The sequence below is a fragment of the Muntiacus reevesi genome, chromosome 7 (assembly GCF_963930625.1).
Source record: "Muntiacus reevesi chromosome 7, mMunRee1.1, whole genome shotgun sequence".
NCBI lineage: Eukaryota > Metazoa > Chordata > Mammalia > Artiodactyla > Cervidae > Muntiacus > Muntiacus reevesi.
The window spans coordinates 36953074-37241431 of NC_089255.1; the positions used below are offsets into that span (position 1 = coordinate 36953074).

The following is a 288358-nucleotide window of genomic DNA, read 5'->3' on the forward strand; positions in this document are numbered from 1 at the left end:
CCGGGTGGGCTACAGTCCATGGGATCACAAAGAGTCAGACACGACTGAGTGACTTCACTTTCTGAGCGCTTGACCTCTTTAAGCCAATTTCAGCAGCATGTTCATTTTGACAGAAATGCATTCACATTAAATACACTACTTCAAGTGTTTTCGTTTTTGAAAACTTCATCCTTTATTTTGCTGTGAGGGGCTTTATTTCTAATTAAAGAAATTTCAAATAAAAAAGAACCAGTAAGAAAAAATTGGCAGGGGAGGGGGGATAAGTAGGCAAAATAATCTCAGTTTTGGATATATTAGTCTACTGTCTTTTAACCTGTTGGTGTTTGGTGTTTGGTGATCATTAAAACAGACCATAATATTAGGGAAGACTGACACTCATTGATTGAAATTAGTAAAATTAGAAAAGAAACTAAAAGTTAATTTGCATTTACAAAAGTAATTCTAATCATAGTTATTTCTTGATCGACTTCCTATTTATGCCTAACTTTATGGACTACAAAACAACAAGCCAGTAAATGTTGAAAACTAGCTTTTTACAAATTGTGTTCTACTAAAACAGTAAATTCTCTACATATTTGCTCAGTCTTTTAGGTTTTCTCTTTGTTTCAAGGTCATCAATTAACAAAGCATCATTGGATACTCAGAATTTCAAATGAGAAAGTGGTGAAGTGATGTGATTCCTGATCTGCATCTGCAACAGTCTGGAAAAATGAGTGATTTTCAATCTAGTTCAGAGATTAGCAGCTCCAAAAGCTGAATGGCTTTCTGTGATTTTAAGGTAGAATAACTGACTGGCAATGCTAATAGCGCACCCTAGTGGTCATAGTGTTCCACTGCCAACTGTATTGAAATAGAACAGACTCTTCTATTTTGTCTTATTAATCAAAGTTGACTATCCAGTGGATAGGGATTTATATGATTTTTAGAAATCAGATGATGATGATGATAAATATGATCTTTAAAAATATCTTTCTGGTGGTGTTACTTGGATATTGAATGTTCTACAAAATGAATCTGCAGATGACAAGTGAAATTTCCAGAAATTTAGTGGGTAAAAGCTGACTTAAAATGCAACATTAAAAAACTAAGGTAAAAAAAAAAAAAAAAAACTAAGGTCATGGCATCTGGTCCCATCACTTTATGGCAAATAGAAGGGGAAAAAGTGGGAGCAGAGGCAGATTTTATTTTCCTGGGTTCCAAAATCACTGCAGATAGTGACTGCAGCCATGAAATTAAAAGACATTTGCTTTTTGGAAGCAAGGCTATGACAGATTCAGAGAACATATTAAAAAACAGAGTCAACACTTTACTGACAAAGGTCCATCTAGTCAAAGCTATCATTTTTCCAGTAGTCATGTATGGATGTGAGAGTTGGACCGTAGAGAAGGCTGAGCACCGAAAAATTGATGCTTTGAATTGTGGTGAAGAAGACTGAGGGTCTGTTGAAATGCAAGATCAAACGAGTCAATCCTAAGGAAATCAACCCTGAATATTCATTGGAAGGAATAATGCTGAAGCTCCAACACTTTGGCCACCTGATGGGACGAGCTGACTGATGGAAAACACCCTGATGCTGGGAAACATTGAAGGCAAAAGGAGAAGGGGGCAGCAGAAGGTGAGACCATTAGATAGCATCACAAACTCGATGGACATGAATTTGAGCAAACTCTGGGAAATGAGTGAAGGACAGGGGAGCCTGGCATGCTATAGTCCATGGGGTTGCAAAGAGTCAGACAGACATAGTGATTGAAAAATGCAACAAGAGATAATTTACTTTCTTCAGTTCATCTATATTGTTTATCGAGTACCACATCAACTATTACAATTTAGCTAACTAGTTCTAGAAGCTGCCACAAACAATTTGTGACCTCCCCTGACATAGGCTTGTTTATTGGAATATAAATTCCAGTAACTGATTTTGCATTCATTGAATTGCATTATTTTCATTTTATATTTTACCCTAGTCTGATAAGTTCATTTGTTTCAAGTCATTTTTGTTAACAATTTGATAGCATTTATTATAAAATTCTTTTTGGTGTCTTCTGGAGATGAATTTCCTCTAAAGGAAATGTCTATCCTCAAAATGACTTGAAATATGTGCATTTTTAATTGATTGGTTTATTAAAATCATACTTGACTGCACTAAATGGAGACAGAGATATTTTATCTTTTAAAAATCAATTCTTCTCCATTCCAATTGCCACTCTCCTTCTTAGGTCATCACTTCTTATCTACATTACTTTAGTTGAGGCTTCTAACTGGTCTTCTTTCTAGTCTTCGAAATGTCTTTTGTTTTTTCCACAGGGTAGCCAGAGAGCTCTTTCTAACTGCAAATTTGATCACATTATTTTTCATCTATGAAAACAATATTAGTGATTTCCTCATTGCCCTGAGTATCACTTACAAAGCTTTTTTATGATCAATTTTCATTCTTGTTATTAAGTAACCACACTCCATTCTCCTGTCCATTGAGTAAAAGAAGAAATAAGGTATAAATACTGGAAGAGAAAAGAAAAGATATGTTTATTACCTACATAGTAAATATCAAATACATCTAAAGGAAAATATTAAAATTAATGGTATTAAAAATGATGCAAATTAACTTATTTACAAAACACACGGAATGCACTGAATCAGAAACCTTTATATGTTGCTGTGGAAGAATACATGGAATTCGGGAATCAAGTATCACTCCAAATCACGTCTTAAATGACACCCTAGAGAATTGTGCTTTCTGTCCTTGCGATTCTGGGCTCTTTACAGTTAGATGTCTTGGTCCCCAACAGCGGTTCACTCTTGCCAGGGGACACGGCAAGGGTCCTTCTAAACTATAAACTACGGCTGTGGTCTTTTGGACTGCATGCAACTAGCAAGCGAGTAAAGGAGTTGCCATTTCAGCAGGGGCAATTGACCTGGATAAGCAGGAGGTAGGGCGGCTCTTGGATTAAGGAAGGAACACGTGTGGAATTTAGATGATCTACTTGGACACCTCTGGGTACTCCCTTGCCCAGTTGTGACTGAATGAATGGCTTAGTGCAACAACTTAAACCTTTTTTGCTCCCAAATCTGTCTCAGTATCTGCTTACTGTAGGACCCAACCAACACACTGATTATGTTGTTTATATCTACTATATTCTTCTTAATTCTTTGTCCACTTTATCTAGGATCAGGAGATGTTAAAGTCTCCTTTATTAATGTGTCTATTCATCCTTTTATATCCTGTAGTTTTGCTTTAGGAAAGTTGCTGCTCTACTACAAGATATCCTCAGCTTGCACAGTTCCTACATCCTAGATTTTCCAGTTACCATGTTTTAATTCATTAAAATTCAGTTCAGTTCAGTTCAGTCGCTCAGTCGTGTCCGACTCTTTGTGACCCCATGAATTGCAGCACGCCAGGCCTCCCTGTCCATCACCAACTCCCAGAGTTTACTCAAACCCATGTCCATCGATTCGGTGATGCCATCCAGCCATCTCATCCTCTATCGTCCCCTTCTCCTCCTGCCCCCAATCCCTCCCAGCATTAGGGTCTTTTCCAATGAGTCAGCTCTTCGCATGAGGTGGCCAAAGTACTGGAGTTTCAGCTTCAGCATCAGTCCTTCCAATAAACACCCAGGACTGATCTCCTTCAGGATGGACTGGTTGGATCTCCTTGCAGTCCAAGGGACTCTCAAGAGTTTTCTCCAACACTGCAGTTCAAAAGTGTAGTTCTCAACAAAATGGTTCAAATTTCACTTATGATGGTATATAACTGAGTAATTTCATAAAGTGCAAATTACATGCCTAGCTCTCAATCCACAAATCATTAAATAACAGATGTGTGTCATGATCAGTGACCAATTCTGTAACTTCTTTCAGAGTTTGCTGGTGATTGGACATTACAAATCTGTTGTTCAGCTCAGTGATGGAGGGCAAAGCATATAGTTGTGTTGTCTCCTTGTCTCCCAGTAATAAATCCATGTGAGATTTTTAAACAATGGACAACCAAAACAGGGAATGGCCAACAAAGATAAAAATGCAGCAAAGAGACTAAAATGATAATGCTGGAAGTGAAATTCAAGTCAAATCTAGATGTTTTATAAGTTATACTGGCGTTATAGGAGTAGTAGTTAACTATGGGATTTGAGACTACTGCTATTTGAGAGACTGTGTGTCAGAAGCTAGCGAAGGCAAACTTCAAAATAAGTGGTTATGACGAATGTTCCAGAAGGAACACCAAAAATCTTCACACTAAAGGAACTCTTGGAAGTATTTCATGGCTTTGGATCACAAAAGAGTAAAACTCTGGAAGCTGATTCAAACTTAGAAATGTGACGATTTGCCAACGCCTAGAAAAGATGCTCACTCTGTATCATCAGAAGTTATACAAAGAGAAGGCAGGCATGCTTGTTGCTTTTTTCTTGTGAAGTTTTAGAAAAAAAGAAAACACTTTAATTTTCAATGTTTCTAATGTTATAAATTACATTGCACTACATAAATATTATTTTGACTATTTTCATTTCCCAATACTTTTACTATTGACAGTAAGAGTTTGTTTTGACCAAAGATTTTAAAGGCCATAGAACAACTGTACCTTTCCCATTGATTACTAAGATTGCTTTCTATGGTTTCAGCTTACATGACCATATATGCAGTAATTCATTACTGTACAAAGTGAGGACTGCCTGTGGTGGAGTCTGTCAGTCGTGTCCGACTCTTTGCGACCCCATAGACTGTAGCCCACCAGGCTCCACCGTCCACGGGATTTTCCAGGCAAGAGTACTGGACTGGGCTGCCATTTCCTTCTCCGGGGGATCTTCCTGACCCAGGGATCAAACCCGGGTCTCCCGCAATGTAGACAGACGCTTTACCATCTGAGCCACCAGGGAAGTCCTGTATTTGTTCCCAATTCTCCACATCCTCACCAACACATTATCTATCTTTATCTTTAAAAGACAGCCATTCTTGTGGGTATGTAGCAGTACCTCATTGTGGTTTTGATTTGCATTTCCCTAATGACTAATGCACCTTTTTTCATGTACTTATTGGCAATTTACATGTACATCTTCTTTGGGGAGAAAAATCTATTCAAATCTTTTGCCCATTTTAAAATTAGGTTCATCTCCTTAATGTTCATCTGACACTGTTAGCTCAACTAATTTTTAAAAAAATAGGTGAGCTCTTTGTCTTAGTGACTTGGAGGCAGTCAGCTGCTTCAGAATGAAGCTGAACGTCTCTTTCCCAGCCACTGGCTGCCAGAAACTCATTGAAATGGATGATGAATGAAAACTTTGTACCTCTTATGAGAAGCATGTCGCCACAGAAGTTGCTGCTGACACTCTGGGTGAAGAATGGAAGGGTTATACATGGGCCGAACCAGTGGTAGGAATGACAAACAGGGTTTCTCCATGAAGCAGGGTGTCTTGACCCATGGCTGAGTCCACCTGCTACTGGGTTAGGGACATTCCTATTACAGACCAAAGAGGACTCGAGAAAGCAAGCACAAATCTGTATGAAGTTGCATTGTGGAAGTCAATCTGAGTGTTCTCCATCTGGTCATCGTGAAAAAACGGACGAGGATATTCCTGGACTCACTGATATTACTGTGCCTCACTGCCTGGGGCCAAAGAAGCTAGTGGAACCTGCAAACTCTTCAGTCTCTCCAAAGATGATGTCTGCCACTATGTGTTGAGAAAGCCCCTAAACAAAGAAGGTAAAATTATTTACTGATAGAGTATATGGTCAAAAAGTTTGGAGACCATTACACAAAATGCCTATTTGTTTTATTTATTTTTTATTTTTTTAAATTTTTCAGTGGGTTTTGTCATACATTGATATGAATCAGCCATAGAGTTACACATATTCTCCATCCTGATCCCCCCTGCCACCTCCCTCTCCACCCGATTCCTCTGGGTCTTCCCAGCCCACCAGGCCCGAGCACTTGACTCATGCATCCCACCTGGGCTGGTGATCTGTTTCACCATAGATAATATACATGTTGTTCTTTTGAAAGATCCCACCCTCACCTTCTCCCACAGAGTTCAAAAGTCTGTTCTGTACTTCTGTGTCTCTTTTTCTGTTTTGCATATAGGGCCATCGTTACCATCTTTCTAAATTCCATATATATGTGTTAGTATGCTGTAATGTTCTTTATCCTTCTGGCTTACTTCACTCTGTATAATGGGCTCCAGTTTCATCCATCTCATTAGAACTGATTCAAATGAATTCTTTTTAACGGCTGAGTAATATTCCATGGTGTATATGTACCACAGCTTCCTTATCCATTCATCTGCTGATGGGCATTTAGGTTGCTTCCATATCCTGGCTATTATAAACAGTGCTGCGATGAACATTGGGGTGCACGTGTCTCTTTCAGATCTGGATTCCTCAGTGTGTATGCCCAGAAGTGGGATTGCTGGGTCATATGGCAGTTCTATTTCCAGTTTTTAAAGAAATCTCCACACTGTTTTCCATAGTGGCTGTACTAGTTTGCATTCCCACCAACAGTGTAAGAGGGTTCCCTTTTCTCCACACCCTCTCCAGCATTTATTGCTTGTAGACTTTTGGATAGCAGCCATCCTGACTGGCGTGTAATGGTACCTCATTGTGGTTTTGATTTGCATTTCTCTGATAATGAGTGATGTTTAGCATCTTTTCATGTGTTTGTTAGCCATCTGTATGTCTTCTTTGGAGAAATATCTGTTTAGTTCTTTGGCCCATTTTTTGATTGGGTCATTTATTTTTCTGGAATTGAGCTTCAGGAGTTGCTTGTATATTTTTGAGATTAATCCTTTGTCTGTTTCCTCATTTGCTATTATTTTCTCCCAATCTGAGGGCTGTCTTTTCACCTTACTTATAGTTTCCTTTGTTGTGCAAAAGCTTTTAATTTTCATTAGGTCCCATTTGTTTATTTTTGCTTTTATTTCCAATATTCTGGGAGGTGGGTCATAGAAGATCTTGCTGTGATTTATGTCGGAGAGTGTTTTGCCTATGTTCTCCTCTAGGAGTTTTATAGTTTCTGGTCTTACATTTAGATCTTTAATCCATTTTGAGTTTATTTTTGTGTATGGTGTTAGAAAGTGTTCTAGTTTCATTCTTTTACAAGTGGTTGACCAGTTTTCCCAGTACCACTTGTTAAAGAGATTGTCTTTTTTCCATTGTATATCCTTGCCTCCTTTGTCAAAGATAAGGTGTCCATAGGTTCGTGGATTTATCTCTGGGCTTTCTATTCTGTTCCATTGATCTATATTTCTGTCTTTGTGCCAGTACCATACTGTCTTGATGACTGTGGCTTTGTAGTAGAGTCTGAAGTCAGGCAGGTTGATTCCTCCAGTTCCATTCTTCTTTCTCAAGATTACTTTGGCTCTTCGAGGTTTTTTGTATTTCCATACAAATTGTGAAATTATTTGTTCTAGTTCTGTGAAAAATACCGTTGGTAGCTTGATAGGGATTGCACTGAATCTATAGATTGCTTTGGGTAGAATAGCCATTTTGACAATATTGATTCTTCCAATGCATGAACACGGTATGTTTCTCCATCTGTTTGTGTCCTCTTTGGTTTCTTTCATCAGTGTTTTATAATTTTCTATGTATTGGTCTTTTGTTTCTTTAGGTAGATATACTCCTAAGTATTTTATTCTTTTTGTTGCAATGGTGAATGGTATTGTTTCCTTAATTTCTCTGTTTTTTCATTGTTAGTATATAGGAATGCAAGGGATTTCTGTGTGTTAGTTTTATATCCTGCAACTTTACTATATTCATTGATTAGCTCTAGTAATTTTCTGGAAGAGTCTTTAGGGTTTTCTATGTAGAGGATCATGTCATCTGCAAACAGCGAGAGTTTCACTTCTTCTTTTCCTATCTGGATTCCTTTTACGTCTTTTTCTGCTCTGATTGCTGTGGCCAAAACTTCCAACACTATGTTGAATAGTAGTGGTGAGAGTGGGCATCCTTGTCTTGTTCCTGATTTCAGAGGAAATGCTTTCAATTTTTCACCATTGAGGGTGATGCTTGCTGTGGGTTTGTCATATATAGCTTTTATTATGTTGAGGTATGTTCCTTCTAATCCTGCTTTCTGGAGAGTTTTAATCATAAATGAGTGTTGAATTTTGTCAAAGGCTTTCTCTGCATCTATTGAGATAATCATATGGTTTTTATCTTCCAATTTGTTAATGTGGTGTATTACGTTGATTGATTTGCAGATATTAAAGAATCCTTGCATTCCTGGGATAAAGCCCACTTGGTCATGGTGTATGATTTTTTTAATATGTTGTTGGATTCTGTTTGCTAGAATTTTGTTAAGGATTTTTGCATCTATGTTCATCAGTGATATTGGCCTGTAGTTTTCTTTTTGTGGCATCTCTGTCTGGTTTTGGAATTAGGGTGATGGTGGCCTCATAGATTGAATTTGGAAGTTTACCTTCATCTGCAATTTTCTGGAAGAGTTTGAGTAAGATAGGTGTTAACTCTTGTCTAAATTTTTGGTAGAATTCAGCTGTGAAGCCATCTGGTCCTGGGCTTTTGTTTGCTGGAAGATTTTTGATTACAGTTTCGATTTCCTTGCTTGTGATGGTTCTGTTAAGATCTTCTATTTCTTCCTGGTTCAGTTTTGGAAAGTTATACTTTTCTAAGAATTTGTCCATTTCATCCAAGTTGTCCATTTTATTGGCATAGAGCTGCTGGTAGTAGTCTCTTATGATCCTTTGTATTTCAGTGTTGTCTGTTGTGATCTCTCCATTTTCATTTCTAATTTTGTTAATTTGGTTCTTCTCTCTTTGTTTCTTAATGAGTCTTGCTAATGGTTTGTCAAAATTGTTTATTTTTTCAAAAAACCAGCTTTTAGCTTTGTTGATTTTTGCTATGGTCTCTTTAGTTTCTTTTGCATTTATTTCTGCCCTAATTTTAAAGATTTCTTTCCTTCTGCTAACCCTGGGGTTCTTCATTTCTTCCTTCTCTAATTGCTTTAGGTGTAGAGTTAGGTTATTTATTTGGCTTTTTTCTTGTTTCTTGATGTAAGCTTGTAATGCTATGAACCTTCCCCTTAGCATTGCTTTTACAGTGTCCCATAGGTTTTGGGTTGTTATGTTTTCATTTTCATTCATTTCTATACATATTTTGATTTCTTTTTTGATTTCTTCTATGATTTGTTGGTTATTCAGAAGCGTGTTATTTAGCCTCCATATGTTTGAATTAAAAAAATTTTTTTCCCTGTAATTGAGATCTAATCTTACTGCACTGTGGTCAGAAAAGATGAATGGAATGATTTCAATTTTTTTGAATTTTCCAAGACCAGATTTATGGCCCAGGATGTGATCTATTCTGGAGAAGGTTCCGTGTGCACTTGAGAAAAAGGTGAAGTTGATTGTTTTGGGGTGAAATGTCCTATAGATATCTATTAGGTCTAGCTGGTCCATTGTGTCATTTAAGGTTTGTGTTTCCTTGTTAATTTTCTGTTTAGTTGATCTATCCATAGTTGTGAGTGGGGTATTAAAGTCTCCCACTATTATTGTGTTACTATTAATTTCCTCTTTCACACTCGTTAGCGTTTGCCGTACATATTGCGGTGCTCCTATGTTGGGTGCATATATATTTATAATTGTTATATCTTCTTCTTGGATTGATCCTTTGATCGCTATGTAGTGTCCTTCTTTGTCTCTTTTCACATCCTTTATTTGAAAGTCTATTTTATCTGATATGAGTATTGCGACTCCTGCTTTCTTTTGGTCTCCGTTTGCGTGAAATATTTTTTTTCCAGCCCTTCACTTTTAGTCTGTATGTGTCTCTTGTTTTGAGGTGGGTCTCTTGTAGACAGCGTATATAGGGGTCTTGTTTTTGTATCCATTCAGCCAATCTTTGTCTTTTGGTTGGGGCATTCAACCCATTTACATTTAAGGTAATTATTGATAGGTGTGGTCCCATTGCCATTTACTTTGTTGTTTTGGGTTCACGTTTATACAACCTTTCTGCATTTCCTGTCTAGAGAAGATCCTTTAGCATTTGTTGAAGAGCTGGTTTGGTGGTGCTGAATTCTCTCAGCTTTTGCTTGTCTGTAAAGCTTTTGAATTCTCCTTCATATCTGAATGAGATCCTTGCTGGGTACAGTAATCTAGGTTGTAGGTTATTCTCTTTCATTACTTTCAGTATGTCCTGCCATTCCCTTCTGGCCTGGAGGGTTTCTATTGATAGATCAGCTGTTATCCTTACAGGAATTCCTTTGTGTGTTATTTGTTGTTTCTCCCTTGCTGCTTTTAGTATTTGTTCTTTGTGTTTGATCTTTGTTAATTTGATTAATATGTGTCTTGGTGTGTTTCGCCTTGGGTTTATCCTGTTTGGGACTCTCTGCGTTTCTTGGACTTGGGTGGCTATTTCCTTCCCCATTTTAGGGAAGTTTTCAGCTATTATCTCCTCGAGTATTTTCTCATGGCCTTTCTTTTTGTCTTCTTCTTCTGGGACTCCTATGATTCGAATGTTGGGGCGTTTCACATTGTTCCAGAGGTCCCTGAGGTTGTCCTCATTTCTTTTGATCCTTTTTTCTTTTTTCCTCTCTGCTTCATTTATTTCTACCATTTTATCTTCTACCTCACTTATCCTATCTTCTGTCTCCGTTATTCTACTCTTGGTTCCCTCCAGAGTGTTTTTGATCTCATTCATTGCATTATTCATTTTTAATTGGCTCTTTTTTATTTCTTCTAGGTCTTTATTAAACATTTCTTGCATCTTTTCAATCTTTGTCTCCAGGCTATTTATCTGTAACTCCATTTTACTTTCAAGATTTTGGATCATTTTTATTATCATTATTTTAAATTCTTTTTCAGGTAGATTCCCTATCTCCTCCTCTTTTGTTTGACTTGGTGGGCATTTTTCATGTTCCTTTACCTGTTGGGTATTTCTCTGCCTTTTCATCTTGTTTAGATTGCTGTGTCTGAAGTGGGCTTTCTGTATTCTGGAGGTCTGTGGTTTCTTTTTATTGTGTAGGTTTTACCCAGTGGGTGGGGTTAGACGATTGGGTTGTCAAGGTTTCCTGGTTAGTGAAGCTTGCGTCAGTGTTCTGGTGCGTGGATCTTGATTTCTTCTCTTTGGAGAGCAATGGAGTGCCCAGTAATGAGTTTTTAGATGGGTCTATGTGTTAGGTGTGACCTTGGGCAGTCTGTATGTTGACGTTCAGGGCTATGTTCCTGTGTTGCTGGAGAATTTGCGTGGTATGTCGTGCTCTAAAACTTATTGGCTCTTGGGTGGTGGTTGGTTTCAGTGTAGGTATGGAGGCTTTTGGACGGTCACTTATTACTTAAAGATCCATGTAGTCAGGAGTTTTCTGGTGTTCTCAGGTTTTGGTCCTGCCTCTGGATTTCAGTTTTATTCTTCCTGTAGTCTCAGGACTTCTCCAACTATACAGCGCTGATAATAAAACTTCTAGGTTAATGGTGAAAAGTTTCTCCCCCGTTAGGGACACCTAGAGAGGTTCGGAGTTACCTGTAGAAGAGGAGAGGGAGGAGGGAGATAGAGATGAGCAGGAGGAGAAAAAGGGGGACTCAAGAGGAGAGAGACAGATCTACGAAGTTGTCTGATCCCAGAGTGTTCTCCGTAGCCCAGACACCCACAAAGATTCACAGAATTGGATTGGGAAGAGAAGGGGAAAGGAGGAAATAGAGGTGTTCTGAGGTAGAAAACAGAGTCAAGATTGGGAGAGAATAATCAACACACTCCTGAATAAAAATGGGAGCTGAATATTGGATTCTTAAATGTTCACAATTTATATCATATACTGAAAAACAAAAATTAAAAATCTAGAGTAGAGGTTAGACTCTTAAAAATACTATATTAAAAACAAAAACCAAAACACACACAAAAAAATTTTAGAAATATATATGAAGTTCGGTTTAAAAATAGGGCTTCTCTTCTTTTTCTTTTTCTTTTCTGTAAGGTTATAGTGTATTGAAAATGAAAATTAAGGAGTAGTAAGAGGAGTACTAGAGGACTTTAAAGGAAATAAGAGAAAAAGAAAAATAGAAAATAGAAGAGAAGAAGAAAAAAGAAAAGAAAAAAAAAGAAGAAAAAAAAGAAAGAAAAAAAATTGCTTTACCTAATTAAAAAAAAAATCGTAAAAATCTATGAAAATGAAAGTTAAGGAGTAATGGGGGCGTAATAGGGAATTTTAAAGGAAAATAAAAGAGAAACAAGAAAAAAAAATTTTTTTTTTTCTTACTTAAAAAAAAAAAGAAAAAATATATCTAGGAATTTCTCTGGGGCTGTTGAGGTCAGTGTGGGTTTGGTTCAGTTTCAGATAGCTCCTCGTTCCAGCTTACACTTCTCGATATCTACAGGCCCTTCAGGTGTAGTCGGTGTTTTCTTCAGGGATTTTAATCTGTTGCACCGGTCCCTTCTGAAGCGGTTCCCTTTGTTTATTTGGCTTCTGTAGCCAGTCTCTTCAGGGCCTCATTTCAGCCCTGACACAGGCGGGTGTAGGTGGACTCTTATTCAGGTAGCTAGTTCCGTCGCGCTGCGGGGAGGGGCTGGCGCTATTTTCTCTGTCTGCACTGTTCAGGCTCCCGGCTGCTCTATATGGAGCGCGCCCCACGCTGCGCGTGGTTCCAGCCCTCGGGTGATCCACAAAAGCGCGGAGCACAAAGCTGCGCCTGCGTTTTGTCCCTACGCCGCCCGAGTGGCTCAGGCAGCCAGGCGCTTGACGGGTGCCTCTCCCCGGGTGCGGCGCGTCTTCTGCCCTGCGCATCCCAGCCTCAGTTTCAGCCCGCGCTAGTCGGGTGCCTGCGCCTTCTGCCCTCCGCGTCCCCAGCCCCAGTCCCGGCCCGTGCGGGCGCGTGCACGTGTCTAGCCGCGACCCTCCCGGCGGATGTCGATCATCCAGAATCTCGGGAGGACTTTTATTAGAAGGTGAAGGCATGTTTGCAGTGTGGTAGGGGATGCGGTCCTTGGGGCCGAGCCTGCCCCCTTCCCTCCCCCCTGCCTCCGTCGGGGCTGGGCTGGTCCGCAGCCTGCGAGCTCTTCTCAGGACTTTCTCCGTCCCTTTGTTCTGCGAACGGCCGGCAGTGTGTTCGGGCCGGTTAATTTTCTCTCTCTCTTTTGCTCTCCCACAGTTCGAGTTGGCAACTCACAAAAGCTCCTTCTGATTGTCCTCAAGGCACTCAGGCCCGGACCCTACCCCAAGCAATGCCGCAGCTCCTCTCCGTTCTGCCCCCACTTGCTGGTGGCAGATGCGGGCGTCTGGGGTACTTTTCTGCTGAGAGTTGCTTTTAGCCTCGTAATCTGTGGGTTTTATTTATTGTTTCCCTCCCAGTCAGATTCAAACTCCGAGATTCAAACACTTCCCCCAGGCCCGCCAGTGCGAGGGTTCCCTGGTGTCTGGAAACGTCCTCTATTAAGACCCTTCCCGGGACGGATCACCGTCCTTAGCCCTTTTGTCTCACTTTTTATCTTTTATATTTTGTCCTACCTCCTTTCGAAGACAATGGGCTGCTTTTCTGGGCGCCTGATGACCTCAGCTAGCGATCAGAAGTTGTTTTGTGAAGTTTGCTCTGCGTTCAGTTATTCTTTTGATGAATTTCTAGGAGAGAAAGTGGTTTCCCCGTCCTACTCCTCCGCCATCCTATTTGTTTTAAAGAGTCTGTCGCTGACAAATATAACTTTTAGCTAGGGCTCCATTCTAGGTGTAGTTTTTTTATACTTCAAACCCAAATCCCCAAACATGAGAAGTCCCTTTCTTTCTTTTTAAATATACACATATAAGATATTTTATTTCAAAAAGCACAGAACATTATACAAGTTTTAAATTTACATTTTGCAATAAAAGATATCAATATATGCATCATTTGTATAACTTCATCATGGATGGAATTTGAATCAGTGGTATAAACATGTTGCAGTCACTAAATATAGATCATCATCACAGTGAACCAAAATGCATAGTTGTTACGAAATGACAAATGACCACTAAAGGGTGAACTCACAGCCCATACACCAACATAATAAATTAATTATACAGATATATGTCTTTCTTCACTGCATCATTAAAATTCCTGCCAGCCCCTCACCAAACATTAGAAAAACAGTCTTGGAGCCAATCTGTTGAACCAGTTCCTCCACATACTACACTACAGAAAATAAAGTGACTTTTTGCTCATTTTAAAGTAAACTTCATAAGCTTTTAAATTGTTTACAATGATGAAGGCAAACAACGAGGATATTTGAACATGATCAGAAATCCCCTGGGCTGGGGGCAGCACTGAGAAACATAAGTTCATCCACAGTGCAGAAATCTGAGTCAACCTCAGGAAATGGAACTCAACAGGAAATGGGTTCTTTGGCAGTAAAGACCTGACTGGCCACTGCAGGATAGTCCCTCTGGCAGCTTGAGAGCCTAACTCTAGGATTTATGAAGTGGATAGGAAAAGGCTAGAAATGAAAAATCAATTTATCTTTGCTAAACTGGGGCCAACTGATTAGGGCAGAAGTAAGCATCTTCTGTTTCCCAGGCAAATGGCTCAAACCTTTCCAGACAATCCTTCCAACAGAATTATATAAGAAATAAAGGGAAATGTAATCACTTAATCATACTGGCAAATTTGACAAATTGAATACTGAAATTTCTAATCCTCACCCATCACTAGTTATAAATTGTTCACTAGAGTTGTATCTATTAATATTTCCTGATATATTCTGAACGATAATTATTCAAATAGAAAATCATGATTGTGATTCTGATACTTGTTCATGCCAGTCCCTTATTGAAAAATCCAGACTTTCTTATGTTACATACAGATACCAAAAAACCTAACCCCAAATGTGCATCATCAATTTGCAAATATATTTTTATTTGCTTGCTTTTGCTGAGCAAAAAGAAGGTAGGAAAACATTTAAACACATATGACCATGGTCACCAAAGGCAAAATAAGATAGTCTTTGAATGCATCTTTCAAACTTCTAACTTTATTCCAGAGACAACAGAAGCTAAAATATAAGATCTCAATTTCTCTTCTGCCTTCTGTTTTATATTACAAGTTCTTGATATAAAAAGTTAAAGCCAAGAAGTCTATGCACAGATTTCAGGAGAGCTCTGTTATTTATAAACAAGATGGCTCAACCACAGCATGTTATATATAACAGGACACAGACCACTGATCACATGGCTTTTTTGGTTGGTTGTATGCATCATCTACCCAGAGTTTATGAAAAGTCTGCACACAGATAACAAATGAAGGATCTGTCTTACAAAAACATTAGAAGGTTACAGAACAGGCTTAAATCTGATTGTTCCAATTTACATCCAATGTTCCACTCATTGGGGGAATTTTTTTACCCTCATTCTATAGATAGTTTAAACAGAACTGTAACAGGTTTCTATTAAATACAGTGATGCCACAATCAAGAGATAAGTGAACTCATTTTAGAAACTTGCCTTTGTAAAATGGAAAGCATAATTTCAAAACCCAACAAAGCTAATCCTCACCATCAGAGGTGAGGATTGCAGCCTTTGTCACATCAGAGATAAATAATGAATACATTATCCTAACTCTTCTTGAGGTCTACAAAAATTTGACCTCAAGGGAAAAAAGCTTTTCATACCAGCAGAAATTTGCCATAGAAATGGAAACTCCATACAGAAATTTAATTTCTGGCTGAAACAGTAAGTGCAACATGAGGGGCATTTCCTTAAGAGAGAAATACTAATAAAATGTTTACTTTTTGGAAAACTTTCTCAACTGAAGTATACCACATGGTTTCTGAATTCCTCTTTAGCTGCAAGGAAGACTATCACAGATCATTAAAATCTTGCCAGTGATCCATTAGCTAAACCAAATTTGGGTGGGAAATACCAAATTATATAAGAGTTAAACAATATATAAGAATGCTGGCCAACTGCTTGATGTGACTTCACTTTTCAGATGGATGGAGTGAAATGGGACAGATGATGAAGGGAAATGAGTTTTCTGGAACTATTATCAGAATCAGACACTTGGGGTGAAGAAGCAATTCTTTAGTGTTCCGGAACATAAAACAGATTAATCTATGGTTTTGTTTTGTTTTTTTCCCCTGTTTTAAGCATATGTTTGCTAATTGAAAGAAATACTCCATTAAGGAATATTTTATTGACGTATGTGAATCTGGACATGGAGCAAAAGACCCTCCAACCCTTCCCCAGCCTTCAGCAAGGTCTCCATAATTTTGAATCAGTCTTCATTCCTGTCTTCATTCGTGATTGTTCCCAGGCAGAGTTGGAGCTCACAGTAACTGCCAGTTGAATCCAAATAACATCTGATTAGTTTCCTGGCTCCTGGCAATCTCTTCTATGATGCAGTGCTGTTGCCACACCAAATGTAGCTTCCGATACCGCTCACGAGATAAATGAAGGGGATTGCCCCTCCTTCAGGAGAAAATAACAAGACATGTAAGTTTCAATCAAGTAACTGTCATATCTTTATTGTTTAAATTATACTGAATAATTTGAGTTTGAGATACTCTTGGAACTGGGTGGAATCACCAGGACAAGGTTTTAAAAAGTGTATTTTCCCCTTAACACTGATCACTATGACCTGGATCAGTCACTTGGCTAATGAAGCAGACACCTACTCCTTGATTCAAAAAATAGGTCAAGTATACCAGGTGACTCAGTGGTAAAGAATCTGTCTGCAATGCAGGAGATGCAGGAGACTCAGGTTTGACCCCTGGGTCAGGAAGATCCCCTGGAATAGAAAACGGAAACCCAGTCCAGTATTCTTGCGTGAAGAATCCCACGGACAGAGGAGCCTGGTGGGCTACAGTCCACGGAGTCACAAAGAGTTGAACGTGACTGAGCACATATGCATTGTGCTAGGAAAGACCAAATATATTTGGGTTTCCCTGGTGGCTTAGATGGTAAAGAATCTGCCTGCAATGCAGGAGATTTGGGTTCGGTTCTTGGGTTGGGGATATCCCCTGGAGAAGGGAATAGCTACTCGCTCTAGTATTCTTGCCTAGAAAATTCCAGGGACAGAGGAGCCTGGCGGGCTACAGTTTACTGGGTTACAAAGAGTTGGACACTACTGAGCGACTAACACTTTCACTTTCACATACCATGGGCATTATGGGACCTCACCAGAAAGGTTTATAACTTGACGCAGTTCTATTCAATTTTGAGTTGCTAGCCTAAGTGGGTCTTTAATGGCTTTTTGGCCTTATCCAAGTTTATTAAGTTTTGATTTCTGAACTTATAATGGTAGACATTAGGTGTGAGGTGTCACACTAAGCACTCAAATTATATGCTGTTCCTCAGAAGTATTTGGTTGTTATTGTCAGTATGACACAAAAAACTTGCTGGTGACTGCAAGTATTTAAATAAAAGTACTCCACACCAATTCTAAGGTCACACAGTTTGTAACACTGTATAACAACTAATCCAAAATGAACGAAGTTTGGCTATTGCCAATGATGGAAAACTGTGAGATTCTCAGCCTTGAGGCACTCACATGTCTCATCTGGTTGAGTACTTTCATAGCACCTAACTAAGTTAAAAATTCTGCTTCTTCACACCTTCCTGGAACAACTCAGACTTATCTTCAATCATTAACTACTTTCACCACCCAGTGTTCTTTCTCCTGAATCCAAAGACCTTCTCTATACAGGTAAAAAGCTGTTACAATAAAAACAATTTCCTGTATGGACAAAGAAATTTCAAACCTCATTTAATAAGCCAATTCATATTGAGTAATACACTTCAAAAGAACAAACTTTCAGTTAAACAAAGAGAGACAGTTTATGGTAAGGGAATCTAACCTTTATCTAGACGTACTTTTTTTCTCATACCCATGGGTGGTACTCCAGTTGTTAACATCAGTGAAGGATATAGAAAATTTCAGGGTTCTAAGTATTTTTGCTAATGCTTGGGAGCAAAGGGGCTGACATAGCTGGCTAATAAAAAGTTTAAAGTATTGCAATGGAAACAATGAATATCCATTTAAAACCAAGCTCCCTCACTGGACACCACAGATTTTTTTCTTTTATATATCAACATCAATTAAACCTTTTAAGTAATAAAGAAAGGCTGGTTAAAAATAATAGAGGATTCAAATTTTAGGATGACTTGAGTCTAAAAATTTTGGAGAAGTTATTACCCTCAATTTGTTTTCTGTGTTTTTTGGGGGCCTCCATGTGGCATACAGGATCTTAGTTCCCCGAGCAGGGATCAAACCTGTGTCCCCTGTAGTGTAAGTGGGGAGTCTTAGCCACTGGACCGCCAGGGAAGACCCTACCCACAAATTTTGGAGAAGCACAAAGTTGTTGAAAATTATCTGTTACATTTAGGATAGCATCATATTTAATATTTTCAACTTATAGCTATTTAAAATATCTCTCAATATGTAACATTAGCTTTTGTGTTTAAAGACCTGCTACCATCCATGTACAATAATGTGAATAAAATTTAAAAAAAAACTTACTTTAGGCCAGGATCTGTTTCTCCATATTCATCTAAATAAGGGGCTGGATAGGCACAGCCTCTGGCTTTACCTTCAACCAGGACCACTCTACACTCTCTGATTCTGAAAGACAAAACAAATGACAGGAATATTAGGAAGTGCGTGTATGCAAATGACAGGCACTGCATCAAATTAATCTAGAGAAAAGAAATGGCCACAGGTGTCTTGTTAGGAATTCAGTATAAAGATAATATAAACATAGACAAGTAGACTAAATTGTGTTTTGTCTAAATAAAAGAAGATGAACATTGCTATTTTTTTGATGCTATGGGAAAGGATCCATGGATTTAGGGAAATGGGGTCAGCCAGTAATACTGACTAAATATACTGAAGAGAGGAAGGAGACTGTCCTGTTTGAACCATAGGTACCCTGGAAAATAGTGGCTAGGGTTGTTTCCGCCCTCTTTCCTGACCTATGACCTAGAGGTGGGGGAAGGAACTTAACCAAAGAACAGAACTACATTTCCTAGTCTGATAACCCTGGGCCAGAAAGAAGGTCATCTATGGAAGTGGCATGCCTTTTCTGGTTAGGGTCAGCCTCTAAGAGTACACATTATAAAGAACCACTGCAACTTGGAAGATACCTGGGACTCTTAGAGCAGACAAATGGAAAGATAAAAAATAATGTTTGTGTAGGGGTAAGTTCTCTAGAGAGAAAGGATAAAATAAATGGTTGGAATAGGTAGTAGGTGACTTGTTGTAGATTCACTAAAAGAAAATAGATGTTTGAAGTTGGCTTCCATGCACTTATTCCCCTTGTTCCAACAGATGCTGAGAAGCAGTGATTATATATTCCCCAGTGTGTGAGATGCTTGAGTTTATGTAAACAGAAACTATATTACATGGAGAGAATGGAAAGAAAAAGCACACGCATTGACTCTGAATTCTCTCTCTTTCAGGAACTCGCGCTATTCTTTCATAGATATGAGCGATTACTGTCTCTTCTCAGTCACTTGCTAATACACCAGGGAAAACAATGGTTGACTGACAGAGGAAAGTGAAGAAAATAAAAATGTTCAAAGGACAATATAAAGTAACAATTTACAGGTCCTTTGAAAATTTAAGTTTTAAGACTCTAAACTCTTTCACTCTACCTGAGTTTTACACAATACCAGAATAATCAATATAAAGTTTCATAATTAAGGTTTTCTACAAATAATAAAAATGTGAATAGATTCCTATTTTTTAACTACTAATTTTAAAAACTATTTCAATTGCATGTGAATAACAAGTCTATGCTCTAACTTCTGACAGATCATATCCTATCAACATACTGTCCTGCCATAATGGCCTCTAGACTGGACTCAAATTCCTTAAGTTCATTATGAAGCATCCTACTTACTTTAGGAAAATGCAGACTCCAGCACCACAGTGAAGTGCATGAAAAATGCAAGCTCCCACCTCTTCCCCATTCACGGTTTCTTGGCAGCAAATGTTCTGAGAACACAGTATGGCTCCGCAGAAAAGACAGAGGACAGGGTGCTTTCGCTCGTCATCTGCAGACCGTGGGCACCTTCAAAAGGAAGAAAGCATTTAATATGATGGAGAAACAATAAAAGCAAGATAATCAGTTAGCAGTGGATATATAATATTTAGCAGTGTTTCAGATGTACTAGCAGTGTTTTCAGCACTGGCAACTTTGCCATGAAGCAAGCTCTAGAAGACAAGGAAACATTTAATTAGATGATTCTTCTTTAATATTTCTCCTTAGGACAACAAAAAGTCTTCTGATTAATCCATAGTAAGAAACTTTCCTTTTGAATATGCAGGGTGCTGGTGATTTCCCATAGAGTCTGGCAATTAAATATGCCTTGAGATTGAGATGCATTTAAAGAATTCAGTTTTCATTGGACATGACTGATTTATAGCCACCTTCCCCACTCTGGATTGGTTCAGTCAAGTTTGTGTCCCTAATGTTGGCACAATATGACCTTGAAGGTATATAACTGTGGCGGTTGTTTTAACCACAATTTTTAGTAAGGGTTTGAACACATTTCCCCCACTTCTTTGGAGTATTAAGATCTTTAGGCTTGAAAAGGGGATACTGCAGTCTTTGAGTTGAGGCACCTTCCAACCAAGAAACACAGTCAAGTCTTAGGAAGGAAAAAGTAACAAAGCTGACTTGCTTGAACTAAGTAAGTAGTACTATGAGATTTGGCCATTTGACACAGTGGTATGCCAGATCTTTGCTATAAATGACAGCTAAGGGGTGTATCACTGTATATTAAAGTGATAATTGCTATCTCTGAAAGGGAGTGTCTTATATTCCTATCTGCTGTATAATGGATATAAAGCGAACATCAATTTGCACAGTAAAAAATAAATGCAACCCCAGGGGAGATCTAGTGATGCCCATAGTTGGGTTAGAATAAAGAGCACCAACACAAATTTTTATTAGAGTATTAACAATTTATTCCCTGAAGTCCAGTTTCTTAGGCAAGATAAGAAAACCACCATTGTCTACCCAGGAGCAGAGGGACTCTGTGCACAGGTATTCCATTCCTGTCTCCTACAGATGTAGGGATTAGTTTCACTTCCAGTATGTTGCTCTTTTTGTAGAAAACTGCTTAATCAAACATCAAAACTAACTCAATACCAGAGAATTCATATTAGAAAGCATTTCATTCGTACCACTTTTGTTGAATTACCTGAAGCAGAAACACTAGCAAGTATTCCATAAGTAAAACGCATATAAAATTGATATGTTAGTATGGATCACAAGATGAAGGGGTGGATATTTGTAGAGGTATAATTATTATTAATGGATAAAGCCAGCATTTTCTTTCACATTTAGCACAGAATGGCTGAACTCCATCCTATAGAGGAAAATGGGGATGACGCCTAAAACACAGTCACTGAGCAGTCACACTTCTACCTAGAAATGATTCAGTTTTAATGAAAACTGGTAGTAAAAATAAAACTGGAAGAGAGCAGAATATTTATTTTCATTTTTACTTGAAACCAATAATATCTAATATCACCCAGGAGAATTTTCACTTGGATTAATGATTAACATTCTTCTCAGATCTTCCTAAGAGCCAACTGCACGGCACCCTTGAATGAAGCCAACATCTACTCACTGGACCTCTGTGGTACCAAGGCAGCCCTAAGATTAGGACAATCGCTGAATTTGGATCTGGATGCAATTTTGGAAATCATCCAGCTAATTTTTCAAGGGCTGAGAGGTAAGTGACACAACCACTTCTTTAGTTGGCTGACCTTAATCTGCATAAGACAAGCAGCAAGGAAGCTGATATTGAAGTAAATTCTAACTGGGAATAGAGGCTGAGCAATGGGCTGCCCAAGCTCCTGCTGGGCCAGTTATATCCCTTGGCTTTGTGGCTCAAAGCAATGGTTATAACTAAGGAAGACAATTTCGTTAGTCATCCTGTAGGGCTGTGATTCTCAGAGCAGGCCAAAGAAGGGCTCTTCAAGCCCTTAAGGTGACCTTCAAATGCAATCTCTCCCTTTGGTTCCTTCAAGTGACAGCAGGTTATTTAGCATATAACTAAAGACTACTAATAAGTCACCTTACAGATAGAGGCAGTTATCTGGCATTACTAATTGGTATCCTTAAATTTGAGAGTTATTTATGTTTAGTGAGAGACCTAATTAGGTTTACTAAGAAGTTTAGTTGTTGCACAATGCTTGGGAATATTATAAAACACCCAACTGAGCTTTGGAATTTCTGCAGTTTGGGGAAAGGATGCTTTGTTAATGGTATATTATCAACTGAGTCTTGAACAGGCTTTGATTTTCAGGCTACTGAGATTCTTGCCTTTTAGTTATAAGTTACTGCTAGTTTCATGTCTGATTTGCTATGGGTGTTGTGTGTAATGCCACTGGAGCATCAGGATACATAACTGCATCAATAGTAACTTTGCCTCATTCTTTTCAAGATGACACACTATGGACAATATGAAATATTTACAGACCAATGGCTAAAGTAGATATCAATCTGATTTCTCCATTCAGTGACATTTCACTGGTGGTAGTGCTGTTCTTCATCTTATGCCAGTCAAATAACTTGCGTCATATTAAAGATGGTAATTGCAAAATGAAAATTACCATTAACTTTATAGAACATAATTTTATCATACAGAAATATGGGTTTAAGCTCATGCTGTTTCTTACAGAAGTAACTAACAGGTAATTCACACATGGTATTAGCAATGAATATAATGTAATTATTCATACTGCTTCTCACTAGTCTTTACCGACAGTAGTTTTTTGATTTGGAAGTGATCAGTGAAAGGGAAGAAGAAGATAAAAGGAAGGTTGAGAAACTGCTTTAGAATAGTGCTTAATCTGATTGAGGTAGGAGGAACATGGTGCCAAGAAAGGAGTGTACTCCTCTTTCCAGTACCCAGGCTTAAATCTGAGTCACGGGGTTATCTGTTTTACTGCAATAATTACTGTTATATAATACTGGACTTCCATATAAGATTGTGTCTGGGAAAAAAAATAAAGAGTTCTTCAATGTTATTTCAGTGCATGAATATGGTCACCACAGTGTAATGCATGGAAAACAGTGTCTAAAAACACATGTATAAGAGATATTTCCAAGAGTGTTATTTGCTTGCAAAGCTGAGATCAGTGTGGTTCCTCTATCAGAACAACTACTAATCTGGTAAGGACTGTCTGAAGCAACTATTTTGGGAACTGACTCTGGACAAACACTTGCAGTGTCCAAAGGAGTGCCTGACAGAAAAAGAGGCTGGTAACTTTCAGTGAATTTTGGCATTTTATATAGAGATTACCATCCTTATCCCCAAGCTCGACACCAGGTAGCTATGGGGGTGGCCGCCTGCAATCATGGTGCAGTGTGTTGCTGCCAAGGTGGACAAGAAGGACCTCGTCCTCAAAAAATTAGGGTTTTAAGCTTATTTTTGCCTGGCAGTTCACTGAGGGGCTGGCACAGGGATTGGCCATTGTTTCAACTCCCATGGGCTAAAGCAACTTTCTTGGTGATGATGATAGTAGAGAGGATTTAAAGAGGAAAAACAGTCTATATTTTTCATTCTCTCTTTTTTTTTTCTTATTGGATCCAGGCATTTAAGGAAATCTCTGTCAGTTACTGGCTGACCACAAAGATAATGGAATAGCGATTCCAGTTCCAGAACACACAACAATGAGTACAGTCTTTGCACAAAAGGCTTGGAAAAGGCACTAAAACAAACATAACTATAGCCTTTACCAAGCAACAATGGCAGTTCATAGAATAGGGGAACTCTGATTTCCAGAGTTATTACATCACAATACTCAAAATGTCCCATTCTCAACAAAACAAGGAAATGGAAAAGTATGGCTCACTCATAGGAAAAAAAAAGAGATTGATGGAAATTATCCAAAAGGAAGCCCAACACACTAAAAACAAAGACTTTAACTCTCTTAAATATGCTCATTGAAAAAACCATTGATTTAAAAAAAAAAATGAAGGAAATTAGGAAAATACATGAAAGAGTAGGGAATATCAGCAGAAAAATTATAAAAAGGAAACATGGAAAAGTACAATAGCAGAAATTAAAAGCTTACAAAGGGGTTGAACAGCATATAGAAGCATGCAGAAGAAATAGTAAATTTTCAGTTCAGTTCAGTCCAGTTATTCAGTCATGTCCGACTCTTTGTGACCCCATGAACAGCAACACGCCAGGCCTCCCTGTCTATCAACAACTTGTGGAGTTTACTCCAACTCATGTCTATTGAGTCGGTGATGCCGTCCAACCATCTCGTCCTCTGTCGTCCCTTTCTCCTCCCGCCTTCAATCTTTCCTAGCGTTACGGTCTTTTGAAATGAGTCAGTTCTTTGCATCAGGTGGCCAAAGTATTGGAGTTTCAGCTTCAACCTCAGTCCTTCCAATAAATATTCAGGACTGATCTCCTTTAGGATGGACTGGTTGGATCTCCTTGCAGTCCAAGGGACTCTCAAGAGCCTTCTCCAACACCACAGTTCAAAAGCATCAATTCTTTGGCGCTCAGCTTCCTTTACAGTCCAACTCTCACATCCATACATGACTACTGGAAAAACCATAGCTTAGACTAGGTTGGCCTTTGTTGGCAAAGTAATGTCTTTGCTTTTCAATATGCTGTCTAGGTTGGTCATAAACTTTCTTCCAAGGAGCAAGTGTCTTTAATTTCATGGCTGCAGTCACCATCTGCAGTGATTTTGGAGCCCAAAAAATAGTCTGTCACTGTTTCCCCATCTATTTGCTATGAAGTGATGGGACCAGATGCCATGATCTTAGTTTTCTGAACGTTGAGTTTTAAGCCAACTTTTTCAATCTCCTCTTTTACTTTCATCAAGAGGCTCTTTAGTTCTTCTTCACTTTCGGCCATAAGGGTGGTGTCATCTGCATAATCTGAGGTTATTGGTATTTCTCCCGGCAATCTTGATTCCAGCTTGTGCTTCCTCCAGTCCAGCATTGATGTGCTCTGCATATAAGTTAAATAAGCAGGGTAACAATATACAGTTTTGATATAGCCCTTTTCCCATTTAGTACCAGTCTGTTGTTCCATGTCCATTCTAACTGTTGCTTCCTGACCTGCATACAGATTTCTCAAGAGGCAGGTCAGGTGGTCTGGTATTCCCATCTCTTTCAGAATTTTCCACAGTATGTTGTGGTCCATACAGTCAAAGGCTTGGGCATAGTCAATAAAGCAGAAATAGATGTTTTTCCGGAACTCTCTTGCTTTTTTGATGAATTTGATCTCTGGTTCCTCTGCCTTTTCTAAATCCAGCTTGAACATCTAGAAGTTCATGGTTCACATATTGTTGAAGCCTGGCTTAGAGAATTCTGAGCATTACTTTACTAGTGTGTGAGATGAGTACAACTGTGTGGTAGTTTGAGCATTCTTTGGCATTACCTTTCTTTAGCATTACCTTTCTTTGGGATTGGAATGAAAACTGACCTTTTACAGTCCTATGGCCACTGCTGAGTTTTCCAAATTTGCTGACATACTGAGTGCAGCACTTTCACAGCATCATCTTTTAGGATTTGAAATAGCTCAACTGGAATTTCATCACCTCCACTAGCTTTGTTTGTAGTGATGCTTTCTAAGGCCCACTTGCCTTCCCATTCCAGGATGTCTGGCTGTAGGTTGGTGATCACACCATCGTGATTATCCGGGTCGTGAAGATCTTTTTTGTACAGTTCGTCTGTGTATTCTTACCACCTCTTCCTAATATCTTCTGCTTCTGTTAGGTCCATACCATTTCTGTCCTTTATTGTGCCCATCTTTGCATGAAATGTTCCCTTGGTATCTCTGATTTCTTGAAGAGATCTGTAGTCTTTCCCATTCTATTGTTTTCCTCTATTTCTTTGCATTGATCACTGAGGAAGGCTTTCTTATCTCTCCTTGCTATTCTTTGGAACTCTGCATTCAAATGGGTATATCTTTCCTTTTATCCTCTGCCTTTCGCTTCTCTTCTATTCACAGCTATTTGTAAGACCTCCTCAGACAACCATTTTGCCTTTCTTTTCCTTGGTGATGATCTTGATCCTTGCCTCCTGTACATGTCACAAACCTCCATCCATAGTTCTTCAAGCACTCTGTCTGTCAGATCTGATCCCTTGAATCTATTTGTCACTTCCACTGTACAATCATAAGGGATTTGATTTAGGTCATACTTGAATGGTTTAGTGATTTTCCCTATTCTTTTCAATTTAAGTCTGAATTTGGCAATAAGGATTTCATGATCTGAGCCACAGTCAGCTACTGGTCTTGGTTTTGCTGAGTGTATAGAGCTTCTCCATCTTTGGCTGCAAAGAATATAATCAATCTGATTTTGGTGTTGACCATCTGGTGATGTCCATGTGTAGAGTCTTCTCTTGTGTTGTTGGAAAAGGGTGATTGCTATGACCAGTATGTCCTCTTGGCAAAACTCTATTAGCCTTTGCCCTGCTTCATTCTGTACTCCAAGGTCAAAGTTGCCCATTACTTCAGGTATTTCTTGACTTCCTACTTTTGCATCCCAGTCCCCTATAATGAAAAGGACATCTTTTTTGGGTGTTAGTTCTAGAAGGTCTTGTAGGTCTTCATAGAACTATTTCAACTTCAGCTTCTTCAGCATTACTGGTTGGGGTATAGACTTGGATTACTGTGATATTGAATGGTTTGCCTTGGAAATGAACAGAGATCATTCTGTCATTTTTGAGATTGCATCCAAGTACTGTGTTTTGGACTCTTGTTGACTATGATGGCTACTCCATTTCTTCTAAGGGATTCTTGCCAATGGTAGTAGATATAATGGTTATCTGAGTTAAATTCACCCATTCCAGTCCATTTTATTTCGCTGATTCCTCAAATGTTGATGTTCACTCTTGCCATCTCCTGTTTGACTACCTCCAATTTGCCTTGATTCATGGACCTAACATTCCACGGTTTTATTCAATTCCAGGTTCCTCTGTAAGTTTATAGTAAATTTTAAGGCAAGGCAACTGAAATTATGGAGTCAGAGGAACGGACCAATAAAAAAGGATGAAGAAAAAGGAATAGAGCCTGAGGCATTAATGGAACACCATCATGCATAATAATATACACATGCATTATAGAAGTCCAAGATAAATAGAGAGGAAAGAAAATTTGAAGTAATACTAATAATGGCTAACAACTTCCCAAATATGTTGAAATATATGAGTCTACACATCCAAATATCAAACTGAATTACAAGCAGGATAAATTCAGAGATCCACACTTAGGCATGTTATAACCAAACTGTTAAAAGCCAGGACAAAGACAAAAGTTTGAAAGCAGCTAAAGAGAAGCAACTTATCCCATACAAAAGATCCTCAATAAAATCAACTGCTGGTTTCTCATCAGAAACCATGGAGGCTAGAAAATAGTATGATGATACATTTAATGTGCTCAAACTAAAAAAACTATCAACCAAGAATCTGATATCTGGCAAAACAATCCTTTAAAAATAAGGAAGAAATTAAGACATTTCCACACTAGTCCACTGTTAGCAGGTCTGTCCTACAAGAAACCCTAAAGAGAGTTCTTCATGGTAAAGCAAAAGAACACGAAAGGTAACTTGAAGGTAAAAAACAGATAACTGGTAAAGGTAAAAAAAGCTATCATAAAAGCTAATATTATTGTAATTTTTGATACAAAACTCCTTTTTGTTGCCTGTATGATTTAAAAGGCAAATACATAAAACAATCATACAAATCTATGTTAACAGGCAAACGGTATATAAAAATGTTAAGTCTGTGATTTCAACAACAATAAGAGAGGAGAAAGAATCAGGAAGAAAGAGAGTTAATGTATGCTATAGAAATTAAGTTGGAATTAATTCAAACTAAACTTGGGTTGTCATCCCTATGGACACCCAGCAAAGTTGCAGGGTACAAGATCAACAGACAAAAATCAGTTGTGCTTAAATACATTAGCAATGAACAATCCAAAAAGGAAATTAAGAAGACAATTTCATTTGTAATAGCATTCAAAACAATAAAATACCTTGGAATAAATGCAACCAAGGATGAAAAGTCTTATACTCTGAAAACTACAAAACATCACTGAATAAAAGTAAAGAAGGCTTAAGCATGGAAGGCATCCATGCTCACGAACTAGAAGGCTTAATACTTATTGTTAAAACAGCAACACTCCAGAAAGTGATCTACAGATTAATGCAATCTCTATTAAAATCCCAATTGCCTCTTTTGCAGAAAAGAAAAAGTCAGTTCTCAAATGCCAATGTAACCGCACACGACCTCCAAGCAGTCAAAATAATAATGAAAAAGAAAAACAAATTTGGAAAGCTCTTATGTTACAATTTCAAAACTTACTTCAAAGCTACAGTAATTACAATGATGTGGTACTAGCATAAGGATAGATATATAGACCAGTGGAACAGAACTGAGAATCCAGAAATAAAATCAAATATCTATGACCAACTGATTTTTTGAGTAGGTGCCAGACTATTTAATGAGAGGGCAACAACAGTCTTCAAAAAATGATGCTGGGACAACTAGAAACCAGATGAAAAAAGAATGAAGTTGTACCTCCCACTTTATTCGAAAAATTAATTCCAAATGGATCTACAGCCAAAATAGAAAAACTAAAAGTATAAAATTATTTGGAAAAAACACAAGGATATATCGTCATGACTTCACATTTGGCAACAAATTCTTATACCAACAGCATAAGCAACAAAAGAAAAAATATAAAGTGGACTTTTCTATATCAAAGGACGTTATGAAGAATAAGAAAACAACTTACAGGAGAAAATATCTGCAAATTAAAGTCTGGTAAGGGTTTAATACTCAGAAGATAAAAACAACTCTTAAAACTCAACAACAAAAAGAAACAATTATCAAATGGGCAAAAAACTTGAACACACATTTCTTCAAGGAACATATACAGATACATAACAAGAACACAAAAAAATGTTCCACATCACTGGTCATTAGGGAAATGTGTATCAAACCACAGTGAGCTACCATTTTTTCACCCACTAGGATGGCTTTAGTTAAAAAAACAAATAAACAGAAAATAGCAAATGTTGATAAAAATATGGAGAAACAGGGGCCCTCATACATTCTGGTGGGAGTGTAAAATGGTGCAGTCATTGTGGAAGACAGTTTAGTGGTTCCTCGAAACATTAAACACAGGATTACCATAATGATCCAACATACCACTCCTAGGAATATATATACCCAGGAAAAATTAAAATATGTGTCCAACCAGAAACTTGCACATGATTATTTATAGTAGCATTGTTCATAACAGTCTAAAGAGGGAAACCACCTAAATGCTCATCAATGGATGAACAGATTAATAAATTTTGGTGTACACAAACAAAGGATTATTTAGCCAAGAAAGAAATGAAATACTGATACATCCTACAACTTGGATGAACCCTAAAGGGATGTTAATTGAAAAAATCCAGTCACAAAAGGTCACAGATTGTATGATTCTTTTTATATAATGTATCCAGAATAGGCAAATCCATGGAGATAGAAAGCAGATTATCAGTTACCAGGGAACTGGGAAAGAACAGGATAGGGAATGATTACTTAGTGGATGCAAGGTTTTTCTCTGGTGTGCTAAAAATGTTTGGGAACTAGAGAGAAATAGTTACTGTACAATATTAGCAATACACTAAATGCCAATGAATTATACAAAATTGTATGTTATGAGACTTCTTCATCAATTAAAATTTGCTAGTGGTGGTATTTACCAAATGCAAGCTCAAAAAAAAAAAAAAAAAATTTTCTTCTTACCTAAAATGAGAAGCTTGATTTAGGAGGCAGCTATAGTCATCAGGAAGCTCTATCAAACTATTTCTTTTTCTAGGGTACCTAGAAATATAATTTAAATGGCAATGAGTAAATAAGCCCAGGTCAAAAACAGACCAAGTAATAGAAGGATGAATGTTTTAAAAATAATGAGAGAAAAATTCCCTGGTGGTCCTGCTTCCACTGCAGGAGGCACAGGTTCAATCCCTGGTCAGGGCACTACGATCCTGCCACATGGCACAGTCAAAAACAAAAGAAAAAACTTAGGGATTCATTTTTATAATCCATAGTAATTTGCACTGTTGATTAGATTTATCCAAACTTTTCAGTCTAGAATTCCAGATCTTTCATCAGCTGGTTTCCTTTCCAAATCCAACTCCTACTATTTCCTAAGACTAAATTGTTCTAATATTTCTATACTGTCTAGGAAGTAATATAAAGTAGCAGTTAAGAACACAATCTTTGAAATCAAACAGGCCCAGTTACAAATCCTAGATTCTGACAGTCAACAATCCTGTATCTGCTGGTCTGTAAACTGAGAATAAATATATTATGCTCCCTCAGTCATATGGTAGACTATCAATTTAGTAACACATTTTGTTAGGGGGTGGGGTGAGAAGAGAAACATTAAATACTCATGATGATTGAAAAAATGTTAAATAGGAATAACAGTATCAAAGAACCTCAAAGGGCTGTTGAGAACTCAGTTAGATATTGAAGCAAAGCATAATATACTTAGTACCTAATACATGTTTGTAAGTGTTATTTTCCATTCTCACCATACTAACACAACAAAAGCCTTGCATGTATGCCCTGGGAAAGGTCATCTGAATAATATGAAATTATTATCTCATATAAAGGTCAGCTGAAATAATATGAATAATACGAAAGTCTCTCCTTAAACCCCAATCAATTCAAATTCTGTAATTCCTTCTGTGTGCAGCAAAAATTATCTCCTCTAAGGCTAAACTTATATCATTAAGAATATTTACTCTCTAACTTTCTATTAGCATTAACAGTATATTCCATATATTATTACACTTTATCTTATCTCTTGAATTTATGTATATAACTACTCTATAAACTACCTATGACTAAAACCTGTATGTGTTATATATCTTTTAACTCTCCAGAAGTAATGTTAGTCTAGTACCATGCTGGGGAAACAGCAGATGTCTAACAGACACATATTAACTTTTGTGAGACTAACAGTCCTAAAATATGTACTCATCTTTTAAACCCTTCTTGGTGATGTGAAAACTACTGCCTCTGAGCACAGGAGGTGGAGCTATAATCTCTAAATCACTAAAACTGGGTTATACATATGAGAGGATATGTTAGCATAGGTTTCAGGGAGAAGGTAATATTTAATCAGTCTTTGAGGAAGAGATGAATTTTGATTAAGCCAAAACTTAAAGGAGACAGGGGGGCTGAAGAAAACTTTTGTTGAGTAGTCTCCAAGCATATAGAGAGGAGGAGATGAGGAAGAGGGAATAGTTTTACTTATATTTTCATTCTCAAAAGGAAAAAAAAGTGATTTACATGAATACTGTCACTACCCTCTCATTTTAATAAGTAGTAGCTCCAAGAAACCATCTCTTCCTTTGCCTTTTAACAGGTATGCATTAGCTTAAGAAACAGGAGTTGGTGGTGTCAAACAATTTAAGAGGGAAAAGACAGTTACTCCAAGAAAAAAATCAATTGTAGGAAGAATGGAATTTTCAGCAAGCCATAACAGAAATATAAGAAATAGTATGCTGAGTGAGAATGAAAACAGACTAGAAAGCATACTCATCAGTTAACTACTTTTGGAAACACAACTTGTAGGGAAGGACGGAGAAGTAAAACCAACCTGACTACAGTGCTTTTTTGCTTCAAACAGTTTAGTAAGGCAGGGTCTGTACACCACCTGTATGGGAAGCAGAGAGAAAAGCAAATGGGTCATCACAACTTTAGTGCAATATTCATCAAGCCATCCTCGCTAAACCTCTCGGCCCTTTCTTTCCATGTGCTCTGTGCTAGACTTCTTTTACCTTACATCTTGCCTCTTCTTTCTTCTCTTTTTCTTTTCTCCCCTTCTTTTTTTATGTCTTCCTATTTATCCTCCCCCAAATCTTCTATTTCTTTTTTAAAGGGTTTATCTATTACTAGAAAAACATAAACTACACTCAGTATTTTACAAGAGGGCATTTAATACCAGAAATTGGAAATAAAGGTTACAGAAAGGCTGAGAAGTCAACCAGGAGACAAAAAAGCAAGGAGGCAACAAGAAGATCAGCCAATAACAGGAAGCTACTACCCCTGCCAGGCTGGAGGAACAAAACAGTATTTTTGGAATGGTATCGTTGGAGCTAAGGGTCAGTGGTGTATCAGATGAACCAGTGACCAAAACCACTTGCACTGGCTAGGCACTACAGTATCCTCCTGTATGAGTTATCTTAACTCATATAAGGAATGCAGAACTAACAAGCTACCACCAAACAGAAGAATTCAGGAAAATCAAAAGGAGAAGCCAGTCCATGCACCCCACCAACCTCCCAAAATCCCTCTTGCTAGACTCCATCTTGGTTGAGCGATATAGGTGTCACCAGGAAGGACCCTGAGTCAGAGTGATAGGCCAGAGACACCCCGTAAACTACCTCAATTACCATAAAACCTGAGACATGGCAGAGCCGTTCTGAGTTCTCTTATCCTGCTGCTCTCCACCTGGGCGCCCCTCCCAATAAAGTCTCTTGCTTTGGCAGCACGTGTGTCCCCTCAGACAATTCACTTCTGAGTGTCAGGCAAGAGCCCACTCTTGGGCCCTGGATGGGGTCCCCCTTTCCTGCAACAGGTGGATGCTGGAGCTACAGCAGACTTGTCTGGTGGGAACTAGAGCCAAGGAAGAGCTATAGCCACTGTCAGGGATGCCCCACAAGGCAAACAGAGGTGACCTAAACACAGGTTTCTCTCTTCCTCCTGGCCTCCAATATCCTGCCAGTGCCTCCCACAGGCTGAAGCCAACTGACAACGCAGACTGGGAAATACGGCCTTGAGAGGTCAGTTCCCTGTCTGTGCAGATGATGAGGTAAGGCTCTGAGGCAAGCAGAGCCAGGAATGGCACAGACTTTGTGTTTCAAAGTTTGAATTTTTAACATTAAACTAGAATGGCAAGCTAAGAATGTATCAACTCCAACTATATAAAAATAAAATTAGTATAACCTACTGTGATTGTACTCAACACAAAGCATGGTACTGATTTTTTTGGATCCATCTGATTCATTTTAATCACACTGGAAATCAGACTACCTCATGAGAAATGAGGAAACACAGAAAAGCACCCAAAAGAAGAGATGAGAACACATGGAAAGGTGGCCAGAGATGGGCAGACATTCACACAAATCCTGACTTGAGCATGCAGGCAACAAGACACCGATTAAAGAAAAAGGAGAAAAGAAAAGGGGAGAAAACTGAAAAGACTAAAGGAAATCATGAGTGTGATACTGTGACTGACAATGTTAAAAAAACAGACGAGAAGCCACAAATGGAATTACTTGGGCTAAACCTATGTCTATCAAACCAAGACTGAACAAAAGTATGAGGGCTGGTAGCTAGGAGATCTCACCACGTTTGGAGAGTTTCCAGGTTGGGGAACACGTGTCAATTCAGGGACAGTGGTGTGCTCAGAGAGTGTGGAAGTTCTGCTCCCTTTTCCCCATACCTTGCCCTGTGTATCTCTTCTATCTGGCTGGCCCCGAGTTATAACCTTTTACTGATGCCCTAGAAGGGAAAACGTTTCTCTGAGTTCTGTGAGCTGCTCTATAAATTAATCACACTATATAGCCTTTTGGTCAGCACAGGAGACAGCCTGGATTTGTGACAGCTTGGTTCTTTCTGAAGTATGTGATGTTGTCATGTTTTTAGGACTGAGCCCTCAGCCTGTGGGATCTGACAGTATCTCCAGATAGATACTGAGCTGAACTGTAGGACATCCAGCTAATGCTGAAAAACTACTTGTTGGATGTGTGGGAAAAACAGCCTCCCCAAGTGTCAGAAATGGATGTCAGGATCTTTAATGGGGGAAACAGAGTAACACGATGAGAACTGACTATTAAATTCAAGGTATATGTCAATTATATCTCAAAAAAAAAAGATAGAAAATGGTGGTAACAAAGATAGGGTTAGGAGACTAGAGATTTGAAGGGTAGAGAGTAAGCAAGTAGAAGGGTCTATTAAGTATGAGGGTACAAAGAAATCTTTAATAAAAGAAAAACACACTTCTCCATGGGAAATTTAAATGGATACATTTTTGAGTTACCAAATGACTTTTTAAAAAATTAATTAACTAAAAAAATAAATTAATTAATTAATTTTTTTTATTGAAGGAAAATTGCTTTACAGAATTTTGTTGTTTTCTGTCAAACCTCAACATGAACTAGCCATAGGTATACATATATCCCCTCCCTTCTGAACCTCCCTCCCACCTTCCTCCCCATCCTACCCCTTTACGTTGATACACAGCCCCTGTTTGAGTTTCCTGAGATATACGACAAATTTCAGTTGCCTATCTATTTTGCATATGGTAATGTAAGTTTCCATGTTACTCTTTCCATACATCTCACCCTCTCCTCCCCTCTCCCCATGTCCATGAGTCTATTCTCTATATCTGTTTCTCCACTGCTGACCTGTAAATAGATTCTTCAGTACCATTTTTCTAGATTCTGTATATATGTGTTAGAATATGATATTTATCTTTCTCTTTCTGACTTACTTCACTCTGTATAATAAGTTCTAGGTTCATCCACCTCGTTAGAACTGACTCAAAGGTGTTCCTTTTTATGGCTGAGTAATATTACATTGTGACTTTTATTACCTCCTCAGTCACCTGTCTAAGATATGTGCTACCATGAGATATGCTACTATTGCTGCCCCACTCTGGGTTCTTCTGATGCTTAACTGTGACTGTATGGCTGCTGACAACATGCTTATCCTCACTTCACCACCACCTCCACCCCATTTAAAACTGGGATGAGACAGCAGCTGTGAGGAACTTAAGCACAATGATTGGCAGTCATGGTGGAACATTGCTGCTGGTCTTATCCCCAACTTCTTCCGTGTGTGAATTAGGAACCTTGTGTGATTTTGTCGTCCCCTTCAATCAACAGTAATCAATCTAAAAGCTTAGCAGGTATTTTAAATTTAAAATTTCCAAACTGTATAATAATCCAATAATGATATTTTATCCCTGCAGTACCTCTGGAGGAGGGGCCTCACAGTATCCCAATATTTCTGGAAAAGCAGGAACAAATTTGTGGGTAAAGATAAATAGCTACAGAGTGCATTGTACTCTCCTTCTGCAGCATCTACAAGAAAACAAAAATATATTTAATAAGTACATTATTCTTACCTGGTCATCCTGTTTCTAGAGTTTCTTCCCTGTTTACGCTCATTTCTATATTCTGCCTATACAGAGTATACTTTGTACTCTGTAAAATTGTGGGTGACAAGACACAGTGATTTAAAATCTGATTTGAGTCATTCTTCTGATCAGACTTCTATGTCAAACCACACCCAAAAGACAAAATACAAAAGTGCTTATCGTGGCATAAAGGCCCTACCTGATCTGACTTCATCTCTTACCTGCCTCCCCCTGTTCATTAAGCTTCAGTCACTCATCTCTACTATTCTTCGATGACATCAAGCAAACGCTTTGCATTTACTGTTCCTTCTGCTTACGATACTCTTCCTTCAACTCTCCATCCAGTTCAACGCCATGTCCTTTTTGATCTCTCTGCTCAGTGTCTCCTCACAAACATGACTCTGCCCCAGCATTCTCTGTTCTCATGACCTGCTGTATTTTTGTTTGTAGCACTTATCACCATTTGACATTATACTATATGTATTTATCTGTTGGCTTATATTTCATCTCCTCTCTAATAAAAGAAAGGACTTTATCTTATCCATTACCATATGACAGCACCAACAAGATAATAAATAATTTTTTAAAGAATGAACACAAATCTGTGCTGACAACCACTTGGAAAGAAAGCAGTATCCTATTTATACAGAATCAGAACAAACAAACCTACATCTAATGAGCCCCACTGAACAGAGTTCAAGGTAAAGAACCCTGTTAAGGCTGAACAAAAGAAAGCATCTCAGAGGAAATTTGATGACTCTTCCAAAATCATGCAAACCTTCTGATTTTTACCCATACAAAGCCACAAGGAAACCTTCTCTACCTTGATGCAGATTTAAGGCAGTAAAGAAGAAAGGAAATTATTCTGTTACTCAAATACACAGGGCCTCGGTTAATACAACAGGCCTTTCCCAGCAGCATTTTATTTATTTCATAATAGATACAGTCAAATGTTCAAACTTCAAGAATCAGAGTATATTATAAAGCCAAACAGTTCTCTTTCTTTAGAGCCAACCAATCTTTGTAATTTCTTATCTGTCCTACACTGCATGAAGGCATTTTGTAAGCTCAAATACAAAAGTTCTACATAGACAGGAGCCATGAATAGGTTTTATAGATTATAAGGCTAATCTGGTTTCTGACCTCACCTTTTACCCACACCGGGGCAGGGGCACACATGTTTGGAATGAACACTGATCAAAGAGGTGAGGAATAAAGAGGTGGTTTTGGCTGCTCTCACCCTTGAGGTTGAAGGTAACAAAAAAGTCTCTTATTTACTACTCTGTGATTTCATTTTCCTACTTACTGGTAAACAGTTCTTCAGGTGGAGTTACTCCAAGTAAATAGTGGAAGAACAATGCAGCACAGCGAAGATACGGGATGACGCCATTCTTCAAGGAGACCCACAAATACCAGCCAGGAATGCCACACCCAACGCAGCTGAGAGGCAACAATTCCAGAACAGAACAGAATACAAATCAGAACACCCAGATTGTAAATACATCCCCTTTCAAAAACACATCCCAGCATTAAATAATTTTTTATGCATTAATGTTTAAACATTAAAACAAAATATTTAACTAGCTATAGCTTCAGTCTTTAAATCTCCTAACAGCTTCTTAAAGCAAACCACAAATCTTGCATATTTTATGAGGTAGATTCTTAAGGCAAAGAACAACTTTTTTCTTTTTCCTAACCCTTGTAATGAAATGTGGAGCAAATGTATTTATCAGTAACTAGCCAAAGTAGCTAAATTAGCTTAAAAAGTTTAATACTTTCCTGACTTATGTATTAAAAATGGTGATTTTCAGGGCAATGAAACTAATAATCTATATGATACTATAATCTTACAACACAAAGCAAGAACCTTAATGTAGACTATGGACTATATAGTTAATAACAATGTATCAATACTGGATCATCACTTTAACAAATATACCACACAAATGAAAGATGTAATGGAGAAACTGGTGGTGGGAGGGAGGAAATGGAAACTCTTGGTTACTTTGTATTCTGTAAACCTAAAACAGCTCTAAAAAATAAAGTCTATTAACATAAAGATAAATACACATATTCAGTACTTAAACTGAAAAAAAGTTGACTGATGAAGAAGATGAAAACAAAGAGGGAAACTTGGCAGCAGATGACGCTCAGCAGAGCACTGTATTGCACTTTTGGTTTTAACCTGTGTATTGTCAATATATTTTACATATTACTCACAACAGCCTTAAAAAACTTCTAAGTAGTTAAGTGTATTAACTGTATGAACTGCTTTAAAAGGACAACCTATTTTCAACCTTTTACATTTATTTAAAGTTTAACTGCTGCATCTTGTTAAAATTCTATCATCTTTTGCCTATATTCCTGTAATAGTTTATAAGAATAAAGATGTGTCAAAATTTGTTTTCAGTCTCAGAAACAAATGAATGGGAAATTTTTATTTGTTGTTATTCCAAAAGCCTTTAACTGATTTTTAAAAACTGGAATTAAAATGGTTCAAGAGATACTGCCAAACAACTGAACAAAGATGTGGAATTATAAAAACAATATTGAGATAGACTGGACTAATGGGCTGTTACTCACCCACTTGTATACTGAGAAACTTCTGCCAAGAAAGAAGATGCAGAACGAGCCTCTTCACTTTCTTCCTGTATCTGTGCAAGGGGGAGGCCTGAAAAAGAAATTCTGAAAGATAAATCTATTAATTTACTATTCAATTTATTAGTGAATCCTCAATTTCAGAATTCCCTGGTGGTCCAGTGGTTAAGACTGTCTACCAATGCAGGGGACACGGGTTCGATCCCTGTTGCAGGAAGATCCCACATGCTGTGGGGCAACTAGGCAACTAGGCCCGTGCACAACTACTGAAGCCCAAGCACCTAGAGGTTGTGCTCCACAACAAGAGAAGTCATCGCAATGAGAAGCCAATGCACCACAACTAGAGAGTAGCCCTCTACTCGCTGCAACTAGAGACAGTTTGTGCACAGCAATGAAGACCCAGCACAGTCCAAAATAAAAAAAATAAATAAATAAAGAGTTCAGTATTTGTATATGATTTTTCGATTTGAGGTAAATTTTATAATGCAATAAAATACATAAATATTAAATGCACCATTTGATGAAGTTTGATAAATGCGCACACGCAAATGGTCTGAATTGTAAGAAGTCCAGCTTATCAATTATTTCTTTCATGGATTGTACCTTTGGTGTTGTACCTAAGAAAATACAATATCTTTTATTTATTTATTTGAACAATATCTTTTAAAATTAATAAACTATTTTTTAAAAGCAGTTTTAGGTTCACAGCAAAACTGAGTGAAAAGCACAGATTTCCCATATACCCACTGTTCCCAAAAACCTACGGTCTCCCCCACTATTAGCACCACTGGCACATTTGTTACAGCCTACGGTGATACATCATTATCACTCAAAGTCCATGGCTTACGCTAGAGATAACACTTGCTATTGTACATTCTATGGTGGTGGTTTAGTCTCTAAGTCGTGTCTGACTCTTGCAACCCCCATGGACTGTAACCCTCCAGGCCAAGGGATTCTCCAGGCAAGAATACTGGAGTGGGTTGCCATTTCCTTTTCCAGAGAATCTTTCCCACCCAGGAATTGAACCCCGGTCTCCTGCATTGCAGGCAGATTCTTTACCGACTGAGCTACGAGGGAAGCCCTGTACATTTTATGGGTTTTGACAAATGTATAATAAGTTGTACCCACTATTATTGTATCCAACAGAATAGTTTCATTACCCTGAAAGCTTTCTGCACACTGCCTATTCACCTTTCTCTCCCCTAACCCTTGCCAATCCCCACTGGTCATTTTACTATCTCATAGTTACACATTTTCCATAATGTCATATAGTTGGAATCATACAATATCTAGTCTTTTCAAATATGCTTCTTTCACTTAGTTGTATACACTTAAGATTCCTCCATGTCCTTTCATTGCTTAATAGCTCATTTCTTTTTAGAACTGAAGAATATTCCATTGTTTGGATGTACCACAGTTTATTTATCCATTCACAAGGACATATGGGTTGCTTCAAAGTTTTGGCAATTATGAGTAAAGCTACTATACACACCTGTGTGCAGGTTTAGTGTGGACATAAGTTTTCAGTTCATTTGGGTAGGTATCAAGGAGTGTGACTGCTAGACTGCATGGTAGGACTATGATAGTTTTGTAAAAAACTGCCAAATAGCATCTCAAAGTGGCATTGATTTCATTCCTGCCAGCAAAGAACGAGAGTTCCTGTTGTTTCACGTCCTTGCCAGTACGCAAACGCTGTCAGTGTTTTGGATTGTTCCCATTCTAATGAATGTATACTGGTATCTCGTTGTTGTTTTAATTTGTCATTCTCTAATGACACCTGACACTGAAATCTTTTCATATGCTTATTTGCCATCAGGATATCTTCAGTGTCTGTTCAGGTCTTTTGTCCATTTTCAATGAGGCTGTTTGTTTTCTTACCATTGAATCTTAGTCCTTTGTATATTCTGAATAACAGTTCTTTATCAGATGCATTTTTTGCAAATATGTTTAACCAGTTTGTGGCTTATCTTCTTATTCTCATGATAATAATCTTTTGCAAAGCAAATGTTCTGAATTGTAAGAAGTCCAGCTTATCAATTATTTCTTTCATGGATTGTACCTTTGGTGTTGTACCTAAAAAGTCATTGCTTCCTCAAAATCACCTAGATTTTCTCCTATGTTATCTTCTAAGAGTTTTATAGTTTTGTATTTTACATGTAGGTCTAAAATCTATTTTTAGTTAATTTTTGGGAAATGTGTAAGATCTGTGTTTGTGTCTTACATGTGGGTATTCGGTTGTTCTAGCACCATTTGTTGAAAAGACTGTCTTTCCTCCATTTGTCTTCATTCCTTTATCAAAAATCAGTTGACTATATTTATGGAGGTGTATTTTGGGCTCTGTTTTGTTCCACTGATTCATTTATCTGTTCTTTCACCAATATTACACTGTCTTCATTCCTACAGCCTTCTAACAAATCTTAAAGTCAGGTAGTATCAGCCCTTTGACTTTGGTCTTCTCTTTCAATACAGACTTGGCTATACTGAGTCTTCTGCCTTGCCAAATAAACTTACAATTAGTTTGCTGATAATCAAAGAACAACTGGCAGGGATTGTGACTGGGAGATTATTCAGTTTATATTTAATTTTTCCAAATTTACTTTTGTGTGTCTTCCTTCTCATACTGAAAATTCAGTTCCCAATGGCATTAACACAATCACTTACTTGATTTAAAAATTACCTAAGATAATTTCAAAATAATAATATTAGTACCCCTGATACTACTAATTGGGTTCAACTTAAGATTGTTTTTTTTAGTTCCTCCATTACCGGATATATCCTACTAGGAAAGTACAGTTGAAATACTGTTTTTTAAAGTCACTAAGCAATTATTTTCTCAATATATTTCTTAGGTTCATTTGTTGCTTTCAACAGTCAAAAAATTATTTTTGCCATTCAGATCTTTTTTTTAGTTAAGTATAATTAGAGTTCTAAGATCAACTACATTAAAAAAACATTCACAAGAGTCTTTGCATAAATTCTTGTACTCTTTACTTTGTACCAGAGGTAACTGTTTTTCATTTTCCATTTATACTTCTGTCATTTATTTAAAAAGAGCAAATTGAATATATGCAAGCATATATATGCATAAATACACATAAAGTATCTTACACAAAGGTATTATACTATAACTTCTGCTCTGTATCCTACTTTTTTTCACTTAATATCCTAGAGCTCACTTCTTTAGTAGATCTTATTTATTCCATTTTATAGCTGCACATCATTCTGATATATGGGTACATCATAGGTGATTCAACCAAGCACTCAGTTTTTTGTTATTCCAAATAATGTTACAATGAATTAGCTTGTGCTTATATTCTTTCATATTTCTGTCAGTAGAGCTTTGGGGTAGATTCTTAGTAGAGGGACTGTGGGTCAAAAGGTAAATCTGTATTTAATTTTGCTAGATACTGTTCTAAGATCACTTTAATTATCTGTCCTCTAAATTATTTGAACTTTCAATAGCCATTAATGACCACTGATACTCAAAACCCAATTTTGCTTTCTATAGAGAGCAGAATCTAAAAGGACAACTATATCACAATTCCATGATGTTATATTACCCATGTATCTTCAAACAAGGATATATATATTTTTTCATCCAAAAAATATTCATTGAGTTCTTATTGGGTGTAACAAAACTTGCTAAACATTTGAAACTTATGAAGGAAGATTCTGAAATTTGAATGTTCCCTATTCAAGAAACTTACAGTAGGGATGCAGGAACAAGGAGAAGCAGGGAAAGGAGTGGAACAGCAGTAAGATATAACTATAAAATAAGACACCATGTGATAAATGCTATAAAATGAACCAAGTACTATCATTCCAGCTAGAGGGATCAATAATGTTTCATAGACAGGCTTATCAAAAGCCTCAGAGTATTTAGACAGGAACAAACATTGGAGAGACTAATCTCCAACCCTGACCTTGAGGAATCTGAAAAAAAAAAAAGAGAGGGAAAAACAGATCCAAATGGCCTCCCTGTGTACCTAGAGAGTAGCTGCTAGGGAGAGAATCAGGTTGTCTAGCTAATTATTCCTGTCACAGTTCTACCTTTCCCTTTAAACAGCATCTGTAAAGAAATGAACGATCATTCAATAAGAGACATAATACAGAATGGTTAACCACAAGCATAATTAATTTTCCGAGTAAATCATGGGCACATGTTATTTACAATTAACAATTGACGGGAGCTTTACCTGTGTCTATGGTAAGAAGTATCTGAAGCATGTGTGCCATGGTGATCAAATGGAAGAGATAAAGGTGGTTATAGGAAGAGCTAACTGGTGAAGGCTGCAGATCAACAGCATCATCCCAGTACAAGGACGGGAATGCTAACACAGTACCCACCTATGAGAGAAAATCAACATCAACATGGGGAGCAAAAGGACCAACACAAGTTAATCTCATAATTAAACGTAAAGAATACAAGAAACTGCACCATGTGTGATTTTAAATAACCACGATCTTTTCCCTAATTATTCAACAGGATATTTTAGAATACAATACACCATAAAGAGAGGATAAAAACCATCATCAAACAGATTTATCCCTTTGCTGGGTCTAGTTCCAGGTAATGGTCTCAACTCTGTGGTTTTAGGGTATTCAACATTACAATTATTTGGGAAACTCTTAAAATAACATTGATACATGGGCCCCACCCTAGTCCAACCATATCATAATATCGGGGATAAGGTCCAGTTACCAGCATTCCTTTCAAGATTCCCATGAGCGATTTTAAAAGACAGTGGTGACAACGACAGGGTAGAGGATACTGGCTAACCTTGCATCCACAAAGTTCATGATCCTAACCTTACCATGGCTCTCTAGAAAATTTGTCTTGAAGGAATGAAATCGTCAGAGAGATGGAAAAACTGTGCAAGAAATTCACAAAACAGTTGTCACTAACCATAGGTGTTTTGGGGAACACCTAGATGCACCCATGGCCTGGTCCATGTCACGAATAATTAACAATTTTAAGACAGCTCACACCATTATTCACTGCTTATAATGTAAACAAGTTGAGAAAAAGGGGAAGGGGGAGAACATATTATTAGAAAAAGTCTGCCTATATAGACACTAACTAAATATAATCAACTAGACTACAATCTATTACAAAGTAAAGGGTAAATGTGGTTTCATTTTTAAAGTGATTTTGATGGTCTCAATCAAATCTGTATCTATTTGTAAAGGGAATGGAAAAAAGAGACTAAACTTTCAAGATCAGTATTTATAATCTGGAACATAGAGCATAAAATTTGAATGAGGAAAACACTTATAAACTTGAGTGACTTAAAAAGAAAATTTACTGAACACTTACCAAAACATGAAATAGATCTATGGATAGAAGGCAAGGTGTAGCTTCTGATTGCAGGTTAGGAAGAACAACTGAAAAACAAACAAAAAACCTTAACGTAATTCAGTCAGTAATACAGCAATGCAGTTAAATGTAATACAACATACCAGCATCTAAAACAAAATTTAACAGGGTTGTAATACAGAAACTGAAAAAAAAAAAAAATACAGAAACTGATAAACTGGTCCATCACACCTTTAAGATATGGGAACCATAACTAAAGATAAACTAAACTGAGAAAAGGCTCTAAAAAGTTCTGAATGCAATTTAATGGTTGAAAGATAAGATATAGGAGGAAAGGGTAAATAAGCTAGGATGACTGAAATAAGAAATTGTTCGATAAGTATTATACTTGCTGAGTGAAAAAGAATTACTTTTAAACAATGTTCTCTACCACTTCCTACCTCTAACTACACATTTCTAAATGTTCTGTGATACACTAAATATATGAACAAGTTTGGGGTTGGGGAGCAGGGAGAGCATGAATCAGGTAAGTGAAAGAGGATGGAGACAATCCTCCTGAACAAAACTAGACAACTGATGAGTGGAAGGAAATGCAGACAGCTCAAAAACTTTGCCTTTCTGATTTTGATCAGTCTCTAAATTCAGAAGTCAGGGAAAGAGTGACAATGAAGTGAAATCAAGAATTCAAAACAATAAGTGTTAATATATACATAACCGTGAGAATTAATTATATTTAAATAAAGTTATCATTTGGTTAAAATGAAGGAGAGAAGATTGTTTTCAGACTAGGTTAATTTCTTAACCCCGAATCCAAGATTCTAAACAAAAAGCATAAAAGTTAAAAGAGCATGGGCTTTGGAGTCAGACAGAAATGGGGTCCAGTACTTCCTATGACTAACTGTCACAGGCAAGGTACTTGACTTCTCTATGCCTCTAGTGTAGACAGGATTGTTGGGAGGTTTGTCAACCTGTGCATTCAAAGTACTTAACCTGAGTGCGGCATACAGTAACCACTATAAACACTATTAATACTGGCTCTATAAAATAAAGCAAATACAGGGCTCTGCCATTAACTAGCTATGTGTTCTTTTTCAGTAATATTTCCAATACGTCAGTTAAGATGTTCATGACACAACCAATACTACCTACCTTATTTTCTTCTCAGTGTTAAAGTGTTTTGCTCCCAGGACATTTTAAGAACTCCTAATTCCTTGCCCTGATTTATTAACTTTTCAGTCAGTAAAATACTCTGTCATCAAATTTTGCTTACAGGCAGTTGTGAAACTTTTTTGTTCCCAGATGCTAAATATATTTATTTTAAAAGTCCCCTGAAATCAAGTTCATTTTTGGCATGCATATTTTCCTCCACTGGTAAAATCTTTCATTTATGCCAAATTAAATATCTCAGGAAAACTTAAGTGATATAGTAGGAAAGGCACAGATTTTATGGTCAGGCTTGGGTTCAAACACTAGTTCTGCCTTTTACTGCCTTTTATTATGACCTTAGTCAAGTCATAGAAGTTCTCTGTGCCTCAGTTTCTTCATCTGTAAATTGGGGAAATGATAATTTCCTTGAATAATGGTGGTTAGAAGACATGATTATATAAAAAGATTCTTGTACAATGTACAGGCATCATTGTACAGCGCCTGGCACATACATGGCAGTGAACACAGTATGTCCTATTACTACTGGAGAATCAACATGTTAAAACTATATTCATCATCTTTCACATAAAAAACAGTCTCTATTGTGGACTTCCTTATTTCTTTCAATAGTTTAGTTATTCATTTTAATTCAAAACTTTGTTTCTACCCATCCCAACTGCCTCCCTAATTTATGCTACTACGTGTGTGTGTGTGTGTGTGTGTGTGTTTAGTCGCTTCAGTTGTGCCTGACTCTTTGCGACCCTTTGGACTGTAGCCTGCCAGTTTCCTCTGTCCGTGGGACTCTCAAGGGAACAATACTGGAGTGGGTTGCCATGCCCTCCTCCAGTATGCTACTATATACAGATACATATGTTACTTCTAATTTTTCCTTTTCCCAACCCAATCTATACAATATCTAGCCTTAGAATAATATTGTTCAAAATGTTCCAAAAATTCCTAATAACCTAAAGTTCAAACTTCTCACTGGGACATTTAAGACCTATTTTTATCAAAACAACTTCGTGCTTCTCTATTTATAGGTGCCACTATTCCTATCAGCCCTGTCTATTTGAACATACCACATGCTTTCCTACATCCTCAATCTCTGTTAAAATTGTGCTCCAGGCTTGGAATGCTCTCTCTGTTTCTCTCAATGTATCTTTATATACCCTGTTAGAGCAAAAAAACAGCAGAGCCCCCAGAGTGGGCTTTCTGTGTCAATTCGTGAAGCACATATTTTTACCATACATCTAGCATTTGTCTACTTTATAGTGTGAGTTTTCACAGAAGTTCTGCTTCTTCAATTCAATCATGAGTATTACAATGGCAGGGACCATATCTTGTACCTCTACACAGAGTTTACAGCCCTAACAACTTGCAAATAAAGATGTTCTCGCTAATAAATTTTTACATGACAAACTTTTATATAAAGGCACAAAGATACATTACAGAACAAAAGAACATCAAGTTTATTAGTTACTGTCAACTAGACATTATGCAATATTATTTCAGTTTCTGCCATCTGTGATGATATTAGTCTCCTTGCTTGGTATTTATTTTGAGGTGTTTTAAACATTGAGATGGTTAGATAGCATTCACCAACTCAACAGACATGAATTTGAGCAAACTCTGGGAGATAGTGAAGGCATGTGGAGACCTGGCATGTTGCAGTCCATGGGGTGGCAAAGAGTTGGACATGATTTAGTGACTGAACAACAATCAACAAATATTACAAATCCCATATCTGTGATGAATGTAAAAGCAAGAAGACTGTTTGGAAATATTGGTAAAACAAGGTATCCGAATTATAACTGAAATGAAAACAGATAACAAAAATTAAAAAAGAGCAAAACCAAAATACTACTAAGCAAATAGGATAAACTGTTAACAATAGGAAAAGGTCCTAAGAATGAGAAGCATGTGTAATATGTGCAAAATTCTGGGCCTGTGCAACTGATCAGTAAGAAAAAAAGTAAATGAAAAAAGGAAAAAAAAATTTAAGTGTGTAGTTAGGGAACAGCATTAATATTAGATTACTATTAGCATGAGGTTAATTCAGGAGATAGCTGGAAATTAACTTGAAAATATAAAAGGTTAGCACGGTGGAAGTTCTAATGAAACTTAAGTGACAGCTTTGAATGGAGCCATGGAACCCCCATGTCATTACAGTGACAGAAAGCTGCCCAGGAGAAGCTCCCTAAGAAGTCTGTGAGACTCAACAAGGAGGAAGGTGACCTGTTTCAACAGACTTTCAGGGTAAAATAGCTGGTCAATTTGGGGAAACAAAGCCTGTTTTCTAGCTAGAAAAAAAACTATGCATGCTTTTAAACCTTAAAAAGAGTGAATGGCTCTCTTATTTGGTAGAAACATACTGAGGAATTATAAGCTTAAACCTCTTTACCTGTGACATATTTAATTTATGAACAAAAAGACATAAAGTGGGTTTTTTAAGCTTAACCTATTTTAGATGCAAAGGAGCTGCTGTGGTGCAAATACCTAAATGGAAATGCAGATAATCAAAATGAAAGTCAAATCATTCTTCTATGCATAACCTCTAATTTTTCTTTTTATTTTCACAGTAAGACCATCACATGAGCATAGCTAATTTCTAGCTTATTCAAATCTAAAAAAAAGAAAACCCAGCTCAGCTGTTATAACCTGTCTCTCAAAGAAAAAGGCATGCATGGACCCACAGTCTGAGATTACCATAATTAGCACTTCTATCATTTTTATATGACTTTGATACACACCAGAAAAATGATATTTTAAAATGATCTATCCACATTACTGCTCTCTTTTCTAGCCAGACTGAGATACTAGTGATTAATACTAAGGAAATTAGTGATTGTGGATGTTGGTGCACAAAGCCCTTGGGCAGGTATAATGGATACAAGTTGACAGCATTTGGAAAACACTTGGTTTTAAAAATAAGACTGCAGGTATTAGAGGGCAACCATGTATTTTGTTTTTTGTTTTTTCTTTTGTAAGGTTGTGGTAATGAATGTCTGCATTAGTGTAGTGTGTTGGTTCCTAATACACTGCCAGAAATGCAGTGGGGAAAGACATGCAAATAACTTAATAATTCTGAAAAGACTCTACCTGATAGAAGACGAATCAGATGTTTCCGTATCAGGACCTGAGAACAGGTAATCCTTTGTGCAATGGCAAACTGCATTAATGCTTTCAGACCATTATGCTAGATTGTAAGAGAAGGGAAGATAAAAAGATAAGTGAAGACTAAAGACCTAAGTCATTCACTGTATAAAGCAATCCCACTCTGTAAGAACTAGTGTAGACTTACTATATACTTTACATTACTGCAAATTTAGTTACAATATTTTTAATACTTCTAAAAAGTTTTATGACCTCACTGAATTCTGTAATAGATTTTCCCATGACAAAGAAGTATTAAAGATACAATCATCTCAATCTCATTTAAGTACTCATTTCCCCCAGAGTCATTCTCTTAAATGTCTGGCCTACATCATTCTATTCAGGCCTGTGTAAATACATGTCTTTGTAGAAATTCTAAAATGATGGCAGAAAATCACTGAATTCAGGGAACAAATCTTCTGCTTCCCAGATGGAAGGATGGTAACTCTAGGGAAGCACGTCGTGGACTCCAAGTCCCCTGGGCCAGCTGTCAGAAAATAAGAGGAAAATGGCTAGGTGAGTGGTCCAGGGAATCCTCAGTTGCCCAGTTTGTTTTCACAGGGTTACTGAGCATACTTCTTAAGTACTGTTTGCAGGGTCCCCAAAGTTATAAGGCTTAGGCCTGAGGCAGGGGTATAGTTACATAGAATCAGAATCTGCCCATGAAGGAGTCATGGCTTAGTTTTATTTTGGAGTTCAGTATGAAGATTTATCCAGAGTTAAGCCAGTATTAAGGTTACATGATGATGCAAAATTAGTGAGAAGGAAGATAAGACATTAGGGTTCTGATTTGGAAATAAATGGAGAGGGGGATAAAAAGTAACTAAGTATCATCAGAAATCTTTCTGTGAATTACATTTAACCTCCAAGACTGAATACACTCTCCAAAGTGTATAATGTTGACCTTTCCGTCTCCTATGAGACTTAAGTAGCTTTAAGAAAAACCAAAACAGAATTCTGCTTTTACAGAAAAAGAAGTGAATAAAGATTTTTTAAAATGGTAAATGTACTGAGAACTCCCTAAAAAAATACACCATGTGTACCCTGTTGGACTACATACCTGTCTATTTTGAAGTGCTCCAAACAAAGGTTTTCCTTCATCTCCCAAGAGGTTTTCTCAAAGAGCAAGAAAAATAAAAATAATAAATTTTGAATACTGCTACAACTGTATACTTGGTTTCTGTCTATCAGATGTTCTTTAATTCTATGTTTGACCAAACAGAAAAATGCTTTGCACTTTTCCCCTTCAGAATTTCATGTTTAAGTCTATGCCAAGATTTCCACATTTTTGAGTGAGAGGACACTACAGAGGCAATGTAGATCATGGACAAATTGTTTTTATAAATAGTAAAGCCCCTGGAGCAATCATAAAGAACAGAAAAACAAAGCATTCTGTTTCATTTATCCTCCTTTTCACATCTCTTCTATGCAAAAAGAAAAAACAATTTTAATTGAAGTATAGTTGACTTACAATATTATACTAGTTTCAGGTTTATAGTAATTTGATGCTTTTACAGATTATACTCCCTACAAAGTTATTATAAAATATTGACTATATTCCTGTGCTTTATATTACTTTCTTGTGACTTTAAATATACATCCTTGTAAGTAGTACATTACTTCTGTGTAAGTATTATATTACTTCCTTATAATAACGTTACACCTAGTAGTCTTTACCTCTTAATCTCCTTAGCCTATTATGCTCCTTCCCCTACTGCTCTCCCCTCTGGTAACCACTAGTTTGTCCTTTGTGAGTCTGTTTCACTATATTGGCTCATTTGTTTCATATTTTAGATAGCACATATAAATGAAAACATACAGTATTTGTCTTTCTCTGCAAAAAAAAATTAAAGTAATTTTTAAAATATAGTTGTAACCTATTTTGTTAAAAAAATACATAAATCAAATGTAAGTAGCTTTATTGTTCTTTTAAGCACTATTTAAAAAGAATTAGATTTATAGGATAGAACAAGGTGAAGTTGAAAATACAAAAAACCCATCAGCTCAGAAATATATTTTGCCTTGTTGGCTAAGGTATTTATTACTGATCATAACTCCAAAAGAATGCTTAACATTTCATATCAAATTGTTCAGATTCTATTTAAACCTCATTTCCCCCTTTTCTCCTTTTATTTAATGACAGTAAATATAAACATGTGCATTTATTTTTTACCCACAATTTAAGTCTGACAGGTTTGGGAATGACTCCTTACATCTGTTCACAGGGACTAATGCTGGCATGCAGAAAGGGTCTGTGAAAGAAGTAGATTTGTGCTACCTAAGTACTTTGTGCTTCAAATCAAGAGACAGTGTCCTTTTACAAACCTTTATTTAAATGAGGAAAATGTGGTAGAACCATTAAAAACAACTTTCAAAAAATACTGGAAAATGAGTCTGAAACTGGCTTAAAGACAATATGAAAGAATTACAATTCTTAAATGTTTTTCATGTAGTACTCTTATCGTGTGACTGCCATAAGCAAATATATTATTTTAAAAATCTGAGTGATTCTTCACTGCTTCATTTCCCCTAGCTTTAATGAGAGATAAGACCATGTAAATGTAAGGTGTATAACCTGTTGATTTGATACACTTTTCTCTTAGAAACTTTCACCACAGCGGAGAATCTAACAGTAGGCTTCCCTTCAGATTTGGGAGGTTTCTTGCTGTTAATCTCTCCTGACCATCTCAGTCTTCCTTTCTCTCTCCTGGTAATTTTTTAGGTGGTTTGGTTTACCTTTTTTTTCCTCTCAAAGTATAAAAGAAATAAAAATTACTGGATATTTCTGGGTTGATTCTCCTTCCTTTGCTTTTTCTTGTATCTTCCATTGTTATACTGCCACCTTTTAAATATAGCTTGCTTCACGCTGTCCCTTTCAAGTATATTTAGTTTTCTGTTATGTATGCCCATTTTTGTTGTTAAAAGAGATCAAAACAAAATATCCTCAAACTAAATGGCATCATGCCACCTAATCTACTGATATACCAAGAATCCTTAAACAAGTCAAAGTATTCCAGGCCATTAGGGTGGGAAAAAAGGAATAATTTTTGATCAGCCAATGTTAGTTCTGTTTCTATAAAAGCTCCAAATCAGTTTTCTTATAGGCTTTACCAATTGCCTGGATAGTAAAAGCACACGTGCTCCAGGTCATCATAGGGATTCGAGGATCCGTTTCATCAGGAGGCACTTTCAATCCAATTCTATAAATTGTTGTAGCAAAGAGAAGGACCATTTCCTTGATGCTATTAGAATAATTTAACCTAAAAATAAAACAAGAAAAATTTAAATAATGATTTAGTATAAGAGGCTACCTACTGAGAAGTCCACTTAGGTACTGAAGCAAGAATTTAACTTCTTTTGAAGGTTTACTCATTAAGAACAAAATGGTAAAAGCAGAACTGTAACTTCTATGGGTAGAAAAATGTATCTGACAAAATGGTAATGACCCAGATAACTTCTTGTAAAAGACGCAGTAAATGATCACAGCGGAAAGGGTCGAGGTCCAAATTAAGAACAGGTTGGAGAGAGGATTAAAAATTAGAGCAAATATATCTGACATAAATTTCAGTGTATGAAAAGGGACCAAGAAGTACTTTTGTGCTGAGAGGGGAGTATGTGTATCTGTGTGTATATATAATAATCCATATACTAGCAATGATAATTTCTGGTTTCCTGGACTTCTATTTGTAACAAGTAACAAGTATTTTTAGTAGTGATGGGATATACAACGTAAACAAGGATCACAACTAGAAAAATGAACCTCAGATATTATTCATTAAGTAACAGTATCTGATTTGGATACATTATATTTTTCAAAGTGTCTTTACTAAATATCTTTTCAATAACCTTATGAGGTAAATTAGGAGACTACTGTCTCAGTCTTACAAACAAGAAAATGAACTGCAGTGGGGGTGGAGTGACCTGAAATTTTTCAGAAGTCACAGAGCAAGTCAGATGTGACTTTAGCTTAAGTCTCTTAAATTCAGCTCTTCCTATAGGTGGAAATATATAAAAATAGCATTTTTTTTTTGGCTAAAAATAGTTAATTAGAGGCATGGTTCACTCTAACACATATTAAATACATATTACTCTATCTCAAATCACTTAATAACAGTACAAATAAAACTCTAGGTAGATGGCAACAAGATAAAAATGGGATAAACAAAACACTTTCACAAATAACGCAAGAAGGAAGGAAGAATTGTTCTTCACTCTTATTTTCACAACCATTTACAAACTTCTCTTGTTTGGATACTTACGAAGACTGAACTCCATAACTCAGAATAGAATTGAAGTCAAGAGTAGAATCACCCATTCCTTGATCAAACAGGACTGGAATTGTTGGGTTTTCTCCTTACAAATTAAAAGGAAAAAGAAAAAAAATCATGGGCGTTTAGTGTGACACATACTTTTTCAAGCTTTTATAAATTACATACAATCACTTTAGAAAATTTGGATAATGCTAAAGCAATAAATAATCATTCAAAATATTTCCACCCAGATAATCAGATAGCATGAGGGTGATAGTTTTCTATTCTCCATATAAATGTTACACATGTAGATATTTTTTTCTTAAAAGGATAATACCTAGCACTGTTGTGTATCTTGATTTTTCATTAATACATCACATATATCTTCCACATCAGTAACTGTCCCTCTATATTTCTATTTTTGGTGAATGCATAGTACTCTGTTAGTAAGGCAGCATACTTTAGTGAATAACAGCACAGGATCTGGAGCCAAGCTGCCTGGATCTGAATCCTAGCTCTGCTAGTAACTATTACTAAGACCTTGGGTGAATATTAAACCTCTTCAAAATTAAGATTGTCATCCCCACAAGTGCAATGAGTTGCTTTCTTCCTGGTGGTTCTTGAGATTGTTCATCTTTGGTTTCCAGAAGTTTGGGTATGACCTATGTAGGTATGCTTTTAAGTTTATCTGTTGGAGGTTTGCTGAGCTTAAATTTATAAATCTAACTCTTTCACCAATTTGTGAAGTTTCCAACTATTATTTTTTCAAATATTTTTTCAGTATCATCATTTTTCTTTTCAGGATTTCAATGACATAAACATTGGGTTAAAGGGAACAAAAGAAGGTTCCATATGTCCCTAAGGCTATATGTTTTTCTCCATCACTTTTCTGTCAATTCTTCATTGCATAATTTCCCTTATCTAATTTCAAATTCACTGACTCTTATCTCACCATCTCCATTCTACTACTGAGCCCATTCAGTTAATTTTTCTTTTCATATAGCATTCTTTCAATTCTTTTATCTCTGTTTGGTCCTTTATATATATATATATATATATATATATATATATATATTTTTTTTTTTTTTTTTCCCTTCTGCTGAGAACTTCTGTCTTTCCATTCACATCCATGAGTGTTCACCTTTAATTTATGTTTCATGATTATAAACCTGCTTTAAACTTTTGGTGTGAAAAGTTCAACATTTAAACATCTCAGGATTGGCACTTGGTTGATTGTTTTTTCCTTGAGAGTTGGTCAGATCCTCCTGGTTCTCTCTACCTTGAGTAATTTTGGATTCAGTTCAGTTCAGTTTAGTCACTCAGTCGTGTCCAACTCTTTGCAACCCCACGGAACGTAGCATGCCGGGCTTCCCTGTACATCACCAGCTCCAGGAGCCTGCTAAAACTCATGTCCATCAAGTTGGTGATGCCATCCAACCGTCTCATCCTCTGCTGTCCCTTTCTCCTGCCTTCAATCTTTCCCAGCATCAGGGTCTTGGATATTTTGAAGATCCATTAAAAACAGGCTTGCATTAAAAATCTCCAGAAAAATGTACCTTTTTTGTTGTTGTTCTAGTAGGCAACTGACCCAATTAGGTTCTATAAGTTTTGTTTCACTCTGAGTGACGGTTCCATTGTTAGTTTTCAGAGCCTTTGTTAAGCTGTTTGGGTCTGCCAGTACATGTACTACTCAGAACTTAGCTTGGGACTTGAGTGGTAGTCTAATGTAGTTTCAGTCTCAAAGCTGTTTTTACCTTTCTTTGAGCCTGTTCTGCACCTGTGTAGGTTGCAGGTGAGCTCAGGACTTGTGCTGGTCTCAAAAGTAGGAGATTCCTTTTCATAGCACTCTCCTCTCTGGGATTTCCCCCTATTCTCTCTAGCTGCAAGGGGCCCTGTTTCCCATTTCCTCTAGTCAAAATGATTAATTTCTTTCAGCTTTATAGTCCCCTGTGCTGTCATGCAGATTCACATGACTGGAGTTAACCTTGGGATGAAGCTGTGAGGCAAAGAAATGGCTAAGACTCCACACTTCCAATGCAGGGGGCACAGATTTGATCTCTGGTCAAGAAACGAGGATCCCACATGCTGAGCAGTGAGACCAAAAAAATAAATTAAAATAAAACAAAAACACCTAACTGGGAATTAAAAAAAGAAAAGAGGATTCACCCTGCAGTTTTTGGAACACAGCGGTCCCATTTCTCCCAGTCCTTTTGGCCAGCAAGACTGATTTTCTCTTGGGATTTTAGATGTCTACATGGCCACCATGGCAGTGCAGCTCCATGACTGGAGATGGCCTTGGGAAAGAGCCAAAACAGAGAAAACAAAACAAAACACAGGCAACAGGAATTCCCTTTACACTCTCCAGCTTCTGAGGAGCTTTCTCTCAAGTTCTCTGGCTAGAAAGATGGCATCTCTTCTGGGTTTTTTTTACTGTTCATGTCCACTGCAGAGCTCTGTGTCTCAGGCTATGCCGGGGTCAAAACTGGAGAATAAAGGAGGGACAAAATCCCCCAGGAAACTCACTGCCTATACTAAGCATTCCTCAGATTTTTACTTCCTACCCTTGGCCTAAAGAAATCTCTATTTCCTAATATTTAAAGAATCTGTATTTGCAAACCATATGTTAGAGCAAAAAGTACTTTAAAAAATAAAGACTCTGACACTTAAATCTCACGCAGCTAAATATAAAATAATTTTAAGCAAACCTTTAGCATGTTTCATATTATAACCTGTTATTCTGGCCAGAACAGTCTGTATCCATCGTTCCAGGGTCAAAACTTGAGCAAGAGGTTCTGTATTCTCACTGAAAATTGATATTTGAAAGTTATTAAAGCCATTGGCATAAGTCAAACTGAAAAGCTGAATTTGTAGGGTTTTTCTGTGGATAAATAACTATGAAAAAGCCAAACTCCTCCAGATTAGCTTCTTAGGTCATAGAAACACACGTGTCTAAAAATGCAGTTTTGGGAGGGAGGAGAAATTTTAAAGTACAAAGAGTAAGATAACACCCTTAAACCCAGTTCCTGGAAGCAATAGATAAATGTCAGTAAGTGAAATCACCCTTTCAGCTGCTCAAGTCAAAAACTAGGTGTCATCACTGATATATATGATTCCCTCAAATCCCACATTCAAATCTATCAGCTAGTCTTAGGTTTTACTTTCTAAATGTATCCCAAATTGATCACTTCTTTCTATCTCTTCATGATTACCCTAATCCAAGTTATGTTATATTCATCAAACAATAGCCAGGAAGATATTTTAAAAATGTAAATCAGATCATATCACTTCCCTATCCAAAACATTCCAATGGTTTTCCATTACACATAAAACACAATTCTAATTTCCAATCTTGGCTCATAAGACCTCTTAGGATCTGGTGCCCTGCTTGCTCCATCCCAAGCATACTGCCTTCTTACAGTGCCTTGAACTTGCTGCCTTCTTGCTATGTCTCCATCATGCTGATAGGTTCCTATTTCAGGGTCTTTGCTCTGTTGCCTGTGCTTAGAATTCTCTTCTTTAAGAGAAGGGAACTGGTGTCTCTCTCAGAGAATAGAACCGGTAACATAGAACAAATGTTACTATCTCAGAGAGGAGTTCCCTGCTGACTCTGTCTATAAAGAACCTCGGGCACTGGTCTGTCCTCTGGCTCTTATGTTTCTAATTTAGTCTTTCACACTATTTCTCAGTACTCAATAGTCCCTATTTATATGTTTACCGTTGGTCTCCCTTCTCTGTAATACAAATTCCATTGCACAGGAGCTTGATCCAAACTAACAACAAAGGCGGACCAGAAACGGTGTTATTAAAAAGAACTGTAAAGTAGAAATTTGTTTACTTAAAGGATAGTTTTAAGTGAAGTTAAAATATACAATGAACTGTGCCAAAATTCTTATTTCTGGGCACAAATTTGACCTAAGAATTTTTTCAGTTCTCAGAAATGAAAGTATATTCTGATTTGTCATAATCAATTTTCTTTAAAAATGCTAGCTTATTATTAGCTTTGATAAAGTTTTTTATATGCTCTTAACTTTAGTATCTTGGTAGTGGTTTAGTTGCTAAGTCATGTCTGACTCTTGCGATCCCATGGACTATAGCCTGCCATGCTCCTCTGTCCATGGCATTCAGGTTATACTCACAATGACTTTCTAACAAAAGAGGCAAATATATTCCCACTATACTCAAATGCCTAATAAAAATGTTATGTATAATTATGTTTTTCAGATTCTAAGTAACAAAATTGTTACTACAAATTAAAATTGTTGCAATAAGTGTCCTGGGGCTTGAAGAGACCTACCTGTAAGGATTAGTCTAACTTTAGAAAGGACTGCCCTGAAACATCCTATTCTTATAGATATCAAGGAAAGAAAGTGCTGAATATTCCTTAGAAAATAATTTACATGTTAATAATTCTTACTTGGTAAACCACTGTGTAAAATAGGCTTGCAGAAGCTAACAAGAAGTTGTTACTTTATTTTATTATGATTTATTTTTGTTTATGGTTGTGGTTATTGCTGCTGTTTAGTCACTAAGTCATGTCCAACTCTTTGTGACCCCATGGACTGTAGCCCACCAGACTCCTTTGTCCATGGGACTTCCCAGGCAAGAATACTGGAGTGGGTTGCCATTTCCTTCTCCAGGAGACCTTTCTAACCCAGGGATCGGACCCAGGGCTCCTGCATTGACAGGTGAGCTCTCTACCACTAGCCAACCTGTGTATAGTTAGGTGAGGCTTTAGAGTCAGGTCTAGGTTCAAATCCTTGGTCTGTCTTGGGACAAGTAAAAACCACTCACAGTCTCCAATTCCTCATCTTTAAATGGGAATAACAGTACCTACTTCATTAGACTATATTGAGAATAAAAAAACATATAGAGTAGAAGGCTTACAACATGTTAGTCAACAAATAAAAGATAAATCTTTCTGATGACACCTTCTTCCTAAAAGATGACATTCTATGTCCTAGTACACTAAGTAGAAGACAATTCAAAATTGTGTTTTCTAATGACATGGAATAGTAGAGACAGAGCAACTACTTACTGGCCCTGACTGCCAATCCTACAACCTTTAACTCTTTTGTTGTGGAAACATGTTAAGTTTTTATCAATAAAATAATTTTCTTGAGCAAAACTAAGATCTATCACTACAAATTCATTGAGTTAAAAAAACTAATAGCAACAATAATAAATATTAATACGTGTTATCACGTAGAATCGTTAAACTATTGAAATAAACAATTAAGTGTTCTAGCTGTCATAAAAAACTAATAGTTATTTGCTGTTAAATTCCATTCACAGATGGTCAGAATATAAAAGTTTAAAAACTTATTCTGAACACTAAAAAACTATTCATAGACGAACCTATTGTTTTCATTTACATTTATAGTTAACATTTTGTCCGTATCTCTACAACTACAGCATTTGGGTCTTTAGAAAATAGACTAAAAATAATAATACAAAGATCTGAAGAGTAACCAAACTCCAAATAGCAACTCTAATGCTGGCAAAGTACTGTAAGAAAGGAATAGATATTCTTTGCAACTTTTTTCCTTCTGTGAGTGCTAAGATAGAGAGCAAAGTTCTATTGCTTTAATGGCTATTAGAAGAAAGATGCAAAACATGTAGACAAGTAAATTAACATTCCAGTTCTTTTAGGAACCAAAAATTGGGACTTTTTACCATATGTTTAAAGTTGAATCCAAGTAATAAAATGGATTAGTATGTTACTTTAAATTGCAAAAAAAAAAAAAAAAAGAAAAACTCATAATCTGATAATCAAAACAGTCACAATGAAAAAGATCAAAGACAACTTAAAAAAAAATTAACCAAAACATTAATTTAAATATACCTGCTTATCTTTTGATGTTGCAAAGGAATAATGGGGATCACAGTATTGCACAGAGACTTGCAGAGAGGGCAAAGATACTCTCCACTCTCCAAGTCGAAAAGATCAACATGTATGCGCTGCTGAGAGCTCAGCTGTACAGCTTCAAAATACCTGCAAAATCCCAAGACACAGGTTCATTAGAAACTACACATGTATTTTTGCTCTAATCCAAGTGATAAAATCTGGAATTTTTGCCTCAATAAACATCTTTATAATCTACATGCAAAAATACACAAATTACAGAAGAAATAGCATGCCCATTCTTTTGGGGGCAAACTGGAGAACACATCAGGGCAGAAACAAATTTAAATTAGTTTTACTGAATCATATTGATAAAACTGTCTCCTGCCTCAACAGCATGGAGATAAACAATACAGACACTATGTCCCTCTGTTTCCAATGACCAAGCAAAGTAGTAAATGCAATTATAGGAAAATTATGTATTTTAATCTGATGCCAAAGAGGTAAACCTGATATAAAATATTTCCCAAGAAAAATATTTCTGCATTTTTACCTCTTCTAGACATATAACTAGAATTTCATGTCCTATTCAATCTCAGAGGTATTTTTTATTGTGTGTTTTGGGGGGAATAAGATTTTTATAAAGATAACTACTTTTCATACAAATACTGATCAAGAAAGACTAATTCCTTTGAGAAAGAAAGTACAGTGAAAATTTTAAGTTGATAATTTTACACACCAATTTCAAAGGGTGAGACTATAACGAGTATCATGCAAACAAAATTAATAATTAAAACTGCTTCAATTATTCAAGTAAGAAGAAAAGAAGACATGAGAAAACATGCCTTTTTGTGGCCTTTAGAGAACTTCAATAGTCCTAGCTTCTTTCAAGAACATGTCAGAAGGACAACTTACTTCTGCCAGCATACTGCATGCATTACATGACCACAGCTCCCTGTGTAAGTTCCATATGCCAAGTCTGCATCCATGAAAAGTGGGTCCATGGTTTCTGACACAAAAAGACAAATATGAGGTATATATTCATCTGTTCCACAATCATAAAAAGAAACCAAATAAAAAAGAGGTTATCACTTCTAACATTCTAATCATAAACTTTCTTAGGAATGTTCAAGAATATCAGGGGAGCAGGATATATATTCATAATAGTTAAGTAAAAAGAGGAAAACATAAAGCTAGACTTGAGGTATGATTAGTGTGGATTAATGACAACTACTATTTATAATGTACATTTTTATCTTAACATTAAGTTTCAAGTTGCATTATTTTGGTTTCATTAGGTTTCAAGTTGCATTATCTTGGTGAAGTGATATTCTATGATTCAAGCACAATTTCTTCATCTGTAAACGGAGGAAATATTGATACCTAGATCATAGGGCTGTTGTGAAGAGTAAGTGAGTGAATACACATAAAGCACTATTCATTAAATGTTAGCCTTTTTTCACAACTGTGGTATAAATATGGTAATACAGTAAAATGTTTGCTTCCTTGTATTTTCCAATAGCTTCATAATAATAAAAGATCCTTTTAATTAAAAAAAATTAGCCTTTTTAAAATCATTTTTATTATTGCAAAGGTATTTAAAAAATAAAGCAGATAACTCCTAATGTGATGTAAGAATTATTTAATACAACACATTACCTAATTAGTATTCCAGCCAAGAAAATGTTTAACAAGAACCTAATCACATGGCAACAATCAGATAAATCCTCAATGTAAAACACTGTAGAGGACAACCAACTAGTTTGCATCCTTCAAAAAACTTATTATCATGAAAAAAAAAAGGAAAGGCAAGTGACTATTCTAGAGGAAAACAGACATAACAAAAGCAACATATGAAACATGTCTGAATCCTAAATAGAAAAAAAAGTCTAGCTAAAAATAAGACTTTTTGAGGACAGTTGGGGGAAATTTGAATATGGATTTTATATTAAAAGATATTCCTGAATTATTAATTTTCTTAAATTTTATATCCAGTATGGCAGACATAGAATACTGGATAGATGAGTTTTAGGAAATGCACATGGAAACATTTAGGGATGAAATGTCATGAATTCCTACTTTCAAAAGGTTCAGGAAAACAAAATGGAGATGGAAGGATAGATAGACAGAATGAGCAACGTGGCCCTGTGCAAACCAAAAATTTAAAAAATAGACAAAGGAGCCAACTTGGTATGTAAAAACTAAAGAATCTTACAAATGGGTAAATTGAGATCTGACCAAATAAGGCTAAATACAACCTCATTCCCAAACTTCTTTCAGATAGAAATTTTTCTAATTACACAGGAAAGAAAAAAAATGCTCAAAAAGACATTTATTAAACAATACATACCCCCTGAGAGTTCTATGGGTTTTCCCCTGTGCTGGGTTAAGGCGGTGGATTTCTGGACACAGGCCGATAATACCATGGCATTATTTTCTATTTTCACCTCTTGTTCTTCTTGGCAGAGGATGCATGTCAGCACCTCCTTTTCAGTAACTGATGGACCCCGTTTAGGACCCAAAGCAATTCTAGAGTAGTCACTGACTGCTGGGGTGCTACCAAGAGAAACGACCAGAAATGAGGACACATATTTTGGTCACCTGTCTTTATATTCTGGTAGATTTTAAGTAACTATAGGGCAAGAACTTTAAGAACAAAAATAATAAAATAAAAATTATACATAGAAATATTAGCTTAAAATCTCCCCCCCCAATTTTTCTGACTTTTATCAGTTAATTTGCTTACTAGAAAATACATTCTGTGTTGCAAAGTGCACACACACAAAAAAATGCATATCACACAGTAGAATGTATATTACAATTAACTTACTGATATTACAAAAGTAATGCATGCTTATTAAGAAATTTTGGAAAGTCTAGAAAAGTATAAAGAATAAAACAAAAAGCAGTATATTCTCACAACCTAGAAATAACCACTTGTGTATTTCCTTCCCATCTGCTTTCCAGTTACAACATTTTTTACATAATTAAGATCACATGATATATAGAGTCTGTGTCCTGTTTTCTTTCCTTATATCTTAGTTGTTTTTTCATATCATAAAAATTGCTTCAGAAACATTATTTTTATATGGCTGTACAGCACCCTAACTCTATGTGCCCTAACAGTTTTATCCTTTCCCGCTTATTAGGCATTTAAGTTTCTATTCTACTTTGGTAGCTATTAAAATTAAAAACATACATCTTAATGATTTAGCAATTCATAAGATGCGCTCAGTTTGTACAATAACAGTAATAAAATAAATAAGAGCAAATATTCACAAAACATGAATTATAATATGAGGCACTGTTTCAAATACTTTAAAATTTATGCTACTTCATTGAACCCTTCCAACAATTCTATAAGGTAGGTACTATTATTATCTCTGTTTTTCAGATGAAGAAACTGAAGCCTAGAGATGGCATAAGACTTACTTAATGATTCATCTAGGAAGTAACTGGGCTAGGATTTAACCTAGATGATCTGATTTGACAGGCCATGCTGCATAATACTGCCTATCTGTGCAAGAAGCTCCCCGAAATATTATGCATCATCGAACAAACTGGAAATAAATGAAATGGTCATCACCAATGTAAGAGAAATTATGTAATACAGAATACTATGCAGTTTTTAAAAAGTGGGTCTCAGCTAGGTGTGGTCCTACATTCTAGGAGGCACCCAGCAACATGTGGGTAAAGTTAACCTTTTGGTTATCGAAGGCCCAGGGGACACTACTGGACTTTAATGGATGAAGGGCCAGAGACGCTAAATGTTCTGCAATTTATCATGAAAAAGAACTGCTGCCCAAATGCCACTGAGCTTGTTTTATATGTGAGAACATACATATACAGATTTCCAAGATATAATATTAAATGAAAATGGGAAACTGAAGAATGATATATACATAAGCCATTTAGGCAAATAAAACAAAAGGCTGAATGACACATTCCATGGCTACATATATTTGTATGTAACAGCACAGTGAAAATTCTTACAAGATAACCAGAGTATTTCTGAGGAAGGGCAGAAAGGAGTGCAGGATTTCGTTCAGTACTCAGGCAGAAAACATATTTGTTATCCTGGGATAGGAAAAGCCTTCTTAAACAAGATATAAACAGCTAAAACTCTAAAAAACTGACAAATCTCTCTTTATTAACACTGAAAATTCACTATAGCTAAAATTTCATAATTAATTTTAAATAAATAGGGAAAAATATGGGAAACATGGAACAAACTTTAATATCTATAATTTGAAAGGACTTTTAAAAATCAGTAAGACAAAAGTAAAGTACCCAATATAGATGGGCAAAGGATACCTGGAAGACAAAACGTAACAGGCTAGTGAATAATCACAAGAAAAGATACTCAACCTAGTACTAACTAATCAGGGAATTTCAGAATGGCACAAATTTATAATTTTGATTGTACCAAATATTTTCAAGTGCTGATAATTTTAAGTATTGGTGAGAATGAAAGAAATAGGAACTCTTCATACACTGCTGAGAGTAGAAACTGGTGCAACTACTTTGGAGGGCAATGTGGTAGTATCTATTAAAATTTTAAATACTTATGACCCAGTCCTTTCATTTAATAGATTCCACCCTAGAAAAGAACTTGTAGAATTGCAAAAGGAGACAAATAAAAATGTTTTGACACATTGTAATATGGAAAAATTGGGAAATAAGAGGAAAAACACCTGTGTCCAAAATCTGATAAATACTGTATATCTATAATATGGAATACTATGCAGCAGTTATGAAGAATGACATAGAATCTACACTCCAGATCTATCAGTATTGACATGGAAAGATTTAAAAGACAGAGTGAAAAATCAAGCTGCAGACAAAGTATGATAACATTTTAAAAAGCTACTAAAACACACAAAACAAGATTCATTATTATTCACATACACACGTTTACAAATGTGTAAAAAGACACCTAGAACAACAGTTATTTATAACAATGGTTATCGGTGAAGGACCAGGAATGTAGAGGATGCTTAAAGCAAACTTACTGTGTTACTATGAATTGTTCTCAATGAGAACACATATATTATGTGTACAATCAATCAGGCAATAAAAATATTCTGAAAGCATCAGGGCCACTAATTAATTCTGAGTACATTTCTGTTTAAACCTCTTGTTTAAATAAATATACAATAGTCTCTTGTTCATTAGTTTAAAAATATTATATTGTTAATATGTAATATTGAGGGGGCTGGGACTTTTACTTGCCTTAAATTTTGTATTAGTTTTTAGTTTTACTACTGTTGTCGTACCAGCATAGTTTACCATCATATCCATTATATATACATATTTTAATCTTTAAAATATTGAGTCAATAATCTTTGTGATTCTTTGCCAGGGTGCTCAGCGTCAGGATTACAGATATATTATGGATAGCATGTTCCTACTGTTTTTGTAAAAGCACAATTTCCTAAAAGTATCCACAACTCACATGATTTTAAAGAGCATTGAAAGCTTGTTTTTATAAGCATAGAAGGTATTTTCAATATTTTAAACTGGAATGCTTTCAAAGTACCATTATTTTGCCTCCTCCCTTTTCTTACTGTATCTAAATAGCAGCCCACAAAACACTACTCTCAGAAAGTTAACTCATTTCCCTAAGAGCACATCATAGTCATATAGTCAGAAAACGAGGTTTACTGATTTCCATTCCAATGTGCTTCCCAGGTGGTGCAGTGGTAAAGAATCCACCTGTCAATGCAGAAGATACAAGAGACACAGGTTCCATTTCTCAGTCGGGAAGATCCCCGGGAGGAGGAAATGGCAACCCAGTCCAGTATTCTTGCCTGGAGAATCCCACAGACAGAGAAGCCTGGCAGGCTATAGTCCATGGGGTTGTAAAGAGTCAGATGCTGCTGAGCACACACACGCACACATATTCCAATGTGATCTCCGTGACTATGACTCTAGGCACTGTCTTCTTTTTTAGAAAAAAAAAGAAAAACTAACATGGTGAAGAGTTGTTTTTTTCCCCATTCTATAGTAACAGCAGTCATTTTTATTGGAACTCATATAAAAATAAGGTGGAATATATGAACTAAAATATGCACCTAAAAAAGCCCTCGCATACAAGGTAACAGGAGCTGATCTTTGCTGTTTCTGTCTTCATATCTTTCTGTGCTTAAAGGTTCCTGACAAACTTTACTGCATACTTTAACTGTGTATCAACATAAAATTACATTCACTAAGAGTTTTCACTGTGCCCTTGCTAGCTTAAAAGTAATGTAATTTCTGTCAGTTTAAAATATATTTTGAAAAGACATTATTTAAAAGTGAATATGTAATTTTTCCTTCAAGAAAAACTAAATTGCTAATTTTTGGTTTTGCTTTGTTTTACCTCTCTTCTTCCATAATGGAGTCTTCTTTCCCAGACATTTCTGATGTGCTGTCATACATGAGTTTGTGAGTTTCAATGAAGTTTTTCTGTAAGGCAGACATCTGAGCCATGATCTTCTGGCGATGCAGCCTAGCAGCTTCAGCTTTTCTTTTTCGTTCTGCTTTTTCTTTATCATGAGTAATCTGAGTATTAAGAGACCACAAAAATTAGGTAAGATCCATTGTTAAAATTTACATATACTCTTCAGTTAGGAAAAATTTCCTATAGTAAACCTAGATTCGATCTGATGTCTCAAAATCAACATAGAGGCTTCATCACATCATACAACTAACTGCTCTTTTGTTTACTTCAATAATTCAACTCATTAAAAAAAATTTTAACTTAAAAGGCCAAGTACCTTAAATATCTAATAAACTGCCTTTCATATTCAATGTAGGTATATTATTAAAAAAACAAAATTAAATAGTAATTCTGAATCACTTGTCAACCATTTAATGACTGACATTTAATCAATTTAAAATCAACTTGGTGATGTCTAACAGATACTCCTAGACCTATTGTTAAGAATGAGAATTTTAACAACATTACTGAGATATATTGGTGTCCTTTTACTTATTTTAACTTTAGAGCAGTGTTTTTCTTTTAGAAAAGATAGCTAATAACCACAAGTAAAAATATTTTAATACTTTTAAGACTGGAATCCTCAAAACCTGATTCATTATACTATGGAAAAATTCATAACCTAAATATTACTGCATTTTATTGAATCTAAGATGCACCATAATCCTGTGTTCCACTACGAATGCTACTGATTAAATACTAAGAAGGCATGGATTGTAAGACATTCCAATTTCTGATGTTAAAATACTTCAAAAATTAATCAAATATGGTATTTTTCAACAGAGCTCCACTGAAAAGCAATTTCCTCTGCTTTTCCTATATACCTTACAATAAATAGGTTCCTTGTAACTAACAGAAGCAGCTCCCTCATGCCAGTGAAGTTCAAAGACAGAGATGAACATCTCCGTCATTATAATGTTATTACCTCATCATTCTTAATAGAATCTGATCCTGATGTAGTTGCTACAATTAAACAAGATTTTTCTCTTAATCGCTTCACGGTGTCAAACATCTGTGAAAAACAGACGAAATGTTAAAAAAAAAAAGTTTGGTTAAAGTTTGGTTACATTGAGCAGGAACAGAAACATTCACTCATCTGATTTTGTCATGTTTCCAAATGTCTTTGACTTAAGCTGTTTACACACACACTCACACACCCATACACACATACATATAAATACAGCAAGGATAAGCATACCTCTGTTTTCTAGTGGAAAAAAAATTTTTTTAATTTCAAATAACATTGCTAGGCAAAGACATAAAGACAAAGACATAATATGGAAAGTGAAATCTTTTCTTCCTGATGCCAGTCCCTCTCACCCAAATCAACTGAATTTAAAGATAATTAGCATGTCTTTGCAGGAAAAAAAATCAGAATATGTATTTTTTTATATATATTCTCATAAAAACTGATCCTACTATTATATGTTGCTTCCTACTTTCCATTTTCATTGAATCATTTATCTTTAGAGGTGTTTGCAAGGAGCTTACACAGGTCTATCTTGCTCTTCTCATGTCTGAGTTTTACGGTTTTATTGACACAACATGCACATTTGTCGCGTGCTCGCTGTCCTCACTACACAGCCTGCCGCAGGGACTGGTGACTTGGGCGGCCAGCTGGGCTGTTCTCCCCACAGCTGCTCTGCAGTTCTTGGGGGAGGCAGATTTGTTTGTACAATAAGATTTGGTGTGCAGTAAGATTTGTTGCACACCAGCAGTACCTCAAGCTCCTCAATGTCATGAACCAGGAACTTTCGGAAGCCACTGGGTAGCATGTGCTTTGTTTTCCTGTTGCTCCCAACATTATCTGGCCCCTGAGTCTTCTGGCATCCCACTGTCAATGCCTCTGGTTTTTCTCCAGTTGCATTTAATTTTCACATATTGGCCTGACTGGTGCCAGATGAACTTCTTGTCCTCAGGTCCTCTTTTTGACAATCTTGGGCTTTTATGAGAGTGGCCATGATGCCAAGTAGGGGATGGCTACCTCTGCAGTCAGTGCCCAGGAAGAGCTATATCATTCTTTTTATTAATAATAAATATCAAGATTTCAGAAATTAGATAGCACATCCATAAAACTTACAATATTTATATTTTGAAAGAGCCTCAGTTTCATGTGAGAAAACCTCCCACAAGGAACTTACAACAAAACTTTATATTAACCATTTAGATAAAATATCTAATGTTTATAAGATCAGACATTTGTGCTTTTTATATAGTTTGACAATGAACTTTGGTATGTAATAGAAAAATAAACTTTCAGGGCCAGATCTCCAATTTATAACACCATGTACAAAGGATATAAATGTTGGACTAAATGATAGTTCAGTTCACTTTTTGTTAATTGAGGTTATCACTGGCTTATAAAATTCTACAAGTTTCATGTGCACAATGTTGTATTTCTACATCTCTGTACACTATAGCACGCTCACATCAAAACCTTAGTCTCCATCCATTAAGATACAGTTTGACTCCTTTTGCCCATTTCACTCTCCCCTGACTCCTTTCCTTCTGGTAATCACTACTCTGTTCTCTGTATATATGTGATTAGTTTTGGTTTGATCTATTCACTTATTTATTTAATTTCATCAATTAATTTAATATTCTACATATGAATGAAATCTATAAAATAGTTATCTACTTCACTTATTTGTTTTTGTTTTATATTTTAAAATGATTATACTGGTAGGTTTAAGAAAAATACTAAATATTCATGAAACCTTCTTCAAGAAAAATCTTGGTAATAACATTATCTTATAGTTACATATCAAATTACATCACAGTTGTTTAAGAAGTATTTCTGATTAAGTAATCAAAAGGACAGATTGCTTGAATTACAAAGCAGTACAAAGATCTCCAATTGATATAAATGTGGCAAATAACCACTCTATATTTTAATTATCAAAATAATATCTAGCTGATAACATAAAAATATTTTAATAAACACAGTGAGAAGAAACTTTATAACCTTGGTTCCATGTTTCCATTTAGAGGGTTTTCCATTAAAGTAACATTCCTGACCTCTCTTCTCTACATCTCATCAACTTCTCTCCAAAGGCACTGCCATCCACTCAATAGTTCAAACTCCAAGTTAAGTCATCTTTGATTTCTCTTATTCCATCGATCAAATCTATCAGCAAGTTCTATAGTTCCTACCATCACATCATACCTGACCCAGTCCAGCTTCTTGCCATCTGCCCCCTAGCCTATGTCAGGCTCATTTCTTACTAGGTTTACTGTACTCATCTTTTAATGGTGTTCCTGTTTTTATTCTTGCCCCTACGATCCATGTACCCTTGACCTGTAAGATCCTATATGACCTGGCCCCTGGCAACGTCTCTGACTTTGCTGCCTGCCTTTCTCTACTCCGCCATTATGTTCCCGTCACGCTAGCCTTGTCTCTGGCCACCTCAGAGCTTTTGCACTGCCGTCTCCTCAATCAGGAGTACTTTCCCAGATTACTGTAAGACTGGCCCCATGTCATTCAGTTCCAAGTTACTACCTAAAGCCAGCCTTTTCTGATTACCCTTATAAAGTTACCCCTACTTATCTACTGAATTATCCTGATATTTTTTGTTTATTGTCTGTACCTTAAGGTATACTCCATGATAACAAGCACCTTATCTTTACAGAGTCTAGAAATGAGCATGGCACAAAGCATGTTTACAATACATATTTACTGACTAATAAAATAAATTTTAATTTATTAAAAAGACCCCTCCACTAAAACATAGGGAAATTAGTATTACTAACATGAAAAATTACAAGTGACCATGAAGATCAGTAACAAATAATTTTACAATTAGCAGATACTGTGATTTAACCTTAGAGGCAAGCAGAGGATTCTTAAATATTTAAACCAAGATAGGATTCATTTATTTTTAGGTTTACCTGGAGTATCCACGTAATCATGTCCTTCTGGCCTTCTAACTGTGGAATCCCCTTGAGTTTTTCCAAAAGCATTTGTATATTCTGAGCATTCATGGCTGAACTTCCCAATCCTTTTTTAAAACACAAATTCTACATCATAAACATGTATCTTCATAATTACATATAAATTTTAATTTATAGTTAATGTTACTCACATTGATAAAGTTTGGACTCAATCCCTTAACTACATTGATTATTTGCAATCACATGAAGTACCAAATAGTAAATTAAATAACTTGAAAAACTGGAATTACTTTAGGTCTCTCTTGTACATATTCCACTGGGTCTGCAAAGTGTAAACTACCCTTAGTGATCTGTCTCTTGCCTTTCCTCTACTTCACTCACTGTCTAGTAAAAATACTGAGAACCAAAGCTCCCAAAAATATGGAAGTGAGAGTTGTCATATCCATAAACGGAATGGGTTTAGGCTGTATGCAAGAATTTTTTTAAAAAGTGTTTAAATAGAAAATGAGATGCTTTTCTCTTATTGATTTTATAAATCAAATGTTCTTAGAATGTGCTCTGAAAAAACTGTTTTAATGACATAGCATTTAATAAAAATCTAATCTAAACCTAGCCTGCTCTTCCAGGTTGAAAACGATGCAAACACATTATCATTCACTCAGACTTCTGCAGTCATTTTAAATTCAGAAACATCAATAACCTTCATAGATGGGTACAGTGAATATTATGGTTGATATAGCAACATATATTTGATAATACTGAGACAAGGAATGAAAGTAAGAAAGCTTCAATGTATGCAGCCCCCACAAAAGGGGGGGGGGTGAGATTGTGCAGTAAAATGACTGTTGTGAGGATTAAAAAACATTATTTGCACTATTGAAAATTTTAAAAACTAAAGATGCTAGGAAAAGATTTAAAGCAATTTCAGAGTTTTCTGTCTTAAGGACTAACTAAACTTTATCAGAAACCCTCTTCCACTATTGGTGGGAATGTAAATTGATACAGCCACTATGGAGAATAGTATAGAAATTCTTTAAAAAACTAGGAACAAAACTATCATATGATCCAATAATCCCACCACTGGGCATATACCCTGAGAAAACCAAAACTGAAAAAGACACATGTATCCTAATGTTCACAGTAGCATTGTTTACAGTAGGACATGTAAGCAACCTAGATGTTCATTGACAGATGAATGGATAAGGAAGATGTGGTACATATATAAAATGGAATATTACTCAGCCGTAAAAAAAAAAGAACACATCTGAGTCAGTTATAGTGAGGTGGATGAATCTAGAGCCTATTATACAGAATGAAGTAAGTCAGAAAAACAAATATCATATATTTATATATATATATACATATATATGGAATCTACAAAAATGGCATTGATGAGTCTATTTTCAGGGAAGGGATGGAGATGCAGACAGAGAACAGATTCGTGGACGCAGTGGGGAAAGGAGAGAGTGAGGCAAATGAAGAAAGTAGCACAGACATATATACACCACCATGTGTAAAATAGATGGCTGGTGAGAAGTTGCCTGACCAGCACTCTGTCATGATCTAGAGGGGTGGGATGGCAGGAGGGGAGAGAAACTAAAGAGGGAGGGGATATATGTATAATTATGGCTAATTTGCATTGATGTATGGCAAAAACCAACACAACACTGTAAAGCAATTTTCCTCCAATTAAAAAATAGATTAAAAAAATAAATAAGGGGGAAAAAAAACTCCATCAGAATTAAATTTTCCATTACAAATTGACAAGTAGTTGAAACTGCTGAAAATGATACTAAAACATACTTGAGGCCTTATGGTAAAAGTCAAATGTCACTTCTTCTTCAGGAGATTTTTGAAGCTGTTGCTTTTCTTCTAGTAAACCCAATGCTAGAATATGAAATGCCTGAAAGAGGAAAACAGGACAAGATCTTTAAAACTGTGCTTCTTTGGGTAAGTATATTTTAAATAGAGGTATAAAAATAAGCAATCTGATAGCTAAAAAAATGTGCAAAGTTTATGAACAAGCAGTTCACAAAGAAAGAAATGATATATACACGTATGAAAAATGTTCAACCTTGGGGGTTCCCTGGTGGCCTACTGGTTAAGATTTTAGGCTTCCAATGCCTTGGCCTGCGTTAAATCCCTGGTCAGGGAAGTTCCTGTGAGCTGTACTGCATAGTCAAGAAATAAACAAATAAAATGTTCAGCCTCACTTAAAGAAATGTAAGTGAAACAAATAAGATGATCTATTTTTCACCTATTAGAATGGCAAATTTTAGAGCTTATTATAACATAGGAGTGACAAAAGTGTTAGGAAGCAGGCATTTCTCATCACGCTGGTAATGGGAAAGTAAACCAGTATAATGTTTTTGGAGGCCAATTAGACAAGATCTATCAGTAATGTAAACATATAGACCCAGAACTAGGAATCAGTGTGGTAGGTTCACTTACTTAAGTATACAAAGGTATTTATACAACGTTCATTTTAGTGTTATTATGTGTGTGTGTACCCTCATGAGTAGGATTCTGTTTATTAGTTGCTATGTCATCTCCAACTCTTTGGAAATCCCATGAACTGTAGCCTGCCAGGCTTCTCTGTCCATGGAATTTTCTCAGCGAGAATACTAGAGTGGGTTGCCATTTCCCCCTCCAGGGATTGAAGCCACATCTCCTGCACTGGTAGGCAGATGCTTTACCACTGAGTCACCTGGGAAGTGTTCTTTGTTATATAAATACCTAAAAACAACCTAAAAGCCTATTAATAGGAGATAGTTAAATGTATCATAGATATCCATAATGGAATATGCAGCTACTGAGTATGTGTTAGGCCTATATGCACTAATGTGGAATGACTTCCGAAAGACACAAACCTTTTAGATATGCACTAGGAGGCAGGGAGAAAATTTTTAACTTTTGATTTCAAATATGTCTCTATGGGTTGAAAGTTTTACTGCATTTATTTACCACTGTTATTGAAAAAAAACGTGAGATACACATAGAGTATGACATCATTTAGAGCCTCTAGGTCAGTAACAGTCAAGGAAATTCAGTTAGGTAGGTGCTACCAATGGTGACATTATTAAGTAACTTATCTATAACAGTATGGAGAAAAAAATAGTTGCTTCCATTTAATGAGCTAAGTCTCAAACAACTCTTATGAAATAGTACATGTGAAATAAAAATATAGGAAACTAACTGTGATACGACAATGACATGCCAATTTATTATTAGCAGGAATAGGCCTTTTCCGTTTTTCCTCTGCTTTTATTTTTATTTTTTTTAATGTAAATGATTCCCAAGAGTAAGGATCCTAAAAACCTGAGATTGTGTCACAAGGAAATCTGTGCCACATCTGAGCTGTTTTCAATGGCTTTTAGGTCTCAGGTGCTCTAGCTGTGGTTCTAACTGAAGGTCAGAAAGGTAGACTAGGGATCTTCTCCAGGCCCTTAAGACCTTTGTGAAGTACAGAAAGTATCTGAAAGAGAGAAAATACTTTCAGTATACATACCATCTGGAGCATTCCTTCAGTCCACAAGTTAGAATCTGGATCTACTGCCCGCTCAAATATGGTCCTGAGAATGTACATCATGATATCACAATTGAGAAGGTTAACTGCTTTGCTGAAAGCAGGGCAGAATTCAGGAGGTGGTGGTGGTGGTAATGCTAAGGTGGGAAGAAGATCAATGTCAGTAGAGATAAACAGTTATAATTTTATTTGGGTTATACAACATGCTAAATTGCAAATATCAGAATCATATACTACATGTAAAACAACACAGGATCTTTGTTATCTATAAAGCACTAAAAACATCAATACTATGGGAAATATGAGTCACTATGTAAGTCACCCAAAATAAACTCCATTTGTTAAAATTTAAAATTCTATCATCACTGATGTACACTATGCCTGAATATGTCAACAAGAAACAAAGGGTGCTTTGCATTTCATTAGTTGCTCACTTAAAAAAACAACAAAAACAAAACACTATATGCTTTGCTGCTACAAAATCAGAATACAAAGTCAGTCAATTCAGAATCTCACTTTTTACCTTCATCTTTGTTTTCCTGTTTTCTCCTTTTCTTCTGCATATGTTCAGCCTATATATATTGAAAAAAAAAAAAAAAAAAGGCCTATCTTAAAATATAACACTTGACAAGCATGAAACAAATGGAGTACTCTGAAGTAGGCAGGAAATCTACCAAAATATTTTACATACTGAAATATGTATTCAAATGCTACCTTATTCCAGAAACAAAATCATCGTCCTAGGGAAGGTCACTGCAAAATAGATGGTAATAATCCTCATCACTAATTTAGTTCCCCATTTCTTTCAGTCAACAATATTTACCTAGTGTCTATTATATACAGGGCATTGTACTAAAAACTGGAAATTATTCATTTTATAACAACAAAGCCAGACATCAAACTTAACTGAATGAGCTAACTTAACATCACTCATCACCTTAACTAAGTGATCTAACTTAACATCACCCTTAATAGGACAGACATTATGCCTTTACTGATGAGATACAATATGTCACCTATGTAGTATTCTTGCTCCAAAATGCTTAGCTTCAATCTACTCATGGGAATAAAATTAGACATATCCAGACTACTGGACATTCTAAAAGACAACTAGCCTATACTAGTTGACACTGACAGAAATGTCAATGTTATGAAACACAAAAAAAGGCAAAAAGAGTATTCCCAACTAAAGGAGATTATAGAAACATGACAGCAAATGAAGCACATGATCTTTGATTGAATCCTCCTACCCCAACACTACTATAAAGAATATTTTTGGTATAATCAGGAAAGTTTGAATAGTGACTACCTATTAGATAGTATTATTGACTCAATTTTAATTTCTTGGGTAAGATAATGCCCTATAATAATGAAAACCAGTATGAAACTACAGAAAAATCAGGGAATTGCCTATGGAGCTGGGAAGCCTAAAGCATTTTTGGTTTATTTACTGAAAAGGGTAACTTTTCATACCTTGCTATGCTGTGTTTTGGAGTAATGATAAAAGTACATATTAAAGTCTTTCAGTGATTCATCCTTCAGTTCATAAACTCCATGGCCTGATACACCAGGTTTTCTAAAAAGACAGAAAATACAGAGGTGAACTGCACTGCTCTTGAAGTATACAGTAACACAAAGTAAGAACCTAAAAATTAATCTTAAAATCAAGAGAAAGAAAACAATCATATCTCATTCAGCTTGCTTAAATTGAATGACAAATTTCATTTCATGAAAATAAACTAAAAAATTTAACACTGTAAGCTCAAAGTCCTGGTAACAGTTGTGGCTCATAATTATGAAATTTAAATGAATATGAAAAAGTTTATTTTATACCATGTAGATCTGATTCCATGCCCTACTTAAATCCCTAAGGCTTTGTTTTTAGCCTCTGAAGCCTAAGACTGACTATTCAACTAAAGCCTACATTGTCTAAGGTGAAATCTAAAATAGCAGTTAAGATATCATGTCCTTAGGAAATCATAAATGAAAATAAAATAGTGATCCTCTATAGAGAACTATAAGGAAAAACACCAAAGCCAAAAGGAGTATACTGCACATTAAATGGCTTTTGCTCAAAACCCACTGAAATGTTGTGAAGTAATTAGCCTCCAACTAATAAAACAAAATAAAAAAAAAAAAAAAAAAAAAAAAAAAAAAATAAATGGCTTTTGCTCTCTATCAAAGTAAGTGAAATATCTTCCTGAATATTATTAGAGCATAAAAAAGCTATATTCTATTTTTAAAGGTATTTGACACTAGCAATTTATTTATGAATACATGACAATAACAAGTAAAAATTCACTATTAGTATCAATTATTTTAATTTTAAGAATTAACCTTTTAAAATCTTATTTCCATTTTACACATCTCAAAGAATCAAATGATTGCAAAATGTTTTAATCCTAGCAGAGAAAAATTTTAAATTAGTATACAAAATGAAAATTTAATTGAATAAATGAAGTCATGGCTTAGAATTGATGGGAAAGAGACTATCAGAAAGGTTTGTTTACTTATTAAGTCACCTAATATAAAAAGTGGATAGTTCTCATTGGTTTGCCAAAAAATACTCACTTCTTCAGCATACAGGTACTAAGTGCCTACGGTACCCCTAGATCTTACCTATAATCTCTATAATCTCTGTCTATACTTGGATTCTGTTTTTAGCAGTTCAAGAAAGAACTTCAGAACTTCTACAAGAATTCAAATTACAAGACAAAAATTGGCCTACCTTTCAGAATAGGCATAAATATTAAGTACTTACTTAAATGTGGCCACTTTGTTTATGACATTCTCTAAGCCAGTTTCATTATTTTCCTGTTGAAACAATATTTTTGTCATTTTTACCTTCACATAATGACTTTGTTTTCTTTACTGTGAACTGAAACACCCTTTCAAAGCATTTTTGAGTGTTTTAAAAATAATTCAAAATACGATCAATTTCCAATGTTTAAAAATTAGGTCTAAAACCTATTAGCTTTGTTTTGAGGGATGGATTTCTTAACAGAGGTAAGACGCCTGTATAAACTGCTTAAGGAAGAAATGTAATCTAAATTTGTCCTCATATATGTATATACATACAACCAATAATTCAAAGAAACTGTTATTTTATTTATCTAGTATGTTATTCACCCACATCATTTAAGCACATGTCCATGCTGAACTAATCCCTAAAACCAAGGTAACAAAATAAATAGGATCTATGGTAAAACACATATATAGATGTCTAAATATATTCTGGCTTCCGCAATTATAATTTTTTTTTTCCAAACTGGCTTGAACTTTTCCTTTAACAAAAAAATTTTATTTTTCTTTTTGGCCAAGCTACATCCCATGTGGGATCTTAGTTCTTCAACCAGGAATTGAACCCACGCCCCCTCCAGTGGAAAGGCAGTGTCCTAACCACTGGACTATCAGGAAGTCCCAACAAGGAATCTTCTTCTGTTTTTAAATGAAGTCATTTAAAATCAGGAAAAGGACTTAGTCAATATACTAAAGCAAGCTCATAGGTTCCTATAGTCCTGCAAAAATTAAGAAATTTAGCCCTAGCCTCCTTTAAAAATGTACTTGAAAGGAGTGAAAAGGGTATACATTAAAGCTTGCTATTTTTTGGCAAAATATGCTATGTATTTTTTTTGGTATTTATTTATGGTATTTATGGCATATATTTATTTATTTTTGGTATTTATTTATTTAAATATGGCATGTATTTATTTTTTTGGCTCCAAAATCACTGCAGATGGTGACTGCAGCCATGAAATTAAAAGATGCTTGTTCCTTGGAAGAAAAGTTATGACCAACCTAGACAGTATATTAAAAAGCAGAGACATTACTTTGCCAACAAGGGTCCATCTAGTAAAAGCTATGGTTTTTCCAGTAGTCACGCACGGATGTGAGAGTTGGACTATAAGGAAAGATGAGTGCTGAAGAATTGATGCTTTTGAACTGTGGTGTTGGAGAAGACTCTTGAGAGTCCCTTGGACTGTAAGGAGATCCAACCAGTTCATCCTAAAGGAAATCAGTCCTGAATATTCATTGGAAGGACTGATGTTGAAGCTGAAACTCCAATAGTTTGGCCACCTGATGTGAAGAACTAACCCATTTGAAAAGACCCTGATGCTGGGAAAGACTGAAGGTGGGAGGAGAAGGGGATGACAGAGGATGAGATGGTTGGATGGCATCACTGACTCAATGGACATGAGTTTGAGCAAACTCTGGGAGTTGGTGATAGACAGGTAGGCCAGGCATGTTGCAGTTCATGGGGTCCCAAAGAGCTGGACATGACTGAGTGATTGAACTAAACTGATGGTATGTATATCACTACTGGTATGAGAAATTGTTTTTAGGTGGCACACATATATCCTTAAATTTTTGAACAATTATTCATTTATCTTAACATGTATTAAGAAAAAATTAATCTAAAATGTCAAACCTACTATTTCATTGTATTATTGCTTAGAAAGATGCTAAGGGAAAATTCTAAATTGTACCAGAAAAATTTAAATTGTAATTTTAAAATGTACTAGTAATTTCTAAAATTGGTAGACAGATGTGCAGAAATTATGAAGGTGATATGGTTAAAGTTTGAGAATCAGTTAACAGTGAAACTAGAAAAGCACTATGGATATTTTGGAAGAAAAATGACCAAGAGTCAGGGGTTATTTCTATTTCTACTTCTCTGGAAAGCCTTGATAGTAAAGGTAAGTTTAACCTCTTATATGAATCATTGTTCTAATGCATAATTTAAAAATATGTGTTAAAAATTATGACTTATAATCTTTAGGATTACTGCTTAAATATCAACAATACTGAATGTAAATATCATGTGGGATGGCCATGAGAATGCACCCTGCAGACCTCTAGTTAGAGGAACAGAGACACTAATGCAGGCTCACTCAGGGAGGCATGGGAAGGCATCAAACCTTGATTAGACTACCCAGCAGTCCAGGACATCCCTACCTAATCTTCCTTCCCTCTTTCTTCAACTGGAATCAGACTTGCACTACAGTTTGATGGCTCCCCCAGCCTTTCCCAGCTCCCTCATCAATCCTCTCACAGTAATTGTTCCTAATAAAACCTTAAATGTTTTGTCTTCATATCTGCTTCTCAGAAGACCCAGACTAACACACCACCCAAATAGTTTCAGTATTTCACAAATTTTTCTTTTCCTCTGGAGAAAATTTATGTTAAAGTAAAAAAATTAAAGAGTTTATTGCTCTAAAGTGTTTTCTAAATAGCCAGGATATCTCTAAAATGCTTCCTAATGCCCCAAAGCCCAGAATTAAGGTTTATACCACTAAAAAATTAATGGTGAGAGTTTTATATCTGAAAATCAAAATAAATTTTCCTAAAACTTCAAGAGCTTCCAACTAGAGAAAAGAAAAAACTATCCCATCTTGATGATGTGAATGGAGTAAAAAGACAAAACTGGACTTACATTCTCAGGTAAATTTTTGGCAATGGCACTATGCGGCATGGGTTCAATACAAAGCAAGTGAATAATTTCTCTCATTGTGACTTCTTCTTTGGTCACGTTTCCTACTCCAGGTACATAACGCTCTCCTAATACAAAAATGAAAAGAAAAAGTAAGAGTTAATTGTTTTCCACTTAAATCAAGAACACTGCATTAAATCAAATCTATGAGAGAGTGACCAAAAGTTATTTGAACATGTTTCTAAACCTGAACAACAGTCTATATGTTGAAAGAGGAAGAAAAATACAGAGATCTGAGTAACACAGGGCTTGTCTTAACTTAAACACACACACATAAATATACACACACTCGAATATAAACAAAGCCCCTCAATTAAATAAGCAAGTACTACTAATCCAAAAAACAAAAAAGAGGGTAGTGGCCATTATGGGACAACATGAAATTAAAAGATGCTTGCTCCTTGGAAGAAAAGCTATAACAAACATAGACAGCATATTAAAAAGCAAAGATATCAATTTGCCAACAAAGGTCTGTATAGTCAAAGCTATGGTTTTTCTAGTAGTCATGTATGGATGTGAGAGATGGACCATAAAGAAGGCTGAGTGCTGAAGAATTGATGCTTTCTAACTGTGGTATTGGAGAAGACTCCTGAGAGTCCCTTGGACTGCAAGGAGATCAAACCAGTCAATCCTAAAGGAAATCAACCTTGAATATTCATTGGAAGGACTGAGGCTGAAGCGGAAGCTCCAGTACTTTGGCTACCTGATGCAAAGAATTCACTCATTCGAAAAGACCCTGATGCTGGGAAATATTGAAGGCAGGAAGAGAAGGGGATGACAGAGGACAAGATAGTTAGATGGTATCACCAACACAATGGACGTAAGTTTGAGCAAGCTCCAGGAGATGGTGAAGGACAGGGAAGTCACATGCTGCAGTCCATGGGGTCACAAAGGGTCAGACACAACTAAGCAACTGAACAACAGCAACAACGGATCATGAAACAACAGCTTTTCTTTTAAGATCTTTCTCAAGTTTGTCTCCGCTTGTTATTTAAGAAAGAACAAAGTGAAAACTAAAAGACAAAATACTTAAAAATATCTCTATAGGCTAAATGACAAAACAGTAATGTGTGTCAGGAATGGATGCTATTGCCAGCATGCCCACATGATCAGATTTCTATTTTTTATCTCAAAAAACTGCCAAATGGAGAGAGAAAATAGCTAATTTTAACTATGGGAATGTCACTGGTGTCAACAGCATCTAACTCCCAATGCCTCAAGAAGGCTTATATATATATATTTTATATATATATATATATATATTATATATCATATATATTTTTAACATATATTAAATATATTATATATATATATTATATTTGATCTTATGTCACCATTGATTTTCAATACTACATGTGTACAAAGTCTCGTGATATCTATAAGAGGGGAATTAGAGTACAAAGACAGGAATTATTTTTTTTGTCTAAGAGATTTGAATTTTACAAATCAGCAAAACAATGACATTTTGTTAATTTAATTCACTCTCAACAGATTCATTACTCTTTAAACATATTGTAATTTTCAATTTTTCACCAGAACAGTATCCTCTAAGTTTCATGCTAGAAAGAATCTTAGAGATCATGTAGATTACTTTTACACTTTACAAATCAAGAATCTGAGCCCCTGAAAATGTAAATGGCATGCTCTTGATAGTTTATAGCAAGGTCAAGACTAGCTCTTATTAGTTTATAGCAAGGTCAAGACTAGATCTTATGATTCCTAATCCAAATCTTTCATACTTATTGATGTTTTCTCTGTAATATTATCAGAGATTTTACACATACATACACTTTTAAAAAAATGATGGCTCTTAAAGGAATAAACTTACAAATGTAGCTAGTATTAACTAAAAATAAAATGACACAGAAGGAAATATCCAATGAATTTAGGTAAACAAAATAACAGTAATATAATAGCAATAGTAAAATAGTGAAAATATAAAACACCAAAACCTATTGACAATTCTAATACATAGTATTAATAAGCAGTAGCAGAAACTCTTCATAGTATTCCAAGAACAAACACAAAAATTCCCCTTAGGTTTTTGTAATCTAATAAAGTATATCATCAACTTAAAAATATTTTGCACATTTTTAACTTGTCCATTTTTTCCAGAAGTTTCCTACAGAATACTCTGGAAATATTTCAGAAGAGTTGGTGCCTGGAAGATTTACATCTCACGTGGCAATGAAGGTTTATCACACTTTCTGCTGAAACAAGCAGCTAGGCCAGTAACTAGCTCCCAACAAACAGCAAGTAAAATTAACCCATGTTTTCAGATTTGGCTAATGGCTAGAATCCTTACCAGGAACTATTAATACAAAGCAGTCTCTCTTACAGTAAAGTAGAAACAAGAGCCAGAATAAGAAGAACTTTTACACAGCTGGTAAAATCAAGAGACTATAGTATAGAATATATAAAAGCAGAAGTAAGGCCAATATTGGCACAAAGTAATTTAATTGAATCGGATGAAAATACATCTTGCTTAGATGCATGTTACATTGAAATTTTACATATATATAAAAAATTTTTAGCACCTAACATATACTTATTTTACATCTATGTTTCTAACTAGGATAATTATATTCCAGACCTCTACAAACAAGTCCAAACAATTACAAATCAGGTATTGAAAAATGAAGATGTAATAGTTGTGCTTTTCTAAAGATGAGTTTCTAAACATATCAGTCACATTAGTCACATTAATCTCTAATATTCTCTGCTATATTTGGGAGAAGAATAAAGTAACTTAGAGTTCTTATTAATGTTCTCTCTATAAAGTAACTCATGCTCTGTTTCAAAACATCTTTTACTCTTACCCACAATATAGATGAGGACTTGAAGCATTTCTTCTATTAAGGTATTATACTGCTTAACCAAATCCTGTAGAGTTGTAAAAGAAAAAATTAGTTACATAAGAAACAAAAGCCTTCATAAAACACACATGTTTTTTAGGATCAGACTGACAGTCCAGCCAATCCAGTATTTTCTTTCAGACCACAGCAACAGAGAATTATGAGATGAATAATTCCCTTTTGCTGACTTCAAATTCTATAAGGTCACAATACTCGGCATGTAATAAGAACTCAATAGCAATCACTAAATATTATTATTGTTTTTATTATCGTTATTACCCATCAAGCCTTCAGTCAGCAAAAGAATTCTAACCTTTAACTTCCCCTGTACTATGGCTTCCTTCTTATCAGGGTTGGTGAGACAGTGGCTACAAATACGTAACTAACAGCTATGGTGAATGTACTCCTCCCTAAAACACCTGTTACTTAAATACTACAGTAAATTAGATACTCATTTTCATTGAGTATAAAAACATGACTAAAAATTCGCTTTGTATTTTGTAACCTATTCTTTGTCCCTTTGTAAGTGACTTCTAATTTGAAGAATAAAATAATGTAATTCATAAATTACAAAGGCTACTTTATAAACTGGTATGAAATATTAAAACAATGAAGAGGTGCTAAAACTCCAAACTATAAACTGAAAAAAGGTAATAAATATAAATAAAGAATATCTTTACTAAACAAGGAACTTTCACAGACACAGGAAAAAGGTGAAGGACAGGAACAGATAATTCACTACCAAAAAGGAAAAAAAAAAGGTCAATAATCATGAAAACAAAGTCAACCTCACTGATAACTAAAAAACTGCAAATGAAAATTAAACACCGTCTTTCACACATTAGATCAACAAAGTACCAGTGCCATTATAGATGTATATACTGCTAGAGAGAGTCAGTTTGACAATATCTATTCAAGAAACATAAGAAAGGGTATGCTGCATTCTCCAGCAAATCTACTCCTAAGAATTTATCTTAACAAAATAAGCAGGCAAGTATTTAAATCTTGAGGTGCAGAGAAGATTATAAGAGCAAAAAAACTCAAAAAACCCCTTCAGCAACAGGAGACTAAAGTATAATGCAATCATAAAGTGCAATACTGCAGAGCCATTAAAAATTATGTTAAAAAAAGATGATGCAGTTATATACTTCTTTAATGCCAAGAAAAAAAACCTATCACAATATTTCATTAAACACAGGAAGCAAATTGCAAAATAGCACATATGAAAGATTCAATTTTTCCTTTAAAAACAAACGACACCAAAACTTTAAAAGTGATCATTTCTAGGAGGCAGAGTTTCAGGTGATTTTCTTCTCCTTTTTGTTAATCTATATACAGTCATCACTCAGTATCCTCAGGGAATTACCTCCAGGACGCTTGCAGATAGCAAAATCCACAGATACTTAAGCCCCTTATATATACTGACTAGTAGGTCGGGATTCTGCATCCATGGATATGGAGGGCCAACTACATTCTAATTTTTATAGAGTAAAAAGAGTTTATGTGTGTACATTCAGAAGTATATGTATGTTTTATGTAAGTGTATGCTGTTTGGAGATATATATATAAAAATAAATAAAAATCTTATATATGATTAAAATAGTTAACAATAATATTTTCTTTGGATTAATTTACATATCAGTTTCTATCACTTACCTGGTCTTTTATGGATATGGTCTTGTTAAAAGCATCAGCAAGTTCATACCTCTGAAGTACCAGTAATAAAAACTTGTTTGGATCCATTAGAGATGCACCAATCTGTGAAAGAAATCAAGCCCCATAATTCTATGTATTAAATGGAGAAACATTTTGTCTCTATTAGTAGGGCTATGAGAAAAATTATAAGGTAAATCTGCAGAAGATAATGTAGCAGTCCTTTCTGCTTCTATGATTCTTTTTTTTTTTGCTTCTATGATTCTATATTCATCTCAACAGTGAGAAAAACTTAAGTAAATAAAAGTATAATACAATAATAAGTTATAAAAAAGTTATTATGTTATAATATCTTCTTCTATTACAAGGAATATAGGAAGGAAGGTTATGACACATATCAGAACAAATTTAAATAGTTACCTGAAGCATAATGATATCTTTATCGTACATTTCTTCTCTGCATTTAACATCTTGGTAATAAAACACCTATAAAATAAATGGTAGAACAGAAGCTAAAAGAATCATTTTATTTCAAACAAAATTCTCAGCAAAAACTATTATTTAAATTTTTCCTAAACTAGAAACCCCAAGAACTATGTAGCAGAAAAAAAAAAAAAGCTGTAAATTTGTGAATCGTTTTAAGGGATTTGGGAGGATGATGTGAGAAAATATGTCATGAAAATATTTCAGAGTTTAAAATGCTCTATACTAGTTATTATTCTCAACATGTAACAAAATAATTGACTCCCCCTCCCCCCAAGTTCAATTGTGAGAATTTCCTCAGTAGCTTAGCAGTAAAGAATCTGCCTGCAATGCAGGAGACCCAGGTTCGATCCTTGGGTCAGGAAGATCCCCTGGAGGAGGAAATGGCAACCCACTCCAGTATTCCTGCCTGGGAAATTCCATGGACAGAGGAATCTGGCAGGCTATAGTCCATGGAGTCCCCGAGTCAGACATGACTGAGCATAGAAAAGCATACTAAGTTTAAAACACCCACTTCAATAAAAGTAAACCAAATTTCTACAATCAATCAATGCCATTTTTCTCCCAAGCAGTATCTTTACAATCTGTTTCCCCATCTTTCAAAAAAAGCACTTCTTATTTGCTCTAAAACAGAGGGAAAAATTGTTAAGATGCTGTTCAATTAAGACTGGAGATAGGAAGTTTACAGTTCCCAAGTAAGGTAATCTTCAGAAAAGATATATATTAGTGGGAAAGTTTCTGGTAGTATTACTGGCTTTCACCTGACCTAGCCACTTAACAGGATTAAGGAGAAATGTCCGTATAGTCACTAAAACTTCCTTGAGTTTACATAAGAGCTAGAAAACAAAAGTACTGAGCAGAATCCAGAGATACAAAGTAAAATATGTATTAATAAAGGAAAAAGCAAGCAGAAAATGAACACACAATATGAATAATACGCCTTGCCATACCTGGCTAATGAGAGAGAGCCCATTTCTTCGCCACATCTCAGCAACAACCTGGGCAACCAATACCAGACAACGCAAAGGATATTCAACCAGTACCTCTACTTGAAAATCCTCCTGAAACAGAGTGAGATCAATTTCAATATTTCTCAGAGGTTTGGACGCTATGGCACTATACATTGCTCCATTTTCTCATCTGTAAAATGGAAGGGCTTGAACTAGAGGACTCCAAGTTACCATGATTCAGGTTTCAATGTTCTATGACACAGACATAAAATTATTAACTGGGAATTATTCAGGTAGGTTTCAAAGTATCTTTTTCTTCCCACTCAACCAAGAGGTATTTAGAAATAGAATATAAGCAAGTCAGAATTTAATAGTCACTTACAAAAGGCACAAATTCATGAAGTCTTGAAACAGCACCCAGCCTGCTCAAACGCACATGAAGACCTAAAAATTAAAAAATGAAAAAGATGAGAAAGCAATAAACCCAGTTGATTTGTTCCCCAGTTAATTCATCAAGTTTGAAAACTGGTGAAATTTAAATGTACATTAATTGAGCTTAGATATGATGCCTCAGAATGCAAAGCTTTGATTTCTAATTTTGAAACAGTATTACTAATATATTTAAGATCCTACATTGTACTATTTTTATATATATAAATACTAGGCTTCTTCCTAAGAAATGATTTTCCTCACAAACCAAATATCAAAAGAAATAAAAACTGTATAGCACAGGGAACTGTGATAAACCATTATGAAAAAAGAATATACAGATGTATGTGTGTGTGTGTGTGTATATGGATATATATAAAATTAGTCATTTTACTGTCCAACAGAAATTAAACACAGCATTGTAAATCAACTATACTTCAATAAAATAAAAAGAAATACAAACTAGTAGGTATTTCTTTTTGTGAAAATAGAAGTGACTTAAAATCACATGCCAATTATACCACATACAAAAATTAACTAAAAATGATATGAGCAATCTGAACATAGATGCTAAATCTATAAAACTCTTAGAAAATAACACAGGGAAAAGACTTTGCAACATTGGATTTGATGATAATTTCTTGGATATGACATCAAAAACACAGGTAAACAAAGGAAAAATAAATTAGACTATACCAAATTAAAAACTTTTGTGCATCAAAGGACACGAACAACAGAGTGAAAAGGCAACCCACAGAAAGGAAGAAAATATCAGGAAATCATATATCTGATAAGCAGTTAATATCCAGAATACACAAAGAATTCCAATAACTCAACAATAAAATCTCATTAAAAAATAGACAAAAGACTTGATCAGACATTTCTCCAAAGAAATACATATGGCCAGTAAGCACAGGAAACAATGCTCAATATTACTAATCATTAAGAAAATGAGAATCAAAACCACAGGAGAGACCAGTTTACACTCATTGAAGTTGTTCAGTTGTGGCCGACTCTTTGCAATCCCATGGACTGTAGCCTACCAGGCTCCTCCATCCATGGGATTTTCCAGGCAAGAGTACTGGAGTGGGTTGCCATTTCCTTCTCCAGGGGATCTTCCCAACCCAGGGATCAAACCCAGGTCTCCCGCATTGTAGACAAACACTTTACCATCTGAGCCACCACACTCATTAGGATGGTTATTTAAAAGAAAAAATAACAAATGTTGATGAGGATGTAAAGAAACTAGAATCCTTGTGCACTGTTGTTGGGAATGTAAAATGGCGCAGCTGCCATGGAAAATAGTATGGTGGCTCCTCAAAAAATTATAAGCTGTAAGCAACCCAAGCATCTACTGGAGGATGAACAGACAAACAGAATGCGGTATGCATACCACAGAATACTGTGCTGTGCTTAGTTGCTCAGTTGTGTCCGACTCTTTGTGACCCCATGGACTGTAGCCCGCCAGGCTCCTCTGTCCATGGGGATTCTCCAGGCAAGAATACTGGAGTGGGCTGCCATGCTCTCCTCCAGGGGATCTTCCCGACCAAGGGATTGAACCCAGGTCTCCTGCATTGCAGGCGGATTCTTTACCAGTTGAGCCACAGAGAAGCCCATGAAAATTGGAGTGGGTAGCTTATCCCTTCTCCAGGGGATCTTCCTGACCCAGGAACAGGGGTCTCCTGCATTGCAGGTGGATTCTTTACCAGTTGAGCTACCAGGGAAGCCCATTATGGAATATTATCCAACCTTAAAGGTAAAGGAAATCTTACACACATCACGACATGGATGAACTTTGAGAACATTATGCTAAGTGAAAGAAGCCAGTTATAAAAGGATACAAATATGATTTCACTTATATGAGATACCTAGAGTAGTCAAGTCATAGAGACAGAAAATCTCTGTAGTGAACAAGGAATGAGAAGCTATGTTGAATGGGTACAAAATTTCAGATTGGGAAGATGAAAAAATTTTGGATATGGATGGCGGTGATGGTTGTACAACAATGTGAGTATACTTAACACCACTGAACTATATACTTAAGCATGATTAAAATGGTAAATTTTACATATATTTTACCACAAAAATATAAATACGTACACTTCTACCAAGTTGTTAAAAGAAAAAAAAACTGACAGGGCCAATTTATATGGAAAAGCAAACCAAAGGATAATTAAAGACAATCTATGATTTCTTTCTTTCAGTGGTGAAAGGAATAGTGAGAGTCAACACACTGGTGCAATCAGAGAAGAGGGTGAAAAAACTGCAACAAGATTTTCCTATATTTCCGCTTGGTTAGGGAATAAGTTACCAAGTTGGTCCTAAAGTGTATACTATGAGGATCCATGAGTTGACCCAGATAACAAAAGATCCAGGTAAACAAACACCCTGACATGTCTGGTCACAGCTGTTTGAAGGACAGTGACAGTTCTTAACTGCAGTATCTGATCTAAGTATGTGCTCACAAAAGCAGTACTGATTGTAATATGACTATCTACAGAAAACAAAGTTAACAGAAACATGCAGGAACCAAATAAACACTCACCAGCAAGAGTCCTAGAGAGTGGCAGATGTATGCTTACAAGATCTTCAGATACTTTGTAGGACTTAGTTTCCAAAGTATGACCACATAATTGTATTACCGTTTTGCTACTAGATTTGAAACCTGTACTGCACCTCATCACAGCTTTGTGACATTCTTTATAAGCCACTAGTAAGAGTTCTTCCTAAAAGGAAAATAAGAATGCAAATAAACTGATAAGTTACCTACTTTATTATTAATATATCATTCAATAAATAATTACTATTAAATAAATACAAGCACAAAATTGTGTTATTAGAGCTACCTCAACAGGATCTGAAAACCTGTAGGAAACATTAAGACAGTCAGACAGACACACATACACAATCAAAGTAAAAAATTGTAAGCCATGTAAGTGGTATAATCTAATTACTCTAATAGGGCAAAAAGAGAAAAAAAATCACAAACAACTGGGAACACACATTTGTAAACACAGCTTTTGAGTGGGGTCTGAAAGAATATGCAGCTTAAGCATGGGGGGAAGATGGAGAGATGGTAGCAATGTAAGCAGAGATACAGAATAAACAAACAGAAATAAGGGGAAGTACAACTCCTGTTCAGGGAGTGGAAAAGAATAAAATCTAGATAAATCAGAGGGCTTATGGATAGAATTAATGAGCCAGTAAACTGGAAATATGCCTTGGCACAGCCATGTGAATTTGAATAGACTTGAGAGTATCTGATGTATAATAATGTAGTCAACATATTGTTTCAAGAAGAATTAGTGGGTGTCACTGAAGATGATGGATTGGAGGGGGCAATGTCAGGAGACAAGGAAACCAATAGAAAGTTTTATTACTAAGTTAAGTGTAAGGTGATAAGGGACTCAACAAGGGTGGCAGCAACCATGGCGAAAAAGAATAAACTTACAGGAAATAAGTTAAGATTATAAACAAATTTAGGAGGAGGAAGACTCAAATCTGGGTGAGTACGGAGGGAGATGAGTCAAAGGTCACTTTTTAAGAGCATTTCTCACATGGATTTTATTTTTAAAAAAGAATTCTATAGTTAAATAAATTTTGGGACTATTCCTCTTAGAAATGATTGATTAACCCATTGATTTATCAAAAGGTTTGAGAAGTTTAGTGGTTTAAAAAAATGTTTGATTTTGTTCAACCTAACATTTTTCAATCTTACCTGAACACAAAACATTTTTTTCCCTCAAAGGTCTGTTAACATCTAACACACAGAACACAGTGGCTCTCAGATTTCCTGTATAGATGAATGCATGAATCATGGTGTCATGAACAGAATAAGAAAGCCAAGAAGAGAAAATGCAAGCTGGAAATAGAATGAAATGATGACAAGTCAATTTACTATATATTGAGTTTGAAATAGAAATGTAGGATCTAAGCAGTCATGTGCAGCACACAAACACAAGTGATACTATAGCTTGGGAAAGTTATCTTATGAAGTTTTAATTGAGGTGGTAGAAATAAAAGATTCTGTAAGAAAGAGAGGAAAATATTGGGGAATGTCTCATTTACTAGGCAGAAGGAATTGAGTGGGAAAAGGCAATCATTGATTGAAATGGGTAATCAATAATAGAAATATTAGGATAAAAAGGCTTGTGAAAATCAGAGGGAAAGAGAATTTCAAAATGATTAAGGTTCTCAAAAGAACACAATGCTACAGGTATTTAAGGAAGAGGGAAAAGACCTGAATTTGGTTACTAAATAGATCCTTTGAAATTTTTTCAAGACGCAGTTCCTGTTAATTCATAAGGAGAGAAGCCTGGCTCTAAAGCAGTTTTAGAAGCTAAAGAGTGGCGACAGCATATGTAGATGACTTCAGATGATAGTAAATGTAGACATCTGCAGGTGTCAAGATGAACACCACACTGACCTCATCTCCAACGATTAACCATGCCCTCCACAAAGGTGAGGAGAGCCAAAAAACATGTGCTGTGACAGATAACTGGACAATATTTCCTGTCCTTACTCTTCTATACAGTTACTGTGTTAGATTAAAGTCTATTGTGTCTGTGAGTGTAGCTGCCACTCTGAACCTGTGACCAACTGCTGGTGGTGCAACAGAAAAGTAAAAGAGCGAGACAGAAAACAGTTTGTAAGGTAGCAGTGACAAGGGGTCCCTTAAGGATAGTCCTGGTGTCTAAGGCAGATGAATGAAAGGGTGGGAAATACCAGAGGAAGGAAACTCCAGGAAGAAGTAATATAGATTGGGACCAAGAGCCTAGGTAGAGACAACATTTTAAGAAAGAAAGAGGTAAAAAGAAAGAGACCAATAGTGAAGATATATGCAGAAACTCAGTGACTTAGGCTATAGTGAGTGGTACAGAAAAACTGGAGAAGATGAAAAAATTTGACTGAGATAATGTTAATTTTCTCAAGCAGAAATAGATGAGGTCATCTTCTCAAAAGGAAATCTGATTAGGATTATGTGTTTAAAGAGGGTTATGGTCTAAAATCATTGCTTAAGGAAAAACATTAGTTATATATTTTAAAAGTAATATTTTTAATGGTTTAACGCATATAACAAAACTCTTGATTGAACAAATAGCCACCTACTTCCATTGTTGGACTATTTAAAAGTCTAATCTAATTTTCATATTATTAATATTCATGTACAAGGAAATAAATTTAATTAATTTATTGATTAGTGTGTGTTGTATTTTTTAAACTCCACTCTTCCCAACAGTAAGTGGAATACCATTGAGCACATTTTCTAAGTGTAAAAAAACACAAATTTAATAAGATTCAAATATATAAGAAAATATCAGAAGTAATAAAACTTTACATCAAGGAAGTTGCAACATAAAACTGTGCTAGTCACCATTAGAACACTTAAAAAGGCACTGATCCTACTAGCAAACTTTACTTACGTCACAAGCACACCATTCTTGGAACATTAGTAAAATATTCTTCAACTGCATCTGTATAGCAATGGCAGCCTCCCAGTCAGGATCTACTTCTATGTGTTGTCCAACTTGCCTTCTGATTTCTTCCATTCCCTACAAGACAAGAGTAGTTTACATACATACATGGGCCCTCTTTCTTTGCTCCTCCATTGGCAATATACAAAATCATCAAGATTCATGCTCATGTATGCTTAAGTATTTTTTTCAAACATGGCTATCTATGTCAGAATGCATGGGTTCAAACTCTCACTCTGTCACTCTCTAGCTCTATGATCCTGGTCAAATTATTTCTAAGCTATGATTCCCTTATATGTAAAATGGGGGTAAAAACAGTAACTACCTCATAAGATTACTATGAGGCTCAAAAGAAATAACGCATGAAAATATTTACAACAGTTATCACATAGTATACATTAATAAACATTAATAGTAACAGCAGCAGTTAACTAAGGTCTATGAAAGCAGGATCAGTGAGGCAGTGTTTAAATTTTACTTTGCTACAATTATTCTTCCTCAAAACCGTAATTTGCTCAAAACAAAACATGAAAAATTGGGATTAAATTTTTAAAATAAATTTATCTTACTGATGTACAGAAGAACTATCATACCTGCATACAGGTAAGAATCTTCAAAAAAGATCGAAAGCCTTCAAGGAACTGCATTCTTAATCTTTCTGTCCATATTGTGGGCTTGCTGATCAGGATATATCTAATATTTCAAGAGACAAAGAAACATTTCACTTTCCTATTTTGAGGTAATTTTAAGGTTCTCAGGGCTACAGACAATGTTGATTCATCAAAATTATGGATTCTAATTTCTTACAATTCTAGGCAGCACTAGAATTATGCCAGCAAAATGTGAATGCTCAACCAGAGGCAGATGTCAAAGCTAAAGCCTGACTTCTCCATTCAAAAATTAGGCTGATTAAGTGAACCTAGAAGGAAACTGGAAATGGCAACCCACTCCAGTGTTCTTGCCTGGAGAATCCCAGAGATGGGGGAGTCTGGTGGGCTGCCGTCTATGGGTCTGCACAGAGTCAGACACGACTGAAGTGACTTAGCAGCAGCAGCAGAAGGAAACTAGCCGGTCACAGATGGACAATCACAATACAAATGTTCTAGAAGCATTCATACCCTTTACCCAAAGGACCAGATGAAATCCCCTCAGTCTCAAAATACATGTCAAAACTACCTGTGCAGGATGTCTGCTGTCTGTGCAAACTGTTTCAGAATATTCTGTAAGTTAAAAACTAATTTTATTCAGTAAAATGACACGTTTTTACCCCTCAAGCATGTAGTCATTAAGAATTACAGAAAATTTGCAACACATATTGTAGTTTGGCTTGAGGATTCAATACCTTTATTGTTGCTACTCAATATGACCAGAGATTTGTAACTTGGTGTGAATATTCTGGTACCGGTTACCACAGCCATTCAGTCCTGCTATCTGATTTCAGTACCATAGATAAACTACTGCTGGTGGGTCAGGAAATTTGGAACAGACTTCCTACCTCCAGGCATTCTTTGCCCTGATCCCAGAAAAAGGATATAAACACCTATGTCATCCTGACTTACATATCAGAATATATTTGTTTCAAAAGATAAAACAGACCCAACGTAGCCTACCATTTATAAGAACAATACTTCTTTAGACTGTAAAGACAATGACTGGTTTCATATCCAATGGGAACAAAGTTTACCATGAAATACTTCTCAGGAAGGAATAATTAATAATTGATAAAAATTATTTTGCATTCAGTCAACCCCTATTACACAACAGGTACCAGGAACAGAAACAGGTAAGATACCCAACCCTTGAGGTTCACAATGTAGAGGGAAAAAACAGTCATGTATCCTGGACACTGTAATCCAAAGTTAAGCTCCCCAAAAAGGGCATAAAGGAAGTAATGCAGAACACAAAAGACAAGGCAAAAAGATGGAGGAAAAATAAGTTTTATTTGTAAAGATAGTAAAGATTGTGGTTTAATTTTTCCCTTTCTTTAAATATCCATTAATATGTTCAAAGTTAAAATACCATCATCTGGACTTAATCAAAGAAATAACTTTAAAGTATGTTAATTACATTCTAAACTTTTCCTTTAAAGTAAAAGTTAAAAAGACTAGAGTTTAAACTCTACCACAAAGAATAAATAGCATCAAAATCTGTCTGCTATCTAGAGCACTGCTGCTGTTCAAAAGGTTGGTTCACACACCAGAAGAATTAGCATCAAGTAAATCTTTAGAAATGCAGAATCTTGGGTTCTAGTCAGATCTACTCAGTCTGCCTTTTAACAAGCTCCCACAATGATCTGCATTCATATTAATATTTGAGAGGCACTGATCTAGAGAAGAGAATTTATGTTTCCAGTTTCTAGTGACTTCACATAGTTCATGCCTGACTCCTGTAGGAGACCTAGGAAGTAAAGAAGATGCAAGAGGCAGGAAGAAAGGAAAGAGTAAAGAAGAACAGAAACAACTAGAAGGCATTAAGTATTTGTGGCTGTTTCTGATTTAAAAGGGTTTCAGGAAGAAGTGGTGAATGAATAAGGTTATGGGGAAATAAGAATGACTACAAAATTTCTACAATGAGAGACTGAGAAATGGGGCTCAGTAATTACTTGTAAAATGGAAGGGCATATCTGATTGGTGTTTTAGGCCAGGTTTCAGAGAAGGCTTTGTGGCTGTTTACATAGTCTGTGAGGCTACTTGATGTAGTAAAAGGAACATGAGTATTACAGATAAATAGTGCTAGGCTCAAATCCTGCCACTTACTAGCTTTATGACCTTAGGCAAATAATTATAATCTACAAATAAAGGTTGTATCACCTGCCTTATGAGAATAATGCAAGTATAAAATGAAGTAAAATAAGTAAAGCTCCTTAGCACATAATGGTTACTAATAACACAGGACCCTTGTGAGAGTGAATTAAATAAGTCCTCAAAAGACATTAATTTTCCCTTCTCGTTGTCATTAGAGATATGTCTACTTATATAAGGATGTAGGAGAGAAGTTGTGAGCATTAGAAGAGTGGGAAAAATTTAAATTACCTTCCCAACCAAGGACCCTACAGTTTTACCATAGGGGTAGGCTTCCCAGGTGATACAATGGTAAAAGAATCCCACCTGCCAATGCAGGAGACAAGGAGACGCAGCCTGGAAGAGGAAATGGCAACCCATTCCAGTATTCTTGCCTGGAAAATTCTACAGACAGAGAAGCCTGGCAGGCTATAGTCTATGGGGTCGCAAAGAGTGAAGTAACTCTAAATTATTTACTGCAGAGAATAATTATAGCCAGAGATCCACAAAATAAAATAAAATATGGTAAAATAATGATATGATTATGCACTACTTCTCTGGATAGAAAAATAACTCTGTTATAAGAATACTTCAGAGTAATGAGAACTACAGTAAAGAGATTTTTCCTATACAGCAGACCAAAAGAATGACAAATAGAAGAATTTAACACTAAACATTAAGTACTGCCATTTGGAGTTTTTGTATATTTTTTGTTTGTTTGACTGATATAAATTATGCATAATTTGCAAATCACACTAGCTAAATGGTAATTTACTACTGAACTCACTGCCATCTCAACTTGTACTGAAGATATGATAACATAATAATTTACTAAACTTTAAAGAATGAATTACATGTTATTATCATGCTTAGAAACAGGAATTGGAAAAGGTCTGGAAGCATTTTTCTCAGTAATACCAAGGATCCAATGAATAGTTTCAGAAATTTTGTCAAATGTATTTTTCTAACTAAACTATTTCTAGGTTGGTTTGGAAACTTGTTTCTATTCCTTTATACCTTACATGGTCACTAGAGGAAATGGAAAAAATTAGAGTGATTTTATTCCCCTAGGGATAAGAATAAATAATCATATATATCTCAGAGCTCTTTTTTAAAACAGCAAAGTAAATGAAACATATTTTGTCAATATATTCTTAAAATAATTTTTTGAAGTGTATGATTTATTGAATACTTTATATAGCATAATCCTTACAGAGGTCACCATCTATTTAAAAAAAAAAATAGAAATTTATTTCCTTTTAGGTTCAATGCTCCCAAATGCGATCTATCATGTGATTTCAACTTCAGTTTAAAAGGAAACTCTAATCTCTTCAGGGAGAATATCTTAAGAAACCTTGGATGAATATGTATAAATATCTATAACTTGATCATATGTATGAAAAAGGGAGTTAAAAAAATTCACATCAACAAGATTGTTTGAAACTAACCACAAAGAGACTACGCAAGAGGGGTAGAGGCAAAATGCATGAGTGGAAGTGAGTGGAAGGCATGGTGACTACGATGGAGATTCATTTAATGATCCCATAAGACCCTAGTTCCTATGAGAGGCCCTTCCTCAGTACCTTCTTTATTGACCTGATTTTAACTCTATAAGCCTTCACTTAAGAGATGTACTGACATGACAGTCACAGTTCTTTGTACTTGTCATCACTAGATAACCAAAAAGATCAGATGTTTTTTTATAGGATAGAATAAATCCAACTGTGTTTAATAGGTACCCTTACCTTTTGACTTGAACAACTTACTTTAGATCACAAATTACTGCATATACTCGTCCCAGTTTGTCTTGGCTATAACCCTGGAAGTTAAATTTATTGTTCCTATCCAAATACTCAGGCAAAACTTCCAGCAGAGTCTCAGTAATGACAGAGATAACATTCTGCTCTTCAATAAGATGTCGAGCCTGTAGAGTATGTCAAGAACATTGTCATTAGTATTAACTCATTATAGTATGGATTTTATCTATTCATTTGGTTGGTAAGTCATTTTGAATAAATGTTTGTTGAGCATCAAACACAGTCCTTATTCTCACAGAATAGCAATTTCTGAGAAATTATTTTCTAAAAGTTCCCTACCCCTCAGTAACTAGAAAACACCTGTCTGAACACCCCAAGCCCATTACACATGTTACTGACATGAATGTTTACCACTATTAATTATACAGTGAGCAAAGTAAAACAAACAGATATACTTCAGGCTTCTATCATATACATTATGTACTCTGACATTTCCCCCTCACTTACAATCCAATTTCTCTCTCATATCCTTTTCTCTGGGCTTTGAAAAGAGAAAGCAGAAACTAAACTGTCCATAAGAAACAGCATTGAGAGTAGTACAAAAAGGAAGCAGAATCCTTCACTCTCCTCCCAAGACTTGCAGCACCATTTCCTGCAAATGCCTGACAGTCATACTCTCCCCCAGTTTTGCTGTATCTTAGGTGCTCTTCTCACCCCTGACAACAACAAGTGTAAAGAACAAAAGACTAGCAAAAAATATATTTTTTGGTATTAATAAGGCACTGCTCCTAAGTTACTCTAGACACTGAGAAACCAGCTCTGGTGTTCCCCTGCAGAGATGAGGACTTTCAAAACAACTTAGAGCCACCACTCCCACTCCATGAGTTACCTAGTCCTTGGGAACCATTGAAGTATTCACATGCTGATACCACTGAAGAATTATTCAATTTTCCAAGTGGAATAGAACACAGTGACTCAGAAATTGTTTTAATTCAACATTAAATAAAATTCTTTAAAAATAAATGTTACTTAGAAGGACTGTCAAGACTAATTAATACATACCAAAGTAGGAACAGTAAACATCTGAACTGAGAGTGCAGTTACAGAGATACTTCTGTCATGATCATCACTGATATATTCTTTCTGGAGCTGCTTGTAATACTGAAAGACACAACAATAAGTAGAGAAGCAATTATAAATGACTGCTGAAAACTTTTAAAATCCCAATTTTAACAGCTGCTATGTTTGTTTCTGTGTATAAGATAGCAAGTATTGTAATACCTATTTATTAAAGGGAGATACTACAGTCAACAAAAATTTACTAAAAAAGCAAGTAACAAAAGATCGAATAGGAATTCAGCTATCCAATCTAGTATAGTAAGAAATGATTTTTAAAAAACAAAACACACACACATACACACAGAAGTATAAATCACAGAGGACTGCAAAGGTGCAATATATCCTTTCTCCAAACAGAATCTGGGGCAATCTTTAGCAGATTTTCTTCCCGATGAAATACAGCAGGGACTATATTAAATGTATTTAAAAACTGATATGACCCAGAAAATCAATCATCAGATTCAATCCAGCCTTAAACAGAATGGATGCTGGCTGTGCATAAGTTCTTATCCATACTAGTGCATACCAGATGAAAATCAACCCTGATATCTTGCAAGAACAAAAACAATAACACATCCAGTCAGGCCTCGAGCAGCTATTATATGTAAGCACAGTATTAGATCCTTGACCTACATATTTAATTCCATCTATTAGAATTAACACGAAGTTTAACAGGTAATCCTAAGGAGGATGAACTGCTGTTGTATAAAGAAAAACCTTCATTTCAGATCACATACATGGTCCTTTATTCTACCTCTAAAGAGTTTTTGAAGAACAGAGTTGATAATTTGAGTTGTCATCAACTTTCAAGTAACCAAATACCTTAGCTGCTTTTATCAATCTAACGATAGAATCCAGGAAGTGCAAGTATCTTATCACACAGTATCATTTACCTATGATAACCATTATTCACGTTCTGCTTCCAATTCCATTCTGATTCTACCTCTGTCCTAAGTTTTGCAGAATTTTACGCAACTCAAAATCAGAATAAACTAACAAGTATTTCTTGCATACCTCTGTATAAGACAAAGTAGAAGATTTAAAGAAGTACATGTTCTAACTAATTTAACTTGAGAGACACACAAGAAAATACAACAGTGTAAGGGATATACAATAGATCAACAAAACAATATTAAAAAGCTATAGAGGCAGTCCCAAGATGGCAGAGGAATAGGATGGGAGGAATAGGACACTTTCTCTCCCACAAATTCACCAAAAGATCATTTGAATGCTGAGCAACTTCCACAAAACAATTTCTGAACACTGGTGGAAGACACCAGGTACCCAGAAAGGCAGCCCATTCTCCTTGAAAGAAGGTAGGACAAAACATAAAAGACAAAAAGAGAGACAAAAGAATTAGGGACAGAGTCTGGTCCTGGGGAGGGAGTTGTGAAGCAGGAGAAATTTCCAAACAGTAGGAAACCCTCTCACAGGCTGGTCTGTGGGGAGTTTTGGAATCTCAGAAGGCAACATAACTGGGAGAAAAAAAAAAAACCCCACAGAATACGTGCCTAAACACAACTGCCAGTGGAAACGTAGCCCAAACACTGGGCCTGAATGCCCTGAGGACAATCTGAGGGAGCTAACATGAGATAGCAACCCAAACTGAGGGATTGCTAGAGAGGAAAAAAAAAAAGAGAACTTTCCCGTGAAAGGTTCTAAAGCACAGCCTGTGCTGCTCACAGAACAAAGGATTGAGCCAATACGAAAGGTGAGCTAGCCGGCTGTGTACAGGCCTCTCCCCTCCACTGGAGGCAGAGAAGCAGGTGTGTGACAGCCAGAGCTGGCAGGCAAGGGGCTGCTCCAATCTCGGTCCCAGAGACGGGCATCTTCCACCAAACTGTGAGCAGGCTTCCAGTTGCTAACCATGTCTTCCTGGGATCCTGGATGGTTGACATTTGCCAGGAGGGTCGCAGCCTGAGATCAGCTTCCCAGAAGAGACATGCAGCACACCTGGGAAACCACGCGGCTAGGACTGGGGAGGTGATTAAGATGCACGGCCCACCTGGGACAGTGCATTTGCCAAACACCTGGTCGCCTGAGCTGCTCGGACCTGGGAAGGGCACAAAACGCACGCCCAGCCAAGTCTGTGCCCTTGCGGAGTACCCGAGAACCTGAGCAGCTTAGACCTGGAAGTGCACAAAATGCAGGGACTGCTTTGGACAGTGCCCCTGCTGAGCACCCTGGAGCCTGAGCAGTGTAGACCCAGGAAGCACATGCTGCTGTGAACTGGGGCACACCCAGTGTGGTCCATACACTGCGAGCACTCCCCACACACGCCAGCAATATTTGTTTGCAGTGTCCCTCCCTCCGCACAACACAACTGAACAAGTGAGCCTAAATAAGTGACCACCTTCGCCCCCTTGTGTCAGGGCAGAAATTTGACACTAAAGAGACTTGCAAACAGAGGAAGCCAAAGAAGGAACAGCTCTGGAAGTGACAGGTGCAACAGACTAAAACCCTGTAGTTAATATTGACCAAGCATTGGAGGGGGACTATAGACCTTGAGAACAAGTACAAGCTGGAACAAGGAACTATCTGAAACTGAACTGACCCCACACTGCCCACACAGCTTCAGAGAAATTCCTAGATATATTTTTACTATTATCACTTTTTAATTTTTAAAAAATTTAACCTCTTTATACTCATTTAATTTTCATTTTTATAACCTACTATTACATTGCAGGAAAAAATACCCTATTTTTAAAGCCAATCTTACATATATTTTATAATTTTTGTGATTGATTTTGTTTTGTATTTTCAATATTGTTTTTCTGAAAGTCTAACCTCTACTCTCGATTTTTAATCTTTGCTTTATGGTATTTGTTATCAATTTTGTACCTTTAAGAATCTAATCTTCAGTATCCATTTTCACTTTGGGATGTGATTACACTGGCTTGATTGTTCTCTCCCCTTTTGACTCTCCTTTTTCTCCCCCAGGTCACCTCTATCTCCTCCCTCCCCCTTCTCTTCTCGACTTAACTTTGTGAATCTCCCTGGGTGTTCTGGGCTGTGGAGAACACTTAGGGAACTGATTACTGGCTAGACTGTTCTCTCCCCTTTTGACTGCCCCTCTTCTCCTGGTCACCTCTATCTCCCTCCTCCCTCTTCTCTTCTCTGTGTAACTCTGTGAATCTCTTTGGGTGTTCCAGATTGTGAAGAGCACTTAGGGAACTGATTACTGGCTAGAGTGCTCTCTCCACTTTTGACTGCCCCTCTTCTCCTGGTCACCTCTATCTCCCTCCTCCTTCTTCTCTTCTCTTAGTAATTCTGAATCTCTCTGAGTGTTCCAGATTGTGGAGAGCACTTAGGGAACTGATTACTGGCTAGACTGATCTCTCCACTTTTGACTCCCCCTCTTCTCCTGGTCACCTCTATCTCCCTCCTCCCTCTTCTCTTCTCTATGTAACTCTGTGAATCTCTCTGGGTATCCCACACTGTGGAAAATTGCTTCACCATTAACCTAGATGTTTTCTCATCTGCGCTGTATGAATGGAGAAGTCTTGAGGCTACTGTAAGAGAAGGACAGAAAGCCAGAGGCAGGTGGCTTAACTCCAAAACTTGAGAACATTAGAGAACTCCTGATTCCAGGGAACATTAATAGACAAGAACTCACCCAAAAGCCTCCATGCCTACACTGAAACCAAGCTCCACCCAAGGGACAAGTTCCAGAGCAAGACATACTACGTTAATTCTCCAGCAAAGCAGGAACACAACCCTGAGCATTAAAAGACAGGCTGTCCAAAGCCATGCCAAACCCATAGACACCCCAAAACTCACTACTGGACACTTCACTGCACTCCAGAGAGAAGAGATCCAGCTCCACTCACCTGAACACAGACACAAGCTCCCCTAACCAGGAAACCTTGACAAGCCACTAGTCCAACCCCAAGCACAGGGAGCAGGCTCTACAATAAAGAGGAAACATGAAATTCCAGCCTACAGAAAGGGCACCCCAAACACAGCAATCTAAACAAAATGAAGAGGCAGAGAAATATTCAGCAGGTAAGGGAATATGATAAATGCCCACCAAACCAAATAAAAGAGAAGGAGATAGGGAGTCTACCTGAAAAAGAATTCAGAATGATAATACAGCTGATCCAAAATCTTGAAAACAAAATGGAGTTACAGATAAATAGACTAGAGATGAGGATTGAGAAGATGCAAGAAATGTCTAACAAGGACCTAGAAGAAATAAAGAAGAGTCAATCAATAATGAATAATGCAATAAATGAGATCAAAAGCACTCTGGAGGGAACCAACAGTAGAATAACTGAGGCAGAAGACAGGATAAGTGAGGTGGAAGATAGAATGGTGGAAATAAATGAAGCAGAGAGGAAAAAAGAAAAAAGAATTAAAAGAAATGGGGACAAAAAAAAAAAAAAAGAAATGGGGACAACCTCAGAGATCTCTGGGACCATGTTAAATGCCCCAACATTCGAATCATAGGTGTCCCAGAAGAACAAGACAAAAAGGCAGAGCATGGGAAAATACCTGAGGAGATAATAGTTGGAAACTTCCCTAAAATGGGGAAGGAAATAGACATCCAAGTCCAAGAAACCCAGAGAGTCCCAAACAGGATAAACCCAAGGTGAAACACCCCAGGACACAGATTAATCGAACTAATGAAGATCAAACACAAAGAACAAATATTAAAAGCTACAAGGGAAAAGCAACAAATAACACACAAGGGGATCCCCATAAGGATAACAGCTGATCCTTCAATAGAAACTCTTCAGGCCAGGAAGGAAAGGCAGGACATACGTACAGTGCTGAAAGAGAAAAACCTACAACCAAGATTACTATACCCAGAAAGGATCTCATTCAAATATGAAGGAGAAATCAAAAGCTTTACAGACAAGCAAAAGCTGAGAGAGTTCAGCACCACCGAACCAGCTCATCAACAAATGCTAAAGGATCTTCTCTAGAAAGGAAACAGAAAAGGTTTATAAACTCAAACCCAAAACACCAAAGTAAATGGCAACAGGATCACACTTATCAATAACTACCTTAAATATAAATGAGTTGAAATGCCCCAACCAAAAGACAAAAACAAGACCCCTATATATGCTGTCTACAAGAGACCCACCTCAAGCCAAGGGACACATACAGACTGAAAGTGAAGAGCTGGAAAAAGATATTTCATGCAAATGGAGACCAAAAGAAAGCAGGAGTAGCAAAACTCATATCAGATAAAATAGACTTTGAAATAAATAATGAAAAGAGACAAAGAAGGACATTACATAATGATCAAAGGATCAATCCAAGATGAAGATATAACAATTATAAATGCACCCAACATAGGAGCACCTCAATACATAAGGCAAATGCTAACAGGTATGAAAGGGGAAATTAATAGTCACACAATAATAGTGAGACTATTAATAATAGTGAGACTATTTAATACCTCACTCACACCTATGGACAGATCAACCAAACAGAAAATTAGCAAGGAAACACAAACTTTTAATGATACAATGGACCAGTTAGACCTAATTGATATCTATAGAACATTTCACTCCAAAACAATGAATTTCACCATTTCTCAAGTGCACATGGAACATTCTGCAGCATAGATCACATCCGGGGCCATAAATCTAGCCTTGGTAAATTCAACAACACTGAAATCATTTCAAGCATCTTTTCTGATCACAATGCAGTAAGATTAGATGGCAACTACAGGGGAAAAAACTATTAAAAATACAACATGTGGAGGCTAAACAACATGCTTCTGAATAACCAACAAATCATGGAAGAAATCAAAAAAGGAAATCAAAATACACATAGAAACAAATGAAAATGAAAACACAACAACCCAACACCTATGAGATTCAGTAAAAGCAGTGCTAAGGGGAAGGTTCATAGCAACACAAGCTAACCTCAAGAAAACAAGAGAAAAATCAAATAAATAACCTAACTTTACACCTAAAGCAACTAGAAGAAGAATAAATGAAGAACCCCAGGGTTAGTAGAAGGAAATAAATCATAAAAATTAGAGCAGAAATAGATGAAAAAGAAACAATGGAAACTATAGGAAAAATCAGCAAAACTAAAAGTTGGTTCTTTGAGAAGATAAATAAAATAGGCAAACCATTAGCCACACTCAAGAAAAATAGAGAGAAGAATCAAATCAACAAAATTAGAAATGAAAATGCAGAAACCAAACAGACAACACAGAAATACAAAGGCTCTTAAGAGACTACTATCAGCAACTATATGCCAATAAAATGGACAACTTGGAAGAAATGGATGAATTCTTAGAAAAGTATAACATTCCAAAACTGAACCAGGAAAAACAGAAAATCTTAACAGACCCATCACAAGCACTGAAATCAAAACTGTAATCAAAAATCTTCCAACAAACAAAAGTCCAAGACCAGATGGCTTCACAGCTGAATTCTACCAAAAGTTTAGAGAAGAGTTAACACCTATCCTACTCACACTCTTTCAGAAAATTGCAGAGGAAGGTAAACTTCCAAACTCATTCTATGAGGCCACCATCACCCTAATACCAAAACCAAAGATGCCACAAAAAAGAAAACTATAGGCCAATATCATGATGAACATAGATGCAAAAATTCTCAACAAAATTCTAGCAAACAGAATCCAACAACATATTAAAAAGATCATACATTATGACCAAGTGGGCTTTATACCAGGGATGCAAGGATTCTTCAATATTTGCAAGTCAATCAATGTCATACAACACATTAACAAATTGAAAGATTAAAACCATATGATTATCTCAATAGATGCAGAGAAAGCCTTTGACAAAATTCAACACCCTTTTATGATAAAAACTCTCCAGAAAGCAGGCATAGAAGGAATATACCTCAACATAATAAAAGCCATATATGATAAACCCACAGCAAGCATTACCCTCAACGGTGAAAAATTGAGAGCATTTCCCCTAGAATCAGGAACAAGACAAGGGTGCCCGCTCTTACCACTATTCAATATAGTTTTGGAAGTGTTAGCCACAGCAATCAGAGAAGACAAAGAAATAAAAGGAACCTAGACTGGAAAAGAAGAAGTAAAACTCACTGTTTGCAGATGGCATGATCCTCTACATAGAAAACTCTAACGACACCACCAGAAAATTACTTGAGCTAATCAATGAAAATAGTAAAGTTGCAGGATATAAAATTAATACACAGAAATCCCTTGCATTCCTATACACTAACAATGAGAAAACAGAAAGAGAAATTAAGGAAACAATCCCATACACCATGGTGACAAAAAGAATAAAATACTTAGGGATAAATCTACCTAAAGAAACAAAAGACCTATATATAGAGCACTATAAAACACTGATGAAAGAAATCAAAGATGACACAAATAGATGGAGAAATACACCATGTTCAGGGATCAGAAGAATCAATATAGTGAAAAAGAGTATACTACCCAAAGCAATCTACAGATTCAATGCAATCCCTATCAAGCTACCAACAGTATTTTTCAGAAAACTAGAACAAATAATTTCACAATTTGTATGGAAATACAAAAAGCCTTGAATACCAAAGCAATCTTGAGAAAGAAGAATGGAACTAGAGGAATCAACCTGATTTCAGACTATACTACAAAGCTATAGTCATCAAGACAGTACGGTATTGGCACAAAGACAGAAATACAGATCAATGGAACAAAATAGAAAACCCAGAGATAAATCCGCACACCCGTGGACACCTTATCTTTGACAAAGGAGGCAAAAATATACAATGGAGAAAAGACAATATCTTTAACAAGCGGTGCTGGAAAAACTGGTCAACCACCTGTGAAAGAATGAAACTAGGACACTTTATAACACCATACACAAAAATAAACTCAAAATGAATTTAAGATCTAAATGTAAGACCAGAAACTACAAAATTCCTAGAGGAAAACATAGGCAAAACACTCTCCGACATAAATCACAGCAAAATCCTCTATGACCACATCCCTGAGTAATGGAAATAAAAGCAAAAATAAACAAATGGGACCTAATTAAACTTTAAAGCTTTTGCACAATGAAGGAAACTATAAGCAAGGTGAAAAGACTGCCTTCAGAATGGAAAAAAATAATAGCAAATGAAACAACTGACAAAGAATTAATCTCAAAAACATACAAGTAGCTCCTACAGCTCAATTCCAGAAAAATAAATGACCCAATCAAAAAATGGGCCAAAGAACTAAACAGACATTTCTCCAAAGAAGACATATAGATGGCTAACAAACACATGAAAAGATGCTCAACATCACTCATGATCACAGAAATGCAAATCAAAATCACAATCAGGTACCACCTCTTGCTGATCAGAATGGCTGCTATCTAAAAGTCTACAAACAATAAATGCTGGAGAAGGTGTGGAGAAAAGGGAACACTCTTACACTGTTGGTGGGAATGCAAACTAGTACAGCCACCATGGAGAACAAAACTGGAAATAGAGCTGCCATGAGAGCCAGCAATCCCACTGCTGGGCATACACACTGAGGAAACCAGAACTGAAAGAGACACGTGTACCCCAATGTTCATCGCAGCACTGTTAACAATAGGTAGGACATGGAAGCAACCTAGATGTCCACTGGCAGATGAATGGATAAGAAAGTTGTGGTACATATACACAATCAAATATTACTCAGCTATTAAAAAGAACACATTTGAATCAGTTCTAATGAGATGGATGAAACTGGAGCCTATTACACAGAGTGAAGTCAGAAAGAAAAAGACCAATGCAGTATATTAATGCATATATATGGAATTTAGAAAGATAGTAATGACGACCCTATACGCAAGACAACAAAAGAGACAGAGATGTAAAGCACAGACTTTTGGACTCTGTGGGAGAAGGTGAGGGTGGGATGATTTGAGAGAACAGCACTGAAACATGTATATTACCATACATGAAATAGATGACCATGAAACAGGGCACTCAAAACCAGTGCGCTGGGACAACCCAGAGAGATGGGATGATGAGGGAAGTGGGAGAGGGCTTCGGGATGGGGGACACATGTACACCCATGGCTAATTCATGTCAATGTATGCAAAAACCACTACAATATTGTAAAGCAATTAGCCTCCAATTAAAATAAATTTTTTAAAAAAGCTATAAATTTGTATATTCTAGTCTCAGATAGTTAAGTATAACTCTTACCCATCAAATTTCTGCCTCCTTTTAGCATGTATGTATGTTTCTTTTTCCTGTTATTCTTTCAACTAGTCACTGCTCTTATTACAATTTTAACTAACAGATAAATGATTAGAAAAGATAAATGTACTCCTAATTGTGACAACTTCCTATTGCTTCGTCCAAGCAAATAACAGGTCATTTTCCAACTATCTCCTCTCTTATACTACTATTTTCATACTATCAAATGTGAAGATAAATGATGAACTTTTTGAAAAACAAATAAGCTGTAAAATTAAGTTCCTGCTCTGTAATTATCCCTTGTTTCCATTATTTCACTTACAAAATGGTTTTCTATTTTCATTTCTTGACATCTATTTATAAAGAGCAATTACCTTCACAAATTCCATAGCAAAGAATTTTTTGTATTCCATCTCCATAAAAAAACTGCTGAAGATCAACTCGTGAAGGATCTTACGGGCACCTATAAATCATTTTGGGGAGAAGTGGGAGGAGCATTGCCAAGGCAAAGAAAACATTTTAGCTATTAGTAGTGGCAGAACACTATAAAAATATTTCACATGCTAATAGACTTCAAGGACTCAAATATTAGTGGCACTTATCACGTTAATATTTAAGAGCTAGAATTTAAAATACATACATGTAATGTGTTTTCCCTTATTTTCTGTACCCCTCTCACCGCTGTACCTTACTTCATCCTACTTGACCCAACCTTTCTCCATTCCTTTTCATTCTGGCTCACTAAAAACTACCCTCTGTACCTCCCCTTCTCCATCCCCTTTAGCCTTACTCTAACTTTTTATTTTGGGGTCTTTGTTTAGATTTTAAAAATGAAAATTAACATGGCTTTTATAATGGCATTACTACATAAATACATATATACTCTTTTTTACTGGTTCTGACTAAATGAAAAGGCACTACAATTAAAAGGCAATCTCCCTGGGTTTTAACACTGGTTGACTGGTTGTTCTCACCATGAAAATACAGTATCTTATCAAGTTAATTGATTTAATAAACAAAAGAGATCACAACTCCACTTTACAGCTGTAATATTCCTTTGCTTCAAAGCAAGAAGCATGAGTAAAGATCTACCTACCTTTATAAAGCTTTGCATCCCAAAGCATTAACCTGCTTATGAGACAGGGATTCTCAGAGCCAGGTTCTTCTCTAAGGCAAGCTTGGCAAAAGATCTGTCTGAAGTCACCTACAAACAAAAGATGTTACATAGTTTTTATTCTTAAAAGTATTTCTCTCAAAAATACATTTCCTATAAGAACATATGAAAAAACTAACAGTAAATCCTCTCATACTTGATGTCAAGAATAATTCTGTCAACATCAAAGAATCAAGAGCCAACAAAACATTATTCATAGCATTTGAAATGCAATACTGAAAATAAAATGCATAAAAAACAACAATCATTTTACTTTATGCTCAATGACATTTTAAAATCTGTGGCTATTTAAAAAGATAATATTTTATGAAAAATAAGAAAAACAGGCTATAAACTTACTTGAGTAGCTCATAATTTTATTCATCCAGGACCCCAGACGCAAAGCAAATTTCTGATGAGCCATAACCTCAGAGTGTAATACTTCTACATGAAGTGGATGTTGAGAGACATTTTCTGAATGACTCTACAAATGAAAGGAATATTAGAAACAAACTAGTTTTTAAATTTTTTGTTTTAAAAGTTATCTATTCCTCAAAAAAACAAACCATATAACTGTTACATTTTCAAATCTCTGGGTCTAAATGCTCCAAACTTATGTTTACTTAGGATGTCAAACCACTTCAACAATATAACTGTTTTACTTGGGCTCTTGTACATTCCTCTTAACATTTTCGTTTTGACCCTAATTCAGAAAATTACCTTTATATCTTCCTTTGCTTCCTGGCAAGCAGCAAAAGCACCTGCTTTAACAGCCCGACGGCCCTAATTATAGACAAACATGAGAATTAAGTAGTAGACTGACAATCCCAATCAACAAGTAATATAAAACTCAAAGACCCAACAAGCTCTTAATTATTAATCATTTTTGACCACCTAAAAGTCCTAAGATTGATAACACCTATAAGATAAACAGAAATGTTTAGCATTAGCTACCTTCATGCAGCTTTAGAACTTTCAATGCCACTGGTAGAGAATTTCTATGCTTTTGGGACTCAGATTTCTTGCTTCACAAGAATGTCATTGTTTACTTATTGTAGTATACTCTATTACATAACAATAAATTAGGTTTAATAAACTACTATTATTAATACATGCCTTAGATACTTTCCATGAATAAAACTGAAATTCTTTAACATGTGTTCCATAACACACATATAGTCCACTAGTGGGTTAGAGGTGTGGCCTAACAGATACTGACTTCTCAAGTCCTAGAATCACAATACCAGTAACTAGTGTTGTGATGCTTCTTCCACTGTCTTACATTCCTCTTGAGGGTAGGGATTAGGTTACTATTCCTTCTGCCTATCTGAAGAATACATTTTGCTTTGGATGGGTGTTAAATAAAAGTTGAGCCATGTTATCAACATTATTCCATAAATAGTTTTAATAAATAATGCTAAGCTAACCAACTTTTCAGGATTCATGTAGTCATTTATTCAATAATTTACAGAAAGACAGCTAAAGTTGAGCTGACATTCTTAACTACTCTTTGCCAAATATATTCAGTAACTTTCTATTTAGACTAAAAAAGGAAAATTATAGTCAACTTAAACTGTAATATACACACAAAGAAAAACCAAGTTTCAACCAATTTACTTAGGCTATAAGGAATAAACGAAGAGCATGGTTGTACCTGACACATTACTAAAGCACTTGGCAAGGGTTACAGGGCTACTTGGCAACACCCAAATTCCAGGAAGCTGATGAAGACAGCATAATAATTCAAATAAAACTCACGAACCTCTTTGTCTATGGCAGTGGTATGCAACTGGGCCTCTGCAAGCTCACAGTCAAGAGCTCTTTGTAGACTGTATATGACATGGTCATATGAATGGTGTTCGTCATTGAAAAGGACACAGTAGTATCTATCATTTTTCTCCCTGTTTAAAACAAAAAGATACATATTCAGACACTGCAACAAATAAGCAAACGAAAATATGAAAAACAGGCTAAAATGAAAAATGCCATGTGATGAGTAGCACGACGTAGTTTCCTATGTATGAGAAAAGTGAAAGTGAAGTCACTCAGTTGTGTCCGACTCTTTGCGACCCCATGGATTGCAGCCTAAGAGGCTCCTCTGTCCATGGGATTTTCCCGGCAAGAATACTGGAGTGGGTTGCCATTTCCTTCTCCAAAGTACCACTCTAATACTAATATAGGAGATGATTTTAAGTGGTATAATGCCATAAAATTTTAAAATTTTGATAAAAGTATCAATTTTTTCATGTTTATCCCCGAATTTTTCTTACTTCCAGAAGTAAAATGCTATTCTCATTAAGTGGCATTATGTCTTTAACACCATTCATAACTCTTGCTAATCTCCCACTGTGACAAAGGGAGACAAGCCTCAGGCTCAGAACTTTCAAGCAGGGAATGATAAATAGTCAAGATTTTACTAACATTTAGTTTTTATTTTTTTTTGTTTCTACCTTCTATTTATTTTAAGTAATACTGGTTGTATAGTACTTTTAAGTTTTTTTTTTAAGATGTATATATTTTAAGTGCCAGCACTACCATTTGACTGTGAAACCTCAGACAAATCACTTAAGCATTTAATCTTGCTGAGATGATGGTATCTTTTCCATCTCTAAGAAGAGATGTGCAATATCTACATTTGAGTGTGAGGACCTTATAAAATACGTGAAAATGGTTGTTGTGGGCTACAGCTACACAAATGTCAGAAACTACTACCAGTTTTAAACAGTTTACAATAATCTTCCATTAAATAGTCAATTGATCCTCATAACTCTAAGAGGCAGCTTTTCTCAAGCCTCTTGTAGCTTAGGAAATAACCAACTCAAAAAGACTTCTCTTTCGTCCCAAAGCCAACAAACAATGAGAATGAGAAATCAGATCTGTGACTCTGAAGTACAGTGCTGTCTACATACATGACCACATTCAAGCAACCCACCCTTTTTAGACAGGCAGATTGCTAGAATTAAGCTTAGCAACACAAAATTTCTTAAAGCATTTAACTGATGCCATCAATGTATTTGAAATTCAAACTTTTTCGGACATAATTTCCGACGACCTTTATTTTTCCAAGCAATTTATGGTCCAGTAAAAGTCAAAATGATACATTTAATGTCTTTAAAAATTGAAATTCTTAAGTCTCTCTCCAAAAATAATACAAATAAACCCAAGTAAACTCAAAAAACTGTATTTAGATTTGTGAAACTCCTAATATTACACAGGTAGAAAAATTCCCACAGGGCCCAAACTGTATTTCATATCAGGTCTGGAAGTCTCTTTTGCCTTTTGTAAATTAAGAGCCAATATTGCTGTCACTAAAAGACCTACGGTTGTCAGAAATTGCTGGGTTTTAGCTAAAAACAAAAACAAAAAAACGCTTAAATCCCTACATGTGAAATAATCCTAGATCCCAAAGCACAGGACAAAGGGATATCTCCTTATTCTGACTATCAAAATTTTTGATCAAGAAAAGTGCTTCACTGTTCTAAAGTCCCCACCTTAGTTCACAAACCTCTCAGGGAACCTGGAAGTTGTCCAGGTTAGGATCAAACTGGGCAATTTACTTCCTTGCTGGGACGAATGGCTCCTAAGTCCTTGTAAATCATTTAGAACAACAGCCCTAAAATGTTTTTTCTTAAAAATTAGAAGCTCCTGATTAAGCCCTTCTTTTGCCTTAACTTCTGTATGATGTCTTAGAAGAGCATCTCATATAAATGAACACTTTGGAAAAATTCTCTATATAAAATTTTCACAATGATAGTTAAGTTAAAGCAGTAGATAAAAACAAAAGACATTTTTAAAATACTCATTCTGCAATATAAATAACCATTGTGAAAATTTCCCCCTTTAAAAAAATCCCCCACCTTTTCTGGAGTTCAGGAGGCAGTTCTTTTTCTTCTTCCCATATAGTCATTTCTACAATGTATTTTATCACCGAAGGGAATATTTTCCTGGCTTGGGCAATTACCTCTTCATTCAACGGACAGCGTAAGTTCTGCAAGGAAGTGTAGAAAAACACATTCTCAATGTTGTATACAAGTAAGTGGATGAGAATGATAATGTTATTAATTTATAAGAACAATATTAATGAGTTCATTTACACCATCCTCCAGGAATGAATTTAACTTCAGCCCAAGAGGTTGCTGTTCACATTGTTTAGCTGAATTCCTTGTGGTCAAGCTGGTGCTACAGATGACAGAAAGGAAAGGAGGCAAACATGGAAGCCTCCCTTATGATGCTCTTCCTTATTCTTCTCTGCTTGAGTAAACTAATCATATCAGAGAACAACGAGTTATAGGGTTTGGTTATTCCTTACAGCTTACGAAAACATTTCTCATTTAATTTATTCCAACTGATCCTTACAGCCACTCTGTTAAGGCAGAAAATTTATGACATTTAAAAGATAAAGATTCCATCTAAGGACTTCCTGGGTAGTCCAGTGGTTAAGAATCTGCCTGCTCAAGGATATACAATGGAAAAAAGACAACCTCTTTAACAAGTGGTGCTGGGAAAACTGGTCAACCACTTGTAAAAGAATGAAACTAGAACACTTTCTAACACCATACACAAAAATAAACTCAAAATGGATTAAAGATCTAAATGTAAGACCAGAAACTATAAAACTCCTAGAGGAGAACATAGGCAAAACACTCTCTGACATAAATCTCAGCAGGATCCTCTATGACCCACCTCCCAGAATATTGGAAATAAAAGCAAAACTAAACAAATGGGACCTAATGAAACTTAAAAGCTTTTGCACTACAAAGGAAACTATAAGTAAGGTGAAAAGACAGCCCTCAGATTGGGAGAAAATAATAGCAAATGAAGAAACAGACAAAGGATTAATCTCAAAAATATACAAGCAACTCCTGAAGCTCAATTCCAGAAAAATAAATGACCCAATCAAAAAATGGGCCAAAGAACTAAACAGACATTTCTCCAAAGAAGACATACAGATGGCTAACAAACACACGAAAAGATGCTCAACATCACTCATTATTAGAGAAATGCAAATCAAAACCACAATGAGATACCATTACACGCCAGTCAGGATGGCTGCTATCCAAAAGTCTACAAGCAATAAATGCTGGAGAGGGTGTGGAGAAAAGGGAACCCTCTTACACTGTTGGTGGGAATGCAAACTAGTACAGCCACTATGGAAAACAGTGTGGAGATTTCTTAAAAAACTGGAAATAGAACTGCCATATGACCCAGCAATACCACTTCTGGGCATACACACCGAGGAAACCAGATCTGAAAGAGACACGTGCACCCCAATGTTCATCGCAGCACTGTTTATAATAGCCAGGACATGGAAGCAGCCTAGATGCCCATCCGCAGATGAATGGATAAGGAAGCTGTGGTACATATACACCATGGAATATTACTCAGCCGTTAAAAAGAATTCATTTGAATCAGTTCTAATGAGATGGACGAAACTGGAGCCCATTATACAGAGTGAAGTAAGCCAGAAAGATAAAGAACATTACAGCATACTAACACATATATACGGAATTTAGAAAGACGGTAACGATAACCCTATATGCAAAACAGAAAAAGAAACACAGAAGTACAGAACAGACTTTTGAACTCCGTGGGAGAAGGTGAGGGTGGGATGTTTCAAAAGAACAGCATGTATATTATCTATGGTGAATCAGATCACTAGCCCAGGTGGGATGCATGAGACGAGTGCTCGGGCCTGGTGCACTGGGAGGACCCAGAGGAGTCGGGTGGAGAGGGAGGTGGGAGGGGGGATCGGGATGGGGAATACGTGTAACTCAATGGCTGATTTGTGTCAATGTACAAAACCCACTGAAATGTTGTGAAGTAATTGGCCTCCAACTAATAAAATAAAATTAAAAAAAAAAAAAAAAAAAGAATCTGCCTGCCAACGCAGGGGACATGGGTTTGATCCCTAGTATGGAAAGATTCCACATGCCTTGGGGCAACTAAACCCATGTGCCACAACTATGGAATCCCATGTGCTCTAGAGCCCACATGCAGCAACAAGAGAAGTCACCACAATGAGAATCCCGTGCACTGCAACTAGAGACTTGTCCCTGCTTGCCACAACTAGAGAACACCTGCTTGGAGCGACAAAGACCCAGCACAGCCAAAAATAAATAAAGAAATATTTCAAAAAATATTTTTAAAAAAATATCCCATTCAAGGTCAAAGAGCCTCTAAATGGATATAAAAAGCAACACTAACATCCGAGTCTTTTGACTTTCATGGAAAAAAAATGTTCATTTCATTAAAGAATACCACTTCTTTAATAGGTTTGTTCAAACCAATTAGCTAAAAAAAGAAAAATGCATTTAACTGCTCTGCATCATAAACCATTAGTGAAATGCAAGCCAAAACCATAGTGAGATGCCTCTTCATACCTGCTAAGGTGACTATTATCAAAAAGGCAGACAACAAGTGTTGGCCAGGATGCGGAGAAACCTGAACCCTATACACTGCTGATGGAAATGTAAGATGGTATAAAAAAAAGTCTGAGAGATGCTCAAAATGTTAAGTATAGTGACCTTATGATCCACCAGTTCCACTCTGAGATATCTACCCAAGAAAAATAAAAGTATATATCCACACAAAAAACTTGCACACAAATGCTCATAGCAGCATTTCTCATAATAGCCAAACAGTGGAAACAACCTAGATTTCCATAGACTGATGAATGGATAAATAAAATGATGCATAATCCACACAATGGAATATTATTTGGCCATAAAAATAAACTATATGCCAAAAACGTACTAAAGTATATTCTTTAAATGGGTGACTTTTTAAATACAGTATGCAAATCAAAACTCAATAAGTTGTTTAAACAAAGCAGTAAGCAGGAAAACAAATATAGTAGCTCTTTAGACACACACACATTCACACATAAAATCCAATAGAAATTTAGTAGAAGGCTTTAATATTCAATTTTTTACACCATACTATACCTACCTGCTATACACCATACTAACGAACTGTATTTTATTCTGTGGTGACCAAAACATTAATCTACACATTTACTCTTCTGCACCTATTCTTCCTCACTCCCCAATGCTTTATTATTTTCATTTCTACCATCTCTTCAATATGTCACCTTTAGGTGGGATGGGAGACCGGGATGGGGAATTCGTGTAACTCTATGGCTGATTCATATCAATGTATGACAAAACCCACTGAAAAATAAAAATTAAAAAAAAAAAAAAAAAAGTCACCTTTTCTCTGGAGATTTTACTCAGAAGCTTTTGCTAGAAAGAGAGAAAAAGAGTGCCAAAGGTACTAAGAGCAACATTACCCACTATGTTCCTATTTCTTATCTTCTTTAGCTTTAGAAATATTTCCTTTAAATTCTTAATCAAAGTAGTCTGAAATGAAAAGTTAGAAGAATCTACTTATTACTTCCATACTATATCAGAAGCTAAGTTCTTCAGAAGAGTTCTGGTAAGTAGGGAAGAAACTTTTAAATAAATCATTTATAGCTTAGAAAATAAGAAGGTCCATTAGAGGGAACAACAGGGTGACCATCAAAATCGATTTTAAAAAAACCTTAATAATAAACCCAGAAATGTACTACAGAACTAGAAAGAAATTTCCCTTAAACATACTTTTAGAGATATTGCCAAATCCTGGACTATAGGCTGATTGGTACTGACCAGGTCTAATTACACTTGGTAAATCCCTATTATGGCTGGCACAATGCCACACACCTGGCAGAGTATGGATTTCACATTCACCAAAGCAGAGACAAAACAAATGTGAAGCACAAAGGACTCTTGGGGGGCAATTGATTAGTTATTTGCTAGTTTAAGTATGTTCTCACATTCAGATCATGAATCTGTTCCTGAGTATCCAGACTTGCGGGAATAACAAGCCTGAATGATCTATTTCTTTTTGAATCTAACTATAAATCCAAAGAAATCCTAGAAGATCAGGTTAGTTCAGGACTAAATTCAGTGTTCTGAGGCCATATGACTCGGGAAAACCACAAACAGACTGGAACCCCATGAGGTAGGAAGAAGGAGGCTAGTTTTGTAAACTTGATGAGCACTTAGGTTGATTCAATACCTTGGCTACTGTAAATAATGCTGCATGAACATAATGGTGCATGTATCTTTTCAAAATAAATAAATTTTGTACTTCTTTTTTCTTAATTTTATCTTTGGATTGTTCATTACTAATGTATAAAATACAAGTAATTTTTGTATCTCATATCCTGCAATTGTGCTGAACTTGTTTATTAGTTCTAACAATGTTTTAATGGATTCCTTAGGATTTTCTATATACAAAATCACATCATCTGCAAACAGAGTTTTACTTCTTCCTTTCCAATTTGGGTGCTTTTTATTTCTTTTTCTTGTCTAACTGCCCCAGCTGGAATGTCCATTACACTAATGAATGGATATTCACTGTGGCAAAGCAGAATATGCCTTACTTCCTATCTTTGGGGGAAAGTATCCAAAAGTATCCTTAAACTGAGTTTTAGGTTCTTTTGACACAAATGCATCCTCACCAGCATACCTCACCTATTCCCTAACTCATATCTGGAATCAGGTATTTTTACAACAAGACCCGGTTTCTTTTAGTGGAAAATGGCACTTAAGAGATCAAAATACAGACCCTAGGGATATTCAATGTTATAGAGTTATCAGGAACAGTTTAAAGAATACAAAAACTATTTATTCCTTAAGTTTTAAAAAGGAGTCTTCTGTGAAACCAATGGCATTTTTTAGGAGGTACTTTCTTGTGACAATTTTTTATATTTCTTCAATGGTTATTAACTGTTTAAGTTTTTTCTGTTTTTGAATAAATTATGACTATACTGTTGGATAAAAGAATCTATTTTCAAATGTCTTTGCACAGAGTCATATAAATAGCCTTTTATAATCCTCCTCTATCTGTGGTTCTATGGTCATTTTCCCATTCTCCTTTTAATTGTCTCTACCTGGGCTTACTCACATTTTTTTTCTTGATTAGGAGGTAAAGTGGATAATATGTTCGTTGATTTTTTTTTTCTTTAAGAATAGCAATTATGGAATTTATGTGTCAGTTCTACTGTTTTCTAATTCATTATATCTTCCTATTTCATAACAACTACTTCCATTCACACTTTTAGGATAATATATTGTTTATTCTTACTTATCAAATTGACTGCTTAACAAACAAGTATTCTGAGTTCATCTTTTCAGTGTAAATTCACTCCTTTAGAGAAATATGGAATCAAACCTTTATCAGTTTATCAAATCTTTAAATCATCTAGAATCAAATACAACTCCTTACATTTAAATATTAGAACACAAAATCAGGATTCTCAATGGAATTCAGCTTAACCCATACAAACAACATTTATTTTTATTTATTTTCATCAAGCTTAAATAACAATTAAAAAACAGCAATATTCTTACCTCTTTTGTGGTACCTGCTCTTCCAGGTTCATGACTTATACAAAAAGGGCCAGTTTTCCATGCTTCTGTGTCCCCACAGTCACAAAATCCTCCTCCAGTAGAAGTATGCATCTGACAAATGAAAAATGTGTCTTAATTTCAAAACATTTTACAAAGCAAAGAATAAAGATAACTCAAATAATACATATTTTCTACTATTTCAACCTTAATTGCCTTTAATGTTATAGATATATACCAAAAAAATATTTTGACAACAAAAAAAATTCTCAATACTTAATCACAACAAAAATAGACCTTCAAAATGGATACATTTTAAAAACATACTCAGTTTTTAAATAGTTTTTAAAACAGATTACGTTCAGTTCAGTTCAGTTTAGTCGCTCAGTTGGGTCCGACTCTTTGCAACCCTGTGAACCTCAGCACGTCAGGCCTCCCTGTCCGTCACCAACTCCAGAAGCCCACCCAAACCCATGTCCATTGAGTCTGTGATGCCATCCAGCTATCTCATCCTCTGTCGTTCCCATCTCCTCCTGCCCTCAATCTGTCCCAGCATCAGGGTCTTCATATCGGTGGCCAAAGTACTGGAGTTTCAGCTTCAACATCAGCCCTTCCAATGAACACCCAGGACTGATCTCCTGTAGGATGGACTGGTTGGATCTCCTTGCAATGCAGGGGACTCTCAAGAGTCTTCTCCAACACCACACTTCAAAAGCATCAATTCTTCAGCGCTCAGCTTTCTTTACAGTCCAACTCTCACATCCATACATGACCACTGGAAAAACCATAGCCTTGACTAGATGGACCTTTGTTGGCAAAGTAATGTCTCTGCTTTTTAATATGCTGTCTAGGTTGGTCATAACTTTCAAGGAGTAAGCATCTTTTAATTTCATGGCTGCAGTCACCATCTGCAGTGATTCTGGAGCCCAGAAGAACAAAGTCAGCCACTATTTCCCCATCTATTTGCCATGAAGTGATGGGACTGGATGCCATGATACTAGTTTTCTGAATGTTGAGCTTTAAGTCAACTTCTTCACTCTCCTCTTTCACTTTCATCAAGAGGCTCTTTAGTTCTTTACTTTCTGCCATAAGGGTGGTATCATCTGCCTATCTGAGGTTATTGATATTTCTCCCAGCAATCTTGATTCCAGCCTGTGCTTCCTCTAGCCCAGCATTTCTCATAATGTACTCTTCATATAAGTTAAATAAGCAGGGTGACAATATACAGCCTTGACATACGCCTTTTCCTATTTGGAACCAGTCTATTGTTCCATGTCCAGTTCTAACTGTTCTTCCTGACCTTCATACAGGTTTCTCAAGAGGCAGGTCAGATGGTCTGGTATTCCCATCTCTTTAAGAATTTTCCACAGTTTAAAAAAAAAAATTTTTTTTTCCACAGTTTATTGTGATCCACACAGTCAAAGGCTTTGGCAAAGTCAATAACGTAGAAATAGAAGTTTTTCTGGAACTCTCTTGCTTTTTTGATGATCCAGCAGATGTTGGCAATTTGATCTCTGGTCCCTCTGCCTTTTCTAAAACCAGCTTGAACATCTGGAAGTTCACGGTTTACATATTGCTGAAGCCTGGCTTGGAGAATTTTGAGCATTACTAGCATGTGAGATGAGTACAATTGTGCGGTAGTTTGAGCATTCTTTGGCATTGCCTTTCTTTAGGACTGGAATGAAAGCTGACCTTTTACAGTCCTGTGGCCACTGCTGAGTTTTCCAAATTTGCTGTCATAGTGTGTGCAGTACTTTTATAGCATTGTCTTTCAGGATTTAGAATAGCTCAACTGGAATTCCATCACCTCCACTATCTTTGTTCGTAGTGATGCTTCTGAGGCCCACTTGACTTCACATTCCAGGATGTCTGGCTCTAGGTGAGTGATCACACCATCGTGATTATATGAGTAGTGAAGATCTTTTTTGTACAGTTTTTCTGTGTATTCTTGCCACCTCTTCTTAAGATCTTCTACTTCTGTTAGGTCCCTACCATTTCTGTCCTTTATTGAGCCCATCTTTGCATGAAATGTTCCCTTGGTATCTCATTGTGTTATGTGCAAAAAAAAAAAATCTATATGACACCCAGAATGCTTGAGTAGATTTTATGATTAAACAGACTTTTTAAATCTTTATGATGATACTAGTATAAGTACTTAAGAAATGTATATTTTCATCTATATTAATATCCTACAGCAACTAAAACTTATTACAACATTTTTTTCTTTGAGGGTTCCCGTAAAAAAATTATCTAAAATATCGTAGCTTAGATAGAGAAGGATGACAATGACCTGAATTTGAATCTTCCCCAAATCTCCCCCCTCCAAACTATACAACTAACAAGGAGAATAAATAGAGCCACACGTGACCCATGTCTTCAGGATTACTGGGAGTCAAAAAAAGAAATACCCACTACAATATTGTAAAGTAATTAGCCTCCAAATAATAAAAATAAATGGGGAAAAAAAAAAAACCACTCACTAAAACCAAAAAAAAAAAAAGAAAAAAAGAAATACCACAACCTTCAAATGACTTCTTTTATCAGAGTTTCTGTTGCCTATCAATTCAAGCGTGTGGATACAAACAATAGGGGAGGGAAGCTAAAGAGGCTCCATTAAAGTGAACAGAGGGGTATAAAGGACTTAAATCAAGCACAGACAAAATCACATCCCAGAAGAGAAAGCTCAATGTTAAGGGACAAATACTGAAAACAGATTGGGGCTTGGGTATAAAGGACTTAAATCAAGCACAGACAAAATCACATCCCAGAAGAGAAAGCTCAATGTTAAGGGACAAATACTGAAAACAGATTGGGGCTTGGTAGTTCACAGGGAACGAGACTGAAAGTGAGCAGGACCAGAAGTGGCCACCTCCAAGAAGCATTACTTTTGGAGGAAAATCAAATACATTTAAAAAGGTGGTAACCCCTTATAGAATGTGACAGTAAATGAAAGAAGGAAGAAAGAAAGCTTAAGAATCCTATAGAAACAAGATATGCCAAACCCTCCCCTCACTTCACCACCATCACCAATATCATCTATAAAAGAAATTGCACAGAAGAGGGTAAAACTGACAGAAGAGAGCACTTGTGAACACTATTCATGAAATGAAATAGAAAAAAAGTACACCATATCCATATAAAACTATTGCAAAAAGAAAAAAAAGCCCCAAAATGTAAATAAGAGCCAAAACTCAATTATGAAGCTGGAAGAAAATATAATGCTCCAAACTGAATTATCCATCCTCGAACAAGCATTAAAAACCCTTAATCAGATTAAGATGCCTTTAATCATAAACACAAAAGTTAAAAACAGAAATGGACAGAAAAGAAGAAATAAATGAGACCTGAATGAACTCAGGGGAAAAAACAAGAAGAAAATGATGTATCAGAAGTAAATAGCATTGAAACAAAGCAGGGAAACAGAGAATGAAAGTAAGATGAAGCAAAGAAATACAGGGTCAGAGGGGAAATGGTTGAAATAGAAGATAGGCCTAAGAAAGGTAGATGAGTTTAACTAGAGTCACTAAAGAAAAATCAAAACAATGAAACAGGGATAACAATCTAAGAAAGCTTCCTGAAAATAAAAGGGCTTAATCTACACAGTGAAAGGGCCATGAGAGACCGAGAAAAAACTTGTATGATCAACTCCAAAACATAACCTCCTAAAACTATTAGACTTTAAAGATAAAAGCCCTGAGGTTTTAGGCAAAAAGAAGAAATAATATAATCACAGGAAAATCAGACTGGCATCAGACTTCTCAATAACAATACATGAAACAAGACAACAGCAGAGCAACATTTTCAAGAAAAGAAACAGCAAACCAAGGATATTATCTACAGCTAAGCTATAAAAATACAATTTTGAACATGTCAGAACTAAAGGAACACCGTATACACATGATCTTCCAGAGGGATCTGTCTGAGCAGTGATCAGCAAACTTTCTGTATAAAGGAACAGTGAGTAAATATTTTAGGCTTTGCAGGCCATGGAATCTCTTTTGAATTACTCAGTTCTACTTTTGTAGTGAAGCAGCAGCCACAGACAATAAATAAATGAACATAGCTACGTTCCAATGAGAATTCATAGGCACTAAAATTGTAAATTTCATATAATTTTCATTTATCATGAAATATTATTGAGAGTCCCTTGGACTGCAAGATTAAACCAGTCAATCCTAAAGGAAATCAGTCCTGAATACTCATCGGAAGGACTGATGCTAAAGCTGAAACTCCAATACTTTGGCCACCTGATGTGAAGAACTGACTCACTGGAAAAGACCCTGATGCTGGGAAAGATTGATGGCAGGAGGAGAAGGGGACGACAGAGGATGAGATGATTGGATGGCATCACCGACTTGACAGACATGAGCCTGAGCAAGCTCCGGGAGTTGGTGATGGACAGGTAAGCCTGGTGTGCTGCAGTCCATGAGGTCAGAAAGAGTCACACAACTGAGACACAACTGAGCGACTGAACTGAACTGAACTGAACTGATTATTCTTATTCTTTTTCACAATATAAAAACCAGCTTAGGGGTTTCCCTGGCAGGCCAGAGGTTAAGACTCTGCACTTCCACTTCAGGGGGCATGGATTCGATCCTTGGTTGGGGAACTGAGTTCCCACATGGCTTGCGGTGTGGCCAAAAGAAAAAAAAATAATAAAAACCAAACTTAGCTTGCAGGTCATATACAAAAATAGATGGTGAACTGTATTTGACCCATCAACTAATTTACTGAACTTTAGAGGATGAGCCTCAGCTGACCAAGCAGTGACTGGGGAAACTTCAGAGAAAGGATAGGTGGTAAATATTTTATGTATGTAATTGTAGTGCTAAGAACAAATCAAAGGGCTTCCCCATTGGTTAAGTGGTAAAGAATCCTCCTGTAATGCATGAGACATGGGTTCAATCCCTGGGTCAGGAAGATCCCCAGGAGAAGGGAATGGCAACCCACTCCAGTATTCTTGCCTGGAAAATCCCATGGACAGAGGAACCTGGAAGGCTACAGTCCATGGGGATGAAAAAGAGTTGGACGTGACTTAGCGACTGAAAAACAACTAAGAACAAATCAATCATGTTGATGTTTGGGAGAAATCAACACCATACTGTTAAGCAATTACCCTTCAATTAAAAATAAATAAATTTTTTAAAAAAGGACAAATCAAAGGTGTTGAAAGATACATGGATAGAAGAATGTAAACTTTATACAACCTCACAATCAGAAAGACAACAACTAAAAAAATGGGAGAAGGGAAAAAGAAAGCATTAGATTATCAACTACTAAGTAGGTAATAGGAAGAAAGCAAAGATACCATTAAAATTGACAAACTAGACAATAAAAAGTTAAGTAAGGGAGTAAAAAGGAACTAAAGGCACTATAAAAATTATTACTACAAATGTTGCTACTAGAATAAAGGTAAGAAAAGAAATTAGAATATACAAATCAATTTTATATACTGAGGAATGCTAAACTCATCCATAATTACTAAAAATATAGTTTCAAATCAAAGTAAAAGTATAAACTTTAGAATAGTGAATGCCATGAAAGCAAGGCATAAACTACAGAAGCATTAAAAAAAATTCTGGCAAACATAACTACATATAAATTAAAATGTCATTAAGGCAAATGGCAGCATAAATCAAGTTTAAAAGACAGAAAATAGATTTTATACACTTAATTTTTGACCCAGCAATATCATTCTGAGGTTACCAAGGGAAATGAAACAAATGCCCATGCATAGACTTGTATTTGAATGTTCATGGTAGCTTTATTTAAAAGCTGGAAATAAGTATTCATCAAGTGATAAACAGGTACTATATTGTGGCATTTCCATGCAATGGCATACTACTAGGCAATAAAAAGAAACAAACTGCTGATACATGAGAGATGCTCAAAGGCATTATACTAAGTGAAAATAAACAGACAGGAAACACTACATAGTATATGCTTTCACTTATATGACATTCTAAAAAGCCGAAACCATAGGGACAGAAAACAGATCAGTGAATGCCAGGAGCTAGGGGTATGTGAGCAAGAGGACTGCCTGCAAAAGGGCACTAGAGAACTTTTGGAAATGATATAAATGTTTTATATCTTGATTATTGTGGTGGTTTGTTGTCGTTCAGTCGCTAAGTCGTGTCCAACTCTTTGCGACTCCATGGATTGCGTGAGCATGCCAGGCTTCCCTGTCCTTCACTATCTCCTAGAGATCACCCAAGTTGATGTCCATTGAATCAGTGATGCCCTCCAACCATCTCATCCTCTGTTGCCCCCTTCTTCTCCTGCCCTCAGTCTTTCCCAGCACCAGGGTCTTTTCTAATGGGTCGGTTCTTTGCAGCAGGTGGCCAAAGTACTGGAGCTTCAGCATTACTCCTTCCAACAAATATTCATGATTGGATTCTTTTAGGATTGGCTGGTTTGACCTTCCTGCTGTCCAAAGGACTGTCAAGTCTTCTCCAGCACCACAGTTCAAAAGCATCAATTCTTCGGCACTCAGCTGTCTTTACAGTCCAACTCTTACAGCTGTACATGACTACTGGAAAAGCCATAGTTTTCACTATACAGACTGGACCTTTGTCAACAAAGTGATGTCTCTGCTTTTTAAAACACTGTCTAGGTTTGTCATAGCTTTTCTTCCAAGGAGCCAAGTGTCTTTTAATTTCATGGCTGCAGTCACAGTCCACAGTGACTTTGGAGCCCAAGAAAATAAAATCTGACACTGTTTCCACTTTTTTCCCATCTATTTGCCATGAAGTGATGGGACCAGATGCCATGACTGTTAGTTTTTTGAATGCTAAGCTTTAAGCCAGTTTTTTCACTCTTCTCTTTCACCCTCATCAAGAAGCTCTTTAGTTCCTTTTCACTTTCTGCCATTTAGAGTGGTATCATCTGCTTATCTGAGGTTACTGATATTTCTCCCAGCAATCTTAATTCCAGTTTGTGATTTATCCAGCCTGGCATTTTGCATGACTTACTCTACATATATTAAACAAGCAGGGTGACAATATACAGCCTTGACATACTCCTTTCCCAATTCTGAACCAATCAATTGTTCCATGTCCGGTTCTAAGTGTTGCTTCTTGAGCTGTATACAGGTTTCTCAGGAGGCAGGTAAGGTAATCTGGTATTCCCGTCTCTTTAAGAATTTTCCAGTTTGTTGTGATCCACGCAGTCAAAGGTTTTAGCATAGTCAATGAAGCAGATGTTTTTCTGGAATTCCCTTGCTTTTTCTATGATCCAACAGATGTTGGCAATTTGATCTCTGTCTGGTTCCACTGCCTTTTCTAAATCCAGACTGTACATCTGTAAATTATACGTTCATGTACTGTTGAAGCCTAGACTGAAGGATTTTGAGCGTTACCTTGCTGGCATGTGAAATGAGTGCAACTGTGCAGTAGTTTGAGCCTTCCCTGGCACTGTGGTGAACACCGACCTCTCCCAGTCCTGCGGCCCCTGCAGAGCTTTCCAAAAGTGCCGGCAGACTGAGTGCTGTCTTTTAGCAGCACCGTAGGCCTCCCTGGGGGCTTAGATGGTTAGGAATCTGCTTACAATGCAGGAGACCTAGACTGGGAAGATCCCCTGGAGAAGAGAATGGCTACCCACTCCAGTATTCTTTCCTGGAGAATTCTATGGGCAGAGGAGCCTGGCAGACTACAATCCATGGGGTCACAGAGAGTCGGACACGACTGAGCAACTAACACTTTCACACTGTGGTGGTTCCCGAACTGTATGTGTCTATGAAAACTCATGGAACTGTACACTTAGAAAGGTAGATTTTATTGTATATCAATTATATCTTTAAAAATCTAACTTAAAAATGAAAAACTATTAAAGACAAGCACATTAAGATAATATTTGTGAAGTATATAACATAGCAGTAAGAAAAAAGCAACAGAAAAATAAAGGACAGAAATAGGCATTACACAGAAGAAGTTAAACATACAATTAAAAAATGAAAAGATGTTCACAATACTAGTAATAGAAGTGCAAATTAAAATAATGAGATAATTTGACTACTAATAGATTGGCAAAAAGTAAAAAGATTGATTAAATAAACTTGGGGACAGATATAGAGAAAGACCATTCTCATAGCCTTTTAATGGGACTGTAAACTGACATAGCAATTCAGAAAAAAATCTGGAAAAGCTATCAAAATTTATGCACACACTCTTCAAGGCAGAAAATATACCTCTAAGAATCTAGTCTCAAGCACTCTTGAATATATACATTGGTGTATAACAAAGGTATATGTATATGTTGCATTATTGGTTTATTACTGTAAAACTGGAAACAATGTAATTACCTAGAAAAGAGGGATGGGTTAAGTATATAATTACATACTCCCACAAAGGAATACATGTAGCAATTAAGCAAGGCAAGAGTTATTATACGTAACAACATAGAACTATCTCCACGATACATTAAATTAAAAACAAGTTGCAGGGAATTCCCTGTTGGCCTAGTGGTTAGGATTCCGGGCTTTCACTGCCATGGCCTGGGTTCAATCCTTGATCAGGGAACTGAGATCCTGCAAGCTGCGCAGTGAGGCCAAAAAAAGTTGCAAAACAAAGTACATAGTAGGATCCCATTTATACACACACACACACACACACACACACACACACACACACACACAAACATACCTCCTAAACATATAAATATATATGTTTATAAATACTTAAAGATCTGTAGGGATGTGTACTAAATCATGTTTAGTTTAACAAAGAAAGTATGATAGGACAGAAAGGCAAAAATAATTTTTATTTGTATTCTTCCGTATTATTTAAATTTTGAAAAAGTAAGTTTTACTGCACTGCCTAATAATTTTTTTTAATGCTGCTGCATTTCAAAGACAATATATAAATTCTCATTATGTAGAACTGATCTTAAGATAGACCCTGATTGTTATTTCTATAATTAAATCTTAGATATCAGCCCTGCCTATGATCCTAATACTTCCTATGATCTGCCCTTTTGATCCTAACACTTGATTTCAACAAATGTCTGTTGAAGGACTTACATGGTGGTCCAGTGATTAAGAATCTGGGCTTCTAGTGCAGGGGGTACTGGTTTGATCCCTGGTCAGAGAACTAAGATCTCACATGCTGCATGGAGTGGCCAAAAAATAAAAAAATAGTAATGATCTTTAATAGTGGGTGTTTTTATTTATTTTGAGGATAAAAATGCAGAGTTTACTGAAAAATTTTTTTAAAGAACAAGCTTCAGTATATTCTCCTGTTTTCCACATTTACCTTTTTCTATGTATGTAAGAATGTTCACATGCTACTCTAACAAATTTCAATTACAGAGCACTACAGTGTTAGCAACTACAGTCACCATGCTAAATACCTTAGATTCTCAGACCTCATTTATCTTACTGGAGTTTTTAGTTAATCTGTTTTAAGTTATGCTGGGTCTTTGTTGCCGCACTTAGGCTTTCCATGTTGTAATAAGCGGGGACCACGCTCCAGTTGCGCGGCATGGGCTTTCTCACTGCAGCTGCTTCTGTTGCCACAGAACATGGGCTCTAGGCGCACGGGCTTTAGCGGTTGCAGCACGTGGGCTCAGGAGTCGCTAGTGTGTAGGCTTAGCTGCACCGCAGCATGTGGAACCCTCCTGGACCAGGGATCAAAACCACATTACCTGTGTGGGCAGCCAGATTCTTATCTACTGTACCACCAGGGAAGTGCCTTTACTGTAGTTTTTATTTTTAAGGGATAAACTACAGAAAAGTTGGATATCACAAAGAAGGGGCACATTACACACAGTAATCAAGCTCAAATTTTTATCTCTGTTCTCAAAAAGGTTTTGTTTTTTTTATGCTTCTACTTTACTTTCAGTTCTCATCTTAGATTCTACAAGATCATAGCAAAAAGTCTTTGGTGTGGGATAGCAATTTTACACAAAAGAGTCAGATCAAAAATTCAATTTGGGGTTCTTTGATATTAAATTAAAATTTATACGAACACATGAACACATTTTTGGGGGGCTTCCCTGGTGGTTCAGACAGTAAAGACTCTGCCTGCCGTGCAGGAGACCAGGGTTTGATCTCTGGGTCAGGAAGATCCCCTGGAGAGGGAAGTGGCAACCCACTCTAGTATTCTTGCCTGGAAAATCCCATGGATGGAGGAGCCTGGCAAGCTACAGTCCATGGGGTTGCCAAGAGTCGGACACGACTGAGCAACTTCACTTTCTTTCTTTTTTTCAACTATTTTTGTGCCTGTAAGTTAGATACTATCATGCAAACTGCCATGTCTGGTCCACAATCCTTTTAAATTTTTAACTCAAAGACAAATAGGAAAATTCAGTAAATTTTAACTTTCCAGATGTTCTCAGAAAGAGTTATAAAACACAGGTGGATAATTTACCCCAAATGAATTACCTATGTGTGTTATGAGGTAGCAATAAAAGACTATGATCTTCTATGGTGATAACACTCTCAATGCAGAAGCCTTCCCTCTTCACATGAAGAGTGTGAATAAGGGATGGAGAGTCACCTTTCATTATTTCATCAACTATTGGTGTTTTCACGGTATTTTAAATGCCTGATTTCAATTTTACAACAATACCAATATTTATTCTGAAAGGTAATCACATGTTCCAAGTAGCAGAACTTCCAACACATTCTCTAGGAATAATCTGCAGTTCTCTTTTTGTGGGGGCAGGGGAAGGTGTGGGGTGCGCTTCATGGCTTGCAGTATCTCAGGTTCCCAACCAGGGATTGAACCCAGTCCATGGCAGTGAAAGCGCTGAATCCTAACCAGTAGACCACCAGGGAACTTCCTAATTCACAGTTCTGAATCATACTTCAGAAAAAAATGTGCAGCAGTGCAGGATTTATTCCTACTCCATCACGGGTAATACTGCATAGATCTCCACAGTGAACTTTAAATTCTTCTGCTGTGAACTTTAAGATTGCTATGAAAGACGTACTTTGGAGAACACGGAGTACTCCATAAGGCAGCCATTAGCATGATCTTGGTCTTCAAGAAGGTCTGGACAGAGACCCCATACCATCTCTGTGAGACAGCCCCACTGCGTCCACAGCGCTGGGGACAGCAAAAGTTGGTCTGCGCTATTTTGTGCCTGAAGGTTTTTCTTGGTGCTTTCTTCACACAGTATCAGATCTTGGGTCTGCATCCCCACTGTTATTCTTTTCTTCCCCTTCTCTGCAGCAAAACGTATCCCTTCTTATTTCTTCTAATCTTTTATTTAATGGCTTCATTTTTTTTCTTTTATTGTGTGTTATTTTAAAAGAATATACACAATACATAGGTGAGTTACAAAGTAGAATAATGAAGTGAACACCACTGATTCAGCATCTAACCCAGGAAAATATTAATACTGTTGCCAAGTTCCCTGTGTGATCATCCATTTGACATAGAGGTTATTGTCATCTGAATTGTATTTATTAGTCATTCCCCTGCTTTTCTTTAAAAATCTCACCATATCTAAGAGGTATTTCAGCGAGATTATATCAATTATTCCCCCACCAAAAATCTTCTGTTCTTTATACACACTTTTGAAGGGTAGTATTTTTTAAAGGTTATAAACATAATTTTTTATTAGTTATGCAATAGTCCATCCTCCTAATAACAAAAAGATTCCTGAGTAAGTTGTATATGCACTTTCTATAAGAAGAGTTCTGCAAAAACCTAAAGATGATAAACTTAAGGATGCTTCACAAAAGAGTGCTTTGTGGTGCAATGTAGACTGTAAGCTTTCAATACTGAAAGATAGCTTAGTGAAGAGGTTCCCAAATTTAACAGACAAGTTTTACCAGTCAACAGAAAAAATCAGAAAAGGAAGGAAGGAGCTCTTCCACAGAACTACATGTATGCAATTTAAAGACCTGCTTTTTAGCCTGAGATTATCCTACTTCCTTGGAATTAAATTTTCTTTTTCTTCATAAAACTATAGGAGACGGTAAGGATTTTTTGGTTGCTGTTCATGTGCTCTTTTTAAAATTAAAATTGAACTTATTTAGCCAAATAAAAATTTATAAACCCTATGTCTTACCCAAAGTCTTCTGAAATTGTACTGCCCCACAGAATCCCAAAGCTTGGCAACCTCACTAAGACTACAATGTAATACTATTCTACACCTACCAGATTGGCCAAAATTTTAAAAGTTGGCAACACCAAATCTTGCAAGAATGTGGAGCCATAGGAACTTCCATATACTGCTGAAGAACTTACAAATTGGTATAACCACTTTGGAAAAGTCTGACATTATCCACTATGACTTAAGATATACTCTAGAACTCAGCAATTCTATTCCAGATATACATCCTGGACAAACTCCTGTACATCTGTACCAAAATACACAAATAAGAATGTTCACAGGAAAATTGTTTTAATTCAGTAATAGTCCAAAATGGGAAACAATCTACATATCCATATACAGTACAATGAATAAAGACAATGTGGGTTATCAAACACTATAAGGTAAATGGACAAAACATATACATATATAAATACACACAAACACACATATACATACACATAATGATGAGTGAAAGCTACTCAACAAAAGAAAGGTACACTAAAAAAAAAAAAAAAGAAAGGTACAGAATGACTCCATCTATAAGAATTCAAAAACAGATGGAACTATTCAATATGATTTGGGTGTAAGTTAAAAGGAAAATGAAGAAAACTGTTAAATCACAAAACACAGAAGAGAGGTTATATCATAAAGTGGGAGAGGATGGTGATCCAGAAGGAGGCTCCTGAGAGCTGGCAATGTCTCACTCATATCTTGACCTATGGAGTGGTTAGAAAGGTATTCCCTTTATAGTTATTCTTTAAGCTGTTAATATGCTTGTTTTGTATAAAAGTGATGTACTTAAAAAAAATTGTAAGGGGTTGCCTCTTGAGGTAGCAGATGCTCCATCACATATGTTTAACCAGAGCTAAAGGTTCACACATCAGATGCGTTACAGCAGGAACTCAAATACTCATCGGGAACTTGGACTAGCTGGCCATCAGTCTCCTGCCAATCAAGAGATTTTATGCATCTATTTCCATACCTTGTAACGATGATTTTTATGAACACTATTCTGGAAGCAGTCCATACAGAGTACACATGTTGGATCAATTGCACAGTCTCTGAAAAAGATTAAAAATCAGGTGCCAAAATTTAGATGACTCCCATTGATGCTCAAAGTATAAAGATGATATAATGTGAATCAATTTCATATATGATACACAAATTGTTTATGAAAATACTTTAAAAATTGAATTCCAAATAATGTTGGCCTCTTTCTGGCCATATTTGAATGTATATGTTTGGATGTTTGGTTTTGTTTCCTAAATTATCCTCATTACTTTGAGCTTTCACCTGGTTTCAAACTATTAAATTATACTTCAAAATTAGTTTTCTGGTACGTGATTTGGCAGCTCATATACCAAAATTAGTTTTCTGAAAAATTGATCAGTTTTTCTTCACTCTCTGCATCATCTTATCCTATTACAATTACAGATGTATTTTACAGGCACTGATTGTTCACTGGTAAATGTGGCTTGGTTAAAGACAAAATTCCTTAGAATGTAAGCAACATAAGGGAAAGGATTTTAATTTATTTTGTATAATGACATGTCCCAAGCATGTAGAGTAGTGCCTGGCACATGATAAATATTCAATGAATATCTATTGAATAAATTAAATTCAATCTTTCTTAATCTCTTCCTTAATAAAAACTTTTAAAATATAAAATTTTATTTAATACTTTCAGGGAAACTGACAATAATATAAACAAGTGCAAAGTGCAAAATTAATTTTTAAAATATTTATTTAGAAAAGTTGAAGCGATGGAATTGGGCAATGTTAAAACTAAAATTTTAAACGCTAATAAGTAAAGACTGACTAATAACAGTCCCTAAAATATATACGATCTACTAACCTATTCACAGCAGGATTTCCAAACCTCAGCAGTACTGACATTTTATTTTATTTAATTAATTTATTTATTTTTCCCATTTATTTTTATTAGTTGGAGGCTAATTACTTTACAATATTATAGTGGTTTTTGCCATACATTGACATGAGTCAGCCATGGATTTACATGTGTTCCCATCCTGATCCCCCCTCCCCAGTACTGACATTTTAAACTGAATAATTATTTGCTGGGAATACAGGAGACTGTCCTGTGTACCATAGGGTGGTTAAGCAGCAACCCGGCCTCTATCCACTAGATGTTAGTGCCATCCCCCGAGTTGTGACAATTAAAAATGCCTCCTGGACCCTTTTGGAGAAATGAGGTCTACAAGTGTTATCTACTATGCTTTAGCTGAAACTGACTGGGCTTCAGCTAAAAGTACTTAACAAGATAAATGAAACTACTATATAGCAAAATGGTATACAAAATACAAAAGTTGAATTTTCCCTGAGAAAAGAAGAGAATAAAGAAATGTAGTATGTTCTAAACAACTGTTGTGTGTGCTTAGTCACTCAGTTGTGTCTGACTCTTTGTGACCCCATGGACTGCTAGACTCCCCTGTCCACGGGGATTCTCCAGGCTAGAAACTGGAGTGGGTTGCCATGACATCTCAGGGGATCTTCCCAAATCTGGGATCGACCCCAGGTCTCCCACATTGCAGGCGGATTCTTTACCAGCTGAGCTACTATACACAAATCAGTCAAATCCAGAATTACATTGAAGCAAAAAGTAATTCTCTGTATTTATAAAATCTAAAGATTCACATTCCTAACCTAAACAACTTCTAATAAAAGAAAAAAAAAACAAAAACCCAAAACCCTAAAAGTGTGCTTAAGATCTAAAAGTTAAAAAGTTTCAGGCAAGAGTAGAAAATAAAAAAGTTCTCTGTGTTTCCATGAGGCTTAAGTTCTTTCACAAAAGGCAAAAAGCCTAAAGCCATTTCCAGTTTCCCTACCACTGACCTCTTCTATCCAATTAAGTTACAAATGCTCCGACAGGTTCTTTGATACCAAATGTCACTTAGTGGCAAAAAAACAACCTGAAATGACAAGGGACTATAGACTTTATTTATACCACTTGCTGTGAATAGTCATAGATTTCTTATAGAAATGTTGTGTTTGGTTATAGGATCCTGCCCTAACTCTACTCAGGAAGTACTCAGAATTCTGAAATACATGTGGCACCAAGAGTTTCAGATAAGGGTGTATGGACTACGTTACAAACAAGGCAAAAATCAATCACTTATACACTTTCAGAGAACAAGAAGAAAAGTGAGAGAATTGTGCAAGTCATATATTCAAAAATAAGCTGTACTAGCAAAAACAAACTTATAAATGTGTAATAAAAGGAAGTTAATTAAGAAGAATTAAATACAACTAGCAATACACCAAGAAAGGTACATCATAAAATAGGCACAGAATATCAAGCTGTAATCACAACCAATCCTGTACATTTCTAAATCTTACCTACAAGAATATGTTGTCTCTCCACTTTTGAAAACCTTCCCACAAAGCTGAAATGCTCCACTGTGCTTCAGTTTCTCTAAGCAAATATCTGGATCTTCTCCAAATAAGTACCATTCCAGTGGAGTGAATATTGACCTCTGTATGCTCTCCTCCTGCTTTTCCAAATCTGGGTCCATTTCAGCAAAATAAATTTCAGGCACCACTTGTGCCAAATAGTTCAAGAAAGTAGTATAAAAATCAATCTGCTGATCCCACCACTGAAAAACAAAACAAAACAAAAATTAAACTTTGTTACAAGTTCCTTCTTAAAGATCTAGAAGCACAAGAAATGGTACAGGTAATGGCATAATTCTGTAGTTTCAGAGAAAGTGATTTACAGTATATTCTTATTTTACCCTTCACCAATACAAAAGGAACTGTAGCACGGGATAAGATTCTCGAGAGTCCCCTGGACAGCAAGGAGATCAAACCAGTCAATCCTAAAGGAAATCAACCCTGAATATTCATTAGAAAGATTGATGCTGAGGCTCTGATACTTTGGCCACCTGATGTGCAGAGCCGACTCATTGGAAAAGACCTCGATGCTGGGAAACATTGAGGGCAGGAAAAGAAGCAGGCTACAGAGGATGAAATGGTTGGATGGCATGGATTCATTGGACATAAGCTTGAGCAAACTCCAGAAGACAGTGAAGAACAGGGAAGCCTGGCATGCTGCAGTCCATGGGGATGCAAATACAAAAGGAAAGTAGGTGATGTTTTTTTTAAAGAAGGACTTGGAAATGAGTGGTTGTTACATATAGAAAAAAGAAGTGCAGCTAAAGCAGATGAGAATTACTCTTCCCTGCTGAAGTGGCCAACTCCTGGTGTGTGAAGGTGATTCCATTATCAGTAGAGGCTTTAGCGATAAAGTGTTCCCCATAGCAGTAGTTTAATTATTTTATTTTTTTCTTCCAGTTTTGTTGATATATAATTGACATACAGCACTTAATGAGTTTAAAGTGTACAACATAATTATCTAACTTACGTACATCATGAAATGATTACCACAACAGCTTTAGTGAATATCCATCATCTCACACAGATATAAAATTAAATGAATGGGAAAAAAATGATTTTTTACATGTGATGAGAACTCTTAGGATTTACTCTCTAATAGTTTAATTATTTAAAGGAAACACAGCATTTAATGAGAGCTCAAAATGAAAGAGTGCTGGAGTTTTAGAACACAAAAAGCACTTACCATAAAACAACCAGAAAAAAAAAACAAACTTCCTGCTCTTCAAAAGAAACTGTCACAGGTGGCTTTTTGCCATACTTATTTACACAGGAAAACATGTCAACATCATTAAATCATTAGAGAAATGCAAATTAAAATGGCAGTGAGATAGCCCTATAAAACCTATTAAAGTGTAAGTAAAAAAATAAAATAAAAATTTGGCAATACCTAGTATCAACACAAATGCAGAAAACTTGGAAAGGAAAGGGACTCAAAATGTTATACCTCCACTTTACAAAAGAGTTCAGCAGTTTCTCACAAAGTTAAACATATACTTAACATCTGACCCAGCAATCAAACTCCTAGTTATCTACCCAAGAAATAAAAATTCATGTTCACAAAACACTTATATTTGAAAGTTACAGCAGCTTTATTCATAATTGCCCCAAACAAGAAATGACTCAGTTGTCCTTCAACTGGTGAATTATAAACAGTTTGTACATCCAAACCACACAATATTTAGCATACTCCTTTATTGCTCAGCAATAAAAGGACTGAATTATCAATCCATGCAACATCAAAAGAAGTCAAACTCAAAAAGATTATGTACTACTACCTCTTAGTAGTTGGGACTGTGTTCATGTTGACAGCATATATGTGAACTGAGCAAAGCCCATCTTTGAGCCAAATTCCTGACTCCCATTACAAGTGGTTTTAACAGATACTACATGTAGATTCCAATAATGCCACCTTTGTCTTCAATCAAGCAAGACAGCTTTCTAAGTACCCAGAAATGCCTTGGTAAAAGACATTCATGGATTACTCATTGTCAATTTGGCCTTAAATGTGAGGCAATTACCTTAAACCACCCAGCCAGCCCAACATTTTTGATGTCATTAATAGCAGTCTATAAATAGAGGCAGGAAAAACAGAACTCTCTAATCTCAAACCAACATTGGCAATTCAGTCACACTTAATGGACATCATCAGATGGTCAATACTGAAATCATATTGATTATATTCTTTGCAGCCAAAGATGGAGAAGCTCTATACAGTCAGCAAACCAAGACTGGGAGCTGACTATGGCTCAATCATGAACTCCTCATTGCCAAATTTGGACTTAAATTGAAGAGTGTAGGGAAAACCACTAGAACATTTAGGTATGACCTAAATCAAATCCCTTATGATTATACAGTGGATGTGACAAACAGATTCAAGGGATTAGATCTGATGGACAGAGTACCTACAGAACTATGGACGGAGGTTTGTGACAAGTACAGGAGGCAGGGATCAAGACCATCCCCAAGAAAAAGAAATGCAAAAAGCAAAATGGTTGTCTGAGGAGGCCTTGCAAATGGCTATGAAAAGAAGAGAAGTGAAAGGCAAAGGAGAAAAGGAAAGATAAACCCATTTGAATGCAGACTTCCAAAGAACACCAAGGAGAGATAAGAAAGCCTTCCTCAGTAATCAATGCAAAGAAATAGAGGAAAACAATAGAATGGGAAAGACTAGAGATCTTCTCAAGAAAATTAGAAATACCAAGGGAACATTTCAGGCAAAGATGGGCATAATAAAAGACAGAAATGGTATGGACCTAACAGAAGCAGAGGAAGAGATGGCAAGAATACACAGAAGAACTGCACAAAAAAGATCTTCACAACCCACATAATCATGATGGTGTGATCACTCACCTAAAGCCAAACATTCTGGAATGTGAAGTCAAGTGGGTCTTAGGAAGTATCACTATGAACAAAGCTAGTGGAGGTGATGGAATTCCAGTTGAGCTCTTTCAAATCCTAAAAGATGATGCTGTGAAAGTGCTGCACTCAATATGACAGCAAATTTGGAAAACTCAGCAGTGGCCACAGGACTGGAAAAGGTCAGTTTTCATTCCAATCCCAAAGAAAGGTAATGCCAAAGAATGTCCAAACTACTGCACAAATGCACTCATCTCACACGCTAGTAAAGTGATACTCAAAATTCTCCAAGACAGGCTTCAACAGTATGTGAACCGTGAACTTCCAGATGTTCAAACTGGATTTAGAAAAGACAGGGGAACCAGAGATCAAATCACAACATCCGTTGGATTATCGAAAAAGCAAGAGAGTTCCAGAAAACATCTATTTCTGCTTTAATGATTATTCCAAAGTCTTTGACTGTGTAGATTACAATAAACTGGAAAATTCTTAAAGAGATGGGCATACCAGACCACCTTACCTGCCTCTCGAGATATCTGCATGCAGGTCAAGAATCAAGTTAGAACTGGACATGAAACAACAGACTGGTTCCCAATAGGAAAAGGAGTACGTCAAGGCTGTATATGGTCACCCTGCTTATTTAACTTATATGCAGAGTACATCATGAGAAACGCTGGGCTGGAGGAAGCACAAGCTGGAACCAAGATTGCAGGGAGAAATATCAATAACCTCAGATATGCAGATGACACCACCCTTATGGCAGAAAGTGAAGAGGAACTAAAGAGTCTCCTGACAAAAGTGAAAGAGGAGAGTGAAAAAGTTGGCTTAAAACTCAACATTCAGAAAACTAAGATCATGACATCTGGTCCCATCACTTCATGGCAAATAGATGGGGAAACACTGGAAACAGTGGCAGACTATTTTTCTGGGCTCCAAAATCACTGCAGATGGTGACTGCAGCCATGAAATTAAAAGACACTTACTCCTTGGAAGGAAAGTTATGACCAACCTAGATAGCATATTGAAAAGCAGAGACATTACTTTATCAACAAAGGTCCATCTAGTCAAGGCTATGGTTTTCCAGTAGTCATGTATGGATGTGAGAGTTGGACTGTAAAGGAAGCTGAGCGCCAAAGAATTGATGCTTTTGAACCGTGGTGTTGGAGAAGACTCTTGAAGCTCCTTGGACTGCAAGGAAATCCAACCAGTCCATTCAAAAGGAAATGAGTCCTGGTGTTCATTGGAAGGACTGATGTTGAAGTTGAAACTCCACCTGATGTGAAGACCTGACTCATTTGAAAAGACCCTGATGCTGGGAAAGATTGAGGGCAGGAGGAGAAGGGGACAGCAGAGGATGAGATGGTTGGATGGCATCACTGACTCAATGGACATGGGTCTGGGTGGACTCCGGGAGTTGGTGATAGACAGGGAGGCCTGGCGTGGTGTGGTTCATGGGGTCGCAAAGAGTTGGACACGACTGAGCGACTGAACTGAACCAAAAGGACTTAGAAGGAGACTTAACAGTACCTGATTTTAGGACTTACTGTAAAGATATACTAATAGTGTGGAATTACCACTGTTGTATATTTATGAATGAAATTAAGACAGTTTAAAAATGAATCCATATATGTATGCAAAGTGAAGACAAAAGTTGCTCAGTCACGTCCAACTCTTTGCGACCCCATAGTCCATGGAATTCTCCAGGCCACAAAACTGGAGTGGGTAGCCTTTCCCTTCTCCAGGGGCTCTTCCCAACCCAGGGATCAAACCCAGGTCTCCCACGTTGCAGGTGGATTCTTTACCAGCTGAGCCACAGGGAAGCCCAAGAATACATGAGTGGGTTGTCAATCGATTTTTTAAAAAAGGAAACCAACATAGTTCAAAAAAGACAGCAATTTTCAAAAACGGTGCAGGAGTAATTAGATATCCTAACTGAAAAAATTAACTTCAACCCATACTTCACACCATACACAAAAATTAATTTGAAATCGATCACAGATTTAAATGTAATAACTAAAACTGTAAAATTTCTTGATAAAAACATAGACGAAAACTCTTTGACATCCTCTGGGAGGGCAAAGATTTCTTGGACAGGGCACAAAAAGCACTAACCATGAAAAAAAATGGATAAAATTAATTAATCAAAATGAAAACTTTCTGTTTCTCAAAATAAACATGAATAACTGGTATCCAGTTTTGCTACTCACTGTGCATTTTTCAAATTTTCATACAATCAAACTGTGAAAGATAAATTTTAGAGCAGATATATATTAAAATGAATAAGGAAAACAACAGAATGGGAAAGACTAGAGATCTCTTCAAGAAAATTAGAGATACCAAGGGAAGTTTTCATGCAAAAATGGGCTCAATAAAGGACAGAAATGGTAGGGACCTAACAGAAGCAGAAGATATTAAGAAGAGGTGGTAAGAATACACAGAACTGTACAAAAATGATCTTCACGACCCAGATAATCACAATGGTGTGATCACCTACCTAGAGCCAGACATCCTGGAATGTGAAGTCAAGTGGGCCTTAGAAAGCATCACTACAAACGAAGATAGTGGAGGTGATGGATTTCCAGTTGAGCTCTTTCAAATCTTAAAGGATAATGCTGTGAAAGTGCTGCACTCAATATGACAGCAAATTTGGAAAACTCAGCAGTAGCCACAGGACTGGAAAAGGTCAGTTTTCATTCCAATCCCTAAGAAAGGCAATGCCAAAGAATGCTCAAACTACAGCACAATTGCACTCATCTCACACTCTAGCAAAGTAATGCTCAAAATCCTCCAAGCCAGGCTTCAGCAATACGTTAGCTGAGAACTTCCAAATGTTCAAGTTGGTTTTAGAAAAGGCAGAAGAACCAGAGATCAAATTGCCAATATCCGCTGGATCATCAAAAAAAGCAAGAGAGTTCCAGAAAAACATCTATTTCTGCTTTATTGATTATGCCAAAGCCTTTGACTGTGTGGATCACAATAAACTGTGGGAAATTCTGAAAGAGATGGGAATACCAGACACCTGACCTGCCTCTTGAGAAACCTGTATGCAGGTCAGGAAGCAAGAGTTAGAACAGGACATGGAACAACAGACTGGTTCCAAATCGGAAAAGGAGTACATCAAGGTTGTATATGGTCACCCTGCTTATTTAACTTATATGCAGAGTACATCATGAGAAACGCTGGGCTGGAAGAAGCACAAGCTGGAACCAAGACTGCCGGGAGAAATATCAATAACCTCAGATATGCAGATGACACCACCTTTATGGCAGAAAGTGAAGAGGAACTAAAAAGTCTCTTGATGAAAGTGAAAGAGGAGAGTGAAAAAGTTGGCTTAAAGCTTAACATTCAGAAAACTAGTATCATGGCATCTGGTCCCATCACCTCACGGGAAATAGATGGGGAGACAGTGGAAACAGTGTCAGACTTTATTTTTTGGGGCTCCAAAATCATTGCAGATGGTGACTGCAGCCATGAAATTAAAAGACGCTTACTCCTTGGACTGAACTGAACTGACCTGAACTACTCCTTGGAAGGAAAGTTATGACCAACCTAGATAGCATATTAAAAAGCAGAGACATTACATTAAAAAGCATAAAAAAGAGACATTACATTAAAAAGCAGAGACATTACAAAGGTCCGTCTAGTCAAGGCTATGGTTTTTCCAGTGGTCATGTATGGATGTGAGTTGGACTGTGAAGAAAACTGAGCGCTGAAAAATTGATGCTTTTGAACTGTGGTGCTGGAGAAGACTCTTGAGAGTCCCTTGCACTGCAAGGAGATCCAACAGGTCCATCCTAAAGCAGATCAGTCCTGGGTGTTGACTGGAAGGACTGATGTTGAAGCTGAAACTCCAATATTTTGGCCACCTCATGCGAAGAGTTGACTCATTGGAAAAGACCCTGATGCTGGGAGGGATTGGGGGCAGGAGGAGAAGGGGACGATAGAGGATGAGATGGCTGGATGGCACCACTGACTCGATGGACATGTGTTTGAGTAAACTCCAGGAGTTGGTGATGAACAGGGAGGCCTGGCGTGCTGCGATTCATGGGGTCGCAAAGAGTTGGACACGACTGAGCGACTGAACTGAACTGATATTAAAATGAACATGTCCCTACTTCTTAAATTGAGCTACCACTTCTATGAAATTACATAGAAATAGGAGGCAACTATGAAGCACATTTATCATATACTAACCCAACTTGCCAACAGAGGATAAAGCACCCACCCACAGCTATCTACATAGCTAAAGTCCTGGCCCTTTTAGCATTCGAATATCCTGATCCCGAGAAGTAAGACTGACTGTTCAGGCCATTGGGTAGTGTTACTGAAGCGAAAACTATCAAGAGAAATGAAAGAATCCTAGAAAAAATAATAGGGGTGGAAAACTAGGACTCTTCAGTCTCCAAAAACAAAGGCTAGATAATGTTTATAAAATCATGAAGAGTTCCGACAGGGTGAACACATATTTGTTCACTATATCTTAGAGTAAATAACAGTTGCCCCTTTGAAGTGTTAAAAAACAATTTTCAGGACAAAGAAAAGGAATCAGAAATCTATTCAACTATGATAAACTCATAAAACTTGTCTAAGGAGTTTTATAAGCTGACATACAATTAGAATTAATCATTAATAAGGGAAAGGCATAAATTGAGAGACTGCAACTGTACTATATACATAAAATAGGTAACAAATAAGAACCTAGTGTATAGCACAGGGAACTCCACTCAATACTCTGTAATGGCCTATATGGGAAAAGAATCTAAAGAGAGTGGATATATGTGCATGTGCGTGTGTATGTGTGTGTATATATATATATATATATATACATAAAACTGATTCACTTTGTGTACACCTGAAACTAACACAACATTGTAAATCAACTATACTCCAATAAAATTTTTTTTAAAAAAAGAATTTACATAAAGTTCCATCACAAGTAACTAAGGACAGTTACAGATATTTGATTATACATAAGGCTGAGTTTGCTCTCCTGAAGCTCAATATGCCTCCATAAGTTCAACTCTATAAAACTTTATGTAAAACATATTATATTAGAATTAGGTATTATTGTAGAAATTAAATTAGCCTGTCCTCTCAGAAGGACAATTTTAATAATTATTAAAATGTTTAATTTATATAAACTTTGACTCAGAAATTCCCACTTCGAGGAATCTGTTCTTCAGATAAACTCAAATATGTAGAAAGAAATATATACAAGAATTTTATTTGCAGGATTATAATAATAAAAGGCTAGAAATAACTTAAATGTGCCATAACAAGAGCTGAATAAATCATGGCACATAAATTCAATGCAGCCATTATAAAAAAGGGAGGGGGCACAGCTTTCAATGTACTAATATAAAACCTTCTTCAAGCTATATGGTTAAATAAAAAGCAAACAGTACAAAGCAGTGAATATTGTATGCTACCATTTATAAAGAAAGACATGAAGAGAAGGAGATGTATCAGTATAAGCTCACGTAAGAGTAGACAATCGCTGAAAGGGTTTAAAATACATTGTTAACAGCAGAAATAGGCCTCTATTTATTTTTCACTGTATAAACATTTTTACTATTTCATTTTTTTTACCATATGTATTATCTATCAAAAATCATTTTAAGGTTTTTTCAATACACACATTTCATGTATAAAGTTATTCATAACAGGAAAAAAATCTGAGTATCAATAAGGGAATAGTTTAAAGAAATGGTGGGAATCTATCATTTAACCAGATCTACTCAACTGTAAAAATATATGTATATATTCCATTGTGTCCACTATATCACTTGTAACTGTGAAAAACAAAGTCCACCTAAATGTTTATCAATGAAGGGTACATCCACAGTATTATATGCAGTCAGAAGGTCAAAAAATACTGTAGACTGAAAAAAGCAAGTTTAAAATAATATAATTTCATTTTTGTAAAAGCAAAAACAAACCTCTAAATATTTATACATTTCTACACATTTGAGTTTCTTAATTCAACATGTACATATATGTAGAGATATATTTATATATCTGAATAGATACATGTATCATTAAGTTTCCTAAACACAGAATAAGTGTCTAGAAAGAGAAACATCAAACTGTTAACAGTGGCTATATGGAGAAAAGAACTGAGGGAAAGGTCTCAGAATTTTCACTTTTTACTTTAAACAATGTTACACTGTTTGACATTGTTTGACAAGTATCAATAATGCAATCAAGAAAGGGAAAAAAAAACTCAAAAAACCATAGGAGATACATCCATTAAAATGATGCCAAAAAGTCTCAAAGCGTCTCCCTTTAAGATACTTATTAAGAACAAAGGGAAAAGGCAGTAACTATAGAGAAACCTTGCAGATACCAACTTAACCAAGTGATTAAGATAAATATCACCAGTAATAAGAAATATTGATATCAAGAATCCCTTAATATGATATACTGAGAAGGATATGGTACCATTTTTATGTTATTCTTGCCAAAAACATAAACCCTCCTTTCAAACATAAGAGAATATCCAACCCAAACTGGGAACTTTGTGCAAAGTAACTGCTCAATATTCTTGAGCAGTCTTGCTGAGGTCATTAAAAATAAGGAAAAATCAAGACACTGTTATAAACTGAAAGGAGACTATGGAGAAACTGAGACACTGTTACATACTGGATGAAACAAACAGGTGAGAGGTAAGGTGGGAACCTTGATGGGATCCTGGAACAGAAGAAGGACATTAGTAGGAAAACTGGTAAAATTTGAATAAGAACTGTGTTCAGTTCGTAGAAATATTAACTTCCTAACCCTAATAACTGTACTATTTTATGTGAGATGCTAACATCAGGGGGTGCGGGGGTTAAGGATATAATGGAACTGCCTGTGCTACTTTTGTAAGTTTTCTTAAAGTCTAAAATGAGTTCAAAATAAGAAGTTTGAAAAAGAGAGATGATATTGAAGATGTCTATTTCCACCTAGTGGAAAGGCAGTAAAGATATACAATACATTAAAGTAGGTTACAAAGTAGCATGTATAAAATCTCATTTGGTTTTATATATATATATTATATATATATAATATATATTTATTATATTATAGTATATATAGACTATATATATTATGGGAAAAAATTTAGTAGGAATATATACCAAAATGTTAACAGTAGTGAGTAGTGGGATTTTAGCATATTTTCATGGAATCTGTATGTTTGCTTACCTAATAACAATAAAATATTTACAGCGATTCCATATTTTGGGAGCAATTTTTTAATTATAAAATTAAAAATATTTTACTGAGACCTTTTTTAAAAAAACCAACTATATCTTCCAATATCCTAACTTCAATTTTTATATGGTACTTACAAACCAATAACTCACATTTGCATACTTGACAATAACTGTAACTAGAAGATTTAACATTCTATGTTGTACCTGAAGTTCTTTTCTTCAAAGAGCATTTTAAAAAAAATTCTCTAAATATTTAGCACTATACACCAAAAACCTTTTTCTGTCCTATCTAATTATGGAAGGCACAGAACTAGTTTCTAATCTAGTTTTCAAGAATGTTTTTAAGAACATGAGAAACTTGAGAATCACCAAAAACCTCAGGGATCTATTCTGGTTCAATTCCTTCGTTTAAAACTGAGTTATAAGGAAAAAGTAAACTGGCTTGTCCAAGACTGAATACTAACTATCAGGGTCAGAACAGAAGTTCTGGGTATTCTGACTCTCAGAATTCAGTGCTCATTCTACTTGATCAAATATAAAGATATAATTCATTTAAATTTACCCATAAGACTTGATCAATTTCACTTTAATAGTAAAACAAAAAAAAGCTTTGCCTTCTTTTTAAAATTTCCCTCTAAATAAAGCCTTTTTAGCTAACAAATGCCTAACATTCATGGATACCACTAAATGTTCTTAAATTTTATCTCTGTCATTACACATCTCAGTCTGAGGAACCAACATTGTAAACTGCTATCTTTATAGAATTGGCTGATTTGGACAGAATGTCTGGGTGTTGATGCCTTCAACACCTTCTCCACTGACTTTACCACTAGCTCTCTATCCTTCTACCTCACCTCTTCCTTAAAGTCCACTTAGCTCTAAACTCACCTCCATGAATACTTCACTAACCAACCTAAGGAAATTTCTCTCTCCCATAAGTCCAATACAGCACTAACTAAGGAGGTACACATTCAGAACCTACATCTTTGCTAGATAACATTAGTTACCTTTAAATGCGGACATCAGGCCCCTTCAACCAGACTGTTAGCTCCCTGAGGGAAGGTACTTTACTTCCAAATCCTTGTATCCCCACAAGCCTATCTCAAGTACTTAACACAAGTTCTCAGTCATTGCTGAAAGCCATGGACTTCTTGCTAGAGAGAACAAAGCAAATAACATTAAACCTTCCAAAACTGTTTACAAAATTCTTACAGAAGATAAAGTACAATTATACTGTTTCACAAAAATCTTCTTCTAGATGACTGCCACAACTATGAAAACCTTTTTTTCAGGTAAGGTTTCTTTCTTTTTTATCCTCGATAAGAAAAACTATTCAGGATGTACTTTACTGAATGACATGTTCAGGAATTACTGGTGACTGGAGTTTAGGTTTGATTTTGTTCTTTGGTTGGTTGCTTTTAGTATTTTCTCCAATTTGAGACATGATAAAGAATTTTAAATTTTCATATTCAGGGGAAAAAACTTTTTTTTTTCAATATTTAGATAAGGGAAGACTTTCCTAACTGACTGTTCTGTAAAACAAGTTCTCACACACTTAAATTCTCAAACATTCCAAATATTTTCCTTGTCCCCATGGAGATTAAAGATATTCTTTCAACTCTGACCCAGGGACTGGGATGCCTACTTGGGAACATCAGTCTGAAAACGGAACTTACTTTAAGTATACTAGGTCCCTTTTGTTCAAATCACAACTTACGCTTCCTGAGATAACTGATGGACCTCAACAGTCTTCAGAGGGCCTGTAATTCTGTTTCTAATTCCCCTGATTTAAAGGCATAATAAAATCTGGAGCCTGCAGAATTGCTCATAGCAAGTACTGGATTTGTAACTGGAACACCTCTAGGAACCAAGAAAATTTTTGGTTACACTAAAATTTTTTGTAATACTATCTGACAGATTTATGAAGTTTAAAAACAAGCAAACAACAAAAACCCTAGTTCACCCACTTATCCCATAGGGAAATTGTCTATACCTGATAATCAGCTCCCTAAGCCTCTCTAAAGACTTCCTCTCAGCCAGTTTCCATTCTTACTGCCCAAATTAAACCAAAATCTACCTTCCTGTAACTTTTAAGTTATGTTTCCTGAAATAATCCTGTTACAAATTACTCTGCTCTTTCACCCAACAACATATCAAATAAACGAAGATAAATATTAACTCCCATTAGTCTCTTTATTCCAGGGCTAAAAACAGGAAAGTAGAAACTAAAGAAAATTTGTTCATTCCTAGAAATGAAATTTAGCCATCCATAAAGACATGGTATCCAGACCACACTCCATGTTGATTACTCTTTCACAGAACATTTAAAATATGCTTCTGTATTTCCCTTATTCTGGACACTAAGCTGCTTAAAGAGATTTTTTTTTTTTTTTTTTTTTTGCTTGCTTTCTTTCTTTTGGCAGTCACATCATGTTATGATGTAGTGAGTTTGCAAAAAACTAAAACCCTCAAACCAGTCACATACAAGAGATTTAGTCCTACACACAAATACCCAGTCCTGGACAAAAGGCTTTATTTTCATGGCAATTAAATCTCACCTTGTTAGTTGTAAAGCAAAATCTAGCCTAAGGAGATGTGTGTGTGTTCTATAATATTATTATATCCTTATATTGTTTGTACATATGGTATGTCTACTATGTCTTCAAGGTATTGATAAAATTGTTGTTTTGTTGTTGTTGTTTAGTCGCTAAGTCATGTCCAATTCTTTTGTGAACCCATGGACTATAGCCCACCAGGTTCCTCTATCCATGGGATTTCCCAGACAAGAATACTGGAGTGGGTTGCCATTTCCTTTTCCAGAGCATCTTCCTGATACAGGGATCAAACCCAGGTCTCCTGCATTGGCAGGAGGATTCTTTACCACTAAGCCATTAGCCAGAATCAAATGTTCAGTAAGTGTGACAAATAAGGCCCCTCTCTCTTCTTCCCTGTTGAAATAATATATGCATGCTGTCAGCATTCAGTCTTTGAAAGCATCCCATCCCTCCTAAGCCATTCTTTTCCCTTTTTCTCTGACCACAGGTTCATACTCCAATTTTCAAAGCTCTCCTTAAAGTCTCTTGATGAATGAAATCTGGTTTCCTACACTATGGGGTACATATCTCATATTCTCTTTCTACTGTGTTGAATTAGTATTTCCAAATAAACTAAAATTCTTTCTCAGAGTATGTGTATATAAAAACATACGTGGAAAAAAAAATACGTGGATAAATTAACAGATTTTTCCTCCTGTGGGTAAAGTCATTTCTAGCTTATCCAACTATACCAAAAGTTCAAAGGAGTTGTAAAAGGTAGTCCATAAAGACACATTAAGTGGTTATAGCCCTACTCCTCCAAAAAAGTCAAAGAGACTTCATTCCAAAGAACAGCATTAAGTAAATTATTTGAAGGAGAATTATATTTAAGTGATGAACAGCAGACATGGACAGGGCCTATGTCATTCCTGAATAGTAAGGAGGCACTTAAGAGAAGCACAATAACTCTTCTGAGGTCTTTCAGTAGCATTTATTCAGTGCACTGTATTTCCATAAGCACTGAGCTTACCACAGAGTGCAACAACATTTAAAGAAAAATAAAAAGGACTGTACCAAATGCTTTTAAATAACAAACTCACCAAATAACTATTGGTTCTTCAATAGGAGGTATGTTAACCACATTATCTTGGAAGAACACGGAGGAGTTCATAGGAATCATTTGGGACTAAAGAGGCCTTAATAGTCTGTTTTAAGCCATCTGAGTTAAAAGCTTAGAGAAAATTGTTTCACAGAGCCCAACATATGATTAACGCCTTCAAAGAAATCTAAGGTAACCCTCAAAGCCAGCACACATGAAGCAAGGATGGGCAGATACACTGGTTCATCCTGTGTCACTGATTTATACACACATCTAGCCAGACAGACTCTCTACGCACTGCTGAGAATAAAAACCTCTTTAATTGCAGGACAATGTCTGTTATTAAACATAAGCAGTCACTCTCAAGCGCCAGCTCATCTATAGTAAGTTACTAGAAGGACTGAAGCTGTCACTCTTGACTTGTAGTTTTAGAACTTCATTTATGACTCTACAGAATTTGGTACTGAAAATCAGAATTTTCCCTAGCTGTCTAAAACAGAAACTAGAAGATGCTTATCGAAAAAAAGCAACAGGCACTAGGCCCTGCTATGATCTGGTGGGAAAGCGCTTGAGTCTGGACTCAATAGACTTTGGTTTTCATCTTCGTCTTCTTACTCTAAGTGTGTCCTTACTACAGAAAGCTGTGCTCTGGCCTAAAACAATAAAGATACAAATGTCTAAGGAAAAATGCCTCCACACTGAAAATGGTATATAACTTCTCACTCCTTCCTCTCTCAACACTTTAGAGTCAACTATCAACAAAAGACTATATTATCTTTTAAAGATCCCCTACACACATGAGAGTGTAGGTAACTTTTCTTTGATTTTTCATAATGATTACTGCACAAACATGACAATAATAAACTTGGGGAAAAAACCAAACAAACCCAAATCTCCCCATTTGGGCACAAAATAACTTCAGCAGCAATAGAAATGTCCTTTATTCTAATGTGGTGGTAGTTACATAGGTATATACATTTGTCAAAACTAATCAATCAAATGCTTCAAATGGAGAATTCCCTGGCAGTCCAGTGGTTAGGACTTCATGCTTTCACTGTCAATGGCCTGGGTTCAATCTCTGGGGAACTAAGCCATAAAAAACACCTAAAATGGATGCATTTTATGTACATAAATCATACCTCCATAATGTTGATAGTTTTTAAATCCTTCCTCAATTTTAAACTTTTAAGCCTCATTATCTCTTAATCCCTTCAACTCCTATTACCTTTGCTTCCACTTATGTTTCCTCATTCTTTCATTCATTCATTAAAATTCACACACTCAATAAAAAATCTGAAGCACTGTGCTAGGTATCAGAGATACAGACGTGAACAAGAAACATTTCACGTTCTCAAGGAGTTTACTGTCTAGAAGGACAGACAGACAGTAAACAGGCAGTGCTGAGTACAGCCTGACACATGCTACATACGAGGAGTATATAAAGGAATGCACAGTGGTACATCTAACCTGGCTCTCCCACCACAAAAAACCTGATGTGCCTCCAAATGTTTCTCAAACTCCCAAATTCCCCTTTGTGATCATAATCTTCAGTCCTTTCACTTATGTCAATTCCATAACCTTTAATACCTCAAATCCTACCAATTCCCCCAGAACTCCTGTTTTGGCTTTCCTTACCTCCCATTCATCCCAGGCTCCAAGGTTAGCCACTATCCTAATGTGTCCCTCATTCACCTCTCATCCTCCATCCACAATCTCCCTCCCCCAACCACTACAATCTTGCTAAAACAAATCACTTACGTGGATTCTCTTTTATTCATTGCTACTGCTGCTAAGTCACTTCAGTTGTGTCTGACTCTGTGGGACCCCATAGATGGCAGCCCACCGGGCTTCCCCGTCTCTGTGATTCTCTAGGCAAGAACACTGGAGTGGGTTGCCATTTCCTTCTCCAATGCATTAAAGTGAAAAGTGAAAGCGAAGTCGCTTTATTCATTGCTGCTGCTAAGTCGCATCAGTCATGTCTGACTCTTCGCGACCCCATGGGCTACAGCTTACCAGGCTCCTCCGTCCATGGGGTTTTCCAGGCAAGAATACTGGAGAGGGTTGCCATTGCCTTCTCCAAAGCATGAAAGTGAAAAGTGAAAGTGAAGTCGCTTTATTCATTAGGAGTATATAAATGTCTGCTGGATCAAGCATATACCAGAACAGATCAGTGAACAAGTCAGACACAATCCTTTCCTTTATGGAACTTACATCCTGGCATGAGAAACAGACGTTTTTTGTATTTTTTTCAGAAATAGACATTTAAACAAATAAAGACAATACAGTAATTACAGATCATAAGTACATTGAAGGAAATAGAGTGCTTTGACAGAGAATGGTAAGAGGAACACATCTTTAGACGAGTATCAAGAAAAGGCAGAGGAAAAACACTACAAAGAACACCATGCAAAGCACAGCCCTTGAATTAAGACAGAGATTGGACTTAGAAATTAGGATGGCTAAAAGAGGATGAAGAAAATAACAGAAATGAGGGGAGACGGAGGGACTGGATCAGGCAGGATCCTGAAGAACCTGTAATGAGTTTAGATTTTACTCCAAGTAGACAGGAAACCACTGAAGGATTTAGGCAGGAGATTGACATATATTTAGTCTTTAAAAGATTACTCTGATTGCTCTGTGGAGAATGGACTGGAAGAGGGCAAAAACAGAAGCTAAGAGACCAGCTAAGAGACCACTGCAGTTGCCTAGGCAACAGATGGTGGCTAGGACTAGAGAGGTGGAGTGGAGAAAGAATGGTCTGTGTTCATGAGCTATCCGGGAAGCGTCACCTACTGAGACAGGGATAACAAAAGTTCATCTGCCTCCCTTCTTTGCCCTCCCCCAAACTCGGTCTTTCCTCACAGTATATGACAAAGGCATGGTCATGAATGCTTAAGTCAAAAACTGGGGATCCAGATGTCATGGTTCTTCCCTTTTCTCTCTTACCTAATCCATAAACAAATCTTTCTACTTCTACCATACTTCCAAAATCTCTCTCCAATCCATCCACTTCTCTTCTCCAGTGACACTGCTCTAGCATAAGCCACCATCAGCTATGGCTTGGTTACCGGAGTTGCATCCTAATTGCTCCTCCATCTGAAACACTTTTCAGACATCCAAGTGGATATATCAGGAAGGCAGTTGGATCTGTGATTGTGGCGCTCAGAAGTGAAATGACCCAGAGATATAAATTTGGGAACTGAATGAATACAGATGGTATTTAAAGCCACAGAACTGGATGAAATCACATGGACAGAGGATGAACACAGGGAAAAGAACAGAGTTTAGTACCGTATCAGGAGGCATCTTTTGAGATAGACTTAATAAAGAAAATCCAGTTAATGAAGACAGAAGGCAGAAGTTCTGTCAGACCACTCCACATACTATAAATTCCCAACCACTGTCAGTCTTCACCTTCCTAGACCCAGTAAACCACCTTCTCCCAGAAACTACCCCCTATAACACTGCACTACTCTCATCTCCGACCTGCTTGGCTAGTGCCTTTCTAGGTCCTTCACCACTTTCTATCCCTGAAATTTAATCATTCCTGTCTCCTTCCTCTTCTCCTTCACTTCCTACCTCTCTCTCCAATTGTCTCTCTCTGTGTATGTACACACACACACACACACACACACACACACACTTCTCCTCAAAGATCTTATCCATCCCTAAAACCTCAACTTACAACTCTACACTGAGAACTTCCAAATTTTTCTGGCTAAGCCTTAACTTTAAGTGTGGCCCACAGACCAGGACTTCATTCAAATGGCATGCTTGGGAAAATGAAAATTCTCAGACCCCACCCCAGACCAACAGAATCAAGTCTCCTAATGATTCTTAAGCAATGACTAATCAAATAAATGTCCAATAATTCATACCCATTATTTCTAATACTCTAACATTCTAACAGCTGTGAAAAGAAGAGAAGTGAAAAGCAAAGGAGAAAAGGAAAGATATACCCGTTAGAATGCAGAGTTCCAAAGAAGAGCAAGGACAGATAAGAAAGCCTTCCTCAGGGATCAGTGCAAAGAAGCAGAGGAAAAGAATAGAATGGAAAAGACTAGAGATCTCTTCAAGAAAATTAGAGATACCAAGGGAACATTTCATGAAAAGATAGGCTCAATAAAGGACAGAAATGGTAGGGACCTAACAGAAGCAGAAGATATTAAGAAGAGGGGGCAAGAATACACAGAAGAACTGTACAAAAAAGATCTTCATGACCCAGATAATCATGATGGTGTGATCACTTACCTAGAGCCAGACATCCTGGAATGTGAAGTCAAGTGGGCCTTAGGAAGCATCATTATGAACAAAGCTAGTGGAGGTGATGGAATTCCAGTTGAGCTCTTTCAAATCCTAAAAGATGATGCCTCAGCAGAAGCCACAGGACTGGAAAAGGTCAGTTTTCATTCCAATCCCAAAGAAAGGCAATGCCAAAGAATGCTCAAACTACTGCACAACTGTACTCATCTCACACGCTAGCAAACAAATGATCAAAATTCTCCAAGCCAGGCTTCAGCAATATGTGAACCGTGAACTTCCAGATGTTCAAGCTGGTTTTAGAAAAGGCAGGGGGACCAGAGATCAAATTGCCAACATCTGCTGGATCATTGAACAAGCAAGAGAGTTCCAGAAAAACATCTATTTCTGCTTTATTGACTATACCAAAGTCTTTGACTGTGTGAATCACAATAAACTGTGGAAAATTCTGAAAGAGATGGGCATACCAGACCACCTGACCTGTCTCTTGAGAAATCTGTATGCAGGCCAGGAAGCAACAGTAAGAACTGGACATGGAACAACAGACTGGTTCCAAAACGGGAAAGGAGCACGTCAAGGCTGTATATTGTCACCCTGCTTATTTAACTTATATGCAGAGCACATCATGAGAAATGTTGGGCTGGACAAAGCACAGCTGGAATCAAGATTGCTGGGAGAAATATCAATAGCCTCAGATATGCAGATGACACCACCCTTATGGCAGAGAGTGAAAGGAACTAAAGAGCCTCTTGATGAAAGTGAAAGAGGAGAGTGGAAAAGTTGGCTTAAAGCTCAACATTCAGAAAACTAAGATCACGGCATCTGGTCCCATCACTTCATGGCAAATAGATGGGGAAACAGTGGCTGACTTTGTTCTTCTGGGCTCCAAAATCACTGCAGATGGTGACTGCAGCCATGAAATTAAAAGATGCTTACTCCTTGGAAGGAAAGTTATGACCAACCTAGACAGCATATTAAAAAGCAGAGACGTTACTTTGCCAACAAAGGTCCATCTAGTCAAGGCTATGGTTTTTCCAGTGGTCATGTATGGATGTGAGAGTTGGACTGTAAAGAAAGCTGAGCGCTGAAGAATTGATGCTTTTGAACTGCAGTGGTGGAGAAGACTCTTGAGAGTCCCCTGCACTGCAAGGAGATCCAACCAGTCCATCCTACAGGGGATCAGTCCCGGGTGTCCACTGGAAGGACTGATGAAGCTGAAACTCCAATACTTTGGCCACCTGATGTGAAGAACTGACTGATTGAAAAAGACCCTGATGCTGGGAAAGATTGAGGGCAGGAGGAGAAGGGGATGACAGAGATTGAGAGGGTTGGATGGCATCACCAACTCAATGGACATGAGTTGGGGTAACCTCCAGGAGTTGGTGATGGACAGGGAGGCCTGGCGTGCTGCAGTCCATGGGGTCGCAAAGAGTCGGACATGACTGAGCGACTGTACTGAAATGAACATTCTGATTGCATGCTATGTGACATCACAAATTTGAGAAACTTCATGCCTGTTGATAGCAATATGACAAAAAACAAGCTTTCTAAGAAGGAAGTTTGATATAAGAAAAATAGAAACAATGATACCCAGGGACAAGACTCTAATGGAATTGGTACGATTTCTTAAACCTTTGTAACTGCCCCATATTTACTATTTTTGTTTTCCCCTGCCTCCCAATGGCGATTTAAATTCAAATTATTCAAATGTTAAAGAATCTGTGCCTCTTTTGCTTAATTAAAAAGAATAAGTAAACTGGAAAGCTTGTATCTCACTCCACAGTCAGGATAAAATTGAAAATGGTATTTTTTAAAAAAATATTTGTTTTTATTTCTTTCTTTGACTGTGTTGGGTCTTAGTTGCAGCATGTGGGATCTACTTCCCTGACCAGGGATCGAACCCCAGGCCCCCTGCATTGGGAACACGGAGCCTTAGCCATTGGACCACCAGGGAAATCCGAAAATGGTATTTTAAAAAAAGAACAGAAAAGTAGGAAGATGTCTGGAGTCCTAAAGTAGGTAGAGAGATCCAAGCCAATAAAGTAATATGGAGGCTTACCAGTCACAGGTCTTCATTCACCCTCTCTTGTACTAAAATTTGAGCACTTACCAGTGTCTCTAGAGTGTGAGCAACCTGAGGCTACTACATTTCTCTTGTCATTTACCTACTATCTTGCAAGACTCAAAGTCTTGCCCAAAGAAATCTAATGTATCTTAAAAAGTTTGCAACATAATTCCAGCTGGACTCCTGTACCATTATCTATTGTTCTAAGTAAATCCAGTCCAGACTAATGAGGTTTTATTGCATCACCTGCAAGGAATTAACGTATCAAAGTTTTAAATAAATGCTTGTCATCTTTAGCGACACAAAACTACAGTTAACACTTCTGACCACAGCAGTTTCTCCATTCCTTCGAAGATGTAAAATGCACAGGTTTACATTATGACCAGATGTTTCAGCTGCTTCTAAAGTTTCCCTATCTTCCTACTTCTTATCATCCCAAACATATGCTTCCTCCTTTAAGAGGGTGAAATGAGGTTGAACTGTGACTTGGGTTAGAGAATGGTTGCAAGCACTGCCCTAGCTGATGGCCAAACCCTTATTCCAACTTCTTCCCCATCTGATTTTTATCTTCCAGCCAGTCTCTTCAGTCCCTGAGGTGGACTCTTATTTCTGGAGCTCACTCTGTTCTCTCATAAAACAAAACTCAAGTGTCTGCAGGGGTAAAATACTTTAAAAAGTGCTTTTATTAAAACTGCAAACCAAAGAAACATCAGAAAGAAGTGCACATCCCACACTTTTCTACATGCACTAATAAAAGACCAATCAATAAAACTCAACATCAAGCAGTGACCAGTATTTGAGTATTTTCTATGTTATCTCCCCACTAGGTGCCTGGGGATATCCAGAACATTCCCAAGTGTTGCCCCCTACCTCTTACCCTCCTCAGTCAGCTTTCTGCCTGCAGTCAGACTACTGACTCAAATTTACTATCTCTGCCTTCTCATTTACCCCATCCCCCAAATATAAGGGAAAAGCGTAGATGCCGATATTAATTAATGGTATCGCTCTGACCTGAAATGTCTGAACATCCCTTTTTCACCTTTAAAAAACAACGGCAGAAGACGGGTTTCTCCACTGAGGACTGGGCCTGGGTTCTAAAGATACTACAGCGATGTGCTACCCACCGTATCTTGACGTGAGTTGACAGTGGCAGCATTCCCTGCCCCTATCAGGCCCCACCCAGGCAGCTATGCAATTCAACACTAGGTGCTGCGTCCTGGACTCCTATCGTCAGGAGGGGTTAACACTGCGTCTATCGGAAAATGGCTCGTCCTCCAAAACCCCCGTACCAGATCATCTAATAACATTACTATTTCTTTCCACGTCAGGATAGAGACATGCTTGAACTTGTCAAGGCTAATAAATTACAAAGTCATTATATTCCAGAGACCTGGCCGGCAGGAATGTGAGTGATGACTAACTTTTTATTCTGTGGCTTCCATCCAGATCAATCCATACGACTCCCCATTCCTGTAGCTAAAGAGTGAAGCCCCACATCCTCGTGAGCGCGGTAGGAAGGGACTGGGGTGGGGGGAGGTTACAAAAGGAACTGGCCTTCAGGGACTTACAGACGCCAGTTGCTGAGGGGTCTGCGGCAACTCCGTGCTGACTTCCATCCTCTCTGTGTCCCCAACCTCCTCGTCCGCCATCTTGAGGGAAACTGACGCCCGCAGTTCCAGACTCCCCGCCAAAGGCGAGTGGAAACCTGTGGCCGGTCCCGGAGACAAGGGGCGACACTTTTACGACGGCCCCTGAAGTTGGGTTTGACGCAGAATCGAAGAGCGACTTCCGGTTCGCTTCCCGGAAGCAGGCGTCACGGCCGGTGTGGCTGGAGGCTTCTCCTGTTTTCTTAGTCACCGGGCTGAGTCAATGAGTGTCCTGGTGGTTTCGATGCTGGGAACTGTTGGATCTACGAGGTAAAAAGCAAATTCAACGTCCATTATAAAAGAAAAAAAAATGTAGAAACTAAGTGACAACCTGCCATGGTTCTCTTTCTTGTCGGGTTGTTGTGGATGTGTTTTGCTTCCAGAAGTACCTGCACTGGTTCTCCAGAGCCCACAAAAAATGGAAAACAAAACAAAACAAAACTCAAAAGTGAAGCTCTGTTTAGAAATGTAACCTGTGGCCACTTCCACATGCACGCAAGAAAGCTTGTACCCCAGCAGTTCTTGGAAGAGGTGGAAGAAATAACGAAAAATTGGAAACGTAGTCATTCATCGGTAGAGGAAAGACGAAATAAATCGTGGTATGTCCGCATTATGGAACATCACGTAGCTCTTAAAAACAACAGAGTAGCTCTATGTAATACGGTAAAGATAAACGGGAGGGGAAAGCAATCAAGTTGCCGCAAACCATGTTTTGGCGCTTAGATACATTTTACATAGTTACATTTTAAATGCGAAAGAAACCATGTTGAAAGGGAAGAGCGCAAACTATCAACGATTCTGAGAAACAGGAGAGTCTTCTGTAATGTACTAAATTGTTGACAAAATAAGTAAGTTTAAAATGTATTTTTTAACAAAAGGAAAAAATAAAGCTAACGCTCTGGAAAGAATAAACAGTAGTTAACTATTTGGGAAAAGATTAAATTAGATCTTTATCTCAAATAGTATATAAAAATAAAGAATTGAGGTGTTAACTGATTTAAGAAAGTAAGAAGTAAATACATTTTATAGTATTGGGATGGAGAAGGTTTTTTAAAACATGACAGAAAAGGCAGAAAATATACAATGTAGAAAATATTAAAAGGCAGAAAATAGAGACAAATAATATAAAAAGACTGGGTGCATGAATGCATACTAAGTGGCTTCAGTCATGTCCGACTCTGTGCGACCCCATGGACAGCAGCCCACCAGGCTCCTCTGTCCACGGGATTCTCCAGGCAAGAATACTGGAGTGGGTTGCCATTTTCTTCTCCTATTTAATCGCTGTCACGTCTAACTCTGGAACCCCATGGACCATGGCCCACCAGACCCCTCTGTCCATGGGATTTCCCAGGCAAGAATGCCATTTCCTTCTCCAAAAAGCGTGAGTAGGTAATTCCAAAAAATATAGGCAATTTCATCAAAATTAAAAATTTACACATAAAAATAAATTAAGCAAATTTTAAAAGTGAAAAAAAAAACCTGGGTAGAAATTCCTACACACTCAGACCAAAGGATACAATCCCAAGAAGGCTTCCAATTTTGAAAATGGACAACATACATAAATACTCACCAATTTTTATAAATATATGAAAAAAACCTAACTAGTAAGTAAATAAATGCAAATTAAGGAAAAATGGAATTCACTTACTGCCTGTAAATTTGGTAACTTTTTTTTTTCTTAAAGATAGTCACCATTGTTGAAAAGTGGAAGGGTACTTATATACTGTTATGTAAAATGCAAGTGTAAATTGGTAAACCTGCAGGAAAACAATGTGGCAATATTCAGGATGCTTTTTTTAAAGATGTGTACTCCTTGGCTTGGTAGTTGCATTTTTAAGACTATATCCTGGAGAAATAATTCAAGATCAAGTGAAGTTTTAGCTATATCATTATTGGCAATGGAGAAAAATTAAAAATAACTTAGATACCCTCAATAAAGAACACTGGCTAAACTACAGTCACACATACAATGTAATACACTGCAGCCTTTAAAAGTACTGTGGAACATTGGTTCTTAAAGTGTGGTCCACAGACCCCATGAGGGTTCCTAAGATTGGGAAAGTTCGTGAGGTAAAAACTTTTTGTGGTAATGATGAAGACGTTATGTGCCTTTTTTAAAGAAAAACATGTTGGTGTTTGTAATTACTGTTGCAGAAGCAATGGTGGGTGAAACTTGGCTGCAGCACAAAATAAAGGCAGTGACACCAACAGCAACTAGTCCCTGAAGTCACTAGTCATTTCTTCACCACCTTTCTTTCTCTTGCTTAAAAAGAATGGGGGTGGGGAGGGTGAGGAGCCTGTTTCCCTTAACAATGTTCTTGATGCAACAGTAAAAATGACTAATTTTATTAAATCTCAATCTGTGAGTCTTCTAATAGTCTGTATAATGAACAGGGAGGTATACATAAAGCTTTTCTGCTATATCCAAAGTGTTATGGTTGATTTGAAGAGAAGCACTTCTGTGATGGAGTTGCTAGCTGAACCAGCCACCTTTATCATGGAACACTATATTTATTTAAAACCACTGACAGGTAATCTACGGTTATTCAGTCTTAGGTATTTGGCAGGCACTTTCTCACATATGAACAAATACGCCTTTCTCTTCAAGGAAAATATTTTTTGTCTATAATAAAATTCTAGCTTTCAAGTGAATGTTTTGTGGAGAACTTGTGTCTGCCACTGTGAATTTGACAAAGTCTTAGTGAATTTGGTGGGATATTAAAACATATTATTGTGTAGTATTGTATAATGAAAAGTATTGACATTTGGAAGATCCATATAAGTCAATGAACCAGTATTTTCTAAATGACAAATACAGATTGTTATGAAATCCAGCATGGGTAAAAGATCTCTTCAAATTGCTAAATAGACCAGTAGAATTCAATGTTTTGGAGTAGAAAAATTTCAGATTCCACATTGAATTAATCTGTAAGATTTTGCTATTGGACCAGTTCTGGTGTAGCTTCAAAGAGTAATATCCACAGTTATCTGAAAACACACTCCTCCTTTTTCCAACTATGTATCTGTTTGAGGCCAGAGCTTCTTCATATCTTTGAACAAAAACAACATGTTACAGTAGATTGAATGAAGAAACAGATATGAGAACCCAATTGTCTTCTATTAAAAAGATTTGCAAAATTGTAAAACATCGCCACACTTGTTTGTTTTGGAAAACCTGTTTTTCATTTATAAATGTTATTTATTTTAACATAGATTGGCAGTTTATTTTAGACAAATTGTTATTTGTAAATTTTACTCAGTTTTAGTTTCTAATACAGTAGATATCAACAGATCAACATAAACAGAAAAATTTTGAGTTACCTAAATTTTAAAGAGTATAAAAAGATCTTGAGTCCACAATTTGAGAGCCACTGTCATAGAGGCATTCTTACTGACTTGGGATGATATTGGCCCAATGTATTATTGTGTGGAAAAACCAAGTTTCTAAAACAGTATGATTCTATCTTGGTAAGACAAATGCACCTAGATATTTAATGAATACTAATCACCAAAATATTAATCTCAGTTACCCTGAGTTGCAAAATTGTGAAAATTCTATTTTTCTACTTTGTGTTTTTCTTACAATAAGTGTTTATTACTTGTTTAAAATTTAAATCTACTTCTTTTTTAAGTTAGAAAAATTATTGAATACCCAGCTAGCTAACTAGATAGTAGATATAGACACCCAATCTATCCAGATCACAAATCTCCCTTGCCAATGTCTTCCCTGATCTAACCCATTGTAGTGGGGTCTTTGCCTCTTCTTGGAGGAACTAGTAGCTCTACAGCTTTAATTTGTTAGTTCCTTAAGTGCAGGAACCAAGCTATATACATAGAAATGTCAACTACTATGTTAAAGATTTTGATGCATGTCTTTAAATGCATCACCAGGGATGTCCCTGGTGGTCCAGTGGCTAAGACTCTGTGCTCCCGATGCCAAGGGCCAGGGTTCGGTCCCTGGTCAGGGAACTAGATCCTACATGCCACAAATAAGAGTTTGCATACTGTAATTAAAGATCCTGTGTGCCACAACTAAGACCCAGTGCAGCCAAATAAATAAATATTCAAAAATTATATACAAACTCTCAAAAGAATCCTATAATGTTGTTCCTGTTATCACCATTGTACAGTCAAAGAAATTACAGCTTGAACAAGGGAGATTACTTGTTCAAACCTGAAATTGGTAAGTAACAAAATGTAGATTCAAAACCTAGGTCTGGGGACTTCCTTGGTGGTGCAGTGGGTAAGACTCTGCTTGCCAATGCAGGGGACATGGGTTCAGTCCTTGGTCCAGGAAGATTTCACATACTGAGAAGCAACTAACTAAGCTCATGAGCCACAGCTGTAGCCTGCACACCTAGAGCCTGTGCTCCACAACGAGAAGCCACTGCAAAGAGAAGCCCGCATACCACAGTGAAGAGTAGCCCTGCTCTCCACAACTAGAGAAAGCCCTCGCAAAGCAGTGAAGATCCAGCACAGCCAAAAAAGAAAAAAAAGAGCCCCAAACCTAGATCTGACTGGCTTAAAAAATTGTAACTTTGAGCACTTCAGTCTCCTACCTCCTATTTAAGAAAGAGACAAAAAGAAGGAAAGAAAGAAAGAGGGCAGAATAAAGAAATTTAAGTCTCTTTTACCACGTTCTATGTTATAAATCTCTTCATTAGGTATCTGGCACACCTTTAACATCCTAGTACATTTATATTAGACATTTTACAGGGCTTAATAAGTCACAAGTTATATAAACTTAGATTTATCATTGCCTTTTCTGATCTAGACAAAGGTGTGATTTGGCCTAATTTAGAATAGAATTATGAATTTCTTTGATTCTTATACAGAGACATACTTCTTTTTTTAATTAATGTCAGTTCACAGTAACTTTTGTGAGTAAATAAGCTACACAATCACTTTTCAGGTCCCATTTTACTGTTTGAAGTGTTATCAACAACTGATAATTTCTGGATTCTCCAGGATGAGTTAGCTGGGACAGCCATGCTCAGAATGGTTTTCCTTAGACTCCTCATTTATGGGTTGTACTAGAGGTTTTCAACCCTGGTTACACATTCAGTTCAGTTTAGTCACTCAGTCCTGTCCGACTCTTTGCAACCCCATGGACTGCAGGCTTTCCTATCCATCACCAACTAATAGAGCTTACTCAAACTCATGTCCGTTGAGTCAGTGATGCCATCCAACCATCTCCCTCTGTCGTCCCCTTCTCCTCCTGCCTTCAATCTTGCCCAGCATCAGGGTCTTTTCCAGTAAGGCAGAATTGGTTACACATTAGGATCTTCCTAATACCAGGCTTCATTCTAGTGATTTTGATTTAATTAGAAAGGGGTGAGACTGGAGTGTTCATTTTTTTAAACCTCTCCCAAGTGATCTTAATGAGCAATCAGGAACCCTAAGGTGATTCCATTATATATGTATGCATTTTTTTAAGCTTTAAACATTTTATTTTGTATTGGGGTATAGTAGATTAACAATGCTGTGGTAGTTGTTTCAGGTGAATAGAAAAGGGACTTAGCCATATATACACACGTATCCATTCTCTTCCAACCCCCCCCCCCCCCACCTTCCATCCAGGCTGGCACAACATTGAGCAGAGTTCCATGTGCTATACAATAAGTCTTTGTTGGTTATCCATTTTAAATATAGCAGTGTGTACATGACCTTCCCAAAGTCCCTAACTATCCCTTTCCCCATAAGTTCATTTTATGAGTCTGTGAGTCTGTTTTGTGAGTAAGTTCATTTGTATCATTTTTCTTTTTTAGATTCCAGTTACAAGGGATGTCATATGATATTTCTCCTTCTCTGTATGACTTCATTCAGTATGACACTCTCTAGGTCCATTCATGTTGCTGCAAATGGCATTATTTCATTCTTTTTAATGGCTGAGTAATATTCCATTGTATATATGTACCACATCTTCTTTACCCATTCTTCTGTTCCCTGCTGGCTCAGAGGTAAAGAAGCCTCCAACAATGCAGGGTGATTCTGTTTTAATGACCTCATTCTCTGGAATATTTTCTTATATAGAATGATAGTAGCATCTGCATAATTCCTCCTGCCTGATAACAAACCCTTGCTATTCCTCATTGAGATTAGGGAAGAGCGGTCTTCCTAGTTGGTCTCCTTACTTCCTCTTTGCTCAAATTTATATTCTTAAATATAAATCTGATCATGTGACTTACCTCAGTGTATTAGGCAACTGCTCTATAGGCTAAAGTCTAACCCTTAAGCATGACATTCAAAGCCCTTCTCAAACTGGCTTGAAATGATTTTTGCTAGTCTTGCTTCTCTGACACCACTCATCTTAAACTATCAAACTGTGTTTTCCACACACTATACAGTCTCATGCTTTCTGTGGTTTTGCATAGGTTAGCTCCTTGGCCTAGAATGCCCACCTCCTTCACAACTCTTGCTGTAAAGAGATTTTGGTTAATTCTTTAGGGATCAGCTTATATAAGACTCCATCTGAGACGTTTTCTGATTCAGTCATTCTCCAGCAGCCATAATTCTCCCTCTGTGTTTTCATTGCACTCTAAATGGCTCTGTGGCAGCACTTAGCATGTGAGAGTTATCTAGATGCCTGTTGACCCTGCTAGACTGTGAGATTCTTGAGAACAGGAATTCTGTCTCAGCTTTGTATTCATTAGCACACAGTGGCTGCCTGCCATATCGTAGATGGTCAAAACTTATGAAAAAATCTCAGAAAAGATGAAAATACTACATGATGCAAATTACTATGATTTATAAATGGTTCTTAAAATACAATCTTAAAAATCAACTCACATCCATTGACAGATGAATGGATAAAGAAGTTGTGGTACATATACACAATGAGATATTACTTAGCCATAAAAAGGAACGCATTTGAGTCAGTTCTGATGAGGTAGATGAACCTAAAGCCTGTTATACAGAGTGAAGTAAGTCAGAAAGAGAAAGATAAATATCGTTTACTAATGCATATATACGGAATCTAGAAAAATGGTACTGAAGAATTTATTTGCAGGGCAGCAGTGGAGAAACAAACATAGAGAATAGACTTATGGACATGGGGAGAGGGGAGGAGGGGGTGAGATGTATGGAAAGAGTAACATGGAAACTTACATTACCATATGTAAAATAGACAGACAGTGGGAATTTGCTGTGTGTCTCAGGAAACTCAAACAGGGGCTCTGTATCAACCTGGAGGGGTGGGATGGGGAGGAGATGGGAGGGAGGTTCAAAAGGGAGGGGATATGTATATACCTATGACTGATTCATGTTGAGGTTTGACAGAAAACAAAATTCTGTAAAGCAATTATCCTTCAATTAAAAAAAATCAACTCATAGAACATGCGGTGGTCCCACAATAATTTCCAAATCCAGCTTAGAAACTAGCACTTATTATATTTATTTCATCATTAAAGGCTTCTTTCTAGGAATCTTAGAGTTTTCAGCCTGAGACCTTCTTAAACTGCAAGTTATTGAGAAGGATGACTTCCTATCAGTTTACCTTTTGATAGGGCTCAGTTTAACAGATGCCTGAAATTCAAGTGCTATGAACGGTGTTAGAGGTTGGGTTTCAAAAGACACTAATTCTGAAGCAGAGATTAGTATACAGGTTTATTAGGGAGATCAACACCTGTAGGAAAGAGACAGAATGGGAAAGAAACATGATTAGGCCGAGGGAGAAGCCGACCTGCAATGCAATTTGAATGCAGGCCTCAGCCAACTCTGGTGATTTCTGAAGCTGAACTCATTCTTCAGAGTCAGGGCCAGGGTGAGTAGGCCTTTGTATCTTCACACTGATCAGTCATTAGATGTGGGCAGCCCTGGCAAGAGGAGTTGCCTTGAGCAAGGCAGGCCTCTTCAGCAGAGGCAAATATTCCCTTCCTGCTGAGGCATTGCAGCCAGCAGCACTGCTAGCAGTGAGGGAAGTAAGTCCTTTGTTCTTGAAGGGGGTTTGGGTGGCACATCGTGGTTGCCAACACAGGAATGGTGAGAAAGCACTGATAAAAGACAGCTAAAAATGCCCAAAGGCAAATCTCACCTTCTTCAGTTTAGCCTATGGCCTTGGGAAACTGTGTGACCATGGAGACTGTGGGAACTCCAAATGCCTGGGATTTGAATCCTGAGTTCACCACTTCCCTGGTGACTCAGTTGGCAAAGAATCTGCCTGCAATACAGGAGACCTGGGTTCAGTCGCTGGGTCAGGTAGATCCCCTGGAGAAGGAAATGGCAGCCCACTCCAGTATTCTTGCCTGGAGAATTCCATGGACAGAGGAGCCTGGTGGGCTATAGTCCACAGGGTCACGAGTCAGACACGACTGAATGACTAACACTTTTCACTTTCACCACTTCCAGCCTACAAAGAATTAGGCAAGTCTAATAGAGTCTCTGAGCCTCAATTTTCTTATCTATAACTGTGTTGAAAAAAATTTCCCTGTTTAGGTAGTTGCATGAATTAAATAAGAAAACATATATGACACTTTGTCACTATCGAATGCCATACAGATATATCATGTTACAAATGTTTGATTTGTTGATGAGTTAAGAAACTTAAGTATCTGTTTATCTGTTCAAAAACTAGCAGGTAACAGAGAGGTAGTACAGCTCTTATATCATTCCCTCTTTAGCTCTTGCTCTGTATGCTCCATTGATCCAAGAGGCTTCCAAGATACCTACCTTAAGATTTTTTTTTAATACTATATTTTGACGCAGTAAATTCCTTCCCTAAGAATGCATGTGAATTTGGTAGTATTATCTTGGACCAGAGGAATTGTAATTGAATTATATGTCAGCTATTTCTGTATTAATGTCTTACAGGGCCTTTATATATGAAGTGCTAAAGATGGGAGCTGATGATCTCAGAACAGAAGGCAGCTTAGGCACTCAGGAGCAGAATGGCAGAGGACAGATACAGAGGAGCTTAAGCTTTTGAGAGATGTGGAAAATGACAAACCCGAGCTGCTGATGACTGAAAGGGCTTGGGCTGTGAACCCATGAGAAAATCCATTAACCCCAAATGTATTGACTCATGTACTCTTTAAAACAGTTTTGAGAAGCAAATTTTGCTATAGTTCTCATTTTAGAGATAACAGTGGGTCAAAGAGGTTATTAGATTTGCCTAGTCAATAAAAAGTGACAGAGTTGACTTCAACACAGATTTCTCTGAGGTTCTTAGCCACAAGACTATATTGCCTGAAAAGTGTGACTTCAGCCTGACACCAATGGGTACTCCTGGAGAAGAGATTGTGACAAAGGAAGGGCAATAGTCGAAAATAACTCTGTGAATAAAGTAATAAAAGAAAGGACAGTGGCTTAAAAGACCTGGGTAGGTGGGGTGAATCATGTGGATAAAAAATCAGGGAGACCCAAAAAAGGCTGCACAGGATTTAAATGAATGTATTATTTTTACTGAGAATTTTCCGAAACTGCTTTATTGTTTCAGTAAGGCTACAACTGAAGGTAGAGGATGAAAAGATGAGAACACAATAATGTTTCTTTGGGTGGGGGAGAAAAAGGAAGAAAGGAAGAAGTGAGTGAAAGAAGTGGAGATGAGGCATGAAAAAAGCAAGGACTTGTGACCTGCATTGAAGGCAAATGGAGTTGGATTATAGAAGAGTCTAATGACCTTCCGGGCACAAGACGAAATAAGAAGGCAAGATGAGCAGACAAGAAGGTAAAGTGAGCAGACGAGAGAAAGGAAAAGGGGGATGAATGAAAATTAGTGGAGATAGAGAAGATAAACTCTTAACAAACTCATAAAGACATAAAGTAGGATAGTGGCTATTAGTGGCTCAGGGGTAGGGAGGGAAGAAGGAGGAATTAATGTTTAATGGTTACACATTTTCAGTTTGGAATGCTGAAGAGTTCTGGAGAAGGAAGGAGGTGATGGTTACACAACAAAGTGAATGTATTCAATGCCACTGAATTGTACACTTGAACATTGTCCAGGTGTGAGCTCAGTCACTCAGTCGTGTCTTACTCTTTGTGTCCCCATGGCCTGTGGCCTGCCAGGCTTCTCTGCCCATGGAATTTTCTAGGCAGGAATACTGGAGCAGGGTGCCACTTCCTACTCCAGGGGTTCTTCCCGACCCAGGGATCGAACCCATGTCTCTTGTGTCTCCTGGATTGGCAGGCATATTCTTTATCACTGGCACCATCTGGAAAGCCCTTAAATATTGTTAAGGTGTGTAAAACAAGGAATGTTACCAACCATTCCAGTTTGACAAGGATTAAGTTGCAACCCACTGCAGTTTCCAACCCTGAAGGGAATTTAAAATGGAGAAAATAGGAAACATTCTGTGCTTTGGATATAAGGACACCTAGAGAGTTAAGATGCATCTCTAAGGAAAGCTTTCAATGACCCCAGACTCTTCATCTTCCCACATTTGGAAAAGTACTAAAATCACTCCCTTGAAATATCTGTTCTTTTTGATTAGCAGTGATCTTTTTATGACTGACTACATGTTTTTCACAGCAAAACATTCACATATATACTGACTACTTCCTTGCTTCTTCACAGCAGTTTCTTAGAGCTATCTGAGATGCTGTCTCTTGGGCTATGGTTCTCAGTAATGTCTGTGAATAAAGCTGAAACTTACTGCTCTCAGGTTGTTTGAGTTTTTCAGTCAGCAGATATATAATGTGTTCAAGAGTCCTGGGTTCGATCCCAGGGTGGGAAAGATCCCATAGAGAAGAGAATGGCTACCCATTCCAGTATTCTTGCCTGGGAAATTCCAAGGACCAAGGAGCCTAGTGGGCTATAGTCCATGGGGTCACAAAGAGTTGGACATGACTGAGCAGTTAACATAGGTATTTTATCACAAATTTGAAAACAATTAAAAAAAACTTTATAAACACAATCCTCTTTAGATTATACTACTTTAACTCTCTATGGGAATTGAAACCATGCCCCACAGTGACAGGAATAGACTAGTGTAGTTATAAAGGTAGTTGTAGAAGTCCCAGTAGGGGTTTATAGGTAGAGAGGGAAACCTAGGGAACTTCGGGAGACCACTCTAAGTTAATGATAGCTCAAGAAAGGTATTGGAACCTCATGGAGTGAAGCAGGCTTGACTTCACTTGAATCCATAAATAAAAGCATGAGATATATCTCAGGTTATTAGGTGAAAGAAAAAAATTGTTACCACTCTTTTACTGATTTGAATCTGCATGATGATAGTCCTAGTTTGACCTCATAGGGTCAGACACTCTCATGCCCAATATGAAGGAGGAGCTAGTGATGTAAACCTGACGTCTATCTGAAGAATGAGGAAGAAGGCAGTCTTTTCCCCTGCCTTTCTTTCCTTTGATTGTAAAATTGTAGCACTTGCCTGGAAAATCCCATGGGCAAAGGATCCTGGTAGGCTATAGTCCATGTGGTTGCAAGGAGTTGGACACAGCTGAGTGAGTTCACTTTCACTTTAGCTGGATAGAGCCCCTTGCCTGCCCACTTGCATCTCTTACAAGCTTCCTATATTAATAAATCTACTTCTTGCCATCACTTTGCCTCTTGCTAAAGTCCTTCTGCACTGGGAATCAAAGAACATGAGTTTCAGTAAGTCCAGACACGAGGTGAGTGATTCTAATTAAAAGACCATGGGTTCAAGTCCCAGTCTGGGATTAGAGTAGGTTTGAGTCCCAGTCAGAGATGCACAGTTTCAACAGAGTTAACAGAAGTGGATAACTAATAAAAATTGTTGAGCTTGTCTTACAGAACAGCAGATGTGGTAACAGTTTGTTAAAACTGCTCTGCTTGTAAATGGCCTTCATTGATTCAAGTCACTTTCTTTCTTGTTAATTGCACACTCTCCTAGCTTCACACAGCCCAGTTATTTTGCAGGAACTTGGAGTTAGCTCTTGCCCAATGCAAGCTAGCCCTTGACTGGTTAGGTCCATTGACCTTTAAAACTCAGGGTGGGCAAGTAACGGATAAATAACCTCTTGATATCAGTTCAGTTCAGTTCAGTTGCTCAGTCGTGTCCGACTCTCTGCGACCCCATGAACCACAGCATGCCACGCCTCCCTGTCCGTCACCAACTTCTGCAATCTATCCAAACCCATGTCCATCGAGTCGGTGATGTCATCCAACCATCTCATCCTCTGTCGTCCCCGTCTCCTCCTGCCCTCAATCTTTCCCAGCATCAGGGTCTTTTCAAATGAGTCAGCTCTTCACATGAGGTGGCCAAAGTATTGGAGTTTCAGCTTCAACATCAGTCCTTTCAATGAACACCCAGGACTGATCTGCTTTAGGATGGACTGGTTGGATCTCCTTGCAGTCCAAGGGACTCTCAAGAGTTCTCCAACACCACAGTTCAAAAGCATCAATTCTTCGGTGCTCAGCTTTCTTTACAGTCCAACTGTCACATCCATACATGACCACTGGAAAAACCATAGCCTTAACTAGAAGGACCTTTGTTGGCAAAGTAATGTCTCTGCTTTTTAATATGCTGTCTAGGTTGGTCATAACTTTCCTTTCAAGGAGTAAGTGTCTTTTAATTTCATGGCTGCAATCACCATCTGAAGTGATTTTGGAGCCCAGAATAATAAAGTCAGCCATTGTTTCCACTGTTTCCCCATCTATTCAGATGGCTGGAAAACTCCACCTTCCAATCAGGCAAAGCAGTTCCATTTTCAATATGCAGAAACATGTAACCCAGATGCAGCTGCACAGAATACATATTACCACACCTTTTCCCCTACCTCCAACCACCTCTCCCCATGCTTAAGACCACCCTGCTAATCCCATAATATCACCCCCCCTCCACCCCCCGCCTTTGTGAGGCAGATCTGAGGCTTGTTCTCCCGTCTCCTCGCCTGGCTGCCTTGTGAACAAACTCCATCTCAATCATAAACCTCAGAGTCTCAGTGTTTGGCTTACTGTGTGTCACGCAAATGGATCTCACTGAGTAATAAGATGACTTCAAAGAACAATGACTTAATACAATTTTAGATTTTAAAATAAGGTTAGTTTAAGAAATCAGTTTAAGTGATCTGATGATAATTTTTACAACTCATGTTTATGAGTCACATGGTTCAACATGAGTATTGTTGACAGTGTATATTGTATTGTGAAATAACCAAGTGATAAATTTTCCCTTTAGTTCTGGGAAATTTTGTTTTCATGGTGAATTGCTGCTTGCTAACTTTATGAGATTACAAGAAATCTAGCTTTCTCCTTTGGCTATCAGGAACTGAGAACCAACTTTTATACTAATTTGTAGTGATTAGCTGGTCAAATCAGTATGTCTCTGGAGAATCATCATCATTAAATAAATGAATTCCTGCTTCTTGTTAAAATTAATTAATTTTTAAAGAATGAAGCACAGATGAATACTTTTAATGATAAAAGGCACACTTCATAGAGAAGATAGACATCCTAAACCACTAGACACCTAACAACAATGAAACAAAGATACATAAGGCAAAAATCAGAAGAAATGTAAGGGAAAAGAAAAAAATATATAATTATAGTGAGACACATTAACATTTCTCTGAGAATATTATCAAGTGCAGAAAAAATAAGAATAGAAGCATCTAGAGTGATACCAGTAGTAATTTAAATATAATAGATTTCTACTTATATTAATCATATTCAACACAAATATATTTAAAATTTTGTATCTTATACATTGTTATTAGATTCCCTAGGACATTTAGAAAAACTGGTAAAAAGATAAACATTACTAAATTTTGAAAAGTAGAATTCTTTTGTGTGTGTGTGATTCAGTTACATATACACATATATTTGAAATTATTTTCCATTATAGGTTATTACAAAATATTGATTATAGTTCCCTATGTTATACAGTAAACCTCTGTTGTTTGTTGCATATCAAATTTTTAAAAATTAGAAATCTAGCATTCTCTTCATACTGAGTCAAACAAGTGAAGTAAAAATGTCATAAATTTTTGAGTTAGGCAAAATTTCTTAAGTTTGCTAAAATATATATATTATACATAATATATAAGTGTATACAAAAGCTTTTCTACTATGATTGATAAAGGCTTAAGAAGGAACATCAAAAAGAAAAAAAAGAAATGGAGAAATTGGAACACATAAATTAATGAAATGGGAAAACTAAGTATGAAATAGAAAAAGTGAAATAAACTAGATAAAAGTAAAAGATTCTCATATAGTCCAGTTGTTTTTAAACATGGCTGTTCATTAGAAACATATCTGGAGCTCTGGCCAAAAAAAAACAATACCTGGGCATTAGTATTTTTCAAAAAATTCCAAGATAATTTTGATATGCATCTGGATTTGAAAAAGTGATTGCAGGTTTTTCTATTAAATGGTAGTTTTGGTGATAATAGAATTCTATTATTTTTCTGTTGACCAATCATGATACAATGGTATTAAGTGAGTAATAGTTACATAATCACAATTGTAAAATATATTGATCAGTTTTAACAATCAATAGACAAAACATAAAAGATAATTACAATTGCAAGCATAATGGGAACATGATTAACCTAACCATATAAAATAATCACATACAATTTGGGGGGTCAAGCAGAGTGATGTGGTGAGTGGCAGTGCATATGTGCACATGTTCAGTCTAAGTCAGTCTATGTCTTATGATGGGTGCATTTAATCTATTTACATTTAAGGTAACATCAGTATGTATAATCCTAGTGAAAGTGAAAGTGTTAGTCAGTCATGTCTGACTGTTTTCGACCCCATGGTCTGTCCATGGAAATTCTCTAGGCAAGAATACTGGAGTGGGTTGCTATTCCCTTCTCCAGACTATCTTCCCCACCCAGTGACTGAACCTGGTTCTCCCTTGCAGGCAGATTCTTTACCATCTGAGCTACCAGGGAAGCCCCCTGGTAATAATTTTATTACTGTTTTCTTAATTGTTTTGGGTTTATTTTCTGTAGTTTGATCTTTTCGTTTTCTTGTTTCCTGCATAGAGAAGTTCCTTTAGCATTTGTTGTAAAGCTAGTTTGGTGGTGCTGGGTTCTCTTAACTTTTGCTTGTCTGGAAAGCTTTTGATTTCTCCAACAAATATGAGGGTGAATCTTGCTGGGTAGAGTATTCTTGGTTGAGTTTCTTCCCTTTCATCACGTTAAATATATCCTGCCATTCTCTTCTGGCTTGTAGAGTTTCTGCTGAGAAATCCGTTGGTAGCCTGATGGGAGTTTCCTTGTACGTTTTTTGTCATTTTCCCCTTATTGCTTTTAATATTTGATCTTTGTCTTTAATTTTTATCAGATTGATTTCTATGTGACTCGGTATGTCCCTCCTTGGGTTTGTCCTGCTTGGGACTCTCTGTGCTTCCTGGACTTGGTCAACTATTTCCTTCACCATGTTAGGGAAGTTTTCAGCTATTATCTCTTCAAATATTTTCTCGGGTCCTTTCTCTCTCTCTTCTCCTTCTGGGGCCCCTAAAATGTGAATGTTTGTGTGTTTAATGATGTCCCAGAGGTCCTTAGGCTGTCTTCATTTCTTTTCATTCTTTTTTCTATATTCTGTTCTGCAGCAATGATTTCCATCATTCTGTCCTCCAGGTCATTTATCCTTTTTTCTGCCTCAGTTATTCTGCTGTTGATTCCTTCTAGTGTATTATTTATCTCTGTTTGTTTGTTCTTTACTTCTTCTAGGTCTTTGGTAAGCATTTCTTGCATCTTCTCAATCTTTGCCTCCATTCTTTTTCCAAGATCCTGAATCATCTTCACTATCTTTATTCTGAATTCTGTTTCTGGAAGGTTGCATATTTCCACCTCATTTAGTTGTTCTTCTGGGGTTTTACCTTGCCCCTTCATCTGGGACATACATTTCTGCTTTTTCATGCTGATTAACTTTCTGTACTGTGGCTTCCATTTTAGTTGCTGTGGGACTGTGTTTCTTTTTGCTTCTTCTGTCTGCCCTCTGATGGAGGAGCCTAAGAGGCTTGTATAAGCTTCCTGATGGGAGGGACTGGTGGTGAAAAAAACTGGGTCTTGCTCTGGTGGGCAGGGCCTGGCTCAGTAAAGCTTTAATCCAATTGTCTCTGGATTTATTTAATCCAGAGGTTGCACTACAATCCTTCCCTGGTAGTTTTTTTGGCCTGAGGTGACCCAGCCCCCATGGTCGCCATGGTTGGGTTAATGGTGACCTCCAAGAGGGTTTATGCCAAGGGGGACCTTCCCAGAATGCTGATGCCAGTGCCCTTGTCCCTGTGGTGAACCCCTGCTGACCCACACCTCCACAGGAGACCCTCCAACACCAGCAGGTAGCTTTGGTTCAGTCTTTTGTGGAGTCACTGCTCCTTTCCTGAGTTTTGGTGGGCACAAGGTTTTGTTTGTGCCCTCCAAGATTGGAGTCTGTCTTTCCCCCAGTCCTGTGGAAGTCTTGTAATCAAATCCCATGGGCCTTCAAGGTCAGATTCCCTGGGGATTCTTAGTCCCTTTGTTGGATCCCCAGGCTGGGAAGCCTGACATTGGGTTTAGAACCTTCATAACAGTGGAGAACTTCTTTGGTATTATTGTTATCCAGTTTGTGGGTCACCCACTTGGCGGGTATGAGATTTGATTTTATTGTTGTTGTGTCCCTTCTACCATCTTGTTGCAGCTTCTTTGTCTTTGTAGATGGGGGAGCTTTGTTTGGTAGGTTCCAGTGTCCTCCTGTTGATGGTAATTCAACAGTTAGTTGTAATTTTGATGCTCTTGCAGGAGGATATGAGTGCACATCCTTCTGCTCCACCATCTCCTAACTCTGTTCACTTTTGTTACTGAACAAATTTCATATTCACTGTTGCACAGTGAGGCCAAGTAAATCAAAATATTGGGACTCGGAGCAGAGAAAGGATTCTTGCAGGGTCAAGCAAGGAGAATGGGTGACTCATGCTCAAAACCCCTGAACTCCCTGTTGGTTTGGGGGGAAGAGTTCTTATAGGCAAAATTTGGGATGAGGGCTGTAGGATGTGTGGGTTTCTTCTGATTGGTTGGTGGTGAAGTAACAGGGCAGTATTCCAGGAATCTTGAGCTCCCATCTGAATTTACCATCCTCCACCTGGGTGGGAGCCCTAGTTCCTGAAGAGGAACTCAAGGATATTGTTATGTATATATTTCTTCAAGAGGAACTGCGACCTTGGAACTCAGGGGAAGTCAAGGAGGACAAATGGACCCTGTTTCCTAAAACAAGAAACAGACACAGGAAGCTATTGTACCCCAGAGGGCCCCATAACGTCCTGCTCTGTTTCATTTTAAGCACCTTGAGTGAAGCAGCTTCACTCAGTGTAATTCAGTACCTGAAATTCAAACTGCTGGCCTTTTCTCTCCCCAAAATGTCCGTTCCTATCCATCACATAACTTCTTGTTATATTCCATTTCTCAAAAATGATTTTCATATCCTTGAGGTCTTGTTGTTGTTGTTCAATCACCCAGTCGTGTCTGACTCTTTGCAACCCCATAGACTGTAAAACCTCTCCAAATGCATTTTTTTATTAGCTACATTGCCTGTATTTTAAATCAAATTATCTGAATCATGTCTTCTAAATTTGCTTTAAAGATGTCCATCTTGATGTTTTTCAGTAGAGCAGCGTTGTGAGTGTGTGGATGCTCAGTCATGTCTGACTCTTTGCAACCCCATGGATTGTAGCCCACCAGGCTCCTCTGTGCAAGAGGTTTTCCAGGCAAAGAAAACCTGGAAGGGTTTTCATTTCCTACTAAACCCTTTCCTAAAAGGGTTGCCATTTCCTACTCCAGGAGATCTTCTCTATCTAGGGATCAAACCCACATCTCCTGTCTCCTGCATTGGCAGGCAGATTTTTACCACTGCACCACTTGGGAATCCCCTAAATTCTGTTAGTTAAAAGCCACACCGTCTATGGTATTCTGTTATAGCAGCTTGAATGGACTAAGACGTCCATGTTGTGTATGTGTGTGCTTAGTTGTGTTCAACTCTTTGAGACCCCCATGGACTGTAGCCTGCCAGGCTTCTCTGTCCATGGGATTCTCCAGGCAAGAATAATGGAGTGGATTACTGTTTCCTTCTCCAGGGGATTTTCCTGACACAGGGATTGAATCTGCATCTCCTCTGTCTCCTGCATTGCAGGTTGATTCTTTACCACTGGGTACAGTGTTAGACAAAATCAGAAACTTTATTCATATATGTCTCAACACATACAATATAGCCCTAGTTTTTTTTCATCACTAAAGTTCCAAATTTTAGCACTAACTTTTAACTGTATTCTTCCTTCAAATATCCAACTGAAACTGTGCAACTCAGATTGGGACTTGAACCCACATTCTTATGACTGAGATCACACACCTGGTCTTAGGACTTAATGAAGCTCAGCTTCTTGATGTCTCATGGAAGAAATAATTCAGTGAGAGATGTGTAGAAATTGTTAGGCAGCCAGTGTAGGACTCTGAGACTTCATTCTTGTTTTCAATAAACATCTTGCTCCATTGACCTAAAGCTATACCCTTTGTCCCAAATTCCTGGAATGTGTCCTTGGTCTGATAAATTATCAGGACTCAGATCCAGGTAAAGGCAGTAATTAACTTCTATCCCATATACCTGAGGGAAAAACAACTAGTGATCATTAATCTTTAGCCCATATATCTGGTCCATTGTAAAATGGCTGAAAGTGAAAGTGAAAGTCACTCAGTCGAGTCTGACTCTATGCGACCCTATGGAGTATGCAGTCCATGGAATTCTCCAGGCCAGAATACTGGACTGGGTAGCCTTTCCCTTCTCCAGGGGATATTCCCAACCCAGGGATCAAACCCAGGTCTCCCACACTGCAGGCGGATTCTTTACCAGCTGAGCCACAAGAGAAGTCCAAGAATATTGGAGTGGGCAGCCTATCCCTTCTCCAGCAGATCTTCCTGACCCAGGAATCGAACTGGGGTCTCCTGCATTGCAGGCAGATTCTTTACCAACTGAGCTATGAGGGAAGCCTGTAAAATGGCTAGGGGGCATAGAAAAGAGAGGCAACTAAATACGAGGATCAGGAGAAGCCATAAAGATGTTAAGCTAAACATTGTGACCTTTAAACTGATTGGTTAAAAATGATGTATTTTAAGCACAGGAGCCAACCAAAAATGTACAGATTAATACTGGTAAGGATATAAACTGCTGTAAGTCCCACCTTTTCGGGCCTCTTTACCCGCTCTCAGTGTCTGTGCCGAGAGCTTTGTACTTTTCTTCTCTTTAATAAATCCTATTTGCTTACTACTGTGAGTGTTTGTGTGTTCGTTAAGTTCATTCTTTGGCTCCATGAATAAGAACTTGGATTCCCGTTTCAGTAGGTAAGAAGTGGATTTATTTAGAGAGAAACACACTTCACAGACAGAATATAGGCCATCATAGAAGGCAAGGGCAGCACCAGGATATGGGGTTGTCAACTTTTATTAGGGACAGATAATTTCATAGATTAGTGAGTGGGAGGAGTATTCTAGCTATTTGGTTGAAGGGATGGGGATTTCCAGGAATTGGGCCACCACCTACTTTTTGATCTTTATAGTCAGCCTTAGAACTGTCGTTGTGCCTGTGGGTGTGTCACTTAGCTTGTTGATGTGTTACATTGAGCATATACTGAGGTTCAAGGTCTAGCAGAAGTTGACTCATTTGCCATCTTGGACCTCAGTTCAGTTCAGTCACTCAGTCGTGTCTGACTCTTTGGGACCCCATGGACTGCAGCATGTCAGGCTTCGCTGTCCATCACCAACTCCCAGAGCTTACTCAAACTCATGTCCATAGAGTCGGTGATGCCATCCAATCATCTCATCCTCTATCGTCCCCTTTTCTTCATGCCTTCAATCTTTTCCAACATCAGGGTCTTTTCCATTCAGTCAGTTCTTCACATCAGGTGGCCAAAGTATTAGAGTTTCAGCTTCAGCATCAGTTCTTCCAATGAATATTCAGGACTAATTTCCTTTAGGATAGACTGGTTGGATCTCCTTGCAGTCCAAGGGACTCTCAAGAGTCTTCTCCAATACCACAGTTCAAAAGCATCAATTCTTCAGCACTCAGCTTTATTTATAGTCCAACACTCATGAAAAGACCCTGATGCTGGGAAAGATTGAAGACGGGAGCAAATGGGGATGACAGAACATGAGATGGTTGGATAGCATCACCAACTCAATGGACATGAGTTTGAGTAAATTCTGGGAGTTGGTGATGGACAGGGAGGCCTGGCGTGCTGCGGTCCATGGGGTTGCAAAGAGCTGGACACAACTGAGCGACTGAACTGGACTGAACTGAACTCTCACATCCACACATGACTACTGGAAAAACCATAGCTTTGACTAGACGGACCTTTGTTGGTAAAGTAATGTCTCTGCTTTTTAATATGCTGTCTAGGTTGGTCATAGCTTTTCTTTCAAGGAGCAAGTGTCTTTTAATTTCATGCCTGCAGTCACCATGTGCAGTAATTTTGGAGCCTGCCAAAATAAAGTCTGTCACTGTTTCCACTGTTTCCCCATCTATTTGCCATGCACGGATGGGACCAGATGCCATGATCTTAGTTTTCTGAATGTTGAGCTTTAAGCCAATTTTTGCACTCTCCTCCTTCACTTTCATCAAGAGGCTAGTTCTTTGCTTTCTGTCAAAAAGGTGGTGTAATCTGCATATCTGAGGTTATTGATATTTCTCCCAGCAATCTTGATTCCAGCTTATGTTTCCTCCAGTCCAGCATTTCTCATGATGTACTCTGCATATAAGTTAAATAAGCAGGGTGACAATATACAGCTTTGACGTACTCCTTTCCCAATTTGGAACCAGTCTGTTGTTCCATGTCCAGTTTTAACAGTTACTTCTTGTCCTGCATACAGATTTCTCAGGAGGCAGGTCAGGTGGTTTGGTATTCCCATCTCTTTAAGAATTTCCCACAGTTTGCTGTGATCCACACAGTCAAAGGCTTTGGCGTAATCAATAAAACAGAAATGGATGTTTTTCTGGAACTCTCTTGCTTTTTCAATGATCCAACGGATGTTGGCAATTTGATCTCTGGTTCCTCGGCCTTTTCTAAATCCAGCTTGCACATCTGGAAGTTCACGGTTCAAGTACTGTTGAAGCTTGGCTTGGAGAATTTGAGCATCACTTTGCTGACATGTGAGATGAGTGCAATTGTGTGGTAGTTTGAGCATTCTTTGTCTTTGCCTTTCTTTGGGATTGGAATGAAAACTGACCTTTTCCAGTCCTGTGGTTACTGCTGAGTTTTCCACATTTGCTGGCATGTTGAGTGCAGCACTTTAACAGCATCTTTTAGGATCTCCTAAAAGATCTTGGATCTAGTTGTTTCTTATCAGTTTATGTCATGTCTTGTGGCTATGTCAATACTTGTAAGGTTTGTTTCTGCCACATCCCTCTTGTTTCACAATCAGTCAAATTGTGTAGTTTCTATCTTTACAGTCCTTCATTTCTAATCTCAGTGTCCCACTCTTTCTGCATCAGGGCTTTGTAATTACCCACAACATGGATGTCTTGGTCCCTTCCCCAGTGACTCAGCAGTAAAGAATTTGCCTGCAATGAGGTAGACACAGGAGACACAGTTTCCATCTCTGGGTTGGGAAGATCTCTGGGAGGAGGAAATGGCAACTCATTCCAGTATTCTTGCCTGGAAAATCCAATGGACAGAGGAGCCTGGCCAACTACAGTTCAGGGAGTCGAAAAAGAGTTGGACAAGACTTTGCACACACACACACACACACACACACACACCACGGATGTCTTTGTCCATTCAGGCTGCTATAACAGTATCACAGACTGAGTCGTTTTTAACTAACAAATTTATTTCTCACTGTTCTGTAGGCTGGAAATTTAAGATCAGGGTGCCAGCTTGGTCATGTTCTGGGGAAGACAGTCTTCCAGGTTGCAGACTGCTGACTTCTTGCTGTGTCCTTAAACTTGGGTGGCCACAGTCTGCAGTGGCTTGAAGCAGGACTTTGGTTCCTCAGCAGGAATTGAAGTCAGGGTATGGCAGTGAGATCCCTGAATCCTCGCCACTAGACCAGCAGAACCAGTGGCCAGTAACAAAGCCTTGGCCAGTTGGCTTTGTAGAAATGAATTTCCACAAAGAGATGGAAAGTAGTGAAGCAAAGTAAAGTGTTTAGACAGGAAAGAGTACATGTGGATAGACACACATGAGTGGTCTCAAAGAGAGAGTCATGCCCTCCTGGTAGTTTGGGGCACTTATATGTGGCATTTCTTCCCAGTTTCCTCTGGCCAATCATCTTGCTTTATCTGGGTTTGAGTCCATATTTGGTTTACCTCAGGGTCCTCCCATGTGTGGAGTTTCCCTGGTGGTTCAGTAGTAAAGAATCCACCTCTACTGTCGGAGATGATTCAATCCCAGGGTTTGGAAGTTCCCCTGGAGAAGGAAATGGCAACCCACTCCAGTCTTCCTGCCTAGGAAATCCCACACACAGAGGAGCCTGGTGGGCTACAGTCCATGGGGTTGTAAAAGAGTCAGACACTGCCTGGCGCCTAAGCAACAATGCCTAGCCCATAAGAAGTATTTTTAATTGTATTAAACGAATGGCACACCACTGTTTTGGAGCATTATATAATCAAGCGCACATGAAATCAGGTTTAAGAAAAAAATTTTCTCACGAAGTATATGGATGAAATCTATAGAAAAATTAAAGGACGTTGTTGGTAATCAGAAGGGACCAGAGGAAGCCACCTGCCACATTTGCACAACGATTTAAAAAGCGTCCTCATATAAACTTTGGTTCTCACAACAACCCTGCAAAGTACGCTCTAGAGGTATTATTAACTCTGGTTTACAAGGAAACCCATCACCTAGGTCAAGCGTGATTGACTAAGGCGGAGCCGGGACGCCTCCCTGACCTAGGATCCTTCCCTGCCGCGCCTAGGCAGCCGCGAGCGGCGCTGGGGGACTCGGTTTCCTTTTCTCCCCCTGTATCACATTTGCAAACCCATCCGGAAGGCGCGGCCCGCCAGCAGGTGCACGTCCAGGCGCAGGTGCGGGCGGCGGCCGACCAGCCCGGCGCCCTAGGCCGCGCGACCATAGAGTCCGGAAGTGCAGCCCCAGCGGTTCCCTGCGGGCGCCGCTCGCTCCCAGCCCCGGCCACGCACACGAGGGCTGCGCTCCGGCGGGCTGAATGGCCGCAGGGCTGGCCGTCAGGGTGGTCGCCGGACTGGCGGCCGCGGCCTTGGCGGCAGTGTTCTTGGAACACTACGGCCTGGCCGGCCGGTCTTCACCACTGCCCCAGCCCCGCCGTCCCCGGCGCCCGCACCCTGCGCCGGGCCCCGGAGCCGGCAACATCTTCTGGGGTCTGCAGGTGACGCAGCGGGCGCCCAGGCTGGGGTGGTGGTGGTGGGGCGCATGGGGTTTCAGGGCGGGCGCCAAGCGGCGGGAGACGCCAGCAGTGTCCACGCGGGCGCGACCCGCTCCTGTCCCGGCCCAATCTCTGCGCTGGGGGCGGAGTGGTGCTGCTGCTGCTGCTGCTCGTGCTTGGTCCTCCCCTGGGGGATCGTGAATGCTCTGAGTCTTTGCCTTTTTCTTCCGCCGGAGAGAGCCCCTGGGTCGTCTCGGTCTGTGCTGCCTCCTCCTGACTCAGATCTCTCTGTTCAATACCCGCTTTCGGCAGATATCCGACATTCACCTGAGCAGGTTTCGCGATCCAGGCAGAGCTGTAGACTTAGAGATGTTCTGTTCTGAAACTGTTGACATCATTCAACCAGCTCTCGTCCTAGCAACAGGTAGGGACGATTCGTGCTGTCCTGTTGTCCTGTGGCCCCAATGGTAGAATGCAACCAGTGCTGCAACCTTTTAACTGAGGGACGTTAGGAGAACTCTAGCTGCAACCTCAGGTGAGCTCTCCTCCTGTAGAGGAGATGGGATATTGTAATTTCCTTTGCCTGTGGATAACTGAGTCAAGATCCGGGCTAAGTGATTTGCCGTAGCAAGATTTCGTCCTAGCGATAGAAGCAAGGCACGTGATTCTCATGTAAGTGTTCTGTCTGCTCTATCTGTATCTGTTTTGTCCTACGTCTAGATTTGAGAGAGATTTAAGGAAAGCCCTTTAACCAGGAATGAAAAGTTCTCATCCTTCTCCTCATATTCTTGTTCCTTTCTTTTTTTTTAATTAAACTTTTCCATTTTCTTTGCAGTATTAATCGATCTTATACCGGCAGTTGTTTGATGAACCCTTTTTTTTTTCACCCCTTCCTACCTCTGTGACTTGGTTCCCTGGAGTGTTCAAACCCCAAACCCTTTGCTTCCAACTGTGTTAAAGAAGAAGCTAAAGGAGCGTCTATCCTGGCCCTTGGGGAATTCATCTTCCACCCACCTTACAGAAACATCTCTGCCAATATGATGAAGCCCTCATTTTATGGATGATCTCAATTTCAAATGCTTAATTTCCTAGAAATTTTCTATTTCATTTTCCAAGCTACACCTTCCAGATTTTCTTGCTGTAGAATTAATACTTTGTTAGATCACATTTCCTGATTTGGGCTTTGGAAAATTAGGTTGCCATAGATATTAGGCAACTGCCCAAAGTGTTGGAATTTATTGTTAAAGAGTTTTCATTTTATCAGAGTTTCAAGATGCATTTTTACGGCTCTCTTTAAAGGTGTAGTTTTCACAACCCATTTCTAATGTAACAGGAGGTCAACTAGGCACTTGTTGACCTGTAAGAAACAAAAAATCCATGCTGAGGATCTTGTTTTATTTTTTTTTAGGCTGCACTATGTGGCATGTGAGATCTTAGGTCTCCAAGCAGGAATGGAACCTGTGCCCCCTCCACTGGGAGTGCGGAGTCTTAACCACTGAACTGCCAGGGAAGTCCCAAGGATCTTATTATTACTTTTTCTGAGAATCTTAATGTAGATGCCTTGCTTTGGATGCAGGCGGATTCATAGCGGTTCTCCTTAAACATGTTGAGTACTTTGAATATCTTTGCTTTTCAGTGTGCGTTAAAAAAAAGTTGAACCCCAGTCCAGTTTTACTTTGCATTGTGATTACCTTCTTTTGTACACCTGCAGGAGACCTGACAGATGCCAAAACAAAGGATAATTTGGGATCCATGCAGCAAGAGGTAGAATGGCAAACTTACCAGAGTATTCTGAAGAAGACAAAAGTCATGGAAAAAACGAAGTGGCTTGATATTAAAGGAAATCATGGTAAGAATGAAGTCCCACTTATAGTTAAGACTAGATCTTTATAGGAGCCCAGATTCTCCAATTTAAATGGTAAAATTATAAAATGGGACATTGTAACATAAGTTTATATACACTGAAGACCACAACTAAGAAATACAACTGTAATATGTGATTTTAAAACTTCAGATGTCACTATTAGACCTTGAGGGGGAAGTTGGTATGGTTTCTTTCTTCTTTACATGGAAGAAAAGCATATAGCAAAATCCATGGAGGTGGATGTTTAAAAAGATATAATTTTGCTGAGTGAAAGAAGCCAAATCCATAAGTCTGTATACTGTATAATTTCATTTATATGATATTCAAGAAAAGGCAAAACTAGATAGAGAACAGATTGTGGTTGCCAAGGGTTGGAGATAAAGAGGCTGACTACAAAGAGCGATCGTGAGATAATTTTGGGGGGTGAAGATACTGTTCTGTGTCTTGAGTGTGCTGGTAGATACATGACTGTGTGCTTGTCAATGTCTTTAGAACTGTACATCATAAAGATTGAATTTTGCTATATATATTTAAAAATTTAAGTGACAAGTATATCCACATATGCATAGAGAGAAATGGATAACCCCTTCCCAATTTTTTAGATTGTGATTGTTACGTTGGAAATGAACTATTTTCCAAGAGTCCTGATGGTAAATTTGTTTGTTTCAAAAAGGTTGACTTTCTTATTGATTATTTAAGTATTTCATTTGTCTGCTTCATTTTATTATTCCTTGCTGATGAATACCTATTTATATATTTTTTCAAAAGGTATATTTATAAATTCTATCTGGTGAAATACACAGCTATTAGTTAGATCAGAAAATGCTCTCTATAAAAACAGTTGATCCTTTGCTCACTGCAACTAGAGAAAGCCCATGTGCACAACAAAGAAGACCAGTGCAGCCAAAAGTAATGAAGAAATAAATCTTTAAAAACAACAACAAAAAAACCACAATTGACCCTTGAACAATGTGGAAGTTAGGGGGACCAACTACCAGGCAGTTGAAAATTCGGGTACAATTTTGCAGTTGGCCTTTTGCATCTACAGATTCAGCCAACTAAGGATCTGTAGTACTGTAATATGTATTTTAGAACAAAATTCACATGTAAGTGGATTTACATAGTTCAAATCTGTGTTGTTCAAGTGTCAACTATAGTTCTTACAAATTGGCTAGAAATTATAATTAAAGATATGATTCTGGCTTACAACTTTCTCTGGTATGTTTATATTCCCCCCCCCCCTTTTTTTCCTGATTTTAATTAGGGGTACTGGTCAAATTCTTTTGGAATAAAAAACAAATCTGTATATTAAAGTTTTCCAAGCCAAACTACTAATGTTATTTTAAGTAACAGATATCAATTGGAGTTTTGTGATTAAATAATTTGGATAGTCTTTTGGAGTTCATAATCATTTAATTTGACTTGTATAGGCATAAATGCTTATGGTATATATATGTGTGTGTATGCATGTATACACACACACACATATATATATATACATACATAAATCTTTATTAAGATTTAACTGTAACAGGGAGTTCCTTGGTGGTCTAATGGTTATGACTCAGTGCTTTCACTTCTGTGGACTGAGTTCAATCCTTGATCTGGAAACAGATCATGTAGGTCATGTCATATGGCAAAAAACCTCCAAGATTTAACTATAACAGAGTTGTTCTCTTAAGCAAGAGGATTATATACATGATAATATTTCTTTTGGCCTAAATTGAATTTACAGCTTATTCTCTTAAATGTATTAGAAATGTAGTGGATTCTTGGAAGTCAAAACTGATAAACAATTTTAGCTATTGCAATCAAGTAATCAAGCTCTATGAAATTCTATTTCCAAATAAGTATTCTATGATGTCCTTACCCTTTTTGCTTACCACTATATAACTTCTTTATTACTAAGTCTTTTTTAAGATTTAGGAAGAGAGGGGCTTTGGCCCTATTATCAAAGTCATCTGCTGTTTAGAAGTCCTTGACATGGATCTGTATATCAGCCATGAATCCAGTCCTTCTTGACTTTCAGAGTCACATGATTAAAATAGTAGCAACAGTGGTCCAGTCTTACAATATCAAATTGATTTATTCTCAGTAATGCATAATTCAAAGTATTTATTCTTCAGTATACTAGATGCCTTAATTAAGTTTCCAAATAATCTGAATTCTATTAAGTTATGAAATTTTAAAAATTAAAATTAAATGCCAGTCTAATTAATTGGCATCTGTCATCTAAAGTGTTATTGAAAGAATTGTCATTTTTCTTCAGTCATTAACATGTTTGCATTTTTCTTTTTAATTTAGATGATGTTTGCTCTTTTCTTTTTAATTAGATGCATTCAACATTCCAAGTCTGGAGAGTGTTGAGAATTATTACAGGTACTGTAATGAACAGAAGATAGACAACAATATAGAGTTTGTGTTACAAAGAGGGTGCAGTCAATTCACTTAATGGGTGATAACATTTTTTAACAGAGAAAAGAACCTCTGGTAATTTAAAAATGGAGCCTTTTAGTTGTTTATCATTATTATTTTGGTGATTCATTTTTGTTTGTTTGCTTAGACCTCCCTTTATTCTTTTCATTTCATATAATTTGATGTTTTTTGTTGGCCAGTGGTACTTTTATTATTTTATACAGACTTTTTTTTTTTTTTTGCTGTTGATATACAGCTGTTGTCATTTTTGTTTGCTTAGACCTCCCTTTATTCTTTTCATTTCATATAATTTGATGTCTTTTGTTGGCCAATGGTACTTTTATTATTTTATACAGACCTTTTTTTTTTTTGCTGTTGATATACAGCTGTTGATATACAGTCTGTGGACTTTAAGAATACTAAGCTACTGATTCTCTTAGCCTCTGGGGTGGCTGAAGAGCACAGTTGGTCACTTCTGGGTGCTTTGTCCAATATGTCATACAAATATTTTTTAAATTTATGTGCATGAATATGAAAAAGGCAATGAATATGAAAGGATCTTTGAATCACAAAACCAATTTTCTAGTTTCAGTGTATTGGAATTCTTCTTTTGGCTGTAATTTCACTTTTTGTTCTTGTAGCTTTATTCTACATTGTTTCAGTAGCTTTGTTCTACATTGTCAATTAGTCAAGTAGGAAGTATTGAGTCTATCATTAGTTGGATAGTATGAGAGAAACAAATATGCCCTGTATCTTCAAGTGAGTCTAGCTAAGGTAGAAGAAAATTGTTTAGGAAGTGGTTAGAAAAGAACATGAAGGAATGGCTGATGAAATGCTAGATTATTTGTTACACTTAATTAGCACTATGAGAAATCAGAAAAGGCAGACATCAGCATAGGGTAGACATATAGCAGACTTTATTTTTCATTTTTGTTTTTCATTGAGATATAATTGACATATAACATTATGTAAGCTTAAGGTGTGCAGTGTGTTAGTGTGATTCATTTATATATTGCAATATGATTATCACATAAGGTTAGCTAATATCTCTATCACTTCACATAATTATTGTTTCTTTTTTGTGGAGTAAACAATTAAGATCTGGTCTGTTAACAACTTTGAAGTTTATAATACAGTATTTTAAAATTATAATTACTACACTGTACATTAGATCTATTTATCTACTAGTTGCAAGTTAGAAAAGACTTTGTGAAAGTAGTGAAAATTGTGTCCAGTCTTAAAACATGGGTAGCCTTTGGAGGAGTAAGAAATTCTGAGGGGGCTATATTTTAGGCAAAAGGATGAGTATAAACAGAGCTTTAAAAACTAGAATGAAGTTTTGAGTGCAGTAAGGAAACTGTTATCATCAGAATAAAGGTTCATTTCGAAGACTGATACAACATTGGATAGAGAGTGTAGAGCCAGTTCGTGGTGGTGTCAAGTGACAAGCATAGAAATTTAGATGTGATGGGTAATAATAGTTTATAATCCAGTATAGGTTCCTAAGGAGATTAGCAACATAGGAAAATAGTATTTTATAAAGGACAGATACATAACAAAATAGAGATAGGGATAAAAAGAAAAAGGGAGAGATTGGAGTTGTATAGACCAAGTAGAAAAATCCTGCAGTAGTCTAACCATCATAAGGAAAAGGTTGGAAGTGAGTAGAAAACCTGTCTGAACAAGGATCATGGATATGGGGACGGTGACATGAATTTGAGAATGTTAACTGGTAAACAGATAGAGTCACCATAACATGGAAGAGGGGGTTGTCCTCTTTTGTTAAAGTCGGAAAGGAGAAGGACAGAGATGAAAATCTCCCACTTCTTATTAACTGTTTGAATCTTTGATGGTGATTATGGGAATGGGCTTAAGAGACATTTTCAAAGAATTAACAGGATTTAGGGTCTGATTAGTAATTGGGAAAAGTCAAATTATTAATCACTTTAATGTTTCTTACCTTTATATTTTTGTTTCTAACCATTAAACTTTATCTGGATTTAATAAATGACACTTAGCTAGAGATACAGGCATTATGGAAATATCATATGAAAGGAAGGAAAAAAATGGAAGGAAAAAAATCTTGAGGTTAAATTGCAATCTCTAGAATGCCTCAGAGATGCCAAGATCCAGAATTCAAGGACTATTGTATATTTTAACCTCCGCTTTCAAATACCTGAATTTTATTTTAGATAGTTGGATTTTACTATGTCAAAAATGTAGGAAAGGAGACAATACATATGAGATTATAAGATCTTGAAGAATAACTGTGGAAAAAAAGGCAGGAAAAATATCAGTACAAATTTTAGTGAGGAAAATCCCTGAGATAGAAATTTTAAAAATATCAGGAAGAGAGGTAATAGAACCGATTGACTATTAATTGTAATATCTATGACAGTATATTTATGATATATTTGATAGTTGTTGCTTAAAAATAGCTTCCTGATGGCACATTAAATTTCAGAAGTTTATTTGTATTTCTTTCACATGTACTCTTAGGTAAAATATCATATAAGACACTCAGATATTTTTCTATAATGTTCTGACGTTTGAATAATAAAGATCTGCTCCAAATATTGGAGAATGAAATGGCAACCCACTGCAGTATCCTTGCCTAGAGAATCCCATGGACAGAGGGGCCTGGGGGCTGCTGTCCAAAGGGTCCCACAGAGTCAGACACGAGTGAAGCGACTTAGCATGCATGCATGCATTGGAGAAGGAAATGGCAACCCACTCCAGTATTCTTGCCTGGAGAGTCCCAGGGACAGAGGGGCCTTGTGGGCTGCCGTCTATGGGGTCGCAGAGTGGGGCACAACTGAAGCGACTTAGTAGCAGCAGCAGCAGCAACTCTAAATATAATCTCTACTTTCTTTCACATTTATTCAGCAAATACTCAGTGAGTGCCAAGCCTGTACACTTTGTTACCCATCCTTTCTCCTTGCTCTTCAGTCTCCATCTTATTGGACATCTGAATACTGTTGATACTTAAGGTGATTGGGACTTTCTTTACTGGATGTGAACCCTGTGTATGTTTTCAATATATTTTTCGAAACTGAAAAAAGATTTACTGATTCTGACTGAACATTTTTCTCCTGGCTCAATAACTTCTTCTTTGCAAGGCTTTATTGTGACTTAAGCCTTTGCACTCCTGTTTTAAGAACTCAACACTTTTGTATCTCACTATACCAAGAATTCTGCTAGGTACTTAGGAGGCCCTCACTACAATATTTTTTGACTTATCAGGTGGTGCTAGTGGTAAAGAACCCGCCTGCCAATGCAGGAGATGTAAGAAATGAGGGTTTGATCCCTGGGTTGGGAAGATCCCCTGGAGAAGGGAATGGCAACCCACTCCAGTATCTTTGCCTGGAGCATCCCACGGAGAGGGGAGCATGGCAGGCTACAGTCTGTTGGGTCTCAAAGAATTAGACACAACTGAAGCCACTTAGCACACACGCACTATAATTTTTAATGATTGATAAGTACCATTTCCTTGGATTCTGATTTATCTCTTTTAAAATGTTTAGTGGACTGCATAAGTTAGCCACCTACTTTTCTGCTTTGGTTGGTGACCTTGTGCTTGGTTACTGATGAATATGTTTATCTGTATCTTTCCCTGGAGGCTCAGAGGTTAAAGCGCCTGCCTGCAATGCGGGAGACCTGAGTTCGATCCCTGGGTCGGGAAGATTCCCTGGAGAAGGAAATGGCAACCCACTCCAGTATTCTTGCCTGGAGAATCCCATGGACAGAGGAGCCTGGTGGGCTATAGTCCATGTGGTTGCAATGAGTCGGACACGACTGAGTGACTTCACTTTCACTTTCACTTGGAGGAACTAGGAAAAAAAATTTAATTGTTTTATCCATTGTGAGTCTGGTATCTAGTTTTGTTTATTTCTCTGTCAGATCATGGAAATTTCCTTTATAAAGGGAGTAAAGATATAGTGTGATAGTAGGGTAGGAATTTAAACTCATTCTGTCTTCTTATGATTGCACTAAAGCTTTCTTGTCTTGTATTTTTTTAGGAAGTATTCTGCTGTACGGAGGGATGGCTCTTTTCATTATGTCTACAGTACTCCCTTTGGCAACTATTCTTTCATCTCTTTGGATGCCACCCTTAATCCAGGGCCTAAGAGACCTTTTAATTTCTTTGGAATTTTAGATCAGGTACAGTAAAAAATCCCACTTCCCTTTGCAGCTAACCTATTTTATTTTTTTCAGATACACGTGGCTCACTTAAAGTTATCCCAGGTAAACAAATTCTTATCTAGAAATGCTTGAGCAAAGTTCTACTGTGGTTTCAGGTATGGCTAGAAGAAATTATTGACTACTTCAACCCTATTATTGCTATCCCTGTTCTTGTCCCAAAACCTGGGAAAGGAATAACTCACATTTTATATCACGAAATTAAAAGGTACTTGCTTCTTGGAAGGAAAACTATGACAAACCTGCTGCTACTGCTGCTGCTAAGTCATTTCAGTCGTGTCCGACTCTGTGCGACCCCATAGACAGAAGCCCACCAGGCTCTCCCGTCCTTGGGATTCTCCAGGCAAGAACACTGGAGTGGGTTGCCATTTCCTTCTCCAATGCATGAAAGTGAAAAGTGAAAGGGAAGTTGCTCAGTTGTATCCAACACTTAGTGACCTCATGGACTGCAGCCTACCAGGCTCCTCTGTCCATGGGATTTTCCAGGCAAGAGTACTGGAGTGGGGTGCCATTGTCTTCTCCAATGACAAACCTAGACAGCATATTAAAAAGCAAAGACATTTCTTTGCTAGCAAAGGTCCATCTAGTCAAAGCTATGATTTTTCCAGTAGTCATATCATGTATAAATGTAAAAGTTGGATCATAAAGAAGGCTGAGCACAGAAGAATTGATGCTTTTGAATTGTGGTGCTGGAGATGACTCTTGAGAGTCCTTTAGATTGCAAGGAGATAAAACCAGTCAATCCTGAAGGAAATCAACCCTGAATATTCATTGGAAGGACTGATGCAGAAATTGAAGCTTCAGTATTTTGGCTACCTAGTGTGAAGAGCCAACTCATTGGAGAAGATGCCAATGCTGAGAAAGATTGAAGGCAAGAGGAGAAGTGGGCACCAGAGATTAATATGGTTACATAGCATCAATGTCTTGATGGACATGAATTTGAGCAAACTCTGGGAGACAGTGAAGAATAGAGGAGCCTGGTGGGCTGCAGTCCATGGGGCTGCAAAGAGTTGGACATGACTTAATGACTGAACAACAACAGTAACATTTATTGAATAGGTACTAAGTAGAGCATGCACTTTGCAAGGTGCAGGCCATACAGCTTTGTTTATAATATGGCATATTCCTATATCCCCACAGTTGCCATTTCTAACTAATGGTCTATGTTTTTGTTTTTGCTTTTTTTTTTTTTGGTAAGAGGAGGGCAACTGTTGAAATAAATATGTTTCTTTTAAAGTATCTTTTGTAAGCTTGGTTAAAATTGTTGCTGGGTTGAAACTGTATGGAGTCACATCTGAGTACCTCTAATTATGTCTTGGTACAGCAAATGCCAACTCATTAATGATTATGTGCATGTATGTAAGACATATGTGCCCATATGCAAGGGTGATAAGATCAAGTCCTTGGCCTCTTAGAATATTTGATCTACTGTTGGGCTTAAGACCTGTGTAGAAATAACTATAGTGAAAAGCAGAATTGTTAAATGCTGAAAGATGAAAAGTGGTATGAGGGTTCAAAGGAACTTGAACAAAATATTATTAAATGCATTGTGTTTATTAGCCATTTTATTAAATGAAAGTGTATTTTGTTGACTATTTACTGAGTGTCTTTAGACAGTTTAGAGTTGATTAGCTTATTATTTTAAAGCCTACCCCTTAGAAAAGTGTTTTTTAAGGTATGATTCGATAATCTGCATGAAAAACAGCTATTTTGTAAAATGCAGATTCTCAAACTTTGTCCAAGGCTTACCAAATTAGAAAACCTGAAGGTAGGACCGAGGAATTCATTGCTATAAGCACTTCACAGGTAATATTAATGTAAATTTATATATATACAAGTTATTTCAGAAGTTATCTTTATAAGTGATGATTTATATAGAATAAACGCACTCATTTTGAATATTTGAAGGGTTTTGGCAAGTATATGTACATATAACTCACTACAATCAAAAGAGAACATTCCATTACTATATAAAATTCTGTTGTGTTGTTGATCTTCACCTGCAGTTCTGGGGAACAACTGATTGGTTTTCTGTCAGTATAGATTAGTGCTGTTTGTTCTAGAATTTTACATAAATGAAATCATACAGTATGTACTCTTGTGTCTGGCTTCTTTTGCTTAATATATCTCTAAGATTCATCCATATTACTGTGTGTGTGCTTTTTTATTGCTGAGTAGTATTCCATTTTACACATATGGATATACTGCAATTTTTTGATGGTTTCTAATTTTTGTCTATTATGAGTAGAATATTGTGAACATTCTGGTACAAAGCTTCCTTTGAATATATGTACATCTTATTTTATAAACTTAGTTTTGATATCCTCTTTATTTATTACATTGTGGTATACAGGGCTGAGAAGATTAGTGGTTCTTTTTTATTTCTACGAAGAAATTTAGAAGTAAAGAAAGAAATTTATGTAATTTAAAGATTATTCTTTATTTCTGTTTCCTTATCTGTCAAATGGGAATAATCCCTGTCCTAGTTAGCACAGACTTATTTTTAGGATCAAATGAATTATAACATATGTTTAAACAGCTTGAAACTTACAGAGGTCCATACAGGTCATTGATTAGTAAAGTTTAAGGCTTAGACATAATATACTTATTATAAAACCTCAAGGGAGTTGTATAATCCATTGACATTAGATTTCAGCCTGAGCCCTAATTAAAGCTCCTCCTATTCTTCTCTGATTTCAGAAACGGATGGAGGAGCTTTTGTTACTGGCCAAGGAAAGCCGTTGGAGCAACCACAGTATTTGGTTTGGACACTATACAACATCCACTGTCCTTTCTCCATCACCAGGACTTCGGTCAATAATGAGGTGAGACAGGCTTCCAAAATCAAGATTGTTTTTAATTCTTTTATGTTTTCTACCTATTTTGTTTTTCTAAAGAGGAATTTTTATTAACTTGGCATCACAAGCTATCATTGTTCATTTATTTTATTTGCTTTTTATTGGTTAGTTCGGCTACAGCTTATTTGTGTGGGCATCTTCATACCCTTGGTGGACTCATGCCTGTTTTGCACACTCGTCACTTCCAGGGCACTTTGGAACTTGAGCTAGGAGACTGGAAGGATAACAGAAGGTAAGGGAACTACCCCACAAAATAAAACTTACACATGTGAGTTTTGCTAAAGCAATAATAGTTTTCTGATCACTACCATGAGTGATCCCAGTTAAGGAAAAACTTGTGATATCTCTCTGTTTTTGAAGGGAAATATGTATCTGGCAGTCTTTATCCTTATGCAGAAACCTTGTTGCAGCAGTTATGTTTGCATTGCTGTGTTACATTGGAGTTTCAAATGCATCCTCTAGGAAATAGTTTTCAAACTGTAGTGTACACAAGCTCTTAGAGAGCTTATGAAAAATAAAGATTACCAGGCCCTCACTCTGGAGATTTTGGCTGTGTTGGTCTGGGTTAGGACACAAGAAACTACATTTTTTAAAAAGTCTACCAGGTGCTCAAGAGACTATACTTTGAGAAATATTAGGGCGAGAAATATGTCATATCTTTCCCTAAATTTTGTATTTGTCTTTCTAATTATTGCTGCAATATATTAGTGATTTAAGTTCTTCAAATAGATTAAAGTTGGTTTTTATTAAGGTTAAAGCCTTTTAAAAATTATTATTAAGCATTTTTTAAAATTATAGTATAGTTGATGTACACTATTGTATAGGTTACAGGTATACCATATAGTGATTCACGGTTTTTAAAGGTTATACTCTATTATTATTATAAAATATTGGCCATATTCCCTGTGTTGCACAATATCCCAGTAGCTTACTTTATATGTAATAGTTTGTACCTTTTAACCCCTTGCTTCTATCTTGCTCCTCCTTTCTTCCCTTTCCCCAGTGGTAGCCACTAGTTTATTCTCTTTAAGTCTGTTTCTTTTTCACTATATTCCCTAGTTTGTTGTAGTTTTTAGATTCCACATATAAGTGATCTTGTACAATATTTGTCTTTCTCTGTCTGATTTATTCACTTAGCATACTACCCTCCAAGTCTGTCATTGTTACAAATAGCAAAATTCCATTCTTTTTTATGGCTGAGTATTATTCCACTGTATATCTACCATATCTTTATCCATTTTTATGTTGATGGACACTTGGGTTGCTTCTGTATATTGGCAGTTGTAAATAATTCTGCCATGAACATTGGGGTGTATGTATCTTTTCAAATTGGATATGTACCCAGGAGTGGACGTGCTGGATCATATGGTAGTTCTAGGGTTAAAGTGTTTTGAAGAGAAAACATAACTTATTTATCAAAAGCATATAGTATAGTTGAATATATATTTATTGAGAAGAATGCAGTATATATTTGAGAATAACTACTTAAGTGCAACTATAAGTATGAATAACTACCATCTCATTGTTTTATATCAATTGCTATTTAACTTTGTTAAACCCAGTGCTATGAAGATATTAGATACTCAGTAAATATTTGTTAAGCTGAATGTTATCTTGCTATTTTTAACTACAGTTGACCTTTAAACAACACAGTCTGAATTGTGCAGGTTCCATCACTTCATGGGAAATAGATGGGGAGACAGTGGAAACAGTGTCAGACTTTATTTTTTTGGGCTCCCAAATCACTGCAGATGGTGATTGCAGCCATGAAATTAAAAGACGGTTACTCCTTGGAAGGAAAGTTACGACCAACCTAGACAGCATGTTAAAAAGCAGAGACATTACTTTGCCAACAAAGGTGCATCTAGTCAAGGCTATGGTTTTTCCAGTGGTCATGTATGGATGTGAGAGTTGGACTATGAAGAAAGCTGAGCACCGAAAAATTGATGCTTTTGAACTGTGCTGTTGGAGAAGACTCTTGAGAGTCCCTTGGACTGCAAGGAGATCCAACCAGTCCATCCTAAAGGAGATCAGTCCTGGGTGTTTGTTGGAAGGACTGATGCTGAAACTGAAACTTCAATACTTTGGCCACCTCATGCGAAGAGTTGACTCATTGGAAAAGACCCTGATGCTGGGAGGGATTGGGGGCAGGAGGAGAAGGGGACGACAGAGGATGAGATGGCTGGATGGCATCACTGACTTGATGGACATGTGTTTGAGTAAACTCCGGGAGTTGGTGATGGACAGGGAGGCCTGGTGTGCTGCGATTCACGGGGTCGCAAAGAGTCGGACACGACTGAGCGACTGAACTGAACTGAACGTATACTCAGATTTTTTTCACAAAGTACTTACTACAGTACCTCACAATCCATGGTTAGTTGAGTCCATGGAAGCAGAACCAAGGTTATGGTGTCTGACTGGGAAGTCATACTCAAGATTTTCGACTGCTTGAGTGTTGGTGCCCCTAGCCCCTGCATTGTTCAAGGGTCAACTGTACTTCCGTTGGGCTTCCCTCATGGCTCAGCTGGTAAAGAATTCGCCTGCAATGTGGGAGACCTGGGTTCGATCCCTGACTTGGGAAGATTCCCTGGAGAAGGGAAAGGCTACCCACTCCAGTATTCCTGCCTGGAGAATTCCATGGACTCTGTAGTCTATGGGGTCGCAAAGAGTTGGGACACGACTGAGCGACTTTCAATTCACTGTTAATTAAAAAGCAGTTTTATATTTTGGAAAGTACTTATTCATTTCAGTTGGCATTTCTAGAAACTGTGTAACAGTTAAGCTTGCAGCCCCTAATTAGTTGGCAGCTGTAATTACTTTGAACTAAGACCTGCCTGTTCACGATGGTGAGGCTGTGGGCTGGACTAGAATTGCTTTTTACAAGGTAGCCTTCCTAAACCTTGTTCAACTTCTTGATTTCTTATATATGCTACAGTTACAAGTTAAGTCATGTTAATTATGAAACCATTTCCTTTCTTTCACTTCCCACCTGCTCTCCTGTGTTCCACCCTAGGGTTTTATCTAGAGTTTGTCTTACTGAGAGAAACCAACTTTTATCTGCCCTTATAAATTTTTAAATTTTATTATGTATTGTTTAGTCACTCAGTCGTATCGGACTCTTTGTGACCCCATAGGCTGCAGCACGCCAGGCTTCCCTGTCTTTCACCATCTCCTGGAACTTGCTCAAATTCTTGTCTATTGACTCAGTGATGCCATCCAGCCGTCTTGCCCTAATATTATGTATTAGCACAATAGAAGAGTTTTTTTTTTTTTTTTTTTCCCAGCTTCACTGTGTTGCCTGTGGGATCCTAGTTTCCCAACTAGGGACTGAACCTCCGCCCTCAGCAAAAGAAAGTGCAGTCTTAGCCATTGGACTGCTAGGAAATTCCCTAGAAGAGTTTTTAAAAACAGTTAGTATATTGGTAATAATAGACTAGGCTTTGTTGTGTATGCAAATAAATCTAGAAATATCAGTGGCTTAACCCAACAGATGTTTAGTTTTTTTTTTTTTTTTTTCATTTTTGTAAACTCATACTGGGAGTATGACTTATAGTATGAGTCGGGGAAACTTGCAGCCACAGGGTCACTCTGGGATTCAGACTTCCTCCATCTTATAACGTGACTATTTCAACACCTCACTTCCAGGCAGGGAAGAGAGCATGGAGAACTCATACCCACTCTTAAGTACTTTGGACCAGAAGTGTGATCTATGTCACTTCTGTTCACAGCCCATTGGCCAGAACTAGTCACATGGTCCCAACCTAATACCAGGGAGACTGGGAAATGCAGGGGAGCACGTGGAATATTTGGTGAGCACTATTGTTTCTGCCATAGCGAATCATTTTTCTCCTCAGTTTTAAAAGTTAGAAAATACAACACTTTGCTTACTCTTTAATGAATAATACCTTTCAATGTGCATTTAGAAAATCAAAACCACTTAACTTTTTCTATTTTGTTTGAAATTATAGAAATAAATGATTTAAAGAAGAATTAAGCGTTTCTAATTGTGCTTATTTTAATATTTTATGTAGCATTGTTGATAGGATAAAGAATGTTAGATGTTAGGCTTATGATGAATATTTTAGGTTCAAAGTAGTCTTAAAGTATAGAAATCAAATGATTTAATTCAATAAATATTTATTTAAAAATTAAGAGTACATGCTATACACCAGGCATGATTTTAGGACATAGTGAAAATTCATTGTTTCAGTCAGATCCCAGTTGTTGTGACAAATGTCACAAATGACAAAATGTAAAAGTGAAAGGTACAAGGAAAGAAAGAGGAACAATATTATTTACTCCGCATTCCAGTAAATAATCTCAGGAAGTATAATTTTATATTTCTGCCTTTGTTCTGGTTTTATCCTTCAGTCCCTCTTAAAATATGAAATGACTGAATTACCTCATTGTTCTCTGGTCTCTAGGTACCGGATCTTTGCTTTTGATCATGACCTCTTTAGCTTTGCAGATTTGATCTTTGGCGAGTGGCCTGTGATTCTTATCACTAATCCTAAGTCACTCCTGTATAGTTCTGCTAAACATGAACCACTAGAGAGACTCCTTCACTCAACACACATCAGGTATGTAGCAGTTTTTCAGAATTTACTTTTAGTTTTAAGTTATTGATAGAGAATAAGTCACTGTGATTACATTCTCATATGAAAGTTATGAGATGCCCCACTTTAGTTTTGTCAACAATCTAAACATTATATACATAGCTTACTGTTTCATTCCCATTCAGTTAAAAAATACATAGTTTTTAAGCTGCTGAAATTAGAAAAAAATTAAAAAACCCACAATCCTACCACTATTGTTTCTTTTATTCCAGCTTCTGTTATATGCATGTTTTACATTGCCATAATCATAATGTATCTATTCATTTGTATCCCACTTTAACAAATTTATATCATATATCAGAAATATATATTTAAAAATTTTTCTACATAGCCTTTCAAAAAAGCAAAAACTATAAACCTTATGGAGTTGAAAATTCATTTGGCCTATGAATTTGACAGTATATGTCAATGGAATCTTTTTCTTTTTTAATTTTTTCTGGCTCTGCTGTGCAGCATGGGGGATCCTGGTTCCCCAACCAGGGATTGAACCTATGTCCCTTGCAGTGAAAGCATGGAGTCTTAACCACTGGATGTCCAGGGATGTCCCAACTTATTATTTTTTTTCCAACTTATTTTTTATTGAAGTATAGTTGAATTACAATGTTGTGTCAATTACTCTTATATAGCAAAGTGATTCAGTTACATATTTATATACATTCTTTTTCATTTTCTTTTCCATTATGGTTTATCATAAGATATTGAATATAGTTTCCTGTGCTATACAGTAGGACCTTGTTGTTTCTCTAGTCTATATATACCAGTCCAACCCTCTCCCACTGCCCTCCCCCTTGGCATTCTATCTCTATGTCCCTGATTCTGTTTCTATTTCATAGATAGGTTCATTTGTGTCATGTTTTAGATTCCACGTATAAGTGATGTCATAGAGTGTTTGCCTTTCTCTTTCTGACTTACTTCACTTACTATGATAATCTCTAGTTGCATCCATGTTCCTGAAAATAGCATTATTTTGTTCTTTTTTTGGCTGGGTAGTATTAAATAGAATCTTAATGAAACATTACCGTTCCTTTTGGAAAGAGACTTATAACCTTTTGCAAACATAAGGGCACTTGTTTTAATATAGTTTTTAAAATTTTATTTTGAAAAGTAGCATGACATAACTTTTGGAAAATAGGATAATGGGATTATATGTGTATTCCTGTCCCATCCCCCATCCCCTAATAGGACTACTGTTAACATGAGTTTTATTTTTCAGGCATTCTCTTTCAGGCATGTATTTACATAGTCATAATCATAGGGTACAGTGTATTCTAATTCCTACCTTTTTTCTGTCAACAGAGAGAATGGATCATAGTATATATAACTATTTTCCTATCTTGGTGAACTTTTAGATTTTCTTCTAATTTGAGGATGAACATCTGATGCATATAGATTCTTCCTTCATTTGAATGATTGCTTTAGATAGAGTTCTAGAAATGCGATTCTAGCTGAAATAGTTTGAATTCCTTTGTGACTGCTGATAAAGGTTTTCTAACTACTTTAGCTTTTTGCACCTAAAATCATTACTCTTTTTAAAAAAAAATGTGGTAAAATATACATAAAATTTACCATGTTAGCCATTTTTAGTGTACAGTGCTTTCATATTGTTATAGAGCCATCACCACCATTTGTTTTATCTTCCAGAACTGTAACTTTGTACCCATTCAACACTAACTCCCTATTCTCCCTCCCCCCAGCCCCCAGGAACCATTATTCTACTTTCCGTCTCTATGGACTTGACTACTTTGGGTACCTCATATAGGAGAATCATCTATCTGTCCTTTGGTGACTGGTTTCTTTCATTTAGTGTAATGTCTTCACCCATTTTTTTTTTTTTTTTTTTTTACAGATTTATTTGTTTATTTTTGGTTGCACTGGGTCTTCATTGCTGCACAGGCTTTCTCTAGTTGCAGCGAGCTGGGCCCACCCTATCGTTGGTGATGTGCAGGTTTCTCATTACAGTGGCTTCTCTTGTTGTGGAGCACAAGCTCTAGATGCACAGGCTTCAGTAGTTATGGCTTACAAGGTCTAGAGCACGGGCTTAGTAGTTGTGTACAGGCTTAGTTGCTCTGAGGCATGAGGAATGTTCCCAGACCAGGGATTGAACCCATGTCCCCTGCATTGGGAGGCAGATTCTTATCCACTGTGCCACCAAGGAATTCTGTCTTCACCAATTTTGATGCATGTGTCAGAATCTTCTTCCTTTTTAAGGCTGAATATTATTTCATTGCACGTATATACCATATTTTGTTTATCCATTCATCTGTTTAGGTGGCTTAGTTGGCAAAGATTGCACCAGCAGTGCAGGAGACCTAGGTTCGATCCCTGGATCGGGAAGATCCCCTGGAGAAAGAAATGGCAACCCACTCCAGTATTCTTGCCCAGAGAGTCCCAAGGACAGAGGGGCCTGGTGGGCTATAGCCCATGGGGTTGCGAAAGAGTTGGACATGACTGAGCGACTAAACCTGCCAGCCTATTCATTTGTTGATAGACACTTTTGCTTCCACCTTTTCACTATTGTGAATAATGCTATGAACATGTGTATAAATATATGTGTTCCTGTCACTGCTTTCAGTTCTTTTGGGTATATATTCAGAAGTGGAATTGCTGGGTCATATGGTAATTCTATGTTTAATTTTTTGAGAAACTGCCATACTGTTTTCCATAGTGGCTGTGTCATTTCACATTCTCACCAGTAGTGTACAAGGAACCTGATTATTTTTTAAAGCAGGTACTAATTTATAGTGTTACCGAGAAATAGTAGTGCAAATTTCACAGAACTCTTATCATTATTGGATACTGTACTTTTAAAAATATTTCCTCATTATTCTGGAAAAAAGGGTACCAAGCTCTTTTAATTTCTTTCTTTTGATTACTAGGTAAGTGGAACATATATCTCTCGGTTATGTTTCTTGATAGGAGCTGGATATGAGATTTAGATTTAGAATAGTTTCTAATTTCTCACCTTTTCAGGTTTGCTGAGTTTTACAACTCCAGAAGCCACTGCTTAAAAAGAAATCAGATCATATGAATAGTGTCGTATGAACAGTTGCAGAGTGTAATGGTCTATTTTACAGTTGCCCTTCGGTATCTCCGGGAGATTGGTTCCAGGATCCCCTGCAAATACCAGAGTCTTCAGATGCTCAAGTCTCTTATGTAACGTGGTGTAGTATTTGCCTATAACCTATGCTTCAAATCTTACCTAGATTACCTGTGGGCTTTTCTGGTGGCTCAGTGGTAAAGAATCTGCCTGCAATGCTGGAGATGTGTGTTCGATCCTTGGGTTGGGAAGATCACCTGGAGAAGGAAATGGCAATCCACTCCAGTATTCTTGCCTGGGAAATCCCATGGACAGAGGATCTGCTGGGCTATATTCCATGGGGTTGCAAAAGAGTTGGATACAACTTAGTGACTGAATAACAACAGATTACTTAATACCTAATACAAGTTAACTTCTGTGTAAATAGTTGCTGGTGCATGGCAAATACAAGTTTTGTGAAATTTTTCTTTTTTGAATATTTTCAATCCATGGTTGGTTGAATCCACAGGTTCCACATCTCAGGAACCTGAAGATCAACCGATGGAAGGTTTACTGTACTCACATCTTTTCAGGTTATAACAGGGTTATTCTTCTTTATAGAAACAATGGCAAATACCTAAAACCATGCATTTATGCTTTCATTTTAGAGTCTTGGCCTTTTCCTTATCCTCCATTACTTCAGTTGCAGTTAAGATTGATGGAGTTCATTTAGGGCAAGCTAGTCATTTGTCTGGTCCTATTTTCATACTAAAGTGGAACCCAAGAAACTACAGTAATAAGACACATAACATAGAAGTAATCGTTCAGGTAAGTTAGTAATTTTCAACTTGATATGTAAATGATTAGTAACCACATTGAACTTTGATTTTTTTTTTTTGGTCAGTTGATTAAGATGAAACTAAGTAAAAAATTTTGAATACACTGGATTTAATATGTTCTGAACACAGACACTCAGGAGCAATTCTGCTGTTAGGCTGAACATTGGGCAGAGAACATGAGTGTGCAACTACCAACTACAGTTCCTTCTTTTTTAATCCCAGGGAATCATTCTTTTGCTTTCTTCCAACTTTGGCCAGAATTTCCCCAATATACCTAAAGATAATAGGATAAGTCAGAAAACATGTATTTATGTGTCCACACCTTTGATTGCTGTCTCCAAGTATAGGAAAATTGTGTTTACTATTTTGAAAGCCTAGGATAGATAATTTTCAAGGCATCAAACAGATTTTTTGTTTGGGGAGTGGGCACTGAAAGTGTATGCAGTGACTGCCTGCCTATCCCTTTTCTGATTCAGCTTGTGGAGCATTTAATTCAGCAGACCTGCCAGAGTAGAAAGTGATCATCATTACCAAAATAGAACAGTTTTATCAATACACTGAAACATGTTACGTGATAGACTGTGCTAAAAAATTAGTTTCTGGAAAAAAAACCCTGTCCATCTCTACCACACTATGGTTTGATGACAGTTTTAAGCTAATCTTTTAATGTTAAGTCTTAGTTTGAAGGTTGCCAAGTAATCCTTCAGAAAACACATGTAATTATTGTCATCTTTTTAATATGTGTGTCACAGAGAAGGATTTTGAGCAGGAAGGAGCTGTTTACTGAGCTTCTTCTAAGGAGATGCCAGACACTTAGAATTTTTTTTTTTTTTTTACTAAATCCATGTAACAATCTTCCATGATTTAAGTTTTATCCCCTGTTCATAGATGAGGAAACAGGAGAAGGCACTTTGCAGTGCCACCCATCTGCTTAGAAGGAAGAAGAAACTCATGGGTAGGAAGTAGAAGGAGGGATGCTCTCCTTAATGTCTTTCATATTAGAAGTTGGCTTATTTTAAAACAACTTGAAGATATAAGTACACGTAGAATAAATTGTCCCCTATCTTTACAGTCATGGGGAACAAGTGAGAGCAACCATAGGAGACCTGCTCCTTGTAGGAAGGTGGAACACCCAAATCTTTGGATTGCTTGTTTTTTAAAGAAGAAACCATAGTTCACATTCCTCAAAACATTTCTGCCTGCTTAGTTGAATCCTTAGTAAAAATGTGAAATAACATATTTTTATATGTTTCGTATTTCTTACATTTTTGAGATGTAATTTATATTTAAAACCCCATATATTTAAGAGTACAGTTTGGTGAGTTTTGACTTTCTTACACATCCTTGAAACCATTACTACAAAAATCAATTCCATCTGTCTCCCTCAAAAGTCTTCTTATACCCTTTTGCAACTGCTTTCCTTCCATCCCCACTTAAGGCAACCACTGATCTGTTTTCTGTCTATATGAATATAATTCCAAGAAATTAGTCTACTGAATACTAAAATAGGGAACCTAGTCCCCTTATTCATCAATGAGAAAATTGTGTCCTTTTAAATACAGTTTACCATAGATAAATCTAAGAGAAAAATTCATGGGAGATGACACTGATTTATTTTATCTATGCATGATTTATTGAATATCTGTGCATTTCCAGGAAACCTAGTACCAACTAGACCTTTCAATCAGTTCTCAGTGTGGTTCCTGAAGTAGTAGCGTCAGCATCACCTGGAAACTCATTAGAAGTCCCATCCCAAACCTATGAATCAGAAACTCTGGAGACGGAAGCTAACCCTATGTTTTGACAATCCCTCCAGGTGACTCTGATGTGCACTAAAGTTTGAGAACCAGAATGTAAGATTATTGTGCCTGCTTTGCTAATTTAAAGAGTGAACTCTAGAAATCTCTATATCTCAAAGAGAATCTCTGCATTAAAATAAAAACTTTAAAAAAACCCCAAGAATATGTAATTCAGAGTAAGAACATTTGAGAAATAAAAGTTTGATAAACACCAGTGCAAGTTCTTTTTGCTATTTTAAAACTTTTCATGATAGGGAATTTTTAAAATAAATGAAAGAGATAATACTATAATGAATTCCCAACTTTAATGAATCGCCCAACTTTAAAGATTATCAACTCATTAACAGTCTTGTTTCATCTATACCCCATCTACTTCTCCCTGTACCACAAAGTTATTTCATCTATGTAAATATTAATATGACAGTATGTATCACTAAAAGATAACTATTTTAAGAAAGTAATGATAATACCATATCACACCTGAAAAATTAACACTTATACCTTAATTTCAAACTATTCAGCTAATGTTCCAGTTTTCCCATTTTGTCATTTATATTGCATTTGGTTGGTTCATATCAGAATTCAGGCCAGGCTCAAATATTGCATTTAGCTGATTTGTCTTTTCAGTTTCGTAATCTGTAGGTTCCCTTTCCATCGTCCTTCTTTTTTCCCGCTTGCAATTTGTTTGTTTTGGAAACTGGGCCTTTTATCCTGTAGCGTTTCTGTATTCTGGATTTTTGGTGTTTGTATCCATGTGGTATTATGTAGTATGATTTTCCACCCCCTCTAGTTTCTATAACTGGTAGGTAGATTTTAAGGTTTGATTATATTTGAGTCTCTGTTTTTTGGCAGGAATACTTCCTTTGGTGTTTTATGCTTTTATCAGAAGCCTATAATATCTGGTTGTCTCTCTTTTAAAAATATTAAAATTGATCACTGTATGTAGATATTGTTGACCCTACACAGTGGTGTGCTGGTAAATGTTTAACCACTAACTTGGGGCATGTTTGAAGGGAGGAACTTGATTTATACCAATTTCCATACTATAAATATTCCTCCTATAGCTGGTTTTAAGCTACCAACACATTAGCTGGTCTGCAAAGTTCCTGAACATGTAGCAATCGGCCCTTGTCAGACAAGCCAGTGCCAGCACAATGCTGGCGTGTCCTCCATTCATTATGAAGTACCCAACCAGCTTTTCACTGTGGGAATTCTAGCATGTACTGATAGTCTGAGACTAGATACATTATTTCATTGGCGTTATAAACTGGTGATATTCAAATTGCCAGTCTTAATTATATGAGTATTAATTAGAAGAGTCCCATAGAGAAAAAATCTGCCTCACCTAATTTGATACCCAGATACAGAGTTCATACAGGAAAGGCAGGAAAAGGCTTCATTCATCCTCCACCTTCCATTTTCTAAACCTGTTTTCAGAATAATGAGTTCTTTACCATCTGCTAAAGGTAACCAAATGAGTCTTTTAGTATCATTATGAATTCATAGTTTAAAAAAACATGGTATGTTTCACTCCATTGCATTTATTCTTTTTGATGCTCAATTGTCCCACCTTTGGCTAGTAGGAGCCTCTCTAAGTTGGGCACTAAGTCCTCTGATACAATCCTAATAGTCCTTGTTAAGTTTTCTTGCTTTCTGGTACAAAGATGTTCCAAGCCCTTGTGCATTTCTTACTCAAGAATTGGAATCAGCTGTTTCTCTAAAGAGCATTGGTTTCTTGTAGTGGGGAATTTTATTTTGAGACCAAAATCTGGGCACTAACTCAGCTAGCTCATTACTGTTTTTAGGTCTTTTCAATAAACAAAGGGAAATACAGATTTTTTTTTTTTTAAAGATTACTTTGTGATACACACTGATATTTCCAATTCAAATCTGGAATTACAAAGTTTAAAAGAAATTTTATTTAAAATGCTCATATGTTCACCTGAAACTACCACAACATTGTTAATCAGCTATGCCCCAGTACAAAAGAAAAAGTTTAAATTAAAAAAAAAATAAGTACAAAGATACTCTGAAAAAAAAATCAAGTTCTCATAGGAAGACTCAAAAATAAGTGAAAAAAGGTGTCACTTATTCTGAGATAACTGACGAAAATGATTGGAAACTTAATATTGGAACATTGTACATATTTGTACATGAGGGTTGCTTCCCTATTGTGCTTATTACTAGGATTCTGCTGGAAGAAGTAAGAGTGTCCAGCACATATTTTCAGCTCGAGAGGATATTCATCTCAGATTTGATCTCCTGGCATCATTTATTCTCCTTACTGACCATTGTACTGTGGTGAGTAAATTCAACTTAGTATTATACATGTTTTTATTAGATTTGGGAGGTCTAATGTCATAAATAATATATTCATGTGATGAGAAACCAGAACTTTATCAAATTAAAAGTTTAGTTGTTTGTCTAGAAGAATACAATGACTTTAAATTGATTTGAATTAAAAGAAGAGGAGACATGGACATGTAGTACCTGTTCTGGAACCTGGTTCTAAGTAATGACATAAAACACGGATAACTAAGGGAATTATAGGAACTGTGCTAAATTAGGATATTTAAAAAATAATATTTCTTCCTACATAAATAATACATGCTTAATATAGAAAAATTAGAAAATTTAGAAATAAAGTATAATGAACCCCACATCATTCTTTTATCACACTAACCATTATAACATTGTATTTCTCATTACAATACTATTTGTTTGTTTTTCTGTTATTTACATTTGGATATAAGTTTTTACTATAAAATGGTAATATACTTTTCATTCTCTTTTTCCATTTGATTTTTTCTACTGAGAAATTTGGTGATTTTCTTACATCAAATTTGTTTTATAAATAATGCTTATTGTCATAGATATGCCTTAATTTATTTGACCATTTCCCTGTTGTTGAGCATTTGTTTCCAATTTTTCCCTCTACTGTAAAAATATTGCTTGTTTCTGCATTTATTAGTTTTTTTGGAAATTTCTGGAAATGAATTGTTGGATCAAAGAATGAACACATTCTACATGCTTCATTTATTTATTATATAATTTATATAATTATACAGATTTTAGAATTATTTATTATATTCATTATTTTTGGTTTGTTCTCCCTCATGAAAAGATAAGTCCCATGAGGGCAAGAATGTCTTTTTGGTATGCCTGACACAAGTAGACCCTCAAATAAATATTTCTTGAATGAATATATTTTTTTGTTTTTTAGTTTTTAATATACACTGTCAAACTGTCTTTCAGAGAAGCTTTGGCAATTTACAAGCTAGTTTCCTCAGATCTCCCTCTCCTGGGTATTAACATAAAATGCACTACAATGTTGAGAAGAAAATTTAAACCCCCTTCATTCACCTTCCAAAGATAGGTTAATATCCTCTTATATTCTCACAGACTTACTGTGCATTACTTATTATTTTAATTTACTTTTATTACTTGTGTGATTGAACATTAAAAAAAATATGCCTAATGGACATTTGCATCTCATTTTTACAAATCATTTATTTTTCTTTTGGGGAATTTTAATAGTCACCTAGATCAGGTTTTGAAAACCTTGGTGTACTTATGAATCACCTGGAAATGTGAATAAGATGCTGATTCTGATTAGTAGAGTTGAAATGGGGCCTGAGATTCTGCATTCCTAAGAGGCTCAAGGTAATTCCAGAGATGACGTGGGGCCCATACTTGGAGAACAAGAACCTAGATTACATGTCTCTTTACTATGAATTAATCTTCAAGTGAGTGATTTCCTGGTGGAGAAAGCATAAGGAAATGCAGCCTCTGTTCATTCAGCTTGTAGTGTACTGCATACTGGGTTTTGTTTTTTTTTTTTTCATTTTTATACTTTTAAAAAAAACTTTTTATTTTATATTGGAGTATAGTTGATTAACAGTGTTGTGATAGTTTCAGGAGTACAGCAAAGTGATTCAGTTATACATTTACATGTATCTATTCTTTTTCAAATTCTTTTTCCATTTAGGTTGTTACATAATATTGAGCAGAGTTCCCTGTGCTATACAGTAGGTCTTTGTTGATTATCCACTTTAAATATAGCAGTATGTACATGTTCATCCCAAACTACCTAACTATCCCTTCCCCCCTTCTGCCCTCCCCCTGTAAGTTTGTAACACTCTTATAAGACTTTAAATAAAACAGTACAAATTATACTTAACCTAGTACACTGAAAGTGGACTATTTTAGTTTGATTTTATGTAACTGTATGAAATTATTTAGTTTCAATGTTGGTCCAGGTATCCAAATCTTAAAAGACAAATGCTGAGGCAACTTATAATTATCTTCTTTGCTGCATCAGATTTTCAATTCTCTTTGTATATTTTTCTTATATAGTCACTTGTCCTAATGATGTCATTTCCATTTGTGTTAATGGGGCTGATTATAAACACTGAATATGTATCCATGTGTCTGTCTCACGTTAATTTCTCTTGGTCTGCAGGCCCGGGTGACATTTGTGATGATTGCGCTGATGCAGCTCATCGTTCTCATTATTTTTCGGTATCAAGCATATCCAGAGCATAAAGGTTAGTCACCGTGGGTTCCTTTTATTCTTAGAAGACCTTACTTTCGTGCATCCCATAATCTCCTGACTAAGTAAATATCAGGGCAGACTGTCTTTGCCTGAACTCTGTGAGATGCATTCTTCAAACTATCGTGCTCACTTCAAACCCCCTTTTCCGCACCATATTCTCCATCCATTCCAGGTCATAATGAACTTTTGTGTCTCTGAATCCCAAGAGCCCTTCCTAAGGATTAATTCTGTATTTAACCAGCCAATCACCTTGTTTACATCACAACTTCAAATGTATGTATTTTCTCCTCAATCAGACTCAAGTTCCTCTATATAGGAGCTCTTGTTTAGTACTTCTTTTCTGTTTTCTACAGCACCCAGCACTGAGTTTGTGCATTACAGACAATAAATATTGATACTTGTTGAAATAAATGTTCCTTATTCCTTCCTGACTTGGATGAAATCCCGGGAACTGATTGTGGGGAAGGGGAGGACTATAGTAAAGTTTAAACTATAAGATGATTAACTGCATAGGTAGTATACATATCCTACTGAATGTTTTCCTGCTTATATATATTTTAAAAAATTCTGTGAAAAAGTTCAAAAAGCATTATTGCACAAAATGTAAACAAATAAATAATTGAGGGAGGCCTCAGCCTCATGTGGGACTACCAGTATTTTTGTATAGTTATTTAACATTCATAATGTATTTTTACTTATATCATCTTACTTAATCTTAAAACAGTCCTGTGAGGTAGGTATTATTGTCTCCCATTTAAAGACTAGAAAACTGAGGACTGCAGAGTTAATGTAGGTTATCTAGTGTCTTATAGCCAATAAGAGTCTGACTCCAGGTCAGTTCTTTTCTATAAACAACACTTCTCAATCTGACTACACCTTAGAATGCCCTGGGGAACTTTTAAAATCGCAGTGTCTACACAGAACTTTCAGTGCTTACACAGAATATCTGTGGGTAGGACCTAAGCATCAGTAGATTTTTTAAAGCTCCACAGATGATTCCAGTGTGTGGTAGGGCTGAGAAGCATGGCACTGTCCAAAGCAGTATCTCTCAGTCCTGCTGCCTAGAATCCCCTGGGTTGCTGCCTCAACTCCCCTCTTTTCCAGGCCAACTAAATCAGAATCTCTGGAGAGTGAGACTTGGGCACGAGTATTTTCTAAAAGTTCCCCCAGGTTATTCTAATGTACGGCCAAAGTAGAGAATCATTGCTTAAAATTTATAGCGTAGCTGCCTCTAAGGCTAAGGAATGATATATTTAAAATAAATAAATAATGATGATGAATGGATATGTGGATCAATACTTTGAGAAGTACCAGACTAGAATGAGAGATGAATGAGTAGTAGTTCCCTGTGCTATATAGCTGTTGTTTTTCAGTCACTCACTCATGTCTGACTCTTTGTGACCCTATGGATTGTAGCACGCCAGGCTTCCCTCTACATCACCAACTCCTGGAGCTTGCTCAAGCTCATGTCCATTGAGTTGGTGAGGCCATTCAACCATCTCATCCTCTGTTGTCCCCTTCTCCTCCTGCCTTCAATCTTTCCCAGTATCAGGGTCTTTTCCAGTGAGTCAGCTCTTCCCAATTTGGAACCAAAACTGCTATACAGTAGATCCTTGTTGATTATCTGTCTTAGACATAGTGTGTTGGAATAGGAAATGGCAACCCAGTCTGGTGTTATTGCCTTGAAAATTCCATGGATGGAAGAGCCTGGTAGGCTGTAGTCTGTGGGGTTGCAAAGAGTCAGACATGGCTGAGCACGCACGCATGCACACATTTAGGTTGCTTCCATGTCTTAGCTATTGTAAATAGTGCTGCAGTGCACCCAGAACACTGGGTGACCTTTGAAATACTTTGATATAACTTTTGGAAGTTTGTACGTTCGGATACTAAGTCTCATGGAAAACAAAAACTTGATCATTTTTTGAGCATAGAATATTTGTGTGTGTGTGTGTGTGTGTGTGTTTGTATGTGTCTTGCAACTTACACCATTGCTTTGACCTTCCTACCCTCTGTAATTCTAAGTGAAATGGCTTACCAGCATTCCTGCCAACTTCTGATTTAAAGTAATGTCATCCATATTACAAATGATTTGCTGAAGATGTAGTAGATAGCCATTGGAGGTCTTCTAGAAAATATTTTAAAGAACCTGAACTTTGAATGTGTTTACTGGAGTTTTCCAATTTATTCTGTTTAGGACCGCCAGGATTTATAAATTTGATGTCATTTTCCCTTCATGTCTTGAGCAAACTGAATATCTCCTACTATTCTGTGTTGTTGCTGACCCTGTATACAGTGCTGGGTAAGTCATTTAGGAAACCTGAGATTGTGGGGAATTCTGCCAAAGAATGTATTGAGAATTTTAACATTAGCCATTTAGGTTCTGGAGAGCACAGTGACTGGCACGTGGCCTCTTCCTTTCCTGGGGCATGAGCTTGGGGGATACAGTAGTCCTTTCCTAACTTAAAGGACATTTAATCAACACCAGGTTAACTTAAGGGTGCTGAAAGGACCATGATGATTAGTATTTGTGTAGAACCTTAATAGAAGTTCAGCTTAAATGTTATCTCCTCAGAGCAACCTTTGATCACGTTAAAGCTTTGTCCTCTATTTCACCACACTTTATTTCTCTCATTACTTTGTCAGAATTTATGATTACCTTCTGTGTATGTCATCTCTCCCCTCATTAGACTATGGATTGATGTCTTATCTATCTTGTTCCTCTCTATGCTCAGCAGTAAACACAATGCCTAGTATGTAGTTGAATGACTCTTCACTACCTTGTGACTCCTAGAAACTCAGCTCAAAAGAGAGAGAAAGCGAGATAAGCAGTGAGTTCAGGCATCTGAGCTCTTCTCATATTAATTATTATACTCAATACTGACAAAATCACTTTAGTCATTTATGGAAACAGAAAGCCCCGTGAGTCTCTTTTTAAAGCTTTTTATGAATGTTCCTTACTAAGAGTCATTTAGGAGTTAATATATCTTTAGTCTATATTTTATACTTTTAGTCCATCTTTGGACTTTTATTTCCTCATTAGTTACCCTCACCAGAGAACAGAAAGTAGTTAAATAAAAATATGACTCTTTACAATTTTGTATAACAAGCTATGGCAGATTCCCCTTTAGAGGTTGGTTTCCTTGTTAGAAGATGGGTTGAGGCTGTTTCAGACACTTGTTTTCCACTAGGACCAAAGCAAGTGATTTGCTTCCTGACTATAAAGGGAAACATTAGAAGAGGAGAAGTTCTTCCATTTTTAAAGGTTGAAATTTAAACTAAGATGTATCTAATGGAGTATATATAATATATATCTGAGAAAATTGCCTGTGACTTTTTAAAGTTGAACTCTACTCTTACCAGCAAATGTTAGTATTGCATTTTGAGAAAGGAAATCTGACTGTCCCTTAATCACTCTTGACAGTATAGTAGTTCCAGAAAACTGCACATTGAGAAGGAGCAGTAAATAATAACAGAGAGTAGAGAAAAGTTATTCTGGCATTGCAGATGAAAAATTAAAATAAAGAAGTGAGTTAAGCTATGAACATGTTAACCCTGAGTATGTAGTTGATGTACAAAGTAAGGATTGTGGGGCAGCAAGAAAAGGTTGAAATGCATTCATTAATATTAATAAGAAAGATAAGAAGTACCTTTAAAAATGATTAAAGTGATTGAAGTCTTACTGCTTAAAGGAGTAAATTTCAGTTATCTGGAAAATTAAGTATGGTGTCTATGGAGTACCTCTTTGCTTCTTAAAGGAAAGTTAATGCATTACTGCAATAGAATCTTCTAAAATTTGTGAATGTACTCCAGTCTGTTTCTGGAATCTATTCCAGATATAGCACTTAGGCAATTTTATAATCTAGAGAAATAGGGTGCAAAAGAGCAAATAATTGGTTACCTGGGATATTGGGAACAACACAGAGATTAACAGAGAAGAAAAGCTATGCAAATAAATGCTTATAGATGACTAGTCTTATATTTCTTCATTAGTCCTAAAATGTATCTTGTGTGTGTAATCAGAGTCATAGTTATATAAATTCCTTTCCTGTCCATTGCCTCTTTCAGGCCCATGGTTTGTTGGTGAAATCATTAAAGGCAAATTGGGCTGCTGCTTTTCCTTTGGAATCTTTGTTGATGGACATTTCCTACAAGGCAGTATAACATTTATAGTTGGAATTCTCCAGGTAAGAATTCAGAAATACAATTTAAGAACATCTTGGTCCTGCTGGATTAATTGCATAACAATTATAAATTAAATCCAAACTCCCAAATTAAATACCACAGATCATGTGTCCTAACTTACCGGCAGGGCAGTCTTTAGTATTTGGTGTTTATTTGTTTTTATAGTGCTTTCCAAGCTCTTTCTTCCACCACTCTTGTAAGCATCTAAAATACGTTTTTGGCAGGAAGGTTTATAAGAGGTAAGAGAGGTTTTGATTGGTTGGTTGTTTTACTGTGCTTTTTCATCTACAAACAGTGAAAGAAGAGACTTATGGTAGAATAAATGATAGACTTCTGAGTAAACCAAAATTGGTTATGATAATGAAGAAGGAAACTATTTCAGAGGGAGGAAAGAGAAAATAGACACACAAGAAAAGTGGGTCAGTTACCTAGTGGAAGCTTTCTAGCTATGTCTTAGCAATTCACTTGTTTATGAAAACACTGATACATTAGGCTTGCATTTGGATTGAGATTTCTTTAGAACAAACACAAATAAAAAACCCAGACTTGTAGCAAATCTCTGTAAACAGGTTTGAAAACTGTTTACCTAACAATTTATTTATTGATTGTTCTCACCTAATGGGGCTAATGGATCAAAAATCTGAGGTGATGATCTGAAGTTTTATAAGAGATCCAAAAACATTGTTCAAAATGAGTTCACAGCCTCATAGGAGGACAGTAAAGCATGATCTGCAGGGTTAGAGACAGACAAGTAGGGAAGATCTCTGCCTAGCGAACACTGACCACAAGCCAGAATATTTTGTTTAGCAGCATTTCATATGTGACGAGATCCAGGTCTAGTTCAGTTTTCTATTATGTAGATGGAGGCTGTCCCTCAAGAGCATCCTTCTTTTCAGTTCAGTCACTCAGTCGTGTCTGACTGTTTGCAACCCCATGGACTGCAGCACGTCAGGCTTCCCTGTCCATCGCCAACTCCTGGAGCTTGCTCAAACTCATGTCCATCGAATCGGTGATGCCATCCATCTCATCCTCTATCGTCCCTTTCTCCTCCTGCCTTCAGTGTTTCCCAACATCAGGGTCTTTTCCAGTGAGTCAGCTCTTTGCCATCAGGTGTCCAAAGTGTTGGAGCTTCAGCTTTCACATCAGTCCTTCCAGTGAATATTCAGGACTGATTTCGTTTAGGATTGACTGGTTTAATCTCCTTGCAGTCCAAGAGACTCTCAAGAGTCTTCTCCAACACCACAGTTCAAAAGCATCAATTCTTTGGTGCTCAGCTTTCTTTATAGTCCAACTCTAACATACATATACATGACTACTGGAAAAACCATAGCTTTGACAGGAGCATCCTTATTCCAACTAACTTTTACCAAAAAGTGGGCTTACAATCATATTTTAATAAATAGTATACCAAGAATGGACTTTATGTATCATCTAGGCCCATAGCTCATAAATCTATTATATCTTTGACCTAGACTTCTTCTCTGCACCTCATGTGCCTGTATATACAACTGGCATTTCACATCTTCCTTAGATATCTCACAGGAATCTCAACTTAATATACCTCTAACAGGACCTTTCATTTGTATCCCCAAACCTGTTTCTCCCCAGTTCTTTGCAGTTTAAATAAATTATCTAGGATGCATCTTAAGTTCTTCCCTTCCCTCACACTTTTTATCTAGTTCATCAGCAAGTAGCACTGTGCATGTCTTGAATCCACCACTTTTCTCTGTCACTGTTACCACCACTCTTAACCTAATCATATTTCTTTATTAAAAAGAAATTATTTGGCTGTGTCAGGCCCTAATTGCAGCATGCAAGATCTTTGTTGCATCATGAGGGATCTCTCCTTGCAGCACTTGGGCTCTCTAGTTGTTGTGCTTGGGCTCTGGAGCATATGCACTCAGTAGTTGTGGTGCGTGGGCCTAGTTGCTCCACGGCATATGGGATCTTAGTTCCCCAACCAGGGGTCAAACCCACATCCCTGCATTGCAAGGTGGATTCTTGCAGTGAATCAGGGGGACCAGGGAAGTACCTAATAATTATTTCTTGCCTGGGCTACTGCAGTAACCCCCAACTGGTTTCCCGTTGTTGCTATTGTCTCCCTATTGTCAGTTAAAACTCTTAAAGCAGTCTGGGTCCTGCTGACTGCCCCAAATTCCACCTACCTTATCATGTTCCAGGCCAACAGGAGGGTAATGGGAGATGGGCCCATCTCTGGGCTTTTCATTTGTTCTGCCTGGGAATGCTCTTCCACTGACTCATTTCAGTCCTTCACACCTCAGAGAGCCCATCTCCCGTTGCTCTGTAACCAGCTATTTTCTTCAGTGAATTTATCAACATCTGTAATTATCTTCCCCCTCCTATTTTTGGGGGGTGGGTTTCCTCTTCTCTGTAGTAGAATGTAAGCTATCTGAAGCATCTTTTCTGACTTGTTCATCAGTGTGTCCCTTGCCTAGAGCCTTGCTCAGTGCCTGCCACATAATGAGTGCTCAATAATTATTTGGTGAATGAAAACTCATACTGTAGTTATGGTTGAATTATAAATCTTAAATCTTCTAGTGTGTATTCCAGTATTTATTATGTTACTTCACTTACAAATGTAAAGTAAAGAAAAAATAGTGATATCCAAGTTCCCCCCTCACTCTGCCAAAAAAAAAAAAAAAGAGTACTGTATATATGTATGTGTGTGTGTGTTTGTACATAGACATATATATTCATTTCTGCCTTAGACATTTGAGGGCTTCAACAGAAATGAAATGACACTTGCCTTTAAGATGAACAAAAGGATGCAAGCAAATAAACAACTAATGACACAAGTGTAATTAAGGCATAAAGGATCAGTTAACCTCCAAGAGAGAAAGCAACATATTTCTAGGAGCCACCAATAATGTGCTAGTGAGACCTGACCCCACCAGGGCTTAATAAGCTAATGGTTCTGTTCTGTTCTTTCCAGCTGGTGTTTTTTAACATCCCCTTGATGGTTTACCTGTGTTGGATTTTGCTGCAGCGGTGCTTTGGCCACAGCTTCAGGTCTCATCTCCGTCAAGGAAAATACTTGAAAATTATACCTGTTCACCTACTTATGTTACTGCTGTACATCTGGCATATTTATTCCTGCTACTTTCTCCATATGACATATGGCACTCTAGCTTTATTACTCTCTCCTTTACGGACCTGGTTGACACTGGCAACACCTGTTCTCATTCGTTGTGTTTGGTCGCTGAACTCTGCTGAGCTTGGAGCCTTCATAGTGCGGCTAAAAAGCCACTTGAGCTCCTGAAGTCTGTATCTCCTCATCCACCTCTGTAGCCCAGGCCTCTGCCTCAGCAGCAGGCAGAAAGCCAGTATTGACGGGCAAACTTCAGGGAGCTGCTGTTACTTGGACACTTGGGAGTTGGGGGGTTACCTACTACTGATTCTTGCAGAATGGACTGCAGAAAATTCTCTATATAATGCCATGATTCCTTCCTTCCCCAAGAAGATAAAGGGTGGATTTACTTTTATGAAGAGAAAGCCTTTATCTAGGAGATCCACAGGGCAGGGGCTGGTGGATATGGGAGTATCTGAGGCCCACTCAGTGTGTTTTTTAGTTACCTCATGTGAAGTACCTAGCACAGTGTCTGGAACTCGGCAGCCTGTAAGGCCACTTTAGGGACAGAGAACGTGCAAACTTGGACCTGCCCCTGACTACCCTTGATTAGTTCCTAGTCCCTCTTTTCAACAGGATTATGGGCTCTCTGCTTCCTCAGTCGGGGGTGTTTTCAACTAATCAAATACCAATAAATGAATGATGAATAAGAAATAACTCGATCTGGGTCTTGCCTGTGTCGCTAGGAGCGAGAGTGAGGCGGGGCTTTTGAGAGCGGAAGGGGCGTGGCTGGGCTTCCGAGGCGCGGCAGGTTGCCGGAAGCGAACCTGCGGCCTGGAAGAGGAGCTGAGACAGCAGTGCGGCTCCGGAAGCTGCTGCGGGGGCTTACTCTGCTGGCTCCTAACGCGGTTCAGAGATGGAGAGCGCAGCTGTACCTGCAGCCCCAGACCCCACCCTGGATCCGCCTCTGGAGCAGCTTCGGCACCTAGCCGGGGAGCTGCGGGAGCTGCTTCCCGGAGTGCGGGGTGAGCTGACGTAGTGGGGACGGGCGACCGCAGGGGCGGGCTTGGGTGGGAAGGGGCCAGGCCTTGGTGGCGGCGGCGGGTCCGGGCAGAGGAGGTGGGGCCGGGAGGTCGTTCCGCTTACCTGTGCTCTTTCGTTTGTCGCCGCCCGGCCCACACCCCGCACCCGCTAGTCGGCGAAGCCCAGGAAACCACCAAGGAGTTTGATCGGGAGGCCTTTTGGAGAAGACTCAGTGAGTGCCTCTCCTTTTGGAGACTGCTGTCTCTCCTCTCTTCCCTACTCCTTTTCTTCCCGTTTCGCCCCGCCCCAGCCTCTCTGCGGGGATACTCCTCCTTACCTATCCTTGGTACCTCCGAGATTGAAATATAAAACACTGATTTTTGGAGGTGTTTTTGAGACGTCTCAGCGGGCAGGGGTGGAGAGGGAACGCATTATCTTCAAAGTCCGTGCAGCCGTTGCAGCCTTGTCCTTTTGGCACTAACATATTGGCCTTGCCACCTGCTCTGTCACCCCACCCAGATGAGGCAGCTGTGACAGTGTCAAGGGAAGCCACGACTCTGACCGTAGCCTTCTCTCGACTTCCACTGCCATCTCCACAGGTGGGCGTCACTTTTCTAGAATTCTTGTGCTGCTTCAGTATTCCTTCGGAAGCCTCTCATTTTCTTTCCACCTTTTACACTCAAATCTGGGGATTTAATTTCCTCATCTGTCGAGTAAGATGAAGGTTCTCACACCACAGGATAGTTCTGAAGATCAAATTGTCGAATGCAGTAGTTGTCATGGGGTAGATGGCTCTTCTAAATATTGGTTCATTCTGAAGTTCATCCTGGTTATTTCCTTTTGGACATTTTTTCAAGTACTTTCTGTTTGCTAAGTGTTTTCACATACATGATCCCTTTCTGACAGATGAACAGGCAGGCTCAGAGGCTCAGGTTAGGGTAGATAAGTAGTGGAGCTAGGTCTTAAATTAGGTTCTCTCTGATGTTTGAGCTCCATCTTTTCTATTATACTACATAATACTCTTTTGTACTGAATTATATTTATACTTAATAATGTAGACAGTATAAGTTTCAAAAGATATCAAAGTTAAATGTGCTAAAAAGTTTATATCTCCTGTCTCTTGTACCTTTTGTATTATTTCATGTATATGCTATGCATATTCACACTTAAGTGCATATGGTTTCTTGTTTTTTTATTTTATTTTTTATTTTTTAATTTTGTTTTATTTTATTTTTTATTTTTTTGGTTTCTTGTTTTTACACAAGTGATAAGAGTTTCTGTTGAGAAATCAGCTGGTAACCTTATGGGAGTTCTCTTGTATGTTATCTGTCACTTATAAGTCTTGTATGACTTATCTGTCACCTTGTTGCTTTTAATATTTTATCTTTGTCTTTAATTTTTGTCAGTTTGATTACTCTGTACATGCTCAGGACAGTGGTTTTTTCATTCGTAGATGAAAAATTAGAATATGGTTTTATATGAATTATATATATTTGAATCACAATTGCTTTCTTAGGATCTCAGCACATTAATTCTGCCAAAGAATGGGTTTGTTTTGTTTTTTTTAATTCCAGTCCTTACAACATGGTATTTTAACAAAACTATATGTTTGGATGTTGAAACAATGTCAAATTGACATAAAAGTTTCTAAGTATTCTCAATCGTTGTACCTATCCATCTCAGACTGGTAACAGATCATTTATGGACTGGCACCAATCTGTAGATCACATTTTGCGTAGCACTGGCTTGGAATTTAGCAGAGCAGTGAGGACAAGGAAGATAAGGGAAAGCCAGTGACTGCCTAGAAGAAAGATAGTCAACATTGAGCATTGTAAAGTCAATTTGACAGACAGAGACAGACACAGAGGCAGAGAGATAGACAATTGGTTAACGGTCTAAGATAGAGCTGACAGCTTTTCTGTAAAGGGCCAGATAGTAAACATTTTAGGCTTTGCCGTCCAGCTATTCCACTCGGCCTCTGTAGTGCGAATACTATTATAGACAATATGTAAACGCATGAGTGTGGCTGTGTCCCAGAAACATTTTATTTGCAAAAACTGGCAGTGAACCTGATTTGGCCCTTGGGTTCTAGTTTGCCAACTCCTGGTCTAAGATATGGTGAATATCTCAAAGCCAATCACAGATATCTTGGGATATAGAGTATCAGGGATGTTTTTCCTACAGTTTCTTCATGTCTTACTGAGTTTCTGCTCAGTATCTGGTATCCAGCTAACTCCTCCCTGGTATGTGATGAGAACAGCACAGGGCCTAGTGCATAGTAAGACTTCAGAAAATGTTTGATGATGCCGTCCAGATGTCTGCTCTTTCCCCCTGTAGATGGCTTGACCACATCGACCTAATCCATTTCTTTTTCTCTGAAATTGGTTTATCATCTCATAGGAAACCCAGAGGTTCTGTGAACAAGTGCATGCTGCCATCAAGGCAATTATTGCAGTGTACTCTTTGTTTCCCAAGGATCAGGGTAAGCCACTCCATACACATACGTGTTCAGTTTATGGGGTAGATCTTTGCTAATGTGACAGCTTATGTCCTGAGAATTTTACCTTTTCCTCAATTTGAGCATGTAATGAATGTAACTTTGTCTCATTAAGTTCAGTCAAAGGTAGTTATATAAGTGACCTCCATAAGTAAGCCTTTGTGCTAAGGTTCAGATACTGTGTTCTCATGTCCCCTGCCTTACCTGACTCTTAACGTTTTTAATTCTCACTGGCTTCTCCATCTCCTAACGCATTATAATCACCACAGATACTGCTTGGTTATCAGTGCCATCCCCAGGCTCCTCCTCCTCATCACATGCTGTTTCTGAGCTCCCTTATTGGTTAAGTGGCCCCCAGCTCTGCCTGTATATTCATGTCTTGATTATTATCAGGTTACAATTATAAATGAATAAATGTCTCATGGATCTTCAGGGTTACTCATGTGGTTTAAACTCAAAGTGTTTTATCCACAAATGTCAAGAAATCACTGTTTTAAAAAATATTTATTATTTTATTTATTTGGCTGTGCCAGGTCTTAGTTGCGGCAGGCGCGCTCTTCAGCCTTTGTTATGGCATGCAGGGTCTTTAGTTGCAGCATGTGAACTCTAAGTTGTGGCATGTAGGATCTAGTTACCTGACCAGAGATTGCACCCTGGCCCCTGTGTTGGCAGTGTAGAGTCTTAGCCACTGGACCACCAGGAAAGTCCCAAGAAACTACTTTTTAATAAATGAATACATGCTGTCATGGAACGATTTTGTTTCAGATCTCTTTTGGAAAATACCACTAAGGAATGGTGGGAGGAGCAAGCAAATGACATGGGGATATGCATAAGACCTGGGTTTTGTGTTGGCACTCCAGTTAAAGCACATGGGTGCACATTACCTCAAATTCTGTAGAGCTTAGATTCTCGGGAAGACTTTCCTGACTTCTGGAAAGACGAACAGGCTGCTTAGTCTTTGGGTCTGGTTACAGGCATCACCCTGCGAAAGCTGGTGCGGAGCGCCACTCTGGACATCGTGGATGACATGGCTCAGCTTGTGGAAGCACTTTACATCAATCCAGCTCAGAGGTAGTGATGCCACAGCTGGAGTTATTGGGTAATGGGGTTCTTTGCTTCTGGGAGGGGGGAAAAAGTCATTTTAACAGCATAGTTACTGATAACTGAGATTAATGACCAGCAGGAAGGACTTTTGTAGGAAACAGGAACCCAGGTTATTAATATATCCTTATTGATTCCTTTCAGCAGCCCTGAGAACCTGATTTCCTACAACAGTGTCTGGGATGCGTGCCACCATGTACCTCAGATTCCAAAAGGTGGGTGAGAGTGGAAAGTAGACATTGACCCTGCTGGCCAAAGCTGACAGACCTCACATCTAGCTGCCAGTTTTGCAGTATGTATGTATTTTTACTTTTGTAAAGAACAGTGAAATAGGTTTGGTTTATCACCAACATGAAAAGATAGGTATGTATTCTTTTTGTCAGTCTTTTTAGGTCACATAACTTCTAAACTCAGAACAACCTCTGACTGTGGCTCTGTCTCTTGTTGAACAGATATGGTTTTCTCTTCTGGTCCTGCCCCAGGGGCAGTATTTTGGGGACACTGAAGCAGTTATGGGGTAGAGCCTGGTAGGCCAAGAGCAGTGCTCATCCAAGGGTACCTTGCTGAGAAATATCATGTGACCATTGTATTTCTTCCTACGGTGAATGACAGAAAGCTTTTTAGCCCCCCTGCCTGGGCACCCAGAGGATGTATATGAGAAGAATTTTACATTCAACTGCTGCCCTTGTTTACTGTCCTTGGCACTCTCTTCAGATGAGAGCACTGTTGCTTTTTGCAGACTTAAGAGAATTGTCGGGATTCTGCATTAACGGTAGTGCTTCTGATTCTTCACTCATAGATAACAAAGCTGCAGCCCTTTCAGTGCTGACAAAGAGTGTGGATCTTGTGAAGGATGCACATGAGGAGATGGAGCAGGTGAGAGGACCTCTTTCTTTGATGGTCATTGGAAGGCCACTCTATGTCTAGTAGATGAGAATTGGTTATAAAGAGAGAAGATGTGTTAAGTGTGGACCACATGGGTCCTCCCCTCACTCCCATCCTCCATCACCCATCTCCCCCTGCCCCGTGTGGGGGTGTGATTTGTACCATTCCTCTCTGTTCCATTGCTGCACTAGGAGAGTTAGAACAGCATGTGTGAGATGATTCAGCTCTGTAGCCATTTAGGGAAATAGCTGGCTGAAGTTTGGGGACAACTCAGACATGATGCTAAAAGTATTAATACTTTTTTTTTCCTGGCTTTCACATATATCATCTTGTATCTTAGGCTGTGGAAGAATGTGACCCTTACTGTGGCCTCTTGAATGACGTTGAGGAGGACAGCTCTGACAACCATGTTGATGAGGAGGATATATTGGGATGTCCAAACAATCGGGATTCATATTGGTCAGAGGAAGACCAGGAGCTCATAATCCCATGCCTTGCACTGGTGAGAGCATCCAAAGCCTGCCTGAAGAAAATCCGGCTCTCAGTGGCAGAGAACGGAAAGAAGGATCAGGTGGCCCAGCTGGATGACATTGTGGACATTTCTGATGAGATCAGCCCTAGGTAAGCGTGACCTCCACTCAAAACATCCAGGCAGCAGCATTCTGATCTCAACTTGTGCTGTTGCCTGAAGGTTTTTCCCCATCTTTTTGTTTTGAAAGTTTTCAAACCTGCAGGAAGGGTTAAAAAGTATTGTAGTGAGTACCTGTACTTCCATCTAGGTTTACCTGTTGTTCACTTTTTTTTTCGGTATTGGTTTATTTCTCTGTAATTAGATGTGCCTTTTTAAAAACTGAAATAGATGTGCTATTTTTATCCCTGAACCATTTGTGAGTAAGTTGCAGACATCAGTGACGTTTTCCCCTGAATATTTCACCATGTATTTCCTAAGAACAAACAGTTTTACTCTTAGTATTACATTTAAGAAATTTACATTGAATATGTGTTTGTGTGTGTTAGTTGCTTAGTCAGGTCTGACTCTTTGCAACCCCGTGGACTATAACCTGCCAGGCTTCTCTGTCCATGGAATTCTCCAGGCAAGAATACTGGAGTGGGTTGCCATTCCCTGACGATAAAGATTATACTGAATATAATAATGTTATTTAATATTCAGATTTCCCCAGCTGTCTCTAAAACATCTTCTATAGCTTTTTTGTTTGTTTAATTCAGGGTCCTGTCAAGGGGTCATACTGCATTTGGTTGTCTTCTCCTTTGGTATCTTGTAACTAAAATAGTTCCTGTCCTTTTTTAGCTTTTTTTAATCATTGACATTAAAAAATTTTTTTTATTTTCTTGACATTTTTAAAGAATCCAAGTCAGTTGCATTGTAGAATATCCAGCAATCTGGATTCATATGATTGTTTTCTCATAATTATATTCAGATTAAACATTTTTTGGCAAGAATATCACTTAGTTGAGTGTTTCATGCTTTTCATTGCATCATATTGGAGAGGCACATGGTATTAGTTTGTCCTGTTTCTGGTGGTACAGCACTAACTTGATTGCTTGATTAGAGTGGTGCCTACTTTAGTGGCATTCAGGGATGAACTCTGCCTATATCAGTTATTAAACTTATGGTTTCAGATCCTCACATTTTAAACTGAATTAATAATGTCCCATCCTACTGGCCAAGGGAGTTCCCCTCCACCCTCAACTTCTTAGTAAAACAGGGTATGTATGTGTTCCATCAATACCAGTTGAATTGGTTATTTATTGGTTGCCCAGTTTCAGGAACTGATACATTTCTGGGAATTATTTCCTCACTCATTGCATCCTTAGTTGTTTCCTGGAGACCACCTAGCTGAGCTTTGTTCCTTCTTGGTTAATGGTTATTTTTTCTTTCTCCCTTCAGTGTGGATGATTTGGCTCTGAGCATATACCCACCTGTGTGCCCTCTGACTGTGCGAATCAGCGTAAGTACTGGCTTTGAGGGAATAGCTGCAGACCTAATTGGTAGAATTTCAGTAATCATTGTTATTTCCTTAAACTGTGGGGAGTATGTTTATTTGTTACATTTGGATGCAAATACAATAGTAATGTCGCAATGTGTTTGTGCTTGATAAATATTTGTTGAATTTGTTTTTCTTTTTTTTTTTCTTTGTCAAATTTATTTTATTCAATTAGTATGAGATTTAGGGGAGATTCATTTGTGTGTGTAGCTGTCCTTTGTTCAGTTACCCCACTAAGTAGTATTCCATTTTAAGATTATTTTCCATTCTGTTTTTTTTTTTTTTTAATTTTTCAGTGGGTTTTGTCATACTTTGATATAAATCAGCCATAGAGTTACACGTATTCCCCATCCCGATCCCAATAAATATGAAGTGCTCAACTCCACAGAGATACTGCCTCCTGTGAGATAAACCCCTGTGCTACATCACTTCTCCCCTTTGTTGAATTTGAATTCTGATAGCAATGAGCTCTGATAGTACTCTCTCTTCCATAACCACTTGGGTAATCATTTAGAAAAACCCAAAGACCTTAGAGGGGCTTCCTAGGTGGTGCTAGCGGTAAAGAACGCACCTGCCAATGCAGCAGACGTAAGAGACATGGTTTGATCCTTGGGTCAGGAAGATTCTTTGGAGGAGGGCATGGCAACCCACTCCAGTATTCTTGTCTGGAAAATCCTGTGGATGGAGAAGCCTGGCAGGCTACAGGTTATAGGTTCGCAAAGAGTCAGACACAGCTGAAGTGACTTAGCATGCATGCACCCAAAGACCTTAGAAAACCATGCCTTGAGAGAAAGTGTTAATTAGTACAGTACTTTAGGATTCTTTCAACGTGAAGTTACAAGCTTCTAATTTCCAGTATAGGCCAAAATAGGTGTTTAGAAACATACTCTATTCTAATATCGACATATTATGTGATTTAACCATGAGTGGTCATGAAGGGTTAAGCTCTTTATAAAAATCTGATTTTATTGTTTTCTTTGAAGTCCTAGGTCCTGTGCTAAGAGTTCTGTACTTTTTTTTTTCCTTTTAATAAACTTTAAGTTATTATGTCTCATTTTATTGGAAAGAGAAGTAAAATTGCAGATAGCTTATATTTTACCATCAGATGTATCAGTCCTAATAATATTTGGTAAATTAGATAGTGGAAATTATTAATAGAGTCATCAAATGTATCTTCACAATGTAGAAACACCTTGGAGTAGAATTAGGATCCTTTTGGACATTTAACTTTTTTTTTTCACATTCACTTTAAAAAAATTGACTTCTGAAGAAATAAACATCCTTAGTAATATGCCATGTCAGTTATCCTAAAAGCAGTTTTAAGGAATGCATGGTATATTGGTAGCATACATACATCTTTATGTTATCTTATTATTGGTATTCTTAAAACTTTAAGTTTTTTAAAAAAAACCAAGTTGTTTCTGCTGTATATATCTGGAACTATCAGCAGTTAGGACAAATTTAGGTTATATTTTTCCTCTTTTTGTTTTTTTTTAAATTTAAATATAAAAAAGCTTATAAATATGCTATGGAAGCAGTATTAATAAGATTTTGCTAGATAGAGAAGAGTCCATGATCCTGCCACCTAATCAACATTTTTGTTTTTGACTGTTTCCTCCAAGGTTTTTTTTTAAATGACTTCTTATTACTTGAGTATTAAAATACCATAATATTTTAACTCTCCTCCTTCCTTTTTTCTCACTTTCACTTTTTAAAAATTGACTTCTTGTCCCAGCTGCTGATAGTTCAGGATATATATAGCAGAAACAACTGTTTTTTTTTGGTTTTTTTTTTTTTTTTACTTACAGAATTTTAAGAATACCAGTGACAAAATAACATGAGGATGTATGAATGCTACCAATGTACCATGCATTCCTTAAAATTGTTTCTAGGGTAACTGACATGATGAATTGCTAAAGATGTTTATTTCTTAAGAAGTCAGTTTTTAAAAAGTGAATGTAAAAAAAAGGGGGGGAAGAGAGCTAAAGTATTAAATATTCTAATACTCAAGTAAAATATTTTAGCTCTTCCCCCCCACCCCCACTTTTTTCCTCTTTTCTGTGTTTTACCTCCTTTCCTTTTTTCCCCCCTAAATATTTGTTTTATTTGTTTGGCTGTGCTGAGTTTTAGCTGTGCCCCTAAGTATCTTGGGTCTTTGTTGTGGCATGCAGGATCTTTTAGTTGTGGCCTGTGGGGTCTACTTCCCTGACCAGGGATTGAACCCAGGCCGCCTGCACTGGGAGCTCAGAGTCCCAGCCACTGGACCTCCAGGGAAGTCTTCTCTCCTTTCCTTTTTGTGGTAGGGCTCAGGGTGAGTAACTTCTCTTGTTTTTTTTTTTTTTCTAGTCTGCAAAACTTGTATCCGTTTTAAAGAAGGCACTTGAAATAACAAAGTGAGTATGAAGACTTATCCTCAAGTAGCTTTTGGAGAATAAGCCTGTACAGCCATTCTCAACTCCCAAACCCCCATTTCAAAGAGTAGAAAGTGAGTATAGTGTTTTCTTTTAGCTTTGCTTATGGAGCAGCTGAGTTTCTGCAGAGAAACTTGCCCTCTTTTATTGTAGTTTTCCCTATGCTCCCTTTTGAGGATAGGTCTTTTCCTTGACAGTATAATAAATTTAACTTCTGTTTTTCCCATTGCATTCACAGAGCAAGTCATGTGACCCCACAGCCAGAAGATAGTTGGATTCCTTTACTTATTAACGCTGTTGATCATTGCATGAATCGAATCAAAGAACTCACTCAGAATGAAGTTGAATCATGAATTTTCAGGCTCATTTGAACTCTTTTCTCTTTCTTATTGTCATAGCTGGGCTCTGATGTCTGCTTTTAGAATGGAGGTGGGATGCTTTCTGGATTGGAAGGGAGTTCCTATCTATACTTATTAAGAGACACAATTACCAAAGTTTGGTGATTAGGCCAAACTGGCAATTATTTATAAACCATATGAGTATGATATATTTTTCTGTGCTAGATGCAAAAGGCAATTACATGAGTTTTTGTTATTCAGTTGCCTCTCAGAGATCCCTGGGGAAGCTGCCTTATTCCCTATTCAATAAAATGTGTCATTGTCAAAGATATATTTTAGCATGTTACTGAATATAGTTCTTCTTACCAGCAAGTTCTTTTGAATGTTATTCCAGTTTGTTCCATTACTCTATTGGTATTGAAGGGCTTCCTCAATAGCTCAGCAGTGAAGAATCTGCCTGCAATTCAGGAGACGCAGGAGACAAGGCTCAATCCCTGGGTTGGGAAGATCTACTGGAGAAGGAAATGGCAACCCACTTCAGTATTCTTGCCTGAAAAATCCCGTGGACAGAGGAGCCTCACAACTGAGCACACACGAGAGAATTCTGTTGGTATTGAGCTTGTGAAAATTTTTAAGTGTGTTAGTTGCTCAGTCACATCTGACTCTTTGCAACCCTGTAGACTATAGCCTGCCAGGCTCCTCTGTCTTAGCGATTTTCTAGGCAAGAGTACTGGAGTGGTTTGCCATTTCCTTTTCCAGGGGATCTTCCCAACTCAGAGATCAAACCTGAGTCTCTCATTTCTCCTGCATTGCCAGGGAGTTTCTTTACTAGTGCCACCTGGGAAGCTGGAAAATTAATAAAGTGAAACCTTATTTAAAATGGAGTTGAGAGGCCAGAAGGAGGAGCTCTCACACTGTGTTACTCTAGGTAAATAACGGGAAGGATTGTCAATTATAGATAGGAATGTACACCTATAGATAGGTGTACATTTTATCTCCTACAGGAAATAGACCCTAGCTACTAAGCTAATGAGAGCCCCTCACCCTGAACTCTCGCTTTCCTACATGAAATTTTGTTCTAAACAACTGCTCCCAACTTCCTCCCTTTCCCTCCTTTGTTTGTGGGACTTGGCTGTGGCTTTTACTGTAGCTGGCTTGACCCTAATTGCAGTTGTTTGTTGTTCCCAAATAAACCTGTTTTGCTGGTAAAATAACTGGCTGTTTCATTTTTTAGGTCAACAAGCTCAGTTGTTAGGTTTGTTCACTGTATTGAACAGACTTATTTTCCTTATACATATTTACATTGTTCTCTGTTTTGTATTGCCTGTCCCCAAATGTAAGTACAAAATTTTTATAAATCAAAAAATTTTGAATGTATAAGAGAGCTTATATAATATTAAGGGCTTCTTCAGTTAATTCTTTTGCAGAACCATCACCAGTTAATTATATTTTTGCATCAGTCTGGAAGATCACCTATTGGAAAGCAAGGTAAACCTGGAAAGTAACATCTTAGGAAGCAGGGTATACAGTGCTATACCTGACTAGGCCTTATGCGTGTCCTGCAGGTCTCCACTCTTCTACTGGCGGTCCTTTGTCTTGTATAGATGTACTCCATCACATCTGCCCATCTGACATCCCCATGGTCTCTTTAGGTGCAATCAGCAACAGTAGCTGTCCTTTTTTTTATTCCCACCACCCCTTCTTTTTTGTTATGTTCACTAATTTGTTATATTTTTTATATTCCACATATAAGTGATACCATACAATATTTATCTTTCTCTGTCTGACTTTTTCACTTATCATAGTACCCTGCAAGTCTGGCAGCCAGTCTTTTGAGAGAATACTGTGTACTTGAGGCTGAAATTCTTTGAATCAAAAGTTTTAATTTAATAAAGTGCCATTCTGTACTTGTTAACAAGTATTACAAAGAAAAGAAACTGAAACTGAGAGTATCAAAGCAACAAAATAGAAACAATGAAAAAAAAATTTAACTTTGTACAAAAGGAGTCCAGTTTTTTTTGTAGGTCCTATTTTCTTTATATTTAATAATTGTGTATTTCTCTACTGGACCAAATTCATGTTGTTAACATCACACTTAATTGTGGAATATTTAACATTTTCATATTTAAAAATTTTCATATTTAATATTATGAAAGCGTAATATTCAACTCTAATAAGGACTTATCCATAGCTGAATATTGAAGATCATTCTCCACTCAGGTCTTATGCTGTGTATTTTATAACTTTCTTTAGTCATCTTTGGATCTTTAAGGATAATGGTCAGGGATAGCATTGATCAGTATAATCTTAGGATTGTCTAAAAATCATATTTTTAGTTAATGTTGTCCCATTTCATCAGAAATACAAGAGTGCTTTAAATATTAGGTTATTTTCCTTACCTATAAATGAATGTATGTACTAGTGAATAGTAAATGGTTATGAAAAACCCTGAACTAAAAAAAAAAATCTTAATTTACTTGTCTGAATACCTTTATAAAGACTTTTTTAAAAATTTCTCGAGCCCAGTGGTTTCTATTTTAAGACAGCTAGTCTTCATAGAGGCCTTGAGCTGGGGTGACAGAAATGAATGTTTTTTTCTGTTGATTTCTGAGAGTATAAGTTTTTTTGAAGTGGGGAATCCAGTTTTGTTCTTGGTCCTCTCCTGCTCAACTTGAGCAGAGAATCATTTGTCTGATAAGCAGTTTCTCTTCCCACCACGCTTGGTTTTAGATTGTAGATTCAGGAGGTGGTTGGGGAAAGTGATGCTGGAGTTGGCAGTTTAAGCTGGAGGTTCACGGGCTACCACCATGACAGTTCTGAAATTGGTTAGGTTCTGGAACATGTTGCAGTCCATTTCCACAGTGAGCCTCTGGCACCCCACCTTCATTGGCATGAACTCAACTTGGGTGCGCAACGTGTTTCTGGGCTGCACCGAATTCACTCTGAAATAGAAGAAAAGGTAAATCCTAGTTCTGTTGCAGGGCCATTCCTTTGCTGGCCCCAGTGAATCTGATCCTTACCTGCTTACAGAGGTGGACCCTGAAGAAATAAACGTGTAAGTACCCAGTTGTTAAAACAGAGGAGGTTTGAAGGGGGTGGAAGGCAGGAGCCTCCATGGTGAGCAGCTGTATGGTTGAGAAGAGAAATATCCTATTCTAAGGGCTTCCAGGTTGCATCTGTTGTTTCATCACCTGTGACTTCAGTCTGGTCCCATTCTTGGTAATAGTAGGCTTGTGAAGACTATGGTTTTAGAAGCCTCTTTGCTAACTGCAGTGGGTGTAGTGGGCATACTAGATGTCAGGATGCCAGCAGGTGGCGTTTGGAGCCCTTTCAGCAGCTTTCTTGTCTACCTGTGGACCTTCTTATGGTGACTGAGCAAATGGTACAGATTTCTTTTGAGAAAGTTTGCCTTACAGTTTATCTGGGAGACCATAGAAGTCTGGTTAAATGCTGGCAGTCCTTCCTCTCAACTATGACCAAGAGTGACTGACTGAGTTTCTTGAGGCTGAGGTGGTGGCTTAACAACCACACAACCTGTCAGGGACCTCGGGGTTGTAGGAATAGGCATCGTGAACTCTAAACTGTATGTGCGTGTTTAGTGGAGGATGCTGTGGACCTCATGAGAGAAGGAGCAATAATTAACAAAGATACTTGCAACATCTAAAGCCAACAAGGCGTGGATAACCTAGATTATATAGGGTTTGTGTGTATTAATATATGTGTGTATATATATATACACCCACAGATCAACAAGGAAAAAAGGAACAGCAAAAGAAAAGTGGGCAAAGTTAAGAAACTATACAGAGGAGGAAATGGAAAAGGCTAATGAACATGCTGCGATTCGTGGGGTCGCAAAGAGTCGGACACAACTGAGCGACTGAACTGAATAAACATATGAAGAGTTGCAAGTTAAAACAACGATGAGATGTTACCTTATTCCTGTTAGACCAGATTAAAAGAGAAAACGGTATTGCCAAGAGTGGAGGAATGGTAGGAATATAGAAGCTGTCAAGTACTGCTGGAGGGAACTGCAGCAATTCTGCAAACCAATCTGATAGCATGTGGTCAAACCAGGTCTTATCCTGTGTCTCAGCAACTCCATGTATTGTGTATGTGTATTTGTGGTGTCTGAGTGTTGGAGGCACTGTGGAGTGGTGTGGTAGGAAGCAGGGGTATACATTATGGAGTGATTTGTAGCAGAAGCAGTGGACTTGACATGTGGATGAGTGAAAAACAGTTCTAAGTGAAATGAATTAGACATAAGGTTTATATAGTTTTAAAATACGGGCTCATGATGCAACAGTACACATTTTACACATACTGAGACAAGGATATGAAGAGTGGTGGTGGGAATGGGAGTAGGGAATAGGAGTAAAAGGGAATGTGTAAATAAAATTCTGTATTGTGTTGTCACTGGTTGAATGCAGCTCTTTCCTGTGATGTTCCCTAACCCCCTCACCTGTGCTCATCAGTAATACCCAGGCCCTCTCTGCCTGACCAGGGCCTCAACCAGCGTCAGGCACCCAAGGGGCACAGAGCCTCCCTCTCTCCTGTACCCCTGTAAGCATTGGTGGCCCCAGGGTGAGAGAGGCCCTGATCTTTTAGTTCAACTCTGGCCGGTACATGCTCTGTCTTCATGGCCACAGCAAACAGTGTCATCAGTCTTGGGTTCCTGCCATTCTTTACCATTTGAGCCACCAGGGAAGCCCAGGTTCTTGCCTTTCTGACAGGTTGAGATACTTCTGTGGGATGAGAAGCTTGTGGTCTCTTACCTGTAGCTCTTCTCTCTGTAAATGAGCCCCCTTCCAAAGATGGAGATCACACAGTCTTCCAAGGGAACATCGAGGGGGTTATGGATCCTGACCACGACCATCAGGGGCTGATGTTGCTCTGCTGTCTCTGGCATCTGGGGGGGATCCCAAGAGCATGGAGCTGTAGTTACCTCTTCCCCTCCTAGCTACCCTCCCTGAACCCTTTCTTGGTTATTCTCCTATCTCTACCATCCTCACCTAAACTCAACTGCTGATTTTGCTACCCCTCTGCTTGATCTTCTGTATTTACTTTCACCTTTGAATCACTGACAACACTGATGGTGCCTTTCCTTCACTTGGAAACCTTGGAAGGTTTCCCCTTGTTTTCAGAATTCAGCTTTGGTTGGCCTTCAGAGCCCTCCACAATCTAACCCCAATCTATCCCAGGCTCATCTGTTCTACCCCTGACTACACCCTAGCCTCTGGGCAGTTTCCCAGCCCCAGCACAGCCCTCAGGCTCCCTTCCTTTGGGCCTCTTTTCTCAGTCTTCTATCTGCAATGACCTTCTCCCTCCTCTGCACTGAAAGCTTACCTATTTTCCCAAAGCCTGACACAAACGCCACCTCCTGCGTGAAGTTTTCCCAAACCCCCAGCCGGAAATAGGCCTCTTTACTTCACTTGTGCCAGAGTGACTTTGTTCCTCTGAAAACTCTGACATAGACCACACATTATGTCACCCTTGCACAACTGTGACCCCCTCCAGGGCAGAGACCAAGTCACATTCATTTTGGTCTGGGTACATATGTGGAAAGAGGACTGGACTAAGAGCCCTAAGCCTCTAAGACATTCCATATTTATGACTTGTAGGCATGATGCTTTCCTCATCTGAATAATGGTGAGAGATCACCTCCCAGGGCTGTGGTATTAAAAGAAGTACAATGTGAAAATACATTGGTACTGTATAAAATGCTAAATAACCGTAGGCTGTTATCTTTGTAAATTTGGAGGCAGCCACTGAGAAGACTCCGATTTTAGAAAGCTTTACTTAAAGTGGAAAGATTTAAATCTTAGTGTCATATATAAGAAATCATCTCTTTCAAGAGGAGTTCTCATCCCAGCATTTCCTGATAGTTTCTTCAACACGGCAGCACGGTCACCTGCTCTGAAGCTTGAGGGGCTCTGTTCTTTCTGAAATGGCGACTTGAATAGCAGCAAACACAGCAATTTGGGGAAGGACTGGTGCCTACCTCGATGACAAGTTGTGGTCTGCAAATGGCGATGTCTTGCTGGGCGAAGCAGGTAAAGCTGGAGTGCATTGCCATGGCAGTGAGTCTGAGGAAGCTATTCTCTGGCAGGCTTTGTTCAAAACTGTAGTTGAACAGGGAGGTAGAGATTGTCTTATCTGAAACATGTAACAGGTGGAGTCAGTGACCAGGAGTGAGTGCACGTGCCCCAGAGACAAGCAGTAGTTTCATGCTTGTCTCCCAGGAGACATGACTCCCAGGAGGCCTCACTGAAGCCAGAAAGATGCCACATTCCTCACAGCAGTTTCAGAATGCACTCACTCAAGAACCCACCCTAAAGGACTTCCCTGGCGGTCCCGTGGTTAGGACTCCACGGTCTCAAGGCAGGGGGTCCAGGTTCAACCCCCAGTCAGGAAACAAGTTCCCACATGCCACAACCAAGAGCCCGAATGCTGCAACTAAGACGAGGGGCAGCCAAAATAAAAACAAACAACCCACCCAAGAGCAACATCACCATCATGAGCACAACACCTTTGGTAGACCACCTCCACAGGGCTCTGGAAAGGGCCCTGTGAACTGCAAGTGGAGCCTCGGTCTCCTTGTCTAGTAATAACACCTACCTGGTGGGATGGCTTCTGGTCACGAGACGGTTGTTAAGTGTTGGCTTCAGACCCAGTCATGGCTGAATATGTGCTTGCTTGCTCCCCTCCCCTTCTCTGCTGCTGTTCTTTCCCGTTTGCAAAGAAAATGAAGCCACCCTTCCCTCTTCACCACTGCCTCCAAGGTGAGGCCCCCTCTGTGCCCAGATCCTGCCCCCTGCTTTTCAAGTCAGTGCTCCATCCTAACCCCACCACTGCTTAGCTGTGTAACTGTGGGCAGTTTATTTCACTTTCTGTGTCTTAGTCTCCTCATCTGTAAAGTGGGGATGATAATGGTTCCTGCCTCATAAGGTCATTATGAGGATAAATGAGATAATGCATACAAAACACTTGACATCATGTTTGCCAAAAATAAGCGCTCAATAAATGTGAGCTATAATTATTCTAGTAGTGTCTCATTTCCTCAAAGATTGCACCATCGAGTATAACCCATCTCCTGAGGCTTTGTCTTTTTCTCTCTATTAATTCTTCTTCAGCATTTAAGAACGTTCTGCTCTCTCTCTATCATCTTAAAAGAAAACAAAGAACACCTTTCCTCTCCCGAGTGTCCCCATCTGCCACCCACCCTCTCTTCTTTTTCCATCCATTCTTCCAGGAAGGACTGCATACCTTGTCTCACCTCCTCAGCTCTCAGCAGTTTAAGCCCCAGAGAACCTATTGCTTCTCCACCAGACCCTCTGTCAGTAGAGGCTTTCCAGCCTTGACCGCTCAGCCTCTCCAGTGGCCATGCTGGGCTCCCCTTTCTTCTCTTTGACTTAGTCCCTCACTCTGCTGTCTCCCTGTCTGGTGCCCAAACGCTGGTACTGCCTGGGTTTCCTCCTCACCCTCTCATTTCCTCTCAGTCCTTCCCCCTCTTCCCTGCCCCCATCCAGGACTTTATCTCGAATACCAGCTTTAGGTTTCCAGCTGCCTACTGGCCATCACAGCTCAGATGTCTTCTGGGATTTCAAACCCAACATGCAACAAACAGAATGCATCATCTTTCTCCCCAAACCTGTGCTCTCCCATTGGCCCTACTTTAGAGGCTCACCCAAACTGGAAGCACCCTCTAGCCACATACACAAGTTCAATCTAGCCCACTTCTATAATATGACTTCATTTGAAAAGTTCTGCTAGTTTACTTTGTCCTTCAATTTTTCAAAACCTTGCAACTTCTAATCTGTGGTTGTTGGATACACATTAGATACACATTAGAATCATATGGGAAGCTTTAAAAATTCCCAATGCCAAGCCACACCCCAAGTCAATTATAACAGACTCTGACCGAGAGACCTAGGAATCAGTATATTTAAAGTTCTCCAGGTGATTCAACATACAGACAAGGTTGAGATACATGACTCTAATTTGGCCCCTTCCTTTCCATTCTACCAAAAGTTCCTTTTCAAAAATGAATTTCTAATCCCATTGACTCCTTTGGTTAAAACCTTTTACCAGTTCCCCATTGCCCAGAGAATAAAACCCAAATTCTTGAGCAGCATTGACAAGCCACTTCAAGATCTGGCCCAGTCTGGCTCTCATGCAACTCCCCTACTCCACTCAGCCCACTCTTGGAAAGGGAACAGGGTGGAAAGACTAGAGGCAGGGGGACCAGTCAGGAGGTTGAGGCAAGCATGTAAACAAGCTCTATTCCACTGATTCTCTTGCCTGCACATTGGAGTCACCCAAGGACTTAACAACATTTTTGATATTTGGGTCAAACTGTAGAGTTTCTGACTTAATTGATCTGGGGTGCAGGCTGAGCATCAAACTTCCCCCAGGTGGTTCTTATGTGCAGCAAAGTTGGAGAACTTTGCCATGAGAACTAGAGCAGAACTAGCTGCTCTAGTCCAGGGAATTTCAACCCTAGAGTAACACAGGGAGCTCTGAAAAAATTCCAGTGCCTGGATCCAGCTCCAGATCAATTACATAAGAATCTCAAGGAGGAGGAAGAACCTGGGCATATGTCCCTTCTGCCTGGAAAGCCCACGACTCCCTTCTCTGTCTGACACTGCCTTACTGATCCTTCAAGACCCAGGGCAGCCTGATTTACCTGGGGGCAGGCTGCTCCTGTCTGGGAGGGATGCTAATCCACCATTGTACTGTGTTTACCTCCTCAAACACTTCTTACACGGCTCCATAGTCTGTTTACTCAAATGACTACAATCAGAATTGCGGGTTTTGTTTTTCCTGTGTGAAGCTCAGTAAATATGTATTGAATGAGAGAGAGCGAGCGAGCGAGCACGTCAGGAACTAGAAACCATGCCTGCAAATCTGCAGGGGTTGCTGTGTGGCTGCTGCCTGCTCAGAGCAGGAGCTGGGTGTGTAGAGTGTTGGGAAGGGGCCGCAGAGAGATACCTGAGCCGGCACTGAGTGTGAAGACAAACTTCTTCCTCCAGAGCTTGGCAGCAAGGATGCCGTTGTAGTACACTGCCTGCAGCCCCATCGCCAGCTGCACTTCCTTCTCCTGGTCACTGGGGTTTAACAAGTTCACAGAGAACTCTACATTCTCTCCCAGGACTATGGAACTCGGTGCTTTCATTAAGAGATATAGAAGATCATCTGTCTCACAACAAGGAGGATAGATGTCATCATCTTTCTTGTGCTTCATTCTGTATTTCTGGACTTTCTCCAGCACCATTTTTTCTTGAGAAGATCCTGAAGAATGGAATAAACAAAGCAGGCCTCTTACCCAGCAGGTATAGACCCTTCTAATAAAAGCTCAGGATTAAGGTTCATTGACCCACTACTGCTCAAATTTGCCAAGGCCACAAGAGCTTTGCAAACCTCTCCTGCCACATGTAGCTAAAAAAAGAGGTTTGTGTTAGACAAACTCACCACAGATACAGTGTGTCTCTTCCAAGTCACTCAAGGGTCAAGTTCTTCAAGTACTATGAATTTGCCCCTTGAATGGTGGGAGAGCTAGTTTTTGTACAAGTTGCAGTAACTTGTATTTTCCAAAGTGAAGGAGTTTGGACTTATTCCAAGGGAAATGGAGGCCATGAAATATTCTGGAGCAGGAATATTCTGTAACATAAATATATTTGTGTCCTGGGAAGTTCATTCTGGAAACCATAAGTTAGAGATGGAATAACGATGAGCAGACTGGAGGCAGGGGTCCAATTAGGAGGCTACTATAATACTGTAGTCAGACACGACTGAGCAACTTCACTTTCACTTTTCACTTTCATGCACTGGAGAAGGAAATGGCAACCCACTCCAGTGTTCTTGCCTGGAGAATCCCAGGGACGGTGGAGCCTAGTGGGATGCCGCCTATGGGGTCGCACAGAGTCGGACACGACTGACGCGACTTAGCAGCAGCAGCAGCAGCAGCATAATACTGTAGAAGAGAGATGGTGAGGCCCTGGGTGACCTGTAGGCAATGGGGAAGGAGATGAGGAGATGGGTGTGAGGGTACCATCGGGAGGCTCAAGAACAGAGCAGGCCTTCTTGTTTGGACAAATGGGTGGACAGTACAGCACTGTGCTCTAATAACTACTATGGAGGGGAATTCACAGGGAGGTTGGGGAGTGTGGGAGGACAGCAGGAGAGAGAGAATACTTCCCGGCAGCTGGGCTTGTTTTTTGTTTTGTCTTTGGCCATGCCACTTGTGGCATGTGAGATCTTAGCTTCCCAACCAGTAGTAGAAGTGCAGAGTCTTAAGCACTGGACCACCAGGGAAGTCACCTGGGCTTGGTATTAAGTATTCTGTTCTATAGCAGTGGTTCTCAGCTGGAGACAATTTTGCCCCCAGGGGACATCTGGAAATATCAGGAGACATTTCTGGTTGTCACAACTGGGGGTGGTGGTTGAGAAGGGGCTGGCAACTAGAGGATAGAGACCAGGAAGGCTTCTGAATGTCCTAGGTTGCACAGCCTCCCAGATAGCTATCTGGTCCAAAATGTGAATAAAGTCAAACAGGGTTGAGAAGTCCTATTTTATGTGATGGGGAATGGTCTGCACGTCTCCCTGGCCTGCATGTGTCTGGCCCATTCCTTTCCCTCTGTTGCTGTCTGGGGCCCTCCTCTGCCTGGTGTGTGCATGCTAAATTGCTTCAGTCGTGTCCAACTCTTTGCAACCCCACAGACTGTAGCCACTCAGTCTGTCCATGGAATTTTCTGGGCAAGAAAACAAGGGGGTTGCCATTTCCTACTCCAAGGGATCTTCCCGACCCAGGGATCAAACTGGTATCTCCTGCATTGGTGGGCAGATTCTTTACCTCTGAGCCACCTGGGAGGCCCCCCACTGCCTGGTACCTTCAGGATACTTGTAGTTCTGTGTGATATCCTCACGGCGGTCATAGTCCACATTCTTGGTGCTGATATTGTTGCCAAAATACTTAGTGTTGCAGTCAGTCAACTCCAGTGTCCCATCTTCACGGCACTTCCAGACCACACATGAGGCATTTATTGAGGCAAAAATGTCTGATACTGCAGGGGTCAGCCACACGATCCCCTCCTTGACCGCTTTGACTGGGGCCAGATCACAGGCCTCCAGGACTGAGGGAGAGAAATGTCAATGAGTGAGAGGAATCATACCCAGGTCTTGGCTTCGGTCAGAGCAGCAAAACCTCTGTCCCTATCCTCATGCCCGATTGCCCCTCCGCTGGAATCAAGGTCAGAGGTGGGCACCAGGCAGGGTTTCTGAGAGGGCACAACTGGGGTGAGGCTCACTTTTAGTGACAAAACTTTTTGGTCATGGTCTGTGGCAGGCGCCCTCTCAGAAGTTGGACAAGACTTCAGAGTTAACAGAGTACATGGGAGTTCCTAAGCCAGCTTGACCACAGACATGACAGGAGTAGGTGGCCTTTGTTGAGCACTTCCTACGTGCCTGGCCCTGTGACTGTTCTGTTCCTGGGGGGTGTTGGGCCAGCATCCCACTGCTCACTATCAGTCCTGCCACTGCTTCTGTTTTAGGGGCTGCAGACCCGCTATGGACCACCTGCTGCGCCTGTTTCCTCTCCAAGGGACTCCTTGGACCCTTGCAGCTCTGTGTAACCTGGTGGTCCTAGGCCCACCCCAGGCAGTACCTTCACCTCCTTTAAGAGCACTTGGGTATAGAACCTGCCATCCGTCATAACCCTCAGGCAGAGCAGGCCGGGCCATCCAGCACTCTGTGGAAGTCTGGAAGATCCTGAAGCAAAGAGAGCAGTACAAGTTGGGGGAAAAACTCCTGAAGCAGTCCTAGGGATGACAGAGCTGATACTAAGTGGATGGGAGGACGCTGTGTAAGAGTGGTTCCAACACTCCCAGGAAGGGGCGTGCGTCTCACATTCACCCTGACCGTCAGAATCCTGCCTTCCAGAGTCTTGAAGGCCTATTCAAAGCAGGGCTGCTTGGAGTGGGGTGCTCCCGTGGATGACAGCCTGCGGGTTTGGAGCCCTTTGAGGTCTGGGACTTCATCCATCCCCTTTGGGCTTCTCACCAGGCTCTGCCTCTGTTGCCTTCTCCATTCTGAAGCCCCTCCTCGTTGTAGTACTCGCCTACCAGCAGGCCCCCGCCGGTGCCCTGGGCTGAGGTGAACGTGGTGACGACACGGGCAGGGATTCCCAGGCCTCGCAGCACTGCGTGGAAGCGGGCAGAGGGTCAGGGCACCAGAGAGGCCTGGGACGCGGGGGATGGGGTCTGTGGCTAGCATTGTCAGTGTCTCCTCTGGACACTAGGCACTTTCGTGGTCTTAAATGCCAGGTGACATTGTGGAAAGAGAAGGGGCACAGGAACTGACACCCGCCCGACCTAGGCGATGTGAAGGCCAAGTAATGAGCAACAGACAAGGGACACAGCAGGCGGAGTACACAGCGAGGGGAGGCTTCCGCAGAGCGCTGGGACTGGCTTTCTGGGGCAGAGGCAGGGAGGAGCTGTGGGGAGTTTGGGAGCAGAGCTCGCCAGCTGGGCCTAACTTTGCTGAATCTGGGAGAAGGAGCAAAAGCTGGTTGAAAGGAGTGGCTGGGGAAAAGCCATCTTGGCCAGATGGTGCATGGGAAGCAGTCACAGGTGTGGTGGAGGTGGGGGAATGCTGCGGAGTGGAGGCAGTGGCTGCTTTTGGAGATGACATGGGGCAGGGGGTACCAGGCAACCCAAGAAGCAAGGCAGACACTGTGCGGTAGCCAAGGTAACTTGCCTGGGTGCGGCAGGCAAGTCCGCTCTGTACCTGTGCAAGCAACAGCTGCCAACACCCAGGCCTGGCCCTCGTACACGGGTCTCCCATGACCAGTGGCCCACTGTCGCAGGATGGGCACACTGCCCCGGCGCTTGTTCAGCAAGGCCCTTTCCTCCGTAGTCTGGATCTTCGCAGTGGGCAGGACACACTTCTCCTTAAGATCATGCAGCTGTTTGGGGAAATGTGTGGATGTTTATGGGGGTGGGTAGGGAGGGCTCGGAGAAGGCAATGGCACCCCACTCCAGTACTCTTGCCTGGAAAATCCCATGGACGGAGGAGCCTGGTAGGCTGCAGTCCATGGGGTCGCTAAGAGTCGGACATGACTGAGCGACTTCACTTTCACTTTTCCCTTTCATGCCTTGGAGAAGGAAATGGCAACCCACTCCAGTGTTCCTGTCTGGAGAATCCCAGGAATGGGGGAGCCTGGAGGGCTGCCGTCTATGGGGTCGCACAGAGTCGGACACGACTGAAGCGACTTAGCAGCAGCAGCAGGGAGGGCTCGGGTTTCTCAGGTGGCGCTAGTGGTAAAGATCCCACCTGCCAATGCAGGAGATGAAAGAGACATGTGTTCAATCCCTGGGTGGGCATGGAAACCCACTCCAGTATTCTTGCCTGGAGAATCCCACAGATAGAAGAGCTTGGTGGGCTACAGTCCATAGGGTCTCAAAGAGCTGGACACAACTGAAGTGACTTAGCAAGGGCTCTTCACAGCTCTCCAGGCATGGTGAACAGACCACCTGTATGGAAATCACCTGGAACTTGTTAAACCTGCATGTTCGTGGGCTCCACCCTTACCCACTGGGATGGTGTCCGGGAAGCCTCCTTTTTAACAAGTCCTACAGAAGCAGGGGTTCATGAACCATGGAAGTGAAAGTGTTAGCTGCTCAGTCATTTCTGACTCTTGTGACCCCACGGACTGTAGCCCATCAGGCTTCTTTGTCCATGGGATTCTCCATGCAAGAATACTGGAGTGGGTTGTCATTCCCTTCTCCAGGGGATCTTCCTGACCCAGGGGTTGAAACCTGGATCGAACCAAGGTCTTCCACACTGCAGGTAGATTCTTGACCGTCTGAGCCACCAGGGAAGCCCATAGTGGCAAATGAAACTCAGGACATGAGAGCAGCAGGAGGGCTGCCCCTTGCTGGAGGCTTTCACTGTTCCTTGGTCTGCCTGGCCCTGATTTTTTCGAGTGTTTGCACCTGGGACCATGAGGCCCACATTTCCTCCTCCTCGCAGGCTAGCCCTGTCCCTCACCGCCTCCTCAGAGGAGAGGATTGAGCCACATGAGGAAGTAGAGAACACATTACTCCTGTGAGAGAACTTTTTAAGGATAACAGGAATGGACCACGCCACCTTCATGGGAATAACTTAGAAATGAAAACAAGTTCCTTTGACTGCCTTAACACCAAACCACGGGTAAGATGGAACTGACCCCCTTCTTCCCAGGGACCTAAGCCCTGTGCCAGGGCTGGGGGTGAGGAGGCAGGGAGAGGGAGGTCTCAAGGAAATCCAGGTCAGTTTTAGTCCTCGCTGGCTTGGGACCTGAGGGAGGACACCTTCTTGTCATTTCTCTCCCCGCTGGATGCTACTGTCTGCCCCTCCTCATTCAGACCCTTCTCCAGGGACTGTCCCCTGCACTCTGGGAGGAGGGGACCATTCGTGAGTAAAAAACTTCTGGGGCCCTAGATGGGGGCAGAGGACTGCTGTCTCATCTCCTCCCCCTCCCCACCCCGTCGTCACTCACCAAGGCGCCCAAGACTCGGGCCACATGCACGGGGTTGCCCCACTTCTCCACCTGATTGTCCCTGGTCAGTAAGCTCAAGCCAAGGTCGATGACATCCTCCTCGAGCTGTAAGGACCACACAGGCCACCCATGATGGAGGGTGTGCGGGTCAGCCTCTCCTTCCACAAGTCAACCCCGCCCCCTTGTCCTTCTCCTTGACTCAGGCTCCACTCCTCCCTGCCGTGTTCCTGAGGAAGTTCTGGCTTTTCCCTCTGCCCTAGGGCCCCCTCGTCCCAGTGCCTGGCATCTCAGCCTTTTGCCTCTTCTGTTGTCTGACTGCTGATATTGTAGGCTTTTGAGCACCAGAGCTCTGTGGAGTCCTTTCATTTCTGCAGTTTTTCATATAATTTGCTCCCACAGCTCCTAACAGGGCTATCCCTGTGTGGGGGTGGATAAAATGGAGCAGAAGTGAGCAGCAAGGGAGACACGTGGCCACTTAGGCTATAGATCTCAGCAACGTGGTTGGGGCTCTAGGAGAGATACCAACCCAGGGAGCACAGTGGAGAGTCAGTCTGCCTCTGGGGGCTGGGAAAACTTTCAGAGGCCCTTAAAAGATGGGCAGGCATTTTCCCGGTGGTAAGTGAGGGAAGGTATTCCTGGCAGAGCGAACATTCAACCTGCACAATCAAGGGATGACCAGGAGCTGAATCGTGGAGCTCTTGGGGAGAGGAAAGCACTGGTCTGACTGTGAAGAGTCTTGTGTGTCAAGCCAGGGGATTTGGTTTCTATCCTGTAGATGGTAAGATTTAACAGAGGCTTCATCTGCATGGTCTTTAGGAAAATAACTCTGGTGGTTGAGGAGGATGGTCTAGTGTGGCCCTGAGGGGACCGAGGTACCACGTGGCTGAACTTGCATGAAGAAATGGCCTCGTGACCAGAGGCTTTGGACTGGCCCAATCTGTTTGACTTGAGCACTGAAAGTTATGGGGTGATCGCTGTCTCCCCACCTTCCCTGGAGGCCCCCGTACCTGGCCAAAGTCCCAGGGCTCATCCTGGATGCAGTCAGCTGTGCCCAGGAAGATGAGGCCATTCTGGTTCAGCAAGTACTCCCTGCGCTGAGCTTCATTCCCCAGGAATACAGCATCCTCTGGAGAGAAGCAGGCAGGGATGAGGGACTGTGGGGTGCTAGGCGTGCCATCCATCTCCAGGCCTTTGCCCTCCCTGCTTAGGTGAGATTCTGCTGCAGGCCCTCGCTTCAGCTCCAGGCCTGATAGAGACTGTGAAGGAAACCCCTCTTTTCATCCCATACTGGGACCAGGCCTCCTCTCTGGTGAGAGTTGGGAAGGGGATGAGAGTCTCTGGGTCAGCCACAGTGGCTTTCATGGTCAGCCAGCAGACAGGAACAAGCCAACCTTAAAAGTCCTACTGGTTCTCAAAGAAACCTGCTCCTGAACCAAGAACATTTGGCAACAGGCCAGGGGGCTTCCCAGGGGGCCTGCTATGTCTCTCTCATAAATTCAACCAGAAAAAAAAAATGTTTCAGAAAAACCAACAGGTTGACTGTTGTGAGCAGAAGGAAAGACAAGCAGGGGCAGAGGGAGAATGGGGCTGTGTGTGTGAAGGAGCAGTGGGAGCCACCTGGCGTGGCCAAGGGGGTCTAGGACTCCTATGGTCTCTTCCTGCTGCCTCTCCTACTATCTTCATCAAAGGGTTGCCTGGGGGTCATGAAGGGGGTTGGGGTTTGAAGGAGGCCATCGCCCACTCTAGGAAACTGGGAGCAGCTGGGGGACCTACTCTGCTTGTCAAATGTCTCTCTCTGCCTGTTGCCAGGGGTGAATTAGGGGGTGGTTGGACTGGTTCCTGGAGACTAGAATGAGAAGAAGATTTCCAAACCATCTTCCCGGGCATCCAACTAGGATGAGGGTACTCAAAGTAACAGAAGGCTGGGATATTAGATATCAGGAAGCCCTGAAAAACCTTGGACAGAAAATCACAGAATCATGTGCCCAAGGAGCCCAGGCCCCTGCCCCTCCATCCTGAGTACTATCTGTGAAGTCAGCTGGACATTGCCTCTTTGGAAATTGCTTCAAACCAAGGAGTTTGGCTCTGCAGGCTTTGGGAACTACATTATCAGAGCAGAGGTAGCACCCTTCTTCTCAGCTTGGGTGCATCCCCTTCTGTCTTTATAAAGCTCCCTGCTTATGAATAGGACTTTGACTTTCACTATTGCTGCTACTGCTGTCATTTCAGTTGTGTCTGACTTTGTGCGACCCCATAGATGGCAGCGCATCAGGCTCCTCCGTCCCTGGGATTCTTCAGGCAAGAATACTGAAGTGGGTTGCCATTTCCTTCTCCAATGCATGAAAGTGAAAAATGAAAGTGAAGTCGTTCAGTCATGTCCAATTCTTAGCGACCCCATGGACTGTAGCCTACCAGGCTCCTCTGTCCATGGGATTTTCCAGGCAAGAGTACTGGAGTAGGGTGCTATTGCCTTCTCCGGACTTTCACTACAGGGTATAAAATTTCCTTTTGAATCCAGAAGAGCCCCATCTTTAAGTATAGTAAGATGAGACTGAGTCCCAGATAATCTCTGAAAGTCTCTAACTCACCTCCTAGATGGGCAGTGCCAATACTTTACCCCTGGCCAGACAGACACCTCACCCCTATAGAGAGGCCTTCCCTCACTGGTCCCGACAAGCCAGGTATGGAGGCAGGAATCCTGGCATAGAGTCAAGACTGTGAGCTCCCTCTGAACCAAGACCTGTTCCAGAACTGTATTTCTGCATCTTTGCTCAGGTAGTCAGGACCTAGCTCTGGATGTGTGCTCAGTCAAAGAGGCAGGTACAGTAAAGCCTCAGTTTTGAAGGGAAATGGCTTGAGGGTCTTTCTGGCAGTATATGCAGAGCCATGGGCCCTTGCTCAGCTGAAGGGGCCTTGAATCCATACTCACCCACGTGGGGCAAGGGCATCTCAATGGACACTAGTTCCCCTCCATTGTTCCACATGCCAACCCCCTTGGAACAGGAACAAAGGGCCTGGACTGAGGACAGACAGGGCTATCTGAAGGAGGGGGCCACTTGAGGACTCCAGGCTGGGCAAGAGAAATGGAGACAGGGTGTTACTGGGACTCAGGTGCTGTATAGGAAGGCCATCAGGCCCTGGGATCCAGGGGCTTCAGGGGAGATTTCTTCTACTTCCCCTTGTTACCAGCCGTGTCTCATAAGGAGGCCCCCTTTGGGCTGGCAGTGAACTTGTGAAAGGAAAAGGCTTGTCTCAGGTAGCAAGGATGGGCAAACAGGAAGAAACTGTTTTCCAGTCCTCTCGATATCTGTTCAGGTAGCCCGAAAGATTAAGGTGGGGGATGGCGGATTCAAAAAGGAAGACAGACTCAGTATTCAGAATGAGAAGGAAGAGATGTTCTCTTGACTTTTGTTTGGGACATGCCAACCATGTCTGATGACTTTTCTAGATTAAATAGTGCTGACAGCTAGGGCTGAGCTTTGCCAGAAGTGGCAACTGGCTGGGCCTCAGGAGGCTACCTGTCCCCAGGAAAGTCCATCCAGAGGCTGCTGAGCTAGGGAGACTGGTTGCTAATTTGCTGCTCTAGGTGGGTATTTGGATGGGTCATGGTGGAGAGAGAGAGTCTATAGTAAGGACAGAACTAACAAGTAGAAAGAAGCAAGAAGGAAGATTTACTGTGAAGCTGAAACTGAAACTTTGGGTCCCTCACCAACAATAGAAACTGCCTTCAAGTCAGGGAGGGGCCTAAGCAATTCAAAATTTGATGTTCTTTTTGTTAAAGAGGATCCCCCAAATTATTTAAAAACTCAGATCCCGCAAAACCTGGATTCACCCTGGAGACAGACTATGGGAGCCCATCAGAGAAACCTGTCCCACAGGCCCCCTCTTTTCCTGAAGTGCTCTCCAGCTCTCGGCCCCTAGCCTGTTATCACAGGGCAGTGCTTCCAGGGTCACCTCAGTGAGTCTCAGCTCCTGTGACTAAGTAGCCTGAGCCAGGACCAGACTGGCCTCTGTGAGAGCAGAAGCTCTGGGCTTCTTCCACATCAGGACCCAGGACACCACATCAGGACCCAGGGTCTGAGAGGCCGTTCATCCAGAGACTGGTTTCCACAGTGGCTAAGTACCTGTGCTGCTCTAGACGGAGCTGTCCCCTGGGGCCCCAGCTCCAGGGCCTTGAGTCTTGTGCAGCCCAGGCTGACCCAGACCAACTCACCTCGATTCCAGGGGTTAAAGAGCAGTGTGAACTGGCCCAGGCATTGTTTGCTGCCTGAGACCTGCAGCAGAAGTGAGTAGTGGCCAATGATAGCATCTGCGGGTGTGGTCACAGAGATAGTCCAGCACTGGTCATCTCTCTCCTCCACCCTTGCACTCCACCACTTCTGGTCCCCCAGACTGGAAACTGAGAATGTGACTTCGGTCCCATTGGCCTTGGAAGGCTGCTTTCCTGCAGTCATACAGAGATGAATAGGTCATTTGGACCCCTTGGCCACAACTCAGAGTAACAAAATGAAGTATCACAAAACTGAAGTAAGTGAAAATTAGATTTGGAGGAGAATGAAATCCACCCATCAAGGAATGAGGGTCAGAAAAGGGTGAGGGGAGAGCACAGGTCCTTAGCGCCCATGGACATCTAGAAAAGGCTCATAGTGTATAACATGGGTGTCATCATATCTCCTTCACTGGACAGATGAGAGGTCTTAGTGAGATATTGCAGGTAAAGCCCTTGGCTCAAAATCTGACATGTAGTACAGATTCAGCAAGTAGTAGAAATTAGATGTTATATTTAGCCTAGATTAAATCCCATTCAGGCTTTTCCACAAAACTGATATATATGCAACAGAAAAACTCCTTAGTGGTAATGCAGCTAAGCAACTTCTGAATTATGATAAATGCTACTTACTATGCATATTATCAGGCTTCCCTGGTAGCTTAGCTGGTAAAGAATCTGCCTGCAATGCAGGAGACCCCAATTTGATTCCTGGGTTGGGAAGATCCACTGGAGAAGGGACAGGTTAGCCACTCCAGTATTCTTGGGTGGCTCAGATGGTAAAGAATCCGCTTGCAATATGGGAGACCTGCTTTCGATCCCTGGGTTGGGAAGATCCCCTGGAGAAGGGAATGGCTCTCCACTCCAGTATTCTGGCCTGGAGAATTCCATGGACAGAGGAACCTGGCAGGTTACAGTTCATTGGATCACAAAGAGTCGGACATGAATTAGTGACTTTCACTTTCACTTGCTTGCATATTATCTCATCCTCACAGGATTTCTTGAGGCCCAGGCGCAGAGTGAGCCAGTTGCCCCTTGGTTCCCTAAGGTGGGGCTGGAGAAAGCATCCCCTGGTCCTATTGCCAAAGGAGTTGAGGGCAGTCCCACTCACCGGTTTGTGCAATGAGGGCCACCTTCTTCAGGGCATGCAGAAATGTGAGGACTGGAGCCTGAAAGTGCAAACTGATGGTGAAAGGCTGCCCCCTCCTCACGATGAGCCGTTTGGAGCTGATGTCATGGGTGTGGTGCTCTGCATTGTTTCTCGATGCCTGGAAGTCACAGCTCTTGATCCCCAGGCCTGTTGTGGAAAGAATGAAATCCTGGAGACTAGGTAAAAGTGACAACGTCAGTAAAAGCAGAGACCCTGAAGTCAGAGATGCAGGGTTCAAATCCTTGGCTCAACTTACTAGCTGTGCTGTCTCAAGCAAGTAGCTTAATCATTCATCCTCAGTTTCCTCTTCCTCAGAATAACCATCCCTCCTTGCAGGGTTGTGAAAGGCAAATGAGGTAGTGTACATAATATTCTCAGCCCCGTGTCAGACACATAGTAAGTCCCTGTTACTATTATTAATAAGAACAATGCTTGTTCTCATTGTTGACCTCTTTTTCTGGTCCCAATTCAAAAGCAATGAATGAAATCCAGAATTTTGCTCACTCCTACTCATTTTTGTCTAAGAACGCAATGATGATTTTTAGAGCTAATTTTGAAGTCACTGAGTCCAGCTCTGAGAAGAGTGAGGCGCAGAGAGCAGCTCACTCCAGATTGCATGTGGCTTTCCCCTAAAGGCTCATAAAACCCACAGTACCATGCAGTCCAGAAAAGCCCTACAAAGGGGGCCTGTGAATATTAAGACATTCTCCCAGGCAATTCTCACTTTATGACAAAAATTTGTAACTATGCTAACAGAGGCTGAGCTTTCTGCATCCTCTGTTTCTGCCTGTTTCCCCGCTTGGGGTCTACCTCTGTCCCTTTTAGCTGGATTCCCTGACTGTGGTGTGCTTTGCTGTACTAAGTCACCCATGTACTCAGTCATGTTCGACTCTTTGTGACCCTGTGGACTGGGGTCCATGGGGATTCTCTAGGCAAGAATAAAATAGTGGGTTGGTATGCTCTCCTCCTGGGGATCTTCCCAAGCCAGGGATCGAACCCAGATCTCTGGCATTCAGGTGGATCCTTCACCATCTGAGCCACCAGGGAAGCCCTTGAATACTGAAGTGAGTAGCCTATCCCTTCTCCAGGGGAACTTCCTGACCCAGAAATTGAACCTGGGTCTCCTGCAATGCAGTCGGATTCTTTATCAGCTGAGCTACCAGGGAAACCCTGGTTTCCCTGAGTCCTGCCTCCCTTCTCTCCCACTTAGCTTTGAGGCTACGACACTCTCATGCTTTCCCAGGTTGCCTACCAAATGGACCACAACCCAGTGAAAATAGTCATGTTAGGATGATGCTGGGATAAGAGTATAAATCTGTTTAACCACCATCACCACCTTACCACCATCATCACAACTATGAACAATTTACCACCAACAACCCAGTCGATTGTCACTTCATAGCCACACCCCCAGCACCACATCACCATTGCACCCAACACCGCTTCCCACCATAACCCACCCCTATCATCTCCGCTTCTGTCAGCACCAACCACTACCTTCCCCACCAGGGTCACACAAACACTACCTCCCCTACCACCAGCACCAGCGACCAGCTCACACACTTTAGCTCCTCCATCATCAGCACTCTCCGTTTACTATTCCCCAAACATAGCCCTACAACCACCACCTCCACCAATATTAGCATCCCCTAACACCTGCAACCATCATTGCTCATCATCACCTCGGCTACCGTCCTGCTTATTTTAATGAAAGCATAATGATAGAGAAGCTACTGAGAGCCCAGTAAGCCCTGTGGAGAGCTGGCTTGGCTCACCTTGACCCATGGCTGCAGGCTGCTCTTATCCGCCTGGCTACTGGAAATGCCGTTGCTCTGAGCTCCCTCTCTGAATCTGTCTTCCAGACAGAAAATGATGACGGGCACTTTTGTTGGCTTAAGAATCTGTAAAGAGTGGCATTTCCTTCTACCCCACCTACGTGCTTCCCCACATGTTTGTCTTTCCTGCTTCCTCCCCTCTGGTATCTCTTGGACCAGCTGCTGGAGGTCCCCGTGCTCGTTTATCTCTTGTACCAGGAGGCCCAGACAGGGGTATATCTGGCAGGCTCGAGGGGGAAGTGAATTGCGGGGGGGAATCTGCCAGTTGGAGAAGCCCAGATAAGTGTCTAAGCCTCTAGCTTCTGGGGCCTCAAGAGACCCTCAGAGATATTACCTGGATGATACTGGAAGACTCTGGAAAGAGGTCCATATACAACTTCAGATTCAAGCCCTAAACATGTCTTGGGCTTTAAGTTGTTAGATTCATGGACCTTTCTGCTAATATAAAGAGAGAGCATGTATGTCTGGGATTCATTTGTGTGAAAGAGATTAGCGGGTAGAATTTGTTGGTGAAAAATAAATGTCCAAAGAGCAGAAGCAAGAATTGTGGCTCTTTCTAGCCTGCTGGGTCTAGCACACTTGATCAGAGGAGGTTTGGCACCCTGTTGTTTTTCCTATTACTACTTGTTTTGTCAACAAGGAGACAACGCAGGAGGATCTCCTACTTGGTTCTCTTGGCCTCCCAGATTTTATCTGGGCTTCTGAGACTGTCACTAGAGGCTCGCTCAGTCACAGCTGGACTGGCCTGCACATATATGGCATGTCTATAGAAGGATATAGAAGAAACTACAAGAACCGTTGTTTGACTGTGGGGAGGGGAGCTTAGAAATGGATATAGGAATGTGATTTTTCTGCTGTTTACTGGTTTATTCTTTTCAAACTTTGAACCATTACTCATGAAGAATCTCATTATGCAAAGAAGGAAGCTATTGCTTCTCACTCTTACCAAAAAAGATTCTTCATGAGAAATGAAGAGGGAATTTTTCTTATTATTTGAAGATGGTATAATTTTTACCTGAAAAATGTAAATATACTGAAAAATGATTATAGGAGACAAGATGATTTAGTGAGATTATCTTTAGTTTAATGCATTCCCAGTAAAAATACTAGCAAGTTTTTCCTCTGAAACTGAACAAGCTGATTCTAAGGTTCAAAAGTAAATTTCTAAATGATCTAAAATATGATCTAAAAAGAGTTTTTAAAGTTTAATGATCTAAAAAATTCTCATTAGAAATGTAGTATGGCCAGGCTTCCTAGATACTAAAATATATTATGACGGTACTGTAATTAAAAAGTAGGTAGACCAAAATGTATGTATTAAATGTATTTAAATACTAAATGTGACAAATAAGTAGTAAAGATAAGAATTCATTAGTAAATGGTTTGGGGATAATGGCTTCCCAAAATAAAGTTTGTTTGTGACTTTACACAATATACTCCAATAAATTCCAGATGGATCAAAACTCTAAATGTAAAAAATTAAATCCTAAAAGCACTAGAAGAAAAGATGAGACTTATTTCTGAGTCAGCATGGAGAAGGCCTTTAAAGATATTGCACAAACTCCAGAAGCCATAAAGAAAAGATTGATAAATTTGATTCCATAACAATTTTTATGTTGAAAAACTTATAAACAAACTTAAAAGATATACAACAAGTTGGGGAAAATCTTTGAAACTCATATCATAAAGGGTTACTTTCCTTAATGTAAAAGGTTCTTGCAAATTAAATAATAAAAGGACAACAAATCAAAAAAAAAAAAAAAAAGGACAACAAATCAATAGAAACATAGATGAAGGATACAATGGGTAATTCACAGAAAAGGAAGTTCAAATGTTTCTTAAGTATGTGAAAAGATGTCAAGCCTCATTTAATACAAGTACAAAATAAAACTGCCCTGGGATATATATTTTTTTACCTATCAAGTTGGCAAAGATAAAATAGTTTCATAACTCTCTGAGTTAGTGACGGTTTGGGGAAATAGTTGCTCTCTCAGTATGCTGGTAGGAGTGTAAATTGGTGCATCTTTATAGAGGGAAATTAAGTAGTTTCTACCAAAACTTTACATGTTTATACTTTTGAATTAGCCATTCCACTTCTAGATGTTTTATCATGCAAATAACTAAATGTGTAAAATGAAATTTAGAGAAGTATATCCATTACATTGGAAATTATAATACCAAAATCTTGGAAACTACCTAAATGTCCACAGATAAGGCACTGGATAGATAAATTATGGGATATGAATTTAATAGAATACTATACAAGCATGAAAAAGGATGAAGTAGCTCTGTATAAACTGATATGGAACAATCTCCAAGCTACACTGTTAATAAGCAAGGTATGAATAAGCAGTGTGAACAGTATGCTACCTCTGTAGAAAGGGGTGTATGTGTGTGTGGCAAATATATATCACTTTGCTTGTACTTATATAGAATATTTCTGAAAAGTTAGTGCTTCTAATAACTATTAAGTTATTGATTTTATAGGAAAATTCAATGCCTGGGTGTAAGGAAGGCTTTTTTCTTTATACTCCTTAGTATCTTTGTACCACAGAAATATATTATATGTTAATATTTCAAAAAAAATAACAAAAGCTTACAACAGTAAGAAAAGCAGACGGGAAGACCTTCCACCATTGTGAGCCCACTACCTGGGAGGGCAACTTGCAGAGTCATGGGCTGGCTCCATTTTTGGGATTCCATTTCTGGCACTAGCAAAAAGAATATTCTCTTTCCTCATACAATTCCCATGGAGTTTTACAGATATCACTCTCTGGCAGTGTTTCAGTTGGGCCACTTAAAAAATATTTTAAAAAATTTATTTGCACTGGGTCTTAGTTGTGGCATGTGGGGTTTTCGATCTTCATTGCAGCATGTAGGATTTTTTTTTTAAGTTGCAGCATGTGCGATCTAGTTCCCAGGCCAGGGATCGAACCTGGGTCTCCTGCATTGGGGATTTGGAGTTTTAGCCACTGGACCACCATTTGGAGGTGGGCCACTTCTGGAGGAGCTTGTGGTGAGACAGATACTGCTCTATTTTGGCGGAGCTGGGAAAAGGAGAGTGGGAAATGTGAGGATGGAGGGGGAGGAGTGATCATAAAGGTCCATCCTACTTCCTCCTGCACCCACACCTTTCAATGCCCCATCCTCTGGCAGAAAAACAAACCTTCACCTGGTGTGTACCCAAGAAGGATTCACTAATTCATGTGTGACACAAATATTTATTGAGCACTATTGTGATTCCGGAACTGTCTTAGGCACTGGTAATACAGTAATAAATTAGCTGGGCATGTTCTTGCCAGCAAGGAGCTTACATTCCAGCAGGGGCAAACAGACAGTATTAAGTGCCTACACCATTAATTATTTATTTGCTGTTGTGACAAGGGCTATAAAGGAGAAGTTTTGAGTTCTAGGACCTGGATGTGGAGGTCAGGGAAAGCTTCTTGAGAAATTGATACTTAAGTTCAGAAATTGGAAGGATAAATAGGAGTGAGCTAGGCAATGGGACAAGGGGAGGGGTGGGAGGAGGGACAACAGCGTGTGCAAAGGCCCCAAGGGAGTGAGCCATTAAAGGAATGCCATGAAACGAGCACAGGTTATAATGGGAAAAAGTAAGGGAGAAGGGCTCCTCTTGCAGAATTGAGTTAAGGATTTTTAATTTTATCCTCAGATCACTGGAGAGCTATTGAATGGCATAACAATCAGATTTGCATTTTAAAAACTCCACATTGACTCAATAGTGAGAATAAATTATTTAGAGGGGGGCAAAAGTAGAAGAGAGAGGACCAATAAGGAACAACTATGATGATTCAAGGGAGAGGTGATGGTGGCCTGATCAGGGGAGTGTTGGTGAGGATAGAGGTGGACAGATTTGACAGAAATGTAGGTAGTTAAATTAGAAAGATATGCTAATGGACAGGATATGGAGAGCAAAGAAGAAAAGATATTCAATGTGAACCAGGTTCAAATAAATTATGCTGGTCCATTGCTTTACAAAGCACTTTCACACATTTCATCTCATATGATCTGAACCTCAATCTTGTAAACTCAGTAAGGGGGATCATTATTCCAATTTTATTGGTGAGAAAACAGGTTCAGGGAGTAAACATGTTTATTTTAATGAATGAATTAATGGATAAATCGATTACCATACTGCCTTTTTCAGAAATAATTTGATGGCTAACATCACATTTCAGAAGAGCATATATTAAAACAGTGCAAAAGATGAAAGATGGTTTGAGATGGAGACAAAACAAAGATGAGGCTAAAAATGCACATCAAACCTACCTGCACACATGCTGTCCCTACACTAGAACTTCATCCCTAAGCCTCCCAGGATCTGAGGCTTTCCCAAGGCCTCAGAGTTTATGATAAAGATTGAATTTCACTAGGGTTTTCCAGCTCAGATCCTTTACATTTGAGTTCATATTAGTCTGCAATCCAAACCACCACTGAGAAGGAGGGTCCCTGTATTCAATCTTAAAAAGAAAACTCTTAAGGACTTCAACTTCTGAACATAGCAGGATAGCCTGATACCATTGTCCCAGTTGAAAATAACTAGAAATCTGAACAAAATATCTCAAATTTCTGTCTGTGTGTGAGGCAGCAAAGATTTGAGGGACCTTGGGGAGAAGAGAGGCACAGAGAGGTAAGCCTGACAGATACCACTTTTCCATTTGGGACATTTGCTGATCCACAATTGGCAGACGGCAGCCTGAGGATCTGTTAAGATCTCTGGGAGTCTTACAAGGCTGAAGGATAAAAACTAAAGTTCCAGGACCATCAAGGATGAAGGACCCCAATAAACATTCTAGGTTTTCAGTGGGGAACCCTGAAGAGTTGTACCCCAGGAGTAAAGGCAAAGACTTTACAAAGACTGAAGCCTGACTCTGGTTGTTTTTAGGCTCTCATTCAAAGAAAATTTTTATTTCTGCTGACATTGTATTAGGTGCTGTTATTATTATTTATCTAATAAAGTTTTAAATAATGGAACAGCATAGACTGATTTAAAGAATTTTTATTGTGATAGAAAACATGTATCATAAAATTTATCATCTTAACCATTTAAAAATGTACACTAGAGTAGTATTTAGTATATTTACATTGTTGTGAAAGAGTTCCCCACAACATTTCCATTTCAAAAAACTGAAACTCTACATCCATTAAGCACAGCTCCTCTTTGCTCCTTTCCCTCAGCCTCTGGTGACAATCATTCTACTTTCTGTATCATTAATTTGACTAATTTAGATATTTTATCTTCACATAAGGGAAGTTACATTATATCCATCCTTTTATGACTGGCTTGTTTCACATAGCATAATGCCCTCAAGTTTCATCCATGTTGTAGTATGTGAGAGAATCTTTCCTTTCTAAAGGCTGCATAGCATTCCACTGTATGTATGTACCACATTTTGGTTATTCATTTATCTGTATAGATACTTAGGTCTATTCCACCTCTTGGCTATTGGAAATAGTGCTATGAACGTAAGTGTGCAAAAATCCCTTCAAAACCTTAATTTTAATTCTTTTGGATATATACCCAGAGGTGGGATTGCTGGATCATGTGGTAGTTCTATTTTAATGTTTTAGTGGACTGCCACAGTTTTCTGAAATGATTGCATTTTACAATGCCTCCAACAATGCATATGTTCTAACTTCTCCACATTCCCATCAATATTATTTTCTATTTTCCATATTAGCCATCCTAATAGGTGTGAGGTAACAGTTTCTCTTTTCTCTCTTCTGCTTTTTTTTTTTTTTTGCCGAGCCAGGGGTCATGTGGGATCTTAATTCCCTAACCAGGGATCCAACCTTGCCCCCTGCAGTGGAAGCTTGGAGTCTTAACCATGGAACTATCATTTTTCTGGTTCTGACTGTACAGAAGTTCACTCTCATGAGGAAAGGATTCCTGCTTTGTGATCCCTGTATGTGTAGGGTTGCCTCAGAACACTGCACTCTGCTTTCTTTCAGGATGAGGGATAAAGAAAACTTCTAAGTTAAAGATATCTATCCCCAGATAGTCATGGATAAGCCATTTTATTAAAATTAGAAAGGCTTATTCCCTCCCCATCCTGGCAGCCCTGTGTCCCCCTCTGGCTGTTTCAGGGCTTTGCTCTGGGTGCTCTGCACCCAGGTCTGGCTGGGTGCCTCTCAGGGACCCTGAGACTCAAAACCCTCCTTCTTGCTGACCAGGTGATGGGCCGAGGTGGACACCTCCAGGCCCCCATGCACCCACCCCCTCCCCCCTCCCTCGAGTTTAAGCCATTATTGTCATAGGGTTTCTTTCACGCGTGGCTGACTGGTTAATTTCTTGTCATAGAGTTAAAATGTGCACAGGAGGACAGACAGATATAGCATGTTTGCAACCCTGAATTGACCCTAGGTCCGAGGGCCTTGGGGACGGGGACAGAGGAGTAATAGGGGCTGGTGGGTTTTCGTGTGGGGGTGACAGTCTGAAGGCAGCCATGTTGGTGGGGGTCGGGGTGGGGAGACATTCACCAGAAGGAGGGGAAGAATCTGTTTTAATCACTCCCTGATTTCCAGGCAGTGGGCCTTCTCTTTTCTCAGAGGCAGTTTCTGGGGTCAGACCCTGTGAGGACAGAGGGGATGCTGTCGGGCGTGGTCAGCAGTCCTGGAGGTGGGTGCTGTGACGTCCGCATTTTGCAGAAGAGGATCCTGAGGCCTAGGGAGTTTCAGCTAGAAAATGGCGGAGACTCTCCAGGTCGATCCCTAGATGCACCTGTGGGGGGATCCAAAGGCAGAAGGTTGAGGGCTGGAACCGAGCCGGCCTGTTCCCCTCAGCTTCCCCACAAGTCATTTTCTATGATCCGACACCCGGGTCCTAGCAACGCTGCGGGGGTCCAGCCAGCAGGCCGGCATGCGGCTGACGCGGGGCTCACGTTCTGGCAGGGTTTCCAGCAGACCTCCTAGTGTCACTGAAAGCCTCCCAGGGAAGGCCTGGTGCCCAGCAGGCACTTTAATGCAGAAAAAAGAGCATGTTCTTTGAGGCAGCTAAACTTCTAAAATCTGAGGCGGAACCAGGCCGGGAGCGGGGGGCGCGGTGGTGCTCAGGCCAGGCCACCAAAGGTCTCTGGCATCAGCTGGCCCGGCCAGGCTTGCAAGGGCCGGACCAGACCTCAGTCTCAATGCCATCTTGTCTCGGCACCTCAAGGCCGCCCAGTCTGCTTCGGGCCCTGGACATGGCAAGTCAGTGTCCCCCACCCACCCTGGGCGTGCCCAGAGCTGGAATCCTAACTGAGGGATGGGCCCCCTTCAAAGGGCTGAGAACGAAAGTATGTGTGAGTCTCCCCAGTGAGGACCCCAGCCCCCAAAACCGAGTGGCTCTTCCAGAAGCATCAAGGGCACAGGGGACCAGGTGTGACTCGCGCGGCCCACTCTGGGATGCCACACTCTAAACCTCAAGCCCTGGGTTTGAGACTGGAGGATTGGATCCCCAAGCATGAACTGCAGCTGAGCTATGATTCAGCCTGAGCTTCAGCATGGGCTTCCAGGAATAATTCCAGAATAATCCATGGTGAAACCAGGCCCGTATTCATACGAAACCAGTTTCTCCACCCTGGGCATAAGGGTGCAGGGACTCTGCCCAATGAGGTAATGTTTCAGTGTGCTTTTTTTTTTTTTTTTTACGTTGTTTTAGGATTTTATTATTTTTTTATCCTATTTTTAAATTGAAGTATAATTGATTTACAATGTCGTGTTAGTTTCTGGTGTATAGCAAAGTGGCTCAGTTATATATGTTTTTCTTGTGAGGAATACTATTGGTAAGAAGCAGATACTGAGTTCTTGAAATCTTTGTTTCTTCTGTAATGCATTACTGGGCTATTTTGAATGAACAATAATGAGATAGACCAAGACAGTTATGTGAAATTCTCAGCCATTGAGTTCATGAAATCTTTGTTGCTTCTGTAATGCATTACTGGGCTATTTTGAATGAACAATAATGAGATAGATCAAGACAGTTATGTGAAATTCTCAGCCATTTTACCATGAAATGTTTGTGGACATACATTCAACCCTACATATAATGTAGCAATTGGTTGTGAATATGGAACTTCAAAATGACCTAGGTCAGTTATGAACACCATCAACATGAAATGCAATATATAAAATTTCAATTTTATGTATTGCTTCAAATATTAACTTGACAAAAATATTTACCACAAGATAAGTATTGTGTTCCTAATTCATTTAAAATGATTAAAATAGAGATGTTTTTGGAATGCAGAATAAAAACTGTTTTCAAACAGCAGTATTTATGTTTGTTAGACTACAGAGTGTTACAGGATGAATAATCCCTTATATGCAAAAAATATCAGTACAGTAAGAAAGAAAAAATAAAGACTTTGTTAACTGTAATGACAAATACATTTTACTCCCTGATGTTGCTTTTATATTTTTGCTTTTGGATCTTGATTATTTTGAATCTGAATTTGCAATATTTGTGTGTGTATAGGTAATCTCATATATCATTCTTGGGAGTTTGTTTCTATTACTAAACTCTATTGTATAGAATTCTAATTATAAAATAACTAAATATAACAAAACCAATCAAACAAAATCAAATCAATTAATAATAACAGTAACAACAACAACAAAGACAAACAAACCTCCTACGCCCCTCAAATGGGATAACTGAACATAATTTAAAAACCCTTTGGGAAAAAAAAAAAACAAAAAAAACACAAAAAACCCTTTGGAGATGTTACCTGTTAAATCAGGGTAAGGGATGATTCAGAGTTGTTCTTTTTTGTGATACTGTGTGGGTATGAGTGGTCTTAAATAGAAACTTTTGTTTCAGATATGCAGTCTGTTATTATGGGGAAGAAAGCAAGAGAGTGAGAAAAAAAAGGGAACATCAGGACAAAATATCAAAGAACAGTTATTGTCCATTTGCCAGGAGCCAAGATAACAGAATCTCTGATGCTCTACTACTATCAATATTTTTGTGGCGGTATGACAGGCACAGATTGCACAAACATTAGAGATGTTCAACAATTTTTTAAGTAAAATGTAATACTCATCAGAGTGATCTTTCAATAGCTTAATGTCTTTCCATCACATTCTTGGTTATAGGAGATTGGGCAAAATTGAGTTGCTGGGGAAGCTGTTTCTTTTCATATCTACACTGATTTTCCCGGTAACTAAACTCATGTAACTAGGAGGATTGTCTTAAGACAACCCTAATTTGGTTTCTTTGGTTACCTTGTATTTATATTTTACAGATAGAGTAAACATGAAAAGTTTTCCTGATTTTGATCCCGAATTTTGAGTATTATATTTAGTTAATTGTTAGGTTCAGATATGGAAATCAGATTTGCAATGGGAGAACAGGGGAAAGTAGAGTATTAGCCCTGTTCTCAACAGTTATTACCACTGCTTTGGATGATTATGGAAGATGGTAACTTGTGGTTAGCAGAGACCTGTGACCAGAGCAGATATTAACGAGGCCTTTGTAACATTATGTATAATTATAGGTGAGGTCAAAAGGGATTGGGAGGATGTATATTTTTTAATTTTAATTTTTTAAGGACTTCATCTGTTTTGAACAAGCTCTAAATATCTTGAGGCAGTAGAGAAGCAGTGATGTAGATGGAATGATCAGATGGACTGTGTTTGAGTCTTGGCTTTGTTTTTACATTTCTGAGACTCCATTTCTTATTTGAAAAATAAAGATGAGTAATATTGTCTACAGTACCAAAATGTAGTCTGAATTAAATATTATGATGTATATGTGGGTGCTTTTGTAAAATTGCTAAGAGCTATGAAAATGGTATTTAATAGTATTTCCACCCATCCTCTCCTCTCTCATGCATTTCTTTCTCCTATTTATGTCAGTTCTAGATAGTGTAATGACTGCATTTGGGGATAAAAAGTTGAGACTAAAGTGAAATCGATTTATTCTTCTATGTGGGAAGTTCTGTATGCTTCCCTTAGTGTTTCCATTTCCTTCAGATTTAGAGTTTGTGTAGATAAAAAATGTGTGGATGAGAAAATGAATTTTTTTATGAAGATGCTGTTTGAATAACTTTATACATACAGACTGAAAATGTAGCAAATGATCAGTTTTATGAATTTGTCATTTAAGCATTTATGCATACAGCATATATAATATACATCATCTAAAAGAGGAAAGACAAAAGGTAAAGTAATGAGCAGAAATGGCAGTGAAGGCAACTGCTCTACCTGTTCCTGGATTAATATTCAGGGCAGTTTGGCACTGATGGGGTTGGCCTTTTTAGGGTGTGTGAGCAAGAAAGAGCAGAACAGGAGTGAATGAGAAAGCTGTTTCACATATACATTGATTGGTCAGTGTTCCTTGTCAGCTATCCTAATGGGCACGTGACTGCCAGCCTTTTATCTAGTGCTTGCAGACAGCTTATCATAATTTGCAGCTTTTTGCTTTAAGGTATCTTCCCCCACATCCCTAAGCTGCATGTGTTCCACCAGATAAAACCTCCTTAACAAACTTTATGATGGACAGATCCAGTATTGCCCATACTAACAAGAAATACCATTTTATACTTACATATTCTGTACATAGGGGCTTCCCTGGTGGCTCAGTGGTAAACAATCTACCTGCCAATGTAGGAGACATGGGTTTGATCCCTGTGTCGGAAAAAGCCCATGGAGAAGGAAATGGCAACCCACTCCAGTATTCTTACCTGGGAAATCCCATAGACAGAGGAGCCTGGTGGGCTACACTTCATGGGGTTGCAAAGAGTCGGACAGGAGTTAGTGACTAAACAACAAGTTCTGTACATAGATATATAACTTCTATGTTTACATATTTTATACATAGACACACATAAAGTCTTCATCACTCATAGACATATATCTTTATTTACAGATATGGGAAAATGACAACCATTACATTAGGAAATGGTGAGGAAGAGTGAACCCAACATATAATTCTGGAGTTCTCACTAGACCCTTCTATGAGACAAGGCAATTTGAACTGTCAGGTTAATAATTGACAGTGTTTAAGAAGTCTCCGCACTGTTCTCCATAGTGGCTGTAACTGGTTTGCATTCCCACCAACAGTGTAAGAGGGTTCCCTTTTCTCCACACCCTCCCCAGCATTTATTGCTTGTAGACTTTTGGATAGCAGCCATCCTGACTGGCGTGTAATGGTAACTCATTGTGGTTTTGATTTGCATTTCTCTGATAATGAGTGATGTTGAGCATCTTTTCATGTGTTTGTTAGCCATCTGTATGTCTTCTTTGGAGAAATGTCTGTTTAGTTCTTTGGCCCATTTTTTAATTAGCCTCCAACTAATAAAAATAAATGGAAAAAAAAATAAAAAAAAATAATTGACAGTGTTCTGATATTATAAAGAGGTGTTTGCTGAAATTGTTGTCACTATGACTAGGTGTCAAATGGTGGATTTTCTTTGCTCATCCCGTTCCCTGTTGTAGATTAGATAGTGAAAGTGAAAGTCACTCAGTTGTGTCTGACTCTTTGAGACCCCATGGACTATAAAGTCCATGGAATTCTCTAGGCCAGAATACTGGAGTGGGTAGCCTTTCCCTTCTCCAAGGGATCTTCCCAACCCAGGAATCGAACCAGGGTCTCCTACATTCCAGGTGGATTCTTTACTGAGAGTATTTTTCAAATATTTTGATTTGTGATTCATAGAAAGAATTTTATATCATGACCCAATATGTGTAAGCCTGAATACAAATACATAATGTAATTTTATTTATTTTTAAAAAATTTTATTTAGTTTTGGCTGCACTGAGTTTTACTCACTGCACATGAGTTTTCCCTCGTTGCATTGAGCAAGGACTACTTTCTAGTCATAGTGTGCAGACTTCTCATTTATGGTGGCTTCTCTTGTTGCAGAGCATGGGCTTTAGGGTGTGCGAGGTTCAATAGTTGAGGCACACCAGGTTAGTTGGCACATGGACTTAGTTGCCCCATGGCATGTGGAATCTTCCCCAAATCAAGAAATGGAGAGAACCAGCCTGCATTGGCAGGCAGACTCTCAATCACTGGACCCCTGGTGAAGTTCTATCACATAATTTAAAAAATGATTTTCATGATCCACTAAATAGTTACAAAGCAGTTTTAAAAACCTTTATTAATTGACAACTGGTGAGCTGAGACCTTGGGGCTCATTTTCTTATGATCAGTTATGTTTTCTTCTGAAAACAAGGCAAAGGTCAGGATGGCAAAGACTGATTTCCTTCTTTATCTATACATTTAAGATTTCTGAGACTTCTTGTGGGATCAGGGAGTCTCATTGGTCTCATCATAGCCCATTTGAAGATAAAAGAATAAGATAAAGCCGTTTAGCCAGATAGGTTTATAAACCTCTTGGAGAAAAGGCAGTAAGCTTTCTTTCCTAACAGAACTGCCTCTTCTCCTCCTTCCCTCTCCATGTTACATGGATGTTGGTGTTATATTGAAAGAAGAGGTCATTTTCTCTTTATAAGGGAAAAACTTAATAAAGTTATTCTAATGTAGGGAGTTAGAAGATCTTCACAAAAACTTCTCTCTGTGTCTGTGTTAGACTATATTAGATTTCCATGGTATGAAGTGTGCTATGTTGCCAATAAAATTTCAGATTTTGCCAGATTCAGTTCAGTTCATTCACTCAGTCATGCCTGACTCTTTGCGACCCCATGGACTGCAGCATGCCAGACTTCCCTGTCCACCACCGACTCCCGGAACTTACTCAAACTCGTGTCCATCAAATTGGTGATGCCATCCAACTATATCGTCCTCTGTCATCCCCTTCTCGTCCTGCCTTCAATCTTTCCCAGCATCAGGGTCTTTTCCAATGAGTCAATTCTTTGCATCAGGTGGCTAAAGTATTGGAGTTTCAGCTTCAGCATCAGTCCTTTCAATGAATGTTCAGGACTGATTTCCTTTAGGATTGACTGGTTGGATCTCCTTGCAGTCCAAGATACTCTCAAGAGTCTTCTCTAACACCAGAGTTCAAAAGCATCCATTCTTCAGTGCTCAGCTTTCTTTATAGTCCAACTCTCTCTAGACATTTGAAGTTTTGTTGCATGACTAGGGTAAAGTCAGGTCATGGCAAATTCAGATATAGAACCAGTGTTTCAGCTCACTTAACTCCAGGATCCCTTTGATGATACTGTATTCCTTCATGTTGGTGAAATGATGAACCAGGAGTGTGATATGATGCCTCAGAGAGTCAGAGTCTGTGCCATTTTTACTCTGGGTGCTCCACTTCACCCCCAAATCAGGTCTCAACTGTGAAGCAGACATCCTCTGGACATAATCTTATTTTTATACTCCAGAAGTTGCATTTGCATCACATTATTCTACAAAAACAAGCATTTAGAATGCAAAATAGCCATGAGATGATGATGGTTTTTTAAATAAATGAGCTGGCTTAATAGATAAGGCATACATTCCAACAGTACAGATGATACATCTCTGTAATCATTCTGCATTGTTTCAGCTGGCTGTGAGAGAACTGCCAAAGAAACTGGAAGAATTAGGCTTCATGAATCATTCATTAGATTCAGTTTAGCTGTCTCATTATTTATAGTGCTTCAGGTTAGTCTGTGGTGCTGCCTATTTGCCTTAATAAGTATGGGAATAATGACTTGGCAGTGTATCTGTTTGCATTAGTGTGTGTTGTTGTTTATTGAGATAAAGCCCAAGGGATTTTCAGAAATATGCCTCTTTAAAAATAATCATTGCTGAAAAATATTGCATTTCATACTTTGGGGCCTAAAAACTTTTACTGTATGAAATATTTTATCCTTTAATGAATATGATTAATACAGAGCTGTATTCATATTTAGGGTTTCATTGTTTATTGTTTGGCTAATGCATGGTGGGATTGTAGAAATCTTTCTAAGCCTGGTTTATCTTGGAATTTAAAAATGTATCTAAAGAGGCAAAAGCTAAACTAGTTAGATTGTAGTTGGTTTGTGTACCACTACTCTGCTCTTTGAATTCCAATGATGGGTATTTATTTTAGGGAAAAAAGTTTACTTTGTAATTATAGCAATTATTTAGCAAATATTTACATAGCAATTACTTCTCAAATTATGTTAGATAAAGTTTATATATATATATATTTTGTGTTCAAGGAGTAAAATGTATCTGATGGGCCAATTCTGAAGAATGCAGTTTATTACATATAGACATGAAGAGAGATAATTTTGGCTTATATTTTAGATAGTTCCTTTAGACTCTATTCATAATTGCATATTAAATGAATAAGGAAGACTGGGAGAGAAGGAAAAGGTATTTATATGGAAGAGCAAGAAATAATAAATAATTAATAATGCTCAGAAAATATTTCTAATAATTTCTCTACTATCAGATTGATTGACCTTTTAAAAAAGCAACTTAAATATCCATATCTCTGTACAATAATGGTTGGGGGATTCATCTGAATTTCTTTAGCCACACAGTTTCCCCATCTCTTTCAGATGTAAAGCACCATGCTTCTATTTAATCACACCTGCCATTTTTGATCATCAAGCTGTGATTAGACCACAGTAGGGGCAACTTTATCTTAATTTGAAGTGTGATCCAGTGTTGCTTCGTGAGGCTTTGCCAACAGGTACTTCTGTAGCTCACCTTATTTTGGAGAAAATTCACAGGTTGGTTACATGAGATAATTTGTGATCTTTGACATCTCAATGCTATTGAGAAATCCTTCTATATTTCCCTAGTCACCTCTTTCCTATTCTCCACAGCAGCTACATAAAATTTCCTTGTCCTTTTCAAACTTTAAACTTCTCTATCTCCTTCATCACTCTTAACAGATAACCTCATTTTCTTCTTATCAGAGTAAACTGAGAACACCAGAGGCATGCTGTCTCATTCCCTGTCACTGACCAACAACTTGATCTTATATAGCCATCCTTTTATTTCCTTCCTGTGATGTGAAAGAGGCATCCTTTCTCCTATATGAAGCTGATCATTTCCTTAGGAAACACTTCTGCCTCTTCAGACATCTTGCATATCAATGCTCTCTTCTTTTATATTTTAAGCCTCTCCTGTTTAATACTATAACCTTCTCTATTAGTTCTACCTTAGTTTTCTATTGTTGTAACAGTTTGCCAGCTTAAAACAACATACATTTTTTTAGAACTTTCTTTTTTTTTAATATTTATTTTTGTATCCATTCAGCCAGTCTGTGTCTTTTGGTTGGAGCATTTAATCCATTTACATTTGAAGTAATTATTGATATATATGTTCCTATTGCCATTTTCTTAATTGTTTGGGGTTGATTTTATAGATCTTTCTTCTTCTGTTGTATTTCTTGAGTATGTAAGTCCCTTTAACATTTGTTGTAAAACTGGTTTGGTGTTACTGAATTCTCTTAACTTTTGCTTGTCTGAAGAGCTTTTTATTTCTCCATCGATTTTGAATGAGATCCTTGCTGAGTAGAGTAATCTTGGTTCTGGAGTTTTCCCTTTCAGTACTTTAAATATATCCTGCCATTCCCTTCTGGCCTGCAGAGTTTCTGCTGAAAGATCAGCTCTTAAGAGTATGGGGTTTCCCTTGTGTGTTACTTGTTGCTTCTCCCACGCTGTTTTTAACATTCTTTCTTTGTATTTAGTCTTTGTTAGTTTGATTAGTATGTGTCTTGGCGTGTTTCTCCATGGATTTACCCTGTATGGGACTCTTTGTGCCTCTTGGGCTTGATTGACTATTTCCTTTCCATGTTGGGGAAATTTCCAACTATAATCTCTTCACAGATTTTCTCATTCCCTTTCTTTTTCTCTTCTTCTTCTGGGACTGCTATAATTTGAATGTTGGTGCATTTGATATTGTCCCAGAGGTCTCTGAGACTCTCCTGTTCTTTTCATTCTTTTTACTTTATTCTGCTCTTCAGAAGTTATTTCCACCATTTTATCTTCCAGCTCACTGATTCGTTCTGCTTCGGATATTCTGTTATTGATTCCTTCTAGAGTATTTTTAATTTCGGTAATGTACATTTATTCTTTAATTCTTCTAGGTCTTTGTTAATTGATTCTTGCACTTTCTCCATTTTGTTTTCAAGGTTTTTGATCATCTTTACTATCATTATTCTGAATTCTTTTTCAGGTAGTTTGCTTATTTCCTCTTCATTTATTTTGACTTTTGTGTTTCTAGTTTGCTCCTTCATTTGTGCAGTATTTCTCCGCCTTTTCATTATTTTTTAAAAAAAACTTATTGTGTTTGAGGTCTCCTTTTCCCAGGCTTCAAGGGAAGTTGAATTCTTTCCTTGAAAAAGATTGAATTCTTTCCTTGAAGAAGATTGAGTTCTTCCTTCCTTGTGGTTTCTGCCCTCCTAAGGTTGGTCCAGTGGTTTGTGTAAGCTTCCTATAGAGTGAGATTTGTGCTGAGTTTTTGTTTGTTTTTCCTCCATGGTCAGTTCTGAGTGAAGTGGTAATCCTGTCTGCTGACAATTTGGTTTGTATTTTTGTTTTGTTTGTTGTTTAGATGAGGCATCCTACACAGGGTGCTACTGGTGGTTGGGTGATGCCGGGTCTTCTATTCAAGTGGTTTCCTTTGTGTGAGTTCTCAGTATTTGATACTCCGTAGGGTCAGTTCTCTGGTAGTCCAGGGTCTTAGAGTCAGTGCTCCCACGCCAAAGGCTCAGGGCTTGATCTATGTCTGAAGCAAGGTCCTAGAGCAACTTATTACCATGTGCAGCAGACACAGCAGGACATGGCCTCTTTTTAAAAAATATTCATTTTTATTTATTTATTTGGCTGTACCTGGTCTTCATTGCAGCATGTGGGATCTTTTTAGTTGCAGCTTGTGAACTGTTAGTTGCAGCATGTGGGGTCAGGTTCCCTGCATTGGGAGTGAGGAGTCTTAGTCACTGGACTACCAGGGAAATCCCACAACATACATTTATTATCCCATAGCTATTGTGGGTTAGGAATCTGGGAGTGGCTAAACTTCATGATTTTTGGCTCAGAATCTCTCATGTGATTGCAATCAAGATGTTGGCCTCTGCTGGCCTCATCTGAAAGCTTAATGGACTGGAAAATCTATTCTAAGATGGCTTATACTTAGCTGAAGGTATCTGTTCCTTGCTAGTTGTAGGAAGGATGAGTGTTCCTTGCCACATGGACCTCTGCATAGGGCTGCTTGAGAGTCCTCAAAACATGATATATGGCTTACTCCAGAGCTAGAGATTCAAGAGAGCAAGGCAAAGTCACTGTGTTTTTTCTCATTTAGTTACAGGAGTTGCACACCATTATTTCCACACTCTTCAGGAAGCCATTACTTGCTATTCAGTGTGAGTGTGTAAGACATTACATGAATATCAGGAGGCGGGGATTATTTGGATCATCTTGGTGGTTGGCCACCATACCTTTCCATAAGCATTCAAATGCATTCAATTTTCTCCCAATTTAAATAAACAAAGAACAAAAAACTAACCAAACAATCATATCCAGTAAAATCTCTCTGTAATGTACAAATTCTTCTGATCTTGCCTTTTTTCTCCTGTTTTTCCTCTTTATATTTGAAACTCTTGAAAAGTTCTTGTCTACATTTCTTGCTGCTGTTCCTTCACTTGAATTCACTTCTCATACTTTGATTCACTTCTCAGTCTCTTGCCAGATAGCATACTTTCATTTCATAAAACTACTCTTGTCAAGGTCCTGACTTCCTTGTTGCTGAATCCAATGGACACTTTTCAGTTCTTTTTATTTTTACTTGACCTATCAGTAATATTTGACACTGTTGACCCATTGTCACACTCACTCCTTTCTGAAAAATCTCTCTTCCCCATTGCTCTGATACATCACCCTCTCATTTTTTATCCAGTTTCTCTGTCTTGCTCCTTTTCCATCTCCTTTAACCAATCGTTATAATTTTTTAAAGATAATCCTCAAAGTTTTGTGATACATCTTTTCTCATTCTACACATTCTCTGGGTTGCTATTCAGCACTGTCATAGCTTTAAGAATTACCTATGCGTTGCTGACTCTCAAACCTTTATTTTGAGGTTACAATGCTCTTTTAAATCAAACCCAACAACAACATTATCTCTATTTGTTTATTCTATAGTTGTTGTTTAGTCGCTAAGTTGTGTCCCATTCTTTTGGGACCCTGTGAACTGTAGCCTGCCGTGCTCCTCTGTCCATGGGATTCTCCAGGCAAGAATACCAGAGTGGGTTACCGTTTCCTTCTCCAGGGGAGCTTCCTGACAGAGGGATAGAACTCACATCTCCTGCATTGGCAGGCAGGTTTTTACCACTGAGTCACCAGGTATGTCCCACTATACAGTTCAAGATCTTCCTTCCAACTTTCTAACCCATTATGTTTCTAATCTCTGTGCATGGCACCATTATCCACCAGTTGGTGAATTTAGAAAGGTCAGCACCATTATCACCCCTTTCCCTCTCTCTTACCTCCATCATCTCTACAACTAGCAAATTATGATGATTCTAATTTTTTGTTTGCTGTGCCATGCAGCTAAGCCCATGCACCAAAACTACTGGCCCACATTACAGAGTGCTTGAGCTGCAACTACTGAGCCCATGCACAACAAGTGCTGAAGCCCCAGCGCCCTAGAGCCTGTGCTCCACAGTGAGAAGCCACTGCAGTGAGAAGCCTGTACACTGCAGTGAAGAGTAGCCCCCACTTGCCACAACTAGAGAAAGCCCTCACAGCAGTGAGGACTCAGCATAGTCAAAAATAAAAATAAATAAATTACAAAAGGAGAAAGATAAAAACTTAAAAAAAAAAAACAAACAAACAACACCTAATGGTGTTCCTAGTGCTGATGAATTAGTTTAGTTTTGGAGGACTTCTTTTTCCTCTAATATGCAGATCAGAGTGTGCTCCTTTTCCCTCAGGCTTACTGCAGTTCCAACTTGGATTTCTAAGTGGAAAGAAGGTATAGGTGGAGAGAGGTATAGGTGGGGAGAGTACTTCTTCCTAAGTAAGTTAAATATTTGAGCTCTATTTCATGTTCCCAGCATCAGGGAAGTTAGACACTCCTCAAAGATACCTATACTTACTATAACTCAAAGATTACTTTGGATTATTGATATAAATTCAACTCAGAGCAAGATTCTTCCTCCTTTGGGACATAGTGAGTGGGCACTCATTAATACTTTAGAACTTACAGTTTTCTGTTTACTACTTTTCTTTGAATAAAGTTTGATAGCTTTGGATTCGTGCACACACCAAATTAAACACACTTCTTTGTGGGACTTCATGTAGAGGATGCTGCTTATTGCAGAGGACAATAGTCTTAATAATATGTTTACTGAAAATGCAGGAGTGAATTTCTTGTGTTTGTTTCCTGCTTTTTCATAAAAGCCAGAGGGTTAACACAAAGAGTAACTCAATAGGAGTGATTCTAAGACACTACTTTATATAACTCCACAGGTTGCTATTCAAATAAACTATAAAATGTGTGGGAGCAGAGTGCAGGGAGGGAGTGTGCCTTTCACACGGTGGAATTCTAAGTGCCTAGTGCTCCTGGAGAAGGCAATGGCACCCCACTCCAGTACTCTTGCCTGCAAAATCCCTTGGATGGAGGAGCCTGGTAGGCTGCAGTCCATGGGGTCGCTGAGTTGGACACGACTAAGTGACTTCACTATCACTTTTCACTTTCATGCATTGGAGAAGGAAATGGCAACCCACTCCAGTGTTCTTGCCTGGAGAATCCCAGGGACGGGGGAGCCTGGTGGGCTGCCGTCTATTGGGTCGCACAGAGTCGGACACAACTGAAGTGACTCAGCAGCAGCAGCAGCAATGCTCCTGGAGTTTTTAGATATGAGTGGCCTCAGGCAAATCCTTGAAGGACTAAAGTAGTATGGTCCACATATGTAGACTTTTGGAGGTTCAACTTGAGTCCTCTTTTCATTTTTATAGTAATATGAAACTGTTTTCCTCTTAGATTTTTTTTTTTTATAGTTTAGGGCATGTAAAGGAAAAGGTAGATTGCTTGCTCCCAGGGCTCTTTGTCTTAAATTTGCTTTCTATTAAAGATTGAAGGCAGGACCACATGGCATGAAAACTGATAAGAAGGTGACACATAGTTAACATTCTGTTTTGGAAGTTCAGGAGTCTCATCAGTGCCCTGGGTTGAAAGGAAGGCTGGACTGTTTTCATAATTATTCATTACTTCATTCAACACATATTTACTCATTGACTTTACATATGGTATAAAGAATGCAACATATATGCTCCTTATTCTCATGGAGTTGTTAATTTAGTGTGGGCTTGTTGTTCAGTCACTAAGTTGTGTCCAATTCTTTGTGACCCCATGAACTGCAGCATGCCAGGTTTCCCTGACCTTTACTATCTCCCTGAGTTTGCTCATATTCATGTCCATTGAATCGGTGATGCTATCTAACTATCTCATTGTCACCCCCTTCTACTTTTGCCTTCAATTTTTCCCAGTATCAGGATCTTTTCCATGAATCAGCTTTTTGAATAAGGTGGCCAAAGGATTGGAGCTTCAGCTTTAGCATCAGTCCTTCCAAAGAATATTCAGGGTTGATTTCCTTTAGAATTGACTGGTTTGATGTCCTTGCAGTCCAGGGTTCTCTCAAGAGTCTTCTCTAGCACCACAATTCAAAAGCATCAATTCTTTGGTACTCAGCTTTCTTTAGGGTCCAACTCTCACATTCATACATGACTACTGAAAAAACCATAGCTTTGACTATACGGACCTTTGTTGGCGAAGTGATGTTTCTACTTCTTAATATGCTGTCTAGGTTTGTCACAGTTTTCCTTCCAAGGAGATAGCATCTGTTAATTTCATGATTACAGTCACCATCCACAGTGATTTTGGAGCCTAAGAAAATAAAATTTGTCACTGCTTCCACTTTTCCCCCTTCTATTTACCATTAAGTGATGGGACTGGATGCCATGATCTTAGTTTTTTGAATATTGAGTTTTAAGCCATCTTTTTTACTCTCATCTTTCACCTTCATCAAGAGGCTCTTTAGTTTCCTTTCACTTTCTGCCACTAGAGTGGTATCATCTACAGTTCTGAGGTTGTTGATATTTCTTCTGGCAATCTTGATTCCAGCTTGTGATTCATCCAGACTGGCATTTCCCATGATGTAATTTGCATAGAAGTTAAATAAACAGGGTGACAATATACGGTCTTGTATGACTTTCCCAGTTTTGAAACAGTCCATTGTTCCATGTTGGTTTTTAATTGCTGCTTCTTGACCTGCATACAGCCCTCTCAGGAGACAGGTAAGGCAGTGTGGTAGTCCCATCTTTTTAAGAATTTTCCACAGTTTGTTGTGATTCACACAGTCAAAGGCTTTAGTGTAGCCAGTGAAGCAGACATAGATGCTTTGCTGGAATTTCCTTACTTTCACTGTGATCCAATTAATGCTGGCAATTTGATCTCCGCTTCCTCTACCTCATCAAAACCCAGCTTGTACATCTGGAAGTTCTCAGTTCACATATTGTGGAAGCCTCGCTTGAAGGATTTTTGAACATAATCTTACTAGCACATGAAATGAGCACAGCTGTCTGGTAGTTTAACATTCTTTGGAACTGCCCTTCTTTGAGATTGGGATGAAAATTAAGAACTAGAAGCAAGTAAATGGGCAATTAATGAAGTGTGAGGGCATGGAAACCCACTCTAGTTTTCTTGGAGAATCCCCATGGACAGAGGAGCCCAGCAGGCTACAGTCCATGGGGTCACAAAGAGTCGGACATGACTGAGCGACTAAGCCCAGCACAATGAAGTGTGAGAAATGCAGTTATGGTGAGGGTTCCCTTCCAGGAGGCTGACTTCTCATTATATGCTCATGTGGCAGAGAGCAGAGAGAGGCGGCTGGCTCTCTGATAACTCTTTAAGAGCACTAATCCTTTTCATGAGGGCTCTACTCTTATGACCTCACCTAATATCATTATATTGCAGAATAAGATTTCAACACATGCATTCTGAGAGGATAAAAGTATTCAACTCATAACAAATACTCTAGATATAAGATAAAGTGGAAGAAGCTACCAGACTTAGATTTGGAGGAATGGTAGTATTGAAGACTTCCTAGAGAATGTGACATTCAAGCTGAGAGATGGAGGATGATTAGGAATTAGTAAAACAAAGAAGCCCCTTCATGGATCACAGCCTTGTTGTGGTGAAGTGGCTTGCATAACACAACGAGGCTATGAGCCATGTGTGCAGGGCCACCCAAGATGGACGGGTCGTAGTGAAGAGTTCTAGCAAAATGTGATCCACTGGAGAAGTAAATGGCAAACCACTTTGGTATTACTGCCTGGAGAACCCTATGAACCATATGAAAAGGCAAAAAGATATGACACCAGAAGATAAGCCCACCAGGTCAAGTGTCCAATATGCTACTGGAGAAGAACAGAGGGCAATTACTAATAGCTTCAGTAAGAATGAAGCGACTGGGCCAAAGCATGAACAATGCTCAGCTGGATGTGTCTGGTGGTGAAAGTAAAGTCCGATGTTGTAAAGAACAGTATTGCATAGGAACCTGGAATATTAGGTCCATGAATCAAGGTAAATTGGACATGGTCAAGAAGGAGATGGCAAGATTGAACATTGACATCTTAGGAATCAGTGAACTAAAATGGATGGGAATGGTCAAATTTAATTAAGATGACCGTTATATCTATTACAGTGGGCAAGAATCTCTTAGAAGAAATGCATTCGCTATTCGAAATCCTAAAAGATGATCCTGTTAAAGTGCTTCACTCAGTATGTCAGCAAACTTGGAAAACTCAGCAGTGGCCACAACACTGAAAAAGGTCAGTTTTCATTCCAATCCCAAAGAAGGGCAATGCCAAAGAATGTTCAAGCTATCAGACTATTGCACTTGTTTCACATGCTAGTAAGGTTATGCTCAAAAATCCTTCAAGCTAGGCTTCAGCAGTATGTGAACTGAGAACTTCCAGATGTACAAGCTGGGTTTGAAAGAGACAGAGGAAGCAGAGATCAAATTGCCAACATTCATTGGATCATGGAGAAAACAAGAGAATTCCAGGAAAACATCTATTTCTGCTTCATTCACTACACTAAGGCCTTTGACTGTGTGAATTACAACAAACTGTGGAAAATTCTTAAAAAGATGGGACTACCACACTGCCTTACCTGTCTCCTGAGAAAACTGTATGTAGGTCAAGAAGCAGCAATTAAAAACCAACGTGGAACAATGGACTGTTTCAAAACTGGGAAAGTCATATGACAAGACTGTATATTGTCACCCTGTTTGTTTAACTTCTATGCAAATTACATCATGGGAAATGCCAGTCTGGATGAATCACAAGCTGGAATCAAGATTGCCAGAAGAAATATCAACAACCTCAGATCTGCAGATGATACCGCTCTAACATCAGAAAGTGAAAAGGAACTGAAGAGCCTGTTGATGAAGGTGAAAAGTAAAGTGAAGATGTTCAGTCATGTCTAACTCTTTGTGACCCCATGTACTGTAGACTGCCAGGCTCCTCTGTCCATAGGATTTTCCAGGCAAGAATACTGGAGTGGGTTGCCATCTCCTTCTCCAGGGGTTTTTCCCAACCTTGGGATTGAATCCAAGTCTCCTGTACTGCAGGCAGACTCTTTACCATCTGTAAAAACAAAACTAAAAACAACAAAAAAGGAGAACAAGATGGTGGAGGAGTGGATGGACATGGAGTAGATACTCTTCACAGATACATCAGGAATACATCTTCAGACACAGAAGTGCATGCAGAACATCAGCTGAGAGCAGACAGGAGTACCTGACCAGAGGAAAAGAATATATAGAGCCATGCAAAACTCGGTAGGATGAAGGAACTAGGGGTAAAAACAGGAGTGTTATTAGGACTGGACCTGCCCTCAGCCAGTGAGGAAACTGAAGCAGGGGTCCGATCTCCACATCGGGGCAATCCTCTGAGTCAGAGGAGAAACATTTAAGGCTGAGAGTGAAACAGTTGATCTGTGGCGGCCCAAATGGAATGAGAATCAGACAGTCCTTGCCACAGCCATACATACCCCAGACAGGGACTCAAGTCTCCTGGAAGGTGCAGTGGCTGGGAGCTGAAGTTTAAGGATTGCAGAGCAGTCCCAGGGTGAGGGCTGCTGTTCACTATGGAGAGTCTGATCAAGGGGAGGTGAGGGAGAAGATTGTGGTGGGAAATGCCTGTGGGGGAAAGCTGGGCAGCCAGGGAAGCCAGGTAATAGTGCTGAGTCATGCATAGGGGGTGGAGTCACCACCATAGCCTCTCTCTTTCCTCCCCCACAGGCCAGCATTTGCAGCCGAACAATAGAGAGCCTGGCCTATCAAACACCCGAGGCACTGAATTACAGAGCAGGACCCCAACCTGATGCGCCAATCTACAGAGTAAGACCCCAGCTGGGGGTGGGATGGGGCCTCTATGTGCCTGAACAGGCAGAGCTAAGGAGAAAGACTGGTCAAAGAGGCCTTCTGATCGCCAGCTACAAGAGAATCGAAAAAAGACTGATAGGGCCATAACTCCTGCAGTGGAGACAGTCTGTGTCCTTGCACACTTGGTGCCGCAAGGGTCCCCACAAGCCAAGCAGCTGCACCACCTTCACACTCAACTCTCACTGGGGCAGAGCTGCCCCAGGCAGAAAATGTCTTGCATCTATACACACAGGTTTACTTCCATAGTGTCTGACTCTTTGCAACCCTGTAGACTGTGGCTTGCCATGCTTCTCTGTCAGAGAAGTGGTTCTCCAGGCAAGAATACTGGAGCATATTGGCCAGTACTGGTTGCCATACCTTCTAGAGCACTATATTTCCTGCTGCCCTAGCTGCTAACTCCCCTGAGTACCTGGTGCTGCCAAAACTCCTGCAACACAAGCAGCTGCACCACCTCCACATCTGGCCCTCACAGGGGCAAACCCAAGTCCTCCAGGGCAGCCTCAGAAGCAAACCCCAGTGGATGACCCACAGACAGAGATGGAAATAAAACTACAATTGAAACCCAAGGGCAGTATGGCTAAGGAAGAAGACCCAAAACCTTCCCATCATCTGTACAAACTGCAGATTAAATCCACATGATCAACTAGGCAGACTCTGTGTCTATGGAATATATAAAAGATCACTGAGAGCTCCAACAAAAGAAAACACACTAGTTCTGATAGCTGTGGACATTGGAGACAAGATCATGTAGGAGTAGGACCAGATTAGAATCTGAGCTGCCCCACAGCAGGTCTAGAGATCCATACAATGTTGGAGGGCATCCTAGGGAGGTGAGGTGGACTGTGAGTCCCAGTGAGGGAAAGGACTCTGATAGCAGTGACTCAAGAAAAACATTTATTATTATTATGTTTTGACTTGTTCTGTAGATTCTTTTGGATTTTTTTCTCCCCACCTTTTCCCTCCTCTGCTTTAGTTGTTGATTTTATTGGCACTATGAAATCTAATTAAACTTTTGAGCTTTTTAATTTTTTTTCTGTCACATTTTTTATTGTTATAAACCTCTGCCTCTACATTGGTCTTTTGCAGTTCTGTGGAGTTTTCCTATTTTTTTTCTTTTATCTTTTTAAATTTTAATTTTTAAAACCTATTATTATTTTTTCTACATTTATTCCTTTGTTTGCCTTTTCTACTGCTCTTTTCCCCTTGCAGTTAATCTTTAATGTATATAAATCTTCTTCATCTACCTCTGTTTAACTTTGCATATTTATACTTTCTTTCCTTTCCTCTCAACATTTTGTTAGTTTTATTTTCATTGCTTTATTCACCAGTTGGCACCTTGCTTTAGTTTTGTTTTCCAGTTTGTGCTTTAGTTAGTTTTGTTCTTAACTGGTAAATATAATTTTTGATTTCTTGTTCACTGGATCGGTCTACTGTACTTTATTTTTGTTGGACTGTTTTCACTTTGGTCATGGGTGTGTGTGTATATATTCCAGTATTTCACTTATTATTTGCCTGATTTTGTAACTGTCATTTGTCTGGGATTCATCTTTGGTTTCTCATTTTTGGATATTTGTTTTAATCTCACTTAATGCTATAACAAACCACTTGTGGAATCATCATTCCTGACCAGAGATCAAACCCTGAGACTTTGGAGTGGGAGCACTGACTCTAAGACCCTGGACTACCAGAAAACTAACCCTAGAGAGTATCAAATAGTAAGCATGCACCCAAAGGAAACCACTTGAATACAAGACCCAGCATCACCCAACCACCAGTAGCACCCTGTGCAGGACACCTCATCTAAACAACAGACAAGACAAAAATACAAACCTAAGACAACTGAAAAAAGAAGCAGCAGCAGCAGAAGAAGAACCCCCCCCCCCCAAATTATTAGAAGGAAAGAAATTATAAAGATCTGAGCAGAAATAAATGAAAAAGAAATGAAATAAACAATAGTAAAGATTAATAAAACTAAAAGCTGGTTCTTTGAGAAGACAAACAAAATTGACGAGCCTTTAGCCAGTCTCATCAAGAAAAAAATAAGGTTCAAATCAACAAAATTAGAAATGAAAAAGGAGATGTTATAACAGACAATGCAGAAATACAAAGAATTATAAGAGACTATTATGAAAAATGGTATGACAATAAAATGGATAACCTGGAGGAAATGGACAGATTCTTAGAAAAGTTCAATATTCTATGACTGAACCAGGAAGAATTAGAAGTTATGAACAACCCAATTACAAGCACTGAAATTGAAGCTGTGATCAAAAATCTCCCCCCAAAACAAAAGCCCAGGGCCAGATGGCTTCACAGGAGATTTCTATCAATCATTTAGAGAAAAGCTAATGCCTATCCTTCTAAAACTCTTTCAAAAGTTTGCAGATGAAGGAACACTTCCAAACTCATTCTGCAAGGCCACTATCACCTTGATACCAAAACCAGACAAAAACAACACAAAAAAAGAAAACTACAGACCAATATTACTGATGAACATAGATGCAAAAATCCTCAACAAAATTTTAGCAAACAGAATTCAGCAACACATCACAAAGCTCATACACCATGATCAAGTTGGGTTTATTCCAGGATTGCAAGGATTCTTTAATATATACAAATCAATCAATGTGATACAACATATTAACAAATTGAAAGAGGAAAACCATATTATCATCTCAATAGATGCAGAAAAAGCCTTTGACAAAATTCAGTACCCATTTATGATTAAAAATCTTAAAAAAATGGGCATATAAGGAACCTACCTAAACAGAGTAAAGGCCATATATGATAAGCCTACAGCAAACATTATTCTCAAGGATGAAAAACTGAAAGCATTCCCCCTAAGATCAGGAACAAGACAAGGGCGTCCACTTTCACCACTATTATTCAACATAGTTCTAAAAGTCCTAGCTACAACAATCAGAGAAGAAAAGTAAAAGGAATCCAGATCAGAAAAGAAGTAAGGCTCTCAGTGTTTGCTGATGACTTGATACTGTACATAGAAAACCCTAAAGATAGTATCAGAAAATTATTAGAGCTAATCAGTGAATTTAGCAAAGTTGCAGGATACAAAATCATTACACAGAAACCACTTGCATTTCTATATACTAACAGTGAAAAATCAGAACGAGAAATTAAGGAATCAATCCCATTCACCATTGCAACAAAAAGAATTAAATATCTAGGAATAAACTTATCTAAGGAGACAAAAGAACTGTACACAGAAAATTATAAGACACTAATGAAAGAAATCAAAGATGACATAAACAAATGGAGAGATATTCCATGTTTGTGGGTAGGAAGAATCAATATTGTAAAAATGATTATACTACCAAATGCAATCTACAGTTTCAATGTGATGCCTATCAAATTACCAATGGCATTTTTCACAGAACTACAACAAAAACTCACAATTCATATGAAAACACAAAAGACCCTGAATAGCCAAAGCAGTTTTGAGAAAGAAGAATGGAGCTGGAGGAATCAACCTTCCTGTCTTCAGATTATACTACAAAGTTACAGACATCAAGACGGTATGGTACTGGCACAAAAACAGAAATATAGACCAATGGAACAAGATAGAAAGCCCAGAAATAAACCCATGCACTTATGGGTACTTTATTTTTTACAAAGGAGGTAAGAATATACAATGGGGCAAAGACAGGCTCTTCAATAAATGGTACTGGGAAAACTGGCCAGCTACATGTAAAAGAATGAAATTAGAACACTTCCTAACACCATACACAAAGATAAACTCAAAATGAATTAAAGACCTAAATATAAGACCAGAAACTATAAAACTCATAGTGGAACACATAGGCAGAACACTATATGACATAAATCAAAGCAAGATCCTCTATGACTCACCTCTTAGAGTAACAGAAATAAAACAAAAGTAAACAAGTGGGACCTGATTAAACTTAAAAGTTTTTGCACAGCAAAGGAAAATATAAGCCAAGTGAAAAGACAACCCTCAGAATGGGAGAAAATAATAGCAAATGATACAGCTGACAAAGGATTAATTTCCAAAATATGCAAGCAGCTAATACAACTCAATAAAAGAAAAACAACCCAATAGAATAGTGGGGAAAAAACCTAAACAGACATTTTCCCAAAGAAGACATACAGATGGCTAACAAACACAAGAAAAGATGCTCAACATTGCTCATTATTGGAGAAATGGAAATCAAAATGACAATGAGATATCACCGTACACTGGTCAGAATGGCCATTATCAAAAAGTCTACAAACAATAAATGCTGGAGAGGGTGTGCAGAAAAGGGAATACTCTTACACTGTTGGTGGGAATGTAAATTAATTCAGCCACAATGGAAGGTGGTATGGTGACTCCTTAAAAAACTAGGAATAAAACCACCATGCTGCTGCTAAGTCGCTTCAGTTGTGTCTGACTCTGTGTGACCCCACAGAGGGCAGCCAACAAGGCTCCCCCATCCCTGGGATTCTCCAGGCAAGAACTCTGGAGTGGGTTGACATTTCCTTCTCCAATGCGTAAAGTGAAAGTGAAGTAGCTCAATCGTGTCCGACTCTTCTCGACCCCATGGACTGTAGCCCACCAAGCTCCTCCGTCCATGGGATTCTCCAGGCAAGTAGAGTACTGGATGAAAGTTAAAAGTGAAAGTGAAGTTGCTCAGTCGTGTCTGACTCTTAGTGACCCCATGGACTACAGCCTACCAGGCTCCTCCATCCGTGGGATTTCCCAGGCAAGTGTACTGGAGTGGGTTGCCATTGCCTTCTCCAAAACCACCATATGACCCAGTCAACCCCACTCCTAGGCATATATCCTGAGGAAACCAAAATTGAAAAAGACACATGTATCCCACTGTTCATTTCAGCACTATTTGCAATAGCTACAACATGGAAGCAACCTAGATGTGCATTGACAGATGAATGGATAAAGAAGTTGTGATACATACACACAATGGAATATTACTCTGCCATAAAAAGGAAGGCATTTGAGTCAGTTCTGATGAGATGGATGAACCTAGAACCTATTATACAGAGTGAAGTGAGTCAGAATGAGAAAGATAAATATTGTATTCTAATGCATATATACATAATCTAGAAAAATGGTACTGAAGAATTTCTTTACAGGGTAGCAGTGGAGAAACAGACATAGAGAATAGACTTATGCACATGGAGAGAGGGGAGAAGAGGGTGAGATGTGTGGAAAGAGTAACATGGAAACTTACATTACCATATGTAAAATAGACAGACAACCGGAATTTGCTGTATTTCTCAGGAAACTCAATCATGTCTTCCATATCAATATAGAGGGGTGGGATGGGGTGGGAGATTGGAGGGAGGCTCAAAAGGGAGGGGATATATGTATACCTATGGCTGGTTCATGTTGAGGTTGGACAGAAAACAGCAAAATTTTGTAAAGCAATTATCCTTCAATAAAAAAACAAAACCCCCCAAACCTCTACCACACTAAAATAAAACCAACAACTTATTTTACGTCATGTAAAGCAAAGGACTGACATTAAGATATGTGACAATGCATATAGCCAGCGTGTCTTCTATGGGTAGTTTCAGCAGCAATGGGAAATATGGCACAATTCAGTTCCAGCTTTTAAAACACAACAGCAAAAAACTCTCTGCCTCCCTACAAGATGCAGGGTGAGGGGATGGTGCTGGGTTGCCATTGGTGAAGCATTCAGTTTGTTACATTGTGTCACACTTCTCATTCTTTTATTCCTAGTTAATTACTATCTGCATGTAATGTAAGGCTGCTAGACCATAAATTAGCAGGTTTCAGGACAGATACCTTAAATGGTTCTTAAGGAGGGTGAACAAAGTGAAAAAGTTGGCTTAAAACTCAGTATTCAAAAAACTAACATCATGGCATCCAGTCCCATCACTTCATGGCAAATAGAAGGGGAAAAAGTAGAAGCAGTGACAGATTTTATTTTGGGGGGGGCAGCTATGAGATTAAAAGACACCTTTTCCTTGGGGAAAAAAAAAAAACTGACAAACCTAGACAGCATATTAAAAAGCAGAAACATCACTTTGCCAACCAAGGTCCATATAGTCAAAGCTATGGTTTTTCCAGTAGTCATGCATGGATGTGAAAGTTGGACCCTAAAGAAGGCTGAGTACTGAAGAATTGATGCTTTTGAATTGTAGTGCTGAATAAGACTCTTGAGAGTCCTTTGGACTGCAACGAGATCAAACCAGCCAATCCTAAAGGAAATCAACCCTGAATAATTCATTGGAAGGACTGATGCTGGAGCTCCAATACTTTGGCTCTCTCATGTGAAAAGCTGACTAATTGGAAAAAACCCTGATGCTGGGAAAGATCGAAGTCAAAAGGAGAAGGGGGCAACAGAGGATGAGACGGCTATATAGCATCACTGACACAAGGGATATAAATTTGAGCAAATTCCGGGAGATAGTCGGCTTTTCAGGTGGCACTAGTGGTAAAGAACCTGCCTGCCAATGTAGGAGACATAGGAGATGTGGGTTCAGTCCCTGGGTCAGGAAGATCCCCTGGAGAAGGAAATGGCAACCCACTCGAATATTGTTGCCTGGTAAATTCCATGGACAGAGGAGCCTGGAGAGCTATAGTTCATGGGGTTGCAAAGGGTCAGACATGACAGAAGGGACTTAGCATGCAAAGCACGTATGCGCAGGAGGTAGTGGACAGAGGAGACTGGTCTACTATAGTCCATGGGATTGCAGAGTTGAACATGACTTAGTGACTGAACAACAACAAAACAAAGTAATGAATAATGTTCTCGGCAGAACACTCAGGGAGAGATACTGAGTCATTTTCATTGAAAGGAAAAACAGGAGAGTTTTTTATGCTTTGAAGGTGAACTAGTGGAAAAGTCCTGGGGGACAATTGAGTAGAAGTTGATCACTGTGATTAGGCCATTTTTGTTTACTAATTGGCACTTTTGAAATTAGGCTACCCTCCCTTAGAGTCTAGGAGATAGATGTACTATCTTTCTCAATGATTGTATTTCAAGTGGTTCTCAGATCATTGAGAAAGACATTCCTGGGTTATAAAACTGGCAAGAGGCTGGGAGAAGATAGCTCAAAGGGGCAGAGAAAAAAAAATTTCAAGTATCTTACAGTACTCTTAAGAGTATTTAACTTGGCCAGGGGCCTAAGTTTAGGAAGGAATCTAAGTTTTTGCCAAGCTAAAGGGAACTTTAGGGTTTTCTTGGTCACATTAAAAGTTGTTAGATTTTAATTGTTGATAATTTTCAGACTAAGTTTTCAGTCTTTAGAGAGCTGGAGTTATTAAGTTTATATGGCAAATTATTTGTATTTCAAGGAAGATTATTTTGAACCTCTGTAGATAGTCAGCTTATGTGGAATAGTCCCCTTTTTGTCTTTAATGATAATATTAAACTCTCTACTGGTTTAGGAGCTACTGTTTTTAGATTGCAAGGAAAGATTTTCTCCCTTCAATTTTATCTTCCGTATCACTGCAAAGATTTTTTTTTCCCCTAAATGAGAAATTTGATGTCACAGGTTTTCTTATGATCCTTTCACTTCAAGTTTAGGGTAAAATCCAAATTCCAGCGTGACATCCAAGGTTTTTGTTTTTTACATAAACCTTATCTAGTTTTCCAGCCTTTTCTTTCATCTTTTAGTTTCTATTGCCCTTTAGTTTTCAAAGATTCATGCATCTTCCTCAGTCTAAATTGCCCCCATCTCCTCCTTTGTTAAGACAGCTCTTTCTTTTTTTTCCACCTGACATGACTGAAATCTGCCCTGGCACCTGTCAAGTTGTGTTAATTTTCTTTCTCCTTGACTAGACTTTGAGCTCCTTGAAGGCAGGGAAGTTATTTCATCTTTTTTTGGTTGTTAAGTAGAGTGCCTGACATTAATATACACCTTTGTTGAACAAACAAATGAATGAACAAGGGTAATTAATTCCTCTATGAGCAAGGCAGCTGTTATGTGACTGATTTATTGTTAATAAAATAAAGGAATTTTTTGCTATTTACTGATAACTTTGTAACTTTGTTCTTGCTGCTCAAATTAAAAAAAGCACTTAAATACCCATAGTTAGTTAAATTAAAACATTATTCATTGTTTTTCTTGGTTGAATATGGGTTAAGATAGTAAATATATTGGCAAATCAGTATGTCTAATTTTGGTAAAAAAGTGAAAAATGAGGTATCTATAGTTCATGAATTTCTTTTAATAAATAAGCTGTCCTGTGGACAGAAAAGCTTTAGAAAGATTAGAGAGTGTCCAATTCAAATGAAGCAATGTGTGGTCTGTTTAGTTAAAAAAAAACCCAAAACAGGTGGATTATCTGGCCTGCTGATGGCTTTGTGTTGATGACACTTCTTTTTATTCAGAAGAAAATAGAAGAGGAAACTACTTATTGAATAAATTTTCTATTTTTATCAACCTCCTCAGTGTCTGTTCTCAGCATGGTGCTGATATTTAAAAAACAAAAACAAGAATTAGAGAGCATTAAGGGTAGGTCACCTAAAGTGTCTTAAACATCTGCTGCATTTCTTAGAGGGCACAAAAGCTTTAGTGTGCCATTTCAGAGCTCACTTCCAATTATATCTTATGTTTGTTTGTGTATTTTCTTGTGTTCTTATATTGACATTTATTTCAGAATGACTTGTCCATTTAATTTGCATTCATGGCATTGGAAAGCTATTTTTGTTCCCCTGAAATTGTTGGTGTGTAAAAAACATTTATCTTTTGTTCTCTAAAGCCTTTACAAAATTCTGGTAGATTTAAGTAAGCATGCTACTTATTAATTTATGAAATAAACAAATATTTTTTGTAGATATAGTTCTTGTGCACTTTGGACTTATAGTCAAAAAGAGAAACAGACTTTGGTTTACAGCACAGCCTAGTCATAGTAATGACACAGAATTTCTGATAATTGAAAATACTTTCATGTTTCAATGACTTTGCTAATGCTATTTTTCCATGGCTAGTTTAGAATACCTTTTCCCCTCCTACTCTGACTAATTAAAACATTTAAGGTTCTAACCAAAGCAGATCTAAGATGTGCAGCTTCTCACCACCTCTTTCTGCACAAGAAGAATGATTGGCTCTTCTTACATTCTCCCCAAACATCTTGTACAAGTCTCTAATACTACTCAATTTTAATTACCATTTCATGTCCTCCATTAAATCATGGACACCTTGAGAGCAACTGCCTCTTTCTTTCTTTCTCCCTTTCTCTCTTTTCCTTCTTCATTTCTTTCTTTTCCCTTTCTATTAGTTTTTTTTTTTTTTTTTTTTTTTGTCTTTAATCACACAGTTTAAAAGTCAGACATAGCATATGGTCGTAGATGACCAGGGCAAGTTCGATGCATGAAGCAGGGAACCCAAAGCCAGTTCTCTGGGACAACCCAGAGGCATAGAGTGGGGAGGGAGCTGGGTTCAGGATGAGGGGACACATGTATACCCATGGCCGATTCATGTTGTTTTATGGTAAAAACCATCACAATATTGTAAAATAATTATTCTCCAATTAAAGTAAGTAAATTAATTGAAGAAAAGTCCTCTAGTATTTTAAAAAAAGTCAAATAGTGAATCAAGATTTACATCAAAAAAGAACACACTCCCCTATCTTCTTATTCCCCAACCGCTTTCATAGGTGAAAAATAATTTAACCATTTTATTTTGATCATTTTATCTGAATAAGCTTACATTATTACTTCATTTTTCAGTTTTAGGCATCATCTATTTACACCCTCCTTTGAAAGATGATAGCTATTTAAATGAAGGATTTAGCTTTTAAAAATATACCCTTAGCACACACACTCACTAGTGTGTACATATACTTTCGTGCACTTCTTTTCCCTCATCATCTCCATAGAGCTCTATAGTAACTATGATTAGTTCAAAATTTGGTACTGTTATGACTTTGTACATGCTATTGAAAGATGAGCCATGTAGTAGACATGATTTCACAACCTTTTGTTTTCCTTGAGGTTAATAATTGTCTTTTTTGTTTTATTTTCTTTGTGCTTATAAATTTATTCCCTCTAAATATGTTCAAACATATCAGGTATTCCATCTATTTCTTTTTTTTTTTTTCTGCAGAAAGCTTTGTTGTTTCCATTTGGTCCAAGGCTTGGCAGAGGGCTCCCAAGAGGGCTCCAGGTTAATAAAGAAGCCCCCTAGTGCCTGCAAAGAGAGGCTCCAGGCAGAAGCCTTGACACCAGAGGGGCTCCTCAAAGGTCACTAGGCTTTAGAGGCTCCTAGTTGTGCTTGAGGGTGAGACTTTTGAGAAGATATTCACCCAGTCTAGCCTGCAGAGGTTGGTCAGGTGGTCACATATCTTCCTGATGAATTTTACCTGCTGCTCTAGGAAGCCACTCTCCAGGAAGTCAGAGCTGGGAGTCTGCACACCTAAGGCATGAGATCCAAAAGAGCCTGGGGCAGGTTCTTCTCCATGTGATGGGTGGCTTTCGCACATGAGCTTTAATCCACTCATCTTGAAACAGCTTCTACAAATCCTAGAGGAGGGTGTGGCCTCCACACTGGTTTTTGCATTTTTAAGAGACACTCCTTGCTTTTGGGCCTCTCCTCATAGGCCAGTTTGGTGGAAAAATGACCCATGCCCTGGGATGGGAAGATCCCCTGGAGAAGGGAACAACTACCTGCTCCAGTATTCTGGCCTGGAGAATTCCATGGACAGAGGAGTCCATGGGGGTCACAAAGAGTTGGACACAACTGAGTGACTTTCACTTCACTTCACTCCAGAGCCCCATCATCGAGGTGGAAATAGAAGCTCAGAGAGAGAGGTAGGTGTAGGAAGCCTGCAGATGTATGTTGACAGCAGATTCCTTCTTGGTGGAATAATTCTGGTTAATCTGGGAGCTCATGGTCGATTGGTTATAAGGAATTAAATTTAAAAAAAATGGTGTTGGCTGGTCCCCCCTGATCCAGGATATGTGAGTGGCTGGTTCTGAAGGTTGTAACTGGAAAAAATGTTGGTGGGTGGTCCAAGGCTGGAGCAAAGTGCCGTCCATGGGTCTGCTCTGTCCAAACACAGTTGAAGCAAGAGAGAGATCCACAAGACCAACCAGCACACTGTTATTTCATCTTCTTAAGAAGATGCACACAAAGGGATAAAAATGTACCCCATCTTCACATCTGAAAGTTTCAGTTCTGTTCAGTTCAGTCGCTCTGTTGTGTCTGACTCACTGCGACCCCATGGACTGCAGCACACCAGGCTTCCCTGTCCAACACCAACTCCTGGAGCTTACTCAAACTCATGTCCATGGAGTCAGTGATGCCTTCAACCATCACATCCTCTGTTGTCCCCTTCTCCTCCTGCCTTCAATCTTTCCCAGTATCAGGGTCTTTTCAAACGAGTCAGTTCATATCAGGTGGCCAAAGTATTGGAATTTCAGCTTAAGCATCAGTCCTTCCAATGAATGTTCAGGACTGATTTCCTTTAGGATGGACTGGTTGGATCTCCTTGCAGTCCAAGAGACTCTCAAGAGTCTTCTCCAACACCACAATTAAAAACCATCAATTCTTCAGTGCTCAGCTTTCTTTATAGTCCAACTCTCTCATCCATACACGATTACTGGAAAAATCATAGCTTTGACTAGATGGATCTTTGTTGACAAAGTAATGTCTCTGCTTTTTATTTTTTAATTAATTTTTTTCTTAGGTCTCTGCTTTTTAATATGCTGTCTAGGTTGGTTATAACTTTTCTTCCAAGGAGCATGCATCTTTTAATTCCATGGCTGCAGTCACCATCTGCAGTGATTTTGGAGCCCCCCAAAATAAAGTCTGCCACTGTTTCCACTGTTTCCCCATCTATTTGCCATGAAGTGATGGGACTGGATGCACTGATCTTAGTTTTCTGACTGTTGAGTTTTAAGCCAACTTTTTCACTCTCCTCTTTCACTTTCATCAAGAGGCTTTTTTTTTTTTTAATATTATTTTATTAGTTGGAGGCCAATCACTTTACAACATTTCAGTGGGTTTTGTCATACATTGACATGAATCAGCCATATAGTTACACGTATTCCCCATCCCGATCCCCCCTCCCACCTCCCTCCCTACCCGACTCCTCAGGGTCCTCCCAGTGCACCAGGCCCGAGCACCTGACTCATGCATCCCACCTGGGCTGGTGGTCCGTTTCACCATAGATAATATACATGCTGTTCTTTCAAAACATCCCACCCTCACGTTCTCCCCCAGAGTTCAAAAGTCTGTTCTGTACTTCTGTGTCTCTTTTTCTGTTTTGCATATAGGGTTATCGCCACCATCTATCTAAATTCCGTATATATGTGTTAGTATACTGTAATGTTCTTTATCTTTCTGGCTCACCTCACTCTGTATAATGGGCTCTTAGTTCTTCACTTTTTGCCATAAGGGTGGTGTCATCTGCATATCTGAAGTTATTGATGTTTCTCCCAGCAATCTTGATTTCAGCTTGTGCTTTCTCCAGCCCAGCATTTCTCATGATGTACTCTGCATATAAGTTAAATAAGCAGGGTGACAATATACAGCCCTGATGTACTCCTTTTCCTATATGGAGCCAGTCTGTTGTTCCATGTCCAGTTCTAACTGTTGCTTCCTGACCTGCATACAGGTTTCTCAAGAGGCAGGTCAGGTGGCCTGGTATTCCCATATCTTTAAGAATTTTCCACAGTTTGTTGTGATCCGCATAGTCAAAGGCTTTGGCATAGTCAATAAAGCAGAAATAGATGTTTGTCTGGAACTCTCTTGCTTTTTCTATGATTCAGCAGATGTTGGGAATTTGATCTCTGGTTCCTCTGCCTTTTCTAAATCCAGCTTGAGCATCTGGGAAGTTCATGGTTCACATACTGTTGAAACCTGGCTTGGAGAATTTTGAGCATTACTTCGCTAGCGTGTGAGATGAGTGCAGTTGTGAGATAGTTTGAGCATTCTTTGGCATTGGGATTGGAATGAAAACTGACTTCTTCCAGTCCTGTGGCTACGGCTGAGTTTTCCAAATTTGCTGGCTTATTGAGTGCAGCACTTTCACAGCATCATCTTTTAGGATTTGAAACAGCTCAACTGGAATTCCATCACCTCCACTAGCTTTGTTCATAGTGATGATTCCTAAGGCCCACTTGACTTCCTATTCCAGGATGTCTGGCTCTAGGTGAGTGATCACACCATCGTGATTATCTGGGTAATGAATATCTTTTTTTGTACAGTTCTTCTGTGTATTCTTGCCACCTCTTCTTAATATCTTCTGCTTCTGTTAGGTCCATACCATTTTTGTCCTTTATTGTGCCCATCTTTGCATGAAATGTTCCCTTGTTATCTGTGATTTTCTTGAAGCGATCTCTAATCTTTCCCCTTCAATTGTTTTCCTGTATTTCTTTGTATTGATCACTGAGGAAGGCTTTCTTATTTCTCCCTGCTATTCTTTGGAATTCTGCATTCAAATGGGTATATCTTTCCTTTTCTTCTTTGCCTTTCATGTCTTGTCTTTTCTCAGCTATTTGTAAGACCTCTTTGGACAACCATTTTGCTTTTTGCATTTGTTTTTCTTGGGGATGGTCTTAAGCACTGCCTCCTGTACAATGTCATGAACTTCCATCCATAGTTCTTCAGGCACTCTCTTGTCTTTCAGATCTAATCCCTTGACTCTATTTGTCACTTCCACTGTATAATCATAAGGGATTTGATTTAGGTCATACGTGAATGGTCTGCTGGTTTTCCCTACTTTCTTCAATTTACATCTGAATTTGGCAAAAAGGAGTTCATGAACTGAGCCACATTCAGCTCCCAGTTTCTTTTTTTGCTGACTGTATAGAACTTCTCCCTCTTTGGCTGCAAAGAATATAATCAATCTGATTTTGGTGTTGACCATCTGGTGATGTCCATGTGTAGAGTCTTCTCTTGTATTGTTGGAAGTGGCTGTGTGCTATGACCAGTGTGTTCTCTTGACAAAAATCTGTTAGCTTCTGACTTGCTTCATTTTGTACTCCAAGACCATATTTGCCTGTTGCTCCAGGTATCTCTTGCTTTCCTACTTATGCTTTCCAGTCCCCTATAATGAAAAGGACATTTTTATTTCTTTTTTGGTGTTAGTTCTAGAAGGTCTTGTAGGTCTTCATAGAATCATTCAACTTCAGCTTCTTCAGCATTACTGGTTAGGACATAGCCTCGGATTACTGTGATATTGAATGGTTTGCTTCTGAAACAGAGATCATTCTGTTGTTTTTGAGATTGCATCCAAGTACTGTATTTTGGACTCTTTTGTTGATCAAGATGGCTACTCCATTTCTTCTAAGGGACTCTTGCCGACAGTAGTAGATATAATGGTCATCTGAGTTAAATTCACCCATTCCAGTCCATTTTAGTTCACTGATTGCTAAAATGTCGATGTTCACTCTTGCCATCTCCTGTTTGACCACTTCCAATTTGCCTTGATTCATGGACCTAACATTCCAGGTTCCTATGCAGTATTGTTCTTTATAGCATCAGACTTTATTTCCATCACCAGTCATATCCACAACCGGATGTTGTTTCTTTTTTTGACTCTGTCACTTCATTCTTTCTGGAGTTATTTCTCCACTGATCTCCAGTAGCATATTGTGCATCTACCAACCTATAATTCATCTTTCAGTGTCCTATTTTTTTGCCTTTTCATACTGTTCATGGGGTTTTCAAGGCAAGAATACTGAAGTGGTTTGCCATTCCCTTCTCCAGTGGACCATGTTTTGTCAGAACTCTCCACCATGACCCGTTGGTCTTGGGTGGCCCTACCCGGCATGGCTCATAGTTTCATTGAGTTAGACAAGGCTGTGGTCCATGTCATCAGATTGGTTAGTTTTCTCTGATTGTGGTTTTCATTCTGTCTGCCCTGTGATGGAGAAGGATGAGAGGCTTATGGAAGCTCCTTGATGGGAGAGACTGAATGAGGGGGCAACTAGGTCTTGTTCTGATGGGTAGGGCCATGCTCAGTAAATCTTTAATCCAATTTTCTGTTTATGGGTGGGGCTGTATTCCCTGCCTGTTGTTTGACCTGAGACTAAACTCTCATTGAGGTAATGAAGATAATGGGGACCTCCTTCAAAATGTCCCATGCCCGCACTCAGAGCCCCCAACTCTGCAGCAGGCCACCACTGACTCATGGCTCTGCCAGAGACTCCTGGACACTCATGGGCAAGTCTGCATCAGTCTCTTGTGGACTCACTGCTCCTTTCTCCTGGATCCTGGTGACACAAGGTTTTGTTTGTGTCCTCCAAGAAGAGTCTGAGTCCCCAGTCCTGTGTAAGTTCTGGCAGCTCTATGGTGGGGTTAATGGTGACCTTCTCGAAGAGGGCTTATGCCATTCTCTGGTCTGCTGCATCCAGGGCCCCTGCCCCTGCCTCCACAAAGTGAAGATGCTCAGTTGTGTCTGACCCTTTGCGACCCCATGGACTGCAGCCTCCCAGGCTCCTCCGTGCATGGAATTTTCCAGGTAAGAATACTGGAGTGTGTTGCCATTTCCTTCTCCACCTGCTCCCACAGGAGACACTCAAACACAGTTCTGGCTCAGTGTTTGTGGGGTCCCTGGGTCCTGGTGTGTACAAGGTTTGTTTGAGCCCTCTGAGCATCTCTGGCGGATATGGGGTTTGATTCTAAACGTGATTTTGCCCTCCTACCATCTTGCTGGGGCTTCTCCTTTGCCCTTGGATGTGAGTATCTTCTTTTGGTGGGATTCAACATTCTCCTATTGATGGTTGTTCAGCAGTGAGTTATAATTTGAAGTTCTTGCAGGAGAAGATGAGCACATATCCTTCTACTCCACCATCTTGGAAGATCACTTTTTTTGGAAAGTTTGGCTGCTGTGTAATTCTAGCAAATAATTTTAGGAGGTAATAAATGTATTATTGGAAATAATTTTTGGCATTGTGCCATTGATCTTTAGCTTCTAGTATGGCACTTGAGACGCTTGACTATTCTGATGTTTGATTTTTTAAAAATATGAATCTTCTTCTCTTGGAAGCCTCATAAAAGATGGGTATATAGTAGTCAGAGAGGATCTTATATTCCATTTCAAAGTACAGAGAGGCATGGTGAGATTCTGGAGAGCATATAAGTTAGAAAAACTTGGTTCAAATCCAGGCTCTGCCTAGAACTAGTTGAGCAACAGTACGCAAGACACTTTATGTCCCCCAGTCTGTTTCCTCAGTTGAAAATGAGAGGAATGGTGTCTGCTATGTGGGGTTGAGAGAGTATTGGAGATAATGAGACCCATAGTAGATATATTACCACTGATCATTATTATTCTTTTGTCTATTAATGTAAAAAGAGAATCAGCAACTGTTCATGCAGGCATTGATATTTTACTGAATTTTGAGTAGTTGCATAGAGATAAATCATGAGCTTTCAACTGGACAGGATTTTGTTTTTGATTTCTAGCAAAGCTTTTTTGCTTTTCTAAGGGGGCTACTTCTCTAAAGTCCTTAGAGTTAAAATTTAAATACATTTGTACATTTCCCTGATAATGAAAGTAAAATATGCCCATTGTAAAATATATAACCATATAGAAGCAGAAGGAACTAGGAGTTTAACAGTTAATTTATATATTTATTCTTAATATATAGGAAGAAAAAAGATGACCAAGGAGGTAAAGACCTGCATATGCATATCATGACTAGGAATTGTATATGTGCCCTATGGATTAAAGTATAGTTGACTTTTGAAAAACATGGGTTTGAACTATGTGTGTGCATTTATAAGGTGATTTTTTTCAATAATAAACACTGCAGTACTATATAATCTGTGGTTGATTGAATCCACAGAGAACTGGGGATACAGAAGAGCATTGTATACGGAGGGCCTGCTATAAATTATAAACACTGGTAATTTGAAACTCAGGACTTATATTTGGTCAGGTAACAGAATGTGTAGTTAAAATAATAAGCATATTAGGAAGAGGGGGAAGAATATTACTGCAAGCAATTACAAATACACCCATGACAAAATCCATGGAAAAAAGAGAAGAGGAATAGTATTATAGTAGAATTTTACTATTGATCTGTCACATTGCCAGATAGATGGTGTCTATGATTAAATCACAAAAACCATCTATAAAGGCAACCTATGGAAGTGATGGGCATCCTCAGCTACTAAAATATTCTGAACCTCTTATAAGCCAAGAATATCTGACATGTTCTTAACTGCCTTTACTGACAACTTATCTAGCTAATTAATTGATCTACTAATGAGAACTTAATTCTGACCAACAACAAAAAATTTCTGGTGATGAGTAAGGGAGGATATTTAACTAACAACAATGTAGTCACTTCATAGACACTATATATGTGTGTGTGTATATATATATATATTTTTATTTATTTATTTATTTATTTTTTGCTAAGTCTTCCAGTAATTTTATGAGGTAGGTATTTGAATATTAGCTTTATTTTACAGATGACAAAATTGAGGCTCAGAGAAGTTATAGAACCAATCTCCATGGTCAAGTTATGATATGAATAAAACATGAGATTATAATCTAGTTCTTTCTCCCTCTAAGCCAATTGTCTGTGACTACATGACTGCAGAGTTAATGATAACCAGTGAGAGGAAGATTGGGGCACGATAAACAGCCTAGATTTTAATAAGTCAGGCTTTATAAAGTTGACAGGAAAAAAGTTGCCATAATTACATGGCATGAGTCCCTGAGAAAGAAATGAGATAAAGGTTCAGAATATTATCAAGAAGGCAATTTTTACCACATGATTACAAATGAGGAAGAAGGACCCAAAGAGATCATCAGCAATGATACACTGAAGATTCTCTAATGAGCTCAGATTTTAAAAGTCATGAACAAAAGATAGAAGATCACATGACTGAGGATAAACATGAGACTGTCTCAGACCTTTAAGAATAGAATTTGAAGGGTTGTATTCTCACATAAGTTGAGTCTTGTAAAAACATTTGTGAAGCTAAAAAAGCTTTTTAAAAACTTAAGGTGTAAGAAAGTCAAAGAAATGACATGTCTTTCCCAAGGACTGATCGAAAAGCCAATGGATGAAAAAGAGAAAGAATTCACAAATCTAATTTTGCTTCTATCTTCTCTGTGAGGAAAATAATGTTATAACTGGTAAGGATAGAACAAATATTTGAAGGAGGAATCTAAAGGCCTAAGAAAGTAAAGATATTGTAAGAGGATGCCTACTTGTTTTCAAGTGAGTTAAGTCTCCAAAATGACCTTGAGAGAACTAAGAACTAAATTGCTCTTGGTGTCTTGATGTCTTAGTTCACTAGCACTAGTTGTTCTTGAGCCAGGAGGACTGACTGGATAAGTTAAAGTGGAGGTATTACTGCAGAATAAAAATAGAAAAGGTTTTATTTTGAGCTAAGGTTGGATAGTTAGTAGATGTAGTCAGAAGCATCAAACAAAAGACTGACAGGAAAAGAATGGAAGGAAGAGAGGCCAGGGAAGACATTTGACCTGGTAGTGTTAATGGTCATTGGTGCAAGGTATCGGTCCTGCAAACTACTGCACGTGTGATAGGTTTATTTTGTGATCTTGGAAGTAGGATGGTGAATGGGATAAGAAACTGACCTTGAAGATCATTAGTAGATGCTGCGATGTACTGAAAATTGTAGACCAGAAGAGAATTAGAAAACGCCTGAGATTGTCAAGGTTCAGTGAGATTAGGATATGAGAGTAATTGTGGGGCTGATTCAAACAACAATCTAGCATTGTTTTATAGGACTGTTCCTTCTTAACTCAGTGGCGACCTTTAAAAATTTCTCATAGTTTCTCAATTTTCTCAACCTTTAAAAGTTAGCACAGTTTAAGAACTTTTGATATTTGAAATTTACCATTTTGCAGTGTTCATCATTAAAATAAATAATTTCATAAACAAAAACTCTTTCAAAGACATTGGAAATCTCAAAGATCTTAAATAGAATTTCCATATCTCAAATGTAAGCAACTTCAGTCTAAAGACTATATTAGAAGAAAAAAAATTTGCAAAAATATTTCAGTGATATTGTTAAATAAAGACATCAAAGTGATGTCTTTCTTTCCCTGATTTCAGAGAGCCCTATGATATAAATTCCTGGATTGTCATAATGAGTTTCAAATACAGCAAGATGAGCTTGGATAATATAATTTCTCTAGCTCTTACTTTTCTTATCTTTACAGTGAGAGTTGTAGACTTGTTGAATTCTGTCTTTCTCTGTCTCTCTCTGTGTATCTTTCTTTTTAACCATCACATCCTGTTGTTTTCTTTGGTAGTTCAGAAATCAAGGTCATATCAAAATGAATGAAATACAGATAAACTAAATAGGCAAAGAAAGTGTGTTGACCTTGTGGCATCTTAAAGTCTGTTCCTGACAATCCAATTCCTGCAACGAGGTGAGGCTGTGAGCCTACAAAGAATGTCAGATCACAAAGAGAGAAACTAGTGCCCAGTGAGAAAAAGGGTGAGGTTCAAAGAGAAGAGATCACATATATAACTGAAGATAAATGAGTTTGATTTATCTCAACTCTTACTAAGTTTAAGAGCTTATTATTTATTTCTTTCCTCTATGAACTACTGCCTTTTCCTTTGTCAGCTAATTTTAATATATAGTATTTTACTACTTGAGTCTTCAACTCATAAGTTTAAATTACTGTATTGCTCTTTAAGGTCTGAAATCTCCATTTCCTTTTCTTTTTTTCACTTTTGACTCCAGCATCCTGGAAATGGTTCCAAGGGCATTTTGTCATCATCATTTAAGTCTAAGCTTTCTGAAATAATGATAATAACAAAAATGCCAACTTCTTTCCAGACGAGAGCACAAGAGAACCTCCACTGTACAGTGTGTTCAAGAACTGTGAAGGCGTTAAGCTTTTACCTTGTTTGCAAACTCACAGGTTAGCCTGCACAGTTTTAGCAAAGCTAGCAAAAGGCCCGGGTTTCCTGAGTCAGATACAAAGGACATTGTTACAGCACGACTGTCATCGTGAACTTCGTGTTTGTCTCAGTTCCCCTTACCTCCCAGATTGGACAGCGGTTACATGGAGATGGGTGTAGATGGATGCTGCATAGACAGTGGTTTGTATCAGAGCTGAGGAGTGTGAGTTTAGAAACCCCAATCTTTTGTAAGGAGCTACTAGCTAACATGCCCAGACTTTGTCCTAGATGGAGACCTCTATTTTATTGGACAGCATGTTTGCTATATAAGCATCCTTGTAAAGGTAGTCCAGAGCAAAAGCTGTCAATGCCTCTGCTCACAAGAAAAGCAGGAGACCATGGAGAATTGTCTTTCACCACCTAGTTGCACAGAGTCACTGCACACGAAATAAAAGATAATAATGAGAGATAAAAGAAGATAAACACTGGCCTTCAAGTTTTGTCTTAACATCTTTTCCAGTTTTTTTCTATTTGTGCTCTATTACTTATTTTATTTTCTTTATAAAACATATGGCACAGAATATAAAGTATACATATATGCATGTAATTTTAACTAAAACGGTCATATCTTCAACATTATATTCTGTGATAATTGCATAATGACTCAGTGGAAAAAAGAAAGTAATATTTAGAGGTTGAAAGAGTCAAGCAAACAGTGTTTATAGTGTTTATTGTTTTATTCCATTTTAAGTTTGGAGCACAGGGTAAAAAAGTCTCAGCAGTAAAAAGTTTTGCTTTTTTACTTTTGTTACAGTTTTACCCTTAATTTATATTAAAAATTTTTCATGCTAAAGAGTCCAAGTAGAAAACATTTTTTGTTTGCAGTTGTACAGTTGGCCCTCTATATCTCTGAGTTCTGCCAACCTGGTTGACTCTTTCTTTGATTGAGCCAACCACAGATCAAAAACATCCAGGAAAGAAAAAGAATTTCAGAAAGTTTCAAAAAGCCAAGCTTGAATTTGCAATCCCCCTCCCAGCTTGCAGGCAACTACTTATATAGCATTTACATTACATTTACAACTATTTACATAGCATTTACATTGTATTAGGTATTATAAGTAATCTAGAAATGATATAAAGTGTACAGGAGGTTGTAGGAAGGTTATATGCAAGTACTACCTCATTTTATATGAGACTCGAGTGTCCAGAGATTTTGGTGTCCACAAGGCGGGCCTGTAAGCCAATCCTTCACTGATACTGAGGGATACTGAGGGATTAACAAATCATTCTTTATCAAAGGACTGTGGAGGTGTCTTAGTTTATGGAAGAACATTTTGCTAATCCTAGTTAGCAAACTAGGCAGTTAGTTCTGGCCAGACTACTCTCAAATCCTTTCTTATCTCTTTCTCTTGTGTGTAATTCAGGCCTAAGTCAAAACACTCTATCCCTGAAATAGAAATGTTAGTAATTTAAAACAATCATGTTTTTATCAACAATTTAGTTTAATTTGCTCAAGACCATTGTAGTTCAGTATATACGGGAAAGTGAACCATCCTGGAAATAACTGAATGTAGAAATCTTCACTGTGCCATATACCTAGACCAAATACCTAATCAGCCCATCTGGTCAGGCCCCATATATACCACATATCTCTATTCCAAGCAGAAATTTCAGAAAACTTGTTTTTGATTTCGATAAGGCAAAGATATATTCCTATTGAAGCAAGTTTTAGAACCTGTGGACACATGTAAACCGATTGGTTTTCAGTGCAATCTCAGAGACACAGGGATAAAGATTTGGTGCCTGCATTTTAATACAAAAACATTTACCTAGAAACTTCATTTATGCTTAGAAAGCATCAGTAAAATAGAGTTTTCTTAGCTTTAATTCTATTCCTTTCATTTGAAACTTTTGGCATTTATTCAGTGCTTCTTTGGGCCTCTGCATCTCTGGCAGCTTACAGACATTTCTACTATTTGTATGAGGACACAGTTACTTGAAAAAAGTGAGAAAAGTTTCCTTGCCATTCTCGGCCTCCCTCTTCTTCTATTCCTCCTTCATCAAGGACTGGACCTTGATGAAGTCCTCAAATAATCTGCCTCAGGTTTCTCTCTAGCCTTCTAATATGAGTGACATCATTTTTCTTGGAATAATGATTTAACAACCAAAGTGATAACCATCACCCTTTCCCATGAGCAGAAAGAGGAGGGGAAGCAGGAAGCTTCTCATTTTGTCCTCCCTGATGTCCTTGAGATTTGGCATAGTTCTGCCTTCAGTGGGGTTAGCTGTTGCCTTTTCAATTCTGCTGTCAAAATGGTTTGGGCCAGGAGTGCACAGGGTTTGTCTGTCCCCAGCTTCATTACATCTCAGGTTTTCTACACTTGTTATTCTCTAGCTCTCCTGGCTCTTTCCATGATCAAACCTTGCCAAATGATTCCTGATTCTCTGCCTTCCAAGTCTTTTATTCCTAGTACCATGGGCAAAGCTTGCAGAAGAATCTTGTGCTTTGGGCACCTGAATGCTGAGTCTTTCTTCTTTTCCTATCCTGGGGAAAACTCTTTTAGTTTCATTATTTGAATACCTCCCCCAAATTTCCCTTGGAGACCTGAGACCTCCTATATCCCCACTGCTTCACGCCTGGTGATTTCTCAAATAGATCAAATATAAAATGGCCTATACTGAGCATTATCTTTTTGGGAAATTCCATCTCTGAGAATATGCCACGCACTGTGCTAGTTCTGCCATCCTCTTCAGCTCAGGGCAGTAAGTTGTGTTACCTGGTACCATATAGAGTGACTCATTTACCCATCCTCCCTTGGGGCATGAAGGATGAACAATCCATGCATCTCTCTGCCTCAGGTGTTTTGAATCCTTGTACAGGAGTAAGCCAGATATCTTCCTTCAGGTTAGGATCCCAGATACTTCGTGTTTCCTTCTAAGCAGTAGTGCTAACAGGTAGACTAGAAAAAACACTCTAGTCTCTAACTGTGTGATTTATTACTCACCTTTGGCTTGTCCAAAGTTAGGAGAAGAAGAATCATCAATGGAATTTATAGAGCCTTTGCAAGAACTAGAAAAAGTAACCCTTTCCACTAAGCTGATGCAGGCCTGATGCAGCTGTATCACTGATTCTCAGCCTGGCAGGTGGATTTCAGCTCCCACACAAGCACTTGACTATGCATGCCTGGGAAAAGTCCAATTTAAGCTGTAAGACTATAGAGACTCAGTTAATTTTGTGTCACATTATTACAGTAATGACATGATGTAATGTAATGGTAAGTTTATTTTAGAGGCAGAACTCATTTTAATAGTTTTACAAGTGAGTCTAGTCTTTTATTTATGGAATCATTAAGAGTCTGAAGTAATCACCTAAATTTTTCAGTTGTACCTCATTGAATTTTATGAAGGAAATAATATGCTTTAGTATATTCACAAATTTGGGATTTATGAAGGTCTCAGGACATATCCTTGTGTGAAAAAGGCTTACAGTATTTTCAAAGAATTTGGATGACTCTGCGTTCTTTTTATTTTATTGTAAGACTACTTTGCATAATAACATAAGTTGGGTCTATTTTAATATGGTTTATGTGAGACATTGCATATCTTCTTTTTCTATATCAAAAACATTTAGAGAGACCTAATTTGTACATATATGAGGTTAAACCAGTCAGAGAAGCAAAACCATGAAAAATTAAATATGCAGTTAAAAAGCAAAGTCATTAATATAGCAGACACTTTTGTGATAAAATGTTTCTACTTATTTTATACAAATATGACAAACCAGCACACTATTCCTTACATCAGATAATTGTGCAACGAGGATAATAAATCATAGAGGTATATGACTTCTGAATATTCTTGGAAAAATTTCCAAAATATATTGGCCAACTAGCATAAAACCAAGCTCTTTACTGATGAAATCTATCGATATACTTGATCATCAGTTTCAAGGAATTAGTGTATATTAAAAACAAAAATAAAGCAATTGACCTTGAGGGTATTTGGCCTCTTTAAACAGTATTCATGGTAATAAATGAATAATTAGGGAATTTAATGCAGTTGAGTTGTAAACTAATTTAGCTATGAGCATCAACATCTGAATCACAACTATGGGAAGTGCCTTTTTAAATGAAGCACTTTTTGATAGTTTCAGCTGCCTTTGTAATTCATTATTCTCTACTCTCCATTTTTTTTTTTTAATGTTTAAAAGCAGACTGCATGCTGGGATACCATAAAATTTCACTTTTAATTGGTCTATAATGGTAAGGGTCACATATCAATACCTGTAATATAAAAGCAGTATACCTTGGGAGCTTGGGTTTAATGTTTTACCAGCATAGCATGGGGTAACAGTTAATGCTTTTATTTTAAATAAAGGGTTGAAATTAACTGTTTTTTCTAAAAAAAATCAGTTAGACTCTGGGCTATACTAATTGATGAAGTGAGAAAAAATGTTTTATTGT

General features: G+C 38.3%; 4 protein-coding genes and 1 pseudogene across 11 annotated transcripts; 3 read left to right on the forward strand and 2 right to left on the reverse strand.

Annotated features, from left to right (window-relative positions):
• The first annotated feature begins 5196 nt into the window (after positions 1–5196).
• LOC136172614 (small ribosomal subunit protein eS6-like) lies at positions 5197–13227 on the forward strand (annotated as a pseudogene).
• A 476-nt stretch (positions 13228–13703) lies between these two features.
• On the reverse strand, positions 13704–151164 carry UBR1 (ubiquitin protein ligase E3 component n-recognin 1). The gene is made up of 47 exons (XM_065940397.1): positions 150980–151164; positions 129345–129601; positions 126970–127048; positions 113949–114059; positions 108411–108541; positions 106316–106454; positions 105274–105336; positions 104914–105037; positions 104497–104604; positions 103775–103863; positions 94219–94317; positions 93166–93323; positions 89213–89312; positions 88569–88697; positions 85691–85871; positions 83099–83160; positions 82717–82827; positions 81704–81769; positions 81287–81388; positions 79595–79658; positions 76719–76843; positions 74046–74098; positions 72758–72860; positions 71808–71856; positions 71267–71421; positions 69562–69661; positions 67756–67865; positions 64793–64879; positions 63748–63929; positions 59737–59942; positions 58302–58395; positions 57387–57536; positions 54250–54347; positions 51554–51647; positions 50406–50554; positions 48355–48410; positions 47241–47337; positions 42996–43063; positions 41875–42025; positions 37664–37751; positions 36387–36520; positions 34916–35024; positions 31535–31591; positions 29668–29745; positions 19783–19953; positions 18402–18503; positions 13704–16351 (listed from the first exon to the last, which is right to left on the reverse strand). Exons 1-47 carry the CDS (start codon positions 151058–151060, stop codon positions 16210–16212), a joined length of 5262 nt encoding a protein of 1753 aa, XP_065796469.1. The 5' UTR covers positions 151061–151164; the 3' UTR covers positions 13704–16209.
• Positions 151165–174035: 22871 nt separating this feature from the next.
• TMEM62 (transmembrane protein 62) lies at positions 174036–208421 on the forward strand. Of its 5 annotated transcripts, XM_065940478.1 has the most exons (14): positions 174036–174286; positions 174596–174707; positions 175995–176132; positions 178481–178526; positions 182582–182723; positions 185463–185587; positions 185730–185852; positions 190045–190200; positions 193921–194080; positions 198078–198191; positions 200353–200437; positions 202640–202744; positions 204511–204629; positions 207581–208421. In XM_065940478.1, exons 1-14 carry the CDS (start codon positions 174107–174109, stop codon positions 207905–207907), a joined length of 1932 nt encoding a protein of 643 aa, XP_065796550.1. In that variant the 5' UTR covers positions 174036–174106; the 3' UTR covers positions 207908–208421. The 5 variants fall into 5 exon arrangements, with proteins under 5 accessions (XP_065796550.1, XP_065796551.1, XP_065796554.1 ...); XM_065940479.1 differs by lacking the exon at positions 190045–190200; XM_065940480.1 differs by lacking the exons at positions 174036–174286; positions 174596–174707 and adding an exon at positions 174860–174955.
• Positions 208422–208520: 99 nt separating this feature from the next.
• Positions 208521–219190, forward strand: CCNDBP1 (cyclin D1 binding protein 1). 4 transcript variants are annotated; one of them, XM_065940483.1, is made up of 11 exons: positions 208521–208740; positions 208911–208970; positions 209258–209337; positions 211139–211220; positions 212210–212306; positions 212481–212551; positions 213136–213212; positions 213562–213842; positions 215131–215191; positions 217574–217620; positions 217877–219190. In XM_065940483.1, exons 1-11 carry the CDS (start codon positions 208632–208634, stop codon positions 217989–217991), a joined length of 1080 nt encoding a protein of 359 aa, XP_065796555.1. In that variant the 5' UTR covers positions 208521–208631; the 3' UTR covers positions 217992–219190. The 4 variants fall into 4 exon arrangements, with proteins under 4 accessions (XP_065796555.1, XP_065796556.1, XP_065796557.1 ...); XM_065940484.1 differs by having other exon boundaries at positions 212484–212551; XM_065940485.1 differs by lacking the exons at positions 209258–209337; positions 211139–211220.
• Positions 219191–220578: 1388 nt separating this feature from the next.
• EPB42 (erythrocyte membrane protein band 4.2) lies at positions 220579–239711 on the reverse strand. The gene is made up of 13 exons (XM_065941594.1): positions 239702–239711; positions 237888–238073; positions 236723–236953; positions 233517–233635; positions 232510–232614; positions 230757–230934; positions 230031–230169; positions 229636–229739; positions 228863–229105; positions 226965–227264; positions 223975–224129; positions 222749–222882; positions 220579–220918 (listed from the first exon to the last, which is right to left on the reverse strand). The coding sequence occupies exons 1-13, from the start codon at positions 239709–239711 to the stop codon at positions 220756–220758; spliced, it is 2067 nt and encodes a 688-aa protein (XP_065797666.1). The 3' UTR covers positions 220579–220755.
• Positions 239712–288358: the final 48647 nt, after the last annotated feature.

Coding starts and splice junctions, on each gene's coding strand:
- UBR1 (XM_065940397.1), bottom strand. CDS start 151,060: ATGGCGGACGAGGAGGTTGGGGACACAGAGAGGATGGAAGTCAGCACG. Junction 105,038..105,273: donor AAGCAAAGGAAGATATAAAG/GTAATTTTCTGA, acceptor TTTCATTTGTAG/AGTCATTCAGAAAATGTCTC. Junction 37,752..41,874: donor ACTTCTTACCATAGACACAG/GTAAAGCTCCCG, acceptor TTTCTTTTTCAG/GCCTCCCCCTTGCACAGATA.
- TMEM62 (XM_065940478.1), top strand. CDS start 174,107: ATGGCCGCAGGGCTGGCCGTCAGGGTGGTCGCCGGACTGGCGGCCGCG. Junction 174,708..175,994: donor AGCTCTCGTCCTAGCAACAG/GTAGGGACGATT, acceptor GTACACCTGCAG/GAGACCTGACAGATGCCAAA. Junction 176,133..178,480: donor TGATATTAAAGGAAATCATG/GTAAGAATGAAG, acceptor CTTTTTAATTAG/ATGCATTCAACATTCCAAGT.
- CCNDBP1 (XM_065940483.1), top strand. CDS start 208,632: ATGGAGAGCGCAGCTGTACCTGCAGCCCCAGACCCCACCCTGGATCCG. Junction 212,307..212,480: donor TACATCAATCCAGCTCAGAG/GTAGTGATGCCA, acceptor GATTCCTTTCAG/CAGCCCTGAGAACCTGATTT. Junction 213,843..215,130: donor TCTGATGAGATCAGCCCTAG/GTAAGCGTGACC, acceptor TTCTCCCTTCAG/TGTGGATGATTTGGCTCTGA.
- EPB42 (XM_065941594.1), bottom strand. Junction 232,615..233,516: donor AGCCCTGGGACTTTGGCCAG/GTACGGGGGCCT, acceptor TGGTCCTTACAG/CTCGAGGAGGATGTCATCGA. Junction 224,130..226,964: donor CACACTCAGTGCCGGCTCAG/GTATCTCTCTGC, acceptor TACATGTTTCAG/ATAAGACAATCTCTACCTCC.